Source organism: Anser brachyrhynchus, assembly GCF_964034855.1.
Source record: "Anser brachyrhynchus genome assembly, chromosome: 24".
NCBI lineage: Eukaryota > Metazoa > Chordata > Aves > Anseriformes > Anatidae > Anser > Anser brachyrhynchus.
Window position 1 is genome coordinate 2,787,395 of NC_137717.1, and position 278,234 is coordinate 3,065,628.

At 51.8% G+C, this 278,234-nt stretch overlaps 2 protein-coding genes and 1 long non-coding RNA gene across 6 annotated transcripts; 2 read left to right on the forward strand and 1 right to left on the reverse strand.

The window, feature by feature from the left end:
* Positions 1-13,820: 13,820 nt before the first annotated feature.
* Positions 13,821-154,105, reverse strand: GRIK3 (glutamate ionotropic receptor kainate type subunit 3). Of its 4 annotated transcripts, none has more exons than XR_013941854.1 (16): positions 95,627-107,425; positions 93,975-94,232; positions 92,488-92,669; positions 88,578-88,631; positions 84,358-84,531; positions 81,765-81,908; positions 79,084-79,191; positions 75,252-75,365; positions 71,342-71,545; positions 64,086-64,309; positions 58,104-58,222; positions 55,234-55,451; positions 49,096-49,318; positions 48,616-48,866; positions 43,623-47,872; positions 13,821-43,200 (listed from the first exon to the last, which is right to left on the reverse strand). XR_013941854.1 is itself a non-coding variant. In XM_080567360.1 (16 exons), exons 1-16 carry the CDS (start codon positions 154,092-154,094, stop codon positions 47,678-47,680), a joined length of 2,760 nt encoding a protein of 919 aa, XP_080423486.1. In that variant the 5' UTR covers positions 154,095-154,105; the 3' UTR covers positions 13,821-47,677. The 4 variants fall into 4 exon arrangements, 2 of the variants coding, with proteins under 2 accessions (XP_080423486.1, XP_080423485.1); XR_013941855.1 differs by having other exon boundaries at positions 13,821-34,262; positions 35,684-47,872; XM_080567360.1 differs by adding an exon at positions 153,980-154,105 and having other exon boundaries at positions 13,821-47,872; positions 95,627-95,803.
* On the forward strand, positions 107,596-151,192 carry LOC308182565. Its single transcript, XR_013941885.1, has 2 exons — positions 107,596-111,736; positions 112,151-151,192. It is a non-coding gene; the product is annotated as an uncharacterized lncRNA (long non-coding RNA).
* Positions 154,106-258,320: 104,215 nt separating the features above from the next.
* Positions 258,321-268,661, forward strand: ZC3H12A (zinc finger CCCH-type containing 12A). The gene is made up of 6 exons (XM_080567383.1): positions 258,321-258,488; positions 258,652-259,245; positions 263,775-263,914; positions 264,693-264,927; positions 265,467-265,573; positions 265,677-268,661. The coding sequence occupies exons 2-6, from the start codon at positions 258,695-258,697 to the stop codon at positions 266,675-266,677; spliced, it is 2,034 nt and encodes a 677-aa protein (XP_080423509.1). The 5' UTR covers positions 258,321-258,488; positions 258,652-258,694; the 3' UTR covers positions 266,678-268,661.
* The last annotated feature ends 9,573 nt before the right edge of the window (positions 268,662-278,234 follow it).

Here is a 278,234-nt window from a genome sequence, read left to right on the forward strand (position 1 = left end):
GCAGCCCCAGGCAAGGTGGCTGTGCCACCCACATCGGTGCCAGGCTCAGGTGGCAGTCCCTCTCGCAGAGCTCTGCGGTTGGTTCTGGAGCTTTCTGTTCTGTCCTCACCTTTACAATTCATCCTCTATCTCTGCATTGCATGCGTGGTTTTTAAATTGCAGCTTAAGGCTCATTTCTGTATCATACATACACTCATGTTTAGGATTGTAGTAGTTCTAGTTCATTGTATTATAATTGGATAGCCTTGGGGAAATCACTGTCAGAACTGATAGGCTCCTAGCAGTTTTTGTATCAATTGGTGAATTACATGTGCATTTCTCAGATGCTCACATATTTATACATTCCTTCCGTGCTACCCTTCCTTCAGAGAACCACTGAAACTGGCATCACAGGCAGTGGAGGGGGACAGCTTTCCTTTAAACAGGGGAGGTGTGCAGCCTTCAGAGCTGCTGAAAACAACAAATAGAACAACTTGAAAGCGATGGAAATATCTCGAGCAGTACTTATCTCCGGTGGCGTGGGGTAAGAACATTCTCAGAGCCTCCCAAACCTGGCCTGGTTGCGTGATTTGTGTGAGTGGTGCCTGTCAGCAGACACCCCAAGGGACCTGCAGCCGGTGCTTTGTCTCTGCGAAGTGTAGGGGCATGCCAGCTGGGCCCATGGCCTGAGGAGACCATCCCTTGGGACTGCTGATGCCCGGCGAGGGGCTTTTCCTCCCTGGGTGTAAAGCGAGGAAGCTTTTCCCGGCGGTGGGGGGCTCTGCACCAGGCCTGTACCCCACCCTGGAGCTCCTGAGTGCTCTCCTGAAGGGCTGCTGGTCAGGTGCTGACACTCCTTTAGACCTGGCTGCTAGCTGAGTCTGGTGTTTTGAGACCTCAGGGTGTTTTAGAAATATTTATGGGATGTAGTGTATAGGAGCTTTCATCTGCTCAGAGCTCGCTCTGAGCACACTAACACATAGGGGACCTCTTTTTTCATTTTTTCAGTAACACTTCACACTTGCAAACCTCCCCATCTGTTCCAAAAGGAGTCTGGCAAATGATTTTGTTACATTTCACCATGTTTCAGAATGAGCATGCACATTTCTACCCTTGGAAATCACTCAAATAAAATACAATTGAAGACCAGATTAAAGATTTTATAGTCTGATAAACTTCCAGGTCTGCGGTCAGTTCTGCCAGAAGCAAAAATGTTTCACTTCTCTGGTTATTATCTCCCTGAATAGAGAAGGTCTGATGAAAGCCCTGCTGCTCCCCCCATCCAGCTCCAGTTCCTCTGGGTTTCATCCTGACGCTTTCGCTTCGCAGCAGCAGCCGGGGGCTGGGACCGGCCCCCTGTGCGGTGGGATGCTGTCCCAGGAGCTGGCAGGCGGCAGCTGGGGAGCAGAGCTCTGGCGTCTTTGTCATCGTTTGGCAGAGGGGGCCCTCAGACACGGTGGGGTGATTCACCCAGAACAAGGCAGGAAACTTGTTTTCCTGCTGTGGCGGATCCATCTCAAGAATCCCGAGGCAGCGTGTGCTCTCCTGCAGAATTCAGCGAATCTTTTCCTTAAATTATACAGAATCCAGTGACAGAAGGGATGCAGGAAGTGCTTCTGTCCCTTTTAGCTGATGATTGCTCTGTTCCCTTTTGTTTACTCAGTGTACTTGCCTTTTTGAGGATAAGACCAGCCATTAATTTCCTAATTTGTGGGCCCAGCAGACTCGGCTTTCAAAGGTTATTGCTCACACAGCCTGGTCTCCCAATCCTCTGGGACACGCTCTGTGAAATGGTAGAAATGGTGCATGATGAGGGAATGCCCTTTGGAAAAGGTTAAGCATGCTGCTAGTTTATCTCAGCCCTGCGAGCAGGGGAAGAGGGCCTGTGGGAAATCAGAGGGAAGCAGGCGTGCTCGCGCTGATTAGCGCTGGCCTGCCTTCTCCAGCGGGGTGGGAGAAGTGCGTGCAGAATTGGGATGAGCCCTGTCTGCAGACAGGCTGCCTGTCCCGGCACTGGCAGCCACCGGCTCCTTCTAGCTCGTTAGTCTCGCAGTGACTGTGCAAAATCCCCGTCTGCAGTGTCGTGGCAGAACCATCGCCCGCCCTCCTAGAACAAACCAGGTCTGCATTTATTTTGGTTCTGGCCTATTAGTGAATTATGACCCAAATGCCTTTTACATTGCCGCTGTCTGCACTCGGTTTCATGGGTTTTCTGCAATATGCGTAACTCTGCAGTTGGATTTTATGCTTGATTTGGTTATTGAAGGGAAAACAGGACAGCCGTAGCCTGGACAACTGGGAGGAATGAGAACAAGCTGATTTTTAACTATTAGCTTCCACCACACCACTGTAAACAAACTCCTGCGTCTGCCTAGCTGGGAGATGCTCGTGTGTGCTAATTGGGGTTTGTTAGCCCTTTTGTTTGTGCAGTCTCCTTCAAGTGGAGACCGGGAGGCAGCCTCCTGGGACTGTTCGCTTCTTTGATTCCATCTGCAAGTCAGCAAGATGTTGCAGATGCTCCACATGTTTTCTGGCTCGTTCTTCCTTACAGTGCACGGGAACTTGGTTTAACAAATAATTAATGCTACCAGCTGCAGTGCAGTGGGAGTAGCAGTGGTGAAACCGGGCCCTGCAGAAGGGGCAGCACGAAACCCGTCCTCCCCCTGCGCTGCTCAGCACAGAGCTTCACTGTGAAGGGCAGAATTCACAACTTGCTGTTTTGTGTTTAGGTGAAGGTTTGTTTTGCTGATCGTTTTCAACACTGATACTTGAGACTTTCTTAATATTTTTCATCAAACCAAGTACTTCAAATATGCCACAATTGCGAAACAGCTCAAAAGCCCCTCTGTAAGTGCTTTTGGATTACATATTTGTTCCTGTTTCCGTGCAGTGAAATCACACTGTCTTGTTTCTAACCAAGAGACGTGAGATTCCCTCGCTGTCAGCTGACACAAGGAGATGGGGAAATCTGAACAGGAAGTTCAAGAATTTGCGGCCTCATAAACAGAAGACGGGCTTGGTTCTGTCACTTGTATTCCCTGCCTCTGGGTGAGCTGCTTCTGCGATAGGAAACCCTGCAGGTTCCTTGTCTACAGCTTGTGTTGGAAGGGAGCATTCATGCAGTTTTTTCAGCTCCATTAAATAGCACAGCTGCCCAAGCAGCTAAATGGATGAGGCTAATGAACATGTGCACGAGTTGATGGTTCAGGATCTAAATTGCCTGGGAGCAAGCAAAACAGAATTAGGCAAGTAAAGAACCTGATTGTTTTTCAAGTGATAAAAGATTGGCGTGAATTACAGGAGGCATTAGAAATTTGGAAGATATGTAGATTTAAATGGATATATTTGTTTCAATTAAATAAAGAGGAGGGAACAAAATGCCTGTTCAGAAGTACCATATCCCGAGGCTTCCATCTGGTTTACTCGGATCTCTGGGCTAAGAATTAATGTCTGTGTATTTGAGGTTTAAGAAAGGCTTCTTGTTGTGGGGGAGCCCACCCAAAACAGGCTGGGGATGGAGCAGCTAACAGGGAGCCAGTCGCTGCTCTGTAGATGTGGGCTCACGAGATCCAGCAGCACAGGCAGCAGTGGGTCTAGGAGAAGGACAAGGACATCAAACCCGAGTGATACAGAGAACCCACCCTGCTGATGCAGTTGTGTTCAGTGCATCCCAGCCTTCCCATCTCCTCTTTATGAAGTTCTTGGATTTTAAAACAAAATTTTCACTGAAGGGTGCATCACATTAGTCTCCAAAGCCAGGGTTGCTTTTTCCAATTGCAAGTGTTCTTCCTCCAGCTTTTGGAAAATATTTCTATGAATGTTTTGGAAAGCATCTCAAAACAAATTTTGATTAAAGCTCTAAGGACTGAAAAGTGAAAAGTGTGCTGTTGCAGCCAAAGTAATATGTTTTTATGAAAAACATGAATGTGTTCATTTACACCCACTGCCCTCTGGGCGCGGACCTGTCCTTGGGGAAGGATGGTGCTGCTGGTTTTGACAGACAGACAGCACTCTAATCTCAAACTTCCCGTACTTACGATGCCCCATCTTAAAGCTCCTGATGTTTCCTGTCAGCGGCAGTCCCCTGGTGATTGCCTCGTGGAATGTAAATGCGGCATTTTTGGAGCCCCAGAGCCCTTTAGAAAAATACACTGTCAGGTTCCTACAGCTGCTGCTTCGGTAGCCTTCCTTCCCATTCAGGTCTCAAGATTACGGTGGCAGTGATTGAACAGGAGATTCATGGAGGGAAATTAAGCCTCCAGAAGATACAATAATTTAAATAATTGGCATTTTTTGTGTGTGAGAACATGAGAAATACAGTGTTCATTCACCATGAATTCCTCCAGGACCAGGGTAACAGAAGCAGATGAATTCTTATGAAACAAAGATTCTATTTTCATGCAAATATCTCTCAGTAATAAAATACCAAGGGAATAAAAATGACAGGAAAATGTATGATGTACAAGCAGAATTGTTTCTGAAGCAGTGTATTTTCCATGAAGCCTCAATAGCTTTTATTCTGTAGGCCATGTTAGCAACAAAGCACGAAGCAAGATGAGGCTTCGCGTGAGCAGCGTGATGGAGAAAGCCACCGGTGCTGCCGGTCACACCACCTCAGTGTAACTTCTGCGAGGAGCCGTCTTCTCCGGCCCCGAGTAGAGGCGAGGGGAAGCCTCCTTCGGTGGGGGAGTGGGGTGTGGTGGGAGGGGAGGGCAGCTCTCAGCGTGGGAAGGAGGCCAAAAGCCCCGATCCGGGTCCGAGTCCAAGGTGTCCGAGCTTTGCTTACGAACGGTTCGGTGCAGCAGTACAGCTGTGGGCGCAGACTTCACTTCCGACAGCTCTACCCTGCTATTTAGGGTCCGTAAGAGGAAATCAGCTTCTGTGTGTAGTACATATTTAGCACTGCCTTGGACCATCCTTTGTCAGCAGTAATTAATGAGTCAGAAAGACTACAACTGCCGCCTCACCGTCACGATGCCAGCATGATTAAGGCCAAGACACAACCCTCTCCTGAATTTTTTTTCCCTATTTTGCACATTAATGGTAAAGTGCACCAGCAAATGGAGTCCATGTTCAGCAACCTTCCTCCTCTTTTTTGGGGGAAAGAGGGGAGACGGGCACACCCTATGTTTCGATTATCTGGAGAAAGCCGCACGCTTCTCTGTAGGCAGCTGGTAAATGACGGGATGTGAAGCATTCCCTGCTGCCTGAGCTAATGATTGCTTTCCAAATGGCATCTGTATTCGGGGGGGGGGCCGTAGGAGCCGGGGCGCCGCGGGAGAAGGGGAATAATCACGGTAAACTCGATCTTACGAAACTCTGTGAGCATGCATCATTTTTATTGTAGGAAAGATTAATAGATCCTGTGGCGGCTTTTGTTTTGTTTCAGTGGAAGGAAGTGTTTAAGTCGCTGGTTTATTTCAAACCGTTTGAGTAATCTGGGGCTAATAAACCTTGCTGGAGTTGCAGGAGGCTTCAAAGGCTGCTCGTCTGGCTATCGGGCGCGTTAAGGATTTCTGGAGCCTGAAGCACGGCTGCATCGCGTGGGCTGTGAATTGAGCAAGGACTGCCACTTTTGGGCTTCTTTTCCTCTGTTCGTTGCCTCACACTGAAACCCTTTGATTACAGTTCCTATGGCACTTCTATAACAGACGTGCAATAATTGTGCTCACCTCTTTTCCTTTTTGATCAGGAACGAGCCTACCTTAAACTGGGCCAGTTCACAGTCATCTCCAACGCCTATGTTTTATGCTTTTGCTGCTATCTTGTGCTCCAAGTCAGACTTTCAATTGGAAAGATTTCAAATCCTTTTCTAATAGAAATGCACCCTAAATGGACAGGTTTTTGCACAGTGTTTTATTTTTGGAAGAAAGGGTTTGTAGGTATTCTTTGGTGTCGATTTTCCTGGTTAGCCTTCTTGAGCAAAGAAACTCTTCGTACAAGTTTTATAAGAGTTTGTCCTAACTTCTGCGAAGTGGAAATTTTTTTATAAATTTGAAGTTCCTCTATTTAAAATTTTAAAGGTTTATGTCAAAGCAAAAATCTTCTGTTCCGAGTTGCTTTGAGGTCAAGGTGTGAGAAACTTACCTGAACTGGTGACCAGCTGGAGGCATGTGGGGTTAGGGTACGAGCCTGCGGTGTTAGGTATCAAAGTCTGAACTAGTTCCTCCAAATTTTATAGACAAAAGGAAGAAACAGGATGGATCCAGAGGACAGTGTGTAGCCCGTTAATGTGTTAAGGTAGGGATCTGGAACAGGTCAGATGAACCCGTGGTCGGAGGTCAGTTCTCCTCCAGCGTCTGTGAAGTGAGCGCTGTGACCAAGTCAGCATGAGGTGTCTCCAAGTTAGATGTGCCTTGCAGAGAGCGAGCCCTGCCATGAAGTTGTTCATTTCTGTTAGCAGTATTGCACTGAGTCAGTTCCCTTTGTGGGCAGCGTAGAAACTTGGTTTGAGAAGTGTCATGCCAAAAATCTGATGGTGAGTTTCGAAAGTTCTGAGACGTCATCAAGAAACAAGTTTGTTCAGATTTCCCCGGGACACCCACCTCTGGAATGGGACCAACACACGGGAAACTTCAACCCAAAAGGAAAACTTCTCAGAAAGCTGGGTGTACGAAATAGGAATTTACAGGGGGATCCACATGGAGCCCCTAATTCAGGCGTGGCCTGACATGAAGCGGTGTAAGTGCACTTACATACAGTTCTGAGGCTTGTGATAAGAAAAATCCCCTGAAATTACCTCTCTCAAAATTGCCAAGCCATTCTGTTCCATTAAGGTATCGTTGAATCTAAATATAGCATAGGGTGTGCTGTGTCAGAGGAAGACATAGCCTGTTGTGCCCTGACCACAGTGTAGTCTGGGTCACGAAGTGAAGTGCAGAATCCTGGGGGAACTGGGCAGGCGTAGTGCTGGGTTTGAAAAACAGCAAAGTCAAATGGGTAAACTACTCGTGAGCTTTTAAACTTCTGCGTTGCTTATGCTTCTTGCCTTATGCTGATGTGTTATTTCTTTTATTTTCGGCTAGTTTTGATCAGATTATTCTTTTCTGAACGAAGTTGTCTTTTCGAAGCTAACCAGCTGGGATGCTGAGCGCTCCTCACCCAGTGCCATGAGTCTGTTGTTCAGTGAGCAGCAGAAGGTGGGTCCTGTTGGGGGCAGCTCAGCCGGTTGTTTTGAAGGGACGTGTGGAAGTGCTGCCTGTGTTAATGTTTTGTAGCTCTTGTGAATGAAATTTTCTTGGGAGGGATGCTATCTGATAACAGAGGGTTTCTAATTCCAACTCCGTTCAGTTTTGCTCTGGCTTTTCTTACCAAACTTGCCGGGACCACCAGCGCAGTGTTCCACCAAGCTTTCTCCTTTTCTCATCCCACTGGCACGTCAGACAGCATGGGAGCTGCCTGGTACCCTTTTGTTCATAACCGTCTTGTGGGCCGGAGGCAATAGATGGGATTTGGGACCTTGTGACAACACACGATAGCTTAACCCTCTGCAAGTCTTTAGCCTTGGCAAATGGCAGAATCCTGTCGTTGCTTTGTGGTCACGTCAGAGGCTTCGTGTACCTTTGCTGGGGCCGGATCTGGCCCAGGTGTCTCACACCTCGCTCCCGCACGCTGCAGGTCCAGTCTCTCCTTACGTTCCCTTTGGCTATTCCAGGCCTGTCACGTGCGCGGCTGGATGTAATTTCAGGCAGTTGCAACATTAATCAGGGTTTTCCCTGCTGTACCTTGGGCCTTAGCGGCATGGTTTTAAACATCAGATGAAACTAAATTAATCAATATATAAATTACCAAAAAATCACTTAGCCTCAGAGGCTGAAGCAGACATGAGAGAAAGAAACCCAAATGCCAAAATTAAAATCTCAATTAAATTTTGCAAATAATGGATAATTACAGGGTGCTTCTTCTTTTTTTATGTTCATATTAAGTTGTAAGGAATTATTAGATATTTAACTGACATTTATCCAGATAGCCCACAGCAAGTTAGGTAGCAGTTACATGCTGTAATAAATGTCACCATTTAAAAATTAATTGCTATGCTATCTAACTTGCTGTGGGCTGTCTCATTAAATATTAATGCTGTGCCTAAAAATATGTTATGAGTTGAAAAGGATTATTTGGATTTGGGATGGCAGAGTTACAAAGCACCTGCTGCCTGGAGGGGGAAAGATGCTCGAGCATCACCAGGTTGCAGGGAGCGCTTCCTTGCAAGGCAGCTCCACCAACATGTGCTGCCTCCAGCCCGAGCGGGATTCCTGGAGCCCACGTGGGTGTGGAGGGCTGAGCCCTCCTGCCGAGGCCGGGGGGTGCCCTCTGGATGTAAATCTTCCAGGGCTGGGAAGAGAAATGTTGCACGTCTCATCTTGTGCCCCCTGTTCTCCAGGATGGGGCCCTTCCTTGCACTCAGGCTGGGGGAACGTGGTTTGAGCACGGCCCTGCTGTTCCCTTGCATGCAGAGGTAGTACGTGGTGGAGGAGGATGAAGGTGAACTAGGGAACAGGGGGGTCCTGTCCACCAGGGCTACCTATGTTTATTATTTTGAGCAAAATGTGCGCTAAGTGCTTTGCAGAGAAAACAGACCTAAGCATTCTAGGTGTTTAAAAAACACTGCTAGCAGCGGGAGAAGCCTTTTGCAGCTCAATGATACAAACTGAAGGGATATTTTGTTCCGACTCTATCTCCCCCTATGAATAATGCATGCTGGTCTCCCAGAAACACAAGGTAATCAGAAATATACTGTGTCCATGACAAACGCAGTGCACATTACTGTAATAGAGCTTAAGGACCATTCGCATTGACTCTTACTATTTAAAGCCAAGAAATGTGCGATGTGTTTTCCCAGCCAGCCACCACTTTAATGCTTTGCTATTCCCCATCCGCTAATGAAGTGTTCAGCGAGCGAGAGCTTCTGCACTGAGAGGAAAGGATGCCCGGGCCGGCTGGTGCTGTGGCTGGCGTGTCGGAGGGCGTACAGCTCCTTGCGAGGCTTCCCTGCTGAGCTCTTCTCCAGCAGATCTCTGGCAGAACTCATGACCTGTGCAGCCAAGGGGCCCTTGCACCAAGCTTCTGCTCAGGCAGGTAACAGAGGGGTTTCGCCCCGAAATAGGGCCTGTGCACGTCCCAGCGGCTGCTGCAGGTGAGCTGGTGGCTTGCATCTGGTCTTGTCCTCCTCCCTCTTGCTTGCAGCCCCTGAGATGAAGCACGTCCTGCTGTGGGTTTTCAGTCAGCTGGAGTCTGGGAGTCAGACCTGTGGGGTTTTCAGAGGTGCTACCTCAGATAGAAATCATGGAAATACTTGTATGTATCCTCCGCCTGCGCTGTGCATGAGGGACCCTGCACAACTTCTGTTCTTTCCAGCCTCTGTTCCCAGTGTGCTCTGTAACACCCTTATGAAGCAGAGTATCTGCTGTAGACAAAGCCTGCTGTGACAGTTGTCCAGCAGGTTGACTTTTTGATTCAACAGAAAACTACAGAGAATGGCGTTTAAGATGCTTTGGAGGAATTTCCCCTTCCTTTCCCCTAAGCAGGACAAGAAATGCATTTCATTCATCATGTACTCAGTTCAAAGCACCATTTTCTGCTGAAGGATTGAGCAAATATAATTTAAGGTTCCACTGTGCATGTGACAGATTTAATTAGTGTACATGGGAGCTCAAAGTTGTTCAGAAAGTATTTGTTTGCATAAAAATAGGCCATGTCTGCAATTTAAACTGGAATAAAGTACTGCAGTTATAAAGAATTTAATGAGTTGTTGCGTAATGTTCTTTATAAACACCATCCTAGATGGGAAATTCTATTAGGAAATAAAAACTAGGTTAGTAAATGCAACCAAATCCACCCTTCCGTATCCTCTTGCTTACAGCAGCCATAATTCGTTCTTAAAGCCAAATGGGAGCGGCGTGTCTGCAGTGCTTGTCAGAGAAGCAGGAGTGAAGAAATCCCTCTGGTTTCTCATCCACGCCTCGGCTCAGGGGCCTGGGAGGTGTCGGGAGGGACCAGCTCCTTCAGCCCGTGTCCCCCCGGCTTTGCGAGAAAATCCCTGCATGCAGCCCGTGCTTGGGACGTGTCTATGGGTTCTGTGTCCCGAAACACCGCAGCTTTGTGTAGAATGGTCAGAAAATTACTGATGTGTCAGCTGGGAGGCCGACACAAAGCTCAGTTTTTGCTCTCGTCTTCTTGCAGTCTCTTTTTTACGTTGCATGTTAATTGTGGGAGTGCTGGCAGCCTGCTTATTACACGACCGCGGAGCTGCTGAAGGGTCAGGTTGGAGTGAGACGTGATGACACAGTGCACATTTAGGAGGAGACGGGGAAACAGCTTACAAGGCAGCGATCCAGCTGCGGGCTGCGAGGGGAAGCCGGGGGGCTCTCAAGCAAGTCGCAGCTCACAGGGATATTGGGCACACCTCTCTCAAGTGCGGTGCCATCAGGTGTCCATGAGGCCCGTGTGGCTTGGCAGGCGGGCAGTTTCTCTCCCCTCTGGCCTGGGGTTTCTGCTCCCTCGCAGGTTGAGTGCTTGGTGTGGTGGGATGTGGGTGAGGAGCACCTGGGTGGCATCCTCCAAGGGCACCCCAGCCCTCCGCTGCTGGGAGCTGGGCATCCACGCGTCCAGTCTAAAGCAGCAAAACAGAAGGTGGGAGGAGATTTCTTCCTTTCATGTTTCAAGGATTTCTTCCTTTCCTGTTTCATGCTGCACAGCGATGTGCTCAGGATAACGAGGGCAGGCCCTGGCGGAGCCAGAGAGCCAGCCTGGCTCCTCCGAGCTGGACTGCAAAGCCCGCTCCTCTGGGAGAGCCCCGTTCCTCCAGGAGGCTCTGCAGTGCCACCATAGAGCTCTTCTGCTGCGACTTACATTGTAAGAGAGATGGTCCTTACCCTATTCATTCAGCAACACAACATTTATTAAGGGGGAGCTGGTAGCATTGTGTATTGTTCTGCTTTTTCCATCTGCCCTCCAACAGTCCCTGAGATGGTTAGGACACTGCTTCAGAGCTGGTAAGAGCTGTGGCAGGCAGGGGTGGAAGCAGCGTTCAAACAGTGTCTTTAATTACAGAGCCTTCTTGTTTGTAGGCAGGCTGTACGGATGGGGATGTGGCTTTTATTCCTGTAAACTTCTTAAAATAGAATTTCCATTTTACGCTGCTTTTGCAAAGCCCAGTTAGTGCTACATTGCTGCGGTTGTGGTCGTGGGAGTGAACTGTCGTTTCCTACTTGGGAACTTCAGTTGTTACCTCGTACCTCTGGAGGTCACTGTAACAAAGAAAAATACAGATACTGGCGATTGTTTTAAGGCTTTCATTTGGCTGCAGTCAAGATATTTTGTGTTACAGGCCGTGCACGTGTGAAACCAATCAGCTCATGCGCATGTTTTAATGATTGATTTTTGCATGCAAAGGTCTTAATCCTAGGAGATCTCGATACTTCAGCCCGTGCTGCTCCTGAGTACAGCTGTAGCAAGATCTTGTTCCTCTGCTTAACTTCTCACTGCCTGGAACGGCAGAGCAAGTGTCGCGCTCGGAGGGCAGGCACTGTCAGAACTGGTTATGTGTGTAACTCTTGCAGGGCTTTCTGCAAAGGGCATTAAAAGTCCAAGTGCTCTTGAGGATCTGGGCAAATGGCTCTGGTACCTAAATAAAACATGACTGTGAAGGTTTCCTGTGCCCTTTCAGCACCAGTGCTCCGAGACTGGCACTGGAGTGGTGGTGCCAGTGCCATGGCTCCTGGTCTTGTGGTACAAAGGAGCTTGATGAGCGAGCGGGGCAGTTTCTTTTGGAAATGGTGCTCTGGTTCTGGCACTCTAGAGAACAGGTCTTTTTAATACACTATTATTTAAAGTATTTTTTTTCCTTTTTTAGATGCTTGCCATTTAAGATGAAAAATATCTGAACTGCGATCTCCAGTCGTTGCTGTGAAGGCAAAGGGGAAGTCCCGCTCTTTGCATTAAAATGTGCGCATCACCTGCCCAGTTTGAAGATTTTTTCCAGTGGTCAGAAATGGGAGGTCTAACCTGGCACTGGACTGGGGGCTGCATGCCCCTACTGGTTTAATGCATGCTAATCTGAGTGAAACACCTACAAGCTCTGATTTTTCCCTGGAGGGTGAGGATGTTGTGAAATAATTACATTTAGTGTTCTTCACACTGAGGCAAGAGAGCTGCAACATTGTTTTTTTAAGAAATGTAGTTGCAAATGGCAGAGTCTTAAGGCAAATTAACTCGAGATAGCAGCTAATCGCACCTCCAATATGCGGTGTTAGCCACTGGAGTATCAATGGGTCCTTCTTAATAAAGCAAAGAGGTGTTGACAAATTGCAGCGTAATTCAACAGCTGCTAATTGTTTTTTGTAGTATGCAGTAAACCAAAAAGGGGCCTGATTCTCACAGCGTTTAGTTTGTTCAACGCTTCTTTATACTGCAGGGTGGTCTGAAAGAGCTCTCATCAGCCCCGGAGTCAGGGGTGTCCAGTGCCCATCAGACTGTCAACATTGCTTCTGGAAACGGGCTCAAACCTTCATTTTATTGGCAGTGTTCCTCCAGCCTTGACTTCGGAGTTGGCATAATTGCATTTTGAAAGCTCACCCTTTTCCCCTCAGTGGGTTGAAAATCCTAATTCATGAGTGTAATGAAAACACGGTGTTCCATGAACAGCTGAACTAATGAGGCCCGTGTATTGATCCTTGTTTATAGGTGCACGCCTTGTGGTTGGATTCTCCGCTGTCTAATGAGGCATGAGCTCCGATGTGCAGCCTTCTGCCAGGAGCACTCAAAGCGTCCCTCCTTGCTCTGCCCCTTGTCCCTGTGGGTTCTTTGGTGCTTGGTAAAGCAAAGCCCCAAGCAAAAGCTGAAGCCTTTCTTTCCATTACACCCCCTCTGCACAAACGCCTTTTAAGAACTCAGTTACAAAGAAGGCTGATCTCTGCACTCTGTCAGGTGTGGCTGAAATAGACTAATGAATTAAGCAGTTCCTGGGGGAGGAAGAAATGAAAAGCCTCCCATATAGACAGCATTAAGTCTTGTTGCCTCATCTCCCTAGCAGAGCCAGCTAGCAGTGTTTACTTGAACCGGAAAAAATAGGATAGAAGGCTTGCATGTGCCCCTGGGTACAGGTGTGAGGAGCCTATGTATGTTAGTGGAAATTCCACTAATTTCCACTAATGGTGCTATGTAAAACATTTTTTGTTTGAAAGGAACGCTGATGGAGCAATTTTCACTGGTTACCATTCATTAAGTTTAGTGCTCACCAGCAGAAGGATCGGGATGCCCAGAAGATCTCATCAGCCGTTTCACACCGTTTGTGCCTTTTAATCCAGTGTATGCAATCGCAGCGACAGTCAGAAGGGATTACTCTAGCACTTTCTGTGAGAAATGAGAATTTTTCATTCTGGTGATACACAGCATGACCTTCAACTCTTAATGCCCTAAAATAAAGTTTGTCTGAACTTTACAATTGATATAACCAGACTGCAGTATAAAGCAAGAATATTTCTCATGATCTGAAGCTTGTGCTCTCCCAGTTGTTTATCACCTGGAAAGTACAATGTCTATTCCCTGATATGTCAGGGTATAGACACTATTTTTGTTTGATGGCTCAGCTTGACTTTTCAATGACTAAAATTTACATCATGGGTTTTCAATCATGTAAGTTCTTAGCCAAACTTCAGATGCCTTTGATCTGTGTCCATGGGTTAACTGCTTTGAGGAGTCTCAAAATGTTGGTATTGTTAAACAGACGACATATTTTTCTTTTGATTAGACACTGAGGCTAGCACAACTGTCTGCTTTTCAGAATTATCTGAGCAGCTTTCTCAAGTGCTGGAAGTTTACCCTTGAATATGACAGGTATAAAACATGTTTTCTGTGTCTGTGTATCTTTCAGTCAAGTGATCGATCTACTGCATTAGTGCAAGCTTCAGCTTTGTCACCCTGACACTTGTAGGCTGAGCTATATGCTCTGCAAAGGGAGACGACTGAGTATGAGATTACCAAGGACACTCCTAGGGTGCAGTAATCACCTATAGAAACCTTTGCATCATTTGCAAATATATGAATTTGCTTTCTTTAATACACACAAAGTACCCATAACAGAAATTGCTTTCAAGGACGAGCACAGATCACAGAGGAAATACTCCTGCAGCTTGCAACCTGACTCATGTCACTTAGCATCTTCTTGTCAATTTATATTAGCTTTGCAGAGGTGTTATCAGCCACCTGGTTAAAAACCTCGGCAAGTACTGTTTCAACAGATCTATAAGGACACACAGCAAATACACGAGGAGTTCTGTTATGAGCTGTGGTTTTGTAATTTTTCCTTAAATTATTTAAAAAAAAAATGCCAAAAAGATGACATATTTCAGAATTAGGATAGAGCATAACATTCATTCATTTTATTCAGGGTGGTGATAGCACCTAATGAGGGCAGGCAGGAGAGCAAGGCACGTCTGGCTGATGTTGCACGGCTGTTCTTTCCAGAATATAGGCGACGCTGGGAGGCCCCGTGGCTGCTGCTTTCTTGGGTGTCTTCTGGAAGAGCTGCCGAGGGAGCTGCATGCTCTCAGCATGCAGGCAAAGCGCTCTCCCTTGGCACAAAAGCAGGGTTGCTGGTGACCCTGCAGTGCCGCGTGTAGGTGAGGATTCCTGTCCCAGGCAGCTGAAGCGTGAGGATGCTGAACCCCGTGTGGAGGTGGGCTGCACGTTCAGAGTGCTGACGGTGAGGTGGCTTTTGTCTGAAGGGGTAATCAGCAAAATGCCACCTGGCTTTGCAAATCGAATGGTTGGTGTGGAATTTCCCACTTGCAGCTGCACGCCTCGTGGTGCGTTTTGTCCAGTGTGTTTGGGGCCCACCAGTGCAGAAGTTTGCGCTTTTTTCTCCCGTAACTGACCAGTTCTGTCTCATGCTTTGCCATTGTTCATTCCCCCAAATCTGGGAAGCTATTGTTACTCCAGTATCTGGTTAGTAATCTAATTTACTGTGTTTCAGGGTTTTAATCAGCCCTAAGTGTAGAGTAACCTTCCTTAGTGAGAACAATCACGGTGTGGAGTAAACAGCGAGCGTTCAGCGTGGGGAGATGGTCTCGCTTGTTTTGCCTTGTAGTCATTGCATGCATGCAAAAAAAAAGGAAGAAAACTCAGAGTTAAACAATACTCTTAGCACCTGCGAAGAAATAGTAAATAGCAATTATTGTAAAAAGGATTTTTTTACTCTGGCATTTGAAAATGATTTATTTGGAAATGAGCACTTAGAGAAACAAAGCTTACTGTAAGGAAACGGAGGCAGAATTTTACATAAAAGACAGCACTGCAGTACCTGCACCTCGCTGAGCCAGGTGGAGGCATACACCGTGTTCGTCCCTCACCCCATTGCTGATGCGGTGCCTGCTCTGTGCGACTGCAACATTAATTCAGGATTTGGGCCCTTTCTGCTGAGTGCCGTGGTACCACGGCAGCAGGTGGCATCGACCTCCTGGAAACTCAGCAGCGTATGAATCCCCAAATGAAGGGGAAAGAGCTATCAAGGAGGTTTGAATGGCAGCTGTCAAGTGTGCAACTGAGACCAATCTCTGTTTAATTTGCCTTGAGAGATGAGAAATTCCTTGGTGACATTTAGTTATGTCTCCAAAGGTGGTAGAGGTTAGGTTTTTTTGGAGACCACTTCTCTGAAGTGCCACAGAGTAAGTATTCAATTTTCTTTTCTCTCCAGAGACTCCGGGCATCTTGTTGAAATACCAAGAAGAGAAAAGTAGAGACACGTAAAAGGTCATTAGAAAAATTTAAGAAAGTGGCATTTCGCAAGTGTAACGGACTTGCGTCAGATGAAATGCTAGCCTTTTTCCTGGCTAATTGTTGCTCGTAAAGATCACCGGGAATGTTTTTAGGGAACATCTGTGAAATGTTGCAACTCTTCTGATTTGGCAGCAGGTTTTAAGGTGCCATTCCTTGAGGAAAACCCAGACCTTAATGTAACTCTCTTATGTCTTAGGATCTCTTGAGTGAATGAATTCTTTGAATTTACAATAGGAATTGCAAACACTACTAGATAATTCCCAACTTAATTGCCAGAAGTGCCAACAGGGAGAAAGCTCTGGAGAAAGCCTCCTTGGCTGGGAGCTGTGTGATGTCTGCGTTAGCACAGATGTGGAGGGGCTGCCCCAATGAACTTCTCTTTGCTGAGTGCCTTCTGGAACCAGCTGGCTGCGCAGCATCGCAGCTCCGGGTGCTGTGAATGGGCACCCTGACCAAGAGCAAGCCCTAGGTGCTGCTGGTGGTGTGCTGGTGTGGTCGTTTTTGAAAAAAAAATTTAAGGAAATTTGGAATTCTTCATTAATATTTTAGCTTAAAAACACACAACAACAACAACAACAACAAACTAAGCAGACAGTCAAAGATCTCTGTCAAGGGAGAAATATTCCCATTTGGGATTATTCCCTGGCACTAATATGCTGACTAGCAGAGAGGAAAGCTCGTTACGGGGATTTTCCCCAAGCTCCTCCAGCTCTCCTCATTACCCCTACTTGATGTGGGCAGATCTGGTAGGAAGACAAATTCACCTTCAGTGCTTAGGAAGTGCCAGTATCTGAGAGGTAATGAATTAAATTGCCACCGTGAAGCTTGTTTCACCTTTTTGATGTGTATGTTTAATTATTAGATGGTTTTTGATAGAAAGGACATGCAAGTGGCTGTGTATTCCTTGCATGTGGTTCAACAAAATGATCTTTATGTATTCATGCCTTACAAATGGCTTTGAATACACTTCTAACACGGGACTGTATTAGGCATAATAGGATAGGTTTAGTGGAAAGGAGAACGCTTCAATTGGCATCTAAAAAGGCATCAGGTTCTGTATGGGATGACAGTGTGAAAGTGTCTCTTAGAATAACCCACGGAAAATGCAAGAGACGAGTTAAATGTGAACCCAGGAGGAAGGTCTTGAAGATTGTGCTTGCAGCAAAAATCTGATCAGTTGAGAACAGAAAGCGAAACAATGGTAAAGCCTCCCAGCTAAGTAGGTCACCAGTTAACAAGACAGTGACTCATGCAGAGAGGGAGAATTTAATTTTTAAACACCAAGCCCTGGGTTCGCTTGAAATAAAAAGTATATATAAATTTAGCAGCCAGTCAAATATGATAAAAATATTTATATTTCATTCTACTGTTTGAAGTTTTTATTATATTTACTTACACAGTGCTTTAATAACTTAACATTTAAACCTTGGCTCTATAGACAAATTCTGCGTTGCTGCTCTTCCTACCTACCCAGCTCAGGGCTCACGTGAACCAGTGGAGAATTTAATGGTAGCTGTTCTCACACCCAGTCTTCCATTTCAGATGGTTTAGTATGTGAGCACGTTTGTCCCTGAGGAAAGATGCTTTGTTTTCTGCTGGTGTTGGTCTGTGTCCCTTAGGTGCCACGCGGCGTGCCAAAGCGCTTCCATGGGCTCCACGAACGCCCCAATGCTGATTTCTGTGCTACGTACAGTTTCAAGTTCTGCACCCTATCTATTTATGCATCCGTATCAGGATGTGGTTATATAAAAAGCATGGTATATAAAACAAGCCAAAAAAGTGACTGCCTTATAGATTCAATTAGTATATCCTCTATGTAGCCTAAGGGATGTAGAAAGTGTAACTAAGGTGACCTAATTCAGATCAGTGTTTTCCTAACATATATTTGAACAGTCAATATTTTAATACATTGCTGTGTCTCTGAGAACAGAACTGTGTTCGCTCAAATTCCAGTAAAAACCTTTCTGTGGTTATAATTAGTATTTTGTCTTATTGATTAATGGAGGAAGATTTATAAGGCATATCTTAAAATCTTTCAACAATAAAACACTGTAATAATAGTGTCTTTGAAATATTTTTAATAATGACACAGAACTTATTCTTCCTTCTCAGATGTCAACACTGGATTTATTTTAATGAGAGGGAAATTCATTGTGGACCCATCCAGCCACGCAGTCAGCGCTTCTGGCAGTCCATAGCCTGGGCAGCTCGGCTGTTTGCAACTAAGGGTTCGACCCTGGCAGTGCTCAATACTATCCACTGCTATAGGATATCTAGACCTACTGTTTTCTTTTACCAGCTTCACAGTTTTGTGTTTAAAACAAAAACCAACCTCATCCGATTTTTATGCCTGCACCTTTTTCCATTGAGCAAGTTCTTTCTGCAGTAGTGCTTTTAATTGTTTTTATGCCTGGAAAATGTTTGGAAGGAGAAGGCTGAAGCCTCACCAACCTTTGCTGGAGGCTGGCAAAAGACGTCTTTGCAGGCACCCTTTGGTGGGGAAGGAATGGAACAGGAACCAGGAGAGCATTTTAAACAAAAGTAATTTTTGTGTAATACTTGAAACAAGCTGCATGCAAGCAGCTTCTCATTTGCACCTTTCCAATCACAACCATCTGTTCTGTGTTAGCCAGTCCTTGGGCAGATGCTCCGTTTAACTTCCTAGTGCATGGCAGTGCCAGACTTTCTCAAATCACAGGTTTCTTTCAGAAGCTCTCTCTTGCCTTTTCTCTGTCACTCCTACACTCCCTGCTAGTGGCTAATAACCTGGCAGGCTAAATTGGAGGAAGGTTTTGGAGCTGGAGCTGGAGCCACCCTTCCTCTGTATGCATGGCACTCGGCTGGGCAGCAAGCTTGTAATCTCCTGGCATCACAGGGCTGCACTGGTCAGTGACAATAATGTCAGAGCTCCAAAACATGGCCTCGGCGAGCTACAGGTGCGGGGTGGCCTTCAGCAGAATCGCTCCTCCACGGAGCTGCACCTCAGCTGTGAGTTACGGGGGTCCTTGGCCATTGCAAAGGTGAAGGCAGGGGCGAGGAGCAAGTGCAGCCGCTTCTGGTAGATGTTTTTGCAGGTGTATGCTCCTAGGCATTGGTCTAAAATAATGAAATGCATATGTATTTTTGGAGATGATGTGAATTTTGGATTAATTAAGAATGCAAGTTTCAAACTCCTTTAGATGTGAGCTCTTATTAATATTTATAAAAAACGATTATATATTAATACATTCATAATACATAAGATATATGTGGTACTATCAGATTTAATAGATTTTTTTTAGAACATCATTATAACTGGGGATTGTTCTCCACTGTCCTTCTTAGAGTTTAAAGAGTAATCTTATGGATTTATTCCCCCAATGTTGATACAAGTTTTTTTTGGAAAAGCCTCCTTTTTAATTACCTTGCCAGTCTATCAATAAAAGGCTGTAGGCAATGTAATTTCAGCTGCAAGTAGTTGTATAAACTGCAATCAGAACACTCAAGGAGCAAAATGGCTGTAGGTGGGGATGTGATTGAATCCAATATACAGCCCTGGTGCAGAAGAATGCAAATGAGAGCGGGGTTTGGGCAGGTGACTCCTCAAAGTCAGAGCTGGGCGCAGGAGTGGCGTACAGCTGGTGACTTTCCTGCAGGCCAGATATGACTTTGGCCTTGTTAGCTGGGAGCGAGTTGCTTTTTTCTATTTTAGTCCTTCAGGAAGTGTCTGCTTTAAAAAAGCAGCTACGGCCCGGGTCTTTTTTTATCAGTTTCCATCCCCATTTGTGTCGGTGTTTGGCTAACCTTTGCCAAACGTCTTCCTCTGCAGTGATTAGGATTCCATATTTTTTTTAGATCTCTTTAGCATTCCTCATTTCAGAGTTAATTTGCTTTCAGAATAACCCAATTAGAGGTGAATCACTTTATATATGTGCAATTCCGCACTAATTGCTTTATTCGATCATTTTATATTTATAAGGTAAATGCCTTATTTTCCTTAAAAGCGAGCTATCATTGCATCCCACCTACCGCATCTCAAGGTCTTTTCCATTTTGCGGTTGAGTATTAGCAATAAAGAGTGTTATTGCAGGGCTGTTCAGAGAATTGTCTAATTTGAGAGGAATTGCACTGAGAAGCCCTCGCTGGCGGAGGCAGACTGCCTGCAGCGCTGGGCGCCGAGGGACACGGCTGCGCCTCGCCGTCCTGTCCCACTGGGCGTCCTGGCGAGGAAGCTGGGAGCATGCTGCGGCTCCTGCACCCAAGTGGGGATGGCTTCGGTGCTCGTGTGTCCCTGGTGCTGCGGGGGGGACCTGATACCTTACCCCTTCTGGCCCAGATCATTGTAATACTAACCTCTAAGTGTGCACCTGGTCCCTCGTCCGGGGCATGGAATTGAGATACCTGTTAAAATACGCACCTCTGTTCTCAAAGCAAAAAAATAGCTAAGGGCAAGCCCACTTTTCTGTGTTGCTGTGTGAATTAGAGATTAATTTTGAATTGGTCCACGGTGGTGTTAAAATAAAAATTGTTTTAAAATGTTTTGCTATTAACATATGTTGGCAAGAACCGTGCAGCCAAGCCTGATTTCAGTCAGCCTCACAGCATGGGAGCTCCAGCTCTAAATGTTCCCAGCGTGTTTCTTAGGCTGTGTTAATGTACATCAATTCTCACAGACAAATTAACATTGAACACTTGCAGTAAGAAGGTTTATTAGCTGGGTCAGCTGCAGTAATCTTATTGTAAGTGTGATAGCTCTCAACATTATTTTACCCAAACCTCTCCTCTGACTTCTGGTCCTCTCTTTGGAGGGAGTCATGCTGACTGTGCCCCCGCACCTTTCTTCCAGATCCATCAAACCAGATGCAGACTGAGCAGGCTTTAAGTCTAGACCAAGGAAGAGATTAAAATCGTCTGCAATCTGAATCTTTGAGTAGTTGAGGTAAAAGTAAAGCACCGAGTAGGTGCAATGCCAGATCATGACTACTGGAAGTAGCTAATGAACCAGTCCCAGCAAAGCAGATGAATATGATAAGCCATGCTCATGTGGCATTAAAAATGTCTGTTTCCTAATAAAATAAAATCAAAGATAATATTTTGAAACCTGCAGCAAATTTTCATGGGAGAGAAAGAAAGGAAAATGTTCTTTTTTAATCAATTTAATAAGTTTTCCGGTAGTGTTTGCAACATTGACACTTAACCTTTTGATTAATTTCTCATTTCAAGGATAGTGTAGCCAAATTAGTAATACAGAAATTGCTGTCTTTGTAACAGTTCAAAGTTGTAGGCAGCACCATCCACTTCCAGCAGAATCCCATCTAACAAGCCAGCAGCAAGGCAAAATTGGTACAAATTCAATTCATTGGGGCTGGAAATAAGATTGAGCAATACCATCACCTTAATTCATTATTATTTCACTGTGTGAATTGTAATCTTGTCATTATCCTTTATGCTGCCTTTAAGATAATTCTGTTCTCTAGGGAGTTTCAAATGCTTCTTGCCAGGTAGCAGTGCTAGAAATATATGTTACATATCAGTACACCGAGCTCTGTATTATAATTACAGGGGACATGCAATCTTATTTAAAACCTGGGGAGCACCTGTATAACTAGGAAAGGTGCTGTGCTCATTATGCCGCATGGCAACTACTAATGTTGTTATACAGGTGTGTATTAGATTAAACTGTTTGCTCATTCCATTATGCATTTCCCTGGCAATCATAACTACAGGCACAGAAAGCTCCTGGGATACTAGCAGGCCGTAAGAAAGCATTGAAATGCAGTTCCTTGCCACCAGCTGTGTTTGAAATAAGAAGCTTTTGTGAGTAATTTCCAAACCCACTGGACCAAACACAACTGAACAGTGAGACCCCTGTGCCCGCGGAACAGGGAAAGCTCGAGAAGTGCATTTGAAACTTGTTTTTTCCTGTGGCCTTGATTCAGCAAAGCAGCAGGGATCTAGCGTTAGGGGCTGGGCTGCCATTCCCTGCTGCAGGGGCTAAGAGCCGGGTCTGTTCCCCAGGCGTTTGAAAGACAGGGACCTGCAGGCACTGCGCGAGGAGCGGGGTGTGTCGAGCACAGAGGGCAGCACGTTAGCTGGCCAGAGGCAGGGTTCTGTCTGCACCGAGAGCAGGGTCCCTGGGAGCGGGCACAGCGCAGCTGGAGAGGGGAGCTCTGAGCCCCCAGCCCGCGGAGCCGAGGGCAGGCCCTTCCTTCCAGGGCCAAAGCAACGCCTGAGGCCAAGCAGCTCCTTTTAGCCCAGGGCAGGGATGTGGGAGGGCGGCCGGTGCCCACCATGGGCTGCGTGCCCCAGCTCGGCTCTGTCTGAACCTGGTGCCCTTCCTCGCCCTCCTCTCATAGTCTCTAAACAGCAAAGGAGGAGGAAGAGGGGAAGAAGGAGGAGGAGGTGGAGGGGGAGGTGGAAGAGGATAAGGAGAAGAGCACCTTCACTGCACTGGCACAGTGGGAGGCACCTGCCTGCAGGGGTGTTGGAGGTCCTGGCCAGCTTTCCCCTGCTGCCTGCTCCTCCCTGCAGGCTTTGTCCTGGTTCTGTCATTGGGGGTGCTGGGCTGAGACACGGCCTGACGGAAAACCCACGGTGTGTAGGACAAAATGCCATAGCACAGCCGAGCTACTAGCTTGTAAAGCAGAGGGAAAATAAAGCCGCCGCCACCTGGACGGTGTGGTGAGCCTGGTGCTGGAGCCAGGGGCTGGGGTCTTGTGGGTGCAGCCCCTGTGGCTGCCCCAGGCTCCCACCGCCTGGCAGAGCAGAAACCACCTGAGTCCAGATGGCTGTAAAAACATGATGGGGAGTGTCTGTGCGAGCATCAATCTTCCTGAGTGAGGAGAGGATGGAGTAGGGTAGTCACTAGTGAGTTATCCTGTCACTGCTGACAAATGAAGATAAATTGTGTGACACTGGCTATTTATTTACACACTGTGCTGGGTATGCATATGGGTACGGGCAGGAGAAGCAGCACTGTCACACGTGTAATTGTATGCTGGAAAGGGCTTTTGTAAGGGTGAGTGTTGGGTGGTTATCGCTGCGTACAGCCAGAAGAGCTGAGGACGTGTTTCTGCAGGAAGCTTCCCCCTGTCCCGTTAGTGGGCAAAGGGGGAGGTTCCTAGGCAAACTAGGAAAGGGACTGGCCAGGCCCCCTGTCTTTGAAAAACAAGTAAGCAGTGGATGAAAAGGAGGTGGTATGTTGTGAAATGTTCTTTTTCTTTGTTAAGCAGCCTGCATGCACGTTTCCGTTGGTTTACACCTAACTGGCCCCTGGAAAAAAATACATATACGTGCAAATGCTGCAGTGACGTGCAGAATTTGACACCTAACAGCTGACACAGCCCCTGTCTGGTGGGCTAATACCTTGCTTTTATGAGGAAATGAGGGGGTGGGAGAAGCTCTTTTTGAATGGATGTGGTACTTGCGTGTCAGGAAGGGATTTCTGAAGGGAGACAGCCTGGCTTTGTGCTGGGGCAGGCTCGGGGAGAGCCGTGCAGCTCTGCTGAGCATCCCCCGGAGGACCCGGAAGGCTGGGGCTGTGCCCTTGGGCGCGCTCTGCCCACGACTGCATTTCCAGGCTTGTGCTCCTCTCGACGCCGTCTGGCTGGGCTGCTTTATAAAGATATTTCTGAGCAGAGGGAGGTGGTTAGGGAAAAAATCCTCCTATCTGTGCTGGAGCTATAGTCTGATCAGAGCTAAAGTGATAGAGTTAAACTCCTGTTGTCTCCCACCTGAGCAAAAAAGCTCCTTTTGTGCAGATTGCCTTCCTGTAGATGAGTCTCAGAAGGAGGTGAAGATGCAAATAACACTTGTGTCTCTCATCCTGGTTGTTTTCAGCAGCTGACTAGCTGGAGTATAAACATGCATTAAAAGGAACATGGGCCGTAGCTGGTGACAAGGGTCGGAAACTGGACCCATAGCACTGAAATCCTTTCCCATGTAGTGTCTGAAAATCCCTGGTCAAGCAAAATAGAAAACTTAGCCAATACGGTCAGTGTCAGTGGAGAAACCGAAATAAAATGGAAATGCAGCTATCTAAACTCCCAGATAATATTAATGCAAAACAGATGGGCATAAACAGGCCAAGAATAAGTTTAGACAGAAAAATTAGGCTGTCAGAGGAGACAGGACCTGGAACAGCCTTCCAGAAGAAATAACGGGGAGGGAAAAAATGGCATCGGCAATTATGCAGTGCATCTTTATGCATTACATGTCAGGGTTGCATGGCAGGTCTGAAGGATCGTAGGGGACTTTCTAGCTGGTGCTTTCTGGGATGGATTTGTGTGTTCTCCTGAAGCCCCCGGTACTGAGAAGATCGGAATCTGTAATTCTGAGGAAATCCGTGTTGCTGGAAGAAGGACTGATAGAGTAGCCTCCGATGTTCTGCAGTTTGCAGCACGTCTGGTTGTGGGAGTGGTGAAGACACAGGGCGTATGGGCCTGGGAGAGCGCCCTGCGTGCACTTCAGAATTTGTGTCCTTATAGAAGCAAATCTGTTTTCAGCTTATCCCTCAGCTCAGTGCAGTCCCAGTAACCACTTACAAAGGGGTGAACTGCTAATCCAGGTCCTGCGCTGGGTGTGCTGCTGTTCAAACAGCCACCTGGATCAGGTTTTGGTTTTAAAACGAAATTTGTATTAATTGTATCAAGAGTGCAGTTTAAGTTGGGGTTGGCTTTTTGCTGCTTTGGAGAGGCTTCCTGGGAGAGAGCTAGCATGAAACCTTCCTCCCAGCCTGCTTCCTGAAATAGAAGGCTGTGGCAGCCGAGCTAGTGTGTCCTTCAGTTGCCGGGGATGTGGGTTACAGCTGCCTTCTGCTTATGGAAAGTAAAAAGGTGTTATGCTAATACAGGATCATGACTTTTGCCTGCGGCAGATAGTGCAAATGGGGATTAAGGTGGGGAGGGGAGACCGCCGTGGTACGGGCCTGGAATAGCTGACAAGCGACACGCTGAAGGAGGCATGCACATGGATGTCTCTGATGGTAACCCGTTATCTTCCATCAGGACGTTGATAAACTGTTATCACTAAATTTTCCTCACCCTACCATCAGCTTTACATCAGGCGGGTATGAAATCCATTACTGTCTGTCATACCTCTTGGCTATTGGAAAGAGATGGTTTTCTTCATTAGATTTTGGTTGGATTCCTTTATCTGCCCATTGCTTTTGCTGCAACTCCTTCTAATGGAATCAGACTAATACAAAATGCCAAAAGAATCAAAAAAGGACACCCAAATGGGGGGAGCTGTAAAAGCCTGCATTGCCCTTACTTGGGCCTGTTAAGGAGCACCAAGTCTGAATTAGTTCAGGTTGTCTGTGCAGGGACTGATCCCATGAGCTCGTTCTTTTTACTTAAAAAGTTAAAAGTAATTTGTGCTTTACAGTCAGCTTGGTATACAAATGTCACAACATAGAAAAAAACATTTGTCATGATTAGTGCTGTAGCTTCCCTGACCCTTTGTCTCTATTAAAGCAGGCGGCGTGGCTGCCCTATAACTTACTGGTTTTTAGTAATCTCACTGTTCTTCAGCAATCATTCCTGCCAAAACTCTGGGCATTAGAAAATGAAGCTAGGAGGGCTTGCTGCTGCATGGCACGGCCTTCTCTGCCAGGTAATAGCACGGGGGAAGAAATGCTCTGTGGGCAGCCTCCACCCTGCCGGCTCCCATCTCAGCGGCAGCAGGGCCTCTGCTTTACTGCGAGTAGCACATAAAGTGTCTCATGAAAAAACAGGTAGGGAGTGCTGCCTTCAGGGAAGGAGCCCTGCTGCCTGGTTAACAAAAATACTACCTCTCCTGGCGATCCTTGCCTCTCTGCTTGAGTGGAATAGCTTACTAACATCTCTGTCTGGAGTTTTTAAAGATTTAGCCCTTTTTTTTTTACTGTTCCCTAGGCACACGAAGTGAGACCAAGGCTGCACCTTCCCATTCCCATGGCACAGTCACTGAGTTTGCCTTAATCTCCTGCACCAGTGCCCATGGACTGGGAGCTGGGTTCTGCCACCCATGAAGCCAGCGGTGCTGTTCACAAGCTCAGGTGCTTAACGCCGTCAGACTCCAGCTAGGCGCAGAAAAAGTGCGTTTTCTCACGTATGCCCTCTGCCTACCTCTGTATAATGCAGCAAAAAGACGTGGGATTGTGGGTCGATGCAGGGGGCTGCAGAATGCCTTCAGATGCCATCACCATTTTGGTCTGCGGGAAAGCAGAGCCCCGGGTGGGTTTGGGCACGCAGGACAGCCAAATAGCGCCTGTCTGGGGCAGAGCTGGCTGCAGAGGAGCTCCTGATTTCTTAGCAAGAATGTAATCCTGATCAAAGCCCCTTTCTTTCTGTCCTGACTGAGGGGAGAGCCCACCCGGACAAACCAAAGTAGCCCTCCTTTTCCTCCCTTTGCATGCGCTTTTCGCTTCACAAGCCCTTTTCTCATGCTCTGGTTGCGTATTTGTGAGGCTCCCCAGGGTGCTCTGCGGAGGAAGCCAGGACAAGGCGCGTGCAGCGCTGGCACGCCGCTAACGAGGTGTTGGATGCCGCGGCCAGCAGCCGTGCCAGCAGGGCTGGGAGGGAGGAGGAACGAGGTCGGTTCCAGCTCCCTGGGATCCCCCCTTCCCTCTTCAGCCTCCGGCTCCTGCCCTCCGAGGCCCTCGGTGTGCCCGGGCCATTGGAGTCTGTGTCCTTGCCTCCAGAGCAGTGCTAGAATTTAATATAAATAAGGTAAATGAAGAGAGTTTCACGGGCAATTGGAAGGTCAGCACAGCTCATGCAGTGCCATTTGCTGCTCTTCAAACATTCTTTCCTGGCTTCTTGTTAATCCTCAGGCAGACAAGCCACAAGCGCGTTGGTTTTCTCTCCCCCTTCCTTTCCTGTTTTGTTCTCCCAGCCAGCACCCATGAGGCTGCCGGATTGTCACCGCTGTACCCAGTTGTATACTCTCCTGCTGCAGATATTAATTTTTTGTTTATAGAAAAATCAATAAGGTTTGAGTTATCAAAAGATGTGTGCACTAGTGGGAAAGACACAAAATCAATGCTGAAATATTGCCTTATTTAATGGCTGCTGTAAATAGCTCTGTTATGATTCTTTAGTAGAGGTAAATTATGAAAGCACAATAGAGGTCAGCTGAACGTACTTGTTTGCAGCCTACACCCCAGCAAGCCCATTCAGCTTACCTTGCCCTCCTAGGCAGTAGCTGACAGAAGTTTGAGGTATCTTAGCTCGTGGCTTTGCCATCACTCGCCTGAGAAAACGGAGCAGTGCCGGCTGGCTTTGCTGGGCCCTTGCAGGGGTTGCCCTGTTTCTGGGCTCCCTCCTCCTGGCCACGTCCCGCACCAGCAGCTGCTTCACAGGGGCTCAGCGGCTTTCCTGGGGCCCAGCACAGCTCCGGGGAGGAATTGCAGCTCACGTTCCTCCTTCTTAAGGCACGTTTTCAGAAATGTCATCAGGGTTTATAAATGAGGCTTTTAAAAGGCTTTAAACACCTGTCATTTTTAATGGTTTATTTCTGTGTTACTGAATGTAATTATCTCCAGTAGTTCTTTCTAGAACGCGTTGTGGTGCTTTGGAAAGCGCTGGCATTTTCCCCACATTCCTGGAAAGCCGAGTCCTGGGCTTGGGGTTACTGTGGCAACACAGCCGCTTCCACCGGCACGGATAATTCCTACAGATGAGAGGGAAAACAGCAAGCAGCCTGGAACGCCTTTGGAAGTGGCAAGGAACTGGGAAGCTCGGCCTCGCCTGGCTCCCTGAAGGAGCGGCAGGCCGGCTCTGCGCACGCATCGTCCAGCCCACGCACGGAGGGCTCACCCACAGCCCAGCGGGGTTTTCCCCGAAGCGCTGCCGCTGCAGGCAGGCGGATAGCGCACATCATCTCGTCAGTATTTCACGCTGGGTCAATACAGCTTGGCGTTTGGCCTAACAGAAGTTACTGTCTGCCCAGTGTCAGCAAAGTTCTGACAACCAGACCCCCGTGCTACCCCAGGTCTGCGAGGAAGGGGCTGCTGAGGAGCTGCGGAGCCGTCGGGACGCCGGGCTGGAAGTGGCGAGGAGTCACTGCCGTGGCTGCGCAGGCAGCTCTGCCTGGTTCATGACCTGACCCAGCCCATGGGGTTGTGCTGTTCAGGAGCAGGGCAGGATGGGCAGCAAGCCTGCTGCAGCTTCAGTGATTCTGCACGTGCTGGCTAGCGCCCTGGGACATTAATGCTATTTAAAAAAAAGGAGAGAAATAGAAGCAGTGTCAAACTACTGTTTTCAGATCTAGCTGCATGGTCCAAGAATGCTGAAATGGGCCAGGAGTGAGGGTTCAGGCTCCAGCTGTTCCAAGTATTTGGTGCCTGTCCTATGTTGAGCCACGTCCCTGGGCAGGCTCAGCTGGCAGCTGGGATCCTGCCTGGCAGTGCGTGAAACCTGCAGAGCTGGGCAGGAGACAAGTGGCATCGGAATGAAGCGATCGGTTTCTAAATGTGTTCAAATGGGTGTCGTGGAGCTGAAATCTGCTCCCAGCAGACTCTAAAGTGAGTTTTAAAGAGGAGCAACATGTATCCTTGGGAGAGAAAATGGCATAGCTCCCATCTGTGTCTCCACAGCGATCCCTAACCCCAAATCCTCCTCACCCACTGTCAGGGAAGGGCTGTCGTTCTCTGGCATCAGGCCTCAGCTCCTGGTCTGAACCCCTTGAGAGCAGAGGGGAGCGCTGCAGGGGGCTGTGAAGGGGACGGGACTTTCTGCAACCTTCAGGGCTGTGCTGAGGGACAGGGCACAGCGAGGGCTCCCCTGCTCCAGCAGTGCTGCCTTCTGTCTCCGTTTCATCCGATACGCGGGCTGCTGTCATGGGGCAGTGTCTGCGCAGGGACGTGGCTGTCCCTGGCACTGCAGGGTGACCCACCAGGCACGGCTGCCCCAGGCTGTGGCGGCAGCTCCTTGCTCAGCCTCATCTCTCACCTCTCCGTACAAGCTGCTGGGGTCGTGTTGCTCTAACAGCTACTGAAGAAGAGCAACGTGATGTGGTGGTGCATACAGTAAAAGACGGTCCTTGTCTGAATCAAAAGTGGCTGGAGAGACCACGACTGGTAGTTGGAGAGGTGCAGGAAGAAAGCACGGAGCATGTAATGCCTGGCCAAAACATCTCAGCACGGAACAGAGGTCCATCAGCATCTACAGGGGGATGGATGGCGCTGCTGCCGTTTTCTCCTGAGGACTGCCCTTCTCCATGACCTGCAGCGATGCTTCGTGGCTGGCTCCATCCACCCCTTGGGCTGGGCGCCCTTCCTTCCTTCCTTCCTTCCTCCCTGCAGCCTGTCTCTTTGGGCAGCGGTTAGCCGGTGGAAGGGTTTTCTTTTTATTATGGTTTTAATATTCATGACACATGCAAATGAGAAAAAAAAGGTAATTGTCCCAATTAACACTAAATAGGTTTTTCTCACACATCTCAAGTAATTTGATGCTTCTGCTTATCTCATAAAAAGTTTCCTAGTGGAACTGCCTCAGTCTCGGTGTTCATACAAGAGCCTGCTGAGCTTCTGTAATTAAGCTGTGATTAGCCAGCTATAAATACATGTTTTTGAATACAACATTGCACTCTTAGGGCTACTGGAGATGATAAAGTGATCAGTGAACACCTAAGGTACATCCATAGCGCTGAAATAAACCTTCTGCTGTGGATGGGAGGTCAGTTGCCGTGGTTCTGTTCCCACGGGCTCCCTAAACCCAAGTAAATTTCAGGGCCGAGGCCGTCACCACCAGAAACTCCTGGTGTAACTGATCCCAGTGCTTCTGGGCTCGCCGGGCAGGTGATGAGGGAACCTGCCTGTGTGCGGTGCGGGCAGGAATTGCCTTTGTGCTCGGCTCTCCCGATGGAGTGGTTAACTCAACCTGAAAGAGCCTTTTCATGAGGATGAGTGGTTCCTTTAGCATCCCTTCTCCTGCCCCGCTACCGGGCGCTCCGGGCGCAGGAGGAGTGCGATGGCAGGTCTGGCACGCCACGCTTCCACCCCGAACAGAGCATGGCTCCTGCGCGTGAAACCAGAGGCCGCGAGGTTGTGTTCACTCAGCCAGAAACATCATGTATCTTGTGGCCTCTGAGCCCAACTGCAGCTGTTGGTAATGTCAGGGAGCTGCTCTGCAGTGAATTACAGCTGGTATTTCATCTCCCACGGTATTGGGCTGAAGAACAAACCAGAGGAAGCCAGGACAATTCAGAGAAGAAAGCAAGCTGACAGTTCCTGAATAAATGATTCATTATTCACTCAGCTCTTGTTGTTCAGTGCACTCGTCTCAGCTCCTGAACAAAAGTTAGTTCCTTTCAAACCCTGCTGTGTTTCCATCTCTGCCGTGACCCGGCGTGACAGCTGAAATGGCCATCAACACGCTTATCCTTCGAATTAGAAGCTCTGTCCTACCTGATCGTGTGAACCATTTGCAGGAAATCTGTATCGGCTGCTAATTTTTACTGCCTTGCATCTCAGGTATGGTTTGTGAACTTTCCAACTTCATGTTATTTCAGTTTTAAAAGCACTTCAGGAGAAACGATGCGGGATTATCTGGTGAAGAGGCAGTTGTCTAAAGCGCTGTCAGAACAAGCACTTCCACGTTAGCGGACTGTTTCTTCCCATCACGGCTCCTACGAGCTCTGTTGCTGAGTTGGCCTCTGTGCCAGGCACTGCAGAAGCAACGTGCACAAAACCCTGACATCCCCGAGCTAAACGGGAGCTCGCTGCTTGCTTGGGGAGGTGGGTGGGGGTCAGCAGGCTGGCTGAAAGCTGGATCCTCTTCCATGTGTCCCAGGTGTAAATCCTTGAGCGGGGGCAAGCGCTGCCCCTCCGTATGCCAGCCCCAGGGCGAGCTGCAGCCCGGAGTTCAGCTGTCATGCTGGACAATGTGGTCGCTTCACGCAGGGACAAGTGTCTGCCCGCCTGTCCTTCTGCGGCGTGCCTGGACCACGCCAAGTCCCTGCTGTGTGCAGGAGAAGGCCAAGCTGAAGGCAGTTTTTGAGGGGTTGGGGTGGTGTCATGGGTTTTGTCGAGTGTGACGTGCTGTCACGGCTGTGTTCCAGTGGGCGCGAGTGAGGAAGCCAAAGGGGGAATGTGAACCTTCAGGAGATTGTGCAAGAGCAGCGAGTTGCATGAACAGAGATGCGGTGCCCGAGGGGAGGTGGCAGAGCCCAGTGCCTGGAAGGAGACGGAGAGATGGAAGAGAAATAGGAACAGCAAAACTGGTGCAAGGTCAGAGCTGAGCAATACATCCAAGCGAAGAAGATCCCGAACAAAATTCGTGGAAAGGAAGAGAAAGATCTGGAGAGGGGTCTGCAGGGTGATGTGCAGGCACACCTGGCCTGTTCCCCCGCAGGACCAGTGGAAATACCTGCGAAAATTGGATCCAGGCTGCCAGGAGGAAACTTCACCCAGAGGGCTGTGAGTGCCTCGCACGTCACTGCAGCAGCGTTCACTTGCTGTTCTCACCTCAGGCAGCGTTAGAATAACCACAGAGAGCACTAGTGAGATTTGGCTTGGGTTTGTTTCACACCAAGGACTGCACCGTGTAGATGCTTATTCAGACTGGGAGGAAACATACCGTGTCGATAGCAAACTTTCCTTTCATTGCAGATTTCTCCATCTGTTTTGTATCTGTGCTTTGTTCGCTTGCAGTACTGCGTGGGTGCTTGTCGGAAGAAGGGCGTTTCAGAGCTGCTGCACAGCTTTCCTTGGTAAACACGATTTGATAGTCATTTCAAGTGGGGCTTTTGCAGAAATTCTCGTATTTCATTCCTTTATGCTCTGCCAATCCAGCTGAGTCTTGCTGCTCCTCTTTGTCCCTCTGCTATTCCATTCTAACCCTGCCCCCTACATGAACACACAGAAAAGTATTTTGTCCAATTTAAAGCTAAGCAATTTTTATTTGTAGCTGTAAGTGGTTCCATTAGTGCCAGTCAGTGGAAAGCTGAGGAACATTTGGGAGATAATTGGGCCTGGGTCCATCAGAAGGTCTTGATGCAGAGCCTGCCGCACTCTGCGCTGGTAAAACATCTGTGCAAATAGCTCTGCAGCTGAGGTTTCATTAGAACTGCCCATCACGACAGTCCTCTAAAAGCTCGAAATACACCAGGGACTCTTTTGTGTCTACCCAAAATAGCAAGCTCTCCACTTAGCGATCCCTGTGCTGAAACTGGGGTCTTCTCGTTTCGATGTTGCTGGCCGCAGGCGTGACCCGAGACGCTTTGTAGTGATGCGCCCGAGCTATCAAAGCCTCGCCGCTGATGGCGTCTCATTAGGCCTGCAAGAGGTGAGGCTGGGGCTGGCACCCAGCTGTGTCTCTGAGCCGAGTATATAATTTTCCAGCCACATCTGGAAAGGGGGAGGTACAAAACTGAATGCAAATGGTCCTCTGTCACAGTGAAAAATGTCATTTCCAGTAGGATTTTCTTTGAAAAGAAAAAGAATATACCTTTGGATGAGAGGAGATAATTGCAGTGTTTGTGGAACTGAGCGACAGGGAGAACCAGCTGCAACCTCAGGCTCTTCCCCCAGCTCTGCTCCTTTTCAGCCCGGTGTCGCTGGGCCGTTGTCCAGGGCACCTTGCTGAGCTCTCGTGCCTGGCCCTGGTTCCCCCTGTGTCTGCCGGCTGCTCCCCTGCCGCCGTGAGCACGTTGCTGCTGCTGCTTCGGGTGCTCCTGTCCCCTGACGTCCGCTCACTGCAGCTCAGGACTTGCTTCTGGAAGCCAGAACTGCTGGAGGACCACAGCCTGCTTTGAACCAAGCTGAGGAACCTGCCCACGTGCTTAAAAGCATTTAAGTGACCAAAGGTGTAAAACAGCGCGGCTGATGGAAACTGTTCTGCCCGATGCCTCTTTGCATCTCTCGTGTAGGGCAGAGCAAGTTCCTCCTTGGTCTCCATCACCGTCTGCTGCAGCCTGGGCATCCCGGGGGCCGCACGCAGGCTGTCCTTGGATCCTGCAAAGACGTCAGCTTGTCAGCAGTCACCATCAGGCTGGGTTGCTCTGCTCTTCTTGTTATCCATACCCATAAAGCACAGGATCCCATGTCATCATCCAGCACCAAATCCTGCACATGACAGTGGTGTAGGGCAGGGAGAAGAGGTGCTGGGTTCAGTCCCTGCTGGTGAAGTCAGGGGCCTTGCTGTTGGCTCACGGAGATGCGGGTAGGTGCTGTGCAGGCTGAATCCCAAGCCAGTGCTGAGTTTTCAGACATGCAGCTTTGTTTAGCGGATCATCATCTGTTTCTTCTGTGTGCCACTTAAACTGCTGTTGTTATGCAAATCCGGTAATGTATTTATGAGTGCTCTCCGGAGATTTCAAATGGCATCTAATCTGGTTAGTGGATCCATTCTGCGGGACCTGGGGAACATTCGCTTAAAGACGGAACGTCGATGCTTTGTGCACTGACTGGAGACAGAAGCTGCTTTATCACCATCACCGAGCATTACAACAGCCCTACTGACCTGAAACCCCTGTAATTGCCAGGAAAAGGAATAAACACACAAACAAATGAGAAGAAGCACTTAGAGTGCATTCACAGCTACTGACAGTGCCTGCACGGAGTTGCTGCAAACCAACTCACCGGTTCCCTCGAGCTAAGCACAGCCGGACTGAGCCCGGACCTGGCCGGGACGCTGTGTGAGCAGCCTGCCACCTGTGATTTGCGGGCAGCAGGGCTTCTCCTCACGGGGTTTAGGGCCTTGCTTGATTTCCAGACAGTCCCCATGGAGTTTGTGCTTTGTACGGCGCCTCAGGATCGAGAAGAGCTCCATGCAAATAGCTGCAAAGCCATTTCTTTGTGTTCCTCTGACTTTGTGCTAGACCCTGCCATGCCCAGGATGCCTGTGCAGCCTGGGGAGCGCTGGGTTGTTGGCGTGCCCTAGCTAGATCCCCTCTGGCTTTCTGCTGTCCGTGCCTGCTGCGTCCTTTGACTGGGGGATCCCCTCTAAGCGATGAATTTTTGTTCTCTGTTTGATAACATAATTGTTTTCTTGCAAGTAAGTGTTTCTGCTTCACTGGCTGAACTTTTTTTTTCTTTAAAAAAAGTGTGCATCCTCTTGGAATGTTCTCTGAAAGCTTATTTCTAGCTGAAATGAAAAATCACAACACACTTTGATCAAATGGCACACATTTTCTTTTAGTTGAAACAAATGCTTTTCTTTTTTTTTTTTTTAATACTGCATTTGGAATTAGATTGAGGGAAATTAACTCAAAAGTATCTTGTTGAAAGAAAAAGCGTTCATTAAAAAGTCACTATGTTTTGACTCTTGCCTTTGAAATTTATTTTTAATGTCTTCAACAAAGCTGCAGAAATTTTTGAGTAATCTAGATATACATGAAACACTTCCCCATTCCTCTTTCATTTGCAGGCTCTAAGTCTCGCACGCTTCACCACGGTATTTTATTTCCCCATTCATCTCGTCGCCTTGCCTCCTGCTCCATCTTGCCTCCCGCTCCGGTGCGCTGGCAGGGGGCAGGAGGGTCGGTGCCTCCCTCATCCGCGGTTTGATCGTGTCCCCCTGCCCCGGGCAGAGCCCTCCTGACGGTCCCTGTCGGATGACAGATTTCAGGAGAGCATTAGTGATTAGGAACACCACTCTCATCAAGGCAAATAATTAGTGAGAATGCATGCAGTTTACGAAAGCAGTTCAATTAAAGGGAATAACAAGCTTTTTACAGCAACAAAGGAAGGACTAAGTAGACCTCAGTGAGTAAATAAAGCTGTAATCAGTGTGATTAATTTAAAATCTCAGGAAGGCATGAATTGGATTGATATTCCAAAAGTCTAATGTGTCTCATGGGACCACAGAAGGAATAACAGAAGGAATAATTCCACGTTTTAAGGAGAATGTGAAGTCTCATTAATTGTGAACAACAAGAAGTTAAAAAAAACAAAAAACAACCACAAACGGTGACGTTACTTTGCTATAAATTTCTTGGAAGCACAGATCTTGGCTAGAGTATTTTTCACGAGGCTCTTAAAAAATCCTGCATATGTTGCCTGGCTAAAAAAAAAAATGAAAAAAAGGTGTAGAAGTGGGTTTGGCTGGGGTTTTAACCAACATGCTTACAAACCTGCATTTGAGCAGCGGTTGGGAAGCAACTTTCTGGGGAGGGATTCATTGCTCATCCTCCCTCGTGGGTGAGGCTGAATGGTGGATGTTTTAGGGCAGAAAGGGGATGTCCAAACGAGTCAGGTGCCGAAGCAACTGCATGGGGCCGGTGTTGCTTCTCCTTGATCTGAAATCTGCCTTTCCTCCACGGGTAATTTGGGGCTGCAGCAAACCCTAAACAGCCAGACAGGAACTGGGACTGTCATTTGTACCCGCGTTTAATTTAGTTCACAGGTGACTGATGGTTTTATGGCACTTCAGTACACTTCACAATAATTTAAACTCCAATATTCAGTGCATCCATGAAATCTCTCCCATTAACGTACCAGGGAAGGAAAGCAATGTAAGGCTTTCCTACAGAGTACAAGGATTTAATCAATTACTTCGATTAGTATTTGTCATTCTTACGTTTCTAACATTTCCAAGTGTGCTCAACCTTTTAGTTAGCATTTTTCAGTGGAAAAAGAAAGAACATTTGTGTCCTACAACTGATGACTTACATGGCAATTAACACCTAATAAGCATCTCTGATTGCCGGTTCCTTCAGCCACTGCAGAGGTCTGGGCAGGGCGGTGTACAGATGTAGCAACCCGCTCTGTTCCCCTCCCAGAGCTGCTAAAGCTTGGCCTGCATCCAGCGAGTTCGGGAGGCAAAGCCTCCTTCTGGAAAGTGCAGGTTGGTTTCTTCTAATTCAATTATGTTTCTCAAGGTCTCCTCTTGCTAAATATGGTAAAATTGTGTCTCAGCTGAACTAAATAAACACTCCAGAGTTGTATTCTGTGTCTCAGGCTCTGGTGGCACCCCCGAAATAAATGGTATTTAAAGCAGACATCTACACAGGTAGAAGCAGAACATACCCCAGTTAAAAATGCAGTCGGATAATCAGAGTTCTGACGCCGTCCTGGCAGTCACCAGAGACACAGCGAGCTTGAACCCGGCAGGTAGGAGATGGCACGGACAGAGGGAAGATGCGTGCAGAAGTGATGGGACACGACAGGGTCGGCGCCCGCTGCGAGAGTCCAGTCCTCTTGGTCAGACAGAGGTCAGTCCCCATGGGAAACCTGCACAAACCACTAGAGAAACGTAATTCCGGGACAGGTGAAGTTGTCCCTTTGCGAGTGTCGCCTAGACCATGGCTCGTGAAGGTAGGGTGCCCATGCAGCTCCGTGCAGTCCCCGTCGGTGCTCTGTTAGGTACGGGCTGCTGGCAGCTGCAGGTCTGTGCGGCCGTCCTACACAGCTCGTGGGGTGCCTGCCTCCAGCTGCCCTGGTCCCTGCAGTAGGCAGCAGCTCCCAGCTGGGCCCTGTGTTAACATGTGCATTTCCCGTGCTCGTTAGCACTCCTGTGTTCGTTAGTGCTGCGTGCTCATGCATAGCTGGACAAACCCCAACCCCTCACCACGTCTGACAGCGCATCTGCGGCTCTCCCGCTCCTCCGATATGCCAGAGGTGATAGAGGTGGCGTCAGGCGCCCACCAAATGCTGAAAGCAGCATGGGAGGAACTTCAGCTTGTACCTCTTCAGCTTTCGGATTAATTCCCCCTAGGCTCTGTAGCATTATTAATGAGCTTTCTAATTTAAGCACAACATTCATGTGAACCTGTCTGTGAGCTCGGCAGCAGCTTGTGTCATAACGGGAAGGGTGGCACGAAATAACCTTTCCATGAATAAGTGCTGAGTGCCAGCAGTACCTGCAGCATGAGTGAAAAATCAGAGGCGATAGGGCTATTTCAACAAGTTCAAATCCCAAACAACCTCTTTGCAGTGGAGAAAAATGCTCTATCAATACCTCCACACACTGCTCACTTGCACTGGAGAAGGATCAGGGTTTGCATTAAGTTCTCCGAAGTTTTGATAACCTTATTTCCCCTGGGGGAGTTTTTAGGCAGAATAATGTATAGCCCGTTGTTGTATGTTCCAAATTCCATTTGCTAGAGATCAGTATTTTATTGCCAGACCAGCATTTAAAAATTGTTCTCTATTTTCTTAGCTTTGTGGGAATTTATGGCACCCGGAGTGGAAAGAAAAGGATTTTTTGATAAGATGTGGGCTTTTTATTTATTCGTTTTGATGGGAATCTTTACCCACACAAATTAATCTTCCTCGTTACAAGAAGGAGTCACTGGAGGTGTGCAGGTCTCCCTGCAGAGGTGCCGTCGCTGAGTGCAGCCCAGCTCCCCGGGTTTGTGCAGCTCTGGGAACACCTGATGGTTTGGGGTGCCCAGCCGCACGCCTTGCCTGGCAGCCCGAGCTGCAGGAGGCGAATGCTCAGCTCTTCCTACAGACAGGACCTCTTTGAGGTGACTCAGGTCTCTTCCTTTCTTCCCCTCTTTATCCCATCCTTTGGCAGCGCTTACTCAGGGTGCCGCTGTCCCACAGCTGTGGTCTGAGATCCTTTAAACGCTCAGCCCCTTTCCTTAGGCATTCACAGAGAAACTTGCTATACAAGTTAATTGCTGCTAATTAATTCTTTGTATGGTTTATCATGTTTATGAGCAGGTGAAGTGTGATGTGCTTCCTCTCCTTGACAGCCTGAGAGCATTTGAGCCTTTTGTGTTGCTTGTTTTATTGCCACGTTTTCAAACTCCACAGTTACTGAAATTCATAAATTCCTGTTATAATTGATAACTGCGTTTTTTTCTAGCCCTTTATTACTCCAAGTATTTCAAGTCCTATTTTCACATGGCAAATTAATTCCATTTTAACATCCAGATTTTTCTCCGAACTTTTTCAGAGTCACTGTCCCCTCTGGTCGGTGCCTCGGTGGAGAGCTGCTCCCAGCACCCTGCCCACGTCGGGTGGCGCTGCCTTGCCTGCGTGTGCGTCCTCGGGGCAGCTTTTGTGGTGAGCACAGCGCTGCCACCATGAGCTTCTCCCACCTCGCAGCGTATGGGGACAACCGGCAGGTGGTGGCCGTTGTGCTGAAGGACTTCAAGGTCCCCGTGACTCTTGCTTTTGCTGTGCTGAGAACTGTGCCAGTGCCCCTTGCAGCTGTGTCGCAGCTGGTGGGTGTAGACCATGCTAATTGTTGCTCTTACTTGTGCATCTTTGCCTCAAGGTGTCTCTGCTCTTCGTAGCTAAGTCCAAGCAGAATCTCTTTTATGTTCCGAAAGTTTGGATTCTCGATAAACCAAATTTAACCAGAGCTTTGTGCCTGTCTGTGCACATCTGCACTGTGCCTGGGACAATAGTTGCTGGTGCTGGAAATCTGATCAGTAAAAGCTTCTGCTGAGCCCCCAGACATCCGTATCGGTGATGCATTTAGATTTTCGGAGCTCCTGAAACACAGCTGAGTTCTGAGGTTATTTTCTTTATCATTTTTTGACCTTAACTTACTGTTTGCTTGCAAGAAGAAAAAACTTTCTCCCCTAAAAGCTCTGTTCTTCTGTTGTGGCCACTGACGAGCAGTACTGGCTCTGCAAATGTCATCAGACATGTTGCTGCTTGATAGCAGCACGAGATAAATGGGTCTTCCTTTCCCTTTGGGGGCAGTGACAGTTTAAAAATGCCCTGTCCTGCCTCCACTTCCTTCATTTGGCAGATTTTTGGTAGTTTATATAATTTGGCTGTGATCCCCTGTCTAAACCATGTCCAACATTTCCTGCAATAAACTTAATGGACTTTTCCATCTTTGAGCAGCTGAATTCTTTCTGAGCAGCTGCTCTGGGTTATTGATGGCCTAATTAGAGTGCTGCCTTAGGCCTGCCACCAGAATATGGAAGACGTTTTTTCCTTTTTTTAATAAATATTCCAGTGTATAATAGAACAAAGTGTTTCCAAATGATCTCAGAGCACTGCTTGGATTTCAGCAGCGCAGAGCTGGGTCTGGGGAGCACAAGATGGCCAGGGTGAGCAGAGCCGTGCGAGATGCCGATGGGCAAGGTCTTGACTTCTGGAACGAGAGCGCCGAGAGTTAGTTAGCCCGACAGAAATGCTGAGTGACTGCAGTGGCCTAGTGCAAAATTATTCTTTCGTGTGTGTCTGGTTTTCCTGTTTCTCGACTGCTCTGAAGGCAATGAAGGGAGGAAAGAAAGAAAAAGGAGGAAAGTGAAAGAGCAGAAAACAATTTTTGTTTTGCTTCAGCCTGTATTACGGATCTCCTTGCCTCCCAATTTGCTGCTGATTTTCATTTGCGATGGGGACAGCTGGCTTTTCTTAACATTGCTAGCAGAACTGGCTGCACCGTTCAGTTGCTCTTACGTGACTTACACTTATTTCTACCTGCAGTCAAGGGTGGGCAACATCCTGCTGTGATGTAGAAGCCAGAAGCACCTGGCTTGGTTTGGGGCCCTGGGAATGTGAGGAGCTGCAGTGCGAGCTGCACTGGTCCCAACGGGGAGCCCAAGCCAGAGCGCGGGCACTGCGCCTTGCCTGGTGCTCAGCACCCCATTCGCACAAGGTTTTTGTTAAGTTTAGTCTTCTGGGATTTTTTTTCTGGGATTTTTTTTTATGTGGGAGGCAGCATGCTAACTCCTGGGAAGTGCTGGCATGCCGGGAGCTGATCCCGTGTTGAAAAGGGTCACAGCAAAGCGTGACCCCCGTGTGCGGGGCAGGACGGGTGCTGTGGCCCTGCGGCAGGGGCCCTGTGCCACTGACCGGCCGTGGCCGTGCCACCATTCCCGCTCCTGGGCGTGGAGGGTGGATTTCTCTCACCGCAGTGTTTTGAGAAAATCTAAACAATTTTAGGTTGGTTTTAAATTTTTATTGGAGGCTTTGTAATGAAAATGATTTTATTTTTTTTTCTCTGTGAAAAACAATAATATTGCCCTTTCCACCCAGCTTTGTTGTTTACTTCATCAATCATCCTTGCTTGGTAGCTCATTTTGAAGGCGCGCCGTGACAGCTTTCAGGGGTGTGAAAATTGAAATTTTGGTTCTCATGCTTGAATACAGAAATCACCTGGCACATGTCTGTTGGTGGCTGAGGCCAGACTGTCTCACCCAACCTTGACTCTGAGTGGCATAAAAATTCCAGCTTCACTTGCCGGGACCATTCTGCAGCATCCGCCTGAATCGCGCTGCTCTAGAAAACGTTTGGGATTGTAAATTTGTTTACCAGACCTTCCTGGCCATCAGCATCCACTGCAAAAAGCGTAGAGGGAGTAAGGACAAATTCAGAAGGTTTCCAAGTCTCATATTTACAATTCATGGCCATTTAAGCGGTTCTTTAGATCCAAGTAGGGTGCCTGTTGTCTGCAGATGGGGCTGAAGGAGATGAGAGGGAGCGAAAGCCTCACTCAATTAGTCTGGAAGGGCCAGGCCCTCTGAGAAGCCATTTGGACTACGATGTTTGGGATAATCACTGCTTTGTGTTCGGGAAAGCTGATGCCAAAGGGCAGCCAGCTCCATACTGCTTTTCAACCCGACGCGCCCACAGCGTGCACTGTAAATCCCGTTAGAAATAAATAAATAAAGCCCCCAACAAGCAATTCAGCCATCAGAATCTCAGACGGTTTTGTTTGTGTTATTTTCATTTGCCTGGGTAATCGAATTTGTTGGAATTAGGGGTTTGTCTGGATAATAACATTTTCTAACCCTCTGCAGCACAAGAGGGCTGTGGTGAATGCCGATGTAAAGAGAGCTCAGTATTGATTGCAATAAACTGGCCCTAGACAGCATCAATTACCCACTTCTGATGGATGTTTGCGTGCCGGCTGCCAGGTTTGGATGGCGCAGCTTTAGCCACCATTTCTGCCTGCTAGAGAGACTCTGAAGGAAACGTACCTCGGACGTCGCTGGCGCTCTGGGGCCCTGAGAGGAGGCCCGCAGTGGCCAGGCACGGGGACATCCCCGTCACAGCAAGCGGACAGCCTGGGCCTGGCAGCCTGTCAGATCACGTACTGATTGCAGCCTTCAGCCTGGATGTCTGCGGCCGGTCTACTTAGCTAATTGCCTCTGCTGATGTTCTGTGGTGATCGCTGAGGGCTGGGGCTGCCGGGGGTTTGGTGCCAGAGCCCAGGGTGCTGGCGGGCTGAGCACCTGGCTGCGCAGGTGAGGCTGGAGGTACCCATGACGAGCGGAGGCCGTTTGTAAGCGGGAGGGCAGGTAACAGCCGGGCTGTATCGGTCTGAGCCAAATCCTGCCACCTCTCCCTGGGTAACGTCGCAAGGATCTGTGAAGTAGGCACATTTGTGTTCTTCCAGAGATGTACATACGTGGATTTTGTGCCCTGGAATCACCAGGGCACCAAGGCAAAATGGGGATTTCGATGTGTATGTATGAATGGGCTGTATTGCTGGAAACGCAGCAGGGCTTTGGGGTGTGATCACGTTGCAGTGCATCAAGAGGAGCAGAATTCTCCCAAAGGACAAACCAATCCACCTGCGTTACCTCGTGTGGCTGCACCACAATCTGCAGGATGGCTTGCAACAACCTGCTGCTAACACCAAGCTCCTCAAGCCTCTCTAAAGCCTCCATGATCCAAAGGAGTCCTCCCCCCGTGCTGCCGTCTGAGCAGACAAAGAGTGGCAAAGCCATTAGCTTGGAGCATATTCGTTAATGTGGCATAAGCAGCTAAAGGAGACGTATTTATGCTCCTTCATTTGCAATTGATAATCTCAAGAGTGAGAGGCTGGTAATAAATTGTCTCACTGGGGCTTCTATCCCGCTGCAGCCCACGCTGCAGAAGGGAAGAGACAGCTCATTTACATAAGATAATGAAACTGCAGCGAAATAGTAAAATTGCAAAGCAACTTTGTTTTAATAATGACAGATGCTTCTTAAACACTTTAATTATGTCTCTCGGAGCAGTTTCAGCTAGGCCACAAGAAGAGAGCAGTGCGAGTGAAATACTTGGAATAAAACCCAGGCACTTCCTACAACTTGAAGCCTCCTCCAAAGCAACACTTTTCTTTTCTCAGCTGTTTTTCTGGCTCAGGGAATGCCTGTGTCAGGCCCTGATCCTGCCCTTAGCCCTGCAGCCTCTTGCTGCAGCAGATCTGCCATGGGCTGGTTCCTTGGCACCCGCAGCCACTGGGGGACACAGGGACTGCCACCAGCTCCGTGAAAATGGCACAAGTCTGCGTGGGTAACAACACCCGCAGTGACAGCGGTGTCACAGCAGCCTGGGCTTCCCCAAACAAAATTCCCTGCTGAAGTGCAGCGCTTTGCCATGAAGAAGCAGGGAACGGTGCATCCAACAAAGCGCAGGGAGAAGGATAAACGTGTTAGTGGAATATAAGCCACGATGTGAACAAACAGCACGTGTGTGGAAAATGGAAAGAAATTCCGGGCAGCAGGGGAGGATTCAAATAAGCTAACTAGAGCTCAAGGGTGAAACGCCTTAAAAGGATGGCATGGTCCGTGCCTGAAATCTTTCTGCAGCACACTTGAGGTCTTCTTGGTAACGATTCATCTAGCCCTGCTCTCTGCCACGTGCCCCCTTCCTTCATGTAATGATCCCTCGTTCCCTTCCACTGGGGGTCACGTTGCGATCGTGTTCTCATGTTCTCGGTTCCATCCCCAGACCTTCATTCAGGAGATGAGGTGTGTTTGGTTCACAACAACGTTTAGGTCCAGACTTGGCTGAGTCCTTCATGGGAGCATGACAGAGCAGTGGCCGTGCGTGCCTGCTGCCGGCACACCGGGGGGATCAGAGCTCTGAAACCCAGGATCAGGAAAGCACTGCAGAGGTACAGCAATGAAAGCACTGCGGAGGTACAGTTACAGCCTTAAAATGGGGTTTTGCTGAGACAACTGCAGGTTAAAAACTGTTTCCTCTGCTGAGCTGAAAATCTGAACCGTTTCAAGGTGCCTGTAGAAGAAAGCAGGGAGGCGAGGGGACTGGGCAGAGAAGCCTCTCCTGCCGTTCCGCTATTTTCTCCCTCTTTGCCCAGCGGGACTAATTGGTGCTCAAAGGGAAGGGATCGCCTTTCCTACGAGTGCAGTCTGTTGTCTGATTAATTATTCATGGCCAGCATGATTGGCAGCTTTGAGGTGGTGGTGCACAGGCAGCGGAGGGTGATCCGCTGACTGACAAGGTTAATTGCAGCCTGGCGTTCCCGGCGTAACGATTTGTGTTGACAATTCCCAGGGCTGGCAGCGCAGACGGGGTTTGCGGTGCGGGGCCCTGGCCTGCCCCGCGCCGTCCCCAGCGCGTGGCACCGGCCGGTTCCTTGCTCACGTGGAAGGGATTTCGCTCCCAGAAGCAGGTCTCCCATGCTAAGCAATGTCGAAGACGCTTTGCAAAGGCAGCGGTTGCTTTTACCTTTTTTTCCCTTCTTCTTTTTCACATATTCTGTGCATATTGATCAGGGTTCAGAACACAAAAGAGGAGCTCGGCTCTGGTCTGAGAGTCCCTCTTCGGCAGGAACGGCAAAGCTGCAGCTTTCCAGGGCGCCCGAGTGAATGAGATGAGAAAGATTTATGAGGGTGACCCTTAAAAATAATTGAAAAGGGAAGGGATTATTTTAAACAGGGGATGGGAAATGGCAGCTTTTTGGGATTATTTAATAAGTGCACAACCACAGTGGCAAGAATGCCTAAATCCTACCCAAAGTGCATCTCTGGGGCAGTGACCATCTCTTGCAGTGAATAAAGGGAGAGCTCAGGAGCTTGAGGCTCTGTCTCTGTATGGGTTATTTGCTTGTGTTCTCCTCGAACAGCACAGCTCAGCTCTCTCCTACTTCCCATCCCGGAAACGGCGATTTTTTTCTTCCTGCCTCAGTATAATAAAGCGGAATCATAAAGATTTCAGACTAATAAACGCTAGACTTCAGAGTGCTTTCAGCTTTTATCAAGCTAATAAGATTTTCGACTTAAAGGAAGAGGGAAAACAGGTGAGCAGTTGTTCTACCAACCTTGAAGCCTGCTGGGATCCTGCAGGCTTGTAGGGGGCTCTCAGGCTCAGGTGCCCCTCCGGAACGAGGAATAAACCCACGGAGCCTCGGGCGAGACACTCCAGGGGAGCACTTCTGCAGCTGGCTCTTCGGGGAACGGCTGGACCGACTCCTTTGGCTGCTGCCTGGCTCCTCGGGTACCCGCGGGCAGCGGGAGCCTCGTCCCATCCTGCATGTCAAAGGGGAACCAGAGGGCGATCTTCGTGCTCCTCTCCGCTGACCGAGCCAGTCCTCACTGCCTCTAAACCAGCGCAAGTCCCTTCCGGTGAGCGGCACCAGCAGCTCTTCTCCCGGGATGGTTGCGTTTGGTCCTGAATCGGGTCTTTTCCTGCTGGGTTTTTATGGCAGGTCACCAGGAGAGATGGGGATGTCATTAACTGCCTTGGTTTTAGGGACCAGATTTCAACCAGGGAAGAGGGAGGTGTTGAGCAGAAACAGGCACGAGCTTCATCGTTTTCTAGAAATGAATTTTTATTTAAAATTTAAAACCATATTACTTCATACAGCAAACTGTGCACTTTGATATATCACAGTGTCTTAAAAAGGAAAATAATCAGAATTTTTTCTTTTTTTTTGGAAATTTTATTTACATCAGCCTAGAATGATCAGCAAGTAACACAGTTACTATGAAACCAAAATTGTTACAAAATGTTTACAAAAAACTATATTCATAGAAATTCTGCATGTCCACAAAGGAAAATCCCCTGAATATCACGGAGACCAGTTTTTTTCCTTTTTTTATCCAACTCTTTTCTGTTGTTGGTGGTTTTTTTTTTTTCTTCTTCTTCTTTTTGTTCTTTTCTTGTTTTTTTTTTTTGAGAAACATGTCAAAGAAAGGTACGGACAGCAAAGGGCTTCCCACACCAGCGCCCAGCCAGCCCTGGGGCTGGGTCTCGTCCCAGTTTGCTCGTGCGTGCTGCAGGAAGGCTCCCCCCGTGCGCCGCTCAGGAGCTGTGGGTCCCCCTGCGGGACCTCCCAGAGACCGCCAGTGCCCGCAGCCGGCCGTATCCTGCTCCCCACATCACCTGCCCCGCAGGGGACAGCACTTGCCCGGAGCTGGAGCTGCTTCCCTTTGCATATTCACCTTCTTTGTGGATTTGTAGGCTCGCCGTTTGTACCCAATGCTCGTTATTGGTTAAGTCTAAAGGGAAAAGCAACCCCAAAGGAAGCTACCCGCTGCGTCCCTGCTCTGGCTCACAGGAGACCCGGGAGGAAAAAGCAGCGGTAAGGGACAGTGAACGGACATGGCAGCAGTTTAGACACAGTTTAATAGCCCAGACCTGCTTTCTGTCTTCCCTCCTCGCTTTTTCAGTCCCTCTGCCCACCACGCCAAGAAAGAAACCGCTTTCAGGAAAGCTGGAATTCGGATGGTTCCAGGACAGGAGTCGGCAGCGGTCACAAAAGGGGCACAGACCAGCTTGCGAAAGGCTTCGGGACTTCAGCATCACATCTGCCCCTTCGAGGCTGCTTGGCCGCTGCTGCTCGCCGTCAGGCTCATTGCTGCTCTCTGCGGACAGCTGCCGCGTCGCTCGCGCTGGGTGAAGCCGCTGGGCTGGTTCAGCAGCGCAGTGATCGCATGGCCCTGGGGGCACCGCAGGAGGACGAGGTCAGGAACCGTCCGGGTGAGCGGAGCTGGCGGGGAGCAGGCGTGAGCGGTGCCACGGGGCCGGTCCCAGCAGCCTCCTGCCTGGCGGTGCCGGCGGTTCCGTGTGTCAGAGCCTTTAGTGACCGAGGTCTTAAACATAAAACCGTAACGGAGACGCATGAAGTGCTGATTTAGGGTCAGAGGAGAGGGAAGAGAGCAGGTTAACCTGCAAGGCTTTGTCTTGCTGGCGGATAGCACTAGTGATTCCGGCTGCTCACCTGGTGCTCTGGGATGTTGGTGAGTAAAATGGGATCGAACTGGTGTCAGGGATGAACAAAGGGTGTTTATGGCGTTAGTGATATTTACTTATGTAAAAAAAATCTGCCAGGAAGCAAAATGGTTTTCAGTGGTATTTTACTCTCAGGACATTTAAAGCCAGTTTCAGGCTTTGTTTTTATCTCTGGCGTGATTGTAAAAATCCCTTTCTAAGAACTTAGAAATCTGCAAAGACAACATAACCTCTACTGCTCCGACAAGCCTAAGGATTGGCAAAGAAGTGCAGAAAATACGTCATTAGCTTTGGGAAACAGCCACGTTTCCCAGTCCGTCCTCTGCTGTAGGTGTTTGGTCAGCAAACTGTGAAGATGATGATGCGCGTTGAGTTGGCAGCTTTCAACTCTGATTTTTCATGGTTTCTATGAAAAGGTGAAAATAAATGTAAATTCTTTGCATATCTTTACGTGAGTCAAAATATGACAAATCTAGCTTTTTTGTTTCGGGTCACTGTGTTGCTTCTTCACATCATGGAAAGACAAAATAAGGACAAGTTATGGTCTGTGATGGGGGGGGGGGGAAGCAGAGATCTCCCCTTCAGCTAATTTGCTAATTCTGATCAGCTCCAAAGATAACCTTCATATAACTGAGACTGAGAAAGAAACAGGTGGGAAAAACCTCTCAACTGGGCTGCAGCAGGTTTGTCCCTTTGGGCCCAGACAAACCATGCGGAAAGCCTCGTGGCTCGGGGAGTGGGGGTGTCCAGCAGCAGGGCGCCGTCACGTCTGCCAGGGAAAGAGGTCGCTCTTCTCATCAACGCCCGTGTTTTTTAACCAGAGCTTTTAAGCACCTTGCAGTACTCCTCGGGATGTTCTGGGTTTCCATGGGCAGGGCCGTTTCTGTTGGTTTTGTTTAGCAGATGGCCGGGGAGAAACTCATCCGCGGAGGGACGGAGCGGCGCGGCGTCACTCGGGCGGTGCGTTCGGTCAGCAGAGGGGTCTTTGGTAATTCTGACGAGATGATCCGCAGGACCAGCCTCCTGGATTGAGCAACCTGAAAATAAGAACACAGTCCGGGGAAGATTTCTTCGAAAGATGTTAGCGTGTTTGTGTAAATGGCGTGGAGATGCTGCCGGCGGGGCTGCGGGTCACCGGGCAGGGCGAGGGGGTGTCAGGTTTGGCTCACACAGTGCTGTTTGTCCCAGGCCAGCCCCGGCCCTGCAGGCTGAGGCTTCGCCTCTCAGGTCTCTGGTGCCACGTGGAGCATTTAGTCCTAAACCACGCGTACTGTCCTCTCCTGGTCTGAGTGTGAGCGTGACAGAGCCGCAGTGTCACCGTGGGCTGGCGTTGGGGCGCTTGCACTCGGAGGTGGCACAGTCCCCATGCACGCGGTCCTGTTCTTGGCCAGGACTCCGGTCACTCGAGCTTGCTCTCCCCTTCGGGGTCAGCTGTCTCAGGTCTACTGATGAGCATTTCGGTTGCCTTCTCCCTCCAGGCCCCCGCGTGGACTTCGTGCTGTGGTGACTCCAGCCAGCACGGCTGGGGGGCAAAGAGCCACCACGAGCTGCGTCGTTGTAGGGTGCAGCCTGGAGCATCGCAGAGCTTCGCAGGCGCTTTCCTCGCTCCTGGCCAGCGTGCCCTAAATGTGTTGTGTCCGTCACTTTGGGATGGGTGCTCACTCGGACCGTTGCTCACTCCACACCCGGAGGGGCAAAGTGTTTCTTTTTATTGCCATGCTAAAGAAGCCTTGCTCAGGGGCTCCTCGTTACCCACCGAGGGTCAGTTTGGCTCAATTCGTTTTTGCCTCCGTGTGTTTTCGGTATGTAAACATCAGACTCCTGGATGGTAGTGTGTTTGGACTCCATGAGGCCTGTAGGATCTAAGCTGTAAAAAAATAAGGAACGGAAAATAACAAAAATGGAAAATAACGGAAAAGCCCCAGGACCCATGTCACAGTCCGTGCTTTGCAGTTGGTGCTTCTGTGCCGGTGATTGATGCAGCTGTGTTTTAAAGGCCTTGATCTTGAAATGAACCAAACCAAGCTTTTTTTTTTTTCTCTTTTTTTTCTCTTTTTTTTTTAATCCTTTCTTCCCTAGTTAAGAGTGCATCCAGCTTTGACTGACGCGATTCCTTCCCTCCCGCCCCCCAGGTCCCATTCCCTAGGGAAACACGGGCGTCAATCCAGTGTTGCAGGTCATGTTGTCCTTCCCTGGCAGCCGTCGGTCGTTGAAGGTGTGCATGTTGATCACGGCGTCCGTCTTCACCATGACGGGGGGCTGGGGCTTGTGCTTGACCCGCCGCTGGCAGGTGAGCGACAGCCGGATCTCATCAGCCATGGCGCTGCAGAAGGAGCGCTGGGGAGAAGCGGGGACAGAAAGCACCGTTACCGGACAAAAAGTACCGTTACCGGACAAAAAGCACCGTTACCGGACAAAAAGTACCGTTACCAACCCAGAATGTGCCACTCGCCTCTGCCTGAGCAGGAGGCTGCTGAAACCAGGCTCTGCAGTGGACAATTGCCAGGTTTGGGCTGCGTTTAAGGCATCGGCTGTGCTTGGTGAGACTTCAGTGAGCCTCTGGTTGACCCTCTCTGCTTTGGGAAGAGCTGTGCCTTTGACATGCTAAACCGTGCAGAAAGGCAGAACTGGAGGTGACTGTTGGAGTGCCGGTGCTCTGGGTGGTCCCTGCTGGCTGGCTGCCGGGGTCTGGTGGGTTTGTGAGTCAGGGCTAGCGAATCCTGCGGGCTTGCTAGGGGACAGGTTTCCTTTACCTATCCAGTCCAGTTTGCTTTGCTTTCTGGTCGTGCATGTGAATGCACTCTCCAGTTACTGTACCATGACACGCAGAAAAGAGGGAAAACCCCAAAACAAGTCATCTTGTTCCACCAGCACTAACCAGCCTCTGCAGGCGGGGCGGGCAGCGAGCCTTGGGGAATGGCACTCGTGGGGTGTGGGCACGGGGAGGGGGCTCCAGGCTCTGTGCCCCCCGGGCAGGGTCAGAGTCCCTCTGCCAATCTCCCTGCCCGTCCCCGAGGTCGCAGTGTAAAACCCTCAGTGCTGGGCTAGTGGTGGTGCAGGGGAACGGAGGGGATCGGTACCTGCTCGCGCTCTGCCGTTTTGCGCAGCTTGTAGATGAACTCCACCATGGCCACGAAGACTGAGAGCACCAGGCCTGCTGCCAAAACGATGAAAATCCCACCGATGTTTTGGATGCCCAGAGCGCTGGCCTCCTTGTTCTCGTCCTCAGGGCAGCCGTTGCCCCGCCACCACTTCTCCTTCATCACGTGCAGCTTGTCCTCCTCCTGCAGCTGGAGGATAGCGATGGTGATCTTGTCCCGGTACGGGGAGCCTGGGGAGGGGGAATGCCATTACACACGGATGGGAAAGTCAGACAAAAACTACACCAAGTAGGGACTGCATCTGTTGGGAGGGCTGTTCAGACCTCCCTTCAGCTGGCAGTGTAAGCTTTGGTATTTGGAAATGGACAGTTGGGAGTGGGTTATGTGATCCCATCCGTCGTATGTCTGGTGACCAGCCCCCCTCCTGGGCTACCTACAGAACCCCCCAGTGCCCCTTACCCATGGGAGTCCCAATGCCGTAGCCTTTGGAGTCGATGAGCCCCCCGATCTGAGTCAGGTTGCAGTTCCTCTGGGTGATGTACTCGATGGTGGTCGACTCCATCAGCAGGGCGTAGTCGGCCGTGAGGGTTCGCTGGATGCCTTCCTCGTTGCTTTTAACCAGTGCCGTGGGTTTGCTGCTCATGAAGGCCCACATTTTTTCAAATGTGGAAATTTTGGATTTCTGGAAAAACAATACCCCCCATCCCCAAAATACGAATTAATAGCCTATTCACTGCAAAAAAATGGTGTTTTTACAATAAATAGATAAATTCCAGTTTGAGAACAGGCTCCCTAATGGGACTATTGCCAGTTTGCCATGTCTTAAATATCTCTTAAGTTTTCTGCCCACTATTGTGTGGCATCAAATTGCCATTAAAAGAGACAGATTCCAGCACACTTCACCTTATGCAAATGAATGCTTAGTAAAAAAGAGTCACAGCTCCGCAGACCAGGAGCTGTAGGTGGAACTGAACTATTCCTCTGCTTCAGCAAGGCCCTGCCGTGATGCCCTGCAGAACTGCTGGTGTGACAGGCTATCAGTATATCTGCTTGAATGTATTAGTTTCCTAACCAGAATTTTGTTTATCCTGTAATGTTTCTGCACAATGAGAGAAGACAGGGAACATTTCAGAGGGCATGTTTTTCTCCCTCTCACACACTCTATTATATTTCTGTCTTTCCCCAAGCATCACAAGGAAACATGTCTCCTCTGAGATATGTGCAACTGCCAAACAAATTTAACATATCCACGTAAACAGAGGCTTAGAAATATTCAAGAAGATTGTCTTACGGCTAAAAATAAATGTGGATATTCTTCCACTATCAGTAGGCATTGTGTTAGAAAAGGGGGGATGTGTTGTCTAGCTTGCTGCTCATATGAATGTTTTTTTCTCCTAGAAATGTGTCGGGTGAGAATATGGTTATTTTGTATCTTCCCATAACACGTTGCATGTAGCATTTATCTATGGCCACCTTCTGAATTGTCCCTGTGTAGGCTGTCGCTGGAGACTTCACCTGCCCTGGAAGAGGCACGTTAGCTTTCTCGCAAAGTGCCTCCTGCCGCGGTCAGTGGGAGAGCGCAGCTCTGCACGGCTGGCTGGGCTTGGGAAGAGCACTTGGATAGTGAGGCTGGTGGTCATGCTGCTGCCTGCTCCCTTAGGTGCTGTTCTTTTTACCTACTTTCTTATTTTTCCTAGATTTATCTTTGCCTTCTTAGTTTTTAGAGGCCAGTTTAGTCAGCCAAAACATCCACAACAGCCCTTAGCAGGAGCCTGAAGCTGCCGGTAAGTCTCTGCTTTGCTGCGACTGAGGCTAGCGGCTCACCTGTAGCTGCAGGAGTCGCTGTGGCAGAAGCTGCACTTTGTTCTAGCCGTTGTTTCTCCCTGTTTCAGGTCTGTGGCCTTCCATAAAGAAGCAGGATGTGGAGCCCTGGCCTATCCCAATTGCTGCTGCCACTGCTCCCCCTCGTTTTTTCAATATGATCCAAAATATGCCAGCATAGGTTATTTTGATAAAACACTAGAAATAAGGGTAAATTAACTAACCAAAATAGTCCCTCATCATGCTTGATATATTCCAAATGCTTTGCCTATCCACCTCCTTTTCTCAGTGTGTTTAACGAACGTACTATTATGGACCCGTTTCTTGCTGGTTAAAATTCATACTTGCTATAATCCACTTGATGAACCTGCAGCTCTGGAGCAAACTGCATTCAAGAGGCAGGATAATCTCCCTCACTCGAAAATCCGGTCCAGTGCCTGTAAGGTAGATTTGTGGCATCTATCAAGCCTCAAAGAGCAGCAAGAAATGTAGCCTCCAAAAGGATTATTAAATATCTGTGCATTACGATGGGTAATTGAAATGAATAGCGTACTCGACTTGCTGATAACGACTTGTTTAACATTTATATAGTTCGGATCAGAGGCCTCTGGGTTCACTGGCTCTCCCTTTTGCTCTTTCTCTTCCTGCGTTTAATGCTCCTCGGGTGTTGACACAGGGCTCTTAAACAACATCAGTGTTCTCCCAGTTTAAAGCACAGAGCAAAATAAACTGGCAAAAAATCAATAGGCTGCATTTAGTGAAGCTAATAGGACTTGCATGAGGCATTGTAGCTCTTCAGGCGACTTAAATTACATGAGACAGGGCTCCCTGGAACAGAAAAAACACTTTTCTCATCTTAACTCACTCCCTTTGACCTGCTCCAAGGACTTAATTGTGTTCCAGGACGCCAAGACGAGCGCTGCTTTTGCGGCTCCGGCACTGCTCAGGGTGCGTGGGCTGGGGCAGGAGCCTCCCTACAGCGAGAGCTGCTCGTGGCACCGCAGAGCTAGCGATGAGCACACCGTGCCCTAGCAATTCCCGTCCTTGTCGTGGCCTTGTGTCTCCCCGCAGCAGGTGCCACTGCTTTCTGTGGCCTCATCTTTCCTGGAGAGAAGGACGAGGTTGCTGGTGTTGGCAAGGGCATGTTGAACCCGCGGAGAAGGCGAGGCGATGCAGGCTCTCCCCGTTGTCTGAAACCTGCCACCGCCTCCTCACCAGGAATTTATTTCCCATTCGTTTCTTTAACTTGGCTAACGGGAGATAAGAGCGCTCCTTTCCCAAGTACAGATCCACCAGCTGTAATTCTCGGCGCAGGACTAGCAGGTTGATGGACCCGGCTATTTGTTAAAAGTCCAATTTAGGAGCAATTGCCAGTCATCGTGAGAGCAGTCATCAGTCAAAAATTGCATGAGCAACCCCGGGGAGCGTGTGGTGCTCCAGCTCCCAGATCCTTCCACAAGCTGCAGCCACGATCTGTTTTGTGCTTATCAGAGAGAGAAGTTGCTCCTTCCTCCCTTCCCTCCTCAGCTCTTCAGCCGTACTTCAGAGGTGGCCGTTTATTTATGGGAACGTGGATGACGGCACCTGGGAACATACCGTTCAGATAGGCAAAACCATCTTCATTAGGCACAATAATTCATTAGCAGTAAATTAATTGTCAGTAAGGAATGCACATAAATTGTGTTGATGTCGCTGGGCTTTTTATGGACATTTTATTTTGCAGGACCTCTGATTTTATGGCTTGTCATCTACCCAAAAAAAATCCTCTCTGGGGTTTGTTACTGGTTTGAACTGGTATTTGCGGTGCGGTGGCTAGGTGCACATTTCTTCTCGATGGAAGCAACGCGTGCTGCTGTGGGCTGCGTACAAGGAGGTGAGGTGGTGGCAGGCAGCGAGCCCCCGCAGGAAGCCCTGGCTCCCCTGCCCCATGGGATCCTCGCTTTGCTGCCCAGGGTGGATGAAGAGAACCCGCAGCGTGGCTCTGAGATGAATCCCCCGAGAGCAGTTCCATCGTGAGCTCCCCAGCGCTGGGAATAACGGAGATTATTGCTAATAAGCGGAGGCGGCGGCTGAAAGCTGTTAATCAGCGCCTCCGGGGTTTGCACCAGGGGGCTGTGTCTCTATCCTGCTTGCATCTCTCCCACTGACTCGTCTGAGTTTTGGCCAGGGTAAATAACGTCCGAATCTGGTCCTTGAGACAGCACCTTAATCAGCCCCTGCCTTGGCGCTAAATGGAACGCGTGTAGGAAAAGCTGAGTACCAGCCCCTCGGAATGCAGCAAATGCAACGAGCACCGAGAACGCCTCCAAAGTCATTCTTTAGAGTCACAGCTCAGAAGCTGTCTTTAATAACCAATGCTTCAAGACCAGTCACCCAAATAAATTAATGGAATAGTTTAGAGGAGCCAATATAAGGCATCTTGCCAAGACATATATGCTTTTTTATCAGTGAAATTGGCAAGAAAGTAACTTTCAGGCTTACGATTTTCAATTCCAGCCTGTATGAAAAAATAAATTGATTTTCACTGACGGAAGATACTTACTCTTGAGGATTTAACATTTCTGTACAAGTGAATATATATGTACACACATCCACACACTCTCACACCCGTACGCCAAACGACACATTAAACCCAGCATTTGTTCAGAGCGAGAGAGCATCTCCTGCAAGATATGAAGGATTTCTGGCATGATTTGCCATGAAAGCTAGATGCTGCTCCTAAATTAATTGATCTGTTTATTCCTGTAACTCAATCTGCATTGCCAGGGAAGAAATAGCTTCTCAAAAGTTCTTTTCATGAAGTCGAAGTCTGCCAGTGCAGCTAGGAAAAGGCTGGCTTCTGCTTCCCGTTTGCCGTAGGTGGTGGGGCCGCACAGGCGAGCCCGTGGGGCCGTGTTGGCACACCCACGGACACGGACCTGGCTTGGCCCACGAGAGAACTTCTGCAGGGACGCGGTGGGCTCGGCATGAGCCCTTCACCAGCCCAACACTAGGCAGCAGAACCGTTCAGCATTTTGGGACCATGCTTTCCACCAGGGTTTCTCTGACACAGAGCACGAGGTCGGTCACTGCCCTGCACCCTCCTGGACCTTCGTGCTCCCGGGGGACATCCCTGAGAGTGTGATGCCAGCCAAGCAGCTTCGCCGAACCCGCCGCAGGATTTCTCCCTTGATTTCACCAAGGACTTGCTGTGGGGTGGGGGGACACTCATCGAGGCCTTAAATTGCTCTCCCCTATTTCCTGTGCACAAAGGGCAAGTGAGCATGGCATCCCACACGAGCGCTCCCACTGCACCAGTAATTGAACGCTTGTCAGAGGGGACATCCCTGATAATTCATCTCCAAACAGCAATAATAATAAAACAGCAAAAGGAAAATACACTGCGTCAATAAACCCTGCCAAATGCCCGTTAGGAGCCCGAGGAATTATTCTGATGGATAATGATAGGAAGCAATAAAGATGCTATGGCCTTGATGATTTAAAAAAAAAGATAGAGTTTCCTTTTATTTCCATATAAAACTCTTATTGGAAAGGGTAGTTAAAGCACACCAGTAAAAGTCAGCCTCCTCCTACAGCTGCTGTGGGCTTGGACGGCAGCGTGAGGCAGCTGGCCCTGCCGCAGACAAACGTGGTGCCCCTGCTCTGCTGCGGCAAGCAAGCAGCAGCCTGCTATTCCCTGCAATATTTGCATTTCCCAGATTAATTAAAGATCAAACCAAACAAAACCCTCCATGCGGCTTTACCAGGCTGTGTTGCTGCCTGTCAAAATAAACATGGAGACTTGGAAAGGAGCGTGACTCCTTAACCGAGTCATGGCCAAGAAGAGTTCCCCAGGGGCTGCTCAGGGCCCTCCCAGGCTGCACGCCGTGAGCCTTGCCTTGCTTTAAACCTAAATTCCTCTGCAAGCCAGGGTGCTCATTGCTTAGGTTAATCACCCCTCAATTCTAGTCCTTTTTTCTCTCTCTTTTTGAAAAGTGTGTTTTTACAGGCCAGCTGTGGTTTCAAAGGTCTCTTTAACTTTCAGTTTCTTTCCGTTTTTCAGGCACTAGTGAAATGATGAGTGTCCTTAGCACCTTCCTCTGCAGTGTTGACTAAATTCGGAAACCTCACTTTAAACAGAAGAAATAAATGTAGTTTGGTTCTGATGCATTGGTGGTGTTACCTCGCATCGGAATCAGAGATTAATAAAACCTGACTACGTTAATGTGGATACCTGAAGGACAGGAAAGATAATTTCAGCTGTAAAAAACACCAGGCCCTTTGCAGCATGTGTCCAGGCTGAGTTTTTGTTTGTTCTCTGCCCCTGCAGGCTGGCCGGGCAGCCGCGGGGGCTCTGTGCAGTGGTTAGTGCAGACACAAGGCAGGAATGGCAGTGGGTGGGATGGGAAAACAGGGGCGATGCCTAAGGAATGGAAGAGTTTTCTGCAGGGCTTTAATGTAAGATACACCCGTCGTGTTCTGCCTAATGTGTGCTTCATATTTGGGTGTCTGAGTGAACACTGGGTACAGTCCCCAGAGCTGTAAAATCAATGTGATTTTATAATTGTGGCCTCAATCAGCAACTGGAAGGGGGGGATTTAGCTGTGATGTGAATCTAGGCAAGCTAAGCTGACGGGTCGAGGTCTTAACAAAGATGCGAGACAGAAGCAACCTGCTCGTACGGAGGAGCAGTGATGGCTTAAGAGGCTTTTTGTCTCTGGGTCTTGTTCTCGCTCCTGTTGGCTGGGCAGGGCTGCGTCTCTGCCAGGGTGGTGGAAAGCCTGTGCCGGGTCTCACCTTGAAGAAGGTCATGGTAGCTCCATCCTTCACTGCTCCGTACTCTATTTTTGTCTGCTTTGCCAAGTCGTCTGCCGAGTCGATGGGGGATTCCATCCTCTCCACCGTCAGGAAGGCGGCAAGGTTGGCCGTGTAGGACGAGATGATAATTAGGGTGAAGAACCACCATATGCCACCAATGATCCGTGTAGATAGAGCTTTGGGCATCAGCTCCGAGCCTGGGGTGGGAGAGGGAGTGGGAGGGGAGAGGAAACAAAAGCGAGAAAGGACGCGTTTTATATATACGTGCGTACATTATATACATATGTATAGATGAAGGATTAGGTTTCACTGTCAGACTGTAACAGCGATGCAATTAAAACCAACTGTTTTCGAGGCAAATTATCCAGACATCTTGCATGCAAGGAAATCAGTGGGTTTTTTTTGTAGCATTCACAGAAAAACCCTCTCCCTTTATTGCTGACCTTGGGTACAGTGCACAATTTACAGGAAACATTCAAACTGAAGTAATTAACTAGGCAGCTTTTATGAGATTTAAATAGCAAGCCATTTATGAACTTTTATGAGTGTTTTGTCCAGCCATTTAAAAAGTGCTTTGCTTTTATATGGATTACTTCTCAAAGGACTCACTCTAGGGAGTGTGTTCAAATACACATGATTTAAAAAAAAATCAAACAGTGAGAGAAAGGAACTATCAGGGTCCAGTGCTTTGAATAGTGGTTAGAAGTAGGGAAGCTGGAGATGTTGCAGCATAAAAGGTGTATAACAGGTCTGGAATGACTTTTATTGAGCAGACATGAAGGACTAAATGGGTTGTGCTATTTTTGTAATCACCCAAGACACCTTTTAAAGCCAGAAAAGAGCTCTGGGTTTAAAACAACTGCATTCAGAGGATATATCCAACCTGGAATTTGCAACAAAGATAAGGCTTTGCAAAGCAATTTCAGGCAGCGTGGCATTAAAGCTTAGTATGGAGCACAGCTTTTCTCCCATCTGAGTGCAGCAAGGAGGCACCGGGAATCAGAGGAGCCTTGGGTCTCAGTGCTGCTTTAGTTCTTCTCAAGATTCTGGTCCTTTCCCATTCCATCTCTTGCCCTTTGATGCATTGCAAGGTGTGACATCAGTCTAGCTTTGAAATATTTTCCTTCTTAGATGCAGAATAGACTTAAAAAGAATGCGGCTCTTTTCATTTCTAAGCATCTGATAAGAGGATGATTCATCGCGCTAAACCACCCTGCTGGGAGCTGTCACTGTCCATCAGGGCAGGAGATCTGGGAAGCCTGTGCCACGCTGCAGCCGCGGCAGCAGGAGGAGCGCGGAGCCCCAGCGCTGTGCACGCCGCCACGCCAGCACTGCGGGTCCTTTACTCCTTGGCCGTGACCGCCCGGACATGATAAATCAAAGTGTGACAAGCGTTTCTCATTTTCCACTTCTTTCCGTTCCTGGATTTTCTGCAATTCGATCACAGCAGAATTTTGCTCCTCGTTCAGCACCGCTCACAAGCTCGCCCTGTGCTGTCTTCCCCACAGATTTATGCTGCTCATTGCACCTCGCCATACTCCGTGTGCTCTGTCCCGTCCATGTGCACGAACGCCGTCCTATCCCTGTCCCGTTCCGGAGGTCCCTGCCGTGGTGGTGCTGTGCACCAGCAGCACAAGAAGCATTCGGTCTTGCCTGCAGTGAGGGCCAGGCAGAGCTGCCTGAAGAAGCTCCTCGTGACCCGTCTTGCATCTCTTGGGTCGTTTCCCAGTGTGCAGAATGACCAGAAGAGGATAAAATGACCAGAATGACAAAAAAGACCAAAATGACCAGAAGAGGATAAAAACAGGGACAGATCAGACGGCAAGAAGCCCTGTCTTCTGCAGAGTGGCTTTAAAGCAGAGCCAGTCAGGACAGAGATCCTGAATTAGAGCAAATTGCTTGAATTAACGGGAGCAGAAACGCACAGAGCCTGTCGGACGTGGCTGTTTGGGGAATTCAAGCAGCTGAGGGGGGCTCAGCCAGCGTTCCTCCGCGGGGCACGGCGTGCGGGTGCTGCTCTGCACACACAGCAGCAGTGCACGTGCGGACGCGCCGCCTCTCCATCATCTAGCAGCGTGTTTTCCAGATGGCAGACTCTGGAGCTGCTCCTTCTGACACCTGTCAAAGCGTGCACACATCATTAATAGTAATTATTGTTAGTGGGGCACCTGTGTGCGGGCAGCCAACTGCAGGTGGGTGAGCGATGAGTCTGTGCCCACCACCGTGGGGCAAGCTGTTGGGCTGGGGCTTTGACCCACGGAAAACACAAAGAGAGGCAGGTGCCAAAAAAAACATAAAATTAAAAAAGGGTGATGTGCCAGCCCGCTCTCCCACAGAAGAAATCTGGTGGCGTTCCTGGCCCAGAAAACCTCGGATGCTTTGGATGCTTCTCCTGGGGGGCTGCAGGCAGGGCTCAGCCCCGCACACATCCCTCCATTCTTCCATCCAAGCCATGAAGGCAAAGCAGCGTGGCTCCGGCGGAGGAGAAGCAGCTCCAGGTGAGCAGATAGCAGCAGATGGAGCCACCGGGCCCTTCTGAGCTGCAGACCACCGTGAGGTTCCCTTGGTGAGCACCGCGGGGCTGCCCGCGGCAGCCACCCCCTCTCGCGCAGCTCGGCGCTGGCTGTGCCTGCTCGGAGCCAGCCCCGCTCCCCTGTACCGTGACAACGGCACGAGGCGGGCGCCGCCGGTATTCTTTTTGCAGCGGCTGCTTGGTTTTGACAGGCACAAAGATGTTTTATCTTGTTCCTGTCACAAATAAATTAAATTCTACATTCGAAAAGCCACAACAAAAGGCCGGTGTCGGAGACGCGGCAGCAGGGCGTGCGGGGAGGAGGCACCCACCGTACCTTGCTGCATCAGCGCGCCCATCCCGAACCAGAAGCTGTTGAGCAGGGTGAAGTTATTCTCCACGATGTCCGACCCGGGGTTGCAGGGATGAGCGTCGTACCACTCGTATGGGCTGAACCTGCGGTGGCACAAGGAAGGAGAGAGCTCGTTAGTCAGGATGTGGCATCAGACCCTAACAGACCAGGAGAAAAGCCGTAAGGCATCTGGTGCTGCTGTGCAGGGCCCGCTGACCCTTCAGTTGTGCGGCTTGTTAAAGAAAAAGGTAAATTCAGCCACGATTTTTGGAAGTGACCAGCATGGCTGGAAGCCCCATGTTCCACACTGCAGACAGCAAGGAAACCCGGGGGGAGCCAGGCCCTTGGAGTGTTTCGGGTTGCTTCTCCAAAGCCTTTGGTCTCTGCTGATGCCCTGCTCAGCACCACGTCACCCAACAGCAACCAGCGCACGCAGCGGCGGGCAGGATGTGTTGTGGGCACGCGGCCCCCAGCCCTGGCACGCGGCAGATCCAAGGCGCAGGGACCAGCAGCGTCTCTGCACCGACAGAGCAGAGGTACGGCAGTGATTCTGCAGCCGTGGCCGAGGCAAACCGCAGAGGGGCTCTCTGCTTGTGCGTGTGGGCATCTCTGTGAGATTTCACTGGGCGAGAAGCAGAGCTCGCCACCGGCCTGACAAGCAGAAATCCTGCGTGTCAAGGCATTGGCACAGTGGAAATCGGTGTGGGTTCACCTTGGGCTGCTGCGATGCTCAGACCATGGAAGAGCAGTCGTTCAGCAGGGGGCATGTTTTCACGGACAGCCCTGCAGTTCTTGGGCAGAACAGAGGGAATTTTCTCTGATCATCTCTCTGCAAATCCTGCCTGGGACAGGCACGCGAGCACCGCCTTGAGTACAGCTCTTCTAGCCAGGATCCAGGGAGGATGCGCATCAGGATAGATGCTAATGTTTTTAGAGCTGTTTGTTTGCGTTTTCTTAGAGTCCCAAATTTTGCACAGATTAAATTAAAAACATAATTGGCATAATTGCTTTTGAACCAGGCATTAATTATCATCTCCGCTTCCTTCTGAAATCCCTGTAGCTTCACAACAGCCCTTTCTCCAAGCCCAACCCCCAGCTTGTATTAGGAGCCATTTCTCTGTGCAATTCTCTGCCAGGCGTGCTGCTGCTCAAGGAGATGTCTTGTCGCTTAACTTCCCAGGTGTCCTCAGGCAGGCGGTTGGAAGCATTGGGAGAACAGAACAGCTCTCAGATGCTCCTCCCAGCACAAAAGCTCCCCCAGACAAACCATTACCCCTGATCTCTGCTTTCCACACGCACTCACGCTGCGGACCTTCTTGCAGAACCCAAAACGTGGAGAATGAGCGTTCAGCCATCGTGGCATGGAGCTCATGTGTCCCCAGGGAGGTTTGGCTGGGCTCGGGCTGCACCCTAACAGCCTCACTTGTTTGCCATCCAGACCGCCCGCCTCCCCGTGCTTTTTAAAGTAAGAGAAAATTGGAGAGGAAAACAAAAATTAGGCTGATTTCAAACCTGGCCTTACGCGTTGCCTAGTCCTTTAAACCTGCTATAAATTTATGCCAGAGGTGTATAAAGGATGGCGCCTAAGCCCTGTCTATTGAATAAAGGCAGAGTTCAAGAATTAGATGAAAACTTTCTTGGGCTGCCAATGAAAGAGTGTGAGATGGAAAGGGAATTGGTAAGATCAAATGAGCCTGACAAGATGACACACTGAAGAACTTCAAGGTCTCTGAGTGAGAACCTACTGGTGCTGCTCAAATTACAGAGAAATATTCAGAAAACTGCAAAGCAGCAACAGTCTTCAGTGCCTGAAAAGCTAGTGGGACCATTAAAGGAAACAGAGGGGTAATGAAGGAAGAAGTGAGCGGAGCTCGATGACCCCATGCAGCTGGAGCCATAATAAATGGGGGCTCTTCAGGATTCACCTTGGGCTGGCTTCCCTCTTCTGCAGGTGCAAACAGGGGCTGAGAAATATTTCATCAAAAACTGCGATTATTTTCTTGTCTCCTTTTGGCAGGGAAACAGGAGCATTTCAAAGAAGGTTTAGTTAAAGATGAGATCTAACACGAAACACTTCTGAGCCTAAATTGCATCCCCGGAGAAATCTGCTATGGATGACCCAGTCCTTGTTTCAATTAAGATGAACGGTAACGCCCCGGCCCTGGTGAGCACCAGAAGGCGTTCGGCTGCGATGTGAAGGCCCTGTGAGTCCGAGACCAGGTGACAATTCACGACAGGCAGTGCACAGCCAGCGGCACGGCTGGCAGCCAGAGCCACCAGACAGACCCCCACGAAGCCACCGTCGTGGGTGCTTGCGGTGCCCCGGTGGCTGGAGCAGAGAGGATAAGCAAGAAGGCTGATTACAAGGAGAGATGGATCAAATACATCCTTTGCCTGCCTCTAAATAGTCCCTAAGTCAGTTTTAAGTGGCATTGACCAATGATTATAGCATCAGCAGAGGACTCTGGTGCCTAGTTCAGGAGACTCATGTCTCTGAATTAAGGCTTTGCTATTTTGGCTGTGGTTTTCTCCTGAGGGTTGGATTTGAGAGGCCTTGCTGGGGTCAAAGCAGATATTGTTTCAATTACTTCTGAATGTAATAAATATGCCCCGTATTTTCCCCATGAAATCTCTTGCTCTCCATCTCCGTGTGTTAAGAGATATTCCTGCAGAACCTTAATTACACCAAATACTTGATGTTCTTTAAGAGAGTATGAAGACAGAAGAAATGTCAGGAGCAAAGCACGTGAAAAAGAAACTGTAACGGCAATATTTTAGAGACTCTATTTGAGCCCAAAGCAGCCTGACGGGAAAAAAATGTTATATTACCTCGTAACTGCTGTGATGTAAGAAAGACATAAATCGCGCTGCAGAATGGCTCATTTTGTCAGTATAAACTAGCATGAGAGATCCTGGATGAAAAACTAGGAGGAGAGAACAACAAAAACGAAAGGAGGGAGGCACAGACAGCGAGCAGCCGAAGGGGACTCTGAGGGCCCAGGAGCGCGGCCGCCACGCGCTGGGTCGCTGCGAGCCCAGGTCCCCGTCTCTTGGCCGCTGCTCACAGCATGGAGGGGCTGCCCGGGGCTGAGCAGCCCCTCTGCGATCTGCACAGCCCCTCTGGACTTCCCTGGTTGCAGAAGGTGGCTTTGAACGTGCTTCCACGTGGGAGCCTGGCCCAGCATCTCCTTCAGCCTTTTCTCAGTATTTACTGCAGCAAATTTCTTGTGTAGATGGAATTAGCACATTTAACACGCTTTGAAAGTGGGGTCTGGATAATTTGGGCTGGACTTGGTCCTCAGGCGAGTAGAGAAATATAAACCCATAAAGTAAAACTGTATGTGAGTTCTAATCCCAAGCTCCGTGAGCAGTCTGATAGTTCTGGCACTGGAGCCACAGAGTTATGGCAGCAGAGTCCATCCGGCCACGTTCTGCATGGCTAGCGGAGGCACAAAGTGAAGGGATCCTATTAATCACCACAATATTTTTTCCTTTTGTAATTACCTTGGGTTCACTTTCCCAGATGAGCATCTTTCCCTGCTGAGAGCATCTGGTGCCTTCTCTCTCCGACACAAAGCAGAACCATTAAGGCCCTTGTCCTGCTGCAGCCCTGACAGCCCCAGCAACGCAGGCAGCACCGCTTGGCCGAGCTGCCCCACATTTTCTGTCCCCCTGGCTGCTTCCCCAGCCGGCCCCGCTGGTTCTGGCCAGGGTTTGCTGAGCTGAGCTGGCAGAAGCGTGGGGTGGTGATGGCAACGCCACTCTCATCCCCTCCTCAAGTCGCGTGCTCCTAACAAGCGGTGCCTTTCCTGTGCGCTACGCCGCCCGCAGGCTGAATTGAGCTGCGAGGTTATCTTGGTGGCTTGCTTTGTGCTGGGCTCCCCAGGGGCACTGGGCAGTGGCAGCCTGCTCACGTCCGTGCTCAGAGGGCTTCTGTTTGACCTCAGGATGGTGCCTGGAAGCCTGGTGCGTGGCTCGGTGTCCTGGCCCCCTTTGGGAGAGCTGCGTTGCAAAAAGTAGGAAGGAGACACTTGGGGACCCTCTGTGCCTTCAGGAGGGACACGTGGCCCCTCCTGCCCTGCGCCTCTGCAGAGGAAGGATCAGAGACGTGGCTGCTTCGCTGTCCCAGATGGTCTGCAGAACACTAATGCTGTCTGCTAAGCAGAGTTTACTTTGACAACTGCTGTTACGTGTAATTAGGATATTACATAGTAAACTCAGGAAATCATCTCTAAATGCCTCTGAGGACCTGAGGGATGTTGGAAATTGCAGATTTGTTGTAACATGAGGGTTAATGCGTTCTGGTTGCTGCGGTTTCATGTTTAATCTTTACTTTGACTGTCTGATTGATGTCAGTGGATTAGGTAGAAGCTGGTTTCTGAAGGAGGCTCCAAGGAAAACGCAGCCCACCAGCCCTTCCTTGGGGGGGCCTGCACAGAGCCACGGTGTGGGGGGCAGCAGGGATGCTGCTGAGGCACTGCTGCCATGGCTCAGACAGGAAGGTACTGAGAAACGAGCGTCTAACTGCAGAGTGTGTTTGGGAAACTTCCCCAGGCGCGGTGCTCGCCCAAAATATTTAAACGCCTGGGAAGCTGGGCATGGCCGGGGACACGGCCAGGGAGGGCAGCAAGAGCTTTGTTCGGGTTTGGAAAGGCGGCGCTGCATGTTCAGAGCAGCCCTGGACTGTGAATCGCATCAAAGACTCTGTGAAATTAATAACTCATGCAAATAGATGCAAATTCCACTGCTTTTAAATATAGAGGTTTTAAACATGCTAATTAGATGCATATTAATTTCTGTAAACAGACACTGTCAGATCGTAGCGCCGCGCTCTGCATCCGTTTGGTACAGGGGAGGGTTTGCGGGGAGCTTTGCTGCCGGGGGGATCAGAAGCAGGAGCTGAGACCGACGCAGGGCGCGGGAGCCGCGTGCCCAGGGGGCAGCGGGGAGGCCGGGCCTCTTCTGGGGAGGCTGCCCGAGAGGTCACCTAACGGGAGCACGAGCAGGAAAACCACGTCCCGTCACCCCTCGTCGTACCAGGCAGGTGCCAACAAAACAAAAAGGCAGGTGAATTTCTAAAATCATAAACGAGGGAGCATTTTAAAATTCTTTTGTGCTCGAAGTCTGCTAACCGGTGGAACTGCCAGCCCTGACACGGCACAAGAGGCTTACGGATTTATGTTAATGAAGCAAACAACCACAGTTAGCGTGGTGGAGCAGCACAAAAGATGTAACAGACTCGAGCTGGCAAAGAAGGAACCAGATTTCCCCTGTGGATAGCCCATCTTTAATTTTCTCCACTGGCTTTGTATCACCTCTCCAGCCACTGGCAGACAGAAATCCCACAGCCTGCAGCCTGCTGCCCTCTGGCAAGTCTTGTTCCTAAATCTCTTTGTTTACATTTTGAAAGAAGGGAGCTTCTGTGTGCCGAGGCCTTCAAATGGAGCCCCTCGTGTCCAGCGAGCTGCCAGCACCGAGCCCCTGTGCCGACGCAGGGCCTCCAACAGCAAGCCTTGCTGTGCCCTCGCTGAAAATGGACCGAGCAGGAGGAGGGGCATTGGTCTGAATGTGTACAGCCAGCCTCGGGGAGGTAAAAGCCGGGCCCGTTTTAACACTTACAGAGCAATGCCACAGTTGAGCAAAAAGCCATTTGCGCTCTCTTTCTGAAGCCGTGAAAAACCATAAAACATGCTTCGGCTAACGCTCTGATTATCCCTCCATGGGAAGGGTGGCAGCGAAATGGAACAGAACAGGGGAGCCTGCGAGTCGTGAGCAAGCCCACGCTAGCAGACCAGCCTGCCTCTGGGTAATGGGCCAGAAGTAATTTCATTAATGAAACAGGTTTAATGCCGTGGCTCCCGCTGCGTGGTTAGATCCCTGCGACGCGCCGGCAGCGAAACGTATTCGGAGCACGGGCAAAGCGTCGCGTGGTGGCAGCCGGGTGGCGCGGCGTCGGCATCCCCTTACCTGGCTATGACAAAGAGCACGCAGCTGACCCCCAGGTAGGCGAGGAGGATGTACATCCAGATGTCAGGAGACAGGGGGTTGAGGAAGGAGAACACACTGGGGTTGGTCCCGTTGGGCTTGCGGTACAAAATGCTGACCCCCAGGGTCATGAAGGGCTTGGAGAAGTCGATCGCTTTCTCCCGGACATGGGTGATGGTGAGAGGAGCGACGGCCAGGTCAGCTTTCTGTCCGTGACACGGAGGGAGAGAGGCACAAAGGGAAAAAAAGAAGCCATTAGAAAGCCGTTGCCATCCCTCAGAAGCCCTCCGTCTCCCCAGCTCGCCCTGCTGCGGGGTCGGTCTTGTTCCTGGCACGAGGAACCGCACTGGGAAGAGCCGGTGTCTGCCAGGTTGCTCTGCTTCTGCTCCAAGGTACAGAGGGCAGTACAGCTGCTCTGGCCTCCGCAGAGCCCCCCGGACAGGAGTGCTGGCTGGGTTTGGGTTGTTCTGTCTGCTGAAAGACAGTGCCTTGCCCCAAAACCCAAAGGCTCCACGCACGCCTGCCGGGGCTGGCTCTGAAGCCCCAGCAGAGGCCATACTGCAAACGTGCAAAGGTTTCATCCTTGCTGCCTTCACCTGGGAGCTCTAAAACCCAGCACAGCCAGCCTGCAAGGGCTGCAGCTGTGTTTCTCTGCACCAGCGCCGTCCTTTCCTCCCTGCTCCCATTCCCCCCCCGTAAGCAGGGCACAGATCACCAGAGCCCAGAGCAAAAGGCCAAGGTGTGGGGGTGTGAGCGAGGCGCCCTGGGCACCGAGACCAAGGGGGCCTTTGCTGCGCCGGCTGCTCGGCCCCAAAGGCTGGGCACTGCACGTGGGCTGACTTCATGGCAAAAGTTGTAAGGCCCATTCTGGGGACGCCGGGCGTGCGGGAGGAGCGGTGCTGTGTGGGGACCCTGCGGTGCTGTGCGGGGAGCTTGGAGGGAGCCCCCATGGGATGCAGTTCCTCTCGCATTATCACTTATCCCAGTGATAATTTCGTAGAGATACAGCGCATTCTTTGTGACTTGCAACCTTTAAATCAATATTAGTGCTCTTACTAGAACTTGCTTTGCTCCAACAGAAACCGGGGGCTCGCTGCAGAAGCTGGTGAAGATCTCTGGCCTGTGCTGTGCAGGAAGGCCAGGCTCATGGCCCTAAACTCTGCGCAGAAAGGCAGTGGGGTATTTTTATGTGCAGGAACCTGTTTGGGCCTTTTTTGTAGGAAGACACAAGCATTTATCCGTCACGTGTGTCTAAAAGGGTCTGCTCTCCAGAGATCGGAGCGTTGCAGGTCCTGAGCAGAGAAGGTGCAGGGATTCTCTAACAAGGACAGAACTACGGCTTTTCTTCTAATACTCTTCAGTCTGAGCCCTGGTTGCTTCCTTTTCCTCGTCACTTTGCAGTCATGTTCATCTCCTGCGTCACGTCTGTGTGCGTGTCCTACTCTAACAAGGAATCTGAAGGAGATGCTGAAGAATGTGGCTACTGATTTTTCTGGAAGAAGAAGGAAATGGGCAGTTCTGAGGTCAGAACTAGCTAGCAGCTGCTCATCTGAGAGATCCTCCAAAGCCAGATTTGTCAAAATGATATAGCAAGCTAAATAACAGCCAGGAGTTTATGCTTTACCACGGAAAGTGAAGAGAGAAAAGTCTGCATGGATGCTCAAGGATCAAAACGCTTTTAGTGCAGAGATAAAATTTTACTGTGTCATTTCAGCAGCTCCTGCGATTTGATCACAGCCCCACGTCCTTGGCAGTAAATGTCACACACAACCAGGATGAAGCAGGTATTAGGGAGCCCAATCTGGCGTTGTGTCCTCAGCTCTGAAAGGCATTATAGGGCTGCACTTTGATATCCTTTTTATCGATGCAGATTTTTCGGAAGGTGGCCTCTAATTATGGATTTGCTGAATAGGAGGATCGGAATCAAAACCCTCCAAGGGTGAAGCTTTCATTTCGTCGTGCTCCGCTGTCACGAAGCAGGCAGTCGGGTAGCGGGCCCTGATGGCTTCCTTCACTCAGCCCCAGCTTTTATGCTGTTGCACGGTAAGATGGGTTTTATTAAAAATGAGGAATTACGGCAAGTGCCAGCGGCTTAAAGGCCCTTATCCAGCAAAGCCACTTAAGCACATGCTTCTGTCTTCCCGGAGCTCGCACACACTCCAAGTGTTGTGTATCTTAAGTGTGGTGCTGAATTGAGGCCAAAAAGATGAATTTTGCCAAGGCAACAACACACCAAATGCAGGCACGTCCCCAGCACCCCTCGCAGGCTTGGCTCTCCTTACTCACACCAGGCTGCAGCATTCACACTCGGGTGGAACCGATGCAAGTTCGCTGGGCATTCAGTGGAGGGAGAATCCTGTTCTCCGCAGAGCTGTTTGGCTTTAGCACCGACTGCTAGGTCTTATCTTCAAGTTCTCAGTTATCACAGGAATGTGGCCGCGGGTCAGAACAGCTCGAGCACGGTCTCTGGAGTCGTGCAGCATCCTCCGGCCGCCAACGCGGAGCTGGGTGTGACAGCCTCTCGCAGCAGCGCCAGCAAACAGCATAAGCACCAAGATACATATTTATTCAAGAAAGTAAGCTGCCTCAGTGCTTATTTTACCAATCTGAGTTAGGTGTTTACATAAACTAATTATGTGTGCGTTGCCTGAGAGACAGGTAAATAGTGCATATTTTACTCATTTAATTGTTATTCAGCTGTCTGTCTGGCAGCACCGGCACTTGCATCCTCCAGTCTTGTTTGCTCGTGAGCATCCCCGGGCACAGCACGGCCAGCAGCACCCTTCGTGGCCCACCCTGTCCCAGAACTGCCACAGGAGGAGGTGGCGAGGGCAGGCACGGTCTGCCTGCAGCCTGCAGCTGGCCGGGAGCAGGGGCTGCAGCCTCAGCAGGCGGCTGAGCGTCCTGCCGGGCCCTGCAGCCAGCAGCAGGGAGCACCACGCGCACGAAGTGATGCTCCAGGAGGAGCGAGGCCGGGGCAGGCATCACCCCGAGCGCTCCTCGTCTGGCACCGTGTACACCGTGAGCAGCGGGTCAGCGTTAATTGGCTGACTCCTGCTCTTAATGGCAGCTCTTAGGATCTCAGCCCTCGTTCAGACATCATTTTTGTCAATGAATTTACTTAATGTCAGTGGTGAATTCAGAACGGATGTTGGCAGGGAAAACCTAGCTCTAAGCTGAAGGGGAGAAAGGAGGAGCGTGAAGTCCGGCTGGGCCTCTTCTCATCTTTTTTTGGGGGGAAGTTCCTCAGAGAGAGCGACCGGGCTCTGGGATCACAGTGAGAGCAGACCTAGCTTTAGGGACCAGCCCTGTGCCTGGCAGGTGAGCGAACCAAGGGGGGAACGGCAGGTCCAGAGACCGGCGGAAGCAAGCAGAGGACATGGGGCTCCCAACTTGCACGTCAGTGTGCTGCTGTCGGCCACTTCTCTGATGGCGATAAATGTGAATTCACCAAATTAATGATGCTGAGCACAAAAGGAGAAAGTGCAGCCAGCTCACTTCCATCTCCTTTCTAATGCTGGGTTTCTGGGGTGTAAACAAGGGACGACATGCACCTCGTCCAACAGCAATGTTTTTTTTCCTGCTCCTGGCCCAGTGGCTTCCAAACGAATCCCCAGCTCCCTGGCACTTGCAATAAATACCCACCAGTGCAGGAGCATTACTGGGAATGTGGCAATGTGGTGCAATATGTGTTTCTGCCAGAATTTACTGTCAATAAATGCCCGTTTATTGTGAGAGTGTTAAATCAACTGTCATAAATCATCCCTAAGGATAGATATTACATCTTCTCTATAGTTACCATTGGCAGGGATTTCCATTAGAAACCCTATTATTTTTCATGCCTTTTTTATTCCCACATGAAGTTTCAGAGTGAATGGAAATTTGATATGTACTGTCTCAGGAGAAGACAAGTTTTATTTGTGGACAAGTTTGTGCGAAATGTCCAGAACAACTCATTCTGCTGGTTTTATGTGGCTCTGCCCACAAACAATGGGGAAGATTTGCAGGCACTACGGTGCCAGACAGCTAAAATTTAAAAATCAGAATGGATGGGCCACAATGCACAGTGTAGTTCTGCTTGTACCAATAATAATTCCTATAAATAAATAGCAGTAACAGTTCACTACGGATGAAAGGAGGAGATCTGACAGTTGCCAGCTTCCCTGTTTATTACGGATGCACAGCACAGAGACTTCTCTGCATCGCCTGGTGCCCCAAACCCACCCGAAACACTGGTGGTGTGAGCGAGGTGAGCTTTCATGGCCCCTTCTGGTTAAGGCTTCCCTGCAGAAGCGGCCAGGCAGAGTGACAACAAGCAACAAATTGCGCTGAGGAAAGCGTCCGGCTCTCCAGGGAGCGGACTGAACACCAAAGCAGATTTTTTGTGATGAAGGACGAGCAGCAGATGAAAGGCAGCAGGGCAGGACTTCTTGCATCTTACTGCGCAAAGCTGTCTTCTCCAGATCTGCTGCTGTGGACCTGCAAGATGGGGTCATGCTGGGAGCTGCTCTGACTGCTGTTGCTTTTCCTGTTTATGCTTAAGGCCACACTAGAAACAAAGCAATTTTACAAAGGATTGTAGCCCAAGGCATTACTGCCTGTGGCCAGGCATGTCTGGATCAGAAGGGACGGTGGAAGGAGGAGGATGCGTGACTCCAAAGGAAGCAGTGGGAGCTTGCAGCGTAAACAGCCAGTCCTCCGTCTCGTGCTCTGGGAGGTACCCCTGGGGGTTGTGGTGGGCACCATCACCCCCAAACACTAACTGGACGCCCACCTGGGCTCCCCCAGCTGGCACTGCCAGCCGGCTCCCGCTGCGGGTGCATTTCACAGCCCAGCAGAAGGCCAGTCCTCCTTGCTTTGCCCATCCGTGGTACTCTGCATCTGCTGCTCCCAGGGCTCTCAGCCCTTCCACATGATAACAACCTCCGTTTTAGCCTCTCGTTTCACCTCGGGAACACCTCACTGATGTACAAGGCATGGGACCAAGACTGCGCTTCAGCTCAGCTCCGCAAGAAGGTGCTTCACAGCACCCTGGGGGCTCAGTCTCAGCTGCACAAGAGGTAAGGGGTCTTCAGCAAGGCACAGACTTTCTGCACGGAGCTAATCTTGGCCTGGGGGTTCGGACCTCACAAAGTCCTACGTGCTTTAGGCTCCCACCTGAACGATCCAAATTCCTTTACGAGGAGGAGACACTGGAGGGAAGCCAGCCCAGATACCGAGCTCCCAGTGTAGGCAGTCCTGTTTTCATCATTACCGCTTTGTTTGAATGCTGTCTCCAACACTTTGCCTACAAGGTGTGAAGTAAGTTTGAACTTTCCCATTGCGAATGCCAATCAGTTGTTCCTTTCCCCACATCACGTGAAGATGCTTTGCTGCTGAGGAAGGGCCCCATCTGGTTGCAGTTTCACTTTTTAATGCTTTACATAAACACCGCTATAAAAAGCAATGACATGCAGATAAAATAATGGCTTCATACAGGGTTTGGGCAATGGTTGTAAATCACTGCAAGGCACGTACCCAGCTGCACCTGTTAGAAGGCAGAATTTGAACTTGATGCTTGTTTGCAAGTAAAACCTGCAAGAAGAGGGGATTCGGTCCTTTCCTGTTGCTGTCTGTTAGTTTGCTGTTTGAACTGTAGCCAAGAAATACTTCAGTGCAGGCTGGCCATGAATTTAGGGCATCATTTAATGAGGTTGTTCCCCATATCTTCTCCTTGATCTGTCTCTTTAAGCTGACCACAGCCTTGGGGAGCTCAGAAAACCCCCTGAGAGCCCTCTAACATCTTGCAGGACATTGGAAGTGACATGGGTCAGACTAAATGACAGCCTGGCTGTTATTCCCCTTGTCTAATTTCCTTCAGAGCTGTTTACTTCTCCAGAGACCCATGGGGTGGATGCCTTGCGGTAAGAGCCACGGACTCCGCTGCCAGCAGCGAGGCTGGGGACTGCAGGAGGCCGGCCTCTGGAGCAGGCTGCCGAGGGTCTGCGCCACGTTCATCACGGGGAGGGCACCATGGCAGCCTCTTCTGCTGTGAGCTGAGGGTCACTTGTCTGACTTAGCGAGGCCGTTGTGTAAGGGACCATCAAACCTGTACCGTGGGCTGCATGGGCTTTTCTGGGAGCAAAAGTACAAGGGCAGAGTTGCGCCGCCTGGGGCGTATTCGCCTGGGAGACAAAGCATCTCCTTCCCCCCAGGGCTGTCCTTGCATGCCCTTCCTGCTTCTCCAGGGTGAGCCATCTCAGGACTACCGCCTGCCTCACCAGCTGACTGAGCGTCACTGTCCCTAGAAGGGACATAACCATGATCATCTGCATTTTGCAGATGGAGGAAATATTGCACAGAAGCAACTTGTCCGATGTCATTTCAGGCAGACAAGCCAAATCTGGAAACACAACCTCGATCTCGGAGCCCCAGCTCTGCCATCTCACCGCGAGACAATGCTCGGTTAGCCGCTCGCAGCGACGCTCATTTGCTGGAGTGACTCACCCAGCACACACATTCCTCTCACATCAGCTGTAATAGCATCACAGCTGCTACGTATCTGGGCTTATTTTTGTCCCTTTCCGCTCAGGCAATGTTTACAAAATGAAGCCAGGAACCTGAGAGGTGGTCCCATGGCTGCGCCCCTCAGCCAGGACGTGAAGGAGCAGAGGGGTGTGCTGTACCTCCAGAGAGGCTGATACCGCTCCCTGCGGGCAGGGGTCAGAGAGGAGTCTTGTCTCTCTTTTTCTCAGAGACCTTTTCCTGGAATGGGAGCTTCAGAAATACACCAGCTCTCCTCACCTCCCTAAGTGGGCTTTGGGGATCACGGGATGTGCTGGAGGCAAAATACTCCATTAGGAGGCTGAGCGTCCGCTGGCCGTGAGTCCAGGTGACTTTTTGGCAGCTGCGAGGGGAAAGCTGGCACTGGAGCTTCGGTGGTGTGTAGTGGGGTTTTAGAAGTAACCATGGAAGGAAGGGCACAGCTGCTCTGCTGCAGGGGAGCTCTATGTTTTGGAGATTTTCGGAAAATTAGCTGCATTTATAAATATATATATAGAGAGAGGCCTATGCCCTTCACACCTGCTCTTGCTCTCTGGATCCATGATCTGAATTCAGCCAAGCTGTGCCTGGGATGTGTTTGGGGCCCCTGAGCCACCTCGTTGCTGTGCCCTGGCCCCCGTTTGCAGCCCCCATCCCACCCCTGGCTGAAAGCCTGGGTCTGCCCAGGCCCCTCCGGGTGTCTCGGCCTCACTCACGTGGTCGATGAGCTCCTTGATCATGCCGTTCCACTGCCCCTTGTCGTCCTGCGCGCCGTATTTCCCGTCCTCCACCAGGCGGATCTCGTAGGTGAAGCCCAGGATGATGGCCAGCTCCTTCAGCAGGTCGATGCAGTAGCCCTCAAAGCGGTCGTTCCCAAAGAGGGCGGTGTCGGACTTGCGGAACATGACGAAGGGCTCCTCCTGGACAGGGCAAAGCAAAAACCCCGTTAGGGCTTGGCCACGGTCCCAGCTCCTGCCCCAGGTAGGGCCACCCCTGCGGCCAACCTGAGCCATGAGCGCCGGCTCTGCAGGCTGGGCTGGCACAGTGACACGCTGGGAATAAATTAGCTTTGCACAGCGCATCAGCTAATTAGCAACCTTGTTTACCCCACAAAATTTAATTTTGTCTCTTCTGAGCAGCCAACTGTTTTCCATTTGGTGGAATTTCAGGGAGAAAAATAACCATTTCATGCTCTGCAAATGAAGAGTGTTGAGAGCAGCAAAAGGCTGGGGGGGACAAACTGAACCGCGAGCCCTGCTCCGCCGACACTCAGCTGACCCCACACTGCGGTACCGGCCCTTAAGAGGCTGGTGGATTAAATACCAGCTGCAGGACTGCGCTCGGCTGGTGGCCAGCCCCAGACGTCCCCAAGTTGAGCTCTGTTTCCTCTCTGCCAGCACTAGCTGAAGGGGTGCAAGGCCCTGCTGCTGCCCAGAGAGGCGCTGCCTTGGGCTCTGTTTGTATCCACAGCGGGGATGTCTCTGGTCGCAGCAGCCCCAGGCACCAGCACATGTGAAAATAACTAAAAAAGTGCTTTACAGCCGGCTCTGCCCTATGGATCGCTGCCTCTTTGCAGGTGAAGGCAGGAACGCGCAGCAAGCTGCACAACCCTTTGGTGGCTCTCAGGCTTGGGCAGCTACTGGGGCTGAGGACAAGGGACACTGGGGCAGCCTGGGGGAGGCAACATGCAGAGCACAGATGGAAATGGCAAAAAATGGCAAGCAGCAGGCAGGAGCTGGACGGCAGGGGGAGGCTGAGGTAGGGGAGGCAGTGAATGAATGGCTGCGATTAAAGCTATCTGCAAGGCGGCCGGAGCCCCGGTAAGGTGGCACCGAGGCCCTGCTGTGCTGCAGAGCAGTCGCCGTGCCTCGGGGAGTGACCAGAGAGCTTCACGGAAACTGGAATTGCAGAATTACAAAGCAAAGTGGGAAACATCACGCCCACAGAGTTTGGTTTGGCACTCGCAGCTCTGTTAAACCCTGCTCTCCCTGGCCACAACCTCAGCTTTTTTTTTTTTTTTTCCTTTGGAATTAGTGCTTTGTTTGTGAATCAGCTGAATCTATGGATCTCGCTATAAATACAGCAGCTCCAGAGCAGCCATAAAGCACTATTAATTTTGGGAAGCGCTGTAGGGATTACATACATATTTAACAGCCGAAGCGCTGAACATTAGGACGCCACTCGCTTCAGTAATGTATCTGCAGGTCTCAAACATTTCCTAGGGGGTAATTCTGAACTCTGTGAACCACTTATTCACGGACTATTTCACAATTTATTACTGAAAATGGCCAGACATCCAATTCACAAGCGCTCTCGGTTTGCTAATCGATTTCTCAGTGAAGGTGCCCTCAATTTCATAACTTCACAGTTCCCATATTGCTTGGGGAGAGTGGCGCTGGCTGCTGGGGTAATATTTCTCTTCCAACAAGTCACTGCAATATGAGCAAAAGGGGAAAAAATAACCTTTCCTGCTTTCCCTTTTAAAGGTTCCTCCTCTGGCTTTTCTACAGCCAGTTACACCAATGTGAAAGGGCAAAGGGATGTCGCAAATGCAAATGAAGTGTAGGGTTGTGTTTTATGTTTTGGAACCCGGGATATGAATGCAGTTAGTGCAGAGCTCAGGTCCGAGCACACAGCCTGCTCCTGCGGGCAGCGCTGGTTTCCAGGAGGATGCCCCATGGCACACGTACAGGCCCAAGGAGTGGCACAGTTAATAGGAACCGATACCACCCGTGTACTTCATGTGATTTGTGCTTGCTCCTGGACCACAAGATGCAAATGCTGCCCAAAAGAGCCCGTCACAGGCAGGTGGCTGACAGGTCTCCTTCTGGCTCCATCACCTGACATCGTGCTGAGGTCGCTGAGGTGCAGTGATGATAGCGCTCGAACCCCAGCAGGTCCCCAGCTCCGGCCGTGGTTTTAGCCCTGGCAAGATGCGCCCTCCCTGCTTTCCCTAGCCCTGGCTGTACAATTCCCTCCTCTGGTCCCATCCTCGCCTGCTGTCCCTCGGCCTCACCGCGCCGTCGGGTGCTCCTCCACCTCCCAGCGCCCCTCTGCTGCTGCCTCTCCAGCCCTCCCCGTACCACCAGCTGTCCCGGCCCAGTAATTTCACGTGAAGGGTGAGCGTGGGCAGAAGGGGAGTCATTTTAAAGCTTCTGGAGAGTTTTCTCCAGCTGCAGTATGGGTTGAACAGTTCCCTTATGGCTGGTCCCAAGCCTGCACCTGAGAGCAGCTCGCTGCAGTGCCCTAAATGTTTGCATTTTCCCAGGTGCAGGGACTGGCAGTGCCTGAGTTACCTTGCTGAGATGAACTAACCTTGCCCTGGCAAGTGTCTCTGTTTGGCCTAGTAGAAAAACATGACCTGAACCTCTGCTTTCTGAACAGACCCCGATAAATGCAAAGGAACACGGTGAGAGCAAACCTATGTGTGTCGTGTCTGCCTGCACCCACTGCGGCAAGGCTCCGCGCAGGAGCACTCTCCTGATCTGATGCACGCTGAGTTGTTTCGTTGCCTTTTGCTTTGTCATTTCCCTGATGCCTGTGCAGGAACTCCTGATGTGAGTCCTGATTCATTTCCGTGTCTAGAGCTGGTGGGGAGCCGCTGCTGGCACTGGTTGTGCCCACACACATGGCACCGAGCACCGCGCCGGGCAGGCAGCCCCGTGCGTGCGACCCGCGGTCTCACCGAGTTCCACGGTCTGAAACTTGCAGCCTGGGGGAGATTTTCTTCTCCAGTCTCCCCGGCATGTTGGCATGCGAAAGCCTTTCAGTGGAATAACTGTTGTTTGATGAACGGGGAGTTCGTTAGAAAGGGTGGCAGTGTCTGGCACTTCCTGGTCCCATTCCTTCCCTAACACCAAGCCCCTCACTTTGTGTTACAGACCACGTCCTTTTGGGATGGCAAGGACATCAGGAGGGGTCACAGAGCTCCGGACTGGGGAACACATCTCCCAGCGGGCGGCTCCTTACCCTCACTCCCCAGAAATACGGAATACAAAAGGGCCAGGAAATTTGGATAGGCAGAACCATTCTTCAGACCCAGTTGTGAGCAGGCTGTGCAGGGGCTGATATTTTTTGTTCCCTCCTGGTAGCATGCCATGAGCCTGCACTGTGTAATACAGCTGTATAGAAACCAATGCCACTAGTCATAATTCATTAGATATAAAATAAAAATTCATTCTGATCTGATGCCTGCCATCAAATCCAATAGCGAACGTGAGAGCAAAATGCAACCTGACAGCTGGAAGTGGAGGAGCCCTGTTAAGCACCCGTGCTTTGCTGCATAATGGCATTACTCTTAGCCAGCTTATCAAATACGTACTTAGGAGAGGGAAAGAAACAGGATTGTCACAGCTAAGCCAAGGCCCCCGCGTGTTCTGGTGCTGCCTGGCATACCATGAGCGCTTCCCACCAGCAGCAGGCAGCGCCCGGTCACCCTCTGGCACCCTCTGGCCACCCAGAGCCTGGCACGAGCCCAGCACAAGCCCAGCTCCAGGCCACGGCTCGTCTGGGGCTCAGCTCACCCTGGGGCTCAGGACTTCTCCGTGCCCCTGCCCAGCTTTTGGGGGGATCAGTTATCCCCAGGGGCTGTGGGTAGGGGGGGAATATGGGCTTCTGGTCTCCTACCAGGACAGTGGTGACAATGAGAGATCTGTTGCTGAGCGAGTCCGTGACGTTGGGCCCTCGTCCCTTGGCAATTTCTGTGATGTTCAGACCGTTGGAAGGGTTCCACGTGCCAACCTGAAACGAAGCGAACGAGTGCATGAACACCTGGCCTACGGTCCTTAGTTGCTCTCAGGATCCTGCTGGCCTGGGAAAAGGGAGCCTGCTTCCTTCATTGCAGGAAACAGAAGCAAAGTTGGAATTACCATCTTGTTTCAGCTAGACAGAAGGTTTACATTAGCCCTTCCGCTGCAGGCCACTCTAACTGCACGTGTACAATTAGCAGCCCTTGTGCTGCCCTCTGAATGATGCAGGTGCACTGAAGAAGACCACGATGGCTGGAATTAGGAGCTGAAGGAACAATTTGGAACGGTACTGCATAGAGCAGGCGATCAAAACACACTGAAGAGTCAACTCTGGGCAAGGACAAAGCAGAACGAGAGAAAACAAAAAATATTTTTTAATCCCCTATCAACCCTGAGCCTGCAGGGCCTTTCCCAAGGAAGGAGCTCGGAGCTTCTGAAGCACACAGTGTAAGTGCACATCCACTGATCGGTAGGAGCCCAGGTCTGGGTTCAATCGAGAGCAGGAGCCCACCTCGGGGAAGCCCGACAGGCGCAGCCCCCCAGCGACCCCTCCGCAGCGAGAGGTCTCAGCACTGGTGGTGAGCCCCACGGAGGGAAGGGCCCTGGGCTTGCTCCGGCACACGCAGCCACGTTCCTCGTCTCTTGGAGGTGCCGTGCCTTTCTCAAGCTGTCAATTTTAATATATCATTAGACTCTGAAGATGCCTATTGACCCAGAAATAGCAGAACATGTCTCTATTTAAGAGAAGTCATCTGGGCAACTCTAAGCCTGTTAACCTGATCTCCGCAGTGCAGGGGAGGCTTTAGAACAATCTTTGAAGGCAGGACTGGCTAAAGGACTGTGACGGTGAGATAAAGTGTCAGGAGAGCTGGAGGAATATTCCACATAGCCGGCCTGGCAGTGAGAAGAAACACAAGGGCGGATGGAAACGGGAACAGAACGACCCATCTGTAGGGTCATGCTGGGAGAAGGGGCTCAGAGAGAAACCAAAGGCAGACAGCTCGAACCCGTGGGGAGCCAGGAACTTCCCATATTTTATTTATTGCTATTTTTAAGATTCTCCAACTTCTTCGTCAGTCCAAGGAGACAACTTGGTTTTTCTGTATCCCAAAAAAGAGACTTTGTAATGAGCAATGCTGCCTGGCAAAAAACCCACAACCAGCCAACCACCTCATAAATTCTAAAAGAGTTTCCATGAACTTTGTGAAAGGCTCTAAATATTTCAGGTAAAACCCAAGCAATCCCCTGTGTCTCCTTTCAATCACACAACAGCTGCAATGTCAGAAGAATTGCACTGCGCATGGGCAACGAGAAGCAAGAGGCTAAGAGTCTCCTGCTAGCAGCTCTGCAGACTTCTTTTTTTAAGAAGAGGAGATACACGGAACTTAAGACTGAACTAATCAGTTTAAAATATTAAGAAAAAAAAGGAAAGAAAAAGAGCAAAGTGCATTAAGAGAACTGTGCAACTCAGATAGTCAAACTACATGTAATTAGGTTTAGTTAATACTGCTGTAATCCCTGGAACATCCAGGAGGTATAAGGATCAGGAGTTCAATCCTAAAGCTCAACAAACATAAGCTATTATACATAATGCAGAATCCGTGTGGGATTTGTTTGTAGTTTGGCATTTTGTTATTTCAGATTAACTATTGACAGAACCGGAGCATCAACAGAGATTTGACATCGATACTTTAAACCCCCTCTAGAGCTGACAAGAAGCTTTCGGCAAATAATAGTGGGAGTTGTGAAGTCTCGGAGTCGTCAGAGACAAAAGTTGAGTGAGTGCGCGGAATATGCATCAAGCTTTGGCGGCTTCCTGCGGGCTTTATGTGACACACAACAGTAATAAATGCAGCTAGTGCCAGCTATTCTCCAGTACACCTGAGGAGGATTAGGTTGACAGACAGATATTGCAGTTGTACTTAAACATTTAGATTCGCCCGGTATCCAAATACCCACACGTTTTTCTGTTACCCTACCGATGCCGCTCTCAGGCACTCTGTTGGTGCTCTGAGCACTGTGCTCCAAAAAGCCATGATGGTTTTTTTGGGGGGGGTTTAGACTCTATACAAAATGATTTCTGGGAAAAAAAAAAGCCACAAAGATCATTTGGTGCTCGGTTTGTGTGAAAAGATGGGATCTTCCCCTGCCCCTCTGCCTGCCTCCCTCCTGCCCAGGCTCGGCTGACTGCAGCCTCAAGCTCGCCGGGTTTTTTTGGAATAGTGTTGTCTGTATTCTGCATTTGACACCCAAAATACCCGCTAGGAGAGTGCTGTGGTGACCTTGAGATTTTGTACGTGAAGCAGAGACCTACCGCAGTGGTGTGAAAGCACGGTGACAATTTATTTTAAAGAGGAGGAAAACCAGGCTGTCAAAAGGGGGATGGGGAGCAGAGCTGTTGGGTCCCAGGGAGCTGCAGCGCGGATCTGCCCGCTGCGGCGGGGCTGAGCGAGCCTCCAGCCTCCCAGGGCTGCCTGCGAGCACTCTGTGATTAATTCCCCAGCCTTAACTGGAGAAGTCATCTGTGCATCTCGGGCCGCTTGCTGCATGGCTAATTGAAAACTGCTCCTCTCTGCTCCCAGCTGGCGTTTCCTGCGGCATTCCGAACCTGTCTCCGTGCCCACAGGTTACGAGCTCAGCACTTTGTCCCTCGCTGCCAGCCAGGCACCTTGCGCGCGTCTAAAAGCAGACTGTGCTCTGGGCAGGGAATTGCTGCCCTGCAGCCAGCTTTTTCCTCTAAGTCTGCAAGATGTCCGTCAGCAGGACGTGGGCTCAGAGTCGTTCTCAAAAAGGGGTCGGGCTCCGGGACCCTCAGCGGCCTCGATGGCCGTGATTTGGAGCCCGATCCATGGCAGAGGTGGCTGCGGGGCTCAGCTGGCTGCAGTGCAGCTCTTGCTGCTCTGTTTTGTCTTAAACAAACCGACCTCGCCTTGAAACCAGTGGTTCAGGAGCATTAGAGCTTTGCGTGCTGCTTTTTTGAAAAGTAATTGAAGCAAAGGGGTTGAAATCCCCACAAATGCCCGGGGTCAGGTTTGCAAGTTAGCATTGTGTCTGTGGGGCTGTGGCCGTGGTGCTGCCTGTCCCCTGGCTGGGCACAGCACCACCAGCAAAGGCAAGCCCATCAGCTGGGCTGGGAGACTCCCTTCGCCTTCTCCTTCCCATCCCTTTGGTAACACAGAAGCAAGAAAACAAAATCTAGCCTGTAATACAGCTGTAATATTTCACAGAATCCTAGAGTCACAGAATCATTAGGGTTGGAAAAGACCTCCAAGACATCTGGTCCAACCATCCCCCTATTTCCAAGCCTTGGGTAGTTTTCCTGGTGGAAATCACACCCAGCCGATGCTTTCAGGAGTCGTTCAAGGTTTTGTAAGCAAGCCCAGTGAGGCAGAGGGTGGGAGAGGTTTTGTTCTGTCCCCTTTGGCCTGGGCCCGCAAAGGTTAAGGCTGAGCCGCGAGGTTCTGCTCCCACTGCTGTGCAGTGCCCCAAGCTTCTGCAGCTGGGAACTCTAATCCGCTGCACGTCGCTTCGAGGCTAGTGAGTCACTGATGAGGCATGGAAAAGGATCAGAGCAATCCCACAGAATAGATACCCTTTTATGTTAAGGACAGAAAACACAGAAACAACACAACCACCATCCATCTCTCCTTTTAGCTGGGTATCAGAGCTGTGCCGAGCTGCATTCCGCAGGTAAGACAAACCCCGCTTACCTTTTCAAGACCGTCTTCTTTGAGGCTGATGATGTCCAAGTCAAAATCTGTCCGTAAGCCACTACTTTTGTTAAAGACAATTCGTCCAGTTAATCCTTCCCATTGGGCCTGTAGAAGGAAGAAGTAGCAGGGCTGTTAGTTGGGATCATGAATAATCTTTTGCCCTCTACCGTGTGTTCTTTTAATTAGTCCTTTTACTAGTTCTTTCTCCCCAAAGAGCATGATTAATTAATAATCACCAACGTCACTTTGCAGACTGCAGACGGAGCTGGAGATTTCACAACTCTCTGCAGTCCTTGCTACCGTCTCCGTTCGCACCTTTTGTGTTCAACAGCTGTTGCAGGACATGATGACTCAGGAGAAAACTCCTTGCATTTATCACGGCATCCTTGCGGGCTGCATTTATCCTTGTAGTCCTGATAAATGCCGGGCTGCAGGGAGCCTGGGTCTGGGACAACTCCAGCCAAGCTCATAAATAAAGAGTCCTTTCTCGCAGGAAAAGAGGGGCACAGAAGCTCAAATGTCCCGAACACTTCCTCCCTGCCTCCCTCCCTTCAGATGGAAAGCGGAGCAGAAGAGGCTAGGAGCCAGTCCTTCTGGCAGGCTCTGCCCTCTGAAACTGGCACGGGAATATCAGGGAGAGCCCCCAGACCGGGCAGGAGCTGTGCCAGCAGAGCCAGCACCACGGCACAGCGGGGTGTGCGGAGGCTGCTCTGCCGGGGGGTGCCCGCGGCCCCACGGGGATGCTCCCACCGCTGGTCCCGGCTCCGAGCTGCTCAGGTGCTGCACGTGCCTCTGATGGAGGTGCCTCCTTGGTGGGCAGGGCAGCTCCAAATAAACTGCTGTGATAAAGGTGGCATAACGCATCCTCGGGGGGGGAACTGGCATATTTCCCTGTAAATGCACTCCTCTGGCTCGTGCTCATTAATTCCTAAGGAGTAATGACAACTTCCTCACCACCCCTGGGCTTTAGGGAAGATCGTGCTCCGTTGCTCATTTTGGCACGCAGGTTTTTCCCGGGGGGTGCACCGGTAGCCAGGGGGAGTGCACCTAGATGGGGCTGAGCTCCGCTCCCCGTGCCCACCCCATGCTTCCCGGGAACCCCAAGGGCACACAGGGCACCGACACTGCGGCGACGGGGGTGGCTGGGCGCCCCTCTGTGCATGTCGTCACCCAGCCCGAGGCACTGCTGTAGCTGCGAGGATCGCGGGGCCGGTGGCTGCAGCGAGGCACCCCGCTACGTGCGCTGCTTTGTCTGGGCAGGAGTTTAGAGGGAGCAATTACGGCGTGTTCTGATTGCCATGGGGGTTGCTCGTCCCTGCAACCGGCTGACACGGTGCCAGGAAGGGAAACAACAGGCAGGCACTGGAGTGTGAGCTCAGGGTAATTTGCAAAAGGAGCCAACCAAACAAATTATTTACACTCTCTTTTGGCAGCCAGCTGGAGCAGCTTTCCGCAGAAGGGAACAAAACATGAAAAAGGAGAGAGAGAGGCAGAGAGAGAGGAGATACAGTCTTCAGTGCCTATTAAGAAGAAGTTCATTCTCTCTCTGCAATGGGAACGATTCTTCCCTCTCCTCCCCACGCCCGTGCGGTCCGTGCACCCGGCAGCGCCTGGGTGGGCACTGTCACTGCTCGTGTGTGCCTGGCCTCAGTGCCAGCGTGGTCTGCAGGTGATGCTGCAGCACCAGTCCTAATAACGATTAACAGCGTACTTCTGCTCTTTTATGTTTAAAAACTTTAGGGGATTTTATACCCAGCCTTTTAAGTGTGGCCCCCGTGTCTTATCCCATACTGCCTCCGGTTTCATAACTTCCCACGTGAAGAGCTGCAGCCATAGAAGTTCCAAAAGGCCTTAGGGTAAACAGGGTATTATTTTTCACAAAGACATATCTGGCAGGGTTTGCGGTGTCTCCCTGCAGCTCTGCCTTCATTTTTTCCTTAGGCAAGGGCTGATTTTTGCAGACAAGGCAAAGCCCGGGGTGCGAGCATGGGGACGCGTGCTTGGGGCTCACGGGGGGGCTGGCCACCTCTTGCCGCCACTCCCCTCCCTCGGTAAGCTCTCTGCACCCAGACAGCCGCCGTTTGAGTCTGCCTGCATGCTTAAGCCAGGTGCAAACAAACCATGCGTGGGCTGAACGGCAAGAAATCATAATGACTGAAAACAGAGAGGGACCGAGGCTGCCTCCTCGCTCCCCTGGCTCCCACTTGCTCAGTGCTCCACACGCCAGAGGCCAGAGCCTCTCAGCCACCGGGAGGTGGCTGCTCCGAGAGCCCTTTGAGGACCCCAAGCAAATGGTGCTGGAAGAGGCAAATGGCTCAGGGCAGGAATGGCTGCAGAGGGAGGGGTCCGGCTGCTCTCGACACAAGAGGAGGCAAGGACCAGTCTCGGTGACACCATGGAAGTGCTCGGCTTGTTTTGGGTGTTTTGCTGTGGCTGCAGGTGTGCTATTCTGAAGGCAAAGACCGGATTTTTCCTCTCTGGACACACAGCAGTCTGATGTGTGTCCACGCTTCCAACCGTTTGTACCTACTCAGGCAGGGGAGGATTTTCTATAACCCTGTAACTGCCAACCCCTCTGCTATGTGCCCCAGTACCTGCGCTCCGAGCAGCTGCACTGCTCCTGCTGGGGAGCTGTTGCAGTAGTGGGAAGCAATTAGGGTTGCAAATCGTGCTTTTACCTCTTTTATAAAATTCATGAAGCGGCCACCGAACCTCCAGGCTTTGTGCCGGTGGCACTGCAGGGAGTTGACGGTCATCTGGGGGGCTCGCTGGTAGCACACGGAGACCACGTGGACCGCGTCGTACAACAGGGCAGCGTCTGTCTAAAGTAAAGGGAACAGCATTTGTGTTGGTCGTGGTTCCGGAGCGAGGAGATGTTCACACAGCAACGCAGGGGGAATCCGTGGTGTCTCCCTGAGAAGCCACAAGAACCACCAGCAGATGGGTCCTGCTGCAGTCCCCACCAGAGGCAGGGCTGGGATCTCAAGAGATTGCCATACGTGCGTAAGCTTTGACACAAAATAGGACTTCTGTGAGGCTCTGGGCTGACTTCTCATGCAAAACTCATCCTCAGACACACGACAAAGCCCCACGAGCGTGTTTTTGTGCTATGCAGCTCTTTAGGCAGAGACTGGGAAAACGTCATCTGTCCATCTGCAGCTATTCTGGTTGTTTTAGTGCGGTTACTGTTGTGTGGCCAAACAAAGAAGCTAGCTGTTTCTAAACGTAGAAGATACAAGGTTTTCTTATTTAGTCTGCTTTGTCTAAGGCAGTGCAAAAACCAACTTACATGAGAACATCTTACCCACACTGTTTTATACGTGGGGAAATAGGAATCAGGAGAGTTAAGTGGTTTGTCTCTGGGCATAGAAGATTTTCCAGAATGCCCCAAACTGCCGTTGAAATGAGAACATCACAGATGTGTAACATCTTCCCACTTTTCAGTGGTTTGAACTAGGGAGAACTTTCCTTTTTTTCCCCTTCTGTTTAACATAATGGTTTTAAATTCCATTTGAGATGCCCCCTCTCTCCTCCAAACACTGACCAAGAGAACCACATTTAGTTTTCCCCCCGATGCGGTTGGTCTTGCTAATGAAAATCCATTGTTTGCTGGCTTCGCAAGGCTACAAAACAGATGTGAGTACAGCAGCAAAGTAATAAACCACAATAAAACAAAATAACACAGCAAACAACTGGGCAAATATCTGTCAGGACGTGGCCATGGAGAAAAGCCTCCAGCACTGGCAGCCATCCCCGTGACCTTCCCTTCCCGCAGCGCCCGAGCATGAAGAGCAGGCGCCGGACCTGCCTCCTGTGGGGTTGTACATGCGGCTGTAGGGACAGATCTTGGGAGTTTGGGGCTGGGGGACAGGGGGACAAGGGTCTGGATAAGGAAATTCATGGGGAATTAGAAGGGGGACAAGGATTTGGCTAAGCAATATCATGGGGCAGTGGGTGCTGTAGTGCCCAGCTGAAACACAAAGCTAAAGAACCCCCTGCAGAAGGGAGCAGGCAGGACAAAAGATGAGAGGAACCAGGGGCAGCCGGGGAAGAGCCAGAGGCAGCTGGCAGAGGTAGGATACCGTCCGCAGTGCTGCGGGGACATGGGAGCGACAAGGAGAGTGATGGGACTGTCCGTTAAGGGAAAATAAAAAGGGACAGGAGGGATGCGAGGAGCCGTTTCAAGGTGAAGGTCTGGGAGGCTTTGCTACGGGGGGAAGGCTCTGGCAGAGCGCGAGGGGAGGAACGGAGGCAGCCAGCCGGCAGCTACGGGTCGGAGGCAGCCTTGCCGGGAAGACAGATGGGTGAGCAGGTGCTGCACCTTCCGAGCAGCAGCTCGGTGGAGCAGAGCTGCCATCGGGCCCTAAAAGGAGGCATCGGAGCTTCAGCAGAGCCCATCTCTGGGCACAGCTTTGCCTCTTCTTCCCTGCGTCCGTCTCGGTGAATTGCCTGGCCCAGTCCAGCCTCGTGCTATGCTCCCAGCCCCGGGGAGCTGGGCGTCTGGCTCCTTCTGGGGACTTCTTGGGGAAGTAATCCCAGCTGGGCTGGACCCAGGCAAGCCTTGGCACCTGCTAGTGGGCAGGCCCTGGCTGCTGGAGCATTTCTGCTTCCTAGCGCTGCTCCAGGGACTTGCACAGTCTGCCCTTCCCCAGGGAGTGACTGCAGAGGGGCTTCCCCAGCCAGCGCGGGTGTGCTGGGGCCTGGGGCATGCACAGCTCGCTCCTGCGAGGCGCTCCTGGGCTGCGCATTGGGCGAGCGTGGGGAAACCCCACTGAGCTCCAGCAAGGGGCACAAAGGGCAGCTGGTTGCAGCTCCCTCCCTCTTGTTCCCAGCACGAAACAGCCAGGGCACTTCCCCGCTGTGCTACGTCTTTGCTGGAAGCAAAAGCTTTGAAATGTGCGGGTCCTGGAGGCAGCTTTGTGCTGGCAAGGAGGGAGTGAAGGAGGAAGGGAAGGAGAGAAGGAGCACCGCCTCCCAAAACTGGCACATCTGTCAGCAGCTGGGTGTGCAGGGCAGTGTGAGTGCAGTGGGCTGCAGGGGTTTCACCAGCAGAACTCGCTGCACTCAAGGGACAGATGTTAGTGTGCCAGTAAATGCCCTGAGGAAGACACCTGTGGTGAGTTGTTACTAGTGCAAGGCATTTATATAACATTTAGGTGTTATATATATAAATATATACATATGTATAAATACAACAGGCGTTAACAAAAGCTCCCTGCCCCTCGGGCTCGCTCCCCAGGCGTTGCCACGCATCCTTTAAGCCCCTCGTACCATCATCACGCCGTCGAGCAGCCCCAGCTCCGCCTTGGGCGCTGACTGCAGCCGCTCCATGGACCACTTCTCGATGATGGACGACACGTGCGGGTTCTCCACGTTGAGGATCCGGAAGCCGGTCAGGTTCACCCCAGAGTAGCGGTATGGTTCTAGGTCTAATGCATAAAGATCCTTAAAAGAGAGAAACCAGTTTAAACATTTTGTTTAGCTGTGTCGTGCTTGTCTTTTCTGCGAGCTCTCTGTCTGGTAAGGGAGAGAGATGAGTGGTGGGGGGAAAGCCAGGGTCAGCAGCTCTGCCTCGCTGAGCCTGGAGGAGGTGAAACGACCCTCTTGGGGTGACTGCAGAGGGGCCAGGAGCTGATCCTACATCCCCGATGCTTCGAGCCAGTCCCTCGACATCACGGCCCCCAGCAGCAGCAGTAAGGGCAGGAGCAGTAATAGCAGTGACAGCAGCGCTCCGGGTACAGTGTGCGAGCACCGGGCCGCGAGCCGAAAGCTGTGCCGCGGGGCTGTGTGCTGTGGCGGTGGCTGCAGCTCCCCATGCACTCCCTGGGGCTGGGACAATTCCGTCCCAACCCCAAGGCACTGAGCTAGTTGAAACCATGAGGAACTAGGCTGGCACCCAGGGGTGGGGGGAAGGCAGAGCTCCTGTGCTTGAAGCTCCCTCGGGCTCTTCCCTGAGAATTTGCCGTCGGTGCTGAGGCCCGTGGTGTGCTGGGGAGGGCAGAATAACTCCGGATTCAGAATGCCAATTTGCAGACAGCTCTCAGAGAGGAACTAAGACGCATTTCTTGACATTACGACCAGCCTACGCAGTCTGCAAATGAATGAGGTGCCCTTTATGCTATTTAAACCCCCCCAGCCAGGCAGCCCTCAGCCCTGCTGGCAGCCAGCCCACAGACTCGGCTTGGCAGGCAGCGAGAGACGGGGCGCTCGGAGCCCTCTGCGAGCACGCTTCTTAATGCATCTCTTGGCTCACAGTCGCTTCAGTTCAGGGGCTGGCTTCAATGCCCAGTCACTAGCTGGAGTAGTTTTGGGTTAGACGGGGTGCCAAGAGCAGCTGGCCTGCCCATAGAAAACCGGAGCAGCTGACTCGAGGCAGTGAGAGCTGCCTGGGGGACGGAGCAGGGCGAGGGGTGCGTGAGATGAACGGCAGTCTGGAGGGGCTTTGAGTATGGGAGGCATTGGTGGATGGAGCTTAATCAGAATTTATCCAGAACAATTTCTTCTAGTAAAATTGGAGGGAGATGGAAAGGCAACGCCACCATCTTCTGTGATGAAGGCTGGGGGATGAATGCGGTAACAGTGTTCATTGATGACAGGGGATAAAACCCAAGAGTTCAAGTGCAGCAGGAGATACGGGGCTGTTGCTGCTTTGTACGATGTGGCCGTACCAGGAGGACGCAGCAGGCTGTGGGTTCACCCAGACACAGCAGCAAGCTCCGTTCAGCCCACGGGGGCTGCGAAAGCACTGGCCATAAAATGCACTGCCCTAAGCAAAGCGTAGCAAAATCAGCACTTGCCAGCAGCCGAGACTTCACTCTCAGTGGGAGAGCTAGGAATTCTTACAGCTGTTTTGCTTTAATAAGCTTTGGGGGTTTGATCTTTCCTTAAGTGCTGCCCTCTGACTTTGCACCCCCGAGGCAGGCTGCTGATGGATGCCGTGGTGCGGTCTGCAGCTGCAGCCCGGGCCCGAGCCATTAATCACACCCACCAAAGAGCACAGGATTGCTGTGGTTTAACCTGGTTGTTGGATTTTTTTTCCTGGAAAATTGCAAGTATAAAGCTCCACGTCTTGTTAAAGGGCATCGTGAAAGCCGGGCCATAATGTTGACTTTCAGATGACTTCTGGTAGCTGAGGGCAAATGCGGTTGCTTGACCTCAGCGTGCTGGTGGCATCCGGACGTGGGGCGCAGCGGTACTGTGCCAGGCCCAGTGGATTGGGTTATTTTATCAGGATTCGGATCTTTTTCTTGGATACTTCAGTCTGTATTCTGGAAATTGCTGTGGGCAAGTAATTTTTGGTTGCAAAAAGTTGATCGTTCCCCCCTCAGAATGTGACCAGCCATGACAAGGGGAACCCATCGAGCTCCGGAGCGCGCGGTGCTGTGGCGCTGCTGCCTGCCCAATGGGACCGGTGTTTTGGGCGTCCTCCCCACCCTGTGCTCGCCACTGAGCTCCACTTCAGCACGGTCCTAGGGAAGGCAGCTCTCTCCCAGCTCCCTTCATGGTGCCAGTTCAAATCCCAGCTGCAAACCCGCGTTAGCATCTCCTGGCATTAGCAGAGAGATGAACACAGGCTGCGTGGCGGAACATGCAGAGGTGGGGGGGAATTGCCATATCAGTTTCTTCTGCATTTTCTGCTCCTGCACAGCCACAAATTGAAACATCTGGTTCTATTTTCCACCTCATCTACATTCTCTTTTGCTATTTTTTGTACTGCAGACAATTCTCCCCTCCATCTAGTCTCAAGCTCTATGCTCAATGTTTCTGCGAGGTCTTCCCCTCACCCATGCTCTCCCACCTCCCCAGTTGAAATCCCGAGCCGAAGTTCATCGTGCCTGAGCATCCGAAGCAGGAAGCATGTTGTGAGCCTCAGGAGCTTCGCAGGAATGCCTGACTACCAGCGCCAGTGGGAACCGGGCCCTCCCAGCTCGGTGCCTGCTCAGAAGCAGGGCTGGGCGTGTGGTTTCTGCTGGCGGCAGCCCCAGGCTTGGGAGGCGATTCCTGCTTCCCGCTTCTGCCTCCCTAACTCGCAGCAGAAGTGACAGCAGGCATTAGGGAAGCTCCTGGGTTCGCAAGGACTCATTTTCACAAGCTGCTGGGAAATTCCCAGAAGCGTTGAGCTCAAGGGGGTTCTCACTGCTCGGGACTCTATAGGACGTAAAGGCCTCCCGTGCGTTAGGCGCGGGCGCAGAAGGGTTGCTCCAGCAGACAGGCTGCAGTAGGGCTCATCACGTTGAAGTCAGTGAACTGTAGTCTTGCTGCCTAGCAAAATGTTGAAGCATTTCATGCCAAGTGTTGATACACTGTACTCAGTATTGACTAGGGACCTTTTAGAAACATTCAGTATAACATAATAGACTAATTCATTAGCACCCCATGGGTCTAGTACTGTAGACGCTGCAGCACATGCATTGCAAGCTAGAAAAACATTGCCTTAAGGAATGACAGATTAAAATATCTTTCCCATGGTATAACTGTTATTTCAGGAAAGTGGCATTAATTGTGATTGCTTATCTATTAATTTATTATAATTCTTTTTTTTTCCCCACCTCCAGGCTGTACCTACACATGAAATGTACTCTAGGCTCAGCTGGGGCTGATTAATAGGAGGTTATCTGGGAAATGCTTAAAGCTGCCTGGAATAGATAATGGCAGCAGGGGTAATTAACATGTCTTTTGCATTTGAAAAATAAATTTTGCAGTTTTTAGGGGTTAGTTTAGTCTGTTTTTTCCTAAAGGCAAAAAGATAAATTGGATTTTTGAAATCACACAAAATTCAACAGTATACCAGACAATAGCATCCAAAATGGAAACAAAAGTGGCATGCCAAAAAACCCAGACCAAAATGCCTCCTGGTGTCAGAGAAGAACTGGCCCGTGTTTAATGAGTGTGGAGTTAATCTCAAGCTGAGTTCTTCTCATGCAAAATAAACCTGCAGTACTGAACTATTGACCACGGTGGGGCTGGTGCTGGGTTTTAAGAGAGACCAAGATGAGCGCAGAGAAACACGCACCCGGGTCTTACTGAAACGTGGTCCCATCTACAACCTCACAAACTCACCCGTATGCTCATCTTTCAGCGTGTGGGTAGCTGCACTGAAACCAAAATGAGCGAGAGGGGAAATAAAACCAAAGCCTGCATCTGTGCAAATCTGTGCGGCTCCAAAGGGCTGGAGCAGTCCAAGAGCAGCGAAGCAGAGACTGAAGCCTCTCGCAGTAAGTGCTCAGGCAGGGCTGCGGTGGCGGAGTTGGGATGACCAAATTGTCTGGTTTTAACCCAAAGCTGAGTCTAGCCCTGCTCTCACCTCTCTTGGGGTGCTGGTCCCCTTCCCCTTGTTTCCCCCCCTCCCCGCAGTAACGCCCTGCAGCCGTGCAGTGCACGTAGAAGAGGATGGGTGCCCAGCCTGCTCCCCGGCCCCTCCAAGCACCTCCTCGTCCCCCATGGGCTCACCAGCGAGGGTAAAAGGGCTTTGCGCCAATTAGATACTTTACCAGAGTGGTGAAGATGAAGTGGTAGTATTCTGTCATCATTCCCATCGCCATGGCCTTGGGGAGAGCAGGGAAAGGAGGTTAGTAAGAGTGGGTACAAGAATATAACACCAGCCATGCCAAATAAAACTCGAGAGTCTGGCGGGAGGCAGACCCAGACGCCCAGCAGCTGGATTCCAGGCTAGAAGCAAAGTGAAAGGCTTTTTAGTTCCTGTATTTCTGGTGCTCTGCATCCCCTCCCCTTCAGTGTCTGTCCTTACAGCTTGTACATCTGACTCCTGTCCGTGTGTCCGTCCTTCCTGAGTCCTGCAGGCGGATTCCCCTGCAGTGCCTGGCTGGCAGCAGACCAGCAGATGTGTAGAGGAGCGGGGGTGTCTCACCCCCCGTCGGCCACACCGCCGTGCTCCTGGGGGCTTTTGGCCACACCAAGCCCCACGTGTTCCAGCCCGACACGGATCTGCTCATGCAGATTGCTGGGATTTGCATAAACGTGCCGTGATCTGCAGGGTTTATCACAAATCGTTACGGCCCAGAGGGTCCCCGGCTGGGTTACCTCGTGCAGACCCTTCAGAGCACATCGGGCACAGGTTCCTGCCCGGGAGCAGGTCACCTTGAGGCTGGTGGCTACAGCAGGAGATGCTCGTGGTCTGCACTGTGATGCTGGCTCTGTGAGCTTGTTTTCTGGAGAAAACGCATGCGAGACCGCTTTAAAATCTCCACTGATGGGAAAGCAACTTCAAGTCCCCCAGGAAATGTTTGCTTCCCTTGTATTTTTGCTAAAATTACTAGGGCAGAATTTAGCTCCGAGGAACGAAGTGACAGTTTGCAAAGAAGCAGGATGTCAAAAACATGGGGAAAGGAAAGGATCGAGATTACAAGCCTAGAAATTGTAAGGCTGGAGCGGGTCTTTACCCCTTGTTTCCTGGCCTGGAAATATCTTTTAGAAAGCCCGGTGCCCATGGATCTACAGGACTGCGTCCGAGGGCTCTCCTGACCTGTACAGCTGGGTGCAGCAAGCTGGGGCTCGCTGACAGCTCAGCACGGGAGCCATCGGGGAGGTGCCGTGAAACCCCCAGGAACTCCTGAGGTTCCAGCGCAGGAGGCGATGGCTCCCCAGCGGAGCCGTTTCGGAGGTAGACGCGCGCTCCGGTGCTGCTGGGGGAAGCAAGCCCCAGCTCCCCGTACTGGCAGTGCAGCAGACATCTGGGTTTGTGGGGGAATAAATAAATGATAAACCTGTGGATGAGCTACGGGCGAGCCCCAGGATGGGAACGGGAGCTCCATTAAAGTTAAGACAGGCACATCTGTGCACTGCAGAGTGCGGCAACTGTTCGGAAACAGCTGCCAAGGAGAGCGGGGAAGCTGGGAAACTGGAGAACAGCTGTAAAGCATTAAAAAGTGACCAAAAATGAGCTAGGCTAGAGAAACACAGGTAACCTGGGAGGGCCTCATGAGCGGGTGTAGCTCTCTGGTGGGTTTCTGTAATGATTTGTGCGTCCAAGAGGGTGAAATTGTTTGGTGTCTCCAAGGAACCCGGACTGGACGCGGCAATGTCTGCACATCTTTGTGCCAGCTCTCGGGTTGTGATTCCTGGACTCATGACGTTTCAAAGCACTGTCCACATCACCAGTGAACTGCATGCCACTCGTGTTCTGGGAGAGTTTGCCATTGAATTACTTGGGAGCAAGAGCTGGACGGGCTTGGTCCTGTGTGCTCAGCTGGAGCTGCCTTCGTGAATGGTGGCTGTAGTTGCTCAAACCATTTTATGTCACCTAAAGGTAAATCCAGTACCGAGCGTTGGGAATTTTAGCACAAGCCCTTTTTGCCATCCGTCGGCACTGCACGGGGGCAGGCAGCAGAACACCTCCACGGGTCGTGCCTGGGAGAAGCCGACACCAGAGGCTGAGTGAAGCAGAGCTAACTGAGGCTACAAAAAGCAGGGGGTAACCCTGGTGTGTAAGCGTTGCTGGTTCTGGGACAAACAGAGTGCTGGGCCATTTTTCCCTGACATTTTTGCCGTTCAGTTTATCTCTGCGTGTCGTTGTTCCTCCACCAGCACAAAGCAAGCTCAGGCTGCTCTGCCGCAGGGAGGAGGCTCGGGCTGCGTGCGAGGCTCAGCGGGAGGAGGCAGCGGCGGTCGGGGCTGGAAGTGCCTTTTCCTGGCCCCCCCCCCGCTGTTCTGCAAGGGAAGGCGGCTGCTCCAGGTGTGTGTCTCTCATTTGGGGAGAAAGTTAGGAGATGAGGTTCCTGAGCTTCCTAATTCTTCAGCAAATGAGGGTGACAGAGATGAGGGGTCTGTGTCGTGTGCTGCTCGGAGCCTCAACACTGCACGGATATGGAGAGAGGGCAGTCGCGGCACGATTTGGGTTTGTACAGCTTCCCAAACTCTGAAAATATTCGACTTTTTTCTTTTTTCTGTGTACACTGTGTAATACTGCTACGCAGAAATCCATGGCTGTGGGTCCTGAACTGCACCCCCCCCAAACCAGCCAGAAGGACTTGGGAGAAGTCCCTTCCCTCCAGTCCCCCCTCTCCTCCATCTTCTGCACTCTGTGCTCGCAATGCCGAGCAGAGCAGATGGCACAATAAACTATAATAAACCGCATAATAAGTGAACAGCACCAAACACAGCCAGCATGTTAAAATAATAGGCAGGAGACAATGAGTCCCTTCTATTGCTTTCTTTAATAATCCCTCCTAGGCTTTCTGATTTCTCTTCATTTTGCATCAAGCAGGTTGCAGGAGAAGTCTCTTTCTACATGCTTGCTTTCTCAGCCCTTCAGGGGATTTATTTAATCTGTGTGGCAGCGTCTTGCTGAGCTGCTCGGAGCAGCTCTTCCGCTGGCTGCTTTTTAGCCTTTTTTGAGACCATTTTCCTGTCTCACAGTGACCCCGCAGTGTACTGGCACTTGGGTCCAAGGGGTTGGGGCGAGCCGCAAACCTCCCGGTCTGCGAAAAACGCCAGTGGCAGAAGGGAGAGACGGAAGGGAGGCCAGTGAACGGAAAATCACTGACATCTGGCTTAAAGTGCAAGAATTGCACACGGTGCTGGGAAGCACCCGGGGCACGCAGCCGCTCCCCGTGCTGACCCGGTCCTGTTGCAGCGAGGTACAGGACCACGAGCACAGCCCCGCGCCCAGCACCAAAACGAAGCCGTTACACCATGCCCCTCTGCACGGCGTGCAGTCACACCCCTGGGGCATGCGGCAGCACAGAAGGGAGGGAAGAGATTTAAAATCAGCGTTTAAACAGCTCGTGTGGGGCTAAATGAGCAGCCACAGAGGAGGCCTGGAGCTCGTCCCCCCCTGTACACAGCAGGGCAGAGGAGCAGAGGGGCAGTGCCGCGGGCTGCGCGCCACGGACGGGCTGGGGGCGCGGGGCTGGCACAACGGCTGCTCCCCTGACGTTTGCTCCTTCTTTCCAGGGGTCTGTCTCTCTGTGATGTGTTTTTTCATTGAAATCTACTTTTTTTTTTTTTTAGTGTAGAAATCCAGTCGTATCCTTGGAAAATTACACTCGGTGAAAATGGCAGGTTTGGATCAAAAAGGCGTAGGCTGGTTTCTTTCACCACCTCTATTAGCAGCCCTCTACCTGCGCTCCGGCTCATGCTCTTAAAAAAGGAAATATCAAAGTGTTTGTCTTATCAGGACGGGACTGGGGTTGTTTCGTGCTGGGGATGCCGAGACATAACCCTAACCTTGACTTTGCTGCTTTCTGAGTGCTCGCTGGTGCCTCCTTCCCGACTGCAATAAGACAGCCCTTGGTTTCAAAGGCTGCGCTGCGGGGTCTAGGAGTAAAATCACCCGTCGTACCCGAAAGGAAAGCTGTAGGTCTGCACGCCCACCCCCAGGGCTGTCCCCTGCCCCGTGCCAGCAGCATGGCCCCCACCATGGCCCCCGTCGGCCCCGCTCACCTGCTTGAGGATCTGAGCTGCCATCAGGTGGCTGCAGTCGAAGATGATGCGGAACTCCCGGCCCCGCTTCATCTCCTTCAGCAGCGGCCGCGCGTCGTCCGTGTCCAGCGGCAGCTGGCGGATTTTCAGGCGGATGTTGTACCTCGACGGGGCCATGATCAGCTCCTGCAGCCGAATCAGGCCTTCGGGCATGGCACAAAGACAAGGGCACAGCGTTACGGGACAGCAGAGCATGAGGTTTTCTTCTGGTTATTGTACAGAAGGCATCAAGACTTTCCTCTCTCCCTCACATGGCCATTGCTATACAGTTAGCAAGGTAAAGGTGTGTGTCAGTCATTAAAAAACACACACAGAGACTTCCAGAATGGTTATTCTGGGGCGGATTGGCTTTTCCTGGTATTTTCCTGCTGCCACTGCACCCAGCTGATGCAGAGCTGGGGTCCTTGCACTGGGTAGGAAGAGGAGAGCGGCAGATCCATCCTAACCTCTGCCATCTATGTCATCACGCCGGTTTTTTGTTTAGCAATATGCCCTTGAGAAAGGACAGGCTGTGTTAATCACCTACACAACAAATTAAAATCCACATTATTTACCATACACAACAGGAAAGGGGAAAAAAAAAAGAAAAAGCACTTAGATTTATGAATAGCATAGTTCATAACGGTCACTTAATCACAACTTGTAACTGTCTTGCTGCCCTCAGAATTCATTTCTATTTTATGCAAAAGGTACAAAGCCAGGCTGGATGCAGCTGCACAGGAATTATTGGTATCTAATGTTGCAAGAAGAAATTCAGCAGATGCCTATTGCAGGGAGGAAAATAGAAGCATGTCCCTGTGCATAGTAGAAGAAATGCATTAGAATATGCCATGAAGGGAACATACTGTGACCCACATTTGCAAAACAGGAATGTCAAACTGTGTTCTCATCAGCCCTCCCCTAAAGAAACCATTTGGTTTAGTGGAATTAGGTTGGACAGGCTACCCAATGTGTCTTTTGTTCCTGTTTTTTTTTCCCCCCTTTCTTTTTATCTGCAGTGCTGTGCAGCACTTTGCTTTGTTTAAGCATCAACAGCATTCTTCATGTGAAAAACTTTGTCAGCTGTGTTTTATAGAATTAGCCAGAAAACAAAAAAACTTTCCAGAGCTGCTTTTGCTTTTAGCTGGGAAACTGCATCCCCAGTGGCAGGCACAGAGCGGGGTCTTTGCTGGTGCGGAGGGGCACGGCGGTGCCCCGTACAATAGGGTGGGGGCAGCGTGCCCCCAGACACTTAATCCTCCCCTTGACCCTTTGCTGGCGGAGCTGGTGCTGAGGGTTTACCCATTTCCCAAGCGGGCTGTGAATAAAATGCTTCAGAAAGGATCCCAGGGTTTACTGCACATGCTGTCATTTTGCCCCTTAAAGGGTTTCTTAGAAAAGTTCCTAAATGGGACCCACAACAACAAAAAAATCTGGATTCCTCCTTTCAAAGCACTCCCTTTGCCTACCTGTGCTGTCATCGTACACCACGGTGGCTGACCTCCACTTCAGGTACTGCACCAGGTCCAGGATGGCATGGCTGAGGGAAGAATAGTCGGGGTACAGGTTGACGTAGAAAGTGTCCTTGTTATCCAGCGGGTGGTGCTTCCACCGCAGCTGTATGTGGGGGACCTCCAGGGCATTGCAGATGGACTGGACGGCGTTGGTGCAGGAGCCTTGGGACGGGCCGAATATTGCTACGACCCCGAGGGCGAGCTGGTCGCAGGCTGGAGGAGGAGGGAAGAGGCGGTCAGAGAAACACGAGGCAGCTTTGGGGGTGAGGGGGGCACTGGACGGACGGACAGACAAGCTCCTGGGCACGGGATGGACAGACAAGCTCCTGGGCACTAAGGGCAGTGCAGGTACTGGGTGATGACAGCAGTGAAGAGAGGCAGGAAGAGGGAGGGAGGAGGGCAGGCGAGGCTCTGGACCCATGGCTGGAGATGTTCCACATCAGGAATGCTGCTCAGCCTGCTAGAGCTGAGCCTCCAGAAACTTGAACAAGGTACATCTCCGTCCTCCTGCCCCTGTTCACAAGGCTGCCTGCCCAGTCTTCCTTCCTCGGCCTCTTCCTGCAGCTCCCCAGCAGCTCCCGATTTATTGCTGGACACCCGTTGGTGTCCCCCTCCCTCCCATGCTCCCAGCCAGCAGAGGCTGGGCCAGGGCCACCAGCACCGGCATCGCCGCGCTCCTCGGCAGCGTGGTGCTGAGCCACGATCGGGGCCACTCATCCACACCGGGGGGATGAAACGTCCTCGGGGGACTGACACCGCCCGACCTGAGCCGTGTTTAGGCAAGTATTGCCATTGATCTCAGCTGCGTGTGCTCCAGGGAGTGATTAGAGCTCAGCGCCAGCAGGGCAGGGGCTGCCCAGGGAGCGCAGCCAGCAGGGCCGTGCCTGGTGCGATCACCGAGCTGATCAGCATCGCCCTGACAAATGCATTTTCCCGTCACTTTTAATAGAATTTGCTTTTTGCAGAATAATGCTTTCCGTGGCTCTGTTGAAGCTATCACTGAGATATTAAAGCAGAACAACTGCAGTTAGGGCTGGAGGCATTTTTAGGGGAAAAAAATGTGCAAATTTTTCACAGGAGCGGACTATTTCTCCATTCCCTCTGCAGCCTCCCTCTGAACTGGGAGCTACCACGGAGCTTTCCCACAGCACCTTTGGGTGCTGCCAGAGCAGAAGCAGGCTCGCCGGGCCCCCAGGTCATGCCGGTGCTGTGCGGTCCTGCTCCTGCCCTCCCCTCCGGTACCTCACCCAGGGCACTTCAAATGTACCGCTGCTGTTAGGAAGGGACGGTCTGCTAGGAGGAGAACAGACCTCCTGCACCGGGGGTGTGCAAATTGCCGGGGATACAATAAAATAAGCACAGGCATGGCCTGCAGGCCTTCGCCCAGGATGAGAAGCAAACGCTGAAAGGAGCTGTGTGAGGTTTGCAGAGGAAAAAGGAGAGAATGGTCGTTCCCTTGTACTAACGTGCCTCGGGAAGGTCACCTCTGGGCGTACTTCTAACTGGGAGCGCTGAGCGGAGCAGGACGGTGCTGGGTTCGAGCCAAGCCACGTGGGTTTGGGCTGAACAGATACCACAAAGCTGCGAGGCGTGTGCCGTGTTCTTACCTTTCTTGGTTGCTTCAAAGCTGTCGTGGAAGTGTATCCGCTGAATGTCGTAGGTGAGCGTTGTGTTAGGCAGCAAGGTTCTGTTTCTGTTGATAATATTGGCGGAAAATCGAAAGGCTTGCTCCTCGGCACTCATAACCTGGGTGTTGGGGCCATCTGCGTACTCAAAGATTCCTCCTGGAAGACAAGAGAGAGGCAGGAGTGAGCCGGGGGAAGCTGGATTCAAACCCTTGTGTCGCAAGGACAACAAAACCCCTGGCTGGACCCGTGACATTTGCAAGCGGAACAAGGACGTGTCCCCGTCTGAATAAGGACATGAAAACATTTGGGGTTTTGTTACGTGCTGGTTCACGGCAGTGTTCAGACTGCCAACTTTGCTGCGGAGACGCTGCGGGGCCGTGCTCAGGGCCCCCTCGTGCAGAGCTGCCCCTGTCCCTGCTGGCTGCTCTGGGGCCCTTTGTAGCGCCCTTCTCATCTTCTGCCCTTCCTGCTGCTGGCTTATCCAGGTTCGTAACGCAGACCAGCAGAGACTTCTGAATTTGCCAACCCTACAGCTTCTCTGCTCAGTAATGCACATCCTGAATGCACGCTTCCCAGCGTTCGAGAGCTGTTAATGCCATTGCACCTCCCCAAGGGCAACAAGCTCATGTCGGAGGATTGCTGCGCTTCTCGGCTCCGTGTCTCTAAGTCTTGTCCTCAATTCCCCACTGACAGCCAGTCTAATTGAAGTGACTCAGTGCAGGCGTAAATTATGTAATTGGACGTCCTTGTCTCTGCGTCGGCACAGTCCCGTGCCCCTTCCAGAACCACAGAAAGACACATAAACCTTGCTCTGTCTTATTAAAAAGTAAACCAAAATAATTAATGGATGAGCGAGATAAGCAAGTGCAATTGGTAACAGATGGTCTCTGGGTTCATTAGCAGAAAGAAAATCTTCCTCTTCGATTTAAGGTAGTCCTAAAATGTTTTGTTATAGACAACAGATGTCTAGTCAGCCCTCCTAGTTTTCAGGCAACCGCAGGAATCCTCCTCCAGGAGCCAGAAGGCGTGAGCCATACTTCTTGTGGCAATTCAGCGTTAGCCAACGCTGCCACTGTGATGAGAGGCAAGCTGACGTTTCTGTCAGCAGCCAAACTCGGTACCCCCTACAGGAACCCACCCGAAGCCGGGGCTGAAGGAGCCTCAGCACCAACGGCTGGGCATTTTGCACAGTGAGGACACGAGGGAAGTTGTAGGAAGCGCCCGCTGTGATCATGGCAGGTTGCTTCCCTCCTCTTCTCTGCACGCTTTGTGCCTCTGTGTCCCCAGCTGTAAAGCGTGGTGTTTAATTTCCATTGATAAACGTGCAGAAACGTTTGAGTTGTTCACTGCATGTCTCTGATGGGAAGAAATGTTTTTGATCTCAGTACTAACATGGGCAATAGGGAAAGAATAGAGAAAAAGAGGCTGGGTGCTTGTTCTGGAGCCCCCTTTCAATCCCACGCGATCTTCAACAAATCCCTTATGACCTCATTTTTAATCTAGAATGCCTAGCAATATAGACAGGGGCCTGGAAAAATTGTCCAGGTGCCTCACTCTCACTGTATCATGCTGAAACATTTGGTTATTGACTGGCACACGGAAAATGATTCATCCACGTCGGTGTTTGTATATGCTGGTAGCTCATCGAAATTTCATAAGGTAGGGAAGGTTCGTGCTCAATATTACACCAGAAACAATAAACAGAAATAAAGTGAGCATGAGATTCATCCTTCCTGTACGAAGCTTTACTGTCCAGAACATTTTAGCAAAGCATTTTTTGTTTTCCAGCATCATCCTGAAGTGATAACAGGGTTGTGTTGCGCTGATTCCCAAGCAGCTGGCGTTGGGCAGCCTCCTAGCCCCGAGCTCGCAGGGCTGCTTTGCGGCACGCCTTATGATGATGGATACAGAAGGGCTGGGTATGGGGCTTACTGGTGCTTGAGCCCAAATAAATTCACCTTCCAGACATCCAATTGGATGTAATAGGCTTCTCGACAGAGAAGGATTTTCTGTGCAGCCACCCAATAGCCTGAATTCAGTACCAGGCGGCGAGAGAGCAGACAGGCACGAGCAATGTATTTCTGGCTACACTGCTGGGTGCTGAAAATAGCGGGACAATGTGAAATCTCTGGCATTTGCTAAGGTGTTAAAAGCAGCCACCGCATGCAACAGACTGCTCTTTTTCTCGGAGGCACGGCGGGAAGGGGAGCATCTGATGGCAGATCTCGCGCTGCAGCCGCCGCGCCGCGAGCCGCCTCCCTTCCTCGCTGGCTCCTGCCTCTCTCCTTCAGATCTGCTCATTGCAATCATTATTTAAAGAGCCTAATAACCGGCTTGAAACAGCTGATTAATGCATAATCTTCATCATGATTACATAGCATAACTGGCATTAATTTGAAAAGCCAGCTAATTATGAAAATAATTGTTGCAGCTCTTCCATTTTAGCAAAATGGGGAATATCAGCTCGTGCTGTGGAGAGGATGAGGGACGCGGCATCGGTTTGTGCCCCACAACCGACCACGGTTAAAATGAAGCTAGGCAGTTTGCTGTAAAGGTGTCGGGGCAAACACACCTCCCTTGCCCTTCAGTTAGCAACACGGTGAAATCATCACCAGTTCTGAAAATTGTACGTTCACCCTCAAAATGGACACTGCGACTATTTAAAGGAAATATTTCCCCCAGTTGTATTTACACACAAGGATTCTCCTTGCCAGTGGTGAAAGCAGAGGGAGCTCAGGCTCCCACCAGCTCGCAGGAAAGCCAAGCCTTTTCTCTCTCCGTCCTGGCTTTGGATTTGTTTTTTAAAAGTCCACAAAAAGGCCTTTACACTTCCAGGCAGAAACCCGTATTTCCCTTGAAACAAAAGACATCAGATACCTGCTGTTTTTTTTTCAGCAAACAACATCAGGCAATTCTCGCTGAATTCACCACTTCTAATCACAAAAATCCATCGGCAGTAAACGTGGTGAGATGCTGCTGGGAGGGAAGCAGTTACACAGCCAAGGAAGATGAATGCTCCCCAAGAAATAAGGAGCGCCTTCACCCGCTGCTGCGGCAGGCAGGAAGCCCTGGGCACAGCGCCCTGTGCCCTCCGGCCCAGCCACCCCTCCCTTGTGCTGCTGTCTCCTTGTCTCTCTCCAGCACCGCTGGTGCCAGCTCCGGGCCGGGAAGGAGCAGAGGAGCGGGGCCAAGCAGGGGCAGGGGACGTGGCTGCGGTGGAGAACTCCCAGACAGGGGCACGGATGCGCCCTGGTGCCCTGGAGCGACTGCATCTGCTTTGAGGTAGAACCGCATCTATCGTGGTGCAGGCGTGGTGCAGACCGTTATGCTCCAACACTCTGAAACGTGCCCTCGGATGGGATGTAGCACTCGGTGTGGGAGCAGGGGAAAGTCTGGGGGGCTGCAAGACGCCTGCAGCCCTCCCTGTGCTCCCCAGGGAGCACCACCGCCTGTGGGGCTGCGCCAGGAACTTCCCCGGGGCTTTGCTCTGGTGAGATACAGAAAGTCAATGGGCTATAAAAAGTCAACAACAAAACAGTCCTACTTTTATATACCTATAAACAAGTTTCATCAGAGATAGTAAAACTGAAGGGCCTCTGCTGTTGCTGTCTCTCTCGAAACCGTTCCTGCCTCCGCCCTGCTTTGGAAGTTATTTCCGACGCCTGGGAGATGAATTGCCTCTGCTCACTTGGGCTGGTGCTAATGACCTTTCCTCGGTATTGCCTCTTTGTCTATTCACATCACAGCTCCCTCGTCCTCCTTACCTCCGCTCCGCGGGCAGATAAGAGATGGCAGCGCCGAGGTCTGACACGCCGACAGCTCCCAGCACTGCCCTGCCACGTCCTCCTGATGCTCATCAGAGCACTGCCTGCCTGCTTAGTGCAGGCAGGGACCGTGCTGTTCCCTTCCCCAGTCAGGGAAGCCCACAGATCCCATCCTGCAACGCCACAGGTTGTTGGACACGCACTGAGGCTTAACAGCTTAGGGTTGAGCTTGTTTGCATGCATGTTTCTTCCTGAAAACCTTCATTTTATGCCATGTATGTGCAGCAGTTAGTACAACAGGAACCAGATCTGGGAATCAGCCTTCTAGAAGAAGCTTCAGTCCAGATTAGATATCTTCCCAGGCAGAGTACTATCAAATGCAATCGGTCGTTATTGCTTTTACATTTCTGGTGCTGGAGTCATCCGTCCTCCTCTTTTTGGCGCTGGAAAGCCAGCAGAGCCACGCACTTCAAAGTATCCCCCCGGCACCCCAAAGCCCAGCTGGTGGGACAGGCGTGTAGGCGTGAGGCAGGATGTGTGCCGGCGAGCTTCATGTCATCAGAGAGTGCTTTGGGTTGGGAGGGACCTTCAGGATCATCCGATTCCACCCCCCGCCATGGGCAGGGACACCTCCCACGAGGGCAGGTTGCCCAGAGCCTTTCATCCCTCCTGGGCACGGCAGACGAGGGTACAAGTCCCCCGCTTCAACAGACGGCTGCCGCAGGCTTCGGCGCCCACTGCTTTAATGGGGGGAAAAAAAAGGCAAAAGGAGGCGTTTGAAGTTTTCTTCATTGAAGATCTGAAGGCTGGGACTGTACAGCAACCCGAAGGCTGTGTGTTTCATGTCCTCCGCTGCGCTGCGACGCATCCGCTGCTCCCACAGCAAAGAAGGGCTGCGCTGCTGCAGGTCGGCAGGTGGACGGCACGTCGTGGTCCCTGCTGGGAGAACTGGGAGAACTGGGAAGCCAAGGACCTGGGACAGCCGTTAGCAAGCCTGGGGGAAAAAAAAGGCTCCAGCGTTATCGGGTGGGGGACCATACTGGTTTTCCTCCACATCTGTGGTGAGTGTCATCTGTTCTGCATTCCTCCAACTGGGATCCCAAAGTGTTGCAGCTCCGGTGTTTTGGAAAATAGATGGGGGAAGGCACGGGGAGGACAAGCTGAGGCCATCCTTGCAGTGGAAACCTGTGCGTGTTCTCCATTGTTACTTCTGGCTTCTTGGGTTTTAGACGTCAGTCGCCAGGCACGTTGAAGAAGTGTTTGTCTTTTACCTTTAAAGTAGGCTAATTGCTCTCCAGAGAATGTCAATCCGCAAATGAGAAAACACACTAATTAGAATCAACTTCACATCTTATTATTTTGATTTATTTATATGATTTCATTCAGTTTGATTCGATTTGATTTGATTTGATTTGATGACCACTGACAGTGGTGCTGAGGTGGGGCCTTTGCAAAATTCAGACTGCGGATCCGAAGCAAAAGCCCGAGATGGCCCCTTGGACACCGAGCAGAGGGGCAGCCGCCGGGAAGGGAGGCTTCCAGGGGCTGAGCAGCACCAGGCGAACCCCTCTGCCCAGGGTAAAACCCGGGTCCCACCAAAATTCCCCCCGATGGCAATCAGAACAGGCCCAAGTGTTCTGCATCCAGCAAAGATCTGCTGTCCCCCTCCCGTCTTCGTCTGGACGAGCTTTGAGACGGCCCCGGCGGGAGCCTCGGTCAGCGGGCTGGAAATCCTTTTTCGTGATTTCCCTTACCCGTAGCTGCAACCTCACAGGCTGAGTGCAGCCGGTTATTTTTAGCTCCATGGAAAGCCAAGTCAAGAAAGTCAAAGTATTTTAGTATTTTGGGTTTTCACTTTGTCCCCTCTCCTCTGTAACAAAACAAACAGCTTCCTTCTCAGAAAGAAAATTCCTGCAGCCCTCGGTGTGCGGTGTGATCTCTTATATTTTATTCCTTATAAAATCACGGAGTTATTTAGCTTTGAAGAACAACTATTTCTGATAACACTTTTCTCTCCCCCGCTGACAGTGTTGTTAACACATTTAGACAGCTTTCTGACAGTCTCTTTCCATGTGACATCCTGGAAGAAATACTTGTTTTGAAATAGCTCGTAGTGAGGATGCAGCCAGCCTCAGCTCCTCCAGAGACTCGAGAGCTCCTGCCTCCTCTTACGAAGCTCTCGTGCCCAGAGAGCTCTATTTTCTGTGTCTTCTCTCCAAGGCCACAAAATGCCTTTATTCTCGAGCAGCAGGGCCCTGGCAATTTGTCCTCTCTGATGTGCTTGGTTTGGGGACAGCGTTAGCACATGGGACCTGTACTTGTGCCTCCTCCTGCAGGATGAGCAGGGCGAGAGATCCCACTGGGCTGCTCCACGTCTCCTCCAGGGCCGCTGGTGGTGCTGATACAGGGAAATGAGACCACATCGGTGGGAGGTAAAGGAAAGATCTCAGAAGCACGAGGCTGGGTACTGGGAATCGAGCAGGAGCTCCCCACGGCCTCCCGTTCAGCACGTGGCGGTCTCACGCACAACAGCACCGATGCAGTGAAAACAGGAGAATCCAGAAGGCAATAAATAGCACACACAAATAAAACCAACGCACAAAAACAACAACACAAAAGAAGAAGAAAAAAAGAAACAACTGATTTATTCCCTCAAAATGATCTCCTTCCACTTTTCCCCAAGGAGCTGCTGCTACAAAATGCTCCAGAACCAAAGCGCAGCCGAAGCTGGAGCTGCTCCCTTGCTCAGCCAGGGGCTGATGCCAGCTGCTGTGCTCCAGACAGAAACCAAATCAGCCTCCAAGCTGACAAACTAGGAGGGCAGTGCTGGGGAGGCACCAGGAGCTCCCAGCCTCCAGCACCCGCTCACTCGGGGACCTTCCCCATGCCCGGCGTGGAGCCTCTGCCCCCAGCCCACGGCGTGCTCCTGCGGTCAGAGCGTGCAGGGCGAAGGCAGAAGCGGTCCAGCTTCAGCTACATGCAGTGAGCAGCCCTCGAGGCTTATTGAAACAAACCTTCTGGCAAAGGAACTGAAAATAATTCCTTAGGTCCATCAATCAGTTTCTGATTCTGACAGAGAGGCAGGATCTGAATTCCCGTCCCCTTAAACTGCTCCTGATCATGCATCAGCCTTGTCACTTCAGCGTGGCGCCGCTTAATGTGATGCAACACAGCCGAGTATCCAAAGCAATTTCAGGCCTCATAAACACGCGCGTGCCAGGGCGCCCCTCCGCAGCAGCCTGCCCGCTGCGGCTCGCGGCCCCTGCCCCACGGAGGCTGCTCCCTCGGGGCTGCCGATGGAAATCCAGGACACAGACCCTGGGACAAGCACCGACCTCACAGCTGCTGTGTCCAGGCTTCCTGAGTGCATCACGCTTATTTTTTATAAAGAAAAGAGAGCAGAGGTGAGAGTTGAGGTTTGCGACCGCAGCCCCGAGGCTGCTGCCCGTGCAGCGGGGCTTTCCCGGGGAGCCCCCGCCGGCTGGCAGGTGGGGAGTCACACCCCAGGACCTCAGACAGCCACGCTTTGCGGCAGGATGCCAAGCCAGGTATCTGCTGAGTAATGCCAAGGAAATGAATTCAAGCAGAAAATGATATATGCAGAATGTGTGTCCCGTAAGGAGGGGTTGTCCTGCCTGCCAGGGCAGAAGGCCCATGGCAGTAGTTTGATCCATTCCAAAGTCTGTGCTCCCAAGGGACGGCGCCTCCCTCTTTTTCCGTTTTGATATAAAATATGCAAAACCTGATTTCATTTGCACTGTATTAGGTACTTCATGGCACTAGGGGTGGAGTTCTTCTCCTATGTATAAGCTGTTAATGGACGAGCAGTCAAGTGGCACAGAAATACATTATTAATGTTTCTGGTTAAATTAACTGATTACAAGCACTGTAGCTAAAATGTATGTATCAGCACTTTACTCACACTAAATGAGAAATTAATGGAATATGGCGCCTTGTTTTGTAATGGAAAGCAGATAGGGATGCTCTGAAGAGCCGTGCCCTCACAGAGGACCTGCACATTCGGCGCACAGGACGCATCTGACTCGGTGCCTCCTTGGGGTGTGCAGGGATTTGTGTCCTCGCCACCCTGGCGGCTGTCACAGTGGTGACAGAGGGGTGGGGACGGGCTCCTGTCTGCACACACGTGTGCTGGTGGCAGCTTCTGGAAGTGAACTTCTCCTAGTTCGCAGCTCACACGACCTAATTGGCATCGCGTGCTCTGCGAGCGAGCCACTGCTGCTGCATGTTTTACATCTCGGGCGGCGCGTTTACCGCAGCAGCAGTGCGTAACCCCGACCAAGCGAGCGGATCAAAGCGCTAATCTGAGATCAAAGGCCTTCAGCAGTGCTACAGCAGAAATAAATTAAGTTAGCAGCAGATTTCTTAATGATATTTACATTTCTAATTTGCATAATACATGATTAAAATGAAACGGGCATTTTTATTTTTTTAAGCAGGCTCAGTTAATTAATTAAAACAAAAACGCGTCCCCATACTCTCCGAGGAGTGGATTGCTACCAAGATGCAGCAGTGACAATGCCAAGAAACTTTCGGTCCCACTGCGTGCACTGTGGCACCACGGCACCGGGTGCGTGGCTCTGGTCGCTGGGTGCCAGCCCCAGAAGTCCCCATGGGGAAGAGCTGTCGGAAGGCGCCTGGTGACAGCCACCACCGGTGTCCTTCACAGTGGCACAGAAGGGCTCCCCCAGGGGCAGCAGTTAGGCTTTAAGCTGCCTTCTCTCTCAGAACAATCGATCTTGCACGTTTGGGGCTACCCACGTGCAAATTGCTATCAGATGCCTCACCACGCGCTCGCTTTGGTTCATTAGCAGTTCAGATTCTCGTTGCGCACGGGTTGCCACCAGCGTGGAATTAAATCCCAGTGTTTGTGCCTGCCTCTGGCTCATGATAGCCCCCGCTCCTGGGGGAGAAGAGCTGGGTTTGGTCGTGCTCGCAGGTGCAGGTTGAGTCTGATCGCCAAATGTGCCCACCGGAGTGCTCCCCGGGGCCGTCACCCCCTGCGTTGTCACTGCCCTGATGGGCACAAGCAGCGAGACGAGACGCCCCCTCCCCAAAAGCTCACCCGGCAGAGCTGTCCTGGAAATGGCGGGTGGCGGAATAAATCAGGCACGCTCAGGTGTCATTTTTACAGCCGTGCTTTGGGCTATGAGCACATTTTAAACTGTAATGTATGGGAGGAAGAAAAAAGTTTGAAAGCTTAAAATTATTAAGGATGTACGATGCCGGGTTTAGGCAACACAGCTGTAAGTACATTTTTCTATTGTGTTTTATTGCTCTGCGGTGTAATCTGGTGTTATATGCGATGTCCATCTGGCGCACGGTTCAAGCGAAATAAGAAGCAGGGAAACAAGGCCACAGCTGAAATAAATCCAGGCTCGTGTCTGTGATTGACTGGGCTTGTAGCAGAAAGTGCAGGATGATGAAATGCTCGGGATTTGTCTTCATCCTGCGCCGCGGAGCTCGGTGCGGGACTGTCCCCCTGTCCCTGCCCTGCACTGGCGCACCCGAGCCTCTGCTGAGCTTCTCACCTTTGCTGGTGCAAAGTGGCTCTGAGTGCTTAATTTGGGAAAACTTCTAAACCAAATACAGAGCACTGAAAACCAGAAACGCTCCATTTTGGCAGAAAGCTGCCCTCTCCATTGAACAGGAGCGGGCAGTTCTGTGGCCGGCGGCGCTACAGGAGCGCAGGTGCTCACCGATGACCCACCCCTGTCACCAGCAGCTGTGCCCAATCTGAACCTTGTCCCAAAATTAAGGAGCCGGAACTCATTCCTAAGCACGCAACCTGCTGTCGGGATGAACCCCGCGGAGGCAGAGCGGTGACACTGACCGCCGGCGCTCCTCCAAGTGCTCAGCCTGGAGTGGCGCGGTTGGCAGGCCGGGGGATTCAGGGTCCCCATTTTCCCTCCCCGCCTGCCAGTTACTTGCTCCTGTTTTACCTGGAAATAGAACTATGCAATAGAAGGTGTCCTGCAGTGGCATGAAGTCTGAAATAAAAATTCAACCCAATTAAAATTAGAATTGCTGCATGTTAATTACATTCTTCTTAAATATTCATTGCTACACCCCAGCTAATAAATGTTAATACCCACCTGGCATGTAGCATATAATATTAGACTTAAGAAATCCAAATTAAATCCTACACTTCATTTACAATGTAACCAAATACCGGCAGTCAACTGATTGTTTCTCATTCTTGTGTTGATGCCTCCAAAAATCAGCACTTTAAGGAAGATGATGCATTGAATAGCAAATGCAGTTCTGCAAATATTATGACATATTGTTTGTCATCTGCCCTAAATATTTAACAGTTCGGGTTTGCAAGATTTTTCTGCCACATGCTGAGACTTTGCTCCTGATAGATGCTGAATTTGATTGACAAAATGGATTCCATTCAGGAGCTGAAAATCCCAAGCCCTTGTCAGGGTCTTTTCTGTTAGCATCTTGTCTTTTTTCTCCCCCCACTCTTCTTAAAAGAAAGCAGAGAAAGAGGGGGGAAAAAGCACAGAGTTCTCTGGCAAAATTGTTTCTGCTTAATCCCATCTACTCCCTACAGAAAAACCTTTATGTAGGAAAAGATCAAAGGTCTGTAATAGATTTCAACAGGTTTCCAAGAGCTGTGTGCTGCAGGAGTGAACGCAAGGCACTGAGTGATTAAACTGCCCTGTGCTGCTGGTGCTCGGGGGCAGGCGAGAGATGTAACTGGGAGATTTAGATCCCTGCTTCAGCCTTTTTATCTTCCATTTTAATGGAGTTAAACAGAGAGAAAAAGAAAGAAGGCTTTGCCAGAGTCTGGCACTTGTCCTGTGTGCTCGGAGGATGGGGCAGCCCAACGAGCCCATTTTCCATAGGATGCGTCTCCAGGAGGGTACTGGGGGCACTGGGCACCGGGGGATTTCATAGAAATTCCTTCACAAACTGCCTTCAGCAGCACCTTTCACAGCAGGCAAGATCTGCCCAGGGTAGGCGTTTTATAAACTCGCCATGTTTGAAAAACGTTACGAATGGCTATTTTCCCTTCCTTTATATCTTATTTCTTAATTTCTTAATTCCGAATATCCAGGGTAATAATGGCTGAAAGATTTGCTGACTTCAAAGCAGCACTTTATTCCGGGGAATGAAGGAGAAAAGGGAATGACAAAAGGGTCTGCTCTGCAAAATATTTCCAATATTTCCGTATCTTCTGTACCTCAGTTTACCAACAGCCACACACCGAGCGGGGAGCACAAGGGGTTGCACTGAAAACTGCCCAACAGCACGACAGCAAAAAGACTTTGGTATCCCCTAAATGATCAAAACCAGCTATTAGAGATCCTTTCCATCTCCTACGAGCCCGGGGCTCGGTGATCGGGCAGAGCCGTGGGGCACCCCAGGACTCTGTACATCCCCTGGTCCTGCTGGTGGAGAGGGGGCAGCAGCGGCTGCTGCGTCCGTACGAGCCCGGGAGCCTCCTCTGCAGCGATCCAAGTGTCGCATTGACAGAACCAAACGCATTTAAGTATGAATTGAGCCAAATACGTGCTAATGAAGCTGAATATTCATTATTATGACTGAACAAAATAAGCGATTCTCAAATTAAAGTGGGTAAATTATTAGTTTGGTAGCTCAGAAAAGGGGAAATTTCAAGAACGTTCCAATTATAGAAGAGACGGGGTAGGAAAACTTTGTTAATGGATTCAAGTCCAATTAAAAAGGGCTGTTAGGCATTGTCTGGTGCTTCACACCTTGTCAGAAATGACATCGGAAGTCTCTGCCCCACTCGTGTGCTCAGCAACAACCCAACCACGCACCTGTCCGTACCAAAGCTTCGCTATTTTGTGATAATCCTGTGATTTATCACCGCGATCACCGCTTATTTAACGCTGAGGACCCCGCATTATGAATTACCAAGGATTATGCGTTCAGTGGCCGACACGGATTCACGCGGAGCTGCTTAACGAGATGCAACACGCGGTCATAACCAACCCAGTTGGCAGCACGGGGGCAAAACTGCACCTGGGAGGGTGGGGGTTCTGGGGGGGGGGTCAGTGGGTTGAGTTAAGGCTGCCCCTGTAACTTGTTAGCTGGATTTCTGCCTCCCCAAGGGCAGCTGGGGCCTCTCAGAGCAGTGGGAGAGCACTGGGAGGGGAAGGCAGGCCAGCAGGCGCCAGGTAAAGCTTTAAACTTTTAATGTATTTAGACAGGAATTGCTTTTTGTTGCCCGGAGCCTGCAGGTAGACACGCAGGAATTACTGTTCCTCGGCACAGGATCTCTGGGGATCTCTGTGCCTGCTGTCCTGTCTCTGTGCCAGTGGGGCAAGAAATAACCCCAGCCCTGCTGGCTTTTTCCTGCAATTTCCTTCATTTCAGGTGAATCGATGCTATCTCCTGTGTAATGGTTGTTTGGCATAAAGGAGCTATGACCAGAGGAGCAGGAATTTGACGGAAAAAGGGAGTGCTGGGAGCCGAGCAAAGTCAGGAAGAAGGGATGCTTCGGGGAGATGCAAAGGGAGCTGAGAACGCAGCTGAGCTGGGTTTGACTTTAATTAAAAATCAAGGAAGAGATTTCTGACAGACAGGAAAGCTGGGGAGTGAAGGCTTCCCCTTTCCCACCCTATTTATAATCAGTGAACATGAGCTAGCATTCCTCCTCCTCCCCACGGTGTGTCTGCAGTAAACAGATTGTCTGTGTGGAAACCCCCTGAAGTTGGGCAAAACAATCCTCCTCCTCCTCCTCCTCCTCGTCCTCCTCCTCCTCCTCCTCCTCCTCCTCCTCCTCCTCCTCTTCCCCCCGCATGGGCCAGGGCTCGGTGCTTAACCCTGGGACAACGTCCCCGGCTGAGCCTCTAATTTACAGATCACTGGTGCAGAATGCAAGTAATCCCTTTGGTTTCAAAGAGCTAGGCAAGAAAACACAAGATGAATAAAGAGAGCGGTCCGTCGGAAAGCAGATTTGGAGAGGACGCTGCAGAGGTCTGTCTGTTATCATGCAGAGCATCTGGTTTATCCCCAGCTCTCTTCTTGATGCGTGTGATGTATGTAAAGGCTGCTCGGAGGAGTCGCTTCCAGCATCTTCTAGCGGGACTCGCCTGGGTGACTGTGCCCAAACCTGGTGATCCAAAGCGTCGGCATCTCTCGTGTCCTTCTGTGCGTGCTCTCTGAAAGTGGTGTTGGAGCTCGGCTGGGTCAGCGTTGGGTGTGCACCGAGACCTGTGGCAGGGTCAGAAGCAATGCACTAACTCGGGTATTTACTTTGGCAGAGCTGTGATGGGCGGGCAAGGAACAAGACCCCCTGGGCCAGCCTGTCCCACTTGTGCAGATAAGGCAGCATCTGGGGCTTCTGGAGGAATCATTTCAGAAGCACCAGGCGCCTGACAACTGTTAGGTAAATCAGCTTTTCCATTGCCTCTCTCTAAATTGACCATGAGAAGATTAACGTAAGAGGCAAGCTGGCCGTGCCGAGCACTATCACAGCCGGGGGCTGGCTGTGAGCCCTGGGGAGCTGCCTCCTCCTCCTCAGCAGCCTGGGCTCCCTCGGAGACCCAGCTCCGACCCGTCCTCGTTGTCCCACTGTGCTCCTGAGCCGCCTGGCACAAGCAGCTCGTCCTTCTTCCCTGCGCTCCCGGTTGTCCTGGTGCTGCTCCACGCGTCCGTCCGCCTCCTGACACCTCGCTCCAGTTTCAGTCCCTGCAGCCTCTCAGCCTTTTTGGGGGACGGGGCCCCAGATGAGTGTTTGGGGCAAAAGGTTGCCTGTTTTAGCAGGTAACCTGTCACTTCGCAGCAAAAGAAACCCTCGCTTTTACGTGTTAAAAGAGAGGAAACTCCGCTGTTAAATGCTGTCCTGGTATGCTGTGGAGTAAGTGGAACAACCAGTCTCCAAAGCGCGCTGTAATGACTCGTGGTGCTGTGCCACCCAGGAAAGCACTTGGAAGCTCACAGGGAGGAAAAAATCGTAGGTTTGCTCTGCAGGAGCCCTGGGTTTTATGTTGCTTGTGAGCTCCTGCAAGGAGCCCTAGGACACTGAAAGCAACCCTCAGCCGCAGAAAGGACAGATATCCGCGGGGTGGAAACCTGCTCCGGTTATCCATATTACCAAGTTTATAGCTCCCTCCCTTCTCCTTTCCTGCGACCTGACAGCAGTGACTGAAAATCCAGGGCAGCATCCATGTGCCCAGCGGGCAGGGTGAGTCTCTCGGGGGCGTTAGCTCCTGCCGCGCTGGATCTGAGGCACCTTCATTAGCAGGTTGTGGCAGTGCAGCGGGGAATTAATGTCCCAAAAGCTTTCCCCAGCATTACGGGCATGGGCAGTGATGTGCAGACTCTCTGCTATTACTGCTTTTCCCAGCTGAAATACCGATGGGAGCTGGGAGTGAAATGGGAGCCATGGTAGCACATACAGCTGGGGGTGTTGCGAGGGGCTTCCCCGGGCCGGGGGGAGCACTCGGAGCTTCACTGCTCCCCCAGGGGAGCTGCACTGCGCTGCGCTGTGCTGTGCTGTGCTGTGCTGGGGGGCTCGGCTCTGCCCGGCCCCAGCTTGCAAGCACTTTTATTTTTAGACAGCAGCTTTTGCCAGTGGCCTGCTGCTCCGCGGGTGTTTCTTACCCTTGAGGAGCACAGAGCCACGTGTGGAAGGAGAAGCTGTGCTCGGTGTTAACCCCCCCGCTCCGGGCCGGCATTAAAGGCACTGAGCAAAGCGTAGGAAGGGAGCCCATCCACCCGACTGGCAGCACTGCGCTCTTGTTCAGTGCTGCCAGGGCTTTGATACCGAGCTGCTTTGCAGCTTTTCTCATCCCAGCCGTGTTTTCAGATGCCTGTGCATCCTTTCAGGTGTGTGCTTTGTAATGACAGCCGCTTTGTAAGCGCGTGCAGGTAACTAGATGTTACCTGTACCTAGATGTAACTAGATGGCAGCATGGCAGTCCGGAAAGCGGCTGTTCATGCAGCTGAAAGCTTTAGCAAATGCATCAAAACTTCGGGAATTGAATTCAAAGTGAAGTATCAAACTCACAGATCTAGGGAAATGCACGGGGCAGGAGAAATCAGATTTTCTTGCACACAGGAAACCTGCATGAAGGCTTGCGGCTTGATGCTGTGCAAGTCCATCTCCACCAAGCCCCGCTGAGCCTTGCCTGGCCTGCCCTGAGCCTGGCAGAGCAGCTCCTTGCCCCCATCCCCTGTCCTGCTGTGCCTGGAGGCCTGGTGCAGCCTCCAGGAGAGCTCCAGCCCCTTCCCCCTGCCAGGCTTCAGCGCAGAAAGTATCTCAAATCCTCTGCTGCAACCCCCCTGCCATAGCCACGGCAGTGCCCTTCCGTGCTCGCTGCAGAACTTCACATTGCCGTAGTCCTTCTCCGTGCTGTAGTAATTAAGTGCTTGCTTCCCCCAAACCCACGAGTTAATTTGGGAGCATCCAAGCTCATGTGTTCATTTTTTGGGGATTTAGGAGGCACTTCTGAAGCATTCATGTTGAACTAACAGATTTTTATTAGTGCTTTCAAACGGAAATGAAAATGATGTGTTATCTCAGAGACAGCAGGTTTGATGAAACCCCAAATCCCCCTGCTTCAACCTCTGCTCCTTCTGGTTCGTGTAGCCGAGCCTTAATGCAGTAATGGTATTGCAGTACCCTCGGAGAGGAGTATGGAAACCCTGACTGGATTAGCGTGCTGAACTGTTTATTCCGGCTGAGTTTTCTGAGCTCACAAGGGCTTGTCTGAACTCCATCCATGTGCTGCTAAAACAACTGGATCGGTTTGAAACATAGGTTTGGGCTTTCCCTCGTCCCTCGCCTAAGCGAGCATACAAATATTTATTTCTTCCTACGGAGTAATTCCAATGCAAGTCCTGGGAGCAGCCAGGTTAATCTCTTCAGCAATTAGGGCTGGTCACTAGAATCCGTTGGAAGGGTGAACGCACCGGGCTGGGCAGCAGCGTTTCCTTTATCCTGTAGAAGGGGACGGCTCACCAGCACCCGGTGCTGAGCACCACCTGGCTGCACAGCTGGCTGCAGTGGGTACCGGCATCGTGCAGCCGTGCCCGGTGTCCCCGGGCCGTGCTGCTGCTGGAGCAGGGCTTTTGGGGTGTGCTGCCCCCCGTGCCATGGCACAGGTCCCTGGGGGCTGACGGCTGGGGGGATCGCTCCTGCACGCATTCGCCCTCCTGTAAGCAAGTAGACACTGATGATCGCCGCCAAGAGCAGCTTCCTGCTGCCGTAACCCTCCCCTAATCAAGGGGCTGAAGAGCGTTTCGCTAATTTCCAGGTTCACACGGTGCAAGTTTCTCATCAAGGGCAATTCTAAGCGGTGTGCCTGATTTCCAAACAAACAAGGTACGGCGGCAGCTCCCTGCTGCACTCCACGCATCCACTGGGGCCGGGGCAGCTGGGTGGTGCGCACCATGCAGCCACGGGGTGCTGGGAGTTTTGGGGACAGAGTTTTGGGTGCTCAGGACATGACAGCTCTCCTGGCTCCCCCGTCAGGGCGCGAGGACACGTCCCGCCGGCTGCAGGCGAGGAGTGTGCCGGAAGGCGGGCAGCCGTGCGGGTGCTGGGGCGCTGCTTTTTCCACCCATGCAGATTTTACTCTTGGTTCTATTTTTAGCTTTGCCTTCTGGAACTCACACAAGCACGTATTTTTGATCTATTTCAAGTATAACTTGCTAGCAAATCTGAAACGTGTTCCAAGTCTACAAGAATGTGAAAAACTTGGTGTGTTTTTTTTTTCTCTTTTTTTTTCTCCTGCAGGGTTCTTCAAATAATCTTTGCTTGTTAAGTACTGAAACAAAGATCCGTAAAGCCCTATTTCTGCAGGAGGAATGTAAGCTAAAGGTCACAGGGAGAACATACGATGGCTGTGTCTGGAGCTAAAGGGATAAACACAAATGCCTCTCTTAACTTCTTTCATCCTCTCAATGCTCACTTACCACTCGTGGAAATAATGCAACCACAGGATGGGGGAGAAAAACCATTTTTCTTATCTGTGCTGAAGAGTTGCACGCACTGAATCTCACTGTGAATTGTTCTGTTAAGAAGTATCAGATACTAATAACCAAGGCTTCTCCCGGTTTAATAATGAGGAGCCTTCCCCACGTCAAAAGCAGTGGTAGAGACAATGGGGCCAATTAACTCCTGGAGTCTTCCTGTGACCTTTGGAGTCTGCCCTGAGATACTTTGTATAAATAGACCGAAATAATATTGAGGGATGATGCGTTTTTTCTCAGTTCGGTAGCAAAAAAAGGGCTTTTCCTTAAACAAACACAGCAAATGTGTGCAGAAAGGTCAGCAAACTGAGAGAGGCTGGTGTTAAACCCAGCCTGTTCCAAAGCTGAGCACGGCTGTGATGGGTGGGGGTAATCGCAGGCTGTCCAGTGTTGGAAGGGACCCACAAGGATCATCAAGGCCAGCTCCTGGCTCCACGTGGGACTACCTAAAACTTAAACACTACATCTGAGAGCATTGTCCAAACTCTTCTTGACACCTCTGACTTGTGCCAGCCTGTGTGCTCCTTGGTGCTCCAGTCCCGGTCCCGGAGGCTCTGTCCTCCCAGGCGGAGGAGGAATTCCTCCAGGGAGGTCTGGGGGAAGAGAAGCCCATTTGTGGTCCCCATAAGCACCCTCGGGGCTGGCACGGCGCTGTTCCCCACTGCTTTCACTGCCGGCGTCCTGCCCGTGTCCTGGCTGCAGCTCTGCTGCCTGCACCGAGCAATGGCGAGGCGTTCTAGGGCAGCGCACCGAGGACTTGGCTTAATTACTGCATTACAGGGTATTTGTGCCTCAATTAGCTGTGACTCTGTTTTTCTCCCACTGCACAAACTTAGAACGCCCCGTAATGATGCAGGCTTCTAACGGTTCCTCTAGTATTTTGCTGTGGCTTTATCTACTGATTAATGACCAGGAGCTGGACTGAAGGTCACCGTTATGTTCTCCATGGGTGTATAAAAATAAACACGCAAGATGTCCTTTCAGTATTTCTGTGCAAGCTTTGTGCAGAGGGCCCAGGGCCAGAGCATAAACACGGCCATAAAATCATCCTAACATCGCGCAGCTCGATGGCAATACACTGCCTAATTGTGGAAGTCTCAAAGACATCCTCAAGAAGCTGTAAAGTGGGAACGGAGGCTGGTGGATGGGTCCACGATGAATCCTAAGGAGACTGGCTAAAAGGCAGGGGCATTAAGGAGCAGCACAGAGTAAGGGCTTGAGGAAATGCAACTATAAAAAGATGGGGAAAAGGGGTTGTGTGTATAACTAGGAAGCAGCTAAAACAACACACCAAAAGGGAGACATAAAACTTGAAAATTGGGTAATAAATCTCTGCCCTCATCAAAGAAGAGACAGTTCTATTGGAAAATAAAAATAACATTCTGAACCACAACAAAGCGGAATTTATAGCCCAATTAAAAATGCACAACTGGGAAAGAAACAACCTCAAATACTTCTGTTCCTACTTTAGGTAGAACGCAGCGAGCGCGCGGCATCTCTGGCGAGGGGAAAGACCACTGGAAAGTGCAAGGAAATAATGGCGTGCGTGTCCGATTGATTAAAGACTTCTCTCTGCCTCTGAGACAGCCTGCAAAGTCGCAAGCTGCTCCTGAGCTGCTGATGCCCCTGGACTTGGATGATTCATTTGCTTTCCACCAGTTACGTGCCTGGCTCTGCTCCAGCGCGAGGCTGGGATGGGATGAGGAGCGGAGCGTGGGGAGGAGCTGCCTTCACCTGCCCCGCGCCTTCCGTGGGCTCCACAGGGACTCCACCTCCGGGGTGGTGGTGCTGCGAGGTGCTGGGCTACGTGGGAGCGGTGCAGACGTCATTAAACCTGGTGCTTCTGCACCTCCGGCTGGGGACGGGACAGGGTGGGGGCTTGTGCTTGTAGGGCCACCAGCAGGGGAAGCCGGGGGTGAGTCAGGAGCCTGTCCCCCAGCCCCGTGGCTTGCCCTGCTGGGGGAGCTGCTATGTCACAGCGTTAGCGTGGCTGAGAAACCTAAGGGAACAACCCCCAGCGCGATGGCAACAGCTTGTCTGGTTATAGAGGCCACAAAGCATCATAAAACAGAAATGCAGAGCTGAGAATGAGTCTCCCAAGAAGAACGTGGAAGGAGACCCGCAGCGGCGAGCTGCCCAGGGAGGTGCCTTCCCCTTGCGGGGGCTCGGAGACGGGTGTCAGCACTGGAGAGGAGAGTGAGCACCCCCAGTAGTGCTTCGGGGGGAGAGAGAGAAAATCCGCGTGTCCGTGGGGAAAAGGGAGCCCCGTTATTATCACAAAGGCTCTTGAAAACTCAGGGCAGCTTTTGCGTGAGCAACAAAAGCCGCGCTAGCCACACGAACCATCTGGAGCTCCCTGTGGGGATTCAATAAACTTCCTCAAATTGCTTCAGACGTTTTCCACTCTCTCCACTCATTTTATGTGCAGAGTTCAGCAAGGCGCAGTTTCCTACTCAAACACCACTTGTCACTTATATTTGGGTCGTTTTTCTTCTCTCTGCCAATACCTCTCTCCTCTGGCTCGTGAGCCTTCGGCACCCTCCCGGCAGCAGGCGGGGGTCACGCCGCACACCAGGGGACTCGCAGGGCCCTTGGACTGTCACTGCCAAATCTGTGCAGCAGGGACGCAATTCAGCCGCCTGCCCCCTTCCTTCACCTCGAACAGAATTGCACTTTTTTTTTTCATTATGCTCTCCAGCAGCTCCCGCCCGCGCCGTGCTGCCGGGGCTCGCGCCGTGCTGCAGTGCAGGCAGCGGTGCCAGCAGCAGCAGCTGGTGGCCACGTTCCTGTCTGCCTGCTGCTTATCAGGAGTCGAGCCGCAGACGCGCTCGCGCTCCAGCAGTGAATTATGATATAAAAATAAGCAGAGGCCTGATTATTGGCTTTGTCTGCTTTTTGCAAACAGATGCTCCATTGTTTATTGAGCCTGTTCTCTAAATCCGCTGCCATGTACGTGGTGCGTGGTGGTTCAGATCTGCAGACACTCTCTGGTATCTTCATTTTTAAAGCTGCCTGACAGACGCATCTTGCGTGCTGTCTGTTAGCATGACCTTCTCCCACAGGACGGTATATTTAGCAGCAACCCAAGGCCAGAAGAGCGTTGTTTACTAACCCTATCAGAAGGCAGATCCCACCCCAACCCCGATCCAAGGAAAGCCGATGCGTGCATCACAGCCCTCCCTCGCTGGCGCTCAGTGATTCATCTCAAGGAAGGAGAAACTTCATCGTGCTGAAGCTGAGCCCTGGCTCCCCAAGCCTGGTAGTTTTCTTCTAGGCAACATGAAAGGGTGCTGAAGTGCTGGTCAGCGGCCTCTGATTGCCCCATGGCACAAGGTACTGAGAGCTGAACCCTTCAGAAGTTGCCCAGTGCACGTTCTCCACTCTGTTGGTGCCTGGTGCCTGTACAGACCTCATTTGTTCAGGTACCAATTTTCTGTGAATGTGTGAGCTCACGCAATGATAAAATTAGCTTGCATGAAACGTTGCTGTCTGTGAAATGCCATCCTTACCCCTGGTTACTGGGCACACGTTGGACAGAAAACAGTCCCTGCCCGTTCAGTGCCAAACGTGGCACTGGCAGATCTCATCCCCACGTACTCATGTTACAGGAGCGTGCCCTGAATAAGGGGATTTGGGGAAGCTCTGCCACACTCAGTAGTTTCAGCTCCAGGGATACATGAGAGCAATTTTTCTTCTTGCCATGCTCCTTGTCATTTCAGGTTTTATGTCTGAAGAAACTTAAAGGAAAACACTGCCCAGATTACTGTGTTTGCCTCCTGTCAGAGCAGAATTACGCGATAGCTTCTACTTTATTTCTGCATGAAACCCTGTCTGACTTAGTCAAGTACTTCTTGCATTTGTCAGGCTAAATATGAAGGAAATGGAAAGTGCTTGGAAGGGAAAGGCTCAGCCTTGCATCAGTCAAACACCGCTGGCTTCCAGCACGCGTGGCTGCTTCAGGCGGGCAGGCAGGGGCCGTGCAGGAGGACATCTCCCCTCCCAGGTCAGAGCTTATCCCAAAATCTTGTGCAAGGGCTGCGGGCTCGAGCCCCTCTGGATGGACAAAGCACACTCAAGAGGCACTGACCTGCACCAGACACTCTGCGATGCTGGTGCCCAAGCCAGGTTTGTTCTGCTCCTAAAGTAATAATAGAGCACATTTTCTAAGCATCTTGGTGACAGACATCTCTTCCCTGAGCTCTTCAAAGGAACGGCTCCTTTTTCCGTACCTCACTGAGGTCGCTTACGCTACAGCACAACAACACTCCGTAGCTTTCAACAGCATTTTCAATTAACACCAAAATCTAATGAGAATACGTAATCACTGGTATTCTGCTGCCAAGCACTTACAGGAGACGCAAACTTCAAATGCAATGTCTTCAGAAACGCAGCTAAAAGAAGCCTTTTATGCATACCGGTCTGGTACGTGCGTCTTCACTTGTACGTTTAGCTGGGGGATGATACTTGGCTAATTTGGGCAGTAAGGGAAAACACTTTGCCGTGTAAGGACCCGGTCTGGTCCCAACAAGCCACAGCAAAGGGAAGAGCAGTGAGTGGCAGGATATAAATATACGTGGGAATAACTCGTGTTTGGATAAAGACCCGGAGCAGAAGCAGTTTTCCATCTGGAACCCGATAAGCACAAGAGACTAATACCCTGCAGTCCCTGGGATCTGTGGTTTTCAGTGTAGGGCTTTGCTCACGCATGCCACGTGCCCAGCCTGAGCCCAGCCTGAGCCCAGCTCCCCACGGGGCAAATCCTGCCTCCGGGCTGCGCGGCGAGGCTGACCCCTCCTGCCAGCCCGGCCCTCCCTTCTCTGCTAGGTCACGTATACCTGCTGCTCCCTTTTTCTGCCTTACTGCATTTTGATGATTGCATTTATTATTCATTATTTTAAACTGCGCTTCAGACACCCAGCGGGGCAAATTGTTAGACAAGGTCATGCCCTGGAATGCTTTGAATCTATTTTGCGAGCGTAGTGCGGTAAGCAAGGGAGAAGGGCAGGGCAGGTAATGTCTGGCTGAACAAAAGGTTGCACAGATAAAATTCGGAGGTGCTTTGGAAGCCTTGCTTGCGTCTCAGTTCGTGCCAGGCATTCGGTGACCTGCACTCCCAGGTGTCACTGTGTCACAGTGTACCTCTCTGTACCTCCGTACAGTGTACCTCCGATGGCAGCGGCGCTGCCTGCGGTCTCCTCTCCAAAGCGCCCCGTGCAGCCTTCTGCAGAGCCTTGGTGGGCTGCTGGTGGGCTGCTGGATTATTCCTGCTGTGACCGCTGTGCGTCACGAGGCTTCGTAGCACTCGTGCCCTTCGCTTCTCGCACGTGGTCTGAAAGAGCTTGTCGTGCACAAGGCAAGGTGACGTGCAGCAGGGGCTTCTCTCCGTCCTGTGCTGGCAGCTCGCCGCAGGAGTCTTTCCGCTGGGCTCTGCCGCAGGGTCAGGGTGGGCTTGGGGTTGACTGGGGTTGAGGTCAGGGTGACTGCAGGGTTTGGGAGCTGAGGCCTGTTCCCACTGGACACCTGCACGAGGATGGGGCTGGAGCCGGTATGGGGCCAGCGTGGAGCAGGGAGAGGGCTCGTGGGGCTCTGGAGACAGGGCTGCAGCGGGGACAGGGCCGGGGCAGTGCTTACTGAACGTGTCACTGGGGCTGGTGTGGGCAGCTGCTCGGACTCTCTTGGTTTCACCTGTGTCACTCATCTCTACTTCTAAAATAGCAAGCAAATACAGGAGGAGCAAAGGTTTTCCTTACAAAGCAGGTGTCTGAGGCCTCCCAGCTCCTTTGTTAGGTCTGCCTGCCATTGCATTGTGCAGGAGCCCTCCCGGCCGTGTCTCCGCAGCAGGGCTGGGACCTCCTGGAGCCCTCCCTGCCCCACGTCCGGGAAGCAGCCGAGCTGTGCGTGTACCACCCTGACCGAGTGCTCCTGCAGCCTCCGTGCGGTTATCCGCAAAGCGATCGGGCGTGTAATTTGTTCTATAGGTGTGCGACAGAAAGGACAGACCGTGAGGGTCAAGTGGCAACAAAAGAGCTCTCTGCACATCTTTCCTAATGGAATGCTTTATGGGGCGAGGACTCCTTTCAATTAATCTGTGTTGATAGACGCAGAGCCTCTGTGCAGAAATGCCTTTCTATTCTCTATAGCGCAAAACCTGCCCCGGGATCTTGGAGCAACACTGCGGTTACGGTGGCTAAAACGTTCAGACGTAGCAGTGGAAATGTTGATGATAAATGTTTTTGTTCTTTTTTTATTTGCTTTCACTTCTTTCCCTGAAAAATGATAATCTTGAGTCTCCTCTGGAAAGCATTTACAGCAGCAGTAGTACATTTTATTTGGGGAAAATGCTGGTAGCGGGTGCCAGGGGACCCGGCGATGCCTTTACCTGATGCTGGTTCAAAGAGAGGAAGGAGCAGTTAAGTGTCGCTGAGGTCAGCCAACACTGAGCCCACCTCATGGGTTTAAATCGGGTCTAGGAAGGAGCTTTACCTTCTTTCAGGTATGTCTGGGGGATTATAAATTCATGTGGGTTTGCTGTACCCCAGTAATCCCATGGAAAGTACCCCAGTAATCCCATGGAAAGTAACCCATCTGCCAGCCTTCTGAAATGATGCTGCCCTTTTTGTTTGGTCCCAGGGCTACCGGGTTGTACCTCAATTTCAAGCGATGCTTGGGTCTGCACTAATCGCCGAGCTCAGCCGGTGATTTCTTGGTGCCTGGGGGCGGTGGGCTTGGAGGGGGGTGTTTGGCTCCACCACATTGCCTCAAATCCCCCGAGTCTGGAGCCATTCGTTGCTTCTGGTAGCCACAAAAACAGTACAAATTCGGTAGGGACCAGGCTGGGAAATGCTGCATTAGATCCTTGCCCTAGGAACGCGAGTGAAGGAGAGGAGTCACTGTCACTAAGTGTCCCCGTAGCACAGACTACCTGGGAGTGAATTCGCCAGGCTGATTCAATTGGAAATAACGCTTTCACAAACAGGATGCATCTGTTCTCACCTGCCTTAATGAAATTATTTAGCACCCTACCATTATACTGTTTCAAGAAATAAGATTCACTGGCTGATAAAAATGACAGAAAAAATGGAGCCAGGCAGAGGAAGTGTGTGTGGAGCAACAACAGCAACCTGAGCAGCTGTGCCCTGCTCGTACATTTTATCTAAACAACTTTTTGTAGCAGAAACACTAACTGCTTCAAAAATGTGCTGACTTCTGCTTTATTCACAGTTAGCTAGGGATGGCACATTGTTTTGAGCTCTTCGTTCAAGAGCACGTAGGATGTGTTACGTGCCCGTGATGGGGAGGGCGAGGGGACAGAAAGAATGACTACACCAAATAACGTGAAGAGGTGGAAACAGCCCTCGAGTCCCTTTTCTTCCAAAATCAAATTTCTGATTCTGATGCCCCAAAGCATGGGGATGTTTCAGTTTTCAGATATCCGCTGTAAAAAACAGAAACCTTCATCCCTTGCTCTTAAAATTGTGTGCAGCCTCCACTCATGTAACCCTCCAGGGCGGCGTCTTCTCTAGGGAGGCTTCAGTTAGTCTTAAGGTGACTTTTTGCTAAAATTTGGCAGGAAAGCAAGAATTGCCCTTGGTACCATGCCCCGTGCCATGCAGCCCCTCCAGAGGCACCTTCCCCGGGCACTGTGCCCCTTGGGCATCCTCCCAGCGGGCTGCTCCTGTTGCTTTATGGCAGTCCTTTCTCAGGGGCCGCGCACCCAGCTCTGCCCCGCGCAGGCTGACGTTACAATCCCACAGAGAATAAGAGAGGGGCTGTACCGCACAAATCCCAAATCTCGTCAAGAATGAAGTTAGGTTTGATGACCGGTTTTCGTGAAGATGTGCTGAGAGGCATTAAGTCGGTGCTGCTTGCAAATGCTCGTGCTACCCACCTTACCCTGCTTTCCTCGTGCTGACAGTCCCAGCCCCCCAAACCTCCCTGCTCCTACAGGTTTTGTTCCAAGCAGCCCCCGATCAGCCGGAGCCACCTGCAGCCAGCACCTCGGGGCCCGGGGAGGTTTTCTGGGTTTGCTGACTTCTTTTGGGAAGTCTCTCCATGGAACCCCAGCCTGGGCTCCCCCTCAGTTACTAATGGGAAGGAATGCATTTCATCATCCCTCAGTGCTAATAAACATCACTCTTCCTTTTGTGTGAAGAGTAGAAAATAATTATTAGTCATTCGTGTATTACTTTTGCAGTTAGCAATTACACCAAATTCAGCTGACAATGCCCTCCTGATTTATAAGTGTTTCATAGGATTTCACCTGTTCTTTACCTTGCTAACCATGAGTGTTTTACCAGGATGTCTTTACTTTTCTTATAAATTTTCTGCTTCGCCTAACTCGTAATTTACCTTTATTGTTACCAATTTCGTATTTTCCCATTTCTTTATGCTTCTTATGTCTTTCCCTTTCTCCTGTTTTTTAATTTTATTACTGGCTTCAGTTCAGCAATAAACCAAGATGGGCTCCCAGCCAAAGCTATCTTCTTCTCTGATTTGCCAAAGAAAATATATTTCCAGACTCTAGTAAATTCTCTGGAACTCCCGCATTTCTTGCACAGTTCTCCTTGTAAATTTTCCCAAGGATCTGGGGGAAGCGAAGTGTTGCTTGCAGAGTACCACCTACGTTTGCTGCTTGTTGCAGGGTCCCCTCCCATCATGAGGTTTTTCCCTTTCCCAGGTAGGAATTGAGCCCAGGCAGCCTGTGCCCACGCCCGCGGGTGCTCCACGTTCTGCCTTTGTCTGGGGTTAGGCTGGCTCCGTGCTTCTCCCCAGTCACAGAGGAGGGAGGTGGCAAAACTGCTGTCACATCTCTGCTTACGGTAACAAGGATGCTGTGCAGAGCCCTGGCTGGCAACCTCAGCGCTCACACCTCAGCATATGTCTCCCTGCCAGTTAGCATAAGCTGTTTTTTGCTAATGGGAATGAGCAGTGCCCTCGTCTGCAGTGCTGACAGCCGCTGCCCCGCTCCCAGCGGCATGCAGCGCCCGGAGGGACCCGGCTCGCTGCCTGAGCGCCCCATGCAGCAGCCCTGTGCTGGCACCCGGGTGTCCCTGGTGCCTGGGTCCTCTCCAGACCAGTCCTGAGACAGCAGAGGGCTGCAAAGCATGCTCTGAGGTCCTCCAAAAGCATCTGTTGGGGGCCAGTTTCTCCTCTTGTGAACCTCCTCCCGGATGCCTGCAGCATTTCCTGCTGTTTGGTGGGAGCTGCAGAAAGCTCTCCAGCAACCACCAATATTCAGAGTACTGGGATTTAAAAGGAGCAGTCCTGAGGGTCCTAATGTATCTGTCTAAGAGAAGGCTCCATTTTCCTGCTCTCTGCAAGCCCACTCCAGCAGTGCTATTCTGAACAACGTACTAGTTCCTAGAATCTCGGGCACAGGCTGAGATTGCAGTGTTTTTAAGACATAATGAAAAAGGTAATTTTCCCAGCCTCCCTGCAATCTCCATCATTGGGGAGGTATTTTGTGCAATTTTCAGTACTAGCTGTAATCTTACTCCCAGAGATGATAGCATGCTGCCAGGGGTTCTTTGAACCCTGCGATGCGCTGGGCCCCCCGGACGGAGGACAGAAGACGTGCGGGCGGCCGTACCGGTGGCACCTCTGCTAGAGCTGCCCGCGTGTAAAGCTCCTGCACCAAGAGCACACTGTGTCAGCTGGGCAGAGGCTGCCCTAACACCGAGGTCTGGGGCTGTGTCCACAAGGTGAGATGCTTAAAAAAACAGAGATTAATGGTGAAACAGTTCACGGGATGTGCTTACATGCAGGGCATGTGTCCTGTGAAGGGGACACTGCCACGTCCCTGGTGTCACGCCTCTGTCGTGCTGTCCCTGCAGGGGAGCAGGGCACAGCACTGAAATGAGAACAGTCATCACCGTGATTTTGGCAGGAGCGGTTGCTGCTCAGTGAAAGGGACACCAGGTTCCTACGATGTTCGATGCCTTTGAGAACTAGATGGGACTTGGACAAGCTTCTAGATGGATGGGGAGTTTGTAGCCCTCGCTTTGTCTGTGATGGATCTGCTGAAGCCAAGGAGGAGGGGCGAACGAAGCAGGCTGTGCGGGGAAGATAAGCGCTGCAGCAGGCAGTGCAGCTCGGGAGGCAGCACGGCCAGGTGGGTGCTGCTTCTCCTCCTACTTCGAGCCTCCTTGAAGGCAACGGCTGGAGCAGCGCAGTGCATCGGGGCACCGCTGGCTGCAGCTCGTGGCCCCAGCTGTGTGCGCAGGACCCGACCCCGCTGAGAGGCTCTCGGCACATAAATAGACCCGGTTCCATGGGAAACGATGCCTCAGAAACACGAGACAAGAACATAGAAGGGTTGTGAGGAGTGCGTCTGGATGCGAAGCTATATGGAGTATTAATAACAGGACAGTGTTCCCAACAACAGCTCTTTAGTTAGAGAGCTCCCAGCAGTAAAAGCAGTTGAAATGAGCTCCATCTACTGACACAGCAGCACTGGCAGGCAGTCAAGGGCAGTGCTGACTTCAAAGAGGCTGCGTTTCGCCTTCCCAGCTGATTGTGCCGGACGAGCGGGGCGCGGGCTACCATTAGGCAGCGCGGACAGTGCCTGGGATGCGCTCGCTGCTGATGGAAGGAAAGTGCAAAGTGTTAGCGGCAAAACAGAGCCGGGCAGCAGCCTCCACAGCACTCATGAAATAAAAACACGCCTCTTGAGCTATGTGCCAGAAGCCATTAGCCAGAAAGCAAATAATCTGCAGAAGGGATCGTCCAAGCCGGGGTGGTCTGCAGCAGCTCATCTGCGGTCGTTCGCTTCATCGTGATGTCTCCGTCCCGGCCTCCCTGCCTCAGGGCTTGGTAGTAGGGCTTGGGATAGATGCTTGCAGGCAACAGGACACAAACAAGCTGTAATGCTCAATCCGATGATGTTAGGGATTTCAAGGAAAACAGAAATGAAAATGTCAAACCTGTTAAGCTTTGGAGAGCTTTCACCAGAATGTGGGCAGCAGGGACTCCGGGAGGTTGTTTAAAAATAGGAGCCAGAGGGAAATTGCTCTCACAATGATGACGTTTGGTGTTGATGCCCTGCTGGAGCACTTTTCACTCTGCTTTTTATAGATCACAAAAGGAAAAAAAAAGCACGGAAAGAATCATGTGATGCCTAAATTATGAGCCCACTCAAGAAGCAGGGGCTCAAAACTCAGCTCAGTCATCTTAAGTTCAGCCTTGATTGCGCCTGTGTCATCGCTCTGAGTGCCTGAACAAAGCAGCAGAAGAGGGTAGGAGAAACACCGTTCAGTTGTCCAAGGCCTAGGGCCTCTTATAATCACTTCTACCTGTGCAAGAGCAGCGCAGGACACTTAACACCTCTGAAAAGCAGTATTTTACAGCTTCTTTGCATCTCTCAAGTGCAGATCTCCACTTCAGCATGGAGCAGAGCAGTGGGGCGCTGCCTGTCCTGCCTGGGGGGCTCCCTGAGCGGCAGCACCGCACGAGCTGGGAGGCTGCTGGAAGTCCAGCTGCCTGATGACATGGGTAGTGAATGCTAGGAGAATTGTAAGAACTTTATGTATTAAGGCTTTTCGGTTGTTTCTGCTCTACGGGGGCACCGGCACTTGTAAATCAGGAAGGGGTTACTGCTCGGGGTTTTAGCCTACTTGTTCCACTTAAAGGCCATTTCGTGCTGCATGTAACTGAAGCTGGTGCTCGACTAAAAAGTGCACGTGTGATAGTGTAAGTCTTGAGTTTATTGACACGTAACCCTTTGTTTTGTACTGGCATTTGAGGCGGCATTACCGGGTAGCTTTTAGTTAGGTTGAGACCAGTGCCGCAGTGGGCACCGCTGCAGCTCCTCGGCGGCTTCGCGCCAGAGGCAGAGGACAGAGGACGGGACCCGAAGCATGGGGTGCAGGGCTCCTGTCCCAGCCTCCTCCCAGCCCAGGAGCATCCTCCCTCACCACCAAAACGCAGCTATTCGCGGGTGCCGACGGGGAGTTTGGCAGGGCTTTGCCTGGCAGCTCTGCCAAGAGCTATTTGGCACCCACGCTCCTGATAGACTGGGGAGCAGACACCAGCGAGACAATATGGCCCGGCGCAGACGGCAAGCAAACAAATGCTGGTGCCCACCCGCTTATTGCTTAGCTGGTGGAATCCCCCTGGCTTCCTTTTTGCCTAACGTGCTGGTCTCTGGAAAGCAACACCACAGCCGTCAAGTGATGTAGGAAAACGCTACGGCCTGTCCATATCTCCTGACACTGACTGGGGACTGCTCTCGTTATTGCCCCCGGTGACCTCTGCCCTGCGCGGTCTGCGCTGCGCTGCCCAAAGTTGTGCCAGGCAGGACGGAGCAGGGGACCAAAGTGGCACAGAATCACAGCATCACAGAACGGTAGGGACTGGAAGGGACCTTGAAAGATCATCTAGTCCAGTCCCCCTGCTGGAGCAGGACACCTCCGCAGTCTCCAGGATCTGCCCTGTTCCCTCTGTGCTGAGCCCAGAGCCAAAATACTCCGCTTAGGGAAGTCTCAGACAAGGATTCCTGCACCAGTTTTCCAGGTCTAACTGTGCAGCCACGCTGTATCTCATCCTCTCTGCAGCCATACTCTTGTCACCCTTTCCTCCACCTGCGGCACGAGGCTCCTTCCCCCCCTCCATCCCCTTTCGCTGCTCTCTGGCCGTGTGTCTGCGGAGCCCCTCTCGGCAGGACCCTTCCTGGCATTCCCAGCACAGCGCCCGCAGGAGCAGTCCCACGAATTTGGGACTGGATCTGCTCAGGGGTCGCACCAGGCACGGCGCTGCTGCAGGTGGCTTCTGCTCTTCCATCACCACCACGGCTGCTGGGGGCAGCCCTCCCTCGGCTCTGCGCTCCTGGCACAGGCAGGAGTGGAGCGCGGTGTAATCAAGGCAGAGAGCAGACGGGAAGACGGAAAATATACTGAGAGATACAAAGGGCAAGGCAGAAATAAAAGAGTCTGATCCAGGCATTCAGGTATAAGATGACAAAAACATAAACAGCATGCTAGTGCCTGTAAATGAATTGCAATTCAGGAGCCAGGCGAGCAGGGCTGACAGGGAGAATGACAGCTCCTCTTATCGTCTTTTCAATTACCTGCTGCAAAGTGGACCACACAAAGACAGCAGAAAAGTCACAGGCCCTTACAGAAAGCGGCTGAAAGACCAGCGGCTGGCCCTTCCCTCGGAGAGGTGAGGAATAAAGCCCAGCTTAGCGGGCTGCTGAGCTCTCCGTCCCCCGGCGCTTCTGATTGTTCTGCTGCGGCTCGGAGGGAGCCGGCGCTGCCCTCGCTTTGTGCCGCTCACCCCAGGGGATGCAGGTGCTGCTGTGCACCCAGCGCCCAGCATCTCCGTCCTGCGAGCGGGGAAGGGGCTTCCCCGTGGTGCTGCAGAGGCTGCTTGCTGTACAATCCGTACTCATGGACGTGCCTGCAAAGATCGCTTCCCTGCCGGCTGTGAGACAGGGAGCAGGCGGTAGCTGTCCTGCTCGCCGGGCTGCATCCAGAGGTAGCGTGCGGGGCTGTGAGATGGTCAAAAGGCATCTCTGCTACACAGGAATCCTCGAGCAGCGGAGCTCCTCGGCCACTCCAGCCACATGGAGAGCAGCAAAGGTGTCACCCTGCGGAGGGCAAAGCCGCAGGAGCGGCAGGGGTGGCTTCCACGGGGCGGAAGAAGGCACCGAGGGAAGCAAGCGCTGCGGTCACATAACAAGTCGTAACGCTCACCTTATAAAAGCCACAAACTCGGTGATTTAAAGAGGGGAAAACTACTATTTGTTTCCAAATTTACAGGCAATAATCCTTGATTTAGATCCCTGTCTGCCTCCTGTATAGACTGCGGTATAATTTAGAGGACAATAAAGTCTGGGACCATAATACCATCGCCACGATAAATCAGGCTAGCTACCACCTCTCAGAACAGAAATTATTAATCTGTGTTCGAAATGATATGCCTGCATATTGCTTATTTTAGCTGTTTATGCAGCAAGCTGAGATAGCACTTTCCCCCGTTATTATTTTTTACTTTTGCAATGAAATACTGTCTCCTCCTACCAAAGGGGCATTTATTACCCGATATATATGGGGGCGGCCTAGTGTTGCGCACACAAAGCATCTAATATCAGGATATAACTTTACGACGTAGCACCGCACCGTTCATTTCTAGGGTGTTCTCAATACTGAGTGCCTTCACCCACTGCTGCCTGGTGCCAGCCGTGCTGTGACAAGCTCGCTGTGTCCTCAGCAAGGGGACGGTGCCATCCCCGCACGGCTCCCCACGTGGGGACCCCGAGGGCTCTGTGGGAGGCTCCTGGTGTAGATGGAGACGTGGTTTCTGCCAGTTTCTGCGTGCTCGGCTGTTCCTTCCCTCCCTGGCCCGCTGCACCACGCTGCCCAGACTCAGCTTGTTCCAGCCGTGACACTTGAGGCTGTTTCTCCTCCCCAAAAGCTCATCTCCTAATCAAGAGCACTCGTGGCACTCGATACGCTCAGGAAAAGCAGCAGTGTTGAAGGGAGAATGCAACAGATGTTTCCAAACTGCGTTAGCACTCTTCCTTGGCTACTCAGGCTTCCCAAATGAAATCCAAGTCTCACGGTGGTTCCTCGACTATGTAACTGCAGATTTGCTCCCTCCATGCTCTCTCTATTCCTGCATCACTCCGTTCACCACTGCTCACTGAGCCCCGATAAGAACCAGACCCGGACATCGCCACAGCCCCTGGCACAGTCCCTGATCAGCGGCAGTGCCGGCAGGCACTGAACTGCAAGGAGCATCCTCTTAATACCCGCGCTTTGTGTGCCTTTTCCCCCTGTTATTTTGTCTTCTCTCCTGCATGCCAGTACTCTGAAGCTGCTTTGGGGGAAAGCTGATGAAGACAAGCTCGAGCTGATGCTACAGCTGTGTTTCGTTTCCCCAAGTGGACGACACCACGGCCCCGTACCAAGCACACCATGACAAGGGAAGGGTCAGCCTGGCTTTGCAGGGCTGCTCGGGCTGGTGCTGGGCTCCTGGCGCAGGGAAGGGCACTCGGGAAAATCCGCGTGGTCTGAGAGTCACCAGCGTCCTGGTGCTGAGCTATGGGGCAGCACTCTTCTTGTCCTGATGACATATCTAACATATGTTGAGTCTTCAGTGACAGACCAACAATATTTTTGGCACACGGTATTTGCAACACTAAAATTTAACATTTAAAAGTTGAGTTTTCTGGGAATTTGTAAGAAGGAAAGAAGAAGAGAGGAAGAGAGGAAAGTGATAGATATTGAGCATGAAAGGCATGCTAAAGAACCGATCAGGCTTCGGCTCCCTCTCGGTGGGGTCGAGGCAGTGGGGTCCCCCTCTGCAGTGACAAGGGGAAACCATGCCAGAAGAGGAGGGAGAAGCCGGCATTTGTCCCACAAACACACAGCAGGTGCAGTGGAGCTGCCGCCGAGCAGCCCCGTTACCATCTCCTGGTGACAACTTGGCAGTTGAGGATTTGAGCAACAGAGTGATTCACCCCGAGCAACAAAGGCAAGAATGAGACTTTTCAATTGGCGTCCCTTGGGACAGAAAGTAATTAAGTGCCGTATCTGCGGTCCCTGTCTGAAGCCAGACACAGCTCACGCCCCGCCAGTCCTGAAAAGGTGCCGAGGTGCCTGTGCCTGCAGACGTCTCCCTTCCTTTTCTGTAAAATCCCAATTACCAGTGGGATTTCCTCATCACTCAGGATTTTCTTTTTTTGCATTCTCAAGGGATTGCCGTCATTTTCATTTGCTGGAGTGATCTGTTTTCATTGGGAGTGAAACATAAAAGTGTTGAAATGAATTTTAACATTGTCCTCAGGACAACATAAAAACTTGTGGTTTTAATAAAGTACAATTTATTTGTTAAGCAAATAACTTTTTTTTTTTTCAATTTCTCAAATTGTCTGCAGTCACTTTCGGTCCAAAGCAAAGGGCTGAAAGTTGCGTTTGTACTCCATAAAATATTCAGCACTGAAATTTCCCCAGGAATGTCCCCATCTGCTGCTAGACTTTCCTTTGCTGCTAATTATCAAATAGATCTGAGCAGAAATAAATAATAGATCTCTTCTAAAGAAGCAGAAGTAAAAATTGATGAGTGTTTGCTGTTTTGGCGGGGCTTCCCTTTGAAGCTGCCCTACTGCCTCCTGCCCTACAGGCGTTGTGCTCGCCCCCAGCGCTCGCAGACGTGCGACGTGAGCAGCGCTGCCTGCTCCCCCAGCTGCCCTGTGAACGTTTTTCTGCTTCCTTCCTTGGCTTTGGCAGCTCTGTGCTTTTGTGCCCGGACACATGTTGTGTGCCACTGCCAGCCCCTTCCAAACCGAGCTGCAGGGCGGGTCCTGGTGGGTTTGGGGTTCCTCCCAGTGCTGCCGCACCCAGCGCACCCGCTGCAGAGCTGCCCCACCAAACCCCGCCAGGATGCGCTCAGTTGCTTCTGCTGTTCCTCCTCCTTGTAAGCTAGCCTCACGCCTCCACGGGAAGGGATACTCAGGATTAACGGCAACGTTTAGTTCACAAAACACCTCGCAATACGGTGCCCTTCCTTGCTTAGTGCTACGCCTTTAAAATACAGCGCGTGGAATGAAGCAGACGTACGTATATCGTGCACCTAATGCAGCAGCTAAAAACAGCACTGAGTGGTAATGTAGAAAAACAGTGTCTAGGTGCTGGCACAGTTCCCACTGTCGCTGTCTGAACAGCCCTAAACTCTTCGGAAACCTTTATTTAGCACAGGGAGGCTGCTCTGTACCGCACAGGTCCCGAAGGGCTTTGGTGGATCCTGACGGGGGCTGGAGCAGGAGAGACAGGACAGAGCACAGCCGGTCTTCTGTGGCAGACTGGGGGGGTTTGTTCCCCTTCTCCCCTCACCACGGTGAAATCAGTGAGTGGGGAAAAAGGGGCATGGGAAAGAATGACAGTGTTACAGCGCAGTTATAGAAAAGGGCTTGCGGAAGAAGGAGCAAGAACCGCGGTATTCCCGTGCCATTCGATCAGTGATGCGCTTCTAGAAGCGGGGCCAGTTTTCAAACATAAATCTGAAATCTGTCGGCTCCGTCCATGGGGATGATTCTGGGGGCACCGGGGCAGCGCCACCATTTGTAGGCTTCGTGCCCACCGCTGTGGCTCCCAGGGACACAAATAGGAAGCAGTAATCCAATGTCTTACGGGAGCCATTCCTGTCGGTTCCCTGCTGGAAACCTGGTGTGTTGCAATAGGACTGACACGTATGGCGTTGACCCCATAATTACACTCCATATCGTTCAATTTTATCTCTTCTAACTGAAAGCAAATGTGTCCCTAATAGTGCAAATTGCTGTGGAATTGTGTGTTAATGAAACACGTTGCGGCTGTAAAGCAGGAAGGAATTTGTTACTATAAATTGCATTTCAATTTCCTTATTACCAATTAGACGGAGGGAGCCAGCCGGGTCATATTTGTGTACAGCCGCCAGAAGCCGGCTTTCACAGTTAAAATAACAAGAGCAAGAGCTGTTTAATTGTTTACTCTGCCTTTCACAAGGGAGCGGGTCAGTGCTCAGAGCTGGAAAAGCTCTGCCTGGGGGATGGAGATCCTCAAGGGGGGCTGTCTGTCTGTCTGTCTGTCTGTGGGACCCCTTACCAGTGGATTCATCTGCCTGTAGTCCTAAACATCTCTATTTGTAATAGGACATCTCTTCTGGCAATTAAATATTCTTACCTTTAGGAAGTATTTTAATCTCTAATGCATATCCCATGTATTTTGTGTTACACAGTGGTTTTAAAAATCTACAGAAAGATGCCTTGTTCCTTAGCAGTGCTGAAGGTAAATACAGATCGGGTTGCACCTTCCCTCTTTATGCCATGGGAACGTTCTGAAAAGCAAAAGCGAGAGCCACAGATGCCATTGAAGATTAAAGATCTCTGCAAATGAGGTTTGATTCATCCTTCCATCATTCCTGGACGAAATGCATTGAACTCCAGAGTTTGCTGTTCATGAGGCTTTCAGATGAAAGCTTGAAACACTTAAAATTTGTACACTTCTGGTAGGAACTGCAGGTCAAATAGTTGTGCGGAAAGAAAGGATCTTTGGTTTGTCACCTGGGCAAAAAGCTCCTTTGATTATTTTCTTTAAACACATTCCTGATGTGGAGATGAGCAGTAACCGCATCGTAAAATGATTTGGGATCCCATATCGGGCAAAGTCTCTGCGTATGTCTGATCTTCTGCTTGGTCAGTGGAGATAAAAGCTTCGTCTTCTCATCACAGGAATCTTTCATTCCTCCTCACGTCCATTTTTCCCAATTTATTCCAGGTGCCAATGGAATTAACATACATAATGGCAAGCAAAAACTTGACTTATAATGTTTTCACAAACACTTTCTGCCCAAAAGACTCAGCTCTGTCCCTTTTGATTCAATTTTGGGTTTCTGTAAGTTAATTGCCAAGTTGTCGTTCCGACGGCCTGCTGTGGGCTGAAGGAAAGGAAGAATGAGGCAGAAGCCAGGGAGTGCAAACCATTCGCCAGCGTTAGGAGTATCTCGAGGGGACACAGGTGACATCTGTTGATGTCCAAGAACGCAGGAGACCCAGAGAAAACGTGGGAGCCAAGTTATCCCAGGTGGAGATGACATGAGGTTATAGGGGACCACATTTCCCCTGAGCACCTCAAGCCCTGCGGCTGCTGGGGCTCAGGCGCTCACTGCGAGCTGCAGGAGGACACGGAGGTCCCCCACGGGGTGGTTCTCGATGAACGTGCGCAGGGAGAGACCAGGTCCGTGCCCCGAGGGGTGTCAGATGGAAGAGATTAGGACAAGAAGGGCATGGGGAGGAGAGCGGCAGGGACTTCCAGACTTGATGATGTGGGAAAGCAAAGCAGGATCCAGAGCTGATCACATCAGAAAGCGTGCCGAGGCAGGACTGCCCGTGCCGCAAGGCAGCAGGAGGCAGTGCAGGGGCAGGAGGCAGCCACGGGGCTGCGGTTTGAGAGGAATCTCTCCACGTTCCAGTAGACAGGTACGGGAACACTGCGAACCCCCATCTTTCATGGGTCACCTGGTGAAGGCACTGTAGGGCAGTGTTCCCTATTACAGCACAAACTAATGCATTATGTCTTTGTTATGCTAATGTCCCAGCACTGCACAATTTAAATAGCACTTCCAGAAAAATTAAGTGTGTTCATTGACACAGTGAAATGTTTTCACCCTCCACGTAACCTTCACAGTTTCTGTACAAAATCTATCAGTCAGTAAACTATTCATCTGCGAATGCTTACCAATTATTATGCTAATGTATTACAATACATTACAGTGAATTCTTTTTAAATGCCAGGAAATGCAGCTGTCTGGCAACCCACCTCGCCGGTATTATGGAGCTATCAATAAACAGCGCAGCATTTGCAACTGGATTTTGTCTGCTTTGTCAGAACTATGCACAGATTTTCGCGTAGTGTAACGTTGCGAAGGAATTCAGGACCTAAAGTGGCGTAATGTATTCTGCAGGCAGGGGACTCGAGTGGCACCCAAATACAAAGCAGGTAGCTGCTGCATGGGGTTGTGCGGGGGGAACTTGTGCATGAATATTAGGGCACGGGGCACAGAAAGAGAGCTGTGTGTCCACAGGAAACAATACATATGGATGCACGCTGTGAAGTGTAAATGCTCAGTAAGTCATATCTCTATTTGGGAACTGAATGATACCAACGAGTAGCATATATAGGCTGCAAACAGAGATACAAGGCTGCATATGGAGCACGGCATATTAATAGTTCACACTGAGCTGATGCCTGCCACCGACCGCAGGAACCGCTTCCAGACAGCAAAAGGAACTCTTCCTTTTGTTGCCTGATAGAGGAATTATGCAATATTAATATAAATTTGGCTGTGCTCTAAGTCACTGAGGGATTGTAAGATAAAAATCCTAATTTATATCTAGAATTAGTATTTCTTGTTGAAAAGATGAAATTGCTTAGTCTGGGTATTTTAAACGTCATTGCATTTGTAACACGCTATCTGCCCGTGCTGAGAGCTGTGCGCCAGATAGCTACCAGTGTCTGAGCTTGCTTTCCCAGCAGCGTTTTGCATTCCCTTGTCTGAGAAGATGCGCGGGCAGACGTAACAGCAACTCGTGGTGCTCTCAGCACTCTATTATGCAGGCATCCATAAAGGCACATACTCGGTATTTTTAAATATTTTCAGTTGCATAGTACTTTAAGACTTCATTCCTTCCCCAGCAGAAGGACACGGGATGCAGGAAGGGGGCTGCGCATGCGTTAGCGGTGCCGAGCGCTCCTTCTCTCCCAGGAGGACTCCTGATGCCTGCAGGACGGGTCTCCTGGGGGCGGTGGAAATCTCCGTTTTCTCAGTGGAGCTGCCAGAGCCTGGAGACCTTTGGGGACAAGCAATTGGGGTAGGGATTTGGCCTCGGTGGCACCTGGATGCATTTCATAGCTGGCAAGGGGCAGGGAGAGGGAAGAGCTCTCCCATATAACCCAGCTCTGTCACTACAGAGCTCTTGGCGCCCGCTGTCCCCTCGTTATCACCACTAATGAAGCATTTCTGCAGTAGCCCGTTGCTCTATCAGCCCCCTTGCTTGTATGCTACCCGGCCTTTTCAAATTAAGGTGAGCTCTTCTGCTGTGGCAGATGCTTGGGAGTTTTTGAATTGAAAATGCAAAGAAAAATAAATGCAGCCAGAGGCATCCATCAAAACTTCTCTGGTTCCGATATTTGTCTTTTCTCGGAAGCTAATATCCATGAATTTGGTTATTAGAGTCATAATGCTTTAATTATTTCATTTAATACTGTAATTATCCCTTGTGATTAATCCTGACCATAACAGAAATGTCTCCGAGTCTGGAAGGCATGTTCCTATAGATGCTGCATTATGAATGTTAATTTGAATTAACGAGGAAGATAGCTAGAGGAAAAGAAACCAAAGAGCACGAGGACTCGTAGCTGCGCAACAAGCACTGGGTCTTCCCCTGCTAACTGGGCCAGGGACTGAGGGTCCTGCTGCTGCTGCTGGGCCATGAAAGCGTGGCCCTCCCCCAGCCCCGTGTCCAAGCACTGCGTTCACAAGCACGTCGTGTTGCAAACAGCCACACAGGCTGCAGATGTTCATTTCCCTGGTCTGGTCTCCCAGGTTTAGCTGGACATAATGGGGGGTTCGTGCTTTGGCCAGGGGGTATGCGGATGCGTATTTGAGAGCTGCCAGATCCCATTGCATTACCCCGTGTTCCCTTATTTTCAGCTACAAAGTCACATTCAGAGAAGGTAAAAGTATCTCAAATTTTCTGACGTCTCTGTTGGCGGACCCAGGGGAGCCGCAGGACACCACTGGGAATAGAAGAGCAAAAAATTGGTCTTAATGTCTGGTTGTCGGGTCCAAGGAAGACCAATTCACCAAGGAGCCTGGTGCGTGAGCTTTGCGACTGCCAGCTGTGCGTCGGCTGGTCTGTGCACAACTAGCTATTTACACACCTTTACGCTGCAGTTGTACCGAGCTGAAAACTGCTGTCGGAGTCAATAGCAAAGCCTGCAGCAAAGCCGGGAATTTTTGTTACTTCTCTGTGCATCGTACTGCTGTGCTTGGAGCCATGCGTGCTCCCCTTCTCCCTCTCAGACAAGTGTGTATTGACATGCACACACACACGTGTCCTCACAGACCCTGCATGCCAGCCTCCAGGGACTGCCCATCTGTGCCTTTATGCACCGAGAAAAGAAACGTATGGACAAAAGGAGCCTATGCCGCTGGCAGAGCCCCGCAGGGCCAGACTTCTATGATCTTCAGAGAAGGGCTTTTCCCATAAGACACGTCTTTAAGCAGCGCTGTGTTAAAAAGAGCCAAGGGTATCTTCACTTGAGGGGCTGAGCCGGCTGCAAACAAACGTCGATTCAGTAGGCAGGGGTGAGGGCGCGGGGAGATTTCCGCCCCCCTGGGCTGTGCGCGCGCGAGCCGGGCAGGGGGAGGCAGCTCCGCACATCTCGATCCATGGCCAGGGCCTCTCGCTCCACCTCCGTCCGTCCGGAGCAAACGCCTCATAGATTTTCCTCTTTATATACCCAAACTGGGAGGTAGCAGAAGACAGCCCTTCAAACTGAGGAACGAGCGCCGGCTCCCGGCTGCTCTGCCCATCGATCAAAATAATGCCGGTGCCTCGCTGACACACAGAGTGAAGCTCTCTCACCTGACAAAGGGTGGAGACTTTGGTCTTGTCTGCGCTGAAGGACGCCAAACAAGAGAAGCACACACTCGATGAGTACATTTTGCTGCCTGGAGATGTTTCCAAGGCCTCTACGTTCCCATCACTAAACCAATCTCTTAGAACCCAGGATCGCTGCAGCTTTTGCCTCTGCGTTCATCACCCAAGGCTCTGGCAGCTCCAGCGGGGTGCGGGTCCCATGGGTGATGTGGGGCTCCCTGGCCAGTGCCAGGGGCTGCAGGACAGGAGCATCTCCCGGGGGCTGCAAGACAGGAGCACCTCCCGTGGCCCGGCACACAGGGGAAGGTGTTGCAGAGGAAGACATGAAATACTGGGGTATAAGCAGCCAGCACATCTGCTCTGGGAGAATTTGTGTTTAAACCGTGCTTATTTACCCTGATGCAGCACAAGGAGGGAGTGGCTGGCCGAGAACTGCTTACCCAGTGCTTTGTTTGCAGGGCAGGTTTCCAGTGATACACAAATTACCAAAATTTCCCAAACAGTGCAAGAGACCTGTGCACACAAAGTCACTCCTCCTTTAAACAAACCTCTGCTCTTACACCTGGCAGTGCCAGACTTCCAGGGCTTCACAAATGTTGTTCTTGAGACCTTCCTTCATGTGCTCTCAAATATTTGCATCTGAAGTTGGGTACATAACGGGTGGAGCTGGCTGTCTAGTTTTTGGTACTGAAATGGGAAAGACGGAGCCAGATGTGACATCGACTCCTTTACAACCTGGAGAGGAAAGCGAGGCTCTGGAGGTTTCCTTGTGTCACCGGCACGGCCGAGGGCAAGCAGGGAACCTTCCTTCCTTCCCCTGCCCACCTCTGGCAGTCACTGAGTGCTCAGATGGTTTCTGGAGCTGCCCACCCTCTCCACCACGAGATAACCATTATCCGCAGGCACGCTTGGAGCCAGTGCTAAAGGCAGCAGGGCGGAAAAGGGCAGTTTCTTTCCCCTTCCCATTTACATTTAGGAAGTCGGAAAGGAGGTCAAGCAAGGGCTGCAGCCACACAACTTCAGCATCCAGAAAGATGGCCTGAATGCCTCTGTAAGGTTCACATCCACTAAAAGGCTTCTGTGCCATCTTGGACGTCCTCGGGCTTGCGGAGCTGCAGCGGGAGCCTGGCACGGGAGCTCGGGGGGAGGCACGGCAAGGTTAAGGACACGACGTGCAGCACCACCGAGGGAAGCGCTGCTTTTCACACGGAGCCACATAAAGCCTCCCAGAAGGAGCAAGCCTCGTCCTCAGTCAGCAGAAACATCCTCCCAGCTGCACATTAAAAGTCACTCGTTCACTTTATCTACGTGTATATATATATATACGTCCTGCTTAGCAGAGGCGACCGGTTGGGGAGAGTGGCTGAAACCTCACCGAGAGTGGCACGAAGGGTGCACGGGCAGGGGGGAGCTTCCCTGGGGCCTGCTGCCCTGTGTCAGGGCAGGATGACTTCTTGGGAAATGGCAGCAGGAGACAGAAGAGCCCTGGGAGCACAGCAGCGCCCGGCGTCCCATGCAGGAGCTGGCCCCCACGGGCTGCTCGCGCCCTAATTTGATTAATTAGCACAGCCGGCTTCCCTCCAGCCTAAACCCCGCTGACGGAGCAGCGAGTATCAGGAAAGCCAAATTCCCCTTTTGTTTTGTTTCTGGCGGCCAATTCCTCTCTGCCAATACGGCAGCCTGCCCTTAATTTGGCAGTTAGGGGCTTGGTGAAGGAAATAATGCGGCAATGTCCTCGTGGGAGTCTAAAAACCAATATTCCAGGAGCCGGGAGAGAACTGATGTGAAAATGGGGTGTTCACAAGCCCCTGTCACCAGCCATGCTTGAAGGGCTGACTGTTAGCACCTGGTCAATAACAACATCCTTCCCTGAAGGTTTTTTGTAAAAAGCACCAAGGATGATAGCGAAGAGCATGAAAATAATCTGATTAATACGATGTCTCCTTGAAACATTTCGGAAACGCGTGAAGTGTTACTTTCACTGCGGTGTACTTTTCCGTCACAAAGTGAAAATCAAAGTGCAGAACAACAGAGAATGCAGAGATCCTTCCTACATGGAATAATGAGGCCATAAAACCAAACTATAAAGTTAAATAATTTGCCATAAATATCTAAAGCTCTCAAATTATTCTCTACATTAACTGCCTATGTTTAAAATGATCTTTGCATTCACCATGTCACAGATGGCAACATCAGACAAGAGAGTCCTTGACAAAATCTCGCTGTAATTATTCTTTCCACAGCTGCAGTTATTTTAATGCCTTTTCAGTTAAGCTGAAAGAGACGCACACATTTTATAAATAAGGGCCTTTAACCAGTTTGACAATGAAGCATTTGAAACGTACAGTGCAAAAAAAAAAAAAAAGAAAAAAAAAACACCCAAAAACTTTCCCTGCATCTCGAAACCTGGGAGAGCGACTGTGCAGGCTCAGAGCTGGAAGCCAACTGCTCTTTCTAAGCCGTAGTTAGCAGTTAAAGCTAAAGCTCTGCTGGTGGGAATGGCACGAGATAGCTGTTACTAGCAACTTTCTGAGTTGCTCCGACACAGCCTAATAATTAGCGTTATTTTGGCTAGCAGCTCGTTCTGCCTGCGCGGAGGAGCTGCCCTTCAAGAGCAGGCAAGGACCTCTGAGGCTGGCTTGCAGAGAAAAATACTGCCGGGATGGGGTCGGGCTTACAGGCTGCCCAAGTCCGAACTGTTCAGCTGCAGCCACAGTGCTCCTGTTCGCGGTACATGTCCAGGCACCTCAATATTCCCTACATATTCAGGCACCTCAGTACGAGCAGGCTCATTTTCGAGTGTTGCTAAATACTGTGATCGTCATCTGCTCAGAGCGAGTTTGGGCTACACCTAAAATCACAGCCGTGGGCTGCAGGACAACCAGGAGAATCACAGAATCCTAGAATAAGGTTGGAAGAGCCCTGCGAGATCACCTGGTCCAGCCACCCCCCTGCCACCGCCATCACCCACTGAACCCTGTCCCTAACCGGAGGTGAGGCACCAAAGGAGAGGTTCCTGCAGGATTTTACCCCGGTGTCCCAGAGGACGCTGACACAGCTCCCTGCAACCTTCGCTTGCGCCTCGAGCTCTCTTGAAAGCCTTCAGAACACCTCTCCCCTAAACCTATGTTTCAGGAGCCTGGAGAAGTGGCCGTATTTTTTAAAGCTCTGGAACACTCCACAGCTCTCGTGAAAAACAAAAGAAGCTGAATCCGCTTGAAGTGAAGTTCGCTCCTCTCAGCAAGTTGCAGCTGCTTTGCCCTCCCCCCCTTAAGCTGCCTGGTCGTCAGAAAGCAGAAGCAATTCTGCACGTCCGGGACACAACTGAAAGGGTGGCGGAGGGACCGGGAGGATGTTTTCCCATTTAAGCAAATAAAGAAAAATAAAAGAATGGAAGATCGGAGGGAGGTTTTTCAAAGTAGGATCCTGGCAAGCTTTGCCATACAAAGGAGACGTCGTGGTCGCTGGCGCTCACGAACTAGGGAGGCCTGATTAATGAAGGTTATTGTCAGGGAGGCCTGGCTTTTATGCTCCACGCTGAAAGGCACCAACCCTTGAAGTATTCAGCATTATACAATAACAGATTGTGTGCAGTTAGCCTTAGAAAACAAATGTGCTCTCTCTTATACAAGATTACAGAGCATCCATCACTGGCTGGCATTAAATACCGCAGAACACCAGTGTATGTAATTAGCAATACACGAAATCCAAACATTATTTTAAAGGGGTTGGAACAACAACAACACCCAAAAGGAGTGGATGTTTGCATTTCCCTTTCGCTTTGAAGCTGCTTTTCCCTCCGGACCCAAGCGTCCCAGAGAAGGGAAGGGCAGGGTGGGCGTTTCAGGCTTTCCCTCTGGCATCCCCGGAGCCTCGCTGCCGGCGCTGGAGGGGGAGCAGAGGTTCCCCTGCTGAAATCTCTGCTATCTCTTATTAGATTTGGACCACGAATGAAATACAGCTGTGGGCTGGATGGGGGAAAGCAGGGTTTTTATGAGGGTTTGTACGCGCTGTGTCAGTGGGCTGCTCATAAACCGGGGCTGGCCTCGAAATCCCCTGCAAAATGCAATGAGCTGCTACATGGCAGACCCATCTCTTATTGCGTCTGCCTCCAGGAGGAAACGGGGACGTGGGTTCTCTCTAGAAGTGACACCGTGGTTGTAAACCTCTGGTCGAGCAGCACTGAGCTGGGACTGGGATGTTGCCCGTGGTGCTCGGGGTGGGTGCAGCGTGCAGGTCTGCTGCGGGTCTACCCAGGGTCTCCATCAGGGCTGGGACTTGCACTGGGGCTCCTGGATCCCACTCCCCCATCCTTCCCCTTTTTTGCGTTGTGCTGTAGTATCAGCCACACAATTAAGAGCTCTATTTAAGCACTTGAATGAGCAAACAAACTTCATCCTTGAAGCAGTCAGGCATGCCTTGTGGGGCCCCCGTACTCCTCAGTTGTGAATCTCAGGCTGATAATTAAAACCAAAAAATGCACTTAGACAAATGAACATCGCATCGTGCTGGGGAGCTAGCACAAAGCTATTGTCACTTCTCATTTCAAACACGCCGGAATTAGAGGGGGGCTGGATTTTTTCTGCCAGAGAGGCAGGAGAAGCCTCTTGGCTGGATGGCAAGCAGCTGTCTGCAGACGGAAATGTCCCGAGGGCTCCGGCTAACGCGGGCTGCCCGGGGAAGCCTGGCACAGGGCAGGATAAGGATATGGGGATGTATTTGCCAGCTTGATTCCTACCAACTGCAGGGGAGGTCAGGGCAGAGCACCGTTCGGGCACCCAGTGGGGGCAGCAGCAGTGCAGAATTTCCAAGGTTCCCATAAATATCGTGCCGTATTTTGGCCTTGGTGCAGCTTCCAGGATTGCTCCTCTGCAGCAGCGCTTCTGGCACAGAAAAGGGGCCATGAGGCTGGTGGCTGCGTCCCGCAGGGGGTGGCCCCTTGCTGTGGCCCATGACAGTGATAAAGCCTAAGCTGCTGTTGCTGTTTCTGCGGGGCGTTCTTAACCTTAGCAGACCCCAGCGGGATTATTCCAGTCCCTGCAGAGCTCTGGCATCCAGAAAGCGTAAAATATCAGCGCTGCGACCTCCTTCTGCCCACACCTCTGCTCTGCTGCTCCATGGGGTCAAAGCCATCCTTCCCAGGGCAGGGGGCTGCCTCCAAGGCCCGAGGGCAACACGAGGCCACCGCCTTGGCTGCCAGCCTCCACCCCAGCCCCGCGGAGGCCGGTCTCCTCGCTGTGCCCAAGGACAGCCCCCACCGGGCTGCCCCAGCACCGCTCAGCCCCGCGCTCTGCTGCAGGATGTGCGTGGCACCAGCAGGGAGAACCCTGCGTCTTGGGGGGGAGCCAAGTGATGGGGAGCCGATGATGTTTTAATGATTTTTTAACTTTTCTTTAAAGCCGGCCTCCTTTTTAATGAAGTGTCTCAAATAGGGAGTTAATTGGGATGTAATAGCACACGCTATTGTACATTAGTTAAATACCAAGGGATTATTAAGACTACATTTTTCAGGCTTTACAGTCCTATATTGAGTAAACAGTTGTTAAATTTCAATAAACAACTTTTAAAATCTACATTAAATAAGCAGTAAAGCATATTTAGGATACATGTTTATTTTTTACTTTTCCCAAAATGACTCAAGTGAGAGAGTTCTGGGTTGTAATCTCCTTATTTCACCACTTTAATAGGGTTGTGCCTGCTCCTGTGTACTTGCTCTGCCTCCGAGACCCCAAAGCCTCAGCTATTTGCACACACACGTCACAGGCCTTAAACCCCCCCAATTCCAACAGCCCAGAGGAGCAAGGAGTGGGCTTAGCCCTCTTCTGCAAGCACAGAATTGAAGCCCAGAAGAGCAAAGTCATTTGTTCAAAGCCACGCGGGGAGCCTGGTACAGTGCACGACGAGAGCTAGCGAAAGATCAAAAAATACTTTTCTAAAAATAAGGCTTTGAAAGGCTGTAAAGGAAATGCAGCTCTAACAAATCGCTGTGTTGCCATCAGAGATGCAATTAGTCACGGGCTGGATTTGTCCCTGCCATGGGCAGCACCTCGTGGACGTGGCAGCGTGTGCCCAGGGCGCGCGGGTCTGGGGGCTGTGAGCAGCACAGGAGGTGCAGGGGCCGTGGTCCCCTGCCACCACCTTGCGCTGGGGGGACCTTGCGAGGTAGCACGTCGGAAACAACAGGTGTAATCATCCCGGTAACCATGGCAATGAATAATTTAGGACTCGCTTAACCTTCATATTCAGGTTGATCTTGAGCTTCCTGCTGCTTTTTGCAGGCAGGGTTATTACAGCCAACTACCAGCACGCACAGAGAAGGAACAGGGTGCGTGCGGGTCCGTCCCAGCTCCTTGGAGGAGATGCTCGTGGCGTGGGCACGGGCTTCTGCCCCTGGGGCAGCGGCCACAGGAAAATCCCCAGCATGTTCTGGACAGGGAAATGGGGCAAGAGCTGCTGGAGCTCCGTCCTGCTCTGCTCCAGCCGTAATTTCCGTTGTTAGGGGATCCTAACAGATCCCCTCTGTGCCATGCAGAGGTATTTCGGGGAAGTCGCCACCTTGTTGCCACCCCGGGCATCGGTCCTGCATCCTTGCTAGCTTCTCATGGTTAATTATCCCCACGATTGTTGCTCTCAGGTGAGGCTTTGATGACATGATTCCAAAGGCTGTTCTTGCATCATTCCAAATGGGAATCCAAATGGATTGCACTTCCCGAAGTCATTTCCACCGCTCGGCATTGTTGAGTGTGTAATGCTAACTAAGAAACCAAGAAATCGGGAATCTCCAAATCAAGTACACTGTGAGATTAATGAGGAAGTGCTGAAGAACATAAATAATCCGTGCTCCCCATTAGAGGCTGTTAGCACCACTAAAGCAAACCAGAGAAAAAACGGCACGTACGCCACCAGCCGTTCCCCCCTTGACATCCATCACTGTCAGCGCCTAGGTTTTGCCAGCTGAAATCAAAGGGTGGTTAACCCTTCAGCATTCTGACCACTTAGAAATAATTATTGTTGTTATAAATCAGAAGTGATGGCCTAACAGGTCAGAAAAATGTATATAGAAAAAAAAAAAACACAAATGGAAGTAGTATGGCCTCAAAGGAAAAATTATTAGTTCCCTAGTGGGGTTACAGGTAATTTGCTAGCAATAACAACGTAAAAACACATTTTATTTTGTAATGATCATAAACAACCCTTGGACAAGAATTCTATCCAGGACCCACAAGTCTGCTCCCTTGATAGCAAGTTTTATTACTCAGGTTTCTCTGTGCATTCTTTCCAAATGCAGCCGTCATAACGATTTACGAATTACAATCCTGACGGCATAAACTTCCTTAATTCACACCAAAATAGGTTTTCCCACAAACACTCGCAGAGTACACGGAGGTCCGTAACTACATAGAGTGACATCAGTAATGCGGTCCGACCCTAACCCTAACCCAACCCTAACCAACTCGAATCCTAACCCTAACCCTAACCCTAACCCTAACCCTAACCCTAACCCTAACCCTAACCCTAACCCTAACCCTAAAGCACAGATCTGATTCCAGGGCCATGTGTTCATGGGGCTGGGGGAGAGATTCCCCTACAGAGATGGAGCCGGAGCTTGGGGCTGAAGGCAGCAGCTTGCCCCAAACCAGTGGGACCCGACCCCTTGGGATCTATAGGAACCCAGGGAACAGTGGGCGCTTTCTTTCCAGCCATTGGCAATAAGCAAGATTCCCAACCAGTGCTAAGGAAGCCTGTGAAGGCAAATTTTTATTTATTTTGTCCTAAAATAGGAGAAAGCACATCTTGTCCAGGATTTCAACTGTATGAATTTCTTCCCCCCGCTTTTGAGGCCAGAGGGTGAGGGTTGGAGTTGGACATCCAAACTGAAGGGGCATTTTGGTGGGAGGGAAGCAGGGGTTAATTGTGTGGGGCTGAGCAACAAATCCCCTCTGCCAAGTCCCAAATGAATGTCGTTGGCTTCCTTGTGGCCCAGCAGCGGGCAGGGGGATGAGAAGGGATGAGGGGAGAAGCTAGTCAGGTTGTAATTGCCTCCAAAAAGTATGAGAATTAAATGGGAATCCATAATATGAAGAGGATGGTATGCGAATCAGGCTTGGTTTCAGATTTTAGTATGCCATTGCTCTCTGCCTAATTGGAGGAGATGGAGCCAACCCCTCAGATTGCCACACTTAAGATCTAAAGTTACACTGCAGAAATGGAAATGTGCCACGTCTTTCCTCAAATCACCGCCACTGCATTAATGTGGAAGAAAATGAAGGAGAAGTGGATATAAGGATATAACTGCTGCCTTACTGAGCAGTCTACAGCCAGATGGGCGTGTGTACAAACCCAGCCTTGTCTACTGAAACACATCACTGGGGCTGAAGGTAGCTGCTAGAAGAGCAGAGAACTGTTCTTATTCAACGTTTTTATTTATAACTCAAATCTTAATTGAAGTTGATTCCTGCGCAAAGACAAGCTCTGCATTTTAAAATATGTTACCAGCTTCATCTAACGCCATGCAACACGCTTTCTGGACATCGCTTTCCCAGTGTTGGAGGTGAACAGGAAAAGAAACGTAAAAGCCAATTTCCATTCAAATGTTAGGAGCCAGACCTAGATAGCACCCTGAAGCTAAACGTCCAAGTGCTCACTTTGAATTTCTTCAAAGTAAAGACGACAAAATCTGATCATGCAGAAATAAAAATTTGTAAGAAGAAAAGTGCATAAAATGAGAATGAAAATGGTTTTTGTTCCCTATAAGGGAAAAACAGATTTTAAAGAATTTATAGACCAGAAATTTAAACTAAGAGCCTCCCTTTTACAGCTTCGAATTGTAATGGCATTACTGCAGGACAAAAAAGAAGGGGTGGCATCCAGGCTGCAGAGGTGTTTGAAACAATGCCATCCCCCTGCCATCGGCAGGGTTCGGGACCCAGGAGCCAGCCTGCGCCTGCCGCTTCGGGAGCTCCTCACCTCGGGACTTCCAGGCTGCAGTTCAGTTCCCAACTTGTGGTGAGATGGCTGCGGCCAGGAAAATCCTGTCTCTGTGCCAGGCTGGTAGAACTGAATGTAATGAAGGGAAAATCTTTTCCCACGATGGACAGTACTGAGCACGTGGAGATAGCATAAAAATCGGGATTTCTGCCGTCGTGAGCTCACAAAACAAATGAGATTTTGCACGAAGCACTTGGAACAGTGGCCTGTGTGTACCACTCAACGTGACCTCCAAAAGTAATGACATTTTGTCTCGTATTCTACTTACGAGTGCCTCATTCTGAGCATTCAAATTGGAACAGGGTTCATGGACTATTTAAAAATTCTGCGAGCAGCAAGACACTGTGAAGCGGATGTGTTTTAGTATGACCACTGCTTTGCCAAAACTCACGACCTGTGCTCACGGGCATTTTTCCTCCCATATCAAACAGAGCAGCAAACACCCAGCCTGCGAGGAGACTTTGAACCCTGGCTCTTCTATCTCATCTGAGCTATCTGTGAGCATCAGTCATGGTAATTTTGACTCCTTTTGCTTCCTCCCATCATTAATTGTCTAGATGAGCCCTTTCCTAATTCACAGAGGACAACAAACAAAGCAATCCTTGTGCACAAGTCCTTGAACTGGACAAGACCAATGTGCCACATCCTGATGGGGAGCTGCAGCATCACCCCGGGGTGAGCGCTGGGCGCAGGACACAGCAGAGACCGGGCTGCACGCCAGGGCAGAGATCACGATTAAGAACAATTTAGCCAGCCTATAATGCAAAGCAGAGCCAGAAACCAGGGCAGAAGTGACCTGGAGCGTGATTTGCAGTGAATGTCTTTTTATCCCATAAACAGGAGAGACACTTTGGGATGATTATCCACCCAGATTTATCTCTGCAGCTCCTTGTGTATCCGTCTGTGCTTAAAAATGTCTCACTGCCCTTTGCATTATTGCATTGCCCTTTACATTCATACAGCATAAACCTCTCAAGTACCGTAAAACTTACAAGGTGTAATGGAACGTCGTGATTTTTTTTTACACACCATAAACAAAAGCCACTGGAAAAGGAACACAGCGAGGCAGGCTGTATTTGCTCTGACAATGATACGGTGTGGGGCAGGGTGAAAATATATACACAAGTACGCATACATGTACTCTGGCACACTTAAAATCACAACTGGATCGATTATCTGGCACTGATGGGGCACTTCAATGCGTTATGCCCCATCCCTGGAGGTTTTCAGGGCCAGAAATGGGACTTGGGGCAGCCTGGGCTGGTGGGAGAGGACCCTGCCCATGGCAGGGGCTGGGACTGGGTGGGCTTTGAGGACCCTTCCAACCCAGCCCACGCTCTGATTTTCTGATTCTGCGATTCTGTCAATAAGGAAATGGATTAAATCAATAAATCACGAGCTGCACTAAGGACCCAGTGTTAAAAAAGGAAGGGAAAATATTATAAACCTGTCTCGTGCGGGCAAAGAAGCAGCCTACACTTGTAAGGTTAACCATGCGTGCCTTTTATTGCATATCCAGTGAAGGAGGAGCACCTTGCGTGCCTGCCTGCTCTGTTCCCACTTCTCCTGCCCAGGCTCTCTGGGAAGTGCCCACACCTGCAGCTGCCATCGGTGCGGGGCCGTGGGACTGCTCCGAGCCCTTCCCTTGGGCAGCAACGCGCTGAGTGTGGAGCAGGACAAGGTGGGAGTGCTGCGGGCTGCCCTGGGCACCCCAAACTGCCCTGCTGCCAGGCTGGGGAGCCAGAAAGGATCACTGCAAGGGAAGAAAGTGCCCCAAAACACAGCACTAGATTCAAGGCTGCAGAGAGGCCCAGGTTCAAAGCCTGGTGAAGACGAGCGTGGCTGTACCTGCCCCGAGCTGGGCTCGGCGCTGCAGCGCGATGCACGGCACCGGTGCACGGCTGGAGGGTCAGGTGCAGCGAGGGGATGGGCAGAGGAAGCAGGAGCATCACAAGAATTGGAGCAGAAAGGGAGGATAAGGGGAAATCAAAGCGAAAAGTGGCTCAGAAAAACCACCCGCCTCTCTGTCACTCTAGGGATCGGGCCAGTAGGTTTTTGGGGTCTGTTTCTGGCTGGTATTCTAATGTTTTTTTCTCCATGGCGAGCTTACATCTGCTTCTGAAGGGAAGAAGCAGGAAACAGGTGAAGTGAGAGGCTTCTAAAAAACTGAGGCAAAGCATGTCGTTGGAATGCCTTACAGCAGTATTAATAAACAACAGCAAAAGCTCAGATAACAGCCGTGCTTTAGAAAGGAAATGCCTGGTGGCTGGATGCTTCCCCTAGGGAAAAGCACTTGAAACAGTCTGTGATAAACTTCCTGTAACAGGAATCTGGAGGAAAGAATACAGATATTTCTGCAGGTCAGGACTAGGATCTTGCAGAGCTCAGGTGTTTCTAAAAATCTCTGCATCATATCCTGGTGCCTCGACGTGCCTGTGATTGTCAGCACAGAAAGCAGCAGTGTTGGTGGTGATGGAAACCACTGCAGGACGTCCTGCAGGGGGTCTGACACCACCCCGGACGGCTGAAACACCAAATACTCCTGGAAACTCCATTTGTGCCCAAGTCATTGTGCTGGCCACGCTGCCAGGTGGAAGGCAGGGAGGGTGCCGAGGTGGCAGCTGAGGCTGTGCTCCTCAGGGAGAGCTCTTCCTTCATTCCACCACGGAGGACCCAGAACCTCTCGCTGCCCATGCTGTGGTCAGGCTGTCAGCCACCCAGCAGCAGTCCTGCTACGCTGTCAGAACGCTTTAAATGGATGTAAGAAAGCAAATAGTTACCGAAACCATTAGGAAATGGTCTCGGTCTGCACAGGTTTTTACTAGAAGATAGATACCAGCCGTCTTTTCGCAGAATATATGAGATTAATAATTCACCTCTAGCAGGATGTGAATCAGAGACAATCAGACCGAGCAGCACCTGCTCAGTTTGCAGAAAACCTTTATTTATATGGCTCTGAGAACAGCCCTCTGTTTCTCCAGCCCCCAGCACCAGGACACACCGTTTCGGATGGACGCCTGCAAGGTGTGCTCCCCCCAGCACAGCCCCCGGCAGGACCCAGGCGGGCAGCACAGCCCGAAAATCTGAAAATCTGCTCTGGGGTCCTGGGCTAAGCACGTGCTGTAGCCGTTTGCTCTGTTCGTAACGAATCGGGCCCTGTTTCAGCATGCAACTTCTGCTGCAGCCGGGGAAAACTACCTGAGGCTGCACCCAGGCAGCCCAGCATCTAGCAGGGGGTGGAACGCAAAATTACTGCTGTGACTTACTCTGAGTGCTTTGAATTCGCTGCAAAACTAACCACCAAGTCTAACACTTCAGTCCCAATAGACAGTCATAACTCAGCTAAATTTGTGGGTTATACCAGATTTTATTTACTGTTTCATCCCGGAGATAAGTAAGAGATGACAGCCATCTAGTCATTAAAGTGGGGGAAAAGCCGCCCACAGCTCGCGCTGGTTCTCGCGCCGCACACTTCCACGTCTTCAAGCAAATTTGGATTTTGCAGTACTGGCTTTGTTATTTTAAGGACGGCTTCTGTTCCTGCTCACCTGGGCGCTGGTGAGTTCAAAGAGCTGGCCTGTATGGCCCTGATTTGCACAAAGGACTGTGCTGCAGCAATCAAACGTCATTACCGGCTAATGAGGACCCCATGGCCGAGGTGAGAGCAGTCGATGGCCTCTTCCCGCTCCTTATTGGACATTACAAACCACCCTGATAACCCGAACCGCCGCAGCGGCACTAATGAACGCTCCTGAAGCTGCTGTTTGCAGATGTCGAGGATGGGGAAGGCTAATTTCAATAATCAGCCTCAAAAGCCTTGGTGTGGGCTCACTACTGGAGTACCTGGCGCTCTGTGGGCCCCTTACGGGGCTCCCTGGTGCCCAGTTTCCAGCCAGGAGCAAGGTGCTCATCCCAAATTCAAGAATTCACCTGGGCGTTTCTGTAATTTGGGATGTTTGCTTTATTCCCTTGAAATTAGTGGGTTTATATCTATGGCTAAAGACTTTTAACTGGGGGTGCTTTGCTGACGTGGTAACTGCACCGACTACACGTAATCCAAGGTGCAAATACTCTTCGTTTTGGTGTTAATCTTGGTGTGACTTGAGCAAGAAGGCCAGGATGTGCTTGAAGCAGCAACGACCTGAATCTATTTGGGGCTTTATTAGGAGCACTAAATACCAGCACGTTATCTCTGGTTTTACTGTTAATGAACATGGGTAGCACGTGCAGCCCCTTGGATCCCCTCTACATCAATCCAAAATGAGACCATCCCTGCCTGAAAAAACAATCCCTGCCTGAAAATACAGCCCCGAGTTGGGCCCCCAAGCCCGTGGTGTTCAGCAGCAGATCGTCGCGGCCGCCCGTGCAGCCCCTGCAAACAGCAGCCTCTGCAGAGCCGCAGCAGCTGAAATCCTCACGGCTCTGTGCCAGCCGGCACTGCTCGTTTCACGTGTATTCTGCTTGGCAGCATTGCCGGTAGCAGAGCTTTTAGCCTCGCCTTCAGCCCCCAGCTCCTCTTCATCATTTGCCCCTCTCCCCCCTTGCCCGTCGAGTTCTGATGCTTTCTGCTTGTTTTCTGCCTTGCCCAGAGACTTCAACCACCCTGGTTTCCAACTATGCAAAGAGAAAAAAAAAGAAAAAAGGAAAGGAGTCTAGACAGCATCCCATTAAACCTCCAGCCAGAAAGAGGGAAAGAAGATTGCACGGCGTAACGGGCGGAGAAATGCAATACACCGGATTAGGAGGCTTAACGCTCGCTACAGACAGACCACGCGGCGTCGGGCTTTCCTTGGCGTTGTGTCTCCCCGAGACGCCGCGGAGAAGCGGCTCCTCTGGCAGAGCCGCTCCACGGAGCTGCCACTGGCTGCTGGCACAGGCGAGCAGCGCCCAGGAGCTGGCAGGAGGGTGGCCAGCGAGGGGGCTGCCTCCCACCTGCAGCCGCAGGAGCGGCGAGGAACAGTGCCCTCTGCTGCTGCGGGGCCCGGCGCCGGGAGAGGGAAGAGCCGCATTTCATTGGGATTGCGAAGTTGGCGAGGCTGCCGACCCGTGCCCGAGGAGCGCTTCGCTTCCCAGGGCGAGACAAGCTTTGCTCCCGATACCTTTCGTATCGTCCTGTGCGGGACCGCGTCGTGAAGGCTTCACCAAAAAATCTTCCCGAGGTACCAGCCTCCATTCGGCCTCGTCGGCAAAAACAACGGAGAAATGCAGTGCCGAGCGGTGGATTTGCACCTGCTGGTGACGAGGCAGAAAGCGGCAGCGCGGGGCGAGCGTGGCTTCACTGCGGAGCCGGCTGCGTGCGGGGCTCCCGGCGGCACGGACGGAGCAGGGAGGCTCCCTGCACACCCACACCCACACGAGACACCCCCAGCCCCGAAATTCTGCAGAAATCTGCGGGTTTGGGGCACGTGGCCGGGAGAAAGCAGGCGCTGTGGCTGAGGAGGCAGCCCAGCACTAAGCAGGGCTGTGTATTTTGGCGGCACTCCTTCCCCCAGGATGAATGAGGGGCTCTTTTTTTTCTGCTGTGCGGTTTGATCTTAATTTCCTGCATGAAGTTCTCAAGAGGATGCCAAGATCAAATAATTAGACTATTCTGCGATAAAGAGGTAACATTGTTATTCAAATGTATTCAGAATTAATTTACCACCAAACAATTTACACTGCCGTCCTTATATCCTGCTGAAATTACTCGAATACGTTATCTGACACACAAAGCATCTCATGACCTGAAATAACTTCATCAACCACCAAGTGCCGGAGCAGTGGGTGTACGGCCACGGGAGTACAAACCGAAATTTTGCAGAAGTCACAAAGGCAATCGAGTGATGTAAAAATAGGAGAGGCAAAAAAAAAAAAAAGGCAAAAAAAAAAAAAGCATTTCACTTGCAGCAGTGAACATGCAGAAAGCAGAATCCCAAAGAAACCCATGTGAGCACTTGACCCCACAAGTGGCAGGAGGGGCCCTGATGCTCTGCAGCTCAGCCCTAGCCCCCCTTTTGGGCAAAGTGCTCCAAATTCCCCTCGTGCTCCAAATTCTGATCCCACCTGGGGGTCCTGGCTCCCCCACTGCAGGGACACCGCGGTCCCCAGCCCCTTTTTCAGCCTGGAAAAGCCTGGCTTTGTCTTTTTTTTTTCTACATGAAACTTCATTTGCAGAGTGTGGGAAGGTGATTGCAAAATAAAATTCCAGGCAGGCAGAATGAGCCTCAGAAAAGCCACTTGCACGGAGGAGGATTACTACCCGCAGAATTTGTTTTCTGCCTATTTCTACAAAATAATCAATGCTTTTTTTTTTCCCGCACAGACTCCAATCCAATTTGATTGTCTTTTCTGCGTTTCTTGCAAATCACACAAACAGTCGATGCCCTGACCTCTTCCCTAGGCAAACGCAGCTTCGAAGGAGACAGCCAGAACCAAACCCGGTGCGTCCCCCCGCGGGGCTGCTCGGGTGAAGCTCGGCCGCAGCCCAGCCCCGTGCATGGAGACTTCAGCGAGGCAAGAGGGGGAATTTCAAAACCTCTTGATGTACGATTATTGTCATAAACACCAGCAGGAGTACAATCTTAGGGAAAAAATGAAAAAAAAAAACAACAACCAAAACAAAATGACAAAAAAAAACACCAAAAAAAAAAGAAAAGCAAAAAGCCAGAGGTGCAGGTGGTTCCTTTTAAAAAAGTAGAAAGCAAAATGAAATCTCCTCCAGGCCAAGCTTCTCCAGCAGAGGAAGGGCGAGGGGATGCAGGGCTGGGGGCGTTCACAGAGCTGGACCCGCTGGGGGCTGCATGTGGCCACCGCTGCTGCTGCCTCCGCAGGGAGGAAAGCGCCGAGAGCCGGGCTGCGCCGCCTGGGCGTCAACTCCCGAGTGCAAACAGCCCCAAAGATCACAGACACGAGCGCTGGGATGGGGCGGGCTGCCCCCGTGGTCTGCTTTTACAATCGCTTATTAATCTCACGCCGCTGCCACGCGTCTGATCCGCGCGTGCATTTGGCTCGCGGGCCATCCGTCACGGCGCCGAGTCGCTTCTGGTGGTGCTTCAGCAGAGCTCGGCATTGCGGCGCCATCCAACGCCAAGCCTCCGGGCGGGGAGCGTGACGCCGACCCCAGGCCTCCCCCAGCGCCACGCTGGGGGCTGCAGAATGACACCAAGCCCCCGGCTGTCCCGCGGGGGATCCCACTGCCGCCTCCTGAGCAGGAGGGAGGTGAGATAAGCAGGATGTCGTGGGTAGAGCAATCGCCTTGCGCCCACCGAGGGGATGATATTGCAAATACCCAGCCGCTCGGTGCGGCGCTCGTAGTGGGTATAAGCCAGCAGATCTCACCGGCAGGATCGCAGCCTGCTCCCTGTGGTGTAAACGCGGAGTAACGCTCCCAGCCACGGCGGTGTAAACGCGGAGTAACTCCGCTCCTGTCCTTACGTAGCCGTCTTTATACTAGGGTAACACAGTGCCAGACCGAGCACCGGGAGCATGCCGCAGACCTAGGTGCTGTGTTCCGATCCGGCGTTCTCAAATATTTAGCAGATTGCATAATAATTAAACAGCTGTTGAGCAAGCTTCAGACGCAAACTCCTACTTATTAGCCAAAAAAAAAATCCAGCAATGAGGCATAGGTTTTCTTTGTACGTGTAGATTGTGTTTAGATGTGTAGATTAAATATTTATATTTTACTTCTGAGAAAAAGGGTGCTTTTGGCTTTTCCTTTCCTTTCTTAGTTATCTCCTGCAGAAAAAAAACGCCACTGTATTTATTTTAATAGTCAGCTTCACAGAGAAAAAGGGCGCTTTGAAAAGTTACCTGTTTTCCCTCTGCTTTAATTTGCCGTTTTAAAACAATTCTCATGCAATTGTTCCCGCTTCTTGGCATAACCTAATAATTAAACGAATTACTTGAAAGCCAGGGCAGCTTTGCACAAATTAATGCGGGGGGGGGGGGACAAAGCTGCGATTTCCCTGCCAGCTGAGAGAGAGGTCAGAATTATTCCAGCTGTAGCCGAGAGCACAGGTGAACACAGAGCTCCCTGCAGCCCCACCGAGAGCTTCCCCCCAACTTCTAGGTCCCCTGCTCTCCCTCCCGACGAGGGACGGCGTCCTCAGGGGCTGAATTTGCCGTCGTTTCTCCGAGACGAAGCGAGGCCGCGCCGCAGCACCCGCCTGATCTCGGGGCAGGGCTGGCGGCAGTGTCAGCGCTGAGCGCTCCTCTGTCCGTCCCCGCGACTGCCTTGAGCCCTGCCCAGACCGTCCGGCTGCAGGACAAGGGAGGCCGAACAGAGCCTCGGGGGTCCTCCTGGCCCCCAACGCCCCCCTCGAGCCGTGGTGCTGCTCACAGGGGTCTCGGCACCGCCAGTCTTGACTTCGCCCTGTCCCCCTCCGAGCACCCGCTTGCTCCGCAGCCCCGCGCCCCCCTCCTGCAGCGCCAGGCCCATCGCGGCCACACCGAAAGCAGACACAGCCCCGCTCCCCTTCCCCATGGGTGCTCTCCTTCCTCCCATCCTCCTGCCCTACACAAACCCCGCTGACACCAAGCCCCCCCGGGGGCTCTGCTGCCTGGGAGCGCGGCCACGGGGGTCTCGGTGGGGCTGGCAGCGCCGGGTGGCTGACAGAGCGGGGGGACCGCGGGGACGCCTCCGTCCCCTGCTTGCAGAGCGCCGCTGCGGCACCCCGGCCGTGGCAGCGGGGGCTTTTGGGGGAGCAGAGGGGGGGGGTCTGTCACCCAAAATGCTTCCAGCAGCCCCCGCGTCCGGCCGAACACAGCGAGCAGCTGGGCGCCGCGGGAAGTTGGGCAGCCCCGGGGTCCCCACGGGCAGGTCCGGCCGCGATCGGTGGTGATGCAGCGCGCACAGCACTGCGTCTGCAGGCAAAGCACCCCGGACAGAAGCCCGCGGGGAGCAGATGGTCACCCCGCGGGGCTCGGGCCCTCGTCCGTGAGCTGCTCTGGGCCACGCGCCCCCTCGGAGCCCTCCTAGGGGTGAGGGCACCTCGCCAGCCAGCAGCTGCCCTGCAGGCTCTGTTTTCTCTTCCTGCCTTTCCCTGGGCTGCCGTGTAGTTGCACTGGGATAAATCAGATCCGTTTTTTCCTCAAGCACACTCAGACATCTCTCCGTTTTCCACTTGTGTCCCTGGCTTGGGATTTGCTCCCCGAGCAGGCAGGTAAAGCCGTCCTCGGTGTTTCTGGACAGGCAGCAAATCCCCGGGAACGCGTGCTGCTGGCGAGGTGCAGGGGCTGGAGCTGGAAATCAGACTTTCTTTACGTGACACACTTAAGAATCTACTTTAATTAGAGAAAAGAAAGATCGCAGACTCTTTCCCGAGCTGTTATCTGTGCAATTACTTTATGTAACATTATTAAAAATTAAATTTTCCCGGAACCTCAGCAATTTAATGAAAAACGCCTGGCCCCCAGCAGCGGCTGCGGCAAAGGCAGCCGCTGGCACCCTCCTGCTGCGGGGCTCCGCGCCTCGGCCCCCAGCGCTGCCCGAGCCTCGTGCTGGGCGCACGGACCCCACGGTGGGACCCCATGGCCGGGGACTGCTCCTGGCCCCGCACCTCTGCTCAGCACCCCTGTTACAGCAGCCTCGGCACCTCTCGCACAGCCGCACAGCACGCTCCTTGCACTGGCACAGCATCCCCTTCTCCGGGGCACAGCACCCCCCTTCCTGAGGGCACAGCACCCTCCTTCTCTGCAGCATGGCACCCCCTTCTCCAGGGCACAGCACCCCCATCTCTGGGGCACAGCACCCCCTTCTCCGGGAGGACAGCACCCCCTTCTCTGTGGCATGGCACCCCCTTCTCTGTGGCACAACATCCCCATCTCAGGGGCACAGCACCCTCTTCTCCAGGGCACAGCACCCACTTCTCCAGGAGCGCAGCATCGCCCTGTCCAGGCACACAGCACCCCTTTCTCCGGGGGCACAGCATCCCCTTCTCCGCAGCACAGCACCCCCTTCTCCAGGGGCACAGTATCCCCCCTTCTTGAGGGCACAGCACCCTCTTCTCGGGGACGCAGCACCCCTTTCTCCAAAGCACAGCACCCCTTTCTCCAGGGACACAGCACCCCCCCGTCCAGGCGCACAGCACCCCTTTCCCTGGGAGCACAGCATCCCCGTGTCCAGCAGCACAGCACCCCTTTCTCGGGGGGCACAGCATCCCATTCCCGCACCGGGCACGGCACCCCGTCTCCGGGAGCTCCGCACCCCCTCTCCAGGAGCCCCCAGCCCTCCTCTCCCCACTCCCAGCTCCCTCCCCAGCCTTTCACCCCTCGCCCCCTGCCAGAGGCCGCCCCCCCCCGGCCACCCCACTCTGCTCCGGGCACCGGGGGGGCTGCGCCCCGTGTCCCCCCGTGTCCCCACGTCCCCCCCCGTCCCCCCCCCCATCCCGGGGGTCCCATCCGGGGGCTCGCCCCGCTGCCATCCCCGCTCCCCGCTCCCCCCTGCCGGCCCGCAGCCCCCCGGCTCCCCCCGGCGCCCCTCACCGATCCGGATGACATGCGGCATCCCCTGCGAGCCCTGGCCCCAGAAGCCGCCGAGCAGGAGCGCGGCGCAGCACTCCCAGAGCACGCCGCCCAGAGCCGCCCAGAGCCGGGGCATCGTCGGGGGGGGACCGGGGCGGGGAGGGGGGGGGGGGGGGGGACGGGGCTCGGCCCTACGGCCCCAGGGGCAGCGGGGCAGGGGGCTCCGGCCCGGGGCTCATCGTAGGGCGCCCGTCCCGCCGGGGCCGGGGCCGGTGCCGGTGGCGGTCGGGAGGCACCTGCGGAGCCGGGGCTGCCGGTGCGGTGCGGAGCGGCTCTGTCCCCTCCTACCGCTGCTGCGCGCAGCTCGCACAAAGCCCCGGCGCGGAGCGTGCACACGCGGGCACACACACACACACACACACACACACACACAGACACACACAGACAGGCACAGACACACACACAGACGGACAGACACACAGACACACGCACACACAGGCACACGTACACGCGCACACGCGCGCACCCGCACCGATGCGCTCAGCACTTGCTCCGCGCCGCAGCAGCTCGGGGGGACACGGGACACAAGGGGGACACAGGGGACACGGGACACAGAGGGGACACGGGACAGACACAGGGGACACGGGACAGACACGGGGGACACGGGACGCAGGGGGGGCACAGGACACACAGGAGATACAGGACACAGGACAGACGCGGGGGCCGTGGGATGAACACAGGGGACACAGGACACAGGAGGGACACAGGACACAGAGGCGACATGGGTCACAGGGGACGCAGGTCACAGGGAACACGGGGCAGACACGGGATGGACACAGGGGTGGCTCCAGCCCACCCCAATGCCTCCCCCCGAGCCCCGGCCACCCCACCGTGCCGGTGTCCCCCAAGGTCCCCGCTGTCCGCTGTGTCCTGGGAATCCCCCTCTCTCCCGTGTCCCCACAGCTCCTGGTGTCCCCCGTGTCCCCTGCGTCCCCGGTGGCAGGTGCAGGGCGAGGTGAGGTGGTGGGGCTGGGGGCTTGGACCAGTGGGGCTGGGAGCTGGGGGGTGCAGGGGGCCTGGGGACAGTTTTATTTGGTGCCCGTGGGCTGTCACTGCCAAGTGTAATGACCTCGGTGACGGAGACAAAGCGCTGCGAAGGCACCGGGTAAGTAGGCTGCTTTGTCAACTTGCTGGGCTAGGCTAGGGGCGAATTTATTTTTTCTCATTTAAATAATTTGATCTATTCCATCATTTCCAATCGCTCCCATTTGCCAGCTGTCTGCTAACTACATCGCCTGGAACATCTGAAGAGCAAATCTTTAATTTTCTTACAAACATACTATTAGTCCGTATCTGTTCATCCTGTTAATTTTCCTCGTCCTTCTCGTTCCTCGGCAGCAAGCTCGGAGCGCTCCGCGCCGTAAGAAAAGCAAATCTCCGTCCTGTCTGCGGGCGGCTCACCCCGGGCTGGCGTCGCATCGCCCGGCTGGGGCGCCTCTGATGAGCTGGAGGAGGGGATGCATGCAAATCGCTGTGGTCTGAAAGTCAAAGCAAAGCTCACGGGGTTTGCATTTGACGGGCGCAGACGCAGCACGCCGAGGAGGCACCCGCGCCGCGGGGACACCCAGTGCGCCCATCACCGCGGCGTCTGGTCCCTGCGCTGGGGAGGGAGCTTGGGCAGGGCGGCTGCTGCCTGCTGCCACCACGGAGCCCCGAGGAAAGGCTTGGAGAGGCTCAGGGGGAGCATCCCAGAGGATGCTGGCCCCCCTCTCCCAAAAACCCAGCGGTGCCTCCCCAGGGCTTCACTCGCGCTTCCTTTGGGGCAGGGGAAGGCACCCCGCAGCGTGACCTTGGCTCTCTGCTTTATTTCGCCACGGAGGGGATTTTTCTTGCTCCTCCCTAAGAGCTGAGCCAAAGAGGCAAAGGCACTGCTTAACGCCTTCAAAGCCCTGTGCAAATGTCCAGCCTCCGAGGAGCTCCGGGGCTGTTGTTCCTGGGGGCAGCCTGGGCTCCGACTGCCAGCAGGAAATCTCCGTGCCCAAATCAGAGTTAGCAAAAAGGGGGCCTCACGTTAAGGGCAGTTTTGTCTCTCAGGGCACCAAAAAGGATAAGATTCAGCAAAAGTGCACGCAAGGAATTTTCTTTACTTATTGCTTAAATGAAGGACAGCTGTTGCAGGGGAATTATTAGAAAATTAAATGTCACAATCTGGTAAATCTTTGCACCTGGAGATAAAAAATAATCCAGTGGGAGGAAGAGGGTAGAGAGGGCTGTTACTCTCTTACTCTTTTTAGAGGCTGTACATCGACAGCAGTTTGCTTTTCAGTAACTCAGGACAAGAAGTTCTGATTTTGTAAACTTCAAATTAAGAAGTTGCTAGGCTGATGTACTCCGCTCATTAGCGACGAGGTGCTGCTGCTTGCTGGCGCCAGGCGCTAATAAGGCTCTGACTTCTGCTTCGGCTTCTGGATTCTGCTGCAGGAACAGCACAAACGGTGCGTTTTGTATTGTTGTACTTGATTAGCATCCGATGGGTGTATGGGAGCCGTGAATACTGCTCGATGTGTGGGTCAGGGAGCGCAATCTGTGCTGCTAAGGGCAGGACAAGCAGGATCAGTCACCAGAAGCTGTTTGGCGAAGCAGACACGAGGCAGGGGTGCGCTCTGCCCCGTCCCGGGGCTCGCGTGTCCTTCCCTTCCCTGAGAACCCGAGCAGTGATGCAGCGCTGCCCATCCTGCCCCCCTCGTGGTGCTGAGCTCCCACGTTGCCCCCAGCCTCAGCAGCACCCAGGCTCCTGGCAGCACCCAGCTGCCCCCCCAGGGCGATCTCGGGGCTGCACCAGAAGTGATGGAAATGGGGCGATTTGGAGCTAAAGCTACCAGGCGTTGTGCCATAGTTGCCTTAGGGTTTTTTTCTCCCCTGCCCCCCCTTTTTTTTTGTCACCCCCCTGTGAGTAATGATCTTTATCAATTAGGCCACATTTCTCCATCAGCTGTGGTGGGGTTACATCGTTATCCTGTAATTAAAGCATGACAAAATGGATGTGACAAAGGACAGCGGGTCTGGGAAATGAAGGGAGCAGCTCCTGGGGCAGGGCTCCAGCCTGGTGCTGCTGCTGGGGTTTTGTGTGTGCTGTGGGGTCGGGGTGGTCCTTGGCCCTACAGAGGGCAGGGGGGGCTCAAGGGTGAGGGTAAAACCTTGTAGAGGTTAAAGTTGGGGCCGTTTGCAGCCGTCTGTGCTGCTGCTCTGCTGAAGGGCAATGAGACGTAGCAGAAGGGCTCTGGTGTTCTTTTATGGTTCCCTGTCGCGTTGCTAAAAATACGCTGTGTTTGTCCAGCTCCCAGCTGATGCGCAAGTGGCTTTCGTGTGGTGATTCATCATTTCATAGTATATTTCTTACCAGTTAGTGTGAATTCTTTGTTATAAATACAACTTCCAATTGTAGGGGCGCCGCTTACGCTATAGGACCGTTCGGTTACTCCAAGTTAGGGCGGTATTGAGATACGTTAGGATTTTCATGCTGCCTTCTTTGCAGTGACTGCCTGTGGTATTTAAAGCTCTGTTTCCCACACGTGTAGGATACTGAAGTGTGCTTTACACTTCCTATATGCATAAAGCCTCAGTTCTCTCGCCCCTAAATAAAGCTGTGGGTTTGTGGATGTTCGAAAGCCGATGAATTTAATGCAAGGCTTCTCGCTTCTGAGTATGAAAGGGAACCGCTTGCAGAAGTAGAAAAAGAAGTTGAAATAATTTCATTGATGTCTAGGGGAGAATACTGGTTGACTAAGGGCTTTTCCAAATCAGATCTGTGCTTAAGAGGACGTATGAGCCTCGGAGAGAGACGTAAGCGTTTCTATAGCTCTGACAATTTTCCATACTAACGAAGAAAAAGAGGCTTCTTTTTCTTTAATGGCACCTAAACGGGTTCATTTGAATTAGCTGCATCCACATGTATTTTGTTTAGATTTATGTGCATCCGGTGTAATACAGCTACCATCAATGTGAGTTACGAGGCCCAGCGCTCGCATTACTGAGATTCATGTGCCGAAGTCGTCTCCTAAAATACCGGGAGTAAACACGGGGGCTGGCAGACGCACATTTCTGGGGCTTGGGTGCCCTCTACTGAAATGTTCTCCACTATCCCTTAGCTCGGACACCTCGCAGCTTGATTGATGGGCTGCTAAACGAGCCCCGAGCCTGCGCTTTGCGAGTTCACCCGTCAGGGAAAAATTGCTCCTCTTCCTCTCCTTAGCATACGCTCGCTTCTCTTCTTCTGCCTCTCTGGTTTTCGTTCTGCCTCCTGCAGCTCTGTACGTGCTGTAATGGGTGTATCTGAGCGGTGAGCTCGGATACGCGAGGCTTCCTTCCGCAGCCGTCCCCTGGGGAGCTGTAGATGCGCGGAGAGGTGCCGAGGACCTCATTGGGGAGAATCGGGTGCTGCCTGGGTCAGCTCGTGCTGGTGCTGTGCCCAGAGCGAGCCCATGGCAAGCAGCTGGGTGGCAGTGCCCGTGCTGCTGGGGCTCCTGTGAAAGCAGACAGCAAGAAACCACTTCGTCCCCCACAAACCAATTTCAGTGCTAATTTTATCCCTCTGAGGAGATGGGGGAGAGGGAAATCCTCACTTGCAATGGGGGAGCTCAGCACGTCCCTGTTGGGGCGGGCTCTTGCTGCCCCGCTTTGCCCCTCCTGCCCCAGAAGGCTTAGGAAAATGCCAGAAGCAGATAGACAAGACTTCAAACCAAGGGTGCTTTGAAAGCCTGTGGATTTCCCACTTCTTAGATTTTTTATCCGGCCTATTCTCTCTAAATAACTTCATGCAAGTTTGCCAGGAAAGCACATCTTGTGGCACGCTCCGCTCCGTGCAGCCGCTGGGCAGGTGGAGTGGACGCTGAAAGGGAGGGAAATGGTTTTTTTCCCCCAATCTGTGTTAGAGAATAATGCTCCTAGCAGAATTGTTGCTGTGCTACACTGCATATATTTGTGTTGGAACACACTGTGGTGTAATAGCTGGTTTGAAATGTATCCAGTTCTGCTGAATATATTACCGTGGAAGTCAGGCAAACACTGGGAGAATGTGAGCTCCTGTCAAACCCGAGATCAGAAGCTGAGAAGGAGAAGGGCGTTGACACCTGCTGCTGTGCTCCGTTAATTTTACATGGGTGCTCGCGGGGAGCCGACGCTGCAGGGAAAACGCCGACAAGAGCCCGGTGTGTGGCCGGCACATCTCCAGGGATCAAAAACCTTGCCACCGCCGCTCGGTGACGCAGCTGGCGCCGGGGCTGCCCCGGTCCCGGGGGGCTCCTCTCCGTGATGGAGCTGGTCCTGGGTGGGCAGGAGGTGGGGACCTGAGTGTCCTTCGCTCGGTGCTGCTCGTGTCCCGGCTGCTTTGCTGTGCCCTTTCCAGGAGCGCTGGGAAGCCCAGCGAGCAGCCACTGATGCAGCCACAACGCTGGGGATGTGTGCCAGGCTTTGTCACCTGGGGCTGGCTTAATTACACCTGAGGCACCCTTTGAATAAGAAAATAATAATTGGGGCAGGAAGAGATCTTGGGTTTGTTTTAATTACACATCTGAAGGCCTGTACCTGCGTAAAGCTCCAGGCAGGAGCCCAGCGGGGTCGGTGGCCCTGCGGCACGGTGCCACGTAGCACGGAGCTGGCTCCCCCGTCAGCAGTTATTTTTCTTTGGCAAAGTTATCGGAGGCAGCAGAAATTTGGGGCTCAGTGTTTCTGGAGCCACGGAGGTGCTGGGAGCAAGGGAGGAGCTGCCCGGGCACCCCAGGGTCCGAGCATCTGGGGCCGCGCAGCAGCAGGCGGGGTTGTGAAATTGTAGCGTGTCTTACAGGCTGAAAAGGGCAACGGGGAACAAATGAGTAAGTAAGACCAGTGTAAATTATTATCTTTATCCCAGCACCTGACAGGAGGAGCTGTTTTGGCCAGTCAGCTCTGTCAAGCGCTCCTCTTCCTGCGCTACAATATAATCTTTTGGACTAGGCTGAGTGGAGATGCACATCCATGCCAAATGGTCTTCGCGTGCATTTTTCGTCCTCTTTCTGCAGAGGTAGGAAATCATCTTTTTTTTTTTTTTCCCCTTTAAAAAAAAAATCCCTATCTTTAGGATTGGTGGGAGAAGCCATTTGCGAATGATGGGTGTAAATTATGCCTGCTTAGTCAGACAAGAAAATTAGAGACTGCAGAATTAGACTCTGCTTGCAATTATCTTTACATGGAACCGGTTTACAGAAAAAAAATAAAAAATTGGTATGCTCCTTGGCTTTCTGATAAATTCTCCAGCGGTTTATTTTTGGCCTGTCAACATCGAGGTGTGTCCCCTTGTCTGAAGCTCGGGCAGGATCTCCTCGGTTCCTCGCGCGGCAGCGCAGCAGAAGGTTGGTCACCTGCCAGTGGCCAGGGCCCTTTGCTCCCCACGTGCCTAATTACCCGTGCGAAGCTGCAAAGGGCGAGGAAAGAGCATGTTGTTTCAGATGCCTGTTCAGATCAGACATCGGTGGAATTACACTGGGAATGAATTTGGCCAGCTGCAGCCCGTCCGTGTTTCCCAGTCCCCTGACAAACTCAGGCCTGCTTCCAATTTGCACTGAACTTCTCTGCGTGTGCTGGAACAAGGGAGAAAGCTTAAATGTCAGGCGGGGAAGCTGCGCCTGCATCTGGCCTTACCTATACAGAACCAAACGAGGCAGGGCTGGGCATCGCTGCTCAGTGGGGACCCGAGGTGGGGCATGGGGTGGGATGCTTGGGGGGAAAACGGCCTTCCCAGGGGCATCAGCCATGGGGAAAAATGCTCCTCCGGACGCGATGGTGCAGATGGAGGCAGTCAGGGAGGGAAAAAAACCTCCACCAGCTGCCAGCAGCAGCACTCAGCTCCTAACTCGGCTCGCCAGCTGCGAGGAGATGTCTGCGCCGGTCCCTGCAGCAAAGGTTTCAGGTGGGCTCCCCTTAAAGCTGGTGCAGAGCCATTGCACCAGCTAAATGCTTGTCATTCGTGCCCGTCAGTGCCTGGGCACGGGGTTAATTTTGGTGCTTTTCAGCTTAGCAAGCAGTAAAGTCTCCTGTTTTATCCTGCTGGAAGGGAGCTTGTGGTGTGCTTGGAGTGAAAGGGGAGCGTGGGAGGCTTCCTGCGCACCCTGCGGCCCTCCTCGCAGGAAGGGAGGAACGCTCTGCTGTTACTTCTTCAAATCCAATGTTTATTTGGTATTTTGGAAGTGTTAAGAAAACAGAAAATGAAAAAAGATAGCCAACGCATTGCGTTTGGAAATAGGACTGGTAAGATGCGCTCTGGTTTCCCCAGTTCCTCCGAGCTGCCCCAGGGGCTGGGCTGGATGGGTGGATGGACGTGTCCAGGCATGGATGCTTGTGTTGGGGTGGCGCGCATGGCACAGCACCCCTTTTTTGAGTGCCTCTGGTGACTGCCAGCTTCACCCCGAGTGAGGAGCTGAAAGTTAGTGTGCCTTGAGCCATGCACTTTGTGCCTCTTTTCTGCACCAGGTCTGGAGACCTCCGCTGGCTGTGCAGCAGACGGAGGGCTCAGAATTCTCCTGGAGCTTCCAATTGCTCGGTCGTGTTCGTGCTGTAGGAGCTGGAGGACTAGAGTGATGGAGCTCTGGGATAAAAACCAGGGGCTCTTTTGGCTTGGAAATCCCTTGCTTAAACTTGACCCCTGTTATTTCTACCTATCCTTTCTGCTTGATGATGGGACAGAAGGAAAATATTTATAAGTGGGTCTTAGTACAAGTAAAACAGATCTGGTGAGGCTTTATTTTAGACAGCGTATGCAGGATCTTCCCTGTATTGTATCTGTGCTCCGCACCGCTTCCATTTCATGGTGGAGAACATGACCAGCATATTGAAACCCGACTGGAAAATAAAGAGCCTCTCTTTACAGCCTATTTTCATAATTTTCTATGGGAAGCTTTTGGGTTTTTTTCAAATGCAAAGAGGAAAAAACAGAACAGTGTCCAGTAAACCAGTGAACATTGGATATTTAAAGTAAGATGTCATATAGAGGAGTATTTCATGTTGGCTTTTCTCAAATGTAAAAAAAATGATTAATTCTGCATAACTATTTCTGTTCTGTAAGCATTCAGGGGGGAGGGAGGGGGGGACGGAACGGACAGGAATAAAACAAAAGGAAGCATTCTGGATGGGTTTTTTATTAAATCAAAATCTATCCCCCCTGTTTTTGTCCCAGAGGCATGCCAGTGCCAGGTGCTGCCTGCTCCGTCCTGGTGTGGGGAGGCCGGTGGCTGGCAGCAGACAGCGCTGGGCGGCTGCTTTTAATCAATTAGGGTTGAAATGACCCCAAATCCATCAGTTAGCGCTTGTCTGCCTGTCATACCTGGGGGCAACGCGGATGTCAGGCGCCTTTGTGTTTAGATTGGAAGTGAATGTACATCTTTCCCATAAAGCAATCCCAATTCCAAGGCGGTATTTTGGCACATCTCAGGAAGATGCAGCCTGGGAGTGGGCGAGAGCAGAACGCTGGGGCTCTCCCTGCCAGCGCCGCTCAGCTGCTCGCCGCTGGGTGAGGCGGCCCTGGAGAGATGCAATTACATCCCCTCGTGTTAGCGGTTTAAAGATCAAGCAAGGAGTAGTTTGACTAGAGATTAAATATAAAGATACCCATTTATGAATTAGAAAGGAGAAGGAAAAAACCCTCCGAATAGATTAAAGTCTTGCAGGACTGACTAATCAGGAGCTGGTGAAGCGTGGCCGCCTCGTCTGCTGCTCCGACGGGGCTAAGGACAAGTTTAATATCACTTTACAATGCAGAGGCTGCATGAAGAGAAGGGAAGAGTAGCACGCCTGCCAGCTCCAGAATGGTGCAGGAGAGGGGATGGGGGATGAGCACGAGCCTTGCCTGCTGGTTATGGTGAGAGGAGGCTGGAGCCTCCGTGCAGGTGCTTGTGGCGCTCTCCTGGCTTGGTCCTCCCTGCTGGGAGGCTGTGCTAAAATTCTTGTGCAGGTAAAGATAAAAAGGTAAAATTCTTGTGCAATCCTGCCTTACAGATAGGAAAGGAGAGCTGAGATCCTTGGCGTTCAGGCTGTGCCCCTCTCAAAGTGGCGTGGATAGAGCTGAGGCTGTTCTTAATAGTGCTGCATTAAATAGTGCTGTAATAAGTAACTGGGAGTGAGGCATTGCCATCTGCTCCTAGAGGTAATTCTAAGTGCCTTTTTGGAGTGGTGCTGTTCTGGAAAAAGCCAAAATGCACCTTATTGTGTTTGCTGCTGTTTGCTAGTTAGCTGAAGGCAGCTAATGAGTCATCAAAGCCTTTGGGAAGAGTTCCATGGAGAGGGCTGCTGCTAGCGCGGGTGGCTGCGAAGGCTGGAGGTTCTCCTGGGTTTTGTGGAGCGCCCGCAGATCCTGCTGAGCTGATACTAACGTGCATCAAAGCATAATCCAGTGCTTATTATCGTTTTATAGCCAACTGAAATACCGTAACATAATCCTAGCAGAAGATTGCGATCTGTCCTTGAGGCACGGAAGAACAGCAGGAACATCTTCCTTTTCAGAGGAGGCTTTGGCAGACTTGGCTCGTGCTTGTGTGCCATGGAGATGCGGCTAGAAGATGCCTCGCAGAGCAGGCTGGGGTTCTGGTCTCGTCCTTCCTAGGCAATGAGCTGTGTGTATCGGGGAGCCCTTGCAACCCCCCAGCAGAATTGGGTTCTGTGGTTACTAAAACATCGGGACTTCTGCTGGTTATCGCGTTGCTCTGTGTTACGCTGCTGGGAAAGAGGATCTTGCAGAAGCGGGTGCAGCTCCTGCGAGGTAGGAGCTGCTGTTCCCATCAGCAGGAGCCGATCACTCTCACTGGGTGTGCGCTTCTGACAGCTGAGGCGCTGGGATGGGGAGGCAGTGGGATTAATTCCTGGCTCAGGGAGGAAACAGCTCTAGGTGAAGTCAAGGGTGATCAACCTCAGCGAGGCAGTCAGTTCCCAGGGGATGCTGCGTGCCAAGGGTACCTCTTGCTATAAATGGCTTTGGATGGTTGAATATAGACCTCTTATAAACTCCAGCGCCGCACAGGACGCTTGTGTCCTCGCGCTGTCATCGTGCCCTCAATCACGGCGAGTTGGTCAAGGTCGTAGGAAGAGCCTGTGGTAACCCAGAATGAAACCCAGGTTGGTTGGCTACCGTAACTTTGTCTCATCTTTGCACCTGGTTTCAGGAATGTTTTCTTCTGTTCCGTCCTGTGGGGCACTCCCCCCACCACGCTGATGCCTCGGGAGCATCTCGAGCAGGATGCAGCCACACATGAGTTATTTCTGCTCCCAGAGCCTGCTTAAAGACAGGCAGCACGGCGCTGAGTGCCCGCTGGCAAGCGATGTGCTCAGCCCCCTATTAAAAACAGCAGAACAAGTTTAATCTCTGGATGGCAGGGAAGTTTGCATCGTCAGCATTGTTTGATCCAAGTTTTAGAGGCAAAATTGAAATCGTTCTTCACCAGACTCAACACATTGATCTCCAGAGAAAGAGCACTTGTAAATAACCTCCCTGAGAACGTGTCGCCCTCTTTCTCCTCCAAATCGCGCTCCTCCATGAGAAGGGCAATCCCCGAGGATGCTCCAAAAGCAAAAAATGAATAAGCAGAAAGGGCTTTGGGGAGGTTTTTCCCCCTCTTTCTCATTCCTCCCCCTCTAGTCCACCATCGAATGCACATATGATGCGCTCCAGATCACGAGACATTAATAAGGAAGAATCCTGAGGCTCTCATTTCCCTTTGCCAAAAAGACTTGGCTTCCTTGTCCAAAGTGGCTCAGCCCTGAAATTTGGGGACAGAGCAAGCTGGGGCTGGCTCTCAGCCGCCGAGCAGAGGTTTGCTGTGCAGGGGCTGTGTCCCCTCGCTCTCCTGCTCTGTCCCCAGGCCGCTCGTGGGAAGCCTTGGGATGCAGCATCACCTCTTTCTGTTCTTTTTTGAGCTCTTGGTTTCCCATATCCCACTTCAGGGAGGTGTCTCTGGTGCTTCCTAGGAAGCTGAAGCAGTCTCCTTGTTTGTGCCACTGCTGCCTTCCTCATTGACTTCATTTCCAGAAGTGTGCAGTGTTTCTGGAGATGGTCTTAAGGGCTCGATTCTTCTTCCCCTACTCAGATCAAGAATCTGGCAGCGGTGCAGACCACCACCACCACCACCTGTTTTCCAAATCCTGTCTTCCCTCCTGAGGGAAACCCAGCCCCTGCCCCCTGCTGCGTTACAGTCAGCAGGAATAAAAGTGAGCCATCGTGGAGGCTTCTGGCGTGGTGTTTGGGCCGGGTCGCTGAGCTCTGGCTGCAGGTTTGCCTTCCCTCGATGCTGATCAAATGCTATATGTTTATGTCAGCGCGTTGATCGGCTCCAGCACAGCCTTCAGGGGAGAATGAATGACTCTCTTCTCAGAATCAATAGGACATTTTCAGGAATGTCTTCAACTGAAAGGAAAGGCAACTGATGTTAGACTTGCTCCAAGCAGAAGAGTTCCCTGACATGATTAGATATATTAAAGGGAGCTAACTGATAAAATTAAAACATGATTTTTTCGTCACCAAATGAGACATAATGACCACTTTAAACACTTGTAAATTGTACTGAAAACAGCTAAGTTTGTAACGTGGAGATGTAGAAATTGTTATTTCTGAACTGACCCGCGGTGAGCTTTGAGCTAGGTTGTTGGAGCAGTTCGTTGTTGACCTCTGCTGGGCTCTGAGCTTGTGAGATGCTGAGCGCTTCAGATTGGATCTTCAGAGACGTTTAAGTATCTTTGATTTCAGTAAGTTGATTCATTAGCTTCGGGTTAAGGATGTGCTTAATGATTTGCAAAACGGAGCCCAGCCAGTGTGGTTTGCAAATTAGATGTATTGCCATGTTTTTCCTTTCCTCAGGTTGATTGGATGTTTAGGACGTTTGTGGGAATGCTGTGGCAGTTCCTATGACCTCCTCCAGAGCAGAGACTGGGTGAGTCCGTCCCGTGTCTGCACTGATCAACAGCAGCTTTCTGAACAGGCACACTTCAGTTTGAAAGTAATTCTCCTGTGAGGAGGAAAAAAGTAACTTATAATGGGGGCAAATTCAGAAGAAAAGCATCTTTAATAGCAACAGGCTTTCCTCTGAACAAGGAGGCAGAGGTTTCTTCCCTTGCCCTCCTCGTTTGATGCAGCCAAATCTGCCTGAGCAGGGACAGGAGGAGGGTTGTGCTCGCTGAGGGCAGCATTTGGTTACGCGTTGCTCAGAAATAAACGTGCTCTTGCTCTCCTCTGGGTCTGGAAGGCTTGGAAGAGCCCCTTGTGCAGTGGGGCTCGAGGGCAGCTTGGGGCACAGCCCGGTGCTGCTGGGTGTGCATCGATCGTGGTCCAGAGCAGGGCCCGAAGCCCGACTTGCTGCACCATGGTCGCTCGGATGCAGGAATTCGCATTGGCTTTTCCATGAGCAGGCGTTGCAGAGCGGAGCTGAGAAGCGCCCTGCCTTTGTAGCTGCAGATCCACCCGCCGAAAGATTGGAGCGCAGAGATCCAGGAAAACGCACGCAGGAGATGAAAGAAGAATGCATGGTTTGGAAATAAAATGAAATCATCCGTAATGAGGCGCTTCAAAAATAGCTTTGTCACTTTTACCCACAAAGGAGGTTATTGTGGTGAAATTACGTTGTCGTCTCGTGCTGGTTTGAAAAACCAAGCTGTGCCTCCTGGGGAAAAGGGTCTCTAAGAAGAGCATTGTTTTTTCATTGAAAAAACAAAGACAGGAGGATGTGTGCTTTCAATCAATGGGCTCTCATAACTAATGGATCAGGAAAGTTTAGGAGCCAGCATCAAACTGAAGGCATTAATAACTTTTGCTTTCAAGTCAATGGAATTGATCAGTGAATTCAGTTTATTTCTGAGTGATCATTGTAGAAAAGTGGAAAGCAAACCAATATTTAAAGATGTACCTGCAAGCAATAACACATGATTGCAGGATTTGGCAAGCTGGGTAGCAGAAAAAGGGCTGGATGACATAACAGATCATTCATAATTGTCAACCAAATTGCATAGCTGGTATTGAGCTTAAAAAATGAACCATCAGAAGCATTTCTTATTGATTTCTGTTCCATTAGAAACAATATGAGACTGCCTTAAAGAACTGGGAACAGGCTGCAATTGATTCTCCTTTCTTTTGAGCAAATTCCAGTAGAATTTGAGATTTGATTTTAATTTAGGTTTTATTAATGCTTTTTTCTATCTCTTCCACTTCTGTGCTACTGCTGAACAAGTTGGGAAGCGTGGAGCTGAACTGAAACGTGGGGACAGTCTATGCCAAAAGGCATGAGCTGCTTTGACACCGGATGCTTCACAGGTTCTGCGCAGTGCCAAGAAAAAAAAAGAAGCCCGAGTCCGATCTGAGTTGTACAGGGCAGACACTGCAGGTGTTGGGCGGGTTATGTGTTAATTATCACCAATTCCTGCTCACGTGGGCTGTGCTCTGTCCCTCTGCTCGTGGGGCTGAGTGGGGGCTCAAAGGGTTTGGGCTTGGGGGGTTCCATGCACACTCCTCTTCCCCTCCCCAGGGCTAAATAATGCTGTCCCCCTGCTTCCACTTGTCTGAATAATTTCACGTGCCTTCCTCTGAACAGATCTGGTTGGTCTTCTGTCCCTGCACCGCTCGACAATACATACACAGCCCCTCATCCATGAAGGTCGCGCGTCTGTTCGTCCTCCCCAAAACCAAAGGCGAGGACCGTAAGCCCCGATATTATTTAAGGTCTTTCTTACATGAGGGTTGTAATCACCCTTCACGGGTGAGATATTCCGTGGGGATTCGTTTCACATTATTCTACATTAAACTGGTTCACTTTAAACTTTTAGTGCCTGTATTAAAAGGAGGAGGCGGGTGAGAAGGGCGAGACTTATCACACTGCTCCGGCACGAGCACGCAGCAGGAGTTGGGGTGCTCGTGGACGTGCCTGTCGCTGAGCACTGGGGCCACAGAAGTGATTCCTCGCTGTCTGGTGCAAGGTGGGTGCCGTGCCCAGGCTTTGTACAGGCGTGAGACCCCGCGTTGTTAGGGGTCGGTTTGGCTCATACCTGCTGTGCCTCCAGGACCCTTATCAAAATGGCAAAACACCTGTAGGGTCAACTCTGGAGATGTTTCAAGGCCTGCAGCTGCTATAAATTGGTCAGATTAACATATGTTGTATGGATGAATAATTCAAGCTAACAGACAGCTTGTTACACTCCTGACAAAACAACCCTTGAGTATGGGAGAGGGGAAGATCCTTGTTTGCTGGCAGTGGCACTCGAGTGACAATGGAAGCAGAAAAACACCTGGAGGTGTTGCTTTTATAGATATTAAAAAAAAAAAAAAAAGTCAAGATGTTAGTCTTATGAGCCAGGAAAGGAAAAGCAGAGGGATTCTCGTGGTTTTGATTTAATTTCGGGAGCCAGCAGAGGACAACTGAGCCGTTCTGGGGTCTGCTGGTGCAACTTCTGATCCTCTCAGGGAGGGGACAAAGATCACCTGCAGTGACTTACGCAGACTAAACCAAATCAGATCTTGGTCCCTATGTGCTGATACCAAATGTAAAGAGCTCATGTCCAGGCTTCAAGCCTGTGCTTCTGTGTCTGAGTAGTATGGGTTACAATGGGTGTGATTTCAGCCTGAAGCCTGCTCATATGTCATCTGAAAATATGTAGATATCCGTTTTTGTGGGACTGGGAGCAAAGTGCCTCTGCTGGTCGTGGTCCTGGGCACCGAGAGCCAGCTCTCTGTGCTCTCCTGGCAGCTCTTAGGGCTACCAGGAAGCAGGAGGAGAGGGGATCAGTAGCAGCAAACCCGGCTGCTTGGGGTCTCTGCGCTCCGAGGGAAGGCAGCTGGGTGGGGATTTCCACTGGCAGTGGCGTTTGCAGTCCTGCATCCATGGGTGATCGGAAGAAACCATCTGTGTTCCTGCTTCGAAATGGATCGCTCCTTGGAGTGAATGCTCCCAGCCAGAGGGACCATTGCTCACGGCAGCTTGGTGTTACCTGCCTGCGCTCGCAAGAGCCCCTTCTTAAATTGCTGTGTCTGAATGCTACCCAGACCAGCAACAGGCAGCCTGGGGCTCCAACCCTCTTTGTTTGCTTTCCAGAAGGCACAACATGCGGATTTAAATGGTGCCTTTTGGTGGTGTGGTTAAGGAGGGGATGCGTGGAAGTGGTGCTGCTCCTGGGCCAGCTCCAGCCGCTGAGCCCCCCGCTGGGTGAGCACCCGCTGCTGCGAGAGCCGGGCATGTGCAGCCAGCTGGGAGCTTCCTCTTCCTTACGGCTTTATTTTACAAGAAGTTTGCTGAAACGTTCTCCTTTCGGCATCGTAACTTCAATACATTTTACAGGGAGCTCTTTGATGTGTCAATAAAAAAAAAAACGAGTGCTGGAGTTACATGAGGCTGTGAGATGGAGCGCGGCGGTGCGTGCCACGGGGACAGCGAGAGCATCCCCGGCTCTGCAGCGAAATCTGTGGTCCCTCGGCTGCTGGCTGCTCCAGCACTCTGTAACGGAAAGGTGCAGGCCTGCCAAGAAGAAAACTCAAGTTTTTCCAAGCGTTTATGCAGTGGTTTTGGCAGTGGGAAGAACATGGGTGAACGTGAGCCATGCGTAGGGGACAGAGGGACCTGGAGGGGTGCCGCAGGATGCGGTCCCGGACGCGGCAGAGCAGGGGTGCTCCAGCTCCTGTGGGCTCGTGGGGCCTGCGCTGCTGTTCCTGTGGTTATCGTGGTGCCGGCATCTAGACAGATCTGGAGATAGGCATGGAGCGTTAGCACAGAGATCCATTAGCATAAATTACTGATGAATTCACCTAAAAAACCAAGTCCCAACTCCACGGTTAAAAATAGTGACAGAACTTCAAAGGGGCACTGGGCCTGATCTATTTTTAAGATAATGTGGATAATTTCAAGTACCAAAGGATCTTGCTTATGCTACTTTCCTTGGTATTCTGCATAATCTGCTGTGTCCAGCCAAGATCAGATAACAGCAGGATCATTTCTCTCCTTTCCAGCATTAACTGTTTTCCTTCTCCTTACCCAGAGATGAGGTCTCGGTACTCAATGCACTCCTCTTGGCTCTAGATTTCACTGGGGACGAGCGTTTTTGGGGGGTTGCTGCTTTGTTCAGGTGCTGCAGCAGCCACCTCCTTCAGGTCGTGGTGTGAAGTGCAGTCATTTCCTAGCAGAATATTTGGGGCAGCGATAATTCCCTGCCAGGCTTCGGTGGGACGGCTTCAAGTGACGGCTGGTTGGGCTGTGCTCGTGCTCAAGCAGCAGGGGACTTTTTTTGTGTCCCGTTCACATCGCAGAAACCTTGTCCTTCTCAATTAGGTGACCTGAGGAGTCCATCACTTCCCTGCTGACCACGTGCCGTCAGCATCCTGCCCTCCGTTGGCATGGTGGCAGCCTCAAGGAGATGAATTTCACCACTCACCTTACAGGCACTGTGCTGGCGTCCAGCAGAATGATGGGGCACGTCCGGTAGGCTTTATTTTCCCTCAAAAAGAAGTGACTGATCCCTTCCAAGTTCAAAGCCATGCAAACAACGGCTTTGGGGGACGCTCAGACCTTGGCTGAGAGCATTATTCCCCGGTGTGTGAGCGGGGTGCCTCGCCGCGGCGGGGTCCTCCCCTGCTTGGTTCTCTTTTGTGTTGCTCGTCGCGGCGAAGGGAGGATCAATGCTTTCTGTGTCGAGGCAAGACAATGTCTGTGCGTTATTGCCATGATATTGACAGCTTGGCTTCTTTTCTTGCGTCGTCTGTACTTCATTTGTGAAAAGTACTGTAATTATCCCCTGGTAGTGATTTCAGGAATGGCACACAACTTGAAAAGAAATCCAAATGGGTACACCTGATTGCAAAGAAAACACTTTAAATATTGAATAATTTTTTCTGAAGGTCTAAATTTTCTATTTGCCTCAGCACTTAGCTTTTTGTGCAGCCATTTTGTACCGGCTTGAACAATGGACTTTTTACATGAGGGTATTTATGGTAATAAAACCGAAGATGTGTTCATCCCCCATACCCTCTCTTGCTATTTTGCACCTCTCCTTCCTATTAATAAAACCCTTAAATCTGTCGCTTTTCTCCCCCCTCCCAATCCATGCCGAATTTCCCAACCTAATTGTCAGTCTGGCTTTATTTAAGCCAACTGCAGACTTTTGATCTACTTCTTTGGAAGAGCTTTTGTTTTGCTTTTTCTCAGCATCTGAACGAACCGGTCCCCTGTTTACAAGATTTACATCAAAATAAGGTTCCTGGCAAAGGGAAATGCAGCTTAGCGAAATTAAAGAAAAAAATCATAAAAAACTTGCAAGGTCCCCGGAGGGCTAGTTCGTGCGTGTTTCAGCAATAATAAAGGGATTAGGCTGGAGGCTGAGGGGTACGGGAGGTGGATGGGGTGGGATGGTGGACGGAGGGCTCCCTGCATCCGTGCCTGAGATGGGAACGGGGAGCAGAGGGAGCTCCCCAGCTGGCTGCCGGGCAGGGAATTGGCTCGGTGGCCTCGCCAGAGGCTCCACGACTGGAGGAGCCTCTACGGCTCCCAGCCTGGAGATTGGAGGCACCTCTACAGCTCCCAACCTGGAGGCTGGAGGATCCTCTACAGCTCTGAGGCTGGAGGCACGAGGCCACGGTGCTGCCTTCAGCCCCACGCTGCCGCCCTTCCTCAGCTGCTCGCTCGTCTTACCCATGTGCACTGTCTCGTCGAGGAAAAAGCAATTTAGGAGCTGACAAAAGCCGCAGAAAGCCGCTGCAGTTAATTAATAGCCCGACTTCTGGTGCACGTTGGTTCCAGGAGAAGACTCTGGGATCGTAGCTAATTGGGAAGTCAGGCCAGATCGCATCGCGCGGAACGTGTTTGTGGTAATGATAAGTGATTTCTGGATTCGAGGGTGGTTTTTTATTTCGTTTCCAGTACTTTATTTTGACGGGTGAGTCAAATATTCTTGAAGTATCAAAACAATCTTTGTAGCTGTGTAACAGGAGCATAAGGATATCATTAAAAATGAACCCAGCTTGATCTGGATGCTGGCAAAACAACTTCAAAAGTATCCTGGTTATTTTGGGGGGGAAGGAGCTGTGTTCTCTTCGGATGAAAGAATCCATTTGAGAATAGTTTAAAGGAAGGATTGGTCACAGGCAAAAGGAAGGCTGCCTAGGGATCCTCCCGAAAACAAATGAATAAAAATCTGTCTGTAGACTTTGGAGAGCCTGTAAATAACTGCTGGGGGTAGCCCCTGAGCTCACACAGACCCGAGTGCTGCTTTGAGGAAGGAGAGACGGGAGCAGTGATACTTAATGTGATGCTTTTCTGGTGCAGAGGGTTTGAGTCTGTTGGTCCTCGCACAGAGGCAGGCCGTGGAATTATTGGGCAGCTGGTGCAGAACAAAGGGAAGCGCTCGTCTCGGCAGTGTGGAGATCGTCGCTGGGTGCTGCTGAGCTGGGAGTGAGGTGAGCAGAGAGAGATGAAACGAAGGGAGGATGGGTCCAGGGGTGGCTGATAGCACTGAGGAGCCAGCCGGTCAGGAAATTCCCAAATCTCTGCCTGAATGTCCCTCTGCACATGGCCCTTTTACTCCGTGCCAGCCTCTATTGCAAATCAGTGGAAGCACTTTGATTTAGCTCCATCTTCGTCCTGTTTCTAAGTAAAGGTACAGAAATTACGCTGTTGATTAGAGATGGGGAATCCTGGTGGAATCCATGGAGAGTCCGTGCCACATCATCCAAACCCAGCTCTCTTTGGGCTTGAAAGAGCAGTGAATGAGTAGAATTAAAAATGAACTTCTCTGTTAGGTTATTGACACCCCACTTCTTGTTTTCCTTCGGTGGTGAAGGCGTGTTGAAGCCTCATCCCCTCCCTGAATCTAAACAAGGGCAGGAGTGCTACGTAGCGGCTTTTCTTGCCCCAGCATGCTTTAGTAAAAGGGAACAGGGTTAATTCAGTGGTCTTGTGGGATGAGGCTCTTGTCGCTGCAAAGCAGTTAAGGGATTTGGGCTTAAGTATCTCGTTCCGAAATGCTTGTCTGGCGACATCCCCATCATCATAGGAGCGACGTCCCCAGCGCTGTCCTTACAGGTTTAACCAGGCACCCCTGCGGTCCCTGTCCCACCAACTGCAGACAAACATTGCCTTCACTTTAGGGTTAAAGCAGTAAAAGCAGGTCAGGATGAAGTGCTTTATAGGTTAATACTACCTGCATTTATGAGCTAGTGGAGTCCCAGAGGCCTGAAAAATCGGTGAAGAATCTTTACTTCCTCCGCGTTTTTCCCTTGCTGCTGTAGAGCCTCATTGGCATCAATCGCGCGCGGTCGTGCAGCTTTTCCCAGAAGGTCACTGTGCGATGAACATGCAACTTCACAAACAATTTCTGCGTATCTTTAACAAAAAAAAAAAAGGAAGAAAGAAAGGTGATATTTTTCTCTTTGCATGCAGTTTTTAAGAAGCGGAGAGCAAAGAGCCATAAAATTTCCTTTTATAGATGGAGCAGGCAGCAGCAAAGTGTGCTAAAGTGAGCGAGGAAAACCCAAGGTGACATTTAATTTTAGCGATAATAAGCTATGGCAAAACTCCTCTTATTAAAGACGTAAGGCAAAAACGTTCAGCTGCTATATTCTGGAGCAGAGACACCGCAAGGAGCACAGGGAGGCAGGGCGAGACACCTTGAACAAGATCCAAAGAGCCAGGCATTAATTTTGGGGAGGAAGAATTGGAGCACCTGTGCTAGGCAGTGAACAGTGCCCGTCGTGGGGGGGATGGAGCTGTTTTATTTCCCAGGTTCGCACAAACAGAAACTTTCCCCTAAGATAAGATGAGGCTGCTGCTTCTGGGGTTGGGATGGGGCAGGGCTGCAGCCCCTATAAGAATGATTTCCAGCTCTCCTACCCTCAGCATCCCTGCTGCCTGAAGTCAGGAGGTTTCCAGCAGCAGAAATGGGGCATGCGGCTGCGGCGAGGAAGGGATGGCGTCTGCTGGGCACTGCTGCCCCACGGCCAGGTCCCATGGGTCAGGCTGGCCAAGTCATCTTCTGCTTCTGGATTCTGAACCTGTCCCTCTCATCTGCCAACCTCGCAGCCTGTGCATTAGGCATAAAGCTGAGTCACAGTTTGCGTTGACTGGTAGAAAGCATCCAGGGTGAAATAGTTCCTGGAGCAGATGAGTGGCCAGCAGGTTTGTACGCCCCCTCAGCCTTGTTTTGGAGAAGTGCTTGTTGGAATCCCAGCTGGAAAGCATGGAAAGATGCAGTTTGTTTGCTTTCGTAGGCTTGGCGCTGTAATTCTCGCCTTTTGCTTTGTTCCCCTGCGTAACGGTGCAGCCACTGGAGGTGGGAGCCTGGTGGTGGAGGGGCTCCCATAACTCCGAGGAACAGCAGCATGCTCGGGATGCAGAGCCCCGGTTCTGCCTGTCCTGCTGCAGCCCTCTCACTGCTTTCCTTCCATTTGCTGTAAATTCTCATGTTTGAACATTTCCAAAGGTAGGAGGGCTTTCTTACTAGGTCTCGTTGCAGATGTTTATTCCTGGTGGCGGATACGTCTGCGGATAATTGCACACCGTCTATTTTGGCAGCTCTTTCTAGAAAGAATTAATAAAGCCTGATAAGGCACTTCAGAAGTCCTGCAGATCCTCGAGCTGGCTGCACGGCAGAGCAGCGATGCAGCAGCACACGGAGCCTCGCTGCTGCTCCTTGAACGCCCAAGCTCTGGGCACGTTTTTTAAATGTAGCTGCCTCCAATTGCGTGTAAAATTGACCTGAAAGGCCCCGTATGGCAGCTGTATGGAAAGGATATGCTGGTTCTGGTGTCTCTGTGCATGTTCTGCTGTGGAGCTGCTCCTGCAGAGGTGCTGCAGAAAGCTGTGCCTGGGCTCGGTGTGATTTAAGCCTGGCTTTGTCTCTGTGATGTGTTAGTGCCTGAGGGTCTCCTGGTGCTTTCCCGTAAAGGAAGGAGGACGCTGCTGGCACCCATAAGGTACCTGCACAGAGTTCACTAATGGGCAAAACGGGTGTGTGACCATGGAGCAGCTGCTCCCAGTCATTTCCCTGCAGCATCACTTCCCTCCCGAGGTCTCTGTGGCTGCTGCTTCGGGAAGCACGGGGCAGGGAGGTGCTGTGCAGAACCCAGCAGGCTCGTCTGAGCTCTCCCCGTTTGGCTCCGTCGCTGTAGAGAAACCTGGGGCATAGGCTGGTGCTTGCAGCAGCAGTCTCCATCTGTTCCAGGTGTTGTTCCGATACTCGCCTGTTCCCGACCCCGCTGACTCAGCCCAACAAGGCTGCACCCGTGTGGGGAGCCGGGAGCCAGCTCCGCGTCCCCTGGGGGCCGAGCAGAAGCCCTTGAAGCCCTTCCTGCCCACCCCGTGGAGCCCTGTGACATGGCAGAGGTCGGCTGCCCTCGAGGCCAGCACCTCCTGCCCGGCTGCCCTTGGAGCTGCACCGCAGCAGGATGAGGCCGAGGACTCCCAGACCCCCTCCAAGTCTCGGTCATGTCCAGCAGCATCCAGGGAAGGGTGCCCGGCCCGGCTGGGGTCTCTGGGTGTCCAAAGCAGGGCTGCTTTGGGGAAGGTTTAGGAGAGCAGCACACAGAAGGCAGCAGGCTGACCACAGCTCTTCAGTTCCTGGATGTCGGGAGAACCCGACCTCTCCCCGCCCGCGTGGATATAAATAGATAACGCAGAGCCACGGCAGTGAGGGGGTTATACAACGGACCTCGGTGCTGCCGGGAGCCAAAAATACCTACAAAAATGACGGGCGCTTTGAATGAACATTTGCAGGGTGCTGCTAATGGCAAGAAATTGCTGCCGTGCTCCGCGCCGCCCCTGCTGCGGGATGAAGCCCCCCCCCCCGGCAGCTGGTGGTGGCCGCATCCTGCCGTGCCCTCCTGCCCCAGAGGGATGGGGAGCAGCAGGCAAAAAGGGTGCTGGCTCTTCACGGGCCCCTCAGCTCAGGTTTCAGGTCAACGTTATTTTCCTCTTCCATTGTGCAAAATGACAGGAGAACTGATCGTGCTCGCCTGGGTGAGGAAGCGGCTCCTTCCTTTGTTGGGGTATAATAAGGGACAATAATTCTCGAAGGGAGTGAGAGGCAGAGTTTTTGTGAAATGCTCCCATTTTGTATATAAACCTCTCTCTATTTTTCAATCCTAAATGGCCCTCGTATTGAAAGCCTGGTGTATGAGCTGTCTCCATTCAGCGTGAAAGCTGCAAAGAAATAGAAACCGTCCGGAATTGCTCAGCCTCTGGAGAGGGGATGGCTCTCTCTGCAGATGGTTTTAACCATCTTGTTGCAGAGCTGCGATGATTCTGTGGCTTTCAGATTGGGACTGAGGGTGTTGATCACAGCCCCCGTGCAGTGCTGGGCGATTTATTTCGCTGAGCTGTGCGGCGGGACACGGGGAGCATCGCAGCAAGGTCCTCGGTGCCGCCAGGGCTTGCTGAGGCCCTGAGAAGGCTGGGGGTCAGAGCCGTGTCCCTCCATCGTGGCACCATGCTGGGACGGGAGCAGAACCACGTCCAGGGCAGACTTTCTCTCTAGGAGGGAGGAATCAAACCAGGCTACCCTCTGGAGAAAGGCCTCGGTGTATTAAGGAGCACGCTGCAGGCAGGGGAGGCATTACCGCCTGGGGACAACCGGTCACTGCTGCAAACTTGTCACCAACGTTTGAATAAATCATTTAAAACAAAAAAAAAACAGCCTGCCCCTCATTGCAGCCCTGCACATGAACAGCTTGCAGGCTGCTCCTGCTCTGCTGAGCCCCGTTAGGGATCCCATGCAGCCACATCAGGCGCTGGGTCCCCACTCTGGGGGTGCTGGGGGCTGCAGCACCCTGTGAGTGTCTGGTGCAGGGTTTGCCTCCAGCTCTTCCTGCTAACAGCAGCAAATATTCCTGCAAACCTCGTATCCTGCAGCCCCTGGATGCTACAGATAAACCACGCTAGAAAAACTGTCGGAGCAGAGTAAGCAAAGCAAACTCTGCGTGTGTGTTCAGGTGGATGCACGAGACGTCAGCGTGGCGAGGTGTGTTGGAGAGGTTTGGGGGAGACGGTGGAGAACTGTGAAATTCACGCTTCCTCGTGCCATGCTGTGTGTGCAGAGCCTCAGGAAAACAGCTTTGACCGTGTGTGACCCAGCGGAGAGGGGCTGGACCCCGGTGTCCCCTCCTGGCTGCCCCAGCACCGTGCGGGGTGCCGGCGCGCTCCTCCAGGCTGCTGGGAAACCTCTTGTGCCTGGGCAGCCCGTGGCTGCTTCTGACGGGGCCAAACCCCTCCTGCCTTCCTCCTGGGCTTGTTTCCTCAGGCGGTTCTGGTGGCCGATGCTATGGACATCCCTGTGCTGCACGCCCCCCCGGGATCCTGCCCTGCTGCACTGGACACGAGGCCTGGCTCCTTTCCAAAACACCGCGCTCGGACGCGGGCCTGGATGGTCCTGGAGACAGAGAGCGCTGAACTGCTTGTGCTCGGCTGGCTCGTGATGGCTTTTTGATTATCCCGACGCGCTTGGAGCTAAAAGCTGGAAATCAATCACGCTGTGCTTGAGCAGAACGAGCAGCAGCTGGGACTTGGTCAGGATGTTCCTCGTTGCGGTTGTGTCGAATTTCCATCATCTGGGTGTCTGTTCGGTGTGATGGGGGGCGAATGAGTTCGTACCCGTCCCCTCGATACTGCATGAGCCTCCTGCGTGTGGGGTGCGCGGGCTGTGGGAAGGAACATGTGCGGCACAGGGAGGGGGATAAGCAACATCCCATCAGCTGGCGCTGGGCTGAAAGGAATCTCCAGACATCTGTGGTGCTCAGCTGACTGAGCATCCTCCAAATGTCCTAAAATAAAAACAAGGGTGGAAGTCGCCGCTCATCTTGCAAGGAGGCTGCGCCCCAGGGAACTGCCTCGGTGCATCTCCAATGGCCTAATCTTTATCCTCCTGTAATTTGGGGTGCCGAAATGCCATGGGTCCCTTGTTTGTGCCCCTATGCCTGCCTGGCCACTTCTGGGCTCCCTCGGAGTGGAAAATCAGCAAGGTTTCCCTGCCTGCCTCCAACCCGGGGCTGCACCAAGCATACATTAGCACTTGCGTGACTCGGTTGTATTAATTGTTGCATTAAATTATATGGTGTTATACAAAAAGAATGTTAATTTAATTTTCCTACAACTGTGTTCGGATTAATTTTTAATCAAATCTGACAGCAAAAACTTAAATCAGGTGCTGCGCCTTGGCTGTAAGAGGACCAAGTACATGACAAATGCACCAAACTCATCCGGACGGGTGGCGGCATTAAACACGGGCGAGCAGCCGAGCTGTGGGCTTTAGTTATCCCTGCTCTGCCACCGAGCTGAGCCTCAGGGAGGAAGAGCTGAACCGAGGGCTCACAGCAGGGTCCTGGTGGTGGTGCTGGGGCTGCTCAGCCCCCGAGCCGGCCCTGGGGTTAACGGGTGCTGATAACGGAGCCCCGGCCAGCTCACGCTGCCAGGAGCAAGCGTGCAGCAAAGCTGGGCTAGAAAGCAGGTTTGGGCCTTCGCAATTTTGACAATAATGCAGGAAGGGCTGGGAGGGAACCGGGGGTAACTTGCAGAGGCAGCACGAGCACGTAACTGCATCTCAAGTCAGAGGAAAGGGAGAGCATTCTCCGGGCGGTCGCGGTGCTCCGGAGCTTTGCCAAATGGAAGAGCCTCTTCCAGAGCAGGCCGGGCAGCAGCGTGGTTTCCACTCGCCTTTCCCAGAATTGATCTGCATTCGGGAGACCAGGTCCTGGCAATAAAGGACTACCAATTAGGAGAGCTTGGCTAATTAAAGAAGACATAAACCACTAACCCCCTAGCAAGCTGCTGGTCTGCTAATCACAGCCGTGCACTGGGCAGAGTTCAGTCCTTGCAGACCCAAGCAGAAGCATCACACCTCTCCTCTCTGCTTTACTGAGAGCCTGGCATTTGGAGGACGTTCATCTGCTGCTGGTTCTGCAGCACGTGGGGATTTGCGCTCGTTTGTTCCTCTCCCCAGCATTCGTTCCTTCAGCAGGCAAGAAAGGTTCATTTTTTCCCCCCTATTTGAAAGCAGTGTGCGTCACTGTGTGTCTCCTAATGGGAAACACAAGATCTGTATAAATTCGTAATGGCCACGGTAATATTTCTTTTCTGTGGGAAGCTGGTATTAATAAGGAGTGTCACAAACTATGAATTTTATTGTAGTGATATTCATTATGTGTGATATACAGAGAGGGAGCGCGATGCAGCCAGTGCAATGAATTATATTTGTTGCAAAGAGTGGAGCTAAGTGGAAATAAATTAAGCATGATGTGTTTTAGGATGTTCTGCATTCAGCAGCAGGGTGAAAAAAACCTGTCCAAAAATGTTGATATAGAAAAGATTTCCAGAGTGCAAACAGATACAAACACAGATAAAGAAAAACACACTCAATTCTGTGTGCAGACACACTCCTGGCTGTACATTTAGAGGAGGGCTGCAGAAAGCAAATATTCCTTCTGTTCTCGAAATTTGCAGAACCAGGATAATTGCTACCTGTGGTTGCTGTGGGAACCATAACTTCTCAATTCCGGATTTTAAGCGCAGAAAGTCTCAGCCAAATGTGCCACATTAATGTGACTTCTGTCATATTACGGGAAATCAGCCAATTTGCGGTTAATATAAACAGGTTAGGAAGGGGGAATTTTATAAAAGTAGAGAATCGGTTGGCTTTTTTTTTTCTTTTTTTCTTTTTTTTTTTTCCCTCCAGGGAGGCCTGTTTGAACCCACAGCTGCTGGCTCCTACAGCCCGAGAGGTGCCCCCCATTTCCCAGGGGTCTGCCCCGTGCCCTGCTGCTGGCGTCCCACGCTGCCCAGTTTGGGCTGGGGCTGTTTGGCTGCAGCCCACCTCAGTCCCCTGTGGGCACCCAAGGGTGTCAGCGCCTGCCCAGCACCAGCGCTGGGTCGGTGACGTCCCCCCCGGCTGCTTTCTGTGTTCCCTCTTAGCAGCGTCTCCGAGGGTGTTCGCTCTCACGCAGGGCTGAAAAGCCTGCCGTGCCTAAACTTGATGATATTTTAAAAATAATAATAATTTAAAAAATAGATTTTACACTTCAAAAGTGTTTTTTTTTCTCCTCTTCCATTTTCAGAACAAAGCAATTTTTCCCCCACAGTCACAAGTTCCCACAAAGGATCCTTGCAAAGGAGGAAAAAAGGAAGAAGGGAGAAAAAAAAAAGCAAAAAAGGAGAAAGCTTAACAGATGAATTAAAAGAGCCCCATAGGAAGAGAGATCGCTTTTAAAAGCGTGGCATAGATCGGCCACTTGTGTAAAGTAATTCACACGTTGATTTTAAGGCTGTCACCAGCTGCCCCTGCGCTCAGGAGTGTCCCCAGGGACAGGCTGTGCCTCCAGAGCCCCCCCGCCGTGCCGAGCGCTTGTCACCTTCCCTTGCCCCTGTACTTGACTAAATGACCTTTAAGGTCCAGAAGCTTTATAGGGCCATTATTTTATTAGGCTAATGAAAGGGAGCTGTCGTACCAAAATTTAGTGCCTGCGGGGAAAGGGCGGGTTGTGATCCTGCCGCTGCGGGAGGGAGAACCGCAGGCGGGGTGGGGGGAGAGGCGCTGGGCACCTCACATCCAGGGCTTGCTGCGTAGGGGAGTTTTAGTTAATTTCCTTTTTTTTCCACAATTAATTTCCTTTTGTACTCTGCCGATTGAAGGAAGGGGACCTGGGGGTCTCGGCGGTGTGTTGGTTGGGTTGGGCTTGGCTTGGTTCTCTTTCGGTGCTTGCCCCCCCCGTGCCACCCTGGTGCAGCTGCAGCTCAGCCCCGACCGCATCCTGCTCGGGCAGCGCTCCTCAGCACCCGTGGGCAGGATTGGAGGGTGCTGTGCCGGGCACTGCTCTCGCTTTTGGACCAAATACCCTCTTAGTTTTATCCCTGAATTAACAACGGGGTGGTAGACAAGGAATTGTGCTACTGCCAGCCTGATAAAGGGCTGGAAATGGTGCCTCGGTGGGAGAGTGTGGGGAGGTTTTTGGGAGGGAGAGGAGCCGAAGGTGATGGCGTGGAGGGGCAGGTTGGTGCAGGAGAGCAGCGGCCGGTCCCTCGCTGGCACTGACGCTTTGGTGACACCCCTGGGGACTCGTGGCTTGGACCTGGGGTACATGGCAGCAGGCATGCTCCCGGCTCCCGAAGCACGCATGGGACTGAGGGCCAGAGACCGTTTTTATTTATGGTTTTACTGGAAGACGGCGATGGGGATAAAAGGGCTCCGTGGTGAATAATTCAGCCTGGGCGCCTGGTGTTCTTCCATGCGCGCATTGATTGCTGGTGCTCACTGGGCTCGTCAGCCTCCGCACACAGCCTGCCTCGCACCTGCGGCGCGCAGAGGGCTGCTCGCTGGGCTTCAGGTGCCCTGGTGCAAAGCCAGCGAGTGCGGCAAGGAGCGGGGCGTGCTGCCAGCTCTGCACGCTCGCTTCTGGCCCCTCGGGATGCAGCCCAGACCCGTAACAAATACATCTGCAGCTCTGGCATCGCTGCCCCGGCAACATTTTATTTTTAAGGGATGCCTGCGTAGGCTCAGGCAAAAGAACCCAGCGCCACGGCAGAGCAGGCGCCAGGAGGATCACAGCAGCGTGGTGCCAGGCACCAGCCAGAAATCTGCAGAAAGATCTGCTGGCTGGAGCACTCACCAGAAAATATCACCTGAAATGCAAAGCCAAGGCAAAAAAAGTCGGCAGCTCGGCTACATCTGCAGCGATATTTTATTGATTGCGTGAGACCCGTGAGGCAATTCAGAGAGAGCCTGGAAAGAAGGGTTTTGGGTTTGTTCCACTGGATGTCATCGTTCCCCGGCTGCCATGCTGCCTAGGAAAGTCCTTCTGCTTCCTTGTCTGCAGCGCTGCGAGCTGCTGGAACGACGGCTTTGAAATGTGGGTGTGGGTATCTGAAACAAGCTAAAAGGAACAGAGCAATTGAGCTGAAAACACCGTTCTTGTATCAACATTGCATTTATGACTTCTGTAAGCAAACGCTAGGACTTGCTGCGTTAGCACATTCGGGCAGCGCTGTAGCAACTCTCGAGGTGCTGCAGAGACTGAAAGCAGACCCAAATGTCCCCGTGCAACACCTCGCTGCGGCGAGTTGGTTTCCCAGTTCTCTGGTATTACTCCGTGTGCTGGGAAAAGGGATTATGGTACGTACATGGTAAAAATTACAGGGAAACACTTAGCCATGCTGGAAACTCTGACGTGGAAAATGGGAATAGGCAGCGCGTAGAGCAGGAGCCACGAGGGGTCCTCGAGGGAGACGCTGCAGCACAGCCCCAGGGCTGCCCCCGGTAGCAGCCCAGCAGAGTTGGTGACACCCAGGAGTAAAGTTGGAAAGGACCATGCATTGTTATTATTTTTTTTTTAATTTAAGCAACCGTTACCATAGCATATTGATGAAATCTTAAGCACCGGTTAAAAGCCGGAGCATATTTCTGAAACCTTTATCTTTTCATTCCCCAAGGTGTTCTACATGTGGAATAAAAGTGAGCCCAAGGGACCTTTTGATGCCTTCCTGTGCTTCTCAGGGCTCTGTGGCGTACACGCTGGGAAAACGGCTGCGCTGCCGCCCCGCGCTTGAGTCTGAACTTGGCATTACCGGGGGCAGGCACGGTGTGCCCCCACCCATGCCACTGAAGCCTGAGCTCTGGATTTGGGGTCTCTCCTGAAGCCCCTCGCAGCTTGAGCTATGGAGCTCTCTTTGCTGCTTAACAAGGGCTCTAATTAACTCTGTGAACAAATGTTTTGGAAACTGGTTAGGAATCCGCTATGCGCTTGTGAGGCAATGCTTTCATTAGGTTGAATGGGGAAGTTTTTAAGCTTGCAAGTTCATAAACAGATGATGAAAATTCCCAGCGTATCAATAACACATCAGTGTTTGCATAAATAGCAGGAATTATTCTAGTGAAAAAAAAAAGGCAATATTCCAGCGTCGCAGTAGGCAAAGAGGGTGCTTCTACCCACTTTGACTAAATGTTCTCATTTAAAAAGGAAGTAAGTCAGTGAATTTCAGGATTGCTTATGAAAGATGTTAGAGTACAGTTAAAATACTAGCTTTTACTTAACGTCACCGGGAAACTGCACGGTTTATTGAGGAAAGGAAATAGTGGTGCAGCTCGATGTCTCTGCTGTGGGGGTGCGCGGGATTTTCAGGGCTTGAAAACCCAGCGGTGCTGCTGGGGCGCTGCTGCTGGTCAGGGCTGCTGGAAAACCCAGCCATCCTCCAGCCGAACGTCCGGAGGAAAGCTTCCCCAGCCTGCTTTTCTGGGCAGAAATAACCCTTCAAATGGGAAACGTTTCCTAAAGGAGCAGGGAAGGTTTCGTGCTTTGTCCTCGCCGCTGCTCACTCCTCTCTGCTCTCACCTGCTGAGAAGAGGGGAAGGGAGGGAGGAGGGCGACGGTGCCATCCCCACGTTGGGAACAGAAAATGAATGTTCAGGGCTCAGAACCTGGAGTAAGGGTTTATGGAGGACATTTGGGCTGGAAGTTGGACACGCTGAATCAAAATGGCTTTTCCACGTGGAGTGTCCCTGCCGCAGGGTGTTAAGGAACCCCAGCTGGATGTTTCCTTCAACACTTGATTAAATCCTTTTCTTAAAAACGGGTTTGGGGCCAAAGCAAATCCAACCAGCTTGGGTTTGGAAATCTGATTTGGATTTTAAACCTGTGATAGTACAACTCTTTCCAAATTCCAATTAACTAGACATTTCTCATAGCATTTTTTTCTACATAAGCCTCTATTCTCTATGCATTTTTAATAAGCTTTATCCTGGGAAAACATGAGAGAGCTAACTGCAAGTAAAAAGAATAAAGGCAGTTGCTGCATAGCTCTGAAAATCTGTTAAGTACTGGGAAGCTCATAGTAAAAAGCAAAGCAATGAAGAAATCTTAGCTCTGTTCTAATAAGAAACTGTGAATGAAGATAAAACCTTTTCGCAAACCTTGCGTGGCTGAAAAAAAATGCAGAGTAACAGCCCTAGAAAAACCTGTGACAGTGCTCATATGTGTTGCAGATAGGGGAATAAGCAGCAGAAGACATCCTTTTTGTCTTCCTAAATGGCAGTACTTGGAGTTTTGGGACTAATTCCTCCTGGAGTAGGAGGGGAGAGCGCGCTGGATCAGTGTGAAGTGCTGAAACCACAGGGAAGGGGAAAAAAAAGAACCACCACAACAAGTAAACATGGATTCTTAAGGAGAAATTAGTTACATAGACGATCCTTCCAGAACATGTAATTCTTTATATTTTTATTAAGGAGAAGAGCTGGGCTCAGGGTGCCCAGCAGAGAGGTTGTGCTATGTGAGGCTGTGGGAGCGTGGCCGTGAGCCCCTGGGGTGGCCGGGGATGGCCCCGGCTGTCGAATAACGTTTAGGTGTTTAAATAAAACATGTTTCTGATTCAGGACTGAACGTTTTTAATACGTGCCTTAATTCCCGGAGCTGGCGTGCAGCGTTTGGTGTTGGCATCTGTGAGCACGTCTTCATTCACCTGCGCTCAGGAGCAGTTCCAAAATTCCAAAATTCTCCCAGGAATTCCACCTGCCGAGGGGCCCGCTGCCTGGATGCCTGTGCCCACCCTGCGGAGATGGTGCCAGCAATTGCGTGGCTTTTTTGAGGCCGTAGGGACCGCGGCACCCCGTGCCCAGGGCACAGGAGCAGCTCCTCAGGGAAAAGCTGCTGTCCAGCCCCTTTCCTCCCCGTCAGGACTGATCAGCGTCAGAGGAGCTAATGGGGAACACAAAACCTATTTAAAAGCTACATTTACCACTTGGCTGATTCCATTACGTGGTGTAATATCCAGGTGTCACATTTCCTCTCCAAATGCCTGTTTTAATGCTTTCCCAGCCCGCTCGGCTGAGCTCCGTGGCACGGGGTCCTCCCATGTCCATTGCCCGAGGCAGGACCCACGGGATGTGCCCCGAAGGAGGGGCTGGAAACGCTGTGCTGCCACTGAACCCGAGTCCCCTGGGACATGCCGAGCCCCATTGGCCCCCCAAATTTTCCCCAACCCCATCCCCCTGTGCCCACGGTCTCTGCTCCCCGTGGCAAAAGCTCCCCACCCGAGGGCTCTTGGATGGGAAGCAGGCGCTAAGTTATTTCTGCAATTTTAGGGCTGAGCACATGGTGGTTTTAACATCTTCTCGTGGTCGCCATTATCACTGAATTATACATGATCGCTTTCCTAGCGGGAATCAGTTTAGAGCTACTTGCATTTGTTTTGTTTTTAAAGGGAGACACTGATCCCTGTGGGCTCTGCATTGCACATAGGCATCGTAACGCGGACGGTGTTCATTCCTGACCCCTCTCTAACTCCAGCAGGGCCAGGGGCCGGGTAGGAGAGCAGCTAGGTGTTGTTCCCTCCTTGCCTCATCACGGAGAGCTCTTGTGCCCTGCCCGCAGCCATGCCGTGCTGGCACACTGGTGCCATTCCCCCAGGGAAGCAGCCCCTGGTGCAGGGTTCGGGCGGCTCTCGGCAGTGCCTGTCCCAGGCTCGTCCCTTTCCAGCAGTGCCAGGGGTCTGGAATCACTGGGAACAATGAACCTCAGTTCTGCAGTGGTTCTGGGTTTAAAGTGGATATTTTTGCAAGGATTCGGGTACTTAGCGAAAAGCAAATACCATCGCGCTGCTCGCCCCGTTTCCCACTCCGGAGCTGTGCTGCGAGCGACTTCACACGAGCACAAGGAGCCAACCCGAGGCAGGTCTGCCGTACGAGTTCTGCCGCGGGACTGGAGCAGGAGAGCGGCTTTGTGGTGCTAAAATGAGATTACAAGTAGTAGCTCGCGCTCCCACGGTGCTGAATTTCACCCAAACTAAAAAAAAAATATTTTTTCAGCACAAGAAGTGCTATGCACATAGCTCGCGGAGTCTTGTCATTCCCCACACTTACGAAGCTGAAATTCCTTTCTTAGCTTTTCCTTTTCTTTTGTCTTCCTTCCCCTTTGGGCCCATGAAATCTCGTAGATCTGCAGCAGTATCAGTAAATGTATCTAGAATTGAAGGAAGCTGTATCTTTAGGTCTCGCAAATATTTTCTTTTCTTGGTACACAAGTGACAGAAGAAAAAGCTTGCAAGCTTGTAACTTGCACTCGAGCTGTCTGAGAGGGATCTGAAGTTTTAGGAACTTCTGAAGCTCCTTGATAGGTGTCGTAAGTCTGGCATCAAAGATCATGTATCGTTTTGACTCTTTTGTTTTGTGTTCCTGCTACAGTACACGCTGCCTGTGGTGGTTTCATCTGTAGCTACAGTTTTATAGAACGAGATTAAGGATGTAATTGCTTTCTTTGATTCTTAACAAGATCAAACAGAATGACAGAAATGCCAGTAAAAGGTTTCATAAAATGCTCACTTACTGCAACAGATGCATATACCCGCCTCTCACGCCTAAAAGCAGCGCTGGCTGCGGGGTGATGCTCTGTGAAGGCAGAGGGAATGCATCCCGAGGAATTGATGCTGGGAAAGCAATTTGGTCAGCGCCTCTTTCTTTCCAAGGGCTTCTGCGCGGGCCAGAGGCACGGCCGAGCTCTCGGTGCCCGGCAGAAGCATGGGGATGCCGATGCCCAGCACTGATGGTGCCCGCAGCTGATGGAGCAGACGAGGTTGGGGAAGCATCAAGCAGAGGAGAGGGACCCGTGCTCCTTCCCACTGCGTTTCCTTAGATCCTGCTTCAGTGTGTAGGGCAAAACGGGTCAAGGCGGTGAACAGGCATGAGGCTGCTCGGGGTAAATGCAAAGAGAGCAGAGTAATGATGTTTCAGCACGACACAACTCATTGGCAGCATAACAGGGGCTGGCATCTGATCTCGCTCTGCACAATTATTCAAACGCTGCACGCACAAGTAGGAAGCTATCACCCTGCTGTATAATTTCGCCTCGCGTTACGTGTGATTCCCAGGCTCTGATGCTGAGTACATGAATGATTAAATATGTGGAGCTCTCCGCTAGTCTGAGAGGCGAGAGGCGTTTGCAGGGAAATTCAGCTCATTGCATGAGCAGGCAGAGCAGCCCAGACCCGGGAGCAGAGCTGTAACAGCACCTTTTATGTCGTGGCTGCGTCCGGAATATGGCATCGGCTGGACCCAGATCCTCTTGGACATTAGGCAGGAGGGTTTACAGGTGCTACTGAGGGCAAGGAATGACACTAACCGCATAGGTTTTTAGAAAAAAATCTGTTTGATACTCATATAAAGATATAAGATTCATATAAGATTGCTTTGTGCTCTGTCCCCCGTTCCCCAGGAGGCAGCACCCCTGGCCCAGGCACCTGCTTTGGGTTCGTGCCCGTTTATTTCTGATCGCCCCGGTGGAGCTGAAGCTGCCCGTGTGTGACTGCCTCGCCTCTCCCAGTTCTGGTCAGAAAAGGAAGGCATTGAGAGATGCTGAGGTACCCAAAATGTTGCTGAAATTTCATGGGGGTGAAGTGTCTTTCTCCACCAGCTCAGTGCTGTGTTTCCTCCAGTTTAGGATGCAAAGTGAAGTTTTCATTAGGGAAGATGAAGATCTCGGCCTCAGCTCGGATGGCTCCTGCACGTCTGTTTGGCAGGGTCACTGGAAACAGCAGTTGTCACAAGCTTAACATAAAGGTGCTGAAAAATAATGTTAAAACGCTGGAAAATGCAACAAAGGTCACTTATCTGATACACCTTGAACACAAATACTCAAATAAATAGAAGAAGAGCGTGACAAACGGGTACTGAGGGAAGCAGTTCTGGGGGCAGGTGCAGGACTGAACAGAAGAAGACAGGATTTTGTTTTGCTCTCCTCTGAAATGCCCTCAGTTCCTCTGAGATACAGGAGTGATAAGTCTCTGAGAAAGAACAACGCTCTTCTTCGTGACCTTATGGATTTAAGATCTATTTCTAAACCAAATTTTCATAAAAAAACCTGCCACACACAATCTCCAGATTAAACCTCACTTTATTTTCAGACAGACGTGACCTTTCCTAGCTTTGGATATTAAATATCACAAAACCCGCTGCAATTTAAGCTCGGGATTTTACATTTAAATAAATGTAACTTAAAAGCAAGGCTAGCTCCCCTGCAGAACGGGGGGCACGGGGGGGCACATGGGGCCAGACGGACAGACAGACGGACAGACGGACGCTAGGGATGAGCTTTGCAAAGGTGGAAGAGCATTTGATGGTGCCTGGTGTGCCGGTGCTGTTTGTGATATGCTCAGTGTAGCTGTCATCGGCAGATTTCGTCCCTTGGCCACCTCTCCTTTGGGAAATAAGCACTTGGTTGTAAAACAAAGTTTGTTGAATTTGCAAGAACTTTAAACTTCAGCAGGGTTTTTTCCATCCTTTTCAGCTGGAAACGCCTTTTGGTTACCAAATGCTTTGCGACAACAAATCAATGGTCGTCTGTGTAACAGAATTAACTCAAGGCACAGCTACAGAGCTGCTCTTTGATTCTTGTCAATAAGGAATCTTTCCGTGGGTGAAGTGACGGACCAGGACCAGCTCATTAGCACGTGCTTTACAGAATGTAACTTGTCAGCAGGAGGAAGGCAAAACCTCCAGACCGGGTAAAGGCACTTTAGGTGAAGGAGGGCGTTACACAAAGGAGATCAGTGCTGGACGGGGCCAGGACAAAGTAAATAATCTTGGTTTGAATGGGGAGGGAAGTTCTGGATGCTTTCCTAAGGCTTTGCTCTCCTCTTCTTCCTTTTGCTTAAAAAGCACATCTGTAGTTCCGTGAGGATTAAATGGCTCAGCTGATGTCCTGCGTTCCTGCTCCAACAGCTGGCTCCCGAATCGCTCTCCAAAAAGTTGTCGGTGCGCTCCTGCTCTGGGGCCATAGTTACAGCGTGCTCAGAAAAACGTGGTTGAGAGAAATTCCTGTTGTGGGCAAGAGCAGGGAGAGTGGTTTTTGCAGCAGAGCCTTCACCTTGTGTGGGGCTTTGATGCCGCCGTGTTCTGGTTGTGGCCAGAGGTGAAGCCGGGTCTGTGGTGGCACGGAAAGGAGCTCAGCAGGACAGAAGGAAAGCTCACGGTGGGGCTCCAGGCAGACTTCCCACCCAGGCGGATCCCCCGGCACCACAGCTACCACCCTGGTGTTCAGGGGGGGCTCGGGCGACCCCCTAATTTCCAACCTCATCTATTCATCAAGTTGCCATGGCGATGCACGGTGCGCAGCGGTGCAGGCTCACAGCCGGAGGCATCTCTTCATCTCGTCTCTCTCCATGTTTAAAGCGGGCACGCTGCTGGCATCTCCCCCAAAATCTTGGCGTTTGCACTCTATCGGGAGCATGAGCAACTCGGCAGATGAACCTCAACAAAGGTGCCTTTGCCTCCGTCCCAGCCTGGTTGTGCTCAGCCCCGTGGTGCAGGAGTGCTGGTGGGAGCACGGAGCTGGAGCATCAAGGGCTGACCTGGAGGGGGGATCACTTCTTGCTCACAAGTGTTTTTTGGATGCACGGGATGGCATCTGGCCAGAAGGGCTGCTTTTATTTTGGAATATGCACAGGCAGTTTGAAGTCCTTGCACAACAGCGCTGGAGGGGCACATAAACATGGATAGCAGCAGTGTTCTGAGGGAGAAATAAGTGTTTAATACAAAGTGACTATCAGTGTTTTCTTCTTTTTTTTTTTTCTTTAGCTAAGTACCATACGAGTCTCAACAATGGGAAAATTTCCACTTCAGCTCCGAGCAGACAAAAGCGAGCACGCCTCTCGCCGAAGTAAATCACGGCCGGCTCCACTGGGGCCATTATAAGTCACTATAAAAATGACACAAAGAACCACACAGGATGCAAGCCAAAAACGGTGTGGGGGGAAAAAAAAAGGAAAGTTATGGCCCTTATCACTCACAAAGTACACTTACTGCAGAGATTCCCAAGAAGAATAGCCCTAAATGCCCTGCTGTGAATCAGATGGAGAGGATGTGATGGTGTTATTGCTCGCGTGTTATCGTGATTTTCGGCATCATGGTGGTGCTTGAAGACATTGATTAAGCTCTGGCCTTGTTAAACTGTACAAACATGCAGCGAAAAGCTGGCCTCGCTGCAAAGTCTGGTATTCTGAGCTTTGAACCTGGCACAACAGGCGGCAGAAGGTTTTAGCAGCAGAGATTAAGACAGCAATAAAGCAGATGCGCTTTAAAGGGAACCGGTTTGTGTGCAAGCAGGACTGGGCTGGGCTGGGCACAGTCTTTATTTCACGGATATAGCCATGGCCAGCGCCAGGAATTACTCCTAACTCTAAAAGAAGAGGCTCTGCAGCCCCCAAATTATCTGCTGAGGGGCTGTCCCGAGCAGTACCCCGGCAGCAGGAGCAGGCAGCGTGGTGCCCAGCAAGCCAAGCGGTGCTGCTGGTGCTGAGAGAGGCGATGCTGCGAGACCACAACGTGGTGCTTCAGTAATTAGCACACGCTGGGCTCTGATGGCTGAGCCACAGGAGCAGGAGAACCTGGGCTGAGAGTGTGGGGCTCTGCACCGTGCTCAGACCCTGCTCCTTGCTCCCCCCCAGGCACCCTCCGCCCCACAGCCGCCCATGGTACAAGGGTCCCCTCCAGGGATTCAGGTTTTTCTGCGCCTTGGCTCACAGCTGCACGCAGAAGTGATTCTGGAAACCAACAGGATTCGCTCCTGGCACATAAAACACAGAAATATGAGAGTCGTTTGCCTGAGCATTATCTAATCGTGGAGCAAAACTGATGTGTGTGATGATACGGGTACATTTTTTACATGAGTAATCTACAAAGAAGATGCTCTACATAAATGTCACCCGATTTTGTTCTGATTTAATCCCCTTTATTTATTGCACTGTTGTACCTGTTTATTATTTTCAGTTTTTCTTCCTGGCATTTTACCTCGCTGCACCTGCCACTTCTGATCCTATCAGGCCCTGCGTGTGAGGACAATGAAGTGTGCTCCTGTCATTCCCCGCTTTGATATGGAAGGAAGAGGGAGAATAAAAAGAAAATAGACACCAAAAATCCTGCACGCACGTGTTCTAAAAATAGTGCCATGGATCCATCCGGTGCTGCTGGCAAAGTATCCGTGCCCTGCAGCCTCACCACGCCTGGGATGGCAATGGGTTTGTGGGGGCCAGGACCCCCCCATGTCCCATGGAAATAGCCTTGGGGACAAAAGTCTGCTTTCCTGTATCAGCAAGGATTGCAGAGCCCCTGGGATGTACCAGCAGGGTGTTTGGGGATGGGGGATCCTCGCTGCAGTCCTGGGGTGCTGATCCCCCTCCTGTACTGTGAGGATGCTCCCTTGGACTGCGGCGGCAGCTCCGCTCCGAGCAGCATTTGCTGTTGGCAATCAATCAGCCATAATTATGCCAATTAGCCCCCCCCACAGCTCCGGTTCCAGGAAGGCTTTATGACCTGACGATACATCCGCGGTGGGCAGAGGAGCACGAAGCTTTTCCTCAGATTATTGCAAGCTAATCAGCCTGGGCGATAAGTTTACAATTTAGTGCACAGCTCGGTAGTTTGGTGATAAATGCTTCATTTTGCTGCTGTTTTAGTTGCCCTCCTTTGCAGGACTGGTATCAATCCTCATTCAAATCAAAGTTCTTCTCAAACATGCTCCAGTGAAGTGGAATTTTCTGCAAAATAAGGTGTTATTAACCTGGCTCTCCTCTTCCCAGCGAGGAATGAGCCCTGCCACAGAAACCATTCTTCACCGATGAACCCTGCTTAAATAACGATTAGCAGACCTTCCCGCAGCAAGAAAAATGCAAAACCTGTGACCTTTCGAGCTCTTGCTGCAGTGACTTTAAGATAGAAGAGCATTTTCTATTTCTCTTTGCCAAATTTCAGCAAACAGTGATTTTTTACAGCTCTCCAGTGCCCGGCTCCTCAGCTCCTCTCTCCGTTTACTTTATCCTCTCCCTCTGCACGAAGCTATTCCGGGAGCAGCCTGGGGAAGAGCTGGCAGCCCCACGGCCCCACAGCCAGGAGAACCCACATGGTGCTCGAGGATCAGCCGGCGGCGGGTTGAAATAGGCCAGTGTTATTTTGGGGCCCCCAGCCACTGCCCGAGCCCCCAAGCCCCTCTGCCCCCCAGGCCATGAAGGATTCTGCGGGGCTGGGGGTAGCTGCCCCCAGGTCCAGCCAGAAATAGCAGGAGTCGGTGGGGATCGGCTTTTTCTTTATTTATATCTTTCTTTATTTTATTTTTGTTTATTTTATTTATTTATTTTAATTATATCTTTATTTCTGCCTTTATTCTTCCTTCTATTCTGGGGCTTTGTCTGCATAAGGAGCTCGCTGCAGCTCGACGGTGCTGAAAAAATAGAAGCCTTATTGCATGGGCAAACATTTGTAATTTAAAAATCATTCCCATTTCAGGAAGTCAAAAAAGAAACAGCATTTTTATTTTAAGGTTTGTCAGGATTTTGTTGCTGACGATTTCCCCGTGTTGCCACAGTCTAACATAAAATGAATAAATGCTTTCTGCTGCCTTTTTCTCCTACTCAGTAACTTCTAAATTTGTAGGGAAAAAGGAAGATGTGATGGGAAGCCTCCTTCTCCTCTCTCTCTCTCCTTGTTCATTGGCAAGTATTCTTTCAATAACAGACAGAGATTTGGGGAGAAAATAACAAATTGCAGATTATTTTTTTTCCAGAAACCCCAAAGCAAAAAGGAAATGTTAATTTCTGTTAAAGCTCCCAGGCTTCAATCCGAAGGGGTATTTTGCTGGGGAAGAGGTTGCTTTCAGCTGGGACCGGTTTTTCTCAGGGAGGAATGCTCATTAACCAGGGTGCAGCCCCCGAGGGTGGGAAGGAGGCGTGGGGCGTGGGTGAAGCGGTGCCGGCGGGGATGCGGGAGCAGCAGGCAGGTGCCACGTCTCCGGACCGGGCTCGGAGCCTCCTCCCAGCCCCGCGTTCCCTGCCCGCTCCTCCTCCAGCCATAAAAGCTGAGTAAACCATATCAGTCATAAAACCCACTGCCGTTTCCCATATGGGCAGGAATAATGCTTTGCAGAACATATTGCAGAGGCAAACTGTGCTTTTGTGTTTGCGATCGCTCAAGTGATGGGAAGCGAGCGGGGCGCACGCTGCCGGCGGCGGGGGCTGCTGCCCTCCGGGGCTGGGCACTCATCCTGCTGCACGGGTCCTCCCGCAGCATCCTGCCTCATCCTTCCCCAGCCTGGATCCCAGCAGCACAGCTCTGCTTTGGGACCGCACGGTGCCAAACGCAGCCCCCGGTGCTTTCCTGCCCTGCTCCGCCGTGGGCAGCTTTAATTTCCCGGGAGCTTTGTGGTGCTGAGGGGTGGGAGGCGCTGGGTGTGCTGACGCTTGATGTCCCCGCCGTGTGGGGAGCGGGACAGACGTGCGGATGTGCAAAACCAAACAGTGTGGGGAGGCCTTTCTGGGGCTGCTGAAATCTGCATATCCTAACACATATCCTCTGATACCCTAACAGCCAGGCATCATCCGTTTAATGTGAATGCAAGTTGTTGCGCATGCACATGAAAGCCTGCACCCCAAAATGCATGCCTGCCCCCCCCCCCCAGCAATCACAGGCTGTTCCACGAGGTTTTGGTGATTTGGAGCTGACCCGAGCTTGTGCTTTTTTCACCTGGGCAAGTCAGCGGTGGATGCGAGCAAGGGGAGCTGTGGCAGTTCCATATCTGAGCTGCTTCTGCAGAAGAGCAGCTCGCATCAGAGCAAAGAGCTAACAGCTATAATTATTAGTTTTTAAAATTCTAGAACTTGGAAAATGGGTGAAATGAAAAGAAAGTTTCGGCGTCAACCAGAAATCTATATTGTGGATATCGACACAGTCCTCACCCTCACGCGTTGTCATAAACAAGGACATGATAATTAGATATTTTTTTAAAGGACAAAATTATTTTATTTGCTTCCCTGCCAGTTTTCATGAGACCATCAGTCATTCCCCGCATAGATAAGATTTCTTATGTACAGTGACAGGATAAATTATATGGTTCTCATCCAGCAAATCAACATTACTGTGCAACATTATCTCCTGCAAAGCGATGTCTGAACAAATCATAAATTCTATCCAGGTTTATTAGATCTGTCTTTTACTCACACATTTATTTTATCCCGAGCTGAGGTGTGTTTTTTCCCTAATTATTAATCATATTAATAGGGATCGGGGGGGATGCGGCTCTCCGTAACACCGAACCGCCGTGGCGAAGCTTGGATGTTGGTGGGCTTTTCATCAGAGGGTGCCGCGAGGTCTGACCGCGGTGATATTGGGGCTGTCGGCGCGGGGATAACGCGGTGGTGGATTCGTCGGGGGGGGAAATGGGGACGTGGAGGCTAACGAGGAGGCGTTCTGCCTCGCCACCCAGGCTGGGGGTGCAGCGGGAGCCTCCGCTCCCAGCCCGGCCTCCCCGGGCCTCGAGCTGCCCTCGGAGGCGCTGAGCAGGGGAAGAGAAGCAGCGGGGTGAGCGGGGCTGCTCTGAGAAGTAACCTCAGTTATTGATTGGGGTGTGACATTAATTATTGCCTTGAGCGTTTTCCTGGGTGATCTCCCTGACAGATGCCCGCAGATGAGCTCTGCCATGGGGGTTTCTCCCCACCGTGCCCTGTGGGCTCTTTGTGCCATCGAGGAGAAAGCTGATGGCTCCGAGAGCTGGTTGTCTGAGGGCACCGCGCCAGGCGTGCGGGCGATGGAGACGGGGAGCTGTAAACGTCACCACGAGTCGAGAGCCCGCTGCGAGGTGAAAGGCTTGGAAATGAGATTTGGGAGCGCAGCGGGCATTTAGCAAAGGCACAGGAGCTGAGTGTAGAAGGCGGGTGCCATAAAACCCCCGTCTGGCCAGGCAGGGGCTCGCTGTCGAGAAAATCTGCTGAGGCCAAGCGTGGTGAGTCCTAACCCGGCTGTGAATGGGGGACCCTGAAATATTGCCCCCCGTGCTGCCTACCCCAGCTCGGGAGTGATCGTCTCCCTTCAGACGTCTCCACCAAGAGGAAACGGTTTTGCCAGGTGCGGTGCTGAGCTCCAGTGGGAGCTACCCCCGAATTTATCGTCTGAGCGAGCAGCTGGGGGCACGCGGGGTTGCAGCTTTTTTCACGTTGCTTGCGTAAAGGCAGTTGGTGTAATTCAGCATCCTTTTATTCTCCCGGGCTTGTCAAAAGCTCCGAGAAATGAGGCTGGCTATGTGGGATGGGGTGAGCGAGGCTGAGTTATTGTTGAAGCTATTGATTGAAGAGTGGGAGAAACAGCGTTAGAACCTGGTTCTCTTTTTATTATGGTGAGAGAGAGGATACATTTTCTTAAACTGCGAGTCGATAAATAATTGTTTGTGGCTTTTTTATACCTTTCCTAATGATGGCATTATGGAGCTCTGAGGCATATTTCAGAGAAGGGCGGCTTGCTTGGCCTGTGGCGGGGCTGGAGCTCATCAGCTTGGCTGGTATGAAAAGTGGGAGCTGGGATGTTTTGGGGAAAATAAATCTCTTTAAAGGCACACAGGGGATGGAAGTGATGAGAGCCATGTGTCAAACACGGGTGGACACCGTGGCCAGGAGCCTGATGGATCCTGGTGTTTGCTGAGCGCTCTGCTTGGGGATGCTCCAAAGCCCTGGGAGGGAGCGAGGTCGGAGAGCTCTGACCCATCTGTTCCCAACATCCTGGCCTCATTTCTGTGCTTTTACCATGAAAAAGTGCAATTCAGCACACAGCACTCCCACCCTTTCATGGGTGGCAATGAAAGCAATCCTACACTTCAAAGAAATGGAGCAGGGCAGCAATTTGTAAGGTGCAGATTATCCAGCAAATTAAAGCTTTCCTCCACAGGGATTTCCATGAAGAAACTGATTATTTACTCCTTTGTTCGATCCTATTAAACCGATGAGTAAGTAGCAGGAAGAGTCTTCATGTTTACTGAAAGCTCACAGGTTTTCATTTTTTTGTCTATGTTCACAGTTCTAGACTTGGGTTCTGGGACTGGCAATCCAGGTACCACAATGTTGTTTCTTTTCCGTGGTTGGTTTCCTGAAATTTGTAAGACAGTCCTGCTTCTTCCAGTATATTTAATTCTGTAATTAAATTAAACTTTCACTTTCTGCCAAAAATTTGCTTTTCAAGAACTCAAGTCAGATAAGAAGCGAATTCTCTAATTTCATTGATTTCCAGGAAGTGAAAAGCGGAGCCATTTCCTGCGATTAAATTCATCACTGAGCAGGAATTTGCGTGTGACAATCCGCCGCCAGCACAGCCACCAACGATTTTAAACATCTTACAGCCGGGGGCAGCAGTTTCTCACCCCCTTGGACTGCTGTAAAAGAGGCGCCAGGCTCCTTGCGACGAATTCTCATTAAATGAGAGAGGGGTGTTTTAAATAATAAATTGTATATCTGAGGATTCAGATTTATTCTCCCAAGTACCTTGTTGCAGTCTCCACTGTGGTTGCAGCAAGTGCTATTGACATGATCTGCACAAAGACCTGCCTTGTTCTCAGGGAACAATGTTCTCCTGCTTCTTCTGGCTGATGTAGCTGCAGATAAAATTGTTTCTCAGAAATGGGCACGAGATCCGAGCTGACATGCCGTGAGAAAACGAATTCTGCAGCTAATTTCCCAATGCACAGGTTGAGCCGAACGGTAGTTGATGATACTAACTGGGAGGAGTGCCTGGGTTTCGCTGAGTTCCTTTTGTGATTGCTTTGCCGTGTTCTTGCCATGCACTGAGCACAGAAAGCCCCAGCCTCGCTGCCGCAGCGAGGGGAGCCCGAGGAGGCAGGAGAAGGAAATTTAGGGGAGCACCTAACTTTCTGACTGCTTTGGTTCTCCGCACTTTGTGTTTTCTGGTCGTTGACCAAAATGATGAATATGCTAAAAAGAAACCACAAATATTGTTGTTGGAGAAGGTGAGGCAGGCTGGAGGCTCTGCCCATGGGACCTCGTGCTCGGTCTCCTCGGGACGGCCACGCACACGCCGAGCACACGAGTGGCTGCTGGGGAAGGAATCGCTTCACAGGCACAAAGATCGGTTCTGAGGCACAGAGATAATGTCACCGCACCTCTCATTATCCACTTCATCAATCTCAACCTGTCACCTAACGACACTCACCCACTCTTCCTCCTCCCTGGCACAGTTAAATAACAAACAGCTGCTCGCCTCTCAGGGTACGCGTTCTGCCGAGCCGGGTGGCAATGAGGAATGGCTTTTGGAGCACACAAGATGCAATTTCCCGGCTTCCACAGATGGGTCCTGCCATGGAATTTGGGGGTGTTGGTGCTCAGAGGTGCGGGGCCCTGCCCCGAGAAGAAGAGGGGCTGGGAGGGGATGAGGATGAGGGTTTGGAGGGTGCTGGTGGAGAGGGAGGGTGGGCTGTGCTGCGGCTGTAGGGGAAGAATTGGGGAGAGGGGAAGGTGCTTGAAGCAAACAGCACGGCTCCGTGCAAGGGGCTGCTCTGCAGCCGAGGCACCGAAGCCCCGTGAGCCTGGGTTTGGCCTCCCTGAGCCTCTCGGCCCTGCTGTGAATTGCTCAAAACCCGAGTACGGTGGGTTTTCAGGCTCGGATGAGACTCCAAGCTACCAGGCAGAGGAGGAGGACAGGATTAGTGTTCTGCCTGCCCCCAGGGTCCATGTGCCGATGGACCTGCTCCTCCATCACGACGTGGCAGCTCGCTGTCCCTCTTGGCACCGTGTTTTCGTCCTGGTACTACGTTGTCCATGGAGACTGCGAGCTCCTCAGAGCAGTGCCCGTCTCTGGCTGTGGGTTTATACCCACAAGGGGCATCATCTCTCCGGGCATCCCTAAGCTGTAGGAGGTTTGTCCCCAGCCCCGCTGAACCTTTCACGGGGACATGTACCCAAATTATTGCTCGCGTGGCTCAGGAGCGAGCAGGAGCTGTTTGCATAACAGGTCAGGGATCGCTCCTCTCGCTCTGTGCGATGTGTGGAGAGGTGCAACGTGACCGTCTGTAACGGGCTGGGTTGGCAGCTGTCAGCAGAAAGGATCCTTGTGCCTTTGATACCCGCAGCCCTAGGAGGAACCTCCTGTGCCTCTGCTGCACACCGCTAAAATGCAGGGCACGGTGACCCCATCGTGTCACAGCGGGGCACAACGAGAGGGAGCAAAGGCAGAAGAGTGGTCGGCCCCACAACACGATTCATTTACTCATTCTCTACCTCATGAAGGTCACTGCATCAGGTATGGAAATAAATCGTCACCTGTGGCATTGTTTCCCATACTTTGTTTATATCACTATTACCTGGGGTAGGTTTTTACTACTGCCAAGTGCCTGATCTCTTGATGCTTCATTATTTCGCTAGATTTATAAGGCTGACAATAAAAATAATTATTTTAAAGTAAGTAGCCAATCGCCAAATCTCTGGGTAATCATACTGCAGAATTAACTCGGCATTAATGCGAATGCAATGTGCCATTAACGTGGGTAGACAAGCTCGCCACGTAAGGCACTGAATAAAGAGCAGAGGATTAGTGTAGAGGATGTAAATCGAGGACGCAGCTCCACATGAGTGCATCTTAAAGCGGGAAATACTTCGTTGCACGTGAAGGACAGAGGTATTTCCCACAGCCCCAGAACCAAGGTGTTGTGGTTTCGGACCCATTTCTCTGCAGGACCTCTTTGTCCTGGCTGGGTGCAGGAGCTGGCACGAAGGGGACCAGCACAGACCAGGTCCTGGTTCTGCGGTTCCGTGACAAACCCCTCTTTCTCCCCCTTCACTCTGGCTTACTGAGGGTTATTGCTGAAGTAACAGGGGAAATTGCTTCTAGGAATTGCCTGCACCTGGGTATTTGCACCCCGGGACTTGAGCAGCTCTGGTTCCTGTGGTGGCACCGTAACGAAACGCTCCCCCCCGCTTCTGCCCCCGATGCCATCCCCCATCATCATGTCCTCCTGACTGTACTGGAGCATAATCAAAATTTCAAAGGGCTTGGATGAAGCTGATCGAAGATGGATGGGGAATGTTTTTCTCCCCTGACAATAGACGTTGTTAAGGCTTTTGTGTGCAGCTCCTCAGCTTCTGAGAAATGAGCATGTAATCTCCATCCTAACATGCAAAGGAAATCGAAAATCCATACAGGCCATTTAAAAACCTATAGATTTCAAAAGCTTTATTCCCCTGGGGGTGCTGAGCAAAACGCTCAGCACCTATTGAAGGCTGGGCACGCTGCATCTCTCTGTGCTTGGGGGCGCGACGGGGGGAACGGTGCAGCGGGGAGCTGCTGCAGCATGGTGCGGGGGCGAGCAGCGAGGTGCTTGAAGGCTCTTGTCTTCCTCCTGACTAACAAAACGACCACAGAACATCGAATTCTGCAGGCTCCCGAGCTATGACTGATCCAAAACCCTTTGAAATGATCCTGGGATTTCAGGGGCCTCTCTCGAGGTGCAGCATTAGGTCCGCAGGGGTGACTGCTGTGCGTGGTGCGTGGGCTGCCAGCCTTTCCTCGGGGTCATCCGTGTGCTTCTGGCTGCTCTCCCGTTCCTGTCTGCATTGGCCATTCATACCCATTTGTTCAAAGACCATCAGGGCACTTTGTCATTTGAAGTTCAGGGTGCTCTATAGACTCCTTCAGCATAATGGATGAGATCCCATTGCTCAAAAGGTTTCCCGTCTTTGTGCCACACTGCAAAATGCTAAAATCTGGGGGCTCCCCTTGCTCATCTGCTAACGTGCTGCTGGCTGCAGGCAGGGGATGGCATCAGATGGGAGCTCTTTTCTTACCTCTACTCCGTCAAAAGCTGCATATTCTTGGGAAGATTGAATTTTTAGAAGAAGCTGCTAAGCGTCACCATTTCACTGAGCTGTTTAGGCAACAGGTACATTGCTCTGGACCATAATTTAGGTCTCTATTTAACCAAAATGCCTCTAGCAAAATATTCAAAATTAAGGAAAAATAAGAAAACGTCCAGCATTTTTGTCCTATGATGGAACGAAATTATTTAATAACAATTAGAAAATAAAGTGCAAGGATGGATTCTTAAGACTTGGTAACGCTTTAGATAAGTAACAGACTTTTCGTTCCTTTCTGTTTATATTTAGATCAACCTCATGCAACGGAGGTAAAACCATTTCGGTTAATTTTAGAACCCCTTTAATTTCTTCATTACTTTGCTAGCATTTCTAACCAGCTCCAGGGCCTTCAAGCCCAAGACAGTTGACTAAAGACAAATTAGAGTTCGTGCTTCCTTTGTCTGCCTTAATGAGTGGCTGCCATTACCTTTGAGATGCTTCCAGGACTGTGAGCTCTTAAATGCCTCTCTTCAATAAGAAAGATATAATTTTAGTTTTTAATGTTTAAAGATTAATTACAGAGTAGCCCCTCCGCAAATCCTCAGCTTCCTTCCCCCTGCCCCTCGCCGGTAATTCGACGTTCTAAAATAGCTGCGGCACCGCCGCGGCTCCCTGCAGATGAGCTCCCGGTGGTTCTCTTGGGACCACCAGCTCCGGGTGCTGCCCAGTGCCCCCGCTCGCCATCGGGATGCTCCTGGGGACACGATGGCTCTCGGTGGGAGCACCAAACATCGCACCTCTGCTGGAGTGCCCTCCGCATGCCCCAGTGGCGATGGGTGACGTGCCCAAGCTTTGTCTCCAGTGGGGGATGTTCTTCGCTGAGCAGCCCCAGCTGGGAATGGGGGTCACGTCCTGCACCCCCCCGTCCAAATCCTCCTGTCCAGGGGTTTCCTGAAGGTGCTGGAGCCACCTGGGGAACTCAGAAAACGCACACATTTATTTCCAGACCCACCTGTGTGCGAGGGGCACCGTAGATGGCGTCTGCACACTGATTTTTCAAACGTGATTTTGAAATCCTCTGAAAGCACAGAATTTTCCCTCCTTACCTCTGCTCTGACCCTAATTGCGTGACGGAGCCCCAGCAGTCTGAGCTTATGTAGATCTCACAAGGCAAATAGCTCATGTTAAATCATGTCAACAAGATGCGTGTTACTAGAAGCAGTGTTAATGCTTAAGATGGTGCGTTTTTAACAGTTATTTCAAAAATAAAAATGCTTTGCCTTTGGCAACCTTTACCTCACTCCTGGATACACACATTTGCCATTGGCTGATTGGTTTCAGCAATTTTGCTATTATAGCAAAACTAGGACATTCACAATCACGTATTTCTTGCGTGATTGTGGCACGGAAAAAAACAAACACAACAACAACAACTTTAAAAACGATTTTAAGTGTTCCTTCATGACCAGCTGCAAAGAAATATTTTAAATCAAAATAATGAGGTTTCGTTTCCTCCAGCCATGCTTCTCCTGGCGTGGCAGCGTTTGGGGTCACCTCTCCCCTTGTGTTTGCCTCCAGCCTTGTGGATGAGCACAAGGCACTGGAATCCAGTTGCGATGCATTGACAGGGTGACAGTTTCTTGCATTGATCCCACTCCTCCCAGTGCTCCCAGCTCGCTGCAGCACCAGTAGCTGCATGTGCCGATGCAGCTGCCGTACCCGGAGATGCTGCTCTGTGTCATCAGTGTCACCGTGTCACTTTTATCCCCGCAGACCCAGTGACCTGGGCGCAGGCGGGGAAGCAGCTGCTCCCCGCTCTTAGTGGGAACCGTGCCTGGTGTGGGGAAGTAAAACTGGGTTTTCTGGAGCAAAGAAGGGGTCTGCCTTCCTACTGTGGGGGGAGCAATGGGCTCCTGAAGCTGAGCTCAGACTTAAATGAAAAAGTGTTTGTTTTTTTTCCAAGATGAAACTGCTCCTGTTCCTGCTGGGGGCAAACAGGCAGCCGGGAGGACAGTGCAGGACTAGTCAGCCTGCAGAGCTTTCACGCCTTTTCTTTCCCTACAGAAATAGCTCTTACTCCAGCCAACGGCAGCAGCACCACGGAACGCAGGGTAACCCGGCCGCTCTGCTGGCAGGTGAATTTATCATCCCTTGAGCTTCGCTGCAGGAGCTCTGCGAGCCTCCGAGCGTCCCCGTGTGACCGAGGCGGTGACTGTGCAGCCTGGCACTGGGTGCTGCGACACTTGGCCGGGGGAAAACACTCCTTACAGCAGGGGAGGCTGGAAATGGGTGGCAATTCCCGGTCTGCACTGCTTGCTTTAAGCACAGAGGAAGCAAACGAGGCATAAATCAGGCTGTGGGTGAGGAGGAGCGAAGGGGAGAAGCCTGGGTCCATCCTGGACTTTGGGGACAGTGGGGACTGGGGCCAGTCCTTGTGCCCTCGGGGGCTAAACAGTTCTGGGGGCATCAGTTCAGTGCCATGGCCCTGAGGTCTCAGGAGTAGAGCGGGACAGCGGTGGAGACCGTGGGCCAGCTGCAGCGCATCCTCCCCACTGGCTGTGCCCTCGTGTTCCTTGCAGCCAGCTCCCAGGAGCGGCGGAGGGAGCTCGATGCGCAAAGAGCTGGAGCTGTGGTAGAAGGAGGGAAATAGATGTGGTTGTTTTTATGAATGATAGGCAGGAGCCTTGATTTCTGTGGCTGGAGCTATATAATATGGCAATTCCTTGCAAATAAATCCACATTCTGCATACAACTTAATTTGAACTTCATAGCTCCAATGTATGTGTTTACTCCGGGGAGTAAGCACTGTTTGTAGTTTCCAGCACAATGCAGCTCATAATTTTTTCACACCTCTCAGAGCAGGTGACAGCTCACTTGCAAAGCCTAATTCATTCTCACACTGTGCACAAAGCTGTGTTTTTAATGTATGCGCGAATAACACATCAAAATAGGACTGCAGACAGAAGAGTCTGTCCCCGTCCCGAAGAAACGCCCCTCGCTGTGCCTGGCGATCAGAAGAGGAGCGAGCCCCTCCACCAGCCTGGCGCTTGGAGGCGACGATGTGAGAAGGCCTCACTCTGTAATTTCCTCTTGGACAGAGCTCTTTTTGACTTAATTGCAGGCGGGATTGTTATGCTAATTGTTATTTTGCACCGAGTTAATTCCACGGTGTTGGACATCTAAATTAAGCTCCCCGCGCTGGAGGGGCCGCTGCCTGCCGTGGGCGCTGCCTGATGTGGCAGGGCTGTTTCTTCATCCACAGAACCACAGAATCATCTAGGTTGGAGGAGACCTCCAAGATCACCAGGTCCAACCTCTGACCTAACACTACCAAGTCCTCCACTAAACCATACCACCAACCTCTACATCTAAACGTCGTTTAAAGACCCGCAGGGATGGTGACTCGACCACTTCCCTGGGCAGCCCATCCCAATGCCTAACAACCCTTCCGGTAAAGAAGTTCTTCATAATATCCAACCTAAATAATAGCCCATCCATCCTCCTGGGCTGCTCGGCACAGTCCCTACACGGAGCACAGCACCACGGTGGAGGCACCTTCCCGTGCACGCCCAGACCCCCTCCCAGCACCCCGAGCCGCTGTGCTGGGTGCTGCTGGCTGGGCACAGCCCCGTCCCTGCTGGCTTCCAGCTCCCGTCAGATGCAGGGAGCAAAGGCCTGGGCTTTGAGATCCTCCCCGCGTGCTCCTCGACCCCCCCGAGCTGTAATATTCTTTGATGTGCCGTAATTACATTCAGTCAAGTTTCAGGTGTATTGTAATGGTATCGATTGTTAATAATAAAGCCGTGGCTGTTTAATGCCGAAAGATGATTCATTGTCAGTGGGAGCAGAAAGTCCGGGGGCAAAGTATTATTTTTGACACGCAGTAATTTCTTCCAGGAGGATTTTTTTTTATTTTTTTTTTCTTTACCAGATGGATGCTGTGGAGGCCATGGTTTGTTGGGGGGGGCGCACACACAGCGGCCAGGGCTTCCTGAGCCTGAGCTCCGATCGTCTGGGGCCAGAGGGGCTGGGATGGGAAAACACCTGGCAAAAAGTGGCCCTCTTCCAGCACCTCGGGTACCTGCAGAGCAAGTTGTGACGAGGGAGGTCTGCTGGGTGCCCGGCACACAGACAGGAGCGATGCGGAACTGGTAGTGCTGTACCCGTACCCTTTAGTGGTTAATTCTCGCCGTTAACAAGATAGGTGTTTCTGATCAGCCTTTAGCTCGCTGATTACTTCTGCACAATGCAAGGTGTGTAAAAACGTAGTATACTTCTTAAAATTAGATATTTTTTTTTGTGAGAAGCCATTCAGCTGTAAATGTATTTCAGTCACACTGAGAAGATGAAAGAGCCTGAGCCACGGTATTACTGTAAGTAATCAGCCCTGGGGCTAAGGGCGGCTTTCTTTTAGCTGACAAATAGAGGGAATAAATAACCTGGACACTAAAAGTTGCATTAGGCAAATAAACATTTCCACAAGAGCCATGTGTGACATTCAAGGGAAGGCAAATAAACCCCGACTTAGGGAAAGCTATCAAAGCTCGCGGAGAATTAAGTAACGGGAAGTCATTACGTGGCGTTGGAAGCCGGCTGTTAGGGTCTGTCCCTTCTCATAGCCACAGCTGTAAATAAGTGTGTCGGGAGCACAGCATGTGTGTATGTGCCATTCGCATCCAATACCTGCTTGGGAGCAGAACAAATAACCCTGCTTCATTTGAAACGCCATTTAATTACTGGGAATACAGCTTCACCGCTGCTTTCCGTGGTGGCCGGTGGCTTTCTCCAGGGCCGGTGCCAGGCGGTCAGAGCCCGTCGCGCTCTGCGGCAGCAGCTGCTTGCTCAGCTCTGCAGGGCAAACAACCCCAGCTCCAAACTAAGTTTTAGAGAGCAGCAAGCAGTGCTCTGCACAGAATGCAGCAGTCGACAGGACCGTAAATAGCAGCCTGGGCTGCGGGCAAGCAGCTGCTGCGGCTTCGGAGGCTAAAAGCCTCTTCTTAGGCATGAGTTTCCTGGGGGTGATTTATGTTCTGGCAGGAACGTGGCAGCGGCAGCACGGACGTCAGCCCCACTGCAGGATTGCGGGCACTGTGGATCATGGGTGCAGTGCTCAGCCCTGGCTTTGCTGCTTGGCCTCGGCGAGCAGCACAGAGAGGGCCCTCGAGGGCTGAGGAGCATCCAACGCCCCCAGTTGCTCTGTTTTGGCCTGGGGCAGCCGAAAACATCACCCTGCCATGAACTGAGTCCTTGCAGGTGCCAGCACTGCCCAGCCCTGCTGCAGCAGCCTGCAGGGAGCCCAACGAGCGGCCAGGCTCATCTGGGGACCCGCTTGTGCCCCGTTCATCTTCCCTGTGGCTTTGCTTTTTAATAAAGCGGCCCGTTTCTTAATTCTGATGATAAGAATATAATCAAATAACTTAAAGATGATGGCAGCATCCAGCTAAGTAAGCACCCCCAGGAGTGCGACCGCAGCACAAAGCCGCGTTAATGTTCGGGTCTAACAGCAAACATTACGGTTTTCAATTTAGCAGATGATACTTCTGGTTAGTTATGTATCATATGTGCTATACCGCTCTCTCTGGGTGGTTTCTCTCATCAGCAGCAATAGCATTTTGCCAGTTATAAAAAAGGCCATTTTTCTCTGAGAGCACTTTCTATTTACTGATCCAGTGAAGCAGCATCGGGATCAAAATCATGTTCTGAAAAGTAATTGATATAATCAGCTACACAGGGCTTGGTGTTCGTGATAAAAGTTTTCTCCGGCAAGCCATGGGAAGTGCTGCAAGATGGCATTAGATTGCTGAAGTTTAGTCCTGAAACAGGAGGGAAAGTCAGGAAAAAATCCCTCTTTGCTGCACTCTGCTGAAGGTGATGTTTCCTCCAGCACCCCCAGGTAACATCAGCACCCTCCTGCCACATTTTGGAGTGTCCAAACCATGCTGCCTGGTGGAGGAGGCAATCTGACAGCCTGCCTGTGTCCTCCCGCAGTGCCACAGCCCAGCAGCAGCCCCTGCTCTCCGTGCCCAGGGCTGGGGGTTCAGCCCCGCACAGGCAGAGGCATCCTACAAGACAGGCAGCGCCCACGGGACGGTCCCTCACCCCGTGCTGTAGGATACCCCGGAGAACCGCCCTGCTGATGCGCCTCGTTCATCGCAGCGCTGGCAAATGCTCAGATCCAGGCAGCGCTGACTTCACTGATAGGAAACCCGAGCAGAAAATGAGGGCAGTCCCCAACCGTGCAGCAGAAATCTCCGCGGCTCGCAGCACCCCTGCGGCTCGCAGCACCCCTGTGCCTGCGGTACCAGCGCCTGGGGGAGCTGGGGCCCCGGGGAGGCTGCAGGCTGACAAGAGCACAGCCAGCTTCAGCTGCTTGGCGGCGGGGAGAGGGCACTGCACTTGTTGAAAACATCATGACAGGAGCTACAAAGGAGCACTTTTTCCCAAGAAAGTGCTGCAGAGAGATAACAGAGGCTCGCACTCTGACTTTCGCGTTCTCCTTGCCACAGCCCAGATTCAGCATCTGGCTGAGTCGTGCCTGCAAGGAGAGAGCCGTCACTCCCCAAGACGTGCTTGTGGAAGGGCAAAGGCCAGCAGCGAGGGTATTTCAAATACTCTCTCTCTGCTTTGAAATGCTGCATGAGAACGGCAGGGGATGGAGCAGAGCTGCAGAACAAAGGGAAGCAGCTGCTGCTCCGAATCGTCCCCGTGCAGCAGCGGTCGCGGCGTTGGCGAGGGCTGCCGAGAGCCTCTTCTTGCCTCCACGCACGCTCTGCTTGTGCTCGGCTTTCCCAGAACTCGAGGAATGCGTTTCAGTTGCTGGCTGGTAGCTATTTATTTTCTTCGTGCTTAGGGTGCAAAGATTCCGTGCTGCAAAACTCTGCTCTAGAGATGGCTTTAAATTAATCAATTAGGAAAAACGAGCTGTGTGGTGTAAAACGTCCTTGCTCCACACAAGTCTTTTGAACTATTAGTTCTCTCGAGGAGATTAATTATAAGGCGTGCGGCGCTAATGCCCTTTTAATGGAATCACTTACTCAGTTTTAAGGAGTCCCAGGTACTGCGTGCGCTGGCATTAGGTATTCCGTGTAAGTTCCAGATCAAACAAGAGGGGATAAAGCTGGGCGGGGAAGGGCTCTTTATTCTCCGAGAGAGTCTGTGATGCACGTGCTGATCTCCTGCAAGTCGCAGGCTAGGAGCTGCTTTAATTGTCTGCTCTCTGTGTAATTCCTGAAACTGGCTTTTAACCTGCAGTAACAAGGGCTGTTTACAAAGCGTATACATTTGCATCTCAACTCTCTCTCCTTGGCTTAATGAAACCTGCGGATGCGCGCTGGGCTCCTCCGTGCTGCCGGGCTGCAGGCAGGCTCCTGCCCCGATCCTGCAGAGCTTTCCCTTTCCCTGCTGGCTCAGCCTGACTTCGAGGAGTCCATTTCCAGGTGCCTGTCTTAAGGTAGCAAAGGCCGGACATCTGGCAGCTCCCTCCAGCTTCGTTAGCAGTTGGGGTGATGAAGGATGTGGTGTGCAGATGCTCCAGAACCGCAAATGGGAAGTTGGAGGAATCAATCCCTGAAATAATTCTGATAGGAATCTGATGAAAATACAACCTCTTTGTGAACAGAGTTAACCCAGAAGGCTAGCTTGCAGTCTGTTCCCAAACATAGGCTTTGCAGGGAGTCAATATCCATATTTTTTCTAGGCCAGCCTCCTTGGGCTTAGCAGTCACGGATCTAACCGGTAGCACAGCCTTCTCTGTGTGGCACACAGATCCATCTCCAGTGTTATTCTTTTCCCATGGTTGAAACAAAACATTTGCTAAACTGAAGAACATTCATTAGCACACTGTGGAAATGACCCAGTATTTTGGTTTCCCACTTGCCTAATTAGTTTTTGCAGATTAGCGAGTAGAACAGCTGAACAATCAATTGGACATATTAATCAGGCCTATTTTGGAAGCTTTAAATAGAGAATATGTTTCGTCTCTTCTTTCATTTAGGGTATAATGGCTCATAAATGGACACACACAACATAAATTACATCCTTTAACAAGATGAGAAGAGAAAATGGTGAAGTCTAAATGAGGAAAGCTGGAGCATTTACTGGAAATTTGCCCCAGCCCCGTGGCTCGGCTCAGCACGGCAGTGCTCCCATTCTCTGCTCTCCATCCCCCTGCAGCCCACTGGTGAGACAGGAGCTTCATCTCTGTCTCAGGGAACACATCAGCCTGCAGAGAAAAGAGCCAGCAGGGATCAGGAGGCCCGTTGGGATGGCCTGGGAGGTTTGGAGCAGCTCCTGGCAGGAACATCCAGCTCTCTGCTCCTAGCATGATCCCGGTCTCTGCACAGCAATTAATTTCCGTGGGTTGATACCCAGCTAGAACTACCCCCCTGCTTTCCCAAAACCTGGGGGAGAGGCAGGCATGGTTCCTATTTCTCTCTCACATTTTTTAGAAGAACAAACACCATCCTAGCCAGCAACCTTGGCAGCTGCAGGTGGGGAGAAGGTTTGGGACGCTTTGTTCTGCACGTGGCCGTGACACCAGCAGAGCCATCTTCACATGGCAGGACTGACAAGCGGGATTGCCTGGGGGTCACAGTGCCTGAGTCAAACTTCCGAGTGGGGTCCTGGCTTAGGAAGGAGGGAGGAGAAGGTGGCTGTGAGTGTGTGTGCTGCAACCGCCGGCAGAGTGCTGGCAATCAAAGCAGCAAGGTCAGACGAGAGAGAGCGCTTTGGTGGCTGCAAACCTCTTCTGTCTCATCCTGAACACTGCAGCTCACTAATATCTGAGCAGTGCTGCTACGTGTAGGTGTAAGGCAGACATATAGGTAGGTACATTTGATACATTATTCCTATTTGCAAGGGTTCAATAAAAATGTGTGGGTTGTTGCAAATTATTTCTACCATCCATCTTGCAATGAAGTTAACAGCTGACTGCATTCAAATACATCAGTTGTATAAATTCATAGGGCATTTTCATGTTTCAATCTAGTTATGTATTTCTAGTTGACCAAACATGTTCAAATTACCATTAACTGCAATCCTATCACTTGGTTCACTGAGCAGAAAGGCAATATCTGTGTTTTAACCATTGAAGAACTGAAGCTGGAGGCATCGGAAGGGAGGGGGCAGGAGAAGCTCAGGTCTGGTCCTGTCTTGGTGCTGTCCTGGTCCTGGTCCAGATCCTGGTCCTGGTCCTGGTCCAGATTGTGGTTCAAGTCCAGATCCAGGTCCTGGTCCAGGTTCTGTCCTGGTGATGGTCATAGTCCTGGTCCTGGTGATGGGTCCTGGTCCCCTGCTCTGTGGTGCTGAAACCACCGCTCTCCTTTGCCATGCTGAAGCCCCGTGCTGGGGGCTTGGCAGCACGGCCAGGCTGTGCACGGTCCAGTTTTTCTCTCCTCTTCCTCAGCCAGAAGCTCCTGACACTCCCTACGTGAGGACGCACCACATTTTCCCCCAGCTGCTGCGATGCTTTTAACAGCTTCTGCTTTGCCAAACGTTGCTTGGGTGTAAACGCACGAATGGGCTTGAAAACAGCTTTTCCTGAAGAGATGAGCATAGTCAGGAATAAGCCCAAAAAAAAACAGTTAAGAGGAGAACAAGGGCCTGGGAGCCAAGCTCTGGTAATGGTGGAGGCATCATGGAGGATGCAGCCGCAGCCTCTCCCCATGCCCAGGACGCGATTTCAGCTGCAGGACATGAGGAGCAGCCTGGCCACGGGCAGTGCGGGCACTCAGAAAGCTCAATAATGTGCCCAGCCCAAACCCTCATGGCGACAAGTCCCCCTGCCTTCGTGTCCTGGCTGTAAATGCCATGCCTGCTGCTGCCCAGCTGCTCGAAGGGCCGCAAATGCCTTTATGGACTGCATCTTTTTTTTCTGAAAGGTCTTCAGAGGGGTCCCACCACGATGCCGGGTGCCCAGGGAATTATTTAATACACCACTTAGGTTTTTTAAGCGGCTGCATCTCACACCAGAAGAGCTTTAAACGGGGTTCTCTTGTGGCTCCGTCCATCTGCAGGGCCAGGGCTGGTTGTCAGGTCCCTGCGATCTCCAGAAGGTCGTTTTCTTTCCTTGACGCTTGCGGGAGCTTATTTAACCCTCACCCTCTGCTGGCCTGCCCGCCTTGTATTCTTCATCAGACTTAGGAATCTTTTATTGACGCCCAATGGTTTATTCATCCGCACATGTGTGCCCTGTCATCAGCAGTAAAAATAGGGCTCCTTGGTGGGGTAACCTGGGGCAGTGTGGCACAGGCAGCGGACACGTTTGGGGACGGGCTACGTCCAAGGACACTGGGATCCCAGCTCGTCCTCCTCTCATAGCGCTGTTTCTGTACAACATTTCCCCTCGTGCTGTTTCCATCCATTGCTCTTGCACCACCGGCAGCAGGGCAAAGGGTGCTGAGCCCCCTCAGTCCTTGCTGCTGCCTCTCACCTTCCAGGGAAGGGAAGAAAGGGCCCGGCTGCTTTTGTTTTAATTAGCGTCTAGTCTCTGTTGCAACTTGACGTCTTCATTTAATTTTGTTTGCAATATACACGTAGAGGGGAATGATAATGTAATATAGTAATGATCATTCCTGAGACAGTCACTTATTCAAAATATTACTCCTGGTTAATCAGAGCAGCCGAGTGATTTATCGACTTGCATATCCAATCTTGCCTAGCGCTTCGCTGTAATTAAAACAACTGCATTTCCAGAGTCCATCTGCGTGTAATAAATTGTAAAAAACCATGTCGGGGCTGCATTAATACTGATGTTCTGCACGTGTGACAGTTGGGTCCCTCCGGGCTGGGGCTGATGCCTGCCCACGCAGGAGGGCGGACGGCTGGAGCTTGGGGACGTCGGCGTCCCCACGTGCGACAGCAACAACCAAAGCTTTGCTCGTGTCCACCTGAAGCAGAGAACGTGTGCGTGGGGCTTTTCCTGAGACTGTTACGAAGAGGCAGGTCTCTGGCTTGTCCCAGGGGAGCTGCCCGGTGCTTTTTGGGTGCCCACCCCGCCACCAGACCCCAAGCTGGGGCTCCAACAGAGCTACCCAAGTCAGCTCCTGCAGCGTTTCCACCTTGGCAGAAACGGGTGAATTCTCCGCCGTAACGGCAGAAGGCAGCAGTAACACAGTTCGAATCTGATCCGTGATCTGCTTTTGCTGGCTGAGCTGCAGGAAGCACAACGGGGGGCTCAGCGCCTCTCCTCTCCCCATTCCTGCCCCCGGACCCCCCGGCAGCGCCTGCTCACATCACCCTGGTCCATCTCTAATGGCACTTCTTTTATCAGAGGGCTTGTAAAAGCCTTTGTCTCGAGTCAAATTTCAACAAGTAAAACCCAGAAGTATTCTTTTAAAAAAACTAAAATGTGGTGGAAGATGTCAGCTTGTCGCTGAGAAAAGAACAACTGTCAAAACCCAAAGATTTCCTGCCAAAACCCACTGAAAAACGTTGGCTGAAAACTGCAGAGCGAGAAGCTGGTCCAAAAGAGTCAGTTTGGGTGTTGTCAACCTTTTTTTTTTTTTTTTTGACAAAAATTCTAAATATTTTGAAGAAAGGGGACGGCTTCCAGGAATTTTCGTGTTTGGAAGCTCAGTTTTCTGTGAGTTCTAACAAAATCAGTGGCCGCTCACATTGGTGAGCTCTCCGATGGCCCAGCCCGGGGTCTGGCTATGGGACACCCCCTGTTCTGGGGGGGCTCTGCGGCAGCTCCGATGTCCCCGAGCTGCTGTCCCCTCCGTGCGGCCACCGAGCTGGGCTCGGCCATGCCCACCTCCTCCTCCCATTCCCCCAGCCCGTGCTGAAGCTCAGGCGCTGCAGGAAACGGAGGACCTGAGCCTGGTTTTGTCCTGAGTTACTCTCTGCTAACGCAGAGTAACGGCAGCACTCCTGGGCCTGCTTTCAGCTCTTCTCTGCCCCCCAGGAAATTACCGAAATGCCCCAGGGCAGAGGGTTTGGTGCTCAAATCTCGCTGCCCGCTTGGGGTCCGTCCAGCCGTGGTGCTCCTTGCGGTGCTGTCAGCTCTGTGCTGCTGTTTCTTCTCTCGCATGTGCTCAGCTCGCTGCTGTCGCTCGTTGAGGACTTCTCCTCGTCACTTTTCCAACCCAGTATTTTCCTTAGCAGCTTCCTGCAGCTCGGAGCTGCGGAGGTTTGGGAATTTGCTTTTCCCTGTTAGGTTCGATGCCAGTTGTTCTCCTTCGAGATGAGGGAGGTTGGGTGGAGAGCTCGGGGTCTTCGGCTATCCACTCCACCAGATTCAGAGGAAATGATTTTATTTCTCTTGTTGTGTATGGGAAAGGGACCCGAATGCAGGGCTGGTGTGTGACTGGCACACAGGGCTGGTGTGTAACTTCTGGGGCTGAGTTTTGTTACTCCTGAGGCCTCTGGGTGCCACTGTGTTGGTGGGATGGGACCCAGCGCAAGAAACATCAGAGGTTTGCTCCTTAAATCAGAGCTTTGGCTGCTGAACTGTGCCATGGCGAGAAGGAACAGGGCCTGACCCGTCAGTGAGCACATTTTCTCCAGATACAGCCAGGCACACAAACACTTAGCCCCACGGTACCTTGTGCAGAGGGGAGGGTCAGAGGCAATGGGTTTAATCTGTCCCAACCCCGATCAATTCACAAATATTCCAAAGTGTTTGAGGCACACATCGGCAGAAAAATTCTGATCCAGGTCATAAAAAAAAAAAAAAAAAAAATGAAAGCTGTGCTGAAGTGGAAATTACCTTCATCATAAGGGAAATGAATTGATGTGGATCTCTGTCGCTCCGAAGTATTTACGTTACCGTCAACTGCGCAGTCAGGCCCTTGGCACACTTCAGAGTTAGGTTTAATTGGTGTTTAATCTTTCATTATGTGCTGTAAAGGAAGGTGAAATACACACGCTGGGGTTTATTTCTGCGTGCAGAACTGTGCAGGGCAAGGAGTACGTAATGTGCCCGGGGTGAGGAGCTCGGGTCGTGGGTGGCCCCGAGCCCTTGGCACCATCCCCGGTGAGTGCAGGATTCTCCTCCTGCACCCCCCAGGATTTTCCTCCTGCTCGCAGTGCTCGCCGTGCCTGGGTCTCCCTCTACAGCCTGTTTGCGCTGCCTAGAAAACCTGTATCTCAGGCAGCCCTATCCCCATCTGTGAGTGGAAATTAGCAGCCTAATCCTACGTATCTTTTTTGCCTTAAGATGCTTGTCTAAACCTGATTTTTGGTCTGTCTTTACCAGCTGCTTGAGCTGCTGCCTTTTGCAATTTATTTTGCATGAGACTTACACTGGACAAAAAACAAAAAAACAAACAAACAAAACACCTATCCAATTTTCTCAAGTTTCAAGCGTCCTTTTAGCTGGAGGCTACATTTTATGTGCTCTGCAGTGTGCTGGGAGCCCCCCCAGCACAGCCGTCTCTCCTTTTCCTCGGGATTTATTGAGCACAGTGAGGTCCCCCTCTAATCCTTCCCTCTCGCACCCTGTCTCTTTCCCTAAGAACCACTAAGCTCCTCGAGTCTCCTCTATCACCTCTGCTACGGGCAGAGCTCTCCGCTGGCTTACACCCTGTCCAATCCTGCTGAAGTTCAGGGCACTGCCGTGCATCCCAATCAGCACAGCTTTTTATTTTTTTTCCCTTGAACTGCCGATTTTATGCGTGCTCTGGGGAAGAGAACCAGCCTCACTGAAAGACTAAAATCCTTCCAAAAGGGATTTTCAATGTAAGTCCTACTAATGGTAAATCTAGCTATTCACTCCCAGCCCTCCCTAGGTAGGATTTGACCCCTTATTACGTTAATGGCAGCGTTCAGCGCTGGTCGTGATCCTGTTCAGCCTCTCCGTTTCCTCTGGGCACCCAGGAGGCAGGATGCTCCCCGCCAGCCCCCGCTGTGTCCTGCCCAGGGCTGGGGGCTCGCCCCTGACCTTGGGGATGCTCCTGGGGACGGCGAGTCCATGGGGTCAGCCAGGTCCCTGCTTTCCTCCCTGTGCAGCTGCCTGGTGGGTCCCCAGTCCCTGCTGTGTTCCTGCCCAGCCGTTTGCATGCCCTACGTGGGGACGCAGATGCAAGGTGCCACCTCTTGGACCGGGGTGACCAGCAGGAGCACGTCACTGGTCCGAGTGTCCCTGCTCTGCATTTCGAGCCAGTTGTGCTGTGCAGACAGTGATGTCCCTGGGATCAAAAGCAGGAGACGAGCGAAAAAATTACATCGGGGTCTTGCTAAGGAAAGAAAAGCGAGAACAGAGGACGCTTGGGAAAATATTCTGGAGGAAATATATGTTTTGGCATTCCTGCCTCCTGCCTGTCTGGGGCTTGTCAGCAGCTGACAATAAGTAAATGAAGTGGGGAGGCAGCTTCAGCCATTAGCATGAGCGCAAGGTCCGGTTCCTCCTCTGCCACGGCTCTGCCAGCCCTAATGGGAGGTGCGAAACGACCCCAGAGCTGCTCCCTGCCTCCTTCCCCGTCACCCAGGGAAGCCCCCAGCCACCCGCTCTGCCAGCCACAACCTCCGTGCTTTGCTGTCTTTGGGGGCAGCTCTTTGCTGTGCACCCTGGGGGTGGCCGGGAGCTGCGCATGCCCCCAGACTTTGTCGTCCAGCTTTGCAAAGCCTGCAGGGCTTCAAATCCCTCGCAGGTTTCTCTGGGTTGGACTTTGGAGCACCAGCACTTTCAGAAGTTTGCACGGGTGTCTCTCCCTGCCTCTGAAGGACGCACGTTCCCGGGCTGGAGCCGTGCACGCTGCACGAGGGTGCTGTGCGAGGAGCACGGATGCAGGTGCTGGTTAGAGCAATCCGGACCCCGAACGTGCTGCTGCAGAAAGCATCGGTGCGAGGCTCGGAGGCGAGCCCCGTGCTCGGAGGCGAGCCCCTGGGCAGTGCAGTGAGACCTTGCAGCCCCAGCTCCCCCCCAGCCCCGCTGTCAGCAGCTTGCACCGAAGTGGGGTTGCCTTCCCTGATTGATAATTTAGATTTTCCTGCCATCCCACACAGTGGAATCAGGGGAAATAAAATTACAGACTTATTCGCTCTTTTTGTACAACTGATGTGCTGATTACCTGTCAATCACGGAACCGCATTAACATCTGACAGTGTGTGCATAACAATTACCCCCATCAAATTAAGGAAACCTTTCACACTCGGGGAGAGAGAGAGGGAGGAAATTCAATCAGCATAATTAGTTCAATCAGAAAAAAAGAACTTGGTTTCATCAAGAAGGGGAGAAATGCACGGCAAAGTCAGGGTGGGCACAGGTACGTTTTAGGGCTGAGGGGTCGGCCGGCACCGGTGCTGCAGCAGAGCCAGCCCCGCGCGGCTTCGCGGCCAGGCTCTGCCTCTGCCTGCTCCGTTTGCTTTCTCTCCAGCTCCCCAGCTCCTCCTCTGCATTTTCTGGGCAGGGTTTTCTCTGGGGGCTGCACTCCTCCTGCCCGCACACCGAGTGGGGAAGGGGATGGGGGGGGTACAGGGGCACCAGGGGCTGCCACAGCCCCGCAGATCCGCGTGGCGCGGGGACACGCCATCTCACCAGGGTTTGTTTCGTGGTCCTCATTAGAGGGGGTCTGTTAATGCTAATTATGAACAGCAAAATACAAGCCAGAGGAGGAAAATCTCAATTAGAGATTTTCAATTTCCAATAATGGCAATGAAGATGGATTGACACCGAGGGTGGCCGGCACGCTTGCTGCCTGTCCCCAGTGCGCACACGGCGCCACCACTGCCGCCCCTGTGCCCACTTCTGCGCTGTCCCCAAGGGCCAGAGCAGGGCTGGGGGGGCACGTTCGTGCTCCGTCCGATGTCGGCAGCAATGCTCCCCCCCAGCACAGGCTGCCTGCTGGCGTGGTCCCCACCAGCTGATAATCCTTGCCCCACGAGGCCACCGCTCCCCACCCAGGACCCGCTCTGCATCTCTCTCTTGCTGTCTCCCTCTGTTCGAGCTGGTGACCGAAGCTGGCGGAGAGCTGGAGGCCAAAGCACAGCTTGAGGAGGTTTTATCAAACGACCTGAGGAATGCAAGGAGGGAAGGGATGTTTGGGCACAGCCGGCGAGAGGCGGGGAGGTGACACGGGAAGCTCCTGCAGCGGGGTGTGAGACAGGCGCGTGTGCCAAGCGGCTCCGGAATTTTTGCTGAGTTAATTATTTTGTAATTAAATCCAAGTCGAAAGGCAGAAGTGTTCTTGCCACTGAGACAGCAGCTCTGTTGGAGCAAGCTGTAGCTAAGGCGGGTGTTTTCACTCCAGCTAGGAAGGTTTCACCCCAAATGAAGGCCCTTCCTACAGCAGGTCCCCTCGAATCCCAGCTGTGAGCCGTCTCAGAGTGAGCTCTAGGGGCCAGTGGCTCTGGAGTACTGCAGGGGATTTATTTAGCTTGGGATCACTGTGCTCTCCAGCTGCTTGAGGAAGACTCCAGTGTTCATGGTGAAATTTAAAGCAGTTGGGAATGAGACAGGCTATCCCACCCCAGGGAAGTTCTGGGGGGAGCTGTTGCAGACTGAGATGGAAGGGTCTTGTGTGCTGCCTCGAAGCTCGGAGAGAACAGGATCTGAGCAACCCCCAGTGCTGCCATTTGTAGCAAAAAAGCAGTTTTCGGACAGGAAGATTTTTCAGCCTTGAAATGAGCATGAGAACCAGTTGCTGGAGAGCTGTCGGGTTCTTGGTTTGTAATAGGGGCGTAAAAACCCTCCTTGGGGAATGGCGCAGCAGAGCTGATCTTGCCCAAGGCAGGCACGCGGCCCCGTGCAGCTTTTTCTCCTCTCATTCTGTGGCGTGCTCCTTATCAGCTTCCACATCAGCACTGCAGAGCTGTGCAGAGGATGGGGAGGACGGGATCCCTGCCACCAGTCTTTGCAGGCAGCAGATGAACCCGAGGGAGAGCCAGGAGCAGGGACGCAGCACGGCGGCAACGGCCACAGCCCGAGCCAGTGCCTGCTATCGCTGGGTGCAGGTGGGTGGTGCAGAGTCGGGTTAATTTTCCCAAAATATGGTCTATAAATGAATAAGCAAGTAAATAAACTAGTCTTCTCTCAGCAGTCTTCCTGCCATCTGCTTACCATTACCAGCTGGCATCCACCCATTAGTTTATATCTCCCTTTCGCTCCAGAGAATCTGAAGCATCCTGCAAACTTTGGGAAACACTTGGCTCTTGTTTGCACCTGCGTATGTCCAGAATAACTCAGAGCCGACTTTGTCCTTTGAAAAGCTGATGTTAAGGGGTTTCTAGCTGTCCACTGAAACACAGACATCGCTGGCAAACCACACAGTGGCTGCCTGGCAGGTCGGGGTCGGTGGTGATCCCAAGGATAACACCGGGACCTGCCCTCACCCTCTGCATTTCACCAGCAGACATGCAGCCCTACTGTAAGCTGCAGGTGCGGATATTTGACTTCTGAGGGCATGACAAAACCTGTCCCACACTGGGCACAAGGGGCTGGAGTGTCACCAGCAAGCCGCACGTGCCTGAGGTCTGCGCAAGAAGTTTGCCCGTCTCAGCGGCCTGACTCAGCCGAGGAGGAGCACAGTGAGAAACAGAAACAAATTGTGAACAGATGTCAGCCAGAATAATAATAAATGTACTGAAGGCCCACCAGGATAAGTTGATGAATCAAAAAAGCACTGGGCTCGCTCAAGCAACAGCTGCCATCCTGGAGGGAAAGGAGAAGGGAGGAGAAACAAGTCTGCCCGGGATCGAGAGAGAAACTTCGCTTATGCAAGTTCTCCTGGTAGGCACGCCGCGTGCTCTGCAGTGCCTGTGCAGCAACATCACGTTGGGATGCATCATTTAAACATCTTGACTCCAGTGCTTCCATGTGGTTATCCTGCAGGCTGGGGAGATGGAGGCAAGGCTGCCTCTCCGTTTGCCCTGGCTGGGGCTGCAGGCAGAGGGAGGAGGGCAAAGGCTCTGCACAGAACGGCACAGAAATGGGGCAAAAATCCCCGGTGTGCTAAACCCAGCAATGTGGTTCTCCTACTTCTGTTTGCTAACCTTAGCTGGAGTGAGAGCTTTATTGCATGAACACTGGAGTGAGCCTCTCCTACCTCCGTACGGATGCTCAAAGCCCTCCTGCAGAAGGGACGTGCCTGTCCCAGCCTGCTCACAGGCTTGGATGTGATCCTTGCCAGGATGCTGCCAGAGAGGTGATGCCTTCCTGCAGCCACCTCCGAGAGGGGACCATGCCCCACCCGTATAATTTAAGTATAAATTTATATTTATATGTATAAAGCGCCTATCGCCATATTGATAAACGCTCTTTGGAACCACTCTGATGGGATGCTGGGGATGCCCCCACCCCCTCTGGGGTTTTGGAGCCCCAAAGCCCCATGGCTTTGCCATCCAGCAAGACGTGTTTAAAAAAAAGCAACTGTGGGGTCCATGGACATGGTGTGGGAAGAGAGACAAAAAAACCGCTTAAAAATCTGCTTAAATAAGAGGAGCTTCTTTATTTACTCATAAGGCCAAAACATATCTTTTTGTCATTAGCGCACTTTCAAATAGCTTCTAATGAGTGAGTCAGAGAGGAAATGCTGGGGGAGAGAGCTGAGGATGTCGTTCAGCACATAAAAGCCTGAAAAACTCTGTTTGACTTAGAAATTAAAGTATAAAGATTAAAGATTACTTCAGGGCTGCAGACGATAATGGAGCAGCTACAGAGGTGGAGCTGGTAGGATGTGCTCAGACCCTCTGGGCCTGAGACAACAAAGTTTGTGCTTCTCAAGGCACTCAATGAATGTGCAAGCTGGAGGATTGCACCAAAGCCCTTTCTGGGGCTTTCACCGTGTACTTCTTTTCCTTCGCATGCAACTTGCATCGGAGTCTGTGCGTTCATTGCCACAACCGGAGCCTGAACAGGGACTGAGCAGAGGAGCTGAGAAATGGCCGAGCCTGTGGCAAGCCCCGATGAACTGCAAAGCTGCTGCAAGGGAGCAGGACAGGAGAGCAAAGCTGCTGCAAGGGAGCAGCAGAGCAAAGCTGCTGCAAGGGAGCAGGACAGGAGAGCAAAGCTGCTGCAAGGGAGCAGCAGAGCGACGTCGCATCCATCACCTCTGCAGGACGGAGGTGGGCAACGGGGACCAGCAGGTGTTAGGGTGTTAAAAGACAAAGCGGTGCACAGGCTGCTCGAGGTAATGCTAAAGAAAAATAATGTGACGATAGGGGCTGACGATCTCAAGCGCCTCTTGAAATGGGTTGCGACAGAACCCCCGGAATAGCCTCAGCTAATAATGATACCCCCGAGAAACAGGATGAGGCCGGAGTTAAATTACGGGATGCAGCCACACGGTCTGACACAGTGGCGGCTGCACTCCTTGGGCCCTGGAGGGTGGTGTTTGAAGTGCTGAAAAAATAAATCAGCACTGAGGAGCCGACATGCAGCGGGACCACCCCCAAAAATCCCTCCCTGCGACTACGCTGCCCCCCCGCCCCCGGTAGTGACGGCTGCGGGCTCGGGGAGGGAGGAGGGACCGGATTAGGATGCTGACCTCTTTGATCCGGAACCGATTGATCCGGAAAAGGAGCCGATTTGCTTCCCCCTGACCCGCCTCGACTGTGGCAGGGGGTCTGCAGAGAGGCTGAAAAGGCAGGGGGGGTGCAGATAGTGGCCAAAGGGCAAGCTTGGGGTGCCTGCCCGGTAATCTGTGACCCCAATGTACGTGAGTGCTCAGCAGAGGTGACATGCTCGGTTTTAGCCCATCAGACGACAGGTCGTTGTATTCCTGTTATTATCTCTCATAAGGCAAAGGGGTCTGAAAACTCTCCCTATAAATCGAGCCATTTTTAGCGAGGAAATCACCTCCAAGAACGTGGGAGGGGTGGATGGTTGTATCCTTCTGCAGGTGGCACGGCTGTGCTGAGCAGCCCGGAGCTGCACGATGGATTTCAGGTCTTCCCCAGTACCGAAGCGGTGCAGTAAATGTGGCAGGATCTGTCCTCTTTGTGTGGAGAGGAAGAGCAGAACTCCCAGGGACGTCCAACAGAGCAGGGGCTGGGGAATAAATGCGCTGAGACCGAGTGGGAATAGCTGCAGAGGAAAAAAGCAACTTGCATTCACTGGTACGGCTTACCCAACAGAGGGGAGTACAGCCTGGCTTCGTTCAAGAATGGGCTTTATTAATTCTTTAAATCCATCTGCTAAAGGGCTGAAATCATCTTTAAAGTCACTCCTGTGCAGCTCAGGGTGTGCCTAACCCAAGCAGGGACGCTGGTGGCTGTATGTTACAGCCTGCCATCACTGCTTTACAAATACGGTATTTTTTTTCTAGGAAATACTTGAAACTGATAATAGCAATCTCTAAGAGTGTTTCTTTTTAAAGTTGTCTTTAAGCAAAATCAGGCTTTAGCTGTGATTCATCCCCACTTGACAATCAGGCAGACACACATAGGCTGAGGTCTATCTGCATACACATATATATATATGCACACACAGGCACACACCTTTCTGTTCAAAATTGGAAAGCAATCAATTCTGAGATTTATTTAATGCTGCATTGCACAAGTTTGATAGCTGGGTTGGTTAATTGCCACACTAATAACACCCTTCATCAAAGAGACTCGCAGGCAAAAATAAAAAATAAAAATAAAAAAAAAATAAAAAGCTTGAAATGTTAAAATGGCAATAAACATGTAAACAGCTCATTTCCAAGGCAGGGAGAGGATCTGAGACACCAGCACAGCTTACGGTGATGTCCAGGCTTGCGTGGTTCTGAGAATGGGAAGGCAGGTGGAAGTGGGGGCCCCTCCGGCCTGCCTGTGCCCTGCCCTGGCAGCACCACTAATGGGTTCATTAATTAAAGCCTCCTTGCCAAGCGCAGCCCCCAGTGGAGTCGCTCCCATCTGCCGCTGGCAAGGTCGCAGGCTGCGGACCTGTGACCGCAATTCAGAGCCACAGCCAAGAGCGCAGGCAAAACCTATGAGAACATAGGTAATTTGATTAGAAATTAATTGGCCTACATCAGAGCCTGAAAAATCTAACAGATTTGCTGCTGATAAAATTAGAATTAGAAGCTGAATTGATTAGCCTGTGCCAGCAAAGGAACCAAAATGTCAAAGGCACCAGCTGCACATTTGCATTTGGTACTTAACAAAGTTCTTACCAAAGCGAGTGAGAAATGTTTGACATTTTCACGATTTCTGCAATTCTAATGTATCTTTTATTGATATTAATTTAAAAATGCAGGGGAATAATGAAGTGCAAAACGACAGACAGGAGAGGAGGTCAGCCATTCGGCAGCTATCACGGTGCCTGTGCGGATGCAGCCGCGGTCAGGACTGAGCGGCGCTGGGCTGCTGCCTCCGGTGCGGGGCTGTGCAGGATGCTCTCAGCTCCTCCTGGCTCCCCAGGGGCTGGCTGAAAGCAATGACCGCGGTAAACAGCTATCTCTGGCCTATTTGCCCTGCATCTTTGTGCATGTCAGGAGGGAAGCAGTTGCGTTAGCCATCACCAAATCGAGATGGCACAGAAAAAGTGGTCATACAGCACCCCGCATTTCCTTCCTGCCCATTTGCTTTCCTTGCCCAGGATCATAAAAAGGTAAACCTGTCTCTTTCCTCGGGGAATATCTGCTTTATCTGCAGATAAAGCCTTGTCCTGGCATTGCGGTGGGGACAGGTTGCTGGTGTGCACACATATTTGTGTGTCCCTGTGCAGGCAGGGATGGAGCATGTGTTGGTGTGTTGCATGGCTCTGCATACAGACATGCATATGTACACATCAGCCTTCAGGTGCACACGCAAATTCTTGTATGCACCTGCATTGCTGGAAATGCACATGCATTGCTGGAGATGCACATGCACTGCACATTGCACGTGCATTGCTGGAAATGAAGCAGTCAAGGAGAAGAGGGGCCGGTGTCTCCGGTGCCCACGTTGTCAATAGGCACAGTGAATAAATCACTTGCTTTACTGGGTCATGTTCATCGGCTGGCCACGTGTCGTTTTTATGCTTATCATGTTGCAAAAAAAAGACCACTTGTGGACTGTAAAGCCTGGGTGCAGCTTTAATTGGGAACGGTTATTTTGAAACATTCTCTTCTGTAATTTGTTTTACCTTGGGGGCTTATTACTATGGGCAAATCCTGTCAGGTTTATGCAAAGGTTTCTCCATAGTCTGTTGGGGTATTTTAATTTTAGCTTCGCAATAAGACGTTCAGGAATCCTGTAAATAAATAATTGAAAGGAATTCACACAGAGCAATGGGAAATTATTAACATTTGCACCAGAGATACCCAAAGTAGATTAATGAATGAAGGACAATGAGTGTGACCCAGCCCGCGGAGCAAACCCACAAGCGGAGGGTTGGCTCTGTTTGCCCCTCACTTTCCCAGCCCTCTGCATCCCACCTGCCTGGTCACAGCGGCCGTGAGAGCAGGAACAAGGGCATCCCTGGGGACCCCACTGTCTGGGGAGATGGGGAGCCTGGTTTCGCCCTTCTCCTCCCCAATTTGCTGCAGTCACCAGCTGTGGCTTTGCTTCCTGTCTGTCCCTACAGGCTAAATTTATAAATATGTCAGATGAAATGTGTAGTTCTCTTCAAGCGAAGGTGAAGGAAAGCCTATAAATTTTGCAGCTTGCGTCTGAAAATATGAAGGACAACTTAAAATTCCCTTTAAAAAAAATCCCTCCTGGTTTATAAATATTAATTGCAAGCATGTGGTAACGAGAGAGACGTGGCGTCTCTGGCTCTTATCTGGGATTGTTTGACTAATATTAGCAACAGTTTAAATACAACAGCTATTATTTGATACGATGCTAAATTAGAAGGTTCGCTCTTCATATTAAAGATTAGCTTATTGAGGGTAGGGGAAATTTGATTCTGCAGGTCGGAAAATTATTCTCCACGGATCTGCTGATTAAATTACAGAGTGCCACTCGAGTCGTTCACAGCCTCTGCAATGTCCCTCAGCCGCCCCGACAAGCAGAACAAGCTGGGGTGGGCACGGGAGGAGGCTGGCCAGCAAAAGCTGACCAGCAAAAATGTGAAAAAAGTGCAACATTTCCTCGTTCTGGGATCGTTTCACTGGGGACCGAGGGGCAGAGGGAAGGCACCTGCGGCATGGCGCGGGGAGCAGCAGCGCGGCGCGGGGCAGCCCCCCTGGGAGCACAGGAGCCGGCGGTGGTTTTTGTGACCCAGGCCGACCTACAGCACATGAAACGGATACCGCTTCCACACAGTTGTGTTACACGCTTTGGGAAATACGAGGCCTTATTTCTTCTTAATGCTAATGAGTAAATCAGCTCCTGCTTGCGAGACTTGTTTCAGCGACAAGCGAGCTGACGGCTTCCTGCGGGATTACCCAAAGAGTCAGGAAGGATGGTGGTCCCAAAACGCGCCCAAGTCCAAAGCCGTGCAGGTCTCTCACCGGGCTTTACCCCTTGGGAACAGACGCACTGGGAGTAAGTTGATGACAGGCAGAGAACCCCAGCCCCACGTCCTCCTCCCAGCATGGAGGACCCGCTGGGGATCCCCCCCCAATTAAAACCCCAGAGCAGACGATCCCGCACAGCACCAACCGTTGGAAGTCAGCCTTATAATGTTCCTGAAATGACCAGACTTCACCGTACTTAGGAAATCGCCATTATCAGAAGCCACTTTTATTACCATGGAAACAGGGAGATAACAAAAACCAGCCACATCTCTGTCCTCCCCCAGAGGAAGGTATGTATTATGGATGCCCCATGCTTATGGATGAGGCACTGAGCACTGCTGGCTCTGCCTGAAACCTGCAGGCGGCTCGGAGAGGTTCACGCGGACGTCCGGACGTGTGTGCGCATGGGCACATGCATATGGAAGCCAACCCAAAATTCTGTGTCGAGCCCCCTGGGGCCCTGCCGTGCCCGCAGCATCGAGCCCCGTGCTCGGCCAGGGCTGGGGCTGGGGCACAGCGCGGGCACGTGGAGCAGAGGCAAGCAGCTGGCATCTGAATATCAAACGGGGCTCATTTTCTTGTGCGTGTTCCCCATAAATCTTGCACTCTGACTAATGCTTTTATTCCAGCTGGTTGTTCCTCCTTGCTCGACATTAAATCTTCATCTCATCAGCACTTGACTGAATTTGTAGAAACAAAATAGAAGAGGAGAACTCAGGCATGAATTAGCAGTTTAAGATCAGAAAACAGTTCGTATAAATCCCCGATCTGCCCATCCATCAAAATGTAATAATGCAGAAATATCAAGATGACCTATTGCTTGCTGACTGTTGCACTGTTCGTCCCGAAGGCCGTTCAGACTTCGTGCTGCCTCCGGCCCACCGAGCGCTCTCAGGAAGTGAAGGACAAAGAAAATGATATTTTCATTCTGGCTCCAGAGCCTGTGATTCAGGGAATTAAATTATGTCAGCTGTTCTCACCTTCTTTTCTTCTCTCTTGCCCCGGGACAAGGCAGGGCGAGCACCTGATGCTGGAGCATCTCCCAGCCATGTCCCTTGTCACCAACACCTCCAGGGATTTTGGTGCTTTAAGCACCAAGAAATCCTTGCTGTCCCCCCCCGGCATGCAGACAGGAGGGAAGAGCTTTCGGACAAACAGCCTTCTTCCTGCAGCCTGCAAGGAGGCTGATTTGCAAACTTCCCATCACGTCAAGTGATATTTACGTGTGACGTAAAAAAATACAAGTGTAGCCAGGAGTAGGCTTGTATTAATATGTCTGAGCAGTCCTGGCTTTAAAATACCCATTAAGCCTTCACAATGTTGAAATAGGAGCAATAAATAATGACGTAGCTTTAAAAAAATAAGTAAGAAATAAAGCAGAAGTAAAGAAATACGCCAGTGATTGATTTCTACCCCCCAGAACATACAGGGCTTTATAGAGCAGAATTATTTCCATGCAACGTGGAGCACTTGGGCAGTGTTAAGTATTACATGGCTGAGAAATCCTCGTAGGCACCCCTTACTTGTGTCTGAGGCTCCTTTATGTGCACCTGCATGTCTGCAAGCCCGTTATATCTCAGTGCAATCCATGAGGCAACCCCAGCCCAGGTCTTTCGGGTGGGCTTGGCAAACAGCAGCTGAGATTTTCCTTCCCCGCAGGGTTAGGCGTCAGCACAAGGGCTCAGGACGTGTGCTGAGACCTCAGGGAAGGACAAGGGGAGAGCAACACCAAGCGCATCCCTGCTGCTTCACGTCAACAGCTGCACCGAGAAATAATTAAAAGATAATTTGGGGTTAGTGTGAAAGGAAACCTTTCGGGGCTCTTTCCATTTAAGATTTCCTTTCTTCAGTAAATAACAGAAATAAAGTCCCCGATCATTTAATTTCTAAATGACAAATGGCAATGCGCCCTTTGGGAAATATTGGTGTCTTAAGCATTTAACAAAATTATATTCTTTTTTGTCTGAAACTATTTTCTGAATTCATCACCCAATAATGAATAACCTCAATCATCCCGAAGCTGCATTTTGTTGAGTACTTTATTCATCAGATAAATATCACTCAGCTCTATCCAGGCATTTCAGCTTTTGTGCTAGCTGCTAGAGAAAAAGCCTGTTATTGCAGCAGCACGTGAACCAATTCCCCTCCTCTCCTACCCCAGAGGCAGTGCTGCTTTCTGAAGTCCTCTTATTAAATTAACACAGCGACGTGGCAATCAAAAGAGCTTTATGGGATTTATAAGGGACAAACGCGGACCATGTTTTTCAGGCCTCTTGCCTTCTGAAAACAAAGTCTCCATGTCACAAAGGTGACTCCTTGGTCCAAAGCGATTGGAACGTACCCAATATCATTAATGAGGAAAGATTGGATCATCTAAACGGAAAGAAGAAAGAAGGAAAAAAAGGAAGGAAAAAGCAAGGACAAAGAATATCTCCACCGTACCCCGAGCAAGAGCAGGCTGGGGGCTGGCTGCTTCGCTCCCCCGAGCAGGGGCACTGACACGTGCCCTTCGTAATTAACTGAAAGTCTGCTGGAAGGGATTCTGAGATTTCATCTCCACTTCCCAAAAAGAGCTCTCGCATCAGCGTTTTCTAGAAACAAACAAAACCCCACATGCTTCTGCAAATGGAAGCGAAGTGCAGATCTGTCCGATGTGCAGAGGCACTGAGGACGTGCAGCTCCAAACACAGGCACGAGGAGCAGCTGCTGCTGTTCTGTAGGGGATTTGCTGGTCCTGGAGGATGGAAACGGTCCTCGGGGTAAGGGTGGAAAAACCATGGCCATATACCAAAGCCACAGGCTGTGGCAGTAGCTGCACTAGGAAGGCTCTCAGTCCGAAATGTGCCCTTTCCTTTCCTCCAAGGAAGGCAGACAGGGAGCTCTGGGGGAATCTGGGACTCCCACGATGAGCAGGGTAACTCCCTCCCGTGCTGTCTCTTGAAGCGATGTAAATTTTGCAGATGAGGTGAAATGAAAGGGAAAAGATATCAAATGTAGTCAAAGCAAAAAAAAAAAAAAAAAAAAGGCAGAGGGTGCTTGTTGTTCTTCCTGTATTTCCTAATGAACACACACAAGTAGAGCTGCAGGAAACAAAGAGGATGTGTCCTCACCCGTCGTTTCCTGGCCAGAACATCAGCCAGCACTGAACAAACGGCAGCCCCCAGCAAGAGCCGTCCCCAGCAGGTGCAGGAGTCGAGGTGTTGTCGAGGCGTTCATTCCCACGTGCTGCTGGACACCTCGGAGGCACACCCCCTTCATTTCTTGCCTTGTTGCCGTGCTTACTTTCGACACATCGATTTGGACTGCAAACCCCGGGACTACGACCTGCAGCAGGGTTTGGAGGGGGATGCGAGGCGCACAGAGGTGGCGGCAGCTGCTCCTTAGAGGCGCCGGAGGCAGGGAGCTGCAAGCCCAGGGGAGCACCTGCAGGTCCCATCTTCTCTGCGGCAGAAAAAGGGGATGAAATTTTAATCAGACCTTCCCACAGATTTTGTGGAGCTGGAAGTGAGGGCCTCAGCTTGCTGCTCCACCTACACCTGCATCCACCTTATATGCACCATCTTACATACACCATCTGCAGACCCGGCTCAGAGCATTGCAGGGTCTGGCTTTCCCCAGGATTTCAAGCCACCTGATTTACTCCCCTTTCTATCAAGAGACCTGCTCGGTCTCTAATTTATATCTTTTAATCAGGGGACCAAAGTGTGGGAGAGCTCAAGGGAAACATGTCCCTTTTTAAACAAAGTTATTGCTTTAATAAGCATGGGAAGGAGGCAGTAACGGACTAGGGCGCTTCCCCTGCTTAAAAAATTAGTAATTAAGCCCTGCTCTTAATTTAAGGGAAGACTGGTCCTAGGGAACAGAAACTTGCTCTTTGGCGAGGTGATAGCAGCAGTGGTGTGAAGGTGGGGACGTGCAGAGGTCCCTTGCCACTGGGGGGACTTCGTCCCACAGAGGGCACGGCTTTCCCTCTGCCCACAGCAAGCCCCAGTCCCGGGAGCCCCGGAGGTTTTGTCCTAGCCCAAGCCGGCCTTCACCATGGCAGCGAGGGCACAGGGAGCACTTAGACATCATTAGTTAATTAATTAGCCACTACGCAAAGTGTAACCGCGAGCTGCAGAATTAAGGCGGGAGCTCTAAGCTGCTACACAGCAGAGCTTCTTCAAGAAGCGACGCATTGTTATTTCATTATTATTATTATTATGGCCTTGTTTCCAGCGGTATTTTGGTAAAAATCTGCAACGATCTTGAGTGCTGCAGTGGGAATTCAGGAGTGCCGTGCGGGAGCAGCGCATCCTGCTGGGATGCTTCTCCCGGGGTCCTGGGAACGCTGCCGGCACCTTGCTGAGCCCCGTATCTGTGTGAGCACCCCAACCCCGAAAGCAGGCTGCCCTCTTACAGCAGCAGCGAGTTGTCTTCCCTCCCTCCTGCCTCCTTTCTTCCAAGCAGAAGTCAGTTCACAGAGCGAGGTGACTGTGAGCAGTAAGAACACGAGCTGTCAGCTTCGCCCAGCAGGAAGACGGCCGGTGTGTGACCCAGGTGGGATTTCCTCCCCGAGCAATTTAACACGCCGTCCCCCGGCTGCCGTCATTTGGGAGAGGTGAGGTGTAGCCTCGCTGGCTGCCTCCCTCCCATCAGAGGGAATAGCTCCGTGCACAGCAGAGATTTGGGGTGGGACAGGCGCTGCTTTATTCATCGTGTTCTTTTAGCGGGGCAGGAGGGCACGCCAGAGGCATTTGTGCTACCAAAGGCTGCCAAGGATGTATCTCAAATGCACCGAGCACCCCGTGTGGACCAAGGGCTGATGAAGAAGGCCCTGCAGTTCCTGCAGTAAGCACCTCATCAAAGAAAACGTTGGACACAGCTAACCGGTTTTCTTAATAACAATATAATGTTACAGTGCAAAGCCACTGCTTGAAAGTAATCGGGGCGTTCGGCTAATCCTGTTCTATTCACCGTAATTTAATTTGAAAACAACTTTAAAGCTTCATTTGCTCCGTGTTTCCCTTCGGTCCATGCACCCTTACAGGAAGGAGCATCGAGCTGTGCCCACCAGGCTTTGTCCCCGTGGACCCACAGCAGCTGGGGACCGCAGGCCGAAGCATCCTCACCAGGGAGGAGAATCCAAGAGGGAGAATTCAGCCTGTGAATTCAGTTGGTGCCACCCTGTGCGGCCCCTGGGACGAGGGTTTTGGGGTGCCCACAGACAGCGATTGAAGGTCGGAGGAGCCACAGCTCCTGCACACTCACACGGGTGGTATTTTAGCAGGACCTGCAGGGCTCCCGGCCGTGCCGCGGGGCCGTGGTGGCAGCTGGCAGCGGTGGGACGCCGAGAGCTGGCCAGGGTCCAGGCAGGCAGCTCGCAGAGAGGGCTCCGGTCGCTGCCGTTTGCCTTTCTGCCATGATTTATTGCTCCGTCTGCTCCCAGCTGGAACGGGAGGCAGGGCTTTGGGAAAGGGGTTGCGGCACAGTCCAAGCATAACCTTGGGGGATTTCGGAGTTGCCTTTTTATTTTCCTTCTTGCTCTTACTGGAAGAAGTTCCAGAGTGAAATATAAAACGCAGTGGGAAGCCCTTCAGAGCTTGGTTTTCTCAAACGCCGCGCTGTAACTTGGGGGAGCAACAGTGACTTGCAAAATGCAATTGCCGTGATGAATCTGAAGGGCGAGGTGCGCTGAGATGTTGGTTTCTGGGCTTTAGGCTGATTTACGGTGTACTCAGAGCAGCTGTCCTGCTCCTTCACTGCCGTCCTTCTCTCTTGCACACACACAGATAAATGTTCTGCAGATCCCCGCTTCTAGTGCTCGATTCTAAGTTGTGCTGCAAGTTGCTGCCAGAAGATACACGCTCCCCTCTCCCATCCATGAGGCACATGGCCTCCCCGCTCTCTCAGGTTTTTTTTCTCCACGAGCATGTTTCTTCAGCATCCCCAGCCTGCAGATCCGCAGGCTGCTGCCTTTAGGGCTTCTTCCTTGCTGGGACAGGAGGAGGAGGGAGGTATTCTGTCCGCTCTCAGCACTTGCGGCTGCTTTCTGATGGTGCCCGTGCCCTAACTTTGATCTAGGTAATGACTCCGAGCTCTCGTTAAAGCACCATTTCGTGTCGTGCCTTTCATGCTTCCTTGTCATCTTGTTTATTCTGCCGCACCCTTTGAAGTGACGAAGCCGTACGTGCTGCACATCGCAGCGGGCTCCGATTCTGGGCATCATCATCATTATGTTTAAGAAGGAGTTTGCAGAGCAGCAGCAAGGCTGCCCCAGCACGAAGGAGCCCCCACAAGGACGGGGCAGCGGCAGGAGCCGGGGCGGGGGGACGGGGGGTGCTTGCTGAGCCCCACCGGTGACAGCGGGGCCTCAGGTGGCACTCAGGCTGCGGTGCTCGGTGTGGCACAGGGACTGATCTCCAGCAGAGCCATTGCTTGGTGTCCGCACTTTTAAAAAGCAGTAACAACAGCTGCTTGAGCACAGTCCCGGTGATGCTGCCACCACTCGTTTTCCCTGTTAGCTAATGAAGTCATCAGGTCGCGAGCAGCGGCCTCGTCTCAGGCCATAGGAGTGTGACTGTCCTTTTATTCTGCCTTTCAGCTTCTTGCCCCTCTGTGCACGTATAAAGGAGTAATTCTGTGTCATACCTTGCTTGGCAGCACGTCAGAAGCCCGTGCCAGGCAAAGTGGGAAGTGTGGCTGAAGAATTCCCTTTACGCTTTCACTTGTAATTAAAATAATCTCGGTGTTCACCAGGTCGTTCTGCATTTGCCCATGAAAATGCTCCTTGGGCAGAAATCTCACACCTAGCTTTGCCCACCTGGACTGAATCTCCCAGGGCCTGGACACGAGGTCTGGTTTTTCCCTGAGCGGCTGCAGCTCTGCAGTCGAACAGGAGCTGGAAACACGAGGCCAGCATCCCACCAGGCGTGCACAGCAAGGAGACAAAGGTAGCAGGAAAGGTTTTTTCCAAGGGAAGTTAGTCTGAATGCTTTTTTCTCATTCCTGACCATTTGCAGGTGAAACAAAGCCTTTCTTCTCGACGTTCACGTGCTTGGGATTCTTCCTAGGAGTGCTGTGAGCCCTTCCGTCTCAGACAGCGCTGCCCTGCACTGGAAATTCTGGTGATCTGACCTGGAGATGGGTGCTGTAAAACATCCCACCGATACCCGGTGATTCCTGCCGTGGTGTTTTGCTGCGGGGCCTTTGCACCACGTATATATCAGTCCTGCTTTCTGCAGCTTAATGAATCCGGGCCTTTAGGGAGAATTAGCAGTGTATTAACACTGCATCTGAAAAATTAAAGGAATAGTCAAGCAAATTTCTTTTTATTGACTTTTAGCGAGCCATTTAATCCAAACATCTCGTTAACTGCAATATAACTATACTATATAATGGGTTTTGCAATAAGAACAATTAGCTTCGCAATTAGCATAAGAGTGAGCGCTCTGCAACTGCCTGCAATTGGCAACGGGCCTATTAAAAATGTGTCCTGTAGAGGAAAAATAATAGCATTTCAGATGGGTAGATTGAAACCATTTGACTTTAAGCACCAATAATATTTCTTCTATTGATCCGGTGTCCCGGATGATCTAGGAGCGAGGAGGGAAGGTTAGCTGCTCACGGCAAACTTATTGCTCCTCTGTCATTGGCATGGCATCAATCAGAGTGATTTGCAGGGTAAACCACGGAGTCCTGCGGTAATTAGCCCGTCCCATTAATACTCGGGCTGCTTGATCACCCTCACTGGGTAGTGATGGAGCTGCAGGGTCCCCAGGGCTGCGGGTGGCTCAGCCTCCGGCGGGCACACGCCTGTGTGGGCTGCACATCTGACGGCAGAGGTGGAGATTTCTGCTCTTGGGATTTTCCCTGTCAAAAGTCTGAATGTCCCTGTGCCACCTCTGGAACCCCTTCCCAGAAAAATGTTTGTCCGGGGGGGTGCTGAAGCTCACGAGGAAATTGTGATCCATCACCTGTGCGACAATCACCGGCCTCTCCTCGGAGCGTCTCTTGCTTACAAAACCGAGGACAACAGGCTTTGACATAGGCTAGTGAATAAATAATAAGCATCAGAAATGTCAGCAGGCAGGTTTTACTTAAATCTCCGAGCCAACAACGCTAACTTAAACTTCATGATGCACCATTACAGCCTCTCGGAGCATCCTGCCTGCCAAACAACATGCTCCGTGAAAACCGATATCATCTGCCTGTTATCTCCAGCACAGCCTCGTCGGGGTGCTTTATTGATTTTCTGCACAATCACAGGAAAAAGTCTTTTCTTTTTTTTCCCTCTTGTGTCTTTTATGATTCTGGAGGATTTGTTTCCGCTCATCTGTCATTTTTCACCCACTCATATCTCAGCTGTTTTATAATGGTAAAAGAAAAAAACACAAAGCACTGTTGATTTGCTCAGCCACGTTAACAGACAAAAAGCTGAGGAGCAGAGGTGGCGATCGCCACCAGCAGCCACGGGGACGGACAGACAGACAGCCAGGAGCGGGAGCTTCGCTGCCAGAAAGAAAACCGACCATTTTTCCAATTCCCAGAAACCACAAGAAGAAATATTTTCCAACAACTCTCTGAAAGCTATCAAACCCCACTTTTTTTCACTTCTCTATGCCCCCCGCTCACGGCCCACCATTTATTAATTATTGCAGCTCCTCGGTGGCAATTAACAGCGCCCCTGTTCTCAAGAGGGAAAACACAGGAGCAAAAACCAGCTCTGGCGTTTTCACCACCAATGTGATCGCAAAGAGAGCGTTCCAGCCACTGATACAAATAATTCCTGCCTGGCAGTCGGCTGTTGGCCTATCGCAGGGCCTGAGCCCAAGTCCCTTTGGGCCACACGAACGACCTCCCAGCTTTGTAACGCTGGCCCGGTGGCCGGGTGCCTCTCACAGGTCACCCACAGATGTCTTGATCCCCCGTGTGAACACCCAGGTGCTCACCCAGTGACTTTCCAACTCATTAAAGTCCCCATTAAATCGGCTGCCCCCCACCTCGTGGGCCAAGCAACCCCAAAGATCAGCCTGGCTGCTGCAGAGCTGGTCCCAGTGCCTTGGGAGCAGCACCCCCGACACCAAACGGCTGAGCCAGAGGGGAAATCAAAGAAAAACCAGCGGTGCTGATGTCCTCAGAGAGCTCAGAGCTGCCACCCGGCCTCATTGCCTCATGGCTGGGTTTGTGCATGCCTCCAAAACGTCACAGCGATGGCACAGCATCTTGCAGCCCAGGAATAATTGCGACGTGAGCTGGAGCCAAGGGCTGAGCCGCCCCGCTGCCCTCTTTCCTCTCCAACAGGCTAAATCGCCAGCAATAATCTGAAGTCAGCTTGGTAAGACAACTGGGGAGATTCCCTCCTGATGAATGCCTGTCTGCCTTTAGTTTGTTGCATGACGATGAGACTTAACGGAACGGTTTGGCCTTTGGAAAAGAGTCCTCTTAAGACACTTGAATTTCTGAACTTCCGTATCATTTACTCCGTGATCTTCCAGGGGCTCTGTTGTAACCCCCAGCATCTTCAGTGCAGGATTTTCTGCACCCTTCACATTTTCTAACATAGCTGGCTGAGCATTTTACATTTAGGAAGCCTACCTGTGCCGTGGTGTGGTTTAGGTGCGTTGAAATGTCACTCGCCATATGCTGCCGATATTATTACAAACGGGCTCTGCTAAAGAGCTTTGCTCGCGGTTCCGTAGAGCAATCCTCTGCCCTTCACAGAGTGCCAAACCAGCCCCTCCTTTAAATGCCAGGATTAATCCTGTCCTTGCCCAGCACAGCACCTGCCTAATTTTCAGCATCGGAGCCCATCCTGCTGGACACCAAGTGGCAGATTCAGGGGGGCTGTAGCGGATTTGTGCTGGGCTTGTGACAGCCACCAGCGTCTCCTGGCGATGCTGGGATTTTGGAGACCAGGGCTGGGACCTGCCGGGGCTTGAAGGAAGGTACTTGTTTGTCACCTGGTGTGACAGTGTCCCACGCTGGAGCACCGAGGCAGTACTGGCGTGCAGCTAAACAACTCCGTCAGCATGCCAAGCACCTCAGTGCTGCCTGCTTCTGCAGGGGACGTGGAGTGTGATCCCAGGTCCCAAAACAGGGCTGGCGTCTTCGGCTCTTCCCTCGCAACTTTGCTGCAACTTTGCTTTAAAGAAGGCAAGGATACAGAGGGGAAAAAAATCTCTCTGCATTTCTGAGAGTTATGAAATAATTATGCCGTGTTTCCCTTCATCACTGCTAATCGCAAGAGCAAGCTCTCACAAAGAATTAGCGTGCACCAAACCTCTCATAAATCTCTGAAGCCACAGATGAGAGATCGCAGAGCTGGAGCTTATGAGTTTTTAAGTTCAATTCATTACCTCAAATTAGCATCAAACTGCACAGCCTTGTAAGCAGAGCTCCCGCTTACCAACCCCCCCCGACCCGAGCAGTTAGCTGTTCGCAGCTGAGCGCGGCGTTAGTCAGAGCAGGCGTGGAGAAGAGCAAAGCTAGAGAGGAGCAGCTCATATTGGATGGCGTTCAAAAAACTTTCTTCTCTCCTGCTAGGATGTGTCACTGCTTTATTAGGCAAAATGGATTTTAGCATTGATTTTCCATCCCCTCTGGAAAGACTTTTCGCTCTGGTGCTCTGTTTAGGCTGAGTTTAGCAGCCCATGCATGAGACACAGCGGGCGCATGCCCCGTGCAGCCGCCTGAGCCATGCAGGGGGACCCGGAGAGGGGCAGGGGGCACGGGGCCATCCCTGCTTTCCTCCCTGGGAAACTTCACCTCAGATGCGCAGGGCAAGGCACGCCATCAGCACATGCCACAGTGCCCACCAGGGTCTCCTCAGGCTCTGGGTGTCCCCCAGCAGCAGGTGATGCTGCAGCTGCAGTGCAGCCCGTCACAAGGCTGGGTGTAACTCGGCTCCTGCTCAGGCAGGAGCAGACTCCCCAGGGAAGAGAATCGGAGCAGGAAGGCTCCTGGATCCCGTCCCTGCCTTGAGCAGCTTGTCTTCCTCCTAGTACGTCCCTGCGGGTTCCCATGCTGCTGCACACTGAGCACACAACAGCTCCCCAGCCCAGGCACGCTGCAGAGCACCCTTCGGTCCAGCACAGCCGTGCAGTGTAAGGCAGGTGGCGAGGGAGGAAGGAAACCCGCTTTTAAACTTCAGTGGTGCGTGTTAATATTTCCTCGATAGGAGCAGAAACAGGGCAGGCAGGTGCTGGATATTATTATTTGGACCTATCAAGAGAAAAAGTCTCTTGCAACCTGAAGAGGTTAGAGGAAGGAGCTGCGGGCAGGGATGGTGGCTTCAGCTGCCCTGCTCCTGGGGGAAAACGTGTGAATAAATTACTGTGACTCCTAGAACAGTGGCAACTTCAGAAATAATATCTGAAACTGATGAAGCCCGTCTTCTGGTGAGCTCCACTTCCAGTGCTTTGCTTCACTGTAGGAAATGGATAAATGCACAAGCTGGTGCTGGAGCATCTTTCAAGGTACCTTTCTCCCCACACACACACAGTTTCAATGGAGTCTGCTGGAGCCCCCTTGTAGGAGCAGGGTCCCTCCAGCCCTTTTCCAGCCCTGGGCACCGCTGCCCCCCTGTGCGGAGTGGCTGTCTGCAGAGGCACTCATCGCTCAACACACCATCTAGATTTATTTATACTTGCACGATGGAGGGAAATGGCTTTGCTGCCAGGATCAATCCTTCAATCTAATGCCTCTCACTCCATTGTAACTGTATTTCATGACCTTCTCAGGGACTTTTCGGTTTTTCACTTGAAGGAACAAGAGCTGCAGAGAAAGGGAGGCACAAGTAAAGGAAACAGCTCCTTGGTTTCCATTCAGTGCAGAATGACCTGGGCAGAAAAGGAAAACTCCTGAGCTGTGAGAAGCAGCTCAGATCTTTGCTGCACCCAGCGATGCTCTGTGCTAGGCTTTGTATTTTCTTTATGCAGAGGTCACCTCCTTGAGCACCTGCTGCTGCTCATGAAACACTCCTGCCAACACATCGTCCTCGATTCTGCTCCTGCCACCTTCTCCTGGGGATTTGTCACCGGCAGAGGGAGACCCTCAGGGTGCAGGGGGGCTGGGCAGAGGATCCTGTGGCTGCAGCAGGCAGGGATGCTGCTGCTCTCCGCCTCCCCTTGCTCTGGGGTGCTGCACTCAGCCTGAACCAAATGCCAAGCGGGCTGGGGGCTGCCCAGCCCCTCCTCGGAGCATTCCATCAAGTGATGCTCCAGTGAGCCAGAAACTGAGCTGTAAAAGCCATTAGATCTCAGCGACGACACCACCAACCTCATTGCTCTCAGCCCACAAGACAGTGCTGTCTCCCAGGACAGAGACCTGGGGCTTCCTCTCTCCCAACCTTGTTTTCATCCATTTTTCATCGCCCTGACAGCGCTGGGATGCAGAGAGCATCGCGGCCCTCCTAGGGGCATTGCTGGCGTGGCATTTTCTCCTCCTGGTTTTTAAATAATAAAATCTTTCTGAGTGGCGTGGCTGGGCAGAACAAAAAAGATATTCATTTAAAGTCTCACCAGATGGCCTGGGGCATCAGTTTGGGGCTGAGGCGCAGAGGCTGCATTTTGCAGAAATGCTGCGTGCATGGGCAGAAAAACGTGGGTGCAGCTCTGCTTCTGCAAGCACCGAGAACAACCGCTCGGCACAGACCTGAAATGGAAATTATGCCTTTTCAATGCCGGGAAGAAGAGACGGCATCCTGCTGAGGCGGGAGTCACACAGGGCAGCAGACAGGTACGGCTGGGGGTAATCACCCGTCTGCCGCGCTGCTGCGAGCGTGAGACCGAGCAGTGCGCAGAATCCCCGAGAGAATTAACCATTCCCCTGGAAACATCCCCAGGGAACACCCCAGCAACTGAAGCTCATGGGGCTCATGAAGTCCCGGGGCAGAAGCCGGCCTCTAAGTGGGCAATACTTGCAGTAAAATCCTGGTCCCTGTGACACAGGTCCCTGTGGATACAGGGGGACCCGGGACCAGACCTCTGCCCCATGCTCTGTCCCTCCACAGAGGGCCCCAAGGCACTTGTCCCCTACAGCAGCAGCACACTAACAGCCCATTAATTATGCAGTTTAATTAGATAACGAATATTCATATTTCCACCATGACTCCGCTGTTCATGCCGTATTTAGCTCCTCGTGCTGCGGTGACGCAGCCTTTCCCCGTTCGCTCGCTCCTAATGAACAACCACTTAGAATTTTAAAAAGTGGAGGATATCTTTCTGAGTTAATTAGCTTGAAATTAGCTTAATCACAGCTCATTTAAACTTATCTAAACAACAGCACGAGGAACTCCAGGAAAACTTGGGCTCAGCCTTACTCAGCTTTTCCCCCGAAGATGCTGGCTGCCTGGGGATGCCCGGCCAGGGCAGGAAAACGCCTGCACCTGGGAGCGAGAGCACGGCGCGGGCTGCCCTGAGCCAGCCATCTGCGGTCCCAGACCTTGGTTTCCCCATCTGAAAGCTGTGCCCACACCCAGAGGCTCTGTGCAGAGCCTCTGCATCCATCTGCATGGCTCCCACGGCCCCTCATTCCTCTGCTGGGGCTCGGGATGGTGTGGCACCTTCGGTGGCTCCTCTTTTCCACCCTCTGCAGCACGGGGAAGGCAGGTCTGGCACCGCTCGTCGCAAGCAGCGGTGCTGCAGGCTGCCGAAGCAGCAGCATCCCGAGGCTGGGACCCAGGAGCCATCAGCACTGCCCTGGGAGGCCGGGCGGATGGGGGGGACGTGGCACCACCGCCTGCCCCCGTACCGTCAGCCCCGCGGTGGTACTTCACCAGGTCACTCCTGTCTCAGCACCTTTGCAGTGCTCCCTGGTAATTACAAAAGCCAGCACAACCAGCAAGACGTGAGGTAATTCACACTGTCACTGCTGCTGCAATTAAGCATGCTATTCCTCATCCTGCTATCTCCAAATGCAGGTGTGAGGCGCAATAAACATCCCTTTGAGGTCATGCTCCCTCAGATTGCCTTCCCACGGCCAGCAGAGCCACAGAGCTGCTTTGTGCTGCGAGCAGCGATGTTTCAGCCCAGTTCTCTAATCACCATAATCGCTGCGATGGCGCCAGGGTGAGGCACAGCCTTGCTCTGTGCAGCAGCACGAGCAAAGGAAAGCACAGCGCAAAGGTCCCTGGTGCCAAAGGCTGGTGTTACTGGGACCCTTTGTGCTTGAAAAGCAGTGGAGCAGTAAATGGTAGCTGGCTTTCCATGCAGCTCTGTCCCATGCTACTCATTGACCACAGCATGTAGGAGCTTGGGAAAGTGCCTTCCACATCCCATGTCCTCAGCAATGCAACCTGCACCAGCGCACTGGGACCCTAGCACCCAGACCTGGGGTTGCAGCACCCAAATCCTGCCCCTGGATGGGAGCAGGGGTGCTCCTGATATGCCCAAAGTCATCCACAGCCTCCTAGAAAAATTTTTCTTCCCTTGGTCTTTCCCTGCATGGTTTGCTTCTGGTGTTAGCTTCTCATTTCATTGCCTCCTGGCCGGACCCTGCAGTGTCAGGTGGCAGATGGGCCAAAATTCTCTGATTTTGGGCCCATCTACACCCAGGGGGTCAGCGAGGTGGCAGCAGCATCCCAGGAAGATGCAGGCGGACAGCTCTGTGCCCTTGCTGCCTGACATCTCCCGCAGGGCCGTCCCAAATGTCTCTTAGCCTTTGCACTCCCACAGCAAGCCTCCCCTGCGGCAGAGAGCCAGAAATGGCCTTCATTAATATGTTGTTTCCTTTGGTTTTAACTCAGTTCCCAACTTGGTAATCACTTGTGACCCTCTGTACGTCCATTTCCAGCAGCTGCTGCAGCTGCTGACAAGTAATTTCACTGCCTGTCTGCCGGTGATGAGCTTGAAGAGTCCTCCCCGGCTGGGCTTTAAAAAAAAATTACCTGTAACTCTTAACATCTAATTTTTTCCACTTCCATTTGTCCAAGGACCCCTCCCTCATCTGAAATGTTACATCTGCCGTGGTTCGAGCCTCGCTGCTCCCCACCGAGGGAAGAGACAGCTTTGCCTTGTCCTTTAGTGAGTGCTTGAGGTGTACGTGGGGAAGAACACCACGAAAACCCACGAAAAATGATTATCACTTCTAGAGATAAAAACGGAGCTGGCTGCCCTGCATTTGAAAAGTAAGCCGAGGCTTGAGCACAAGGCAATGTCACCCATCTCGGCCAGGAGGAGCTGCGGGTGTTTGGGAGAACATCTGGTGGGGGGAAGCGATGCCAGAGCCCGGCAGCTGCCGTCAGATTTCGTCCCCGTCCCCCTGTTTCAGTCCTCGAGTCCTCCTGGCTCCTCCCGTGCGATGTTTCTGTGCCTCTCGTAGGGCACATGCAGACCCCAGTACGAGGAGCATGGTGCTGCTTTCTGCATCGGGTTGATTTGAATATTAATTGTGTGTGACCTGTTGACTTCAGCTCAGGCAGAACCCACCCCACAATTAGTTTACTGAGCTGCTCCGTCTCCTGCAATAGCTGTCAAGAATAATGAATTAACCCTGAGTTTGATCCTGAACAGAGAAACTTCGCTGGAACAAGTTTATTATTTCATGTGCTTTTCAGAGTTGTTGAACTCGGTGTTAAGATCTAATCAATTGAACATCTGGGTTTCCTGGAGGCTGAGGCAGGATCATGCAATATTTACATCAATATTCTGAGATCAAAGATCTCTACAGGTCTTGGGAAAAAAATCCTCAATGGAAGGGGATAAAGCGGAGCAGAGGAAATCGGAGCTGAGATCCGAGTCCCACCCTGTCCAGGCAAAGCCTGGCTAGGAGGGGACACAAGGACGAGCTCTCCGTAGGGCTGGGCTGGCGGTGGCTGGGGGGGCTCTGAGGACCCCTGCCCACGGCTGGAGCTCCTGCCTGGTCCCAGGGATGGGGGCAGCCTCATGTCCCCCCTCTGCTGCAGCCCTGTCCCCATGAGCTGCCTGTGTGGGGACATCTGCCACCACGTTCGGTGTCCCCTGGATGTGCCCAGTGATGCTCCGGGAGCAAGCTCCTTTGGTTTGCTATCAAAAAGATGCAAGGAAGGCAGCTTTATTGTCTTTCACCAGAAAGAGCGGATCACTTTGCCAGCACAGCTCCTGAAGAATTCAGTTTGTGTGTATGTTTGGTGTATGCCTTCCTTTACGTGCGGCCATGCAAATGTGGCACCCTGGGGGACAGGGCACTGCTTCCCGCTCCGAAGAGATGGAGAGGCACAGAGTGCTGCAATGCACAATTTATCATTTAATTAGGGAAATTTCTGGCAGGCTCCGATGCTGATCTCGCAGAGCACGGCCATCTTTGCTGGGTTTGTGAGGCCTGGGCTCTTCACCCACCAGTGTTTGTGCATCTTACCCGACTTTGGGAATTTTCATCCTGGTTGTGCTGGGGAGAAGCTGGGAAAGAGCAGGGCGAGGAGGAGGGAAGGGATCCACTCCATCTCTCTCGGCGTGCTGCAGAGAGCGATGGCACACCACAGGAGCTTATTCACTCCCGGGCTCCCTCCCTAAAACCACCACACCACTAAACTGCTCTTTGCTTCAGCTGTGAAGGGGAAGGAAGCCCCTTTAATGCCAAATTTTGCAGAGCAAGTTCTGTGACCAATTCCCCACGAAAGCGCCCGAGAGCTGGAGGCAGCAGGAGATCGGTGCTGATGGCAGCACCAGCCCGCTGCCAGTACGGATACAGAGGAGAGCGGAGAAAGGTGAAACCAGAAACCCTCGGAGATCTCATTAGCGGCAAGCATCCTCCAACAGATGCCTTATGGTTGTCGAGCCCCCCCCCCCGGGCCTACTCGAGCATTCAACCAAGAGGATAAAGAAATCTGTGCCCTGCGTGGGAGGGGGGAGCACCGCAGACAGGCTCTGGGCCCCGGAGGTGCAATGACCTCCGACGAGAGAGGTCTGGGCGGTGGTTTGTACCCACTGTGTGCTGATCTGTACCCGTGTGTGCGGAGCCGTACCTGTGTGTGCCGAGCTGTGCCGGCAGCCTGCTGCCTGCCCCCTCGCTGCAGAGAGGGACAGCGGCCTGGCCTTACCCACCGCGGCAGCGCGAACGAGCAGAGGCCGCCGCTTTTCTCACAGAAGCGTCTCCACCTCCTTTCCATCCCCTTCCTGAACGACGCCAAACGAAAGCTGTTTTCTGAGCCAGCACACCCACAAACCCACGTGTGTGTGTCTTAGAGCAGGGCTCACAAAAGGCCGGGTGCGTGCGGATTTGGAAGTGGCTTTTGCAGCCCCTCACACCCCGGCAGAGCAGTGCTGGGTCAGGGCCAAAGCAGGCCCCAAATCCGAGCTGCCGCCGCTCGGCCTGGCCGTGCACAGCCTCGGCTGGCGGAGGCTGAGCGGGGCTGGGCCTCGTTCACCCGTGCCCCTCTGCTGATAACAAAATGGGAGGTGGGTTCTGGCAGGCCCACGCTTACGGCCTCGTGACATGGGGCTGAGGCACGTTCGGGTGCAGAGCGCCAGGCAGCCCCGCCAGGCAGCTCTCTAATTGCAGGTTTGCTACCTGAACAAATGATTTCCGCCACGCCAGCACTTACCAGAAGCAGCTCCCTTCAGGGACGCTCTTATTTCCCATGCCATGAAAAATGTAAGCACAATTTAGGGCCTGTTTTACCATTCTGGTATTTGTGCGGCTCTCATTAGCAGTAGTGGGAAGCATCGTGCTGCTCTTACGGTGAAAGTGACCCCCGTGTTTTTAAGTCAGACACCACACAGAAATACTTCGGGGCTCCTTCAGAAGAGAAATGAACGCAGCTCTCACCACTGCAAAGAGATACTCGGTCCCTCTGGCTTCATCATTTAGTCTGCAGTTAGCAGCAAGGTGAATTTTAATTCCAGACCCCTCTTTTTGTCAGTCCTGCTGTTCTTTATTTGCCTGCGTGCTCCTTTCCTGACAACAATGCAAGCCATATGGTGCCTCCAGCGCTGGGACTGCAGCCATTGGGGTAACAGATGTAAAATGGCCCAAGACAATAGATTTTAAAGTTTGTCTTCTCACTTTGGAGGAGTTAGAAAAGCTACCGAACACAACAGCATGAAATATTCAGCAAACTAAGCATGGCTGCAGTAGATAAAGGCCAACCCTTCTGGAAATGATTTCTTCTGGGTTCTCCTCCTAGGACACGTTGCAGGCACAGCTCCACAAAGCACGTCTGCAGGATGGTGCTGAGCAGGGGCTGCCAAAGAGCAGCTACAATATCCATCACTGGATCCGTGCAGGAACTGGCCTAAAAATGTCCGTCAGAGATGGGGCAGCTAGGCCTGGAGCAGCAGAGAGGTCAGAGGCACCCTGAGGTCCTTCCCTTCCCTGGGGATGAAATTCCTGGACCTTTTCTTGCATTTTCCTGCCCAGAAGCTGGCTGTGCCTGTGGCATTCCAGGCAGGCGGGTCCCTTTCTCCCAGAACTTCTAATCCCCCCAGCTCAAAAGAATGGAGGGAAAATTAAAATAAGGCTTTAGGGATAACTGCCCCTGCTCCTGCAAAGAGTAGAGTCTTGGTAGAGAGCAAGTCAGAGCGGTTCCCAAACCGTGCCAGCACGCGGCTTTGGCCGTGCCAGAGCCTGGCTTCATCTCCTGCTCTTGCTGGGAGTCTGCTCCCTGGCCCTTTGGGCCTGTTCCTGCCAAAGGGGAAGGAGAAATTTGGAAAGCAGACATGGCAAAGCTCTCCAGGCCTGCAAGTCTGCGGAGCTTATAGAGGCTTCATTGCTTTCATCACACGGCCTGATTTGTGCAGAACTAATATTGCTCATTAGAAGAGGCATTAAAACATGACTTACAAATGACTGCAGAGTTCCCCAAATGTCACTTCCATCGAACTCTTATTAGCTTATTGATTCGTATTAAACAAGTAGATAAACACTTAATCTGAGCAGCAACAGCACTCTCATAAAGTGAATTAGTGTTTAAAGTGTGTCTGGCTCATTAGCAGACTTACTGCACTTTGTCACCGTTTCCAGGACCGTCAGCCAAACCTCTTAATTACCCGCCTTCGCAGCAGAACTAATCAGCTGAGCTCCCCCCGACTGCGAAACTGGGCCAAGCCGGGGGCTCAGCCAAGGAGACGTGCGTGGAGGTGGCAGTGCCACCTGAAACCAGTCCGGATGGGCCTCCCCATCCAGCACACACCAGTGGGTGCCTCTGCGGCTTGCAGGGTGCTGTCCCAGCAGTGGAGAGCCTCCTGCCCAGGCTGGTGCTGAGCACCGTGCAGCTTGTGCATGGTGTAGGAGTAAGAGAAGAGGCAGCAAGGGGCAGATGTGGCTGGAAGGCTGTGCAAGGACGCAGCTAGTGCAGTGAGGGATATCCCTCCTGCTGCTGAGGGCTGTGGAGGAGCCACGAGGGCTGCTCCAACCTTCCCTGGCTGTTCCAATGAAGCCACCCTGCCTGGCCACTGCATCCCTGCAGGGGAGGAGGTCTGGGCTCAACCAGGCCACAGGAGCCAGCCCAGCTGCCCCCATCGCTGCCTCCGTGAGCAGCATCCTGCTCTCTACCTCCTGCCAGACGGGGTTGGAAACCTGGAGGTGAAGCTTCTCCGCCAGCGCTGGTTTCTCTGAAAGGAGCCGGCTCGCTATCAGCCTGCTGTTGCCTTTGGAACACCGAGGGAACACGTTCTCCCGGAAAAGTTTATAAGGTCAAGTGATAAACTGCAGTAACAGCCCGTTAAAAAGAGCCCCGACCTGCAGGCAGCTGGGGAACAGCCGGCGAAGCCAGCAAATGTGCTGTCGGGGACCACGAGAGGCAGGGCTGGCTGGCGGCCCCGCTCACCATCCCCGGGTGAGGAGCGTGCAGCTGGCAGAGCCTGTGGCTCTGCTCCGTCCCCATGGGTCTGCGGTTCTCTGCTTGATACGAAGGATGCAGAGATGCTGTGCTGCTTTGAAATGTTTTCCTCTCTTCTGGCAAAGAAAATCATCGCCACGCCTCTCCTCCTCTCGTCTGGCTCCACAACTGCAGCACGGCCCAGAAATACAAGCACTTGTGGCTGGGCAGGGTAATTGGGAGGAACTGTTCCCAAAAGGTGAACTCCGTACCTGCGAGGTGCTGAGCAGCACACGGGCTTCTCCGGCAACGTCCGCTGAGCCCCCCGGGCTGCGGGGCCAGGCGCTCTTCCCTTTCCCGCAGAGATGAATGCCGTTAATCTGCAGGCAGACATTCAGTTTAGTTTCCCAGGGCTCCTCCTTCAGGTGCTAACGCGACGGCTTCCTGAGCAGCTGCGTCTGCTCCCGAGCTGCCTGCACGCCGCTGGGATATTGCTGGGTGTGCAGCCAGAGCGTTTCATTAGGCACTGACGAGTCAAGCCTCTCGCAGCCCAGTTGATTTTGCTCTCCCTGGCTCCTGTAAATAATACTAGAGGGGGCTGAGCCTCCCCTGCTCCATCTCGGGTTGTGCATGGGCTGCGTGCCAACCCTGCAATGGGAGCAGGGGTTTGAGCACGCAACGCCACGTGTGGCCTCGGACCCCGTCCCATTATTGACTAACAAGGGGATACCAACAAGGCAAGAATACTCAGCTGCTGGATACAGGGAAACAGGAAAAAAAAAAAAAAAGGCCATTACCTGGTACAGAATTTTATATATTTTTTTCCCCCATGGGCCCTTTTTGGTGCTCAGCCCGGGTTTTCACCCCGTAAGGCATTTAAATAGCAGGAAAATGTCTTTGGAAGCAGCTGCAGCGTGGGAGGTGCTGTAGCTGGCTCTGTGCAGGGGGCGCGCTGGATGGGCTCATCCTGCCCCGTGTTTTGCACCACTCTGCTCTGCCCAGGACCACAAGGCCAACAAGTCTGGTGTCATTTAGGTGGCACCGAAAGAGCCCGAGCAGCTGCTTGGAGATGTGGAGAGAGCAGCGCCCCTCGCAGCTGCAGCACGGGGAGCAGGAGGTGCCTTGGGGGCAGGAGCTGTTTCCCAACGGTCCCTGTACACGCTGGGCTTTGCATGTGGAAGATGTCAGAGGGTGAAGGCTGGCCGCCCCTAGGCACACAAGGACTTTTTCTGCTCTGTTAGTCTGCAGCTGCTGCAGGGCGTGCGGCTCTGACCCTCTCCGCACCGCACTCCAGGGCAGACAATCGTGGCTGATTGCCATTCATGCCCGACACTGTGCGGCAGCAATTACTCCTGATAGCCAGAAAATGAGACCGGAGCCTGGCCTCGCCCTCCCTGCGGGTGCTGGAGCCGATTTCCCTGCAGGGCCTCCGGTCGGGGCGCTCCTGACCCAGCCCCACACCACTGCCAGGCCAGGAGCTGCTGGTGGGTGCTCCCAGGGTGAACCCACAGAGCTGCGGCTTGCCTTCATCCCTGCAGGTCCCCCGGGAACACCCCAGCATCCCCACTGGCCTCAGCAGCAGGAGTCCGAGCCCCCAGCTTTTTGTATTTAAGTGGTTTAAGAGTGGAAGCAGCGCGTGCCCTGCAGCACCGGGTGCTGGCGTTGGAGGTGGCTGCGTGGCGTGGGGCTGGCAGGCACGGCAAGGAGGAGGGAGAGCTGTAAGTAGGTTGGAAAGGTAATTAAAACTTTGGACAAGTTTCTTATTACAGGTGGGAACTAATATTGATAATGCTATTTCTGGGCTATTCTCATGTGAAAGGCATTGCTTCAGAAAAGCAACTGAACGGAATATTAAAAAAAAAAAAAAAATCCATTCTCATCATCCCCCTTCACATCCCATCTCCTTTCCCAGGGCACCTCCTCTCCTTCCTTCACCTATCAACGAGCAGTTTGGGTCTAATTACGTCGGACAAGCATTAAAGTCAGGAGCTGAGAGCCCGGCAAGATGGATGGGTGGGTGCGCTGCTCCGCACCTTGGCTTTGTGTCCCACCGCAGGAGGCGTGCAGCAGTCTGGGCTGATTTACTTTAGATTTGAGCTGGGAGTAAATTGCAAGGCATGAATCATCTTGACGCAGACGCTCCGGAGATGGATTACCTGGTTTGGCAGCTCGCTCTTCTCTTTCCACAGCCTTCCTTGCTTGATGCCTTTCAGTGCAGAGTTTCATCTCCAAGGCACAGCAGAGGGCTCCTGCTCCGCGGTCCTGACCCCGGCACACCTTGGAGCCCAGCACTGGTCCCCGGGTGCTGCTGGCTGTGAGCGTGAATCCCCACCAAACCCAGGCCTGCGGCTGGCCTGGCCACGTTCCCCCCTTCACCCAGCACTGCCAAACCGACCAGAAGTAGCTTCAGGCCAAAGTAATGATATATTAGCTCCAACTCCCCCGTAAAGCGGGTACAGAGCACTCCGGGCCTCTCCCTCCCCAGGCTGCTGTTGGCTCACCAAATGGCTCCTCGGCTCTTCCATTTCTGAGCTCTTCCTTCCAGGAATTGCCTCTTTCAAGACACGGGGCTGTGAGCCGCTACGTGCAAGGAGCAAGCTTCTGCCCGGGGCTGAGCTGCTGCTGCCCCTCCTTAACAAGCGACTTTTGCCTCCGCCGCCGGTTGCCCCGTGGCACCCGGGGCTGGAAGCGCGGTAAATAACGCTGCTCCGTGTTTTATTAACCGCGAGCAGCGATGCTCTCCCACCGCCATCCCTGCTGCTCCGACTCAGGGAGGGGTGCCCGAGATGCGTGCGTGACTTTTTCCATTTGTAAAATGCCGCAGAGCAGGAATCGCAGCCCCCGCTCTGCCCCAGCGAGGCTAAATCGCTGCTTAAATGTGTCCAGAAACCTTCCCACCTTAACGCATTCAGCACTTCACCCCACAAATTATGTGCAAAACAGGCAAATAAACCTCAGCCCCATTTTCCGGTGATTGCAGCAATCAGAGGCCAAGTCTGGCTTGCACCCAGGGACCGTAAATCTGGAGCTCTGCAGGCGCAGCCCCCGGGCTGATAACGAGTGATTAGCCTTAATTCCACCTCTTCCCCTGTTGTAAGATGGTTCGTCTGCTCCCCCCCACGGTGATCCCACTAATCCCAGCCCCGTGCTCGCAGGGCATTGCAGGTGCCCAGGCAATGCACGGGGCAGGGGGGCTCACCCTGTCCTTGCTCCCCACGTCGGTTTCCTTTTTGTCTCCAGCCTCACCTCTGCTGGCGGTGATTTTTCACTGGTGGCAGTGGGATTTTGAAGCAGAGGGAAATCAGAGGAAGGGAGCAGCACCTTCCCGAGGGGGCTCATGGAGGAGCCTTTCTCCCTGCACAAGCTGCCAGCAGTGTCAGCCTGGGGCGGGCACATTTCGGGAGCCAGCCCCTCCTGGCACTGACTTCAGACCTTCCCATCGCTTCCTTGAAGCTATTTCCAGACATTTTAGTGGGTTGTACTGGTGACAGGAGGACGGTTGGACTGGATGATCTTGTAGGTCCTTTCCAAGCTCGTGTTTCTATGATCCTATGATCCTAATCTTTGCATTCCCCACTGTTTCCACCACGCCTGTGGGGCTCTGAAGCCCGTCTGAGGAACGGGAGGTAGGATGCAGGTTTGTCTGCGTTTATTTCTTGGAGGGGTGGTGGCTTTCTGAGAGCAGCCTGCCTTCCTTTCCCCCGTCTGTCTCTTTTTCCTGCTCCCTTTGAACAAATCCGTCCTTTCGCAGAGTCCCGTTGTTTAATTTTGCCGAGCGCTGAGTCTCAACCTCCCGTTAATTGGTTTTGCCCATCTTTGTGCATTCCGTTAAATGAGAAAATGCCACACATAAAATTTTAATTTTGAAAGCCGCCTTGTTTGTTTTATATTGAAATTACCCACGCCGCTCCGGCCGGCAGAAACAGACGCTTTCTCATTTCATTAAAGACTCTTTGTGATGATAAAAAAGCAGCAGAAAGGAGATAAAAAGTGGTGTTCCCTTAAAGGCACATGAAAGGGAGGGAGATAAATCCCGTGTATTGTAGGGGATCAAACCCAACGCAGGGCTGCAGCGGGGCGATACTGGGGAGGGGGCTGGGCTGGCGGCAGCTCCTCTCCCAGGACGGAGCGGGCTCGGTGCCAGCCCAGGACCTGGTGCTCAGCTGAGGGGCTGCTGCGTGGCACCCGAGAGGCTGAATGCTTCCCCAGGGCTGTGCCTAGCCCTGCTGTCCCCTCCTGAAGGCAGACCTCGGGGAGCCCCGTGAAGGGCTGGCACCGTGAGACCATCACCGTGGCTTCGGGTCAGGCCAGAAACGTGGGTGTCGCGTGGGCAGGAGGGAAACCAGCACCCAAAACAAGGGCAGCAGGGCCCTTTGCTGCCTGCACCTTCCTCTTCCAGCTCCTGCACGAAACCCAGAGCCCAGCCCTGGTCTGTGAGCACCCCCAGGTGTTTTAAGCGGGTTCAGGAAGGGACCTGCAGAAGGACCCGAGCAGTCCCAGCCTGGCCACTAACATCTGCTGGTCAGGACAAAGTTCCCTGCCATGCACTTTCTGCGATCACCTGCTTTGCTCTTTCTTGCTCTGGAGCAAACGGATCTGACATACCAGCCAAAATGGGGCTTGGTGCAGTCGAGGTTCCTGTGCTCACTGATCTGCTGGTTTTTTTTTTAGTGCTGTCATATTTATTCTGCCAAACAGGACCTGGAAATCAGTGCAAATGAAGAACAAACTTCCAGCTTCGCACTTGATTGCTTCACTTTTTTTTTTTTTCCCCAATCCCTGAACATCAAAGTCTTTTTTTCTTCTTGATTTTCAGTATTCTTTAGCAGCTGCTGAATTGCTATTCAGCTTTACCGAATTTTTTCCACCCACTGCCATTTTAAAGGTCATTTAATTATTATTACAAAGAATTACAGAAAGATAGAGAATTGTCTAAATGCCTTAAGCTGCAGCGGTTATTAGCATGGATTTTTTTGTCGTCACGTTAAACGGACTGATGGTTGCAGCTTTGTGCTGTGCAGAGCTCGGGGGGGGTCTTAGCACCGGTCTGTGTCACCCACTGATCGTTTGGCGTGGCAGTGCTGGGACTGACCTGCGGTGGTGATGCTCAGCGCGTTGGCCAGCACCGCCGAGCACAGCACAGCGCGGGCTGAAGCAGGAGGGGATGCGTCCTGCAAGCACAGACACACGGAGGTGTTTCTTTGGGGCTTTCACACCCGGTTTCCCACCCCTGGACTCCTGGCCCTCGCAAGAGATAAGCCGCTTCGGTGAATCTGAGGTCATTGTTTCTGACTTAGGCTGTACAAGATGATGTTAGGTGCTGCTGGAAAAATAAAAGGTCTTTTATTTTTCCTGGAAAGGTCTTTTATTTTTCCTGAAATAGTATTTTTGCCAGTAGGAGAGCCGGTGATGTATAAAGGGTATCTTCCTTAAATACTGCGAAAGGTCAGCAACAAACTTAAACTGCTCAGGGTGGCAGAAGCAGTGAAAAATAAAATTAAAATAAAATAATAAAATAAAATAAATAAAATAAAATAAATAAAATAAAATAAAATAAAATAAAATAAAATAAAATAAAATAAAATAAAATAAAATAAAATAAAATAAAATAAAATAAAATAAAAATAAAATAAATAAAATATCAGCAGGGTTTAACTTAACAGGTGTGGATGGGGATGGCAGCCCACGGGTGGGTGTCAGCCTCACAGGTGGGTGGGCGTCAGCCCCATGGGTGGGTGTCTGCTGCTTGAATGGGTGCTGCTGCTTGGGTGGGTGTCGGCCCCTGGGGGTGACTGGGTGCTCGGGCCCCGTCACCCCCGTGACGGCGTTTTCCATCAGAGGGGCTGACTCACCGCCTTGTCGAAACGCCGGGAAACTTGCCGGGGGATTGCAACACCCCGTTTAATCCTCTAGGTGGGAGGCTGCGAACGCGAATCCGGTGCGGGGAGCCCCCGGGCTCCGCCGGGCGCTGCCCCAGCTCCCCCCGCAGGGCTCGGGCGCAGCCCCGGGGCTGGGCACCCGGAGCACCCAGCGAGGCCTGGAGAAGCCGGGACTGGGGCTGAGTGCTGGGCTGTCTGCGCCTTTGGGTCTCTCTGGGCCATGGTTTCTGAAAGGAGAGGATGAGGTTTGACGTCTTCTCTTTGAGGCTCTTTCTTCATCCTGGCACTGCAGGTGTGCGCTCGGTGTAGGAGCAGCCCCAGGCGTGCAGTGGCAGCAGCACCCTGCGTGGAGGCTGCTGGGGCACGGTATTTGGCAGCTGGAGCCTTCCCCAAGCAAGAAGCTAGAGCAGACCATCGGGTTAACGCTGTTGATGTTCCTTAAGGGACTGTTGCATGCGCGGGTTTTTTCCTCCGTTTCAACAGCACGTCAGTGTGCAGCGTCACTGCTGAAGCAGACCCGACTGTAAACCAGAAGTCTTCTGTTTTCGTGAAAATGTGTTTTCTACCAAAAGCAGTTATCTCTGGTAAACAGCCGGCTTTTCAGCCTTCACAGAGACACTGTGCGTAGATCAGGAAGGAAGAAGAGAAGGCTGTGCTGCTCGGTCCAACCTGCAAATAGGCAGGGTGGCAAGACAAGGCCTTGGAAAAGGCACACAAGGTTTGTCTGTTGTTCTGACAATCAGAAGTTGTTGGTACTTACTGTACAGAGAATTCAAGGCTATAAATTGAAGGGAATCTTTCTATTTCTGCTCATTAGGTTTGGACAGACAGGCCCAGAAAAGCAGCACGCCATTTATCAAATGGCGTTAGCTGAGCATTAGGCTGTCAATAACCTCCTCTCTGTATTGTGTCAGCCAATTTTCCTTCCACAAAGCTGGAACAAACAAGAAGAAAGTTTGAACGGCAGTGTAAAACCTTGCTCACTCCTCTAGGCAGAAGACTGAGGAAAACCTAATTGTTAGAAAAGTGGTGATTTGTCTCAAAGAGCAAAACTGGAAGTGCAATCACTTCTCTGCCCTCTTCGCTTGCTGTCAGACGTGAATCAGGCGTGTGGGCTGGGAGGACGTTGTAGAAGGTTTGCGAGTTCGTGCGCTGAAAGAGCCTGACAAACAGACCTCAGATCCCACAGACTGCCCATGAATATTGTGTCTCTTGGCTCTCCTGTTCCGTACGCTGTTTTGCAATGAATGCATCACTTCTTTTGTACGCTGTTGTGCAAAAGTGGAAAGACGGGCTGAGGCCTGGCTGGGCTCTCCCGCTGCTGTCTGTTGGTCAGACCGAGCAGAGCTGGGTTGGTGCTGGGCGGCGCAGGATGTGGCAGGGGCTGCAGCAGCCTGCTGGGAGCAGGGCTGTGCTGGGCAGCTCCTCAAGCAGAAATTCCCCACTGCCCAGAGCAGGCAGAGCCCGGGGCTGCTCCGGCTCCACCACAGCGCTCCTGGTGCAGGGAAATCCCCAGCCAAAGGCAGCGAAAGCACGGCCTTGCCCCACAGAGGCAGACCGCTGAACACCACCGTAAGCGCAGGGACAGGCCAGCCCTGTTTGCACTTCTGCATTGTGCCCGTTGCACAACGGCTACAAGCTGCACGAAGCGCGGAGCCTTTGCTCTGAAACCAGCCAGCTCCATCCCCGGCCGCGCTCGTGGCCGCCCGCCAAACATCACGAACAAGCTTTGGCACAGCTAGGCGGGCTGATTTAGTAACACCGTCTCTGCTTTTTTAGCCTGCGCAGGTAGGAAAGCACCCCCTGGACCCTGCCGGCCGGATCCCCGGGCTGCCACGCTGACACACACTGAGTCAGATCAGATCGGCGAGCGGAGCGGCTCCTGCCGCCACTGACATCATGGGAGCCGAGGGGAGAGCCGTGCAGGCTGTTTGTCTTTCTGCCCCGGCTGACACACATCCGTCTTGTGGGAGGGCTCTGGGGTAGCCAGCGCTGTCCCGCATTGCGCAGGCACCCACCGGCACAGCCCCGATGGCGAAGGCCAGCCCCGTGTCCGGAGCGAGCCGCCGGCCCCGAGCACCTTGCCAGGAGCAGGAGGAAATGAGAGCTCTGAGAGCTTCCTGAGCTGCGCCGCGTGCTGCGGTGCTGTGCCGGGCAGAGCGGGGTGCCCCCTTACACGCAGCTCTGCCGGGAACCTCCGGGCCGTGGGGTGAGACGCAGCCTGCGTCCCAAAGCCGGTGCCATCGGCACAAGAGGTCCCAAAGGAATTAACCTCTTGGGTTTTAGAAGGGAAGGAGTGCGGAGGTTCCCTGTCCTGGCACTCTGGGCGCACAGAGCTGTGCTCCCGGGTGGGGTGATTCCCAAAAGGACAGACCCCAAGCCGGGATGAGCATCACAGGGATGCTCACAGCATCACAGGGTGCCCCCTCCATGCTCCCCCAAGCTCTGGGTGCTGCCGGGTGAGAGCACCTCTCCCTGACCCGGGGAGAGCTCCTGCTCTCGGGGCCGGACACACACCAGCAAACCACGGCACAGACAGCGCTGGCACGTGTGTCCATTTGCTCAGGAAGCGATTGCCACTTCTGATACGTCTCCATTCATCCCCGAGCCGTGCCCAGAGCTGACTAACAGCTCCGAGCCATGACGCTGCTGCCTCAGCTCCTCGCTGCGACCTGACTCACCCAGAGCCCTCGTGCAGAGGCAGGGCGCGATGCCACCGCGTGCCCGTACACTGGGAGGCACGTGGTGGACACACGGACACAAGGCTGAGGGCAGGACGGGTCTGCTGCGGGGTCCTGTGCTCTGTTTTTGAGCAAGTGCTCTCCGCAAGGAGGTGCAGGAGGGCTCCCTGCGCTGCCACCCCCTCCTGTGCCGGCGTGCTGCGCTCGGTCCCTCACCAAAAATGTGTTTCCCAGATGGATGTGACCTCCTCAGGAGGCATTTGCTCTGCTATAGGTACAAATCCTCTGCTCCTCACATGCTCTGGGTGGGCTAAAATACTCTGCGACCGTCTATTTAAACATCTCACATTGCTTCCATGAAATGTTTGTTCGACATACATTATTCTTTTAGCTCTGAAGTAGTAAACGCTCCCGGGCACATCAGAGTACAGCAAATCCATGGCTACCGATGCTGCTCCTAAACAAAACCTCAGGCTGCATGGGCAGGGATATTTCCAGAGAAGGGGACGTTTCTGGAGAAGGGGACAGCTGATATTTTCCAGCAGAGGGGCAGAGACTGGGAAGGGCTTAGCGAAACGGCAACTAGCTGCTGTCACAGACACTTGCGTAACCACTCGGTTTTCCCCACCATTATTTATTAGTTGAGTCTGTTGCTTCTCTCCCCTTCTGACTCTGCTGTGGTAAACCCGAGGTTACCCAGTAAGTCCAGAGCACTGCTTGAGGAGAGGCTGCTGCCTGAGTGCAAGAGCTCCGGGTATTTCTGTTAAATATATTTTCTGGGACAAGTTGATTGCTGGAAGGAATCACCCAGATAATCAATCACTGATGCATCCTGGGCAGGATTTGGCATGGGGATGTGGCTGAATCACTCTCCCAGGCCCAGCCGAGGCCTTTTGGTGCTGCCAGGACAGCCGGCAACAGGGTTTTGGGGGAGCTATCCTGCCCCCAGCGGTGCTGTGCCAGTGCCTGGCTGCTGGCTGTCTCCACCTCCCATGGAAGGTTTTGGGGGACACACTCAGAGCTGCTCAGCCCTTGGGGTCCTTGGTGGGACGGAGCAGGAGGATTCATTTCACAGTCCCCTTGGAGGGCACCTGTCTCAGCATCCCGGCCGCTCAGCCGAGATCCCACACCAGCAGCCACTGGGACAGCCAGGGTGATGGTAAGGCTTCTGCTGTCTCCGTCTCCTCAACCTTCAGCAATAACATAGGTTTACAGAGTGAAAAAGACCTCAGAAGGATGGCTCAATTGCTTGATGGAAGCTCAAGAGAAATAAATGGTCAGGGTGTGCCTGCTCCATCTGTCACTGAGGAAACACGCCCATCCTCCTCTAACTTAACACCATCATTCACCAAGACCAAAGGTAGAGATCAAGGCTGCCTACTCAGAGTAGTACCTAAGGCCGTGTCTACTCAGGCAAACAGGAGTCGTGGTGACAGCCTAATAAATTTCTCCATTGCGGTCCCTCCGGAGTGGTTTGCTGTGTGTGCTCTCTCCCAGAGCAAGTGTTCATCCCCGTAACGGGTCTGCTCTGTGAGGAGCCCTCGGGCTACGCAGGGTGTAAGTTGCCATGCAGAGCATTTACAAAGATCTCCTTATAATCCAGGAAATAAGTTCAAGAGAGAATATTTCAGAGAAAAACGAATCTGTTTTTCTGCAGCTGCAAAGGAATCCCACACTCGTGGATGAAGGCAGCAGCCCTGGGAAGACAGCTAGCAATACCACAAGCACCGTGGGCACACAGGCTCAAAACACAAGTCAGCAAGTTCTGCAAATCCGTGTTTAGCTTCTCCTTTTAGTGCCGCACTTTCCTTTTTGCACAGCAGACTCAAGGTACCTTTGCCCTTTCGAATCTCCGTGGCATAGCGCCGGGGCTGGGAGGCCAGGACTCCTGGCTCGGCTCGCGTGCACCGGCGTGGAGCTGGGCAGTGAGAAGGGAGCGAGCCTCTGCTGGTGCCTGCTCCGGGCTCAGTTCCAAGCCGGAGCCATGCGTCAGCTGATGGAGTCGCACTCTGGCAACCAGCTCCGATGCTGCCATCAGAGATGTCTTTATCGAAGCAAGCAAGAGGAGCAGATGGTCTCTCAGTCAGCACCACCATAAATGTGAGTGCTCGTGGCTATAAAAGCAAGCTGCTATAAAGAGATGTTGCTAAGCTTTCCTTCCAGCGTTATTGCTCAGCTTTCCTCGCGAGGCATGGTGACCCTCCTCCAAAGAAAGGGCGTAAATCAGCACTTGCTTCCCCCTTTAATTCCTGGGTGTGCTGAGGACTACGTAATAAATTACACTGCTCACTTTAAAAGAAAATCCAGATGCAGCCCTGCCAGCTTCTGAATCCCTACATTGCAGGTCATGGGAGGACTCAGTTAAACTGCCTGGTATTGCTCTCATCACACAGGAACACGTGTTGATAAACGGGGAGACCAACCAGCAGGTCACCTGTTTATTTGGGCTTCAGCTATAGTAAACCAGGACCCTTCTGCTCCTGGATGAATGCACTGGCACGAGGAGTTGATGGAGTTTTAGCCCATCGGCACTGATCAGACCTCCCTAGTGAACACCTCCACCTCCAAAGCCAGACCTCGGAGTGCCCGCAGCTCCGTGGCTGAAGGCACAAATAGTTTACAAGCTCACGCAGTGCAGTGTTTGCTCTTGCCGTGCTGTCTGCCCTATTTCCTGCTCCACAGGCAAAAGGGATTTAGGACTCCGAAGCTGTGGGGAGTGCACAGCTCCCAAGACAGCCAGGCTCTGCCCCTTCCCCTCCCAGAGCAGCTGTTGGCTGAGCTCAAGCTCTGAGCAGATACGGATGTGCCTTCCCCTAATTGCTCGGGGCTTGTCTACACAGGATTTTTAAGAAAGTTAACGTGAAGTAACTAATCCAAAGTGGATTAAAGAGCATTAAAATTCTGCATAAAACTCTCATTCAGAATTAAAGTGGCCTTAATTCAGTTTAATTTACTCCCAAATGCTACTAAATAAGGCCATCTAAATTGTCCTTAATTAACATAAGTGTTCCCGTGTAGGCATTTATAAATGAGGTTTAATTAGCCCATTTAAAAAAGCTAGATCTGAGTGAGCTGTCTTGAGTTTCTGCAGGTAGGCAAGCCAGGTCTGCGGCCACTTTGCTGACAAGGCTCCTGATTGAGGCTAGTTAGCAATAGTTTTGTAGAGTTGGCATCTCTTCACCAGGAACTGGCACGAGACCAGCTTCCTTCCCACCAGCAGATAATAAAATCCTCGCATACCACCTATTTTGACTGTATTAAGTGTACGAGTGGGAGATGAAAGGCTTTGCAAGGGGATGAGCTCTTCCTATAAATCCAGGACAAGGGAGTGGTAATCCCTAGAAAAATCCCTAGAAAAGTGTGATGTCAGGACTTTCTGGGACTTGTTCGCGAGCACGAAACAAGCCAGGAGAAAAGCACTGCTTTGCATGGAGTCAGCGAGGAACTGAAAGGAGATGGAGGACCGGGAGGGACGGAGCCCATCCCTGGGTCAGGGCTCCTGCTATTTCAGGCTACCCAGCCACCACGACTGCCTCCGGCTGCTTTTGCCTCTTTTTGGCTTAGCAGAAGCACTGATTCTGAAAAGATAACCCTTCCGCGGCAGGAAACACGCCGCTGGCCACCCGCGATGGCCAGATCCGGCGTGTCGTGTGGTCTCGCATCTGGCTTGGCCTGCCCGCTGCCCTCCCCCTCCGCTCTCACAAGTTCCTTGTCAGGGAAGGCCCCGTGCATGCGTGCTCGGGAGGGGATTTCCGCGCCGCCTTCCTGTGAACGCACATCTCTAGCAACGGGACTGAGCCACCAGCACAGCCCGACTCAACCCGAAATAGCAGCCGGCGGTGCCGAAGGGACTGCCCTCTCCCCGCACAGGCCTTCCCTCGACAGAAAGAGGACGATGCAGACACGAGGCTGCTGGCTCAGCGCTCTGCCTTCTGCTCAGCACCGCTCCGGCGCGGTCACGCACCGCTGCCCAAAGGCTCCAGCCCCCCCTGGGTAAGCCTCCTGCCCCTCTGGGACTGGGCCTGCGTGTCCCAGCACTGCGTCTAGCCCTGCCAGCCTAGCAGAAAGAAAGTCGAAGTGATGTCAGAGCGCTGAGGACCTGACCTTTTGGGACAGGCTGGGGCACAACTCAGCATCTTGGGTTGTGCAAGACCACTTCCCTAAAACACAGTGGTGTTTGTTGGCCTCTGGACAGGGAAGCTGGGTGTGCAAGACAGAATGCACTTCAGCAAAATGCTGTTGGAGGTACGCAGGTCCCTTTATGAAATCCACTGAATGGTTATTAGCGTGTCTCTGGCAGACTTGGTGCTTCAGGCTCCTCCAAGTATGCCTCCCTTCGCTTCTCTTGGACAAGTTCTCTGTTGTGCAACTCCTCCGGCATTCCCCGGCCTGGGACAAGTCGCTGCTCAAAAACCGATGTTTGTGGGCTGCTGCTATCAGCGTTGGCTGCAAGGTATTGTTCACAAGGCAATGACTTCACTGAAGTCCTGCTGGATGTTACACCCCAAAGCGAACAGAGAGGCTTGTCTGGAGAAAGCAAGACAAGCAAGTTTCTGGAAACGACACGCTGAAAGGCAGTAAAGCAGAACCTTACAGCATGAGGTCTAGGGGACGGAGAAGGAGAGACGTGACTGTCCCTGCTGTGGCATTGCTGAAGAAGCTGCAGGCTTGTTTGCACAAGGAGTTTAACTGTAGTTCCTCCTCCTCCATGTTGTGGAGTGGGTCAATATATTTCAACACCACTTTAAAAAGAGGCAGCTTTTGCTGTGGGACTGAGAAGCTGCACAAGCCTTTCTGACAAGAAGCTAGAGAGGAGGCAGTGTTGCAGGACAGCTGTTCCTGCTGCTCACTCCGCTCAGAGGAGTCTTTGTGTTCTTTTGTGTAGAAACAAACTCTCTTAAATTATATATGACAGTGAAGGGCTTCTGTCCATCAGTGATTCCATCGGTGGCTTTGGTCTGCAAATCTTCATGTCCTCAGAAGCTGCAGCTTCCCCAAGAGTCTTTGCAATGCCAACTGCAGTAAACTTTCTCTTCAAAGCAATTTGCAAATGTGAAAAAAAAAATCAAAAGTAACCACCAAGTGTTCTGGGGTGTGGCCACTGTATGAACCCTTTCGACTTTTAGGGTGGAGAAGCCAACATACCCTCTCCCTATCCTGGCGTCTCTTTCAATGAAAAAAGGCAGCATGCGGCTGCTGTCACTGCTTTGCATAAATCAAAAGATCCAGCTTTGTGGATCTTGCGTGGGGTATTTCCTATAAAAAGCACATCTGTGGCCATACTTTTTGGTGCAATAGACTTCAGCCTGGAAGCAAAAGCACACAAACAAATGCTAAATTCATGCTGACTGGAGTAGATTCCAAGGGAAAGAAGAGTTGGGAAAGCACCTACTTAAGTACTGACTAAGGATATTATCTCTGATCTGAATCTAGCCTGTGTGTGTGTGTTACTGTTGAGTACACAGTGCGGTTTCAGACATGGCCAGAGACAAGAAAAAATGATTGTTTCAGGGTAACCACAAGGAAGATGAATGCAAATGTATTCCTGTAACTGGGAGAGTTCCCTTGCTCTTAAGTTGGGCTCCGGCACATGGCCTCAGGGAAGCAAATTTGCAACTACCTTCATTAAATTGTTTAGGAATGATTAATCAGAAGTCAGAGTTGTACAATTTTTGCACGTTGTGAAATGGTAGTTCAATTCCTGCAGTTACGTATGGTCCGTAAGAGTGGCTTTAACCAATAGTCGGGGACTCAGTACTGCCTGTTGCTAGGTGCTTCCCGCCCGCTCTTATCTCCTCCAAAAGCTGGGGTTGATAAATCTCCACTGGCTGAGTCACCGCTACCTGCAGCACGCAGGGATCAAAGCAGCAGCTCAACGTGACAAACCCATGTCTGTCAGCCCTGCCAGCTGCAGGGTGCACACCCTGCGTGTGGCGTGTGTGGGCATCCTACGGGTGGTCACTGCTGACCAAGGTGGGCCACCACAGCCAGAGCTGCTGCCACCAACCCTGACCGCCTCGGCAGCGTCCGTCCATCGGGTGACGGCAGTGTCAATATGTGCTGTGCCCACGCACCAGCTGCTCATAAAGAACACGCAAATACATCGAGTACCCTTGCTGATATGCCTGAAGCACGTGGCTGCACATTCACGCATTCATTTTGTGCAAAGCTGGCCACTGCCTGGGCTTAGCTTGAACACCGTTTTTGCATTTTCAGTAGTACCCTGGGTGAGTTTGCACTTGAAAATTTACAACCTACAGTTCCCTGCTCTCTGTCCCGTTTCTCTCCCTTTCCAGTTACAGCCTGCGGGCTTCCTGGGCTTTCCTTCGCACTGAAGTGCACCGAGGCTTGGAGTGACGTTTTCCTGACAGCTAGGTCAAAGACTGCTCTTTGCCGTGGTGAGGATCAGCCGGCTTGATCCTGCCTGATGTACAGGTCAGGAGACGTACGCTTGCTCAGCCGGCACTGAGCACACGTTTCAAGCTTTGGGACTCGATCGCCACTTGATATCCACCTCTAAAACTGCAGCTGTACCTCGCCTGAGCTGGGGGGAGGAAGGAAGAAAGAGCTAGGGTTGGAGTCCTTGTGAAACACACCTTTTAATGGTTTTCACCTCAGAACAGCAGCAGCCAAGGACAAGCTGGAAAGCTATCTGAGATACCAGCTGCTCTACCACATCGACCTCTTTGATCCGGGGTTTTACCCGCGTGTGCTAACTCGGGGTTTTGCCGGGTCTCCGGCTCCACTCGCAACCCCGAATCAGCCAGGTGAAAGTGCAGCAGATCGCAAAATCGAGAGTAAAGGCTGTCTCCGCAAGCAGACCAGGAAGAAGATGAATGAATTTACCTAACGAGCGCACTTGTCGGGGCAAATCTGCCTTTATTGCAACACGATTTGCATAAAAACCAGGTGTTTGCAGAAAAGGACCTGTCTCTACATCCACCGGGGTTCATCCCGCGAGGAGGCACTCGGCGGGGGCTGGAAGGAGACCAAAGGGAACAGAAGGGGCCGGGGCAAAGCGGCGGGGACAGGGCCGGGCCTCCCCCACCAGGCGGCGGGGCCCGGGGGCTCGGCGGGGCCGCTGGCGAGGCCCCAGGGGAGGCCGCACGCCCGGGCCGGGCCTGGCCCCGCCGCCTCCCGGCCTCTCCCCGGGGCCGCGGCCGGGCGGGGCGCGGGGCGGACCGGGAAGCGGCCTCCGCTCCGCCCCGGCCCGCTCTGCCCTTCCGCGTTGGCGCAGCGCTCCCGGAGCCCCGGTATAAAGCAGCAGGCAGCGGCGGCGGCCGCCGCCCGGTCCCGCTCCGGCCTTATGGAGACGCTGCGGAGGCCCGAGGGGGGGAGGCCGGTAAGGGGAGAAGGGCCGGGGCTGAGGAAGGGCACGCGGGGAGGCCGGGCCGGGTGCTCGGGGCCTCGGGGAGGCGGCCCCGGACGGAGGCCCGGGATGGGGGGGGAGGGGGCCGTGGCGAGGCCCGCCGGGATCCTCTGACGCCGCCGTTGTTGTCCCGCAGGTCCCGGGGGTGAGCGGAGGCCGGGAGGCAGCCGAGGGCAAGCATGAGCGCAGGCAGCGTCTCCTCCCTGCTGGGCTGCCCCGGCTGGCGTGAGGCGTTCCCGGTGGGCAGACAGCAGGGCTCTCGGCTGGATGAGAGGATGAGCTCCAGAGATCCGTATGAGAGCGGGTACCTCAGCCTGGGCGTCCCGCTGCCCGCCCGGGCTGTGAGCCGTGAGGAGGGAGGCCAGCCCGCCATGCTGGGCGCCGAGCCTCCCGAGGCAGCGGGGAGCCCCACGCAGGAGCCCCCCGACAGCCTGGAGATGCAGCTGAAGGTGGACTTCTTCCGCAAGCTGGGCTACTCCTCGGAGGAGATCTACGTTGTCCTCCAGAAGCTTGGCCTCAATGCCGACACCAACACCGTCCTCGGGGAGCTGGTGAAGCATGGCCCGGCCGAGCGGGACCCTATGGAGGCCCCGCAGGAGACCAAGGAGGCTCCTCTGGTCCCTCGGGGAGGAGCTGCCAACAAGACCCCTGCACCTGTGCCGCCTCCAGAGGAGAAGGAGAGTGATAACCTGAAGCCCATTGTTATTGATGGAAGCAATGTGGCAATGAGGTGTGTTTGGGGTTTTGAAGTGGGGACAATAGTGGGTACAAATCCATGCTGCTTGTCCTCAATGCTGTCCTAAAGTGACCCTGTAAGGTGGTGATTTTCTGTGACCCTCTAGCTGTGAGGTGTGCCAAGATCTATGAGCTTAGAGTCCGATAAAACTCAGGGTTTTTCACAAAAACTACAACTGGATGTTTTGGTTTTGGCTGGTAATATTTTCCGAGATACCTCACTAGCGTGTGTAGTTCTCTCTGGAGGATGAATGTCACGTTTGCAGATGCAGTCTGTCCTGCTGGTCTCTGCCAGCACTTAGCAGTGGTCAGAGGGTGCCCATTCTGACAACAGATGTTAGTTACCTCATGGGAAAACAGAAGCTTCCTTCTGTATTCTAGCTGCTGAGGAGAATAACTGAAGATACGTTGTCCTCTTACCTAATGGCTTTATATAAGTTTCTCTAGCAGGAAGTTGCTCAATAAATAAGTACAGGTTAATTAGAGAAGGCTTTGTAATATGGAGCCGTCTCCTGCGCTGAAGGCCAGTCTCCAAATTGGCAGTCTTGTATTTTCATTGAATTTCTATAAAGTAGAGAGAATGCAGGAGTCTGCAAAGGGACAATCTGGCAAAAATGTCCGGAATGGGCAATCCTGCCACTGGTGACACTGACATCAGGGCAGTGCTGCGACTCATCCTTGGTGTCTCTGGCATTCTGGTGTTGGTAGAGAGGTTCTGTCAGGCACTACAAACAAAGAAGGCCTGTGGAGCCCCTTGGGTTGGAACAGTAATTTGGGGATACAAAAACCCTAATATTTATTGAGCACCTGGAGTCCTTGTGCTGGTTAGTTATTGGTTTGTCCATGTTGATTCTCCTTTCACCTTGGCTTTTGGTTTCCCGTCAGTGAGAGTTATCTGCCACCACCCCAGCTCCTGATGTTGAACTTTCCCCCAGTGCACAGATGGGTTCTGGGTTCCGTTTACTTTTTGTACCAGGTTTTGAAGTTGGGTTCTGCAGTTAAAACGGGCTTTTTCACTGCTTTAGTTTTATAGGTCTTGTATGTTTGCGTGCACGTGCTTACTTATTAAAAATGGGTGCACAGAGCAGTTGTGTACTCCAGAGACCTTTTGTAAGGTGAAAGTGCTGAACAGAGACTTGATTGCAGGTGTGGTTTTCCCTAAGCCTGTCAGCCATGGCTGACAGTTCTCAAAATAGAACTGAGAAAAGATAGGAGACGGTCTGTGTGACCAGCTGACAGATCCTGTGAGTCCCCGTGTGTTCTGGTGACAGTAGGCTGGGGCCAGGGAGTGAAACATTTGACTTCGGAGTCTTCAGGAAAGTACTGACCTCAGCAGCTGCGTGGTCAATTGAGAAAAAAGGCCTATTGAGAGATGTGGGCTGATAAGTATGATTCTTGTGGTGATGTTTACCTTGGTTAAGTAGTTTGGCTTAAACAACAGAAATGGTTTCATTTATTGAATGAGGAGGCTCTTACCCATGAGTGTTACCCCATAAAGCGCAGGAGAGATTACAGCAAATGTGACTCAGGGCAGGCCGGGCGGTAATAACAGCGGCGATAGGACAGTTTGACATGAGAAACATAGTCTGGCTTTTTTAAGCAATTTGCTAGAAGGGGAATTCCATTCTGAAACTTCCTGTATTGATGGTGTGTGATGTTCCCTGCTGATTCATTTGCAGTGTGTACAGCGGCCTCCCTGAACAGCTCTTGACAAACATATGCAAATCATAGTGGAAATTAGCTTTTACTTCCTTCTAAGGGAATTTTTTCTTGGCTGCTGCCAAATCAGATCAGCCCAATTAGTTACCTTCTGTAGACTCTAGAGCGGTAGCAGGGACTCAATAAATAAGAAATAAGCAGAGTTTTTTTTTTATTATAATCAGTTAACTTATAGAAAAACAATCTGATATTGGAACAGCTCTAGATAATCTGTTTTCCGATTGTTAATGTCAGCCTTTCTGTAACTTGGGATTCTTAAGGAGACACTGAGCACTTTTCAGTAGGTGTTAGTTCTGTTGTTGAATGCCTAGCTCTTCTAGAATAATTCTTTTGGTAAAACTCTTCAAAAAACTTTTCAATTTTCTTAATAGCTTCAGAGAAGGGTGAGGACTGGAGAAGGAGAAGTAAATTTTTTTCTAATGGCACAGTCGTACTAGCAGTAACAGCACTTCTCAATGCCTCTGGGATGTAAGCTGTTAGTAGTTTATAAGGAAGTTTGTCCCTGAAAAAGGCATCTTGCTGGGTTTTGGAAGAAGAGCATGCAGTGTTGGTTGGGTTTGGCTTCCCAAGCCCTCTAGAAAACAAACTGCTGGCTTTGGCTGCTGTAGAGGTGGGTGGGGGAAAACACTAAACTTATTCACCTAGGAAGTGGCTTTTCGCATATGCAAAACAAATCTGGGTTATATTTAAGAAGCCTTGTGTATTTGCTGGAATATAATACAGCACAACGTGATGACAGTTGGAAAATAATATATTAGATCCATAATTCCTTTGTCTTGAAAGCAAAGAAGCAACAGTGTATGTTCATAGGCCTGGGAGATACTTGCATGTTTTTAATCCATTAATAGGATAACAGCCCTCTTTTTATCCAAATGCATAGCGTTGTGTGTCTAGTGTCTTTTGTTTCCATTGCCTTTGATATGTACTGGTCTTAAGTATTTTTCATGATGACATAAGAGGTTTGACATTTCAGAAAGTGGGAGAGTTTAAATGCAAATTTGTCAGCAAACTAGTACAGGCTAAACACCTTTGAAAACTAGTGATGTTGATGTGTTCTTGAGAGCTGGGCATGAGTGGAGCTCAGCAGTAGTGCTTTGTTGTATGGGGTAGGTGATGTCCCCTGTGGTCTTTCCCTCGCTGACATTGTGTGAAGATGCTTCAGCCCTTTCACATAGCTGTGCTTCAGCTTTTCTTTTACAGTTGATTGGTTTTATTTGTGCTCTTTAGGGGTAAGTGTAACCTGCTGGCTGTTAAGTTTCCACATTTGAGGGCAGTGTCTCCTCTGATTATAGGACAGTTTCTCTGCTGTAAGCCTATGTACACCCTGCTTTACTCTGCTACATGATGCTGTTTTAACTTTTCCCCTAGTACTTACGTTCATCTTTCCCTCCCTCTCCCCTTCTGCACTTGAAACATTTCCCTTGAGGCTCTCTGTGTGCATTCAGACAATATCTGATTGTAGTGTGCTTGCTGCTTTGCTCTACATACTGCACTGGGCAGTCATGGAGTTGATGGACCTCTGTAATAGCACGTGCTTGTCTAGGATTTAGTCTTCAGCACTGATCCTGCCATGCCCCAGAGCTATGGGCCCTGTTTGTAATGAGTCTTTGAATACTGGAAGTCTGTGTAAACATCCAGAGGCATAACTAAGCATCTGTCCTGTTTAATACTATGCAAGAAATTTCACTTACAGAAGTGAAGGCTTACGAACAGTTGCCACCAATGCCCCTAACTTGTTGTTACATCTTGTGTTGCATAGAGGCTCTTCTGCTGCTGGCTCCCCAGCTGCTCACGCAGGTGGCCACTGAGATCAGGCAGCGTCACCTTCCACACAAGGCTGACATCTGTTCGCTGGCAGGATAAATGGTGTTGGGATTGGAAACGTCATTCAAGTGTAGATAGAATAAGATTTGAGGAAGGAGTAGTGCCCAGATAGGGAAAATCTTTCTGAACTGTGAGACCAGTTATCTTCAGCACAACCCATGTCAGTGTCATCCCAAAATGCAGCCTCTCAGATCCCCAGAATGACAAATCAGGCTGTAACAGAGATATTGAAAGGCTGCCAGAACCATTATCAACAGAAGAGCTGATAACACTGTAAATACTGGCACTCATAGAACAGGACTGGTAGTTTCCTCTTCGAAGTTCTGGAAACTTACTGATATGAATGAATAATGAAGCAGCAAGTTTTTATATTGGTAGGTAGTTTCTGACGCTGTTGTCAAACTTTGTTCCTTAGCTGCCAAGTGCTGTTAATGACATTTGGCACTGATTATGTTAAGGGAAGCATTGCTGTTTCATGGAAATAGCATGTTTATAGCTGACTCTTTGGGCCATAATGTAATGAAACATCTTGCCTTGGTGCTGATGTCCTTGAGGTGCAGAATAACATAAGCAAAGCGCCTTGTGAAGGTGCAGTTTGCCATGGCAGAGGTTGGCCACTGGCAGTAGCTAGCAGAAAAGGACAAAGGAAGTTCAAGATCACATTGTGCTCAGGGCTAAAAATAAAGATCTAGGGTCTAGAATTAAAGCAAAAGGCTCTGCTTCAAAGAAGCAATTACTGAATTACTGCTGCTTTGCCTCTCCCGTTGAGGATTTGGCTATTTATTCATATACTGAGGTGCTAAAAGCAATAGTGAAAATGAAGATCTTGGTGCTGCTATTTGAGATAAGCAACAAATACTGAGTCTGCTACTCTGACACTCATTTAAGGTTGTCTGAATTGCTGGATCCATTTGTTTAGTGTTTCCTGACTAAGCGGTACTAACCTGAATATTGAAATCCTCATTTTTTTCTTTAATGCAGCCATGGGAATAAAGAAGTGTTCTCCTGCAGAGGTATCCTGCTGGCTGTGCAGTGGTTCTGGGACAGGGGCCACAAGGATATCACAGTCTTTGTGCCGTCTTGGAGGAAGGAGCAGCCACGACCAGATGTGCTTATAACAGGTGTGGAAATATGAAAACCAAAAGCAGCTTTTCAGGCTTACTGCTCTGTTGCTTAATGAGCTTGCAAAGTTCTGGCTAGTTAGTAATTAACTTATGAATGGAAGATCTGAGTAGCAGGAGATCCAATAAGCAGTGCTGACCAGCGAGATTTAAAGTCATTAAATTCTCCCCTAAGCAAGTTCTTGCTTGGATCAGCTGGAATAATTCAGAGAACAAAGAATGTAATACTACTCAGCTTAACTTCTTTCATAATTATTGAATTATTCTCCTTTCAGAGACACACCTTCATGCTATATATTTGACTAACGTGTTTGACACAACACTGTAGACTGTACAGTTTCTACAGGCGAAAAGGAAAACCTTGACAGTGTGGTCATTTTTTTCAAATTGAGGGGAGTTTACTCTGAACTTACGAACAGCAGGGATTTGAGTGAATTGACTCAAAAGGAACTTACTATGCATGTGGTGTGGCACTATAAAAGATACTAGCCTGCCAATCGTAAATGCAAATCAATAGTTCAATGTATGCAAAGGATTAGGTGGATGGGACTCACTGTATTCCAGTGGCCTCTAGTTCCTGAGTGTTCTCAGGTGCCACATAGGCACTGGGTCTGGGAATCCACCTCTGATGAACCTAACAGCTGGTATGAAAAAAGATGAGAGTACGGGCTGGGTTGCAGAGAGATTAAATTAATTTTCATGTATTTTCTTTATCTGTGGAAGGGCCTTTGGGCTGTGCACATTTGTGTAAGTGTGTTCACTGTTGTGTTTGTTCTAGACCAGTACATTCTCCGTGACCTTGAAAAGAAGAAAATTCTGGTCTTCACTCCTTCCAGGCGGGTTGGAGGCAAGCGTATTGTCTGTTATGATGATCGGTTCATTGTGAAACTGGCACATGAGTCTGATGGCATTGTGGTTTCCAACGATACTTATCGGGACCTGCAGAATGAGCGTCCTGAGTGGAAGAAATTCATCGAGGAGCGTCTGCTGATGTATTCCTTTGTAAATGACAAGTACGTTCCCAATCTTCCTTTGCTTTAAAAATGTGAGCATGCAACTTGTTTTTACGAAGCAGTAACAAGTGAGACACGAAAAGAGCAAAATTGGGCTGCAGAATGAAAACAACAGTCCCACAGAGATGTTTTTGTAGAAGGAGGAGTGACAGGAAGAACTCCTACCCAACTGTGGTGAGGTACAAAGGTGTGAAGAATTGGAGTAGTCTTTCAGAGCTGTTTGTGGTTTGCAGCTAGGAGCTGTGCTCTAGAGGACTTCCTGGGAAAGCTCAAGGGCTTGATTTCCTCACAGCACAATCATTAGCAGGCCCAGCTACAAGTACCGCTTCTGGTCAGCAGCAGAGCACAAAGCCTCTTCTGTGCAGAGAAGTGCTTCTTGCCAGAGGTTAGCAGGTGACTGGAGTTGTCTCTGCAGTGAAATGAGAGATTTTTAGGGCTCAGATAGCTCTTAATATCCAGTGAAATGGAAGATTTCTACAAAAAAAGAAATCTTGACCCAAGAAAGTGAACTGCTCCTGACTGAGATTTATTTTTCCTAGGTTTATGCCTCCAGATGATCCCCTAGGACGACATGGTCCCAGCCTGGATAACTTTCTGAGAAAGAAACCTGTGGTGCCAGAACACAAGAAGCAGCAGTGCCCTTACGGTAAGACCTGCCTTCTAAACATGAAGACCAGTGTCTGTACAAGTATAATTTGTGTGTTTAGTAAAATTCAGCTGTCATTCCATGCTATGCCTTTTCCTTGCAGGGAAGAAATGCACTTATGGAATTAAGTGTAAATTCTACCACCCTGAAAGGATCAATCAACCCCAGCGCTCGTTAGCTGATGAACTCCGAGCCAATGCAAGGCTGTCTCCTACCAGAAGTACCAGTGCTGTCAAGGAGGAGAAAAAGGGCAAAAGAAGTTCCCAGGCAGAGAGTGATAAAAGCTCTTTGCAGAAGGTCTCTGCAGAGAGGAAAAGCTTGACCCATAAAACAAAGCCCGGTGATGTTCCACTTCAGGTCAAAGGCTGTGTGTCAGGCAGTGTTCCTCCTACCAGTGGGAGCCATAGGTCCTCTGAAAGGTACCAGCATCCTCACATGGACTCTCTGCCTTATATCTCTCAGGAGCATCTTGACTCAGGCATTGGGTCTCTGGAGAACCAAATGTCTGACATGTGGCCTTACAGATCTACCAGTCACTGTGATCACTCCCATGCTGAGCAGGTGGCAGTCTGCACCTGCGGTAGGCAGAGATCTGTCTACCCACACTCTTCCAGCTTAGAGCAAAATGGTCTGGTCCCTTATAAGCATGGTTCCCATAAATCTTCTGCCTCTGGTGCTAGCTTCTTGCAGTACAACCCTGAGATATCTCACTCAGGACCACCTCACTCTTTCTCAGGCTATGGAGTACCCGTACACCCAACTAATGCAGGGCAGTACAGCCTGCCCAATGAGTATAACGCCCCTCCGTCTCATTCTCGTGAGTACTGGTCTGAACCATACCAGATGCCTCCTCCTCAGGTGAGATCTGCCAGTGTGCAAGATCCTCGGTCAGTGCAGAGAGCCCCGGGGCCAGCATACGGGGACTCCTGCCAGTGGGTGTCTGACCAGTTTGTAGAGGAGAGGGCCAACGTGCACGTCAAGCTGTGTGGCATATTTCATCCCCATTTAGTCGATGCTGTGATGAGCCGTTTCCCTCTACTTTTGGATCCCCAAAGGCTAGCTGCAGAGATACTAACGTACAAGTCTCAGAATCCAGGTATATGAGGCAGATGCCAAGGGCAGCTGGCATGCCAAGCTTGCAGGGCAGTGTTTGCACCCTGTAGCTGCCATAGATGCCTTTTGAGGGCTCCTCCTTGTTCCTTGGAAGTCCTAGGCTCCAGCTGGAGGCTGGATACCAGATGTGGTATGCTCACAGTGATTTCTGGTGTAGTCATGACAGTGTGCCCGTTAAAGGTGTGAGAGCAGTCTGTGGTCCTGTCCTCCCCAGATGATGCTGAAGAGAGTCTGGGTACTGGGCAGGAGGAGAGGCTGCTGTTTCGGAGTAGGGTTTTTCCCCTGGGGGTTACATGGTGAGTCAGGTACACCCTAAATTCCTGCAGTTCAGAACTGAGCATGGCTTTACTCCTCCCAGTAGCTCAAGTTTTGAGATGGCTCAGTGTATGATCAGGCGTGCAGAGGGAGGACTTTGTGGGGCCTGTGAAAGATGAGGGGATACTACACTCTGTAGTGGAGTGAGGCTTTATGTGAAAACTGAAATGCATTGTCAAGGCTGTTCCTAGCCCTTTACTGAGCATCTTTACTAAACTGTACTTGCAGATCTGTAGAAAATGTTGGGTTATAAATCTAGTATGAAGCTAGGTTTAGCTGACTTTAATTTGGCTTTATTGGTGCAATTCTTTAATGATACTTTCCATGGCCCTCCCACTTAAGCTTACCTTCCTGAGACAAAGTAATTCTATGGTCTGTACCACAAGTGCTCAGCAAGCTGCTCAGCTCCCAGAAATAAGAGGAGCTAGGAATATAATCCTTCCTTTCTCAGGATGAAACACCTGACACTGCTCCAAAGCTGCATGTGAGTTGTGTTTGGCATTTGCTGGAAAAGGCATTAGTCAAAATGTGTGGCTGACCACGCTGTTGATGCTGCTCTAAAACATTGACCTTGCCTGGTATCCTGTCTTTGGCTTTTCTCTGTGTAACACTGACAAAGAGGATTTATGATACTGTGCCTTTTGTCTTGAGACAGCAATAGTTTTGAGCATTCAGTAAAACAGCTGTAGTCACGTCTGGACTGCTGCCAATACTGTTCCTGAGGATTCCTTAATATTCTTCTCTGTAAAGCTGTTGCTTCATCTTCCTTCTCACTATTTTCCTGTCCCCTTAAGCTTTGTCAAACTGTAATGGCATCCAGAAATGTAGAATGAGACTTACTTGGTAAGACTGTTCCCCTTTCGTTCCCTGTTACTCTGTAAGATGTTTTGTTTTTTTACTGTAGATACTGTAACAGATTTTAAATATGCAAAAACAATTGCTGTAGTAATTGGTTCTGGTCCTGGAATTTCATTGTGCTTAGAGTGCAAAGCAGTTTCTTGCACTGCAGGCCAGAAGCAGTTGATTTGTTGATACACATTGTATCTGTGTTTTGTTTTGTTTTTTTAATGTCCATCTTGTGGTTAAACCAAGGTTGTTGAGTGGCAAATTATGAAGGGGAGAGTGGAATACAGCTATTGCTGAGAACTCCTGAGGAATGGTTTTATCTATTACTGTTCTTCCCTCTGTCTAAGGAGTGACCTACCCAAACTGGCACCATGTGCCATAAAAACCACAGGGACACAGAAACCTGTATACCTGGTTAATTATGATACATTACAAATTAGTAATGTTTCATGTTAGTAAGCAAAATGCTTCTTAATTTTAAGTAACCTGATACTTTGCATATTTGTAAATTACAGGAAAAATGGTTTTTAATGTTATTGTCAGCAACTTGCTGCTTGATGCTGGTTTTAATTAGTACTATTCTCGACTCAGCCATTGTGTTACTTGGCATAGTGTTTTTGTTTTTCTGGCAGAATGCTGATATATGCTTCTCTTGCAATCAGAAGACTAACAATTTATACTCAAAAGTTGACATTTTACTGAACTTTCTGTATCCTTACGCAGTATATAGTTTATGTACTGAATGGAGGCAGCCGTGTGAAAGCCATGGCAAAGTAAGAACTTGTGTTATATAAATAAAAACTGCTGAGTTGAATTATTTGGGCTCCGGTGGCTTTTTGGAAGACCATTCAACATGTAGCTTGCTTTCCAGGGAAGGCAGAAGATGTCCTGCCTCCCTGGGGATCCTCTGGCAGTCTGAGATCTCCACACATAGGTGATCAGCAGCAGCAGTCTGGCTGGATGTTGACAGGCTTAATTGATGCAGTATGACAGGTTAAAAAAAATTGTTTCAAATTGCTATAGTAGATAACAGCATGTCCAATTACTTGTTTACTATGGCATTACTGAAGTCAACCCACGGCACAGGGGATGCGCTGGCAATTAAGGTGTGATGAGGCAGCAACGCAGTGGTATGTGACTCTGACTTGGCAGTATGAAAACTGCAGTGTTGGGTATCTCGGGTGATAACACACAGTACGCTCCTGATTATTACGGAGGAAAGTGTGGGCTGTGGATCAATTTTAGTTAATCTAAAATTTAGTAGTTCTAAAGTACAGAAACAAATGCACATTTTCTCTGGTTACGCAGCACATCTGTGCCAGATGTGAGCGTGATGGTGTGCTCATCGTAACGTGTCAAGACTTTGCTCTAAAGCTTTGTTATGAGCTGGGAAGGAAAAGCAATAAGAACGTAAGTGCTTGCATTTCAGGAGATGAATCTTCCCCTCCCACCTGCTATATTGTAGTACAGCATGTTCTTATCTGACTTGGCAAATAATTTTATGGTCCTTATTCAAATTTGTGCTCTTAATTTAATACAGGGCAATGACTATTTCTAGTTAATAAAAACAAGGAGAGCAGGTGCTCCTGGGAATATTGTTCTGCTTCAAAAAACAAATCTGAAGTCTGAGCCTCATTATCTGAAAGGTCATTATCTGTTGCAGAGGAATCCTTGGAAGGATGTTGCATGTGAAGTAAGCCTGTGTGGCTCTGTGTGCATGTGATGGGCCGTGGTGAGGGGGAATTAAGTGATGGGTCAGATTGGAGCCAACCTGTTAACCGGGTAAAGACCTCTTTGCAGTGGGGTTTGTATCTGCTATGAGTTGTTGGGGATAAGGTGAGGTGTTTGGTGTTAGCTGACAGCCAGTTAAACCTTCTTGCCCCTAAATTACTTCCTCTCTAGAGGCGTTCCTGGCAGTGACATTTCTTGTAACCCAGAATGAAATCTGTACAGCTGAAAAATGTTACAGGATTTCAGGGCTGGGTCTTCCTGTAAAATCCTAATAAATGTTAGTTCTTCGGGATGTGTACATGTGGGGGAAATTCCTGTTTTTATTTGTTAAACTGGAACTGATACAACTAAAAGGATCTCTACAGAAATAGTTCCGCTGCTGTAACCAGGAGGGGAAGAGCTGGTGCAGGCTTGGTTTAGCTGTGATGTTAACACCTCGTTTCCATTGCAGAGGTCGTCCTGGTGGCGTAGGGACTGACCCTCCCAAATCTCTCCATAACACAAATCTGATCAAACCCATACCCACAAACTGCTGCTGTGTATGTTGCAATGCCCCCTGGAAAACCCAGCTGAAATCCAGCCACTGTTCTTCTGAATTCTCTCGAGAGGTTCCTGTGTAGGGTTCCTGCCCCTGCTTGCGCGTAAGTACAGCTTCTGCTCGACATGCCCGTGGTTATGTTCACTGTGGTGCTGAGATGGTCGTGAATCGCAGGGAATGCTAGTCAGAGTTGTCACTGGTGGGTATTTGGGTATTTTTTCTCCTTGCACAATCGTCCACATCAGGTTACAGACGCCTGCCTACCTGTGCAGGGGGTGGCTGGCCCTCGGCTCCGCTGTTATTGTGGAATTGCAAAGACATCCTGTGGCTCACCGCTTCCTGGTCTAAAATAGGTTAAATCTTCTCATCAGCTTACTGATCTCTCACACGCAGGTAAGGTCACACACAGGCACCCTGCTTGAAAGTTTTCTGTGCTTGGGCGGGGTGGCCCTGCCAACGAGAGGGGTTGGGGTAGGACAATCCCCTTGTGAAAGTGAGGAGGCTGAGCTGGGGGTGCTTGTGAAGAGGAGTTCACTGATACGCTTTGGGGGTAGAGGAGGAGAGCCATCTCTTTGCCTTCCACGTTGCATTAGAAATAGGTGCAAAGGTAGTTGAATATCAAAGTCAAAGCTTTGCTTCCACTGTGCGATGAAAGGAAGGGGAAGAGCCCTCATTTGGAAGTCGGTGCTGCAGGATAATTCAACTTTCCCTTTCTTCTTTAGTATTAAAAAAAAAAAGAGAGAGCTGTGCTGTGGCAGAGGTCAGGGCAGAGACTGCTGCATTCCTGCCTTGCCTTCCCATGTGCAGGGGACCCAGCATGGTCTCGGGGGCTCTGCTCTCCTCGCCCCTGCGCCAGCTGCCCTGGGCCCTTCTTGCTGAACTTCCCCCTGAACCCGCCTGGCTCCCTCCCACTGGGGGATTTCCAGGATGTGGCTGTCTCAGCTCTAACATTTTAAGGCATCTTCAGAGGCAGGAATCTGACCTAAGACTCCAGCCTGGGCCGTGGGAAAGGGGCTGCACCCTCGCGTGTGATGATCCTGCCCGTCTGGGGCAGGCTGTGTCACAGGGAAGCATTTACAGCACAAGGGCAGAGGGGGAAAGCGATGCAGGAAGCAGCTCCCCAGCCCTGCAGCAACCAGCTGGGGAGGGTCTGGGTGCTGCGAGAGGGAAGGGAAGCAAGGCTGGGAGGCTGCTGGGTGCTGGGGATGCCTGTGCAGGTACCTGCCAGGGCTCACCCCTCTGGCTGCGCATTTCTCACCGTGCCTCGTGCTCCTCGATGCCTTGGGGTCTGAGCCCTGAATATCCCCGCGCTCCTTCGGGCCAGGGTTCGCAAGTGAGAAATGTTCCCTTTAGGGAGTTGCATCAGGGCAGCAGCAGCACTTTCTCTATCCTTTCTCCATCCCAGCTGCTCCCAGAGCAAACCGCCCAGAGCAGGAGGCAGAGCTCAGCCCGTGGCTGCAGCAGCGGAGGGAAGCAGCAGCCAACGCGGCCCCTGCGGGGAAGCCGCAGACAAGCAGCGAGGAGCAGCCCCGTGCTCCCCCCCGGGTGCCTCCCCCGCTCCCCTGAAGGCCCGCATTGCACAAGTGCTTTGGAGTAAATTCAGCATCTGGTTGAGCAATAGGTCAGGAGGATTTGCATGGCGCAGGGGCCCTGGGGAAAGGTTTCCCAGCTCCTGCTCAGCCGGCGAAGGCGCTGCGAGGACGGCTGGGGAGGGAGCGCTGTGCGAGCAGGGCTGGTGCCAGCTGGTTTCGCTCCTGCCCGTGGCAGAGGCAGGGAGCTGCTCTCCGCATGGAGCTGGCAGGGGATTTCCAGCACAGCCCCATCGGTGGCGACGTGCCACGCATTTGCCTGCTCTGCCTGCGGTGTTTGTGTTGCTTTGGCCCCAAGGAAGAGCTGGGGACCCGTGTGCTGGGAGCTCCTGCACCCGTGGAAGCAGCCCTGGCACAAAGACCCCGCGATGAGCAGGTTGGGAGCAGCCCACAGCCCAGCTGGGGAAGCAGACGTCTGTCCTGGGGCTTGCTGCTGACCACAGGGCTGTGGCCAAGCTGCTCGGTGCTGCCCCAGTTTCCCCATCGGTGCAGTGGGATCTCAGGGGGCTTTCAGATTCCTTTCAGCACTTCTCAGAGTGCCCAGAGTGGCTGCAGGGACTGCAGGACGGTCAATAACGTTTCTGGGCAGGTGGAGCTCTATGATTTCGTGCCTCTTTGCAGTGGGTACTGGTAACCTGGGAGGTGAAGCACTAGAGAAGGGGCAGTGCCTGAGAATTGTCTGTTTCTCAATGTTTTGTTGCTTTTCCAGCTCAGAAAGAGGATGAGGGAGAGGCAGGGTCTGCTGCACCCACGTTTGCAGGTGCTGGCCCTGTGGGAGCTGCCTGAAGTGACCAAGCAAACGCGTGGTCTTTGCCCAGAGGTCCTTCCAGTGGCTGCAGCTTTGATCCCGGTGGAGGTGGCTGCTTTGGGGCTGGCATTGTGCCGCATCAGAGCCTCAGGCGTGGCTCATTCCCGGGGCCCCACTGCTTCTGGTGCTTCTGAGAAGCGTGGGGCCATCCCACCTGAGGCAGGGTGCAGGAGCCAGGTCAGCGCAGGCTGAGTCAGGCTGCTGCTATGTGCATTGCATCAGGGCCCTGGGTGCGGGGCGCTGCATGGGCACGTCGGGAGGAGCCCTGCTCGCTGCTGTCCCCTGCACCCCACCAGCCCCGGGGGAGCAGGGGCCGCAGAGGGGCTGTGCAATGGGTCCCGTGGGCTTCCCGGAACCCCGGGACCGGTGCAGGATCGGGCTCATGGCAGCCATTGCACAGCACCGCGTTAATTCATGAGCAGCAGCAAACAAATCTGCCTGGTGCTGGCACCAAAAGCAGTATGGAAATACTCCCGAAAAAGCCTCTGTGCTGGAGGCCAGGTCTCGTGGCTGCAGGACGGAGACAAGCAGGGTCACACGCTCACTGGCTGACCTTCAGAGGGGAGCCAAGGCAGAGCTCTGTGCTCGGGCCAGGTAAACTCCAGCCCGTAGCAAGCAGCAGCTGGAGAGAAAACAGATAAAAGGTGGTTTTTTTTTTTTCCTTTTTTTTTCCTCTTTTTTTCTGGCCCATCCCAGATACCCTTTATCTGGGTATTGTTGGGGTTGTCAAGTGCCAAGGGTGCAGGTAGCTGGTGGTGGCAGCCGGTGCTGTGCCTGCCGGGAAGGGCTGAGCACGTGGGGCTGGAGATGCGGCGTGAGCAGTGGGAACATCCACGGAGGGAGTTTGCCCATCTCCTGGCAAGGAGCGGCTGGTTTGCATAGCCTTCTCAGCAGGCAGGATTATCTCGGCAGCAGGAAACGCCGCTGCCACATGCTCCTTTGAACAACAGGAGCCCAGCTACGAATTTGCCCTGAACACTTCCGTGAGTGAATCACGGCGCCGGCACACGCGGGTCCCCTCCTGGCACCCGGCGCCACGTGTTGGAGCCGGGCTGTGCCGTGCTTTGGGGGGCACCTGGAGCAGGGACCCCTTGTCAGCAGCGGGGGCTTTGCTGCGTGGTGCTGGGGTGGTGCTGAGACCCGTCCTTGCCTGGTGGAGTCAAAAAGCTGAGTAAAGGAGGCGAAGCAGGAGGCTGCTGCCTTTATTTTGTAGGGGTGGAAGAAAGGCTGGGGGGGGAGCAGTGGGGTTCCTCGCCCCTGTTTCAGGCTGAGGTTCTAGGGCTGTGGGACCAAGTCTGGCATTTGGGAAGGGGTGGAGGTGGGTTGGCATCGGTGTGGCTCAGCATCACTCAGGATCGAGCCCCTCAGGGCCCTGTCCCACCCCAAGCAGCTCATCTCACCCCAAGAAGCTCGTCCCACCCCTGGGCTGAGCCCCTCGGCCCCTCCCTGGGCGCTGGGTCCCTTCCAGCAGGGCCCCGGCTGGGTTGCAACACGCACGGGGGACGCTGACGGAGCCGATGGATTTGTCCAAGGAGGAAGTAAACGGGGCAGTGCTTGGCTTTTGCAATCCCTCTATTGCTCCAGCATCTTCAGCTTGTGAAAGGCGCCGGTGGGGGCTTCTGGTGATTGTTCTCCTTGTTCCTGGATGCTTCCAGTGAGTTGCAACAGATAAGGGAGATGCTCCGAGCTGGGCTCCCCGGGGAGCACCTACCCATGCTGCAGTCACATTCAGCGGGTGGCCCTGGCCCTTGGAACGGTGGGGACCTGCCCTGGGGCAGAGCAGGAGGCAGTGCGTGGCCTGGGGTGGTGCTCAGCCCCCCATTTCCTTGCTGGTACTGGCTGTGGTGTGTACGGCAGGAGCCGCACGTGGCCAGGGCACCATCCTGTCCCCAAGGCACCGTCCCGATGCCAGGTGTGGGCAGCCTCCTGGCATTTCCACGTTTTTGGGAAATGGTTGCAGTTCTGCTAAATGGGCAGGGCAAGGCAGGGCTGGGCAGGACGGGGCAGGGCCCGGCTGGCACCACGTGCTGTGGGATGGAGGCTGATGACATGGGTGCGTACAGGGACACGGGAACCCGAGGGGATGGCGCTGTCCTGGCTCCGCTGGGGTGCCTGGGCAGGGTCCCCAGCGCTGAGCAGACCCCGAGGTACCCAGCTCCCGTCAGCACTTACAGCTCCTGCCTGTCACAGACCCCTGGTCCCAAAAAGTTGCCTGGGCATGGGACGGGCTGTCAGGGCTGCTCCAGCCACTGCCGTCCTTTAACAGAGCACAAGGGTGAGCTGGCGCTGTGGGAGCACCGAGCCAGGCTCCCAGCAGTGCCCAGCCACCAGCGCAGGGGCCAGGAGCAGCACACAGGCACTGAGGATGCCTTGGGGTGGCAGCCACATTGTGGGGGTCCTTGTTCTGCCCCAAGCACTGTCTCCATGACCTGGAGTCCCCACTCATACCTGCTGGGCCCTCTCCCTTGCTCCTGCTGGCGTTTGGCTCCTCCACGTCTCCGGGCAGCTCGGGGCTGTCCCATTGCAGCGGGTGCTCCTGCAGCTGGGACAGGGCACGAGTGGCTGGGGGTGCCCAGGGACCAGGGGACCCTCCCCGGGGGGCACTCACCCGCTGCCGTAGGCCTTGCTGCTCCCGCAGCAGCTCCAGGAACCGGCTGCTCCACAGCAGTTTCTCGGCACCCAGCTCGGTGCAGAGGAAGCGGACGTCGGCCTCCAGCGCCTCCAGCCTGCCCAGCGCGGCCTCGCTGGCCTCACGCAGCCGCTGCAGCTCCACCACTGCCCTGGCACCACAGCTTTGCTCCACCAGCGCCCACCGTGCCTGATCCAGCACCAGGGACCCTCCTGCCCGCCCTGGTCACAGCCTCCAGGGACCCACCTGCCTCCCCGGGCTCCAGCGCAGCAGCAGAGGCCCTGTCCACCTCCTCCTCCTCCTCGCTCCCCTCGCCGCTGTTTTCCAGCCTCAGCAGCAGCACCGAGCCGAGCTGAAAGCCCCCACATGGACAGCAGGGAGTGACACAGCTGTGGGCAGCTGAGCCCCACGGCCTTCAGCACTGACCCCGAGTGAGGAACCCCACCACCAGAGAGCCACCCGGCAGACCATGGCACCAGAAGTCTGCTGTCTCACCGCAGCACCCAGGAGGGGCCCTGCAAGTGTTGGGGCACGTCTGGGGATTTACCTCCTCGGTGAACTGGAAGGCGAAGTCCCAGCAGCTCTTGTAGCAGATCAGCAGGTACTGGAGGGAGAGGGCAGCGGGTTTGAACCCACCTCTGGCGGGGCAGATCCTGGAGCAGGGAGCAAAGGCCCCACATCCCCAGGGCTATAAACCACACAGTGCTGAGAACTGGCACCTCCTGCCCCAGGGACCAGGGTCCGAGTCCCGCAGCGATGCGGCTGAATAGGGCAGTGACCTCAGCAGCACCAAGACCACAGCCCCCCAAAACAAACAGGTGCTATCATCCCACAGGATGGGCCCCCACCCTGCGCCCTGGCCCCACGGTGTGTTTGGAGCCCACACATGCATGGAAAGCCCTTAGGGAAGGAGCCCCACGGTACTGACCCACACCAGCCTCCAGAGCCGCCGCAGCCCCTCGAGAGCCGTCCTAGAGAGCAACAGGAGCCACCAGCACCCAGTGCACAGGAGCTGCCTCCACCACAGCACTGACGGGCTGCGCCGCTTCCCCATGGGGACCCTGTGGACCAGGAGATGGCGAGGTGACTTGCTGCAGCCCCGGGAGCCGCTGCCTCGCTCGCCTGCCACACACCATGCACCGACGGGACACGTGGTGGCTGCAGTGCTACGTGTCGGCACCAGGCTCTGCTCGCCCTGTGCCAGGCTCACAAAAAGAAGGGTCAGCACCTGGGGGTCCTGCTCCCCCCGGCTCTGCCCACTTACCCGGCAAAGCAGCCCAGCCCAGCACGGTGCTGCAGGCAGGAGGCTGCGGGGAGAGCTCAGCCGTGCCCTGCAAGCAAGCCGAACGCGGCCATGGAGGCTGCTGCTCCTCCTGCCTGTTTGTAGCCTCTCGGCTGCTAGCTTGGGATCGACAAATGCCTGCCTAATCCTCTTGGTGATGAGGCTGTGCAGGGGATTAGCGTTTCTCCTGCTCTACCTCCAGTCGCCATAAGGACAGCAGCTGGTCAGCCACCCTGCATTTACTCTGTTCAGGATTCATCTTCAGCAAGCAAAGGACTTGAGACTTCATTTAACTATTTTCAGCTTTCATTAGCATTCAGGTAAGAGCCTGTGCAGCTCTCTGACTCCAATTTCAAGGCAAGTCACTGGCTATCCTAGGAATCTTTAGTCCCCCAGGCTGTTTAAGAAGAAAAATAGAAGTCTTATGAAATAAAAAAGAAGGTTTAGGCATAACTGCCAGAGTCAGACTTCAGGCTCTGTCTCCCACCACTTTGTAGGTGACAGTGCTCGTGTCCCCAGACATGATCAGAGCACCCGTTACATTGGCACCACAGCTGCAGAGCCGTCACAAGCAGTTCTTGCTCTGGGACAAGCAAATCTGCTCCCTCTGCTGGAATAGACCCAGTGGGCACCGCAGCCTTTTAATCTCGCCTCTTGTGGCAGCCAAAGAGCTGCTGCCCGTCAGCAGGGCACAGGAGGGAAGAGCTGCCTATCAGCAGATCTGGGTTCCTTTATCTACAAACAGTAGCCTTCCACGTAGCCACGTAGCCTTCTAGCCCTGCTCGCTCCCCAGGGCTGCTAGCATTAGAGCCTGTCCTAATGAGCAGTCACTGTCCCCTTCTTTTAGGGACAAACACTGCTGGGAGGCGGGAAAGGTTGCATTTTCACCTTGTCCCTGCAGCACCGATAGGTACCCCAGGGAAAGCAGAGCTGATTGACACTTTCCTGTATAAAGTGCTCGTACATCTAGGTCTCCATGATACGTGAGCCCTTCTGCTGTTTCTCTGCAGGGAAATGTTCTGGTCAAAAACAGCTTTCCTTGAGGTCAAAGAGGTGGAGCAAGGACCCTCTTGAGTTCAGGCCCTCTTATAAGCCTTGCTTTGGAACAGCAGTATCAGTGTGAGAAAAGCATTTTTTGTACCAAGGCCAAGTAGTCAGAAACCATCAGATAAGTCATCTTTTTCCTGTAACTGCAGAAAAGTAAGGCCTTTTAGGAGTTTATGGCATTTCCACATCTTCCATCCCACTGTATATAACTTCTTAAGAGGAACAACTTAAAACACAAAAAAAGTAGGACAGCTTTGCTGCTCTCCCATTAAGCCATTACATCCCAACTTCCCCGCAGATAAGCAGCAGTCAGCCTGACAGGAGCGCCGGCCACTCACTCTGCTGTGGGATAAGCCAGCTCCCACCACGAGCAAAGACAGAGCTCCCTCAGCTGCCGAACCAGGAAACAGACCAAGGGAGAACTTTGCTCCTACGCGTTTACCTTCACCCTCAGGTACTGCCCTGACTGGGTGGTTGTGTGTGGGAGTTAAGTCTCTACTACTAACAGTAAGACACAAGACACCAGGAAAGCAGGGATAACAGAGCAGAATTAACACCCAGCTGTAACGAGTGCACATGCAAGTACCCAGGGGGCTGGAAAGCAAGTGACCCAGCTTTATGCACGGTACTTTCTCCATTGGCAATGTTTAAACAAACTAAGGCATTACAGCACAGGTAACTGGTAATATACTGTCTTGAGAAAGCACAGCCTACTTCAACAATAGCATTGGTATCTTGACTTGGCTGCTGTGAGAAGCACCTA

Bases quoted from the DNA above. Each gene is read 5' to 3' on its own strand.
- GRIK3 (XM_080567359.1), bottom strand. From the start codon at position 96,203: ATGTGCATTACTGAGCAGAGAAGCTGTAGGGTTGGCAAATTCAGAAGT. The intron at 84,532-88,577 runs GTAAAGTATCTA...CTCTCTTTTAAG, and splicing joins ACTTCATCTTCACCACTCTG to GATCTTTATGCATTAGACCT. The intron at 81,909-84,357 runs GTACGAGGGGCT...CCTTTACTTTAG, and splicing joins TGCTCGACGGCGTGATGATG to ACAGACGCTGCCCTGTTGTA.
- ZC3H12A (XM_080567383.1), top strand. From the start codon at position 258,695: ATGAGCGCAGGCAGCGTCTCCTCCCTGCTGGGCTGCCCCGGCTGGCGT. The intron at 259,246-263,774 runs GTGTGTTTGGGG...TCTTTAATGCAG, and splicing joins GGAAGCAATGTGGCAATGAG to CCATGGGAATAAAGAAGTGT. The intron at 263,915-264,692 runs GTGTGGAAATAT...TGTTTGTTCTAG, and splicing joins ACCAGATGTGCTTATAACAG to ACCAGTACATTCTCCGTGAC.